Source organism: Lepisma saccharinum, chromosome 18, assembly GCF_977018435.1.
Source record: "Lepisma saccharinum chromosome 18, izLepSacc3.1, whole genome shotgun sequence".
Taxonomy (NCBI): Eukaryota; Metazoa; Arthropoda; class Insecta; order Zygentoma; family Lepismatidae; genus Lepisma; species Lepisma saccharinum.
The window spans coordinates 63,639,858-63,927,290 of NC_139246.1; the positions used below are offsets into that span (position 1 = coordinate 63,639,858).

The window sequence follows — 287,433 nt, forward strand, 5'->3', positions numbered from 1 at the left end:
ATGCGAAACTGGATGCCTCGTGGAGTTGGTAAGGGGTGGTGGAGGAAACTTCGGGATCTGGATCGCAAGTGGACAGGGGTTTGAGGAAGGCCTCGAAATCCGCGATGATGATAGCGGGGTGCTCCACCATAGCACCGTGCATGTGGAAACGCTCCACGGTGCCAGGTTTGGGCAAGACTGCCACACCCGGCTCGTTGTTACTACAGTAGAGCTTGTGGCGAGCGAGCTTCTCTGCAGCGATGTTGGGACCTCTGATGTGCTGATAATCCTGCTGTTCTCGATTGTCAAAAGTGATCAGACACCTTCGACAAACTTCTATGCTACCACGATGCTTGCTTTTTTGGCTCGACACCAACCGGGAGAGCGAGCGAATGAGGGTGTAGTGGTGATGGGTCTCGTTTTTGATAAGTAGGAGATGGATTTCTCGAGCATCATTGTTGTTTACGTCGCTCACGTGAATAGGGTACACCATATTTTTGTCAGTGAGGCCGTAAACGTTGATGGCCAACCGAGGGTTGTGTGTACGGGCCTCGAACTTGCGAATATCCGGGACTTCCACCGGGTATTCGATCCCAGCCATGGCATCTTCCAGTTCCAACTCGTACTGCATGTAGTGGGTAACGCGTTTTGGATTATTTTTTGGCTCGACCGGGTGCAAAGCTGCCAGAACACACCATACGAAGCACTTGGCGTCACTGTTCTGAATGTTCAGGACGGCCTTCTTTGCCGCAATGGTAGGTGGTAAGGGGACGTAGCTGGAGGCGGAGAGAGGCACAAACTTGCAAAGTTTGATGCACAGTTCGTGAGGATCGCCACACAGTGAACCCCCCGAGCCCTTAGCTTGATGTTCCTCTTGTTTGGTCACCAGCTCCTCTGCAAACTTGTTGTAGATAACCTCGAGGTTGTCGACATCCGCCAGATGCAGCGTCTTCGCCTTGGTGTTGTGGCAGAAGCTGTAAATTTCATCAGACGGCTTCTTGTACTGGCAACGTAGCGATGCGTAGAATTTGGTGGAGTGCGTTGCAAGCGCATCGTTGAGGATGGAAATGATTTTGGCTTGCACGTTCTCCAAAAAACTACGCACGTCGCATGAGCCCTCCGAAGTGATGACAAAATCCTCTAACAAACGCTGGAAAGCAGACTGGTTCGCTTTCGCCACAGGCTTGACGCGTTTGGCGGATGGTGGCGAGTCGGCTTCCGCTTTCCTCTTGGTCGAGCTGGTCGACGGTTGTGGAACAGGTGTTCCGACGACAACTTTGCATGATGTTATATGCCTCTTTAAATTATTAATAGTAATATGTTTACCGCACCTGGGACATGGTTCGGTGGCAGCCAAATGCTTGCCTGGCACACAGGTGCGACAATGTCTTGCAAAATTTTGGCTTGATATGCTTCTTTTGCACACAGGGCAACTTTTCTCAGATTGCATCTTGTTGAAAATATTTGTGGGTATGTTTCTAATTCGCAATAGTGAAAATATTTGTGGGGTATGTTATTTTATATATATAGTGGAGGAGTGTCACAAAATAAATGCTTTACAATAAAAAAAATCTTGGAAGGCTAATTCGCTATAATAAAATATTTGTGGGGTATGTTATTATATATATATATATATAGTGGAGTGCCACAAAATAAATACTGTGCAATAATTCACAATGGTGTTGGGTTTGGTGGGAGTGTGTTATTTATGTATATGCTACTTCTTGCTTCTTAATGAATCCTGTAAATAATTGAAAAAAAAATAATTAAGCTTGTGTATAGAAAACACAAAAATATTATGTGTACATAATTCTACCAAACAATCTTTTTTTTCTAACCCTCAGCCCTCTTGGCGTATGAAGTATAAATCATAATTTCAGAAAAAAACATAGTTATCTTCCGGTCGCTATTTTAAAAATCAAACCATAAGCATTATTTATGTTTATAGTATTCGTCGAGCGATAGCAGATAGAGCAAGAATCGTTTTCCTACAACCCATAGTTGATGAATTACAAAACATCTTAGAAATTACATCTTGAAATTTTAATCCAAAATAACTCGAAAACAGCAGGCAGTAGTCATCATCCCTCCAATAAGTTGTAGAGTACTTCTAATTTTGTATCGAATGCTATTAAAATTTTCGAATTAGAGTAAAAACTAAGCCGGCAAATCAAGTTTCTCAAAAAAATAAAAAATTGTCTGTATTTCCGAAACTTGAGGGGGTAGAATCGATTTTATTTGCTAGTCGAATAGTTCTTGTCGAATCCTATCCAACAAACCTAAAATCATCATCCTAGCTTAATTAGGAGCCGAGAAAATCAATGTCTTGGAAAACGTCTTAAGATTTTTGTCTTAAGAAAATTTTCTTGACAGACCGGAAGTAACATCTTGAGATACCGGAAGTCGACTTTCTTAAAGATTGAGATATTTGTCTTAAGACGTTTTCCAAGACATTAATTTTCTCGGCTCCTATGGGGCTAGGCCCCATGTAACTTTGATCTATGTATATACCAACACTTGCCCGACCCTGCCGCCGAGTGGTTAGCATATTGTGTTGCGACGCCAAGAGTCCCGGGTTTGAATTCTGGTCGGGCTTGGTTGTTTGTGAATGTCCATTTCATCACTCATCCCCAATCTTCGCAAATTAGCCAAGAGGTACAAAACGTAAAATAAAATAAACTAAATCAATCATTAAGTTCCGTGTTGCAATCATAAAATTAAATTTTAATTAACTTTTTTTATCCATCTCTCTCTCAAATCTATATAGCCTGTTCATATTTGGCATGTCAGCCATTTTGTTTACGTGGTAAAAAAAATCTCAAGCCATTTTTTTTTTGCAAATGCTCGTTGTAGCCATAAGTATAATTGGATATAATTACCAGATTTTATTTAATTTTAGGTTTAAAATCAATAAGCGTGCATAAAAAAAAAACTAAATATTTTAAATAAATAAGATTCGAATAACTATGTACTTCCACTAGCCTTTGCGATGGCGCAGCGGTAGGCTTGTATTCAAGAGTTCGATACCCGCACAAGTGGTTCTTGAAACTGTAGGTCCAGTCCCGATTAGCCTTACTGTGCATAAAATAGACTTAAAACATCAAATCAATCAGTACTTCCACTAGCCTCTGCGTTAGCACAGCGATAGCCTTGTAATCAAGGGTTCGATACCCGCATAAGTGGTTCTTGAAACTGTAGGTCCAGTCCCGATTAGTCTTACTGTGCATAAAGTGGACTTAAAACATCAAATCAATCAGTACTTCCACTAACCTCTGCGATGACGTAGCGATAACGTCGTTGTCTTGTAATCAAGGGTTCGATACCCGGTGGGGACATAAGTGGTTCTTGAAACTGTAGGTCCAGTCCAGATTAGCCTTACTGTACATAAAATAGACTTAAAAAAACACCAACTCAATCAATCAATCAGTACTTCCACTAGATATCAAAAACACGCAACTCTCCTCTATTTTTCCTGTCTTCCTCTAACAATTTACCACATTTATTTTTTTGAAATATGCCCCGCACACATATTTCCCACCTACCAACAACGGTACACGGAAGAAAAAAGATATTCCAGCTACCAAGATGCATGCTTCAAATATATAAAAGCAGAGAGAGACATGAAACACCTTCTATATTTTCTTCCACAAAAGCCATACTTATAAATCAAAGCCAACTCATGCGAGCTAAGAAACAAAATTACTTACTTTTAGAAATTCTGCGGAAATGCTCTTCACTGACGTTGAAAATGAAACAGAACTTTATACACCAGCGCTTTAAGTTTTATACGGTTTTCTAATGACGTCAAAAATGATATGTTAGCCAACGCAACGTGGACCAATAGAAATCCAAGAACCAAATTCTGTAGAACATTCCCCCCTACATTTCAGCCACATCATTTTGCGTGTTGTGTTCGAAAATTCACAAGTTAATGCATCGCATCGCATCATTGTTACCTATGCTGTTAACTGGCGTCCACTAAAAAAAAAACAGGAAGTATAACTTCCGTCGTCCCAAAACCTACGGCAGATGGCAATCTGTGACGCACGCGATGACTATCAGGGCTATGAAATAAATAACCGGAAAATTCATTGTATTTTTTCTCTGCCACCAAGCATACGTATTTGTTGAATTTGTGTTATTGTGTCAACGTTGATAGCATATGCAGAGAGAGGGAACGAAATTGTCGTTTTTCTAGATATCCACAGGCAAAAGCGTAATATTTTTTTCAAATACAATATGACAGTCGCTTTTCGATACCGAAAAACTAAATACAATAAGTATATATATATATTTACAATATTAATATTTATTTAACAATATCTACCTACGAATTTGCCTCGAACGAAAACATGTCATAGAAAAACATTTTTCCAGCCGTAAATTCAAAAATTTTGGCCCCCGCGCGCGCGTGTGTATGTGTGTGTGTGTGTGTGTGTGTGTGTGTGTGTGTGGCACATCGTTCCCCCGAGAGAGAGAGGTTTACAAAGGTCACGATATACAAACATTGCCAGAGTTAAAAAATTGCGATATGGCGCATTCGCTCGTCACTGTTGTCAGCTATAGGTTTTTCTCTCTCTCTAGCCCTTGCCAACTAAAAAAAGGGTGTAGGTAGGAGTTGGCAACACTGCGAGAAAATGGAGCTCATGCCTTACAAGAAAAAACCATTAAGGCGATTTTTATTTGATGACGTTGAACCCGTGCAGTGTTGCCATCCATCCATCTCTCTCTCTTTTACGGCAGTGCCGGCTCTCCTTGTTTAGTGTGTGTAGGTTGGCAAAAATTGCTTTATGCACTGTAAAGCAAACCTCAAGCAAAGTTGCCAGCTCCTTGCTTTAGGTTAGGTTAGACCAAGAAAAAAAAGCTGTAGGTAGGCTGTCGGTTGTTTAACTCTTCCCTCTCTCTCTCCCCTCTCTCTTTTTTTTTTGTAAAAGGCTATGGCAAAAATACCAGTAGGTTGGCAACCTTGCTTTATGCACTGTAAGGCAAGCCTCAAGCAAGGTTGCCAGCTCCTTGCTTTAGGTTAGGTTAGACCAAAAACCTTGGTGATTTTTTCGAGTAAGAAGTTGGCAACACTGTGTCCGAAAATGGGGGGGGGGGTTATGCCTTACAAGAGCAAACCATTAAGGCAAGCCCCACCGAGCTTTACTTTCGGGTGTAGTGTTGGCAACACTGCGAGAAAAAAGTTGCCAGCTCCTTGCTTTAGGTTAGGTTAGACCAAAAACCTTGGTGATTTTTTCGAGTAAGAAGTTGGCAACACTGCGCCATCAAGTGAAGATCATGCCTTACGACAGAAATCCATAAGGAGCTCCTCACTTGATGACGTTCAACTCCCCAACCTGCACTACTAACGCTCCTTGTTTTACAGGCTCCCAGAAATCTACAACAAACTTCCCCTGAATGTAGATATTTTCCTTCCAGAACGAAATTTTTGTATATTACTGACGAAGAACATGTAAATCTATCCCATCTTGTTATTGTTTTTATCTTTTGTTATTTTTTGTTTCTACTTTATGATGTTTCAGTGTAAAATGGCCAAATAAGACTGTATCTGAAACTCTGAGTAAATAAATAAATAAATAAATAAATTGAAGTGGGGATCTGACCCCTGTGTTCCCCTCCGATTTCCATGAAACTTGCAGGGCCCAAATGAAGAAATACGTGTTTTCTTGTTTCGGCAAAAAATTGTTCTAGGGGGCAACCTCCTCTCAAATGTCAAGATGAGGACAAATTGAAGTGGGGATCTGACCCCTGTGTTCCCCTCCGATTTCCATGAAACTTGCAGGGCCCAAATGAAGAAATACGTGTTTTCTTGTTTCGGCAAAAAATTGTTCTAGGGGGCAACCTCCTCTCAAATGTCAAGATGAGGACAAATTGAAGTGGGGATCTGACCCCTGTGTTCCCCTCCGATTTCCATGAAACTTGCAGGGCCCAAATGAAGAAATACGTGTTTTCTTGTTTCGGCAAAAAAATTGTTCTATGGGGCAACCTCCTCTCAAATGTCAAGATGAGGACAAATTGAAGTGGGGATCTGACCCCTGTGTTCCCCTCCGATTTCCATGAAACTTGCAGGGCCCAAATGAAGAAATACGTATTTTCTTGTTTCGGCAAAAAAATTGTTCTGGGGGGCAACCTCCTCTCAAATGTGTATAGAAGGGCCCAAATGAAGAATTACCTTTTTTTTTGTTTCAGCTAAAAACTGTTTTAGGGGGCAAAATCCCCTCAAATGTCAAGATGAGGACAAATTGAAGTAAGGATCTGACTCCTGTGTCCCCCTCCGATTTTCATGAAACTTGGCAGGTGTATAGAGGGGCCCAAAGGAATAAATACGTGTTTTTTTTTGTTTCGGCTAAAAAACTGTTTTAGGGGGCAAAACCCCCTCAAATGTCACGATGAGGACAAATTGACGTGAGGATCATCTGACCCCTGTGTCCCCCTCCGATTCTCATGAAATTTGATAGGTGTATAGAGAGGCCGTATGCCCCTTGTTTCTTCCTATGCCATATTTACGTGGTTTCGGGGTCAGATCCCCACTTCAATTTCTCCTCATCTTGACATTTGAGGGGGGGGAATGAAAACACATAAATGTGAGAAATTCCATTCCAGGATGAAACCTTTAACACATATAACAAGATAGAAATGTTATACAAAAATTATACAATTGTTCTACAGTTACAGTTCTACAAATTAAAATAAAAAAGTTCTGGATCTGGATTTCGGATCCGCTAGGATCCGGATCTGGCCATCCCTACTATACACCTGCCACGTTTCATGGAAATCGGAGGGGAACACAGGGGTCAGATCCCCACTTCAATTTGTCCTCATCTTGACATTTGAGAGGAGGTTGCCCCCTAGAACAACTTTTTGCCGAAACAAAAAAACACGTATTTCTTCATTTGGGCCCGTTTATACACACACCTGCCAAGTTTCATGGAAATCGGAGGGGGACACATAAGTCAAATGCCCACTTAAATTTGTCCTCATATTGACATTTGAGGGGGAGGGTTGCCCCCTAAAACAGTTTATAGCCGAAACAAAAAAAAACACGCATTTCTTCATTTGGGCCCGTTTATACACACACCTGCCAAGTATCATGGAAATCGGAGGGGGACACAGGGGTCCGATCCCTACTTCAATTTGTCCTCATCTTGACATTTGAGGGGGTTTTGCCCCCTGAAACCGTTTTTTAGCTGAAACAAAAAAAACACGTATTTCTTCCATTGGGCCCCACTATACACCTGCCAAGTTTTATGGAAATCGGAGGGACACAGGGGTCAGATCCTTACTTCAATTTGTCCTCATCTTGACATTTGAGGGGGTTTTGCCCCCTAAAACAGTTTATAGCCGAAACAAAAAAAAAAAAACACGCATTTCTTCATTTGGGCCCGTTTATACACACACCTGCCAAGTATCATGGAAATCGGAGGGGGACACAGGGGTCCGATCCCTACTTCAATTTGTCCTCATCTTGACATTTGAGGGGGTTTTGCCCCCTAAAACCGTTTTTTAGCTGAAACAAAAAAAACACGTATTTCTTCCATTGGGCCCCACTATACACCTGCCAAGTTTTATGGAAATCGGAGGGACACAGGGGTCAGATCCTTACTTCAATTTGTCCTCATCTTGACATTTGAGGGGGTTTTGCCCCCTAAAACAGTTTTTTAGCTGAAACAAAAAAACACGTATTTCTTAATTTGGGCCCGTTTATGCACACACCTGCCAAGTATCATGGAAATCGGAGGGGGACACAGGGGTCAGATCCTCACTTCAATTTGTCTTCATCTTGACATTTGAGGGGGTTTTGCCCCCTAAAACCGTTTTTTAGCTGAAACAAAAAAAACACGTATTTCTTCCTTTGGGCACCACTATACTGCCAAGTTTCATGGAAATCGGAGGGGGACACTTAGATAACCTCCCTTGTTAGTCTTACACTTTGTAATTATTTAACACTGCATATATTATAATGTTTTATTTTAATTTGTAGAACTGTAACTGTAGAACAATTGTATAATTTTTGTATAACATTTCTATCTTGTTATATGTGTTAAAGGTTTCATCCTGGAATGGAATGTCTCACATTTATGTGTGTTTTCATTTCCAATACATTCGAATGAATACATATTCGTTTCAATGGCATTTACAAAATCACCTCTGACATGTGTGCACGAGTGTGTTAGCCGATGCGTAGCAAAGTATTGTAGGAACAACACTTGAAGAAAAAAATTCTTGTAGAACTAAGGAAAAATGTCTTTGTAATCGAAGATCATAATACCCTTTAAGGTGGGGTAATATTATAATGGGATTGAGATACGAAACTCTCGGATCCGTATCCGGATTTTCGAATCCGGATCCAGATCCGAATCTTTCGGACCCGGATCCGGATCCAAAATTTTCGGATCCGGAACTCTCGGATCCGGATCAGAAACTTTCGGATCCGGATCCAGATCCGAAACTTTCAGACCCGGATCCGGATCCGCGGATCCGGAACTCTCGGATTCGGATCCAGATCCGAAACTTTCAGACCCGGATCCGGATCCAGATCCGGAACTTTCGGATCCGGATCCAGATCCGAAACTTTCAGATCCGGATCCGGAATTTTCGGATCCGGATCCGTTTGGCCATCCCTAATTGACAACACCGTGAGGAGAAGAGTGGTGGAGTTGCAACGGGATGGACTCAGTGAACGGGAAATAGGGCGCCAACTGAACTTACCCAAGTCAACCGTCCACTGCATCATCAAACACCACCAAAATACGGGTACTACAGAGCCAGGTAAGGCCCCCGGTCGAAAACGCCTGCTAGCGTGCGTGACCTACGGATATTTAGGCGCTATATCCAGACCAACAATCATGTTTCTGTGGCCGAATTACGACTGTGGACTCGAGAACGCTTTCACATTGAAGTGTCAACCAGAACCATTCGCCGTTACCTACAGCGATGCGGTTACCGAGTGTACAAGGCGAAACGTAAACCCTTCCTTTCCATGTCGAACAAAGGCAATCGACTACGGTGGGCACGAATGTACCGGGGATGGACATTTCGGCAGTGGAACAGGGTTTTGTGGACAGACGAATCCATTTTCAATGTTCTGTACGGGAAAATACGGAAAACAGTCATTTGTCGGAAGGAGGAACAGAATGAAGCAAAATGTTATGCACGTCGGGTACAGAAACCTGCGTCAGTGATGGTATGGGGATGCATGAGGGCATCTGGGGTTGGCCCACTACACGTCCGTGAGGACATTGTGAATGCACGCGCCTATACACGCATACTGGAGCGGCATCTTCCCACAGTGCGAAGGCACCTGTTCCACAGGCGGCGTCTCATCTTTCAACACAACAATGTCAAGCCTCATACAGCGCGGCTGACGAGAGAATGGTTGACTCGGCATCACGTGCGAACTCTGCCATGGCCAGCATCGAGTCCCGACCTCTCGCCCATTGAGAATGTGTGCAAGAGAGGGGACCCACGACAGTGTCTGCTCTTATCGCCTGTCTGCAGGAGGAATCGCACCGCATCGATGTGGAATACCTTGAACGACTCGTCCGCAGCATGCCCCGACGCATTGCCACAGTTATTCGCCGACGGGGCGGCGTCACACCATGGTAAACAGGATCCCCTCTAACAGTGGTCGAACTTCAATGTCACGTGTAGATGGACGAAAATGTTTTATTTTGTGTGGACACCATACATTGCTGCGTTGCAGCTGAAATTTATGTTTTCCTTTGTTCCATGTAGCCTGCTGAATAAAATATGTTCAGCATATGCATGTGTTCTCCTTCTTTCACAACGCACTCCTATATTTGTGACTGGTCGAACTTCATTGTCACTAAGGTTGTATATTATCGTCCTGAGCTTTACTTTGTGGGGATTACTATATGGTTTGAGTGCGCGAAAATATAATTGGGGGGACGCTTGACATGATTTGGGGGGGGATTGTGCCATTGACCTTGAGGGGGATGGGCACCCCTGGTTAATACTATAAAAGTTAAACAACATGAAACTCAGTGTTCGAAGGGACAGGTTTAGAATGAAAAGATACGACTCCAACAACTTCCATCATACACATGCTGAAGCACTGTAAGAGGGATCAAACAACATAAGTCACCAATGTAACAATGTTGTGTATTATTAACTATGACCTTACTTTTTACCAGAAAATTCAGTATGTACTAGCCAATTCAGTATATGCAAGGATTTATTAGCAAATCTTTGCATATAATGAATTAGGTATAATAGTACTACTACTAGTGTAGTGGTAGTGTAAAAGCTGAAAACTTCAGTTTTCATTTCAATCTTTACAACACGTTTTCTAATTTGTTATGTTGGCATATGTTCAAATAAAAATAATAAATTCATAATTAATAATATACAACATCGTTATATTGGTTGCTAATGTTTGTTCTCTGTTAGAGCGCTTGAGCATGTGTATGATGGAAGTTGCTGAGGACGTGAGTACGTCTTTATATATATATCGACGTGTAGACGCCGCACTAGGGTGGATCGAAAAACCGTTTTTTTCGAAATCGGTCTTCGGCTAGTGCTTAAAGTTTGTGGTTGGTGGTCCTTATAACCCATAAAAAATTCCACCTTGATCGGATAATATCTTCAGGCTGCGCTTTTTAGTCAAAATTTTAAATTTTTATGAAAAAATGTCAAAAATTTGCAATTTTTCCTGATGGTTTCTCGATGATTCTGGAGTGATTTAATGGCAAAAAAATTACATATATTGCTTGTATGTTGCTTAATATTAACATTTTAGTGTGTTTGAATCAGGGAAAATGGTTTCTTAGTTCGCCAAAATTCGTCAAAAAACGCCAAATATACAGAAATATTACGGATGTTGGGTAGGCAATAACCCGCTATAATTACTCGACCCCACCGACTTAAATTTACCAAAAACGATAAGGTTATAGAAAAGGAAGTAAACTGCAGCTCTTACTTTATCGACTAATCGACTATCCAACACTTACCATGAAAAGGTAGATGCAATCGAGTGCCGCTCGCCCACTTACCAAAGGTAGACTGGCCTCTTTACGTTTTAAAGTCCGCTTTGGTATCAAACTTTGGTTATATTTTCCTGTCCTCCAATCGAGCTCTAATATAGCCATCTCGGGAGTCATAACCATACAGCATACATACAGCTTATGTCTTAAGAGCAGGTGATGGATTTGACGTTGATACATACAACAATTGATGCAGCAGTTATATCTTTGACGCACCGTTCCACTACCTGGCTATGGCACGGCAGGTCAAAAAAAAAGTCTGCAGTTTTCCTAGGGAATTGTCTCATCCTGCTGCGATCTCTTCTAAGTCTTCATTGGTAAGTAAGTGTGCTACTGGAGGCGATGTTATTTCTTATTTTCCCCAGTGCACTAAATCTGTGTAATCTTTGGCATTATAGTTAATCACTTGGGGTGCAAATTTTCTAATGGTGTTGTTTGGTTGGCTTTTTCTTGCTTCCAGGATCTTCTTCGCCGCGTTTTGACGCACATTTGGGCGACTGCCTGCCAACATACCAACAAGTATGTTTTCTGGATGCCCCTAGAAAGCATGATTTTGAAGACGTTCATAGAGAAAAGTCTTTAAATCGTTTGGTAAGTACTCAATTTTCTGCAATGTTAGCCACAGGTATTTTGACGCGTCCTTGATAGTTCCATAGCATTTGATGTAAAACCACGTGGAAGCGTAAACTTTAACGACTTATTCTGTCAATATCTTAAGAGCAGGTGATGGATTTGACGTTGCTACATACAGTCGAAGGATGCGCCCTGCAAGAGTCAGCCATCAAGCATGGTGAATGGGTCCAGGAAGACAAATCGCAAGATCATTTGGACACACTCCACTGTTTGCAGCCTGGCACATTTTGTAGAGGTAAGCCTGGTCTGTGCTGAGAACATCAACGTCAATATCAGGAAGAACTGCTTCAATTTTTTCGAACTGGACGATGGGCCGGTCTTGGCAGGTAGACAAGCTCTTTCCTACGTCGCCATGAAATCCCTTCAGGCCGGATGTCTTGCCGTCAATTTTCTCAAAAATGTGTCTTAGGGGCAGTTCATTAGAATGCAATTGACACACAATCCATTGGAGAGGACGCTGAATATATTCTTCTAAACGCCAGATGATGCCGGTATGCTTCCCCGTGTTCTTCCTCTCTCCGTCGGATACTATGCACGACAATTCCGTCAAATCTATGCCTTCTTCGCAGAGAAAGTTCCAAATAGCGGCAGTTGCTCCTTCTGCGTCGGCTGTTTTGGGCGTAACATGGGTAAGGTAGAATGAACCAGGTTCCTCGATGAGAGAAATGTGCTCTTCTTGACAAGTCCGTTGGTACATATTTCCAGTCTATTCACATGTCTCTTTCAACAAAGTAGAATCTTTCCTTCCATTGAAGTACAACGACAAAATTTTCTTGTTCTGGGGACATTGTTGTTCTTGTAGTGTTCGACGCGTTCGTGAGCGCTGTGGCTTGACATTGTTTCTGTCTATAACAATGTTAAATTTCTCCTTTTGAGGTAGTGTTTTATCTATATCACTCAGAAGAGTTGACGCCAAATGTGCAGCTACTCTGTCTGACAAACTACGCCTCTCACATGCACGCGAAAACGAACTCAGATTGACCCTGGTCTGACTACTTGTTCCTGAGTTAAACTTTTTATTTTGCGGAATTAATTCTCCATCTTCATCATCGCCAGGTAAGTCTTCCTTGTCTTCGACATTTTCAGCTTCGTCCACTTGCCGCGCTTCTGAAAATGAAAAAAAAAATCACAAGGGCGATGGGAGCACTAGGGTGACGGAAGAAGAGTCCTACAGGTGCAGGATATAATCAACGCACGTTCTGGCGTCATTAATGTATTTGCATCTACCTTTTCATGGTAAGTGTTGAATAGTCGATTAGTTGATGAACTAACAGCTGCAGTTTACTTCCTTTTCTATAACCTTATCGTTTTTGGTAAATTTAAGTCGGTGGGGTCGAGTAATTATAGCGGGTTATTGCCTACCCAACATCCGTAATATTTCTGTATATTTGGCGTTTTTTGACGAATTTTGGCGAACTAAGAAACCATTTTCCCTGATTCAAACACACTAAATCGTTAATATTAAGCAACATACAAGCAATATATGTAATTTTTTGCCATTAAATCACTCCAGAATCATCGAGAAACCATCAGGAAAAATTGCAAATTTTTTGACATTTTTCCATAAAAATTTAAAATTTTGACTAAAAAGCGCAGCCTGAAGATATTATCCGATCAAGTTGGAATTTTTTATGGGTTATAAGGACCACCAACCACAAACTTTAAGCACTAGCCGAAGACCGATTTCGAAAAAAACGGTTTTTCGATCCACCCTACTCTAAACTCCTGCTCTTACTGGAAGGGGGTTCTACTGTCTCGGGTGAAGGAGTGGAGTCGGAGGTTTCTTCACGAAGGACGATCCACGACTTGAACCACACAGTCAATGTCGTCTGGGACCTGTTACACAGATTTCGGTGGGAAACACTCCAGCACGCACCTTATATCCCGGACATGTCCCTGTGCGATGATGATCTGGTGATCTGAAACCGGAACTGCGTGGTCTCCGGTTCAACTTGGACGCTGAGGTGAAGGATGCAGCGAGTGATTAGTTGTTGTAGCAACCGCCTATCTTCTACAGAGGTGCCTGCCAATGACTTACTGCCAGGACGGTGGGACATATACCTCAAGGTTTTCCGGGATTACTTTTAAGGCGAGCACATAGTTTCATAGTTATACTGGGTGGCCTGTTTTCCACTAATTGACCCTTATACATTATAAATAGGGACGTGAAGTTTTCGTTTTATTTTACCTTTAAATTTCGATGTTATTTTTCGCAGTTTAGAGCAAAATTCGGTGTAATTAATTTTAAATCGGTGTTATTTTTACATGAATTTTTACTGTTCCTTTTTTATGCTTAAGATGTTCATATTGTTTTAGTTCTGAAAAATGGAGACAAATGTTAGTAGTGACAAAAAATATGGCTTTCCTTTGTGAGAAATGACCAAATTTCTTCCATTTGGAAAACTATTACATCTCATCAGGAACTAAATACGAAATGTTTATTGAATGATAACACCAAAATCTTTTAACACAATCATACACATCATAATTTCCATAACAATGCCAATAAATCCCTCTGCGACTTCAAAATACCTACGATTTTGTGTACACACATGTACAACAGGTGCTTCTGACAAGTTTCTCGTTTCAACGAAATTCCCCACCCTCCGAGCGAATTCTATTTCAGGACGAGGTTAAACATTGTCAGCCATGTTTGCGCCAAACTGCAATAAATGAAACGTGACAATCTCTCTCGAACTATCACCAGCTAGACCACAAATGACAGAATACCGCTTCAGGTAGTTTCTTTTTTAACAAAAGAAGTGCTATCTCCAGTTTATTTAACACATTTCGCGGCGTTTTTTGCGTTAAAGTGTAAAATTCGGTGTTATTCTGAACAATGATTTTATTGACGTTTTTCGCGATTCTGGAACACCGTAAACTTGCCTCCTTTATCTACCTATAGAGAGGGGAAAGCCTGGTAAATTTCTGTAAAAGAAACTCCCTAATTGTTGGAAACACACTGTTCCAACAACATAAGAGAAGGAGGTACACCTGGATATGTCCAAGAGATTGTAAAAGATACCAGATAGATTACATACTGGTACAAGAAAGATTTCGAAATTGTTTGAAAAATGCGAAGACATTACCAGGAGCTGACATTAATTCAGACCACATCTTGCTAATAGGAGAAATCAATCTTACATTGAAGAAGATAACCCAAAACCAGGTGAGCAAGAAACCCCACTTAGAGAAGCTAAGGGAAGAAGACGAAAGACAAAAATTTGCAGAACATTTCCAAGGAAACTATAATAAGTTTAAAGCTAGTTGTAACAATAAGGATGAGATGTGGGATGGAATAAAAAGCTGCTTACAGAAGGCAGTGGATGAAACAATAGGCTACAGGGAAAGGAAAAGTGCAAAGAAACCATGGATTACTGAAAGTATGCTGGAAAAAATGGAGGAACGGAGAAAATGGAAGAATGTAAATACAGAAGAGGGAAGACATAATTACAAGATACTGAATAACCAGCTAAGAAGAGAAACTGACAGGGCAAAAGAACAATGGATGAAACAAAAATGTGAAGAAATTGAAGAACTGGAAAAAAGAGGAAGGTATGACTTGATGTATCGTGAAGTAAACTGCTTGGGCTTCCAAAAGAAGAAATGGAAAACAATGTGGATGATAGAAGACGAGGAAGGATGTGAAATCACAGACAAAAAAGGAATATCGAATGTGTGGGGAAAGTACGTTGAAGAGCTCTACCAGAAAGAGAATCGCCCAGACAGTCTGAATGTAGAAAATGAAGACGACGTGCCTGACGATGAGAAAGGATACTATATCCTGAATGAAGAATTTGAGCAAGCACTCAAAGAAATGAGGAATGGGAAAGCAACTGGCACTAATGAAATTCCTGTTGAACTTATCAAATGCCTGGGAGATGGAAAAAGAGAAATACTGCACTTATGCAATGAAATCTATGAGAAAGGGGATTGGCCACAAGATTTCACGGAGACTGTTTTGGTACCTCTGCAGAAGAAAAGCAATGCCAGAAAATGTTCTGAGTACAGGACAATCAGTTTGATATCTCACTCGGCAAAAATTCTTCTAAGAATTCTGAACAGACGCCTATACTCGAAGGTCAGTGGCGAGTTAGAGGAAGAACAGTTTGGTTTCAGGAAAGGAAGAGGTACAAAGGATGCAATTGGTTTACTGAGGACCATTGCGGAAAGATATTTAGAGAAAGGAAAGGAGGTGTTTGTAGTATTTGTAGACCTGGAGAAAGCCTTTGATAGAGTGAATTGGGTTAAACTTTTAGAAATTCTGAAGAAAATTGGTGTAGATTGGAAAGAGAGAAGACTTCTAAGCAATTTATACATGAATCAACGAGTTAAAGTGAGAACAGGAGACGAAATGACAGAAGGCTGTGAAATTGGAAGAGGAGTACGACAAGGATGCTGCCTATCGCCTACTTTGTTTAATATTTATTTAGAAGATATAGTGAAAACTTGTTTCCAGGGCACAGGAGGTGTCAAATTAGGAGGAAGAAGAATAAACTGCATAAGATTTGCTGATGACATGGCATTATTCGCTGAGGATGAAATAACCATAAATAGTATGTTAGAAGAGTTAAACAGCAGCTGTGAGCAGTATGGGATGAATATTAATGTAAAGAAGACAAAGGCAATGGTTATAGGACGGAAACCAAGGAATATTAATGTGAGAGCAAACAGTGAAAGAATCCAGCAAGTGGATAGCTTCAAGTACCTCGGATGCACTATAAGCAGTGACATGAGCTGCAACCAAGAAGTGAAAATGAGAATCGCAATAGCAAAAGAAGCTTTCAATAGAAGAAAAAATGTTTTTTGTGGACCCATGGACATAGGTCTAAGGAAGAGATTAGTGAAATGTTTCGTGTGGAGTGTAGCACTATATGGTGCAGAAACCTGGACGTTGAGAAGAAATGAAGAGAAACGACTCGAAGCTTTTGAAATGTGGACATGGCGAAAAATGGAGCGTGTAAAATGGACGGACAAAGTAAGAAACGAAGCTGTACTGAAAAGAGTTGGTGAAAAAAGATCTATACTGGAGACCATCAAGAAGAGGAAAAGAAACTGGTTAGGGCACTGTCTAAGAAGAAACTGCCTGCTAAGAGATGCCTTGGAGGGAATGGTTGAAGGAAGAAAAGTCCGTGGAAGAAAGAGATATCAGCTTATGGATGATATTAAATTAACTGGGTCGTATGCTATTACGAAGCGTAAGGCAGAGAACAGGGAAAGCTGGAGATTGCAGTGAAAAACCTGCCAATTAGGCAAAAAACAATGAATGAATGAATGAATACATTTTAAACACTTCGTTTTGCTTTCCTCATCTTTTTGGTGTTATCATTAAGATTAAAACTTCATGTCCCTATTATAAATAAAGACTTAAGTACACATGTTCCTTAAACTGAGAATTTAAGAGGCTTAAAGATCAAGCCTAATGTACATTTACTACTGTAATGTTATCTGTTAATACTATAAAAGTTAAACAACATGAAACGCAATGCTCCAATGACCAGATTTAGAAAGAAAAAATACGACTCCAGCAATTTCCGTCTTACACATGCTGAAGCTCTGTAAGAGAGAGCAAACTACATTAGTCATCAATATAACATTATTGCTTGATTGATTGATTGATTGATTCGTTGTTTTAAGTCCACTTTATGCACAGTAAGGCTAATCGGGACTGGACCTACAGTTTAAAGTGGAATCCGAACCACTTGTGCCTCCACCGGGTATCGAACCCGGGACCCCTTGATTACAAGGAGAAGACGCTACCACTGCGCCATCGGGGAGGCCCTATAACATTATTGCATATTAATTACTATCACCTTATTTCTTTTACTTGAACATACGTAAACTGCAAGGACTAGGAAACTTGATGTAAAGATTGAAAAGAAAACTGAAGCTTTTATCTTTTATACCAGCAAATCTTTGCATATACTGAATTAGATACTTCTATACCTAAATCAGTACATGCAAAGATTTGCTAGTGTAAAAGCTGTAAGCTTGTTTTAATTTCAATCTTTACATCACGTTTCCTAGTCCTTGCATTTTAAGTACGTCTGCAACAGTTCAAAATAACCTGTGCCCGTTTTATTTTCGATCTGAAATATAGGAATGATTTATCTGTTTTCTATACAAAACTAAATTGGCTCAAATTAATTGATCGGCGAAAGGTACACAACCTCACCCTTCTGTATAGGGCAATCAGTTCAAAGGAACCGGCTTATCTCTCGAGCAGATTCTCAATGCTCTCTGAATCACACAGCCTTGACACCAGATCGCGCGGGAGAACTCAACTACTCATTTCCTTACATAACTCAAAATTGTATTCACAATCTTTTGCCTCTCAATCCTCAATTTAATGAACATATGCATTTAAGTGCTTACTTATAGTGTATAAGGGTCAGCCAGAGGAAAACAGGTCACCATGTATAATTATGGAACTATGTGCTCGCCTTAAAAGTAATCCCTGTAGACGTATATGTCCCACCGTCCTGGCAGTAGGCCATTGGCAGCCCTGTAGAAGGTGGGCGGTTGCTGCAACAACTAATCACTCACTGCAGCCTTCACCTCAGCGTCCAAGTTGAACCGACGACCTCACACTGCGCGTTTCGCCTCCGCGATGGTGCTGTGGTAGCGTCGTTGCCTTGTAATCAAGGGGTTCCGGGTTCGATACTCGGTGGAGGCACATGGTGGTTCGGATTCCACTTTAAACTGTAGGTCCAGTCCCGATTAGCCTTACTGTGCATAAAGTGAACTTAGAACACCAACTCAACAACAACACCGCGCGTTTCAGCTCACCAAAGATGACATGATCGCACTGGGACATGTCCGGGTTATAAGGTGGGTTCTGGAGTGTTTCTCACCGAAACCTATGTAACAGGTCCCGATTGACATTTTCCCTGTGGTGCACGTCGTGGATCGTACTTCAGTGACGTTCTTCCTTCGTTTAGAAACCTCCGACAACACTTCTTCACCTTCGACAGAGATGAACAATGATTCCCATACACTGCGGTCATTCGACGGTAAATGTCTTGCGTACTAACACTTTCCGCTACAAGGAAACGCACGATTGCTTGCTGCTCTTCCTTACTGGTCTCCACGATATGCCGGACGGCTAGTCCCTGCACGTCTGTACTTGACACGGCATAAACTCGCACTGCTTCACACAAGCCTGCGACGCGACTGCCATCTACCGGGAGACAACGGAACCCCTTTCTAGTGGCAGCGGGAATTTCGTGGAGCCGCTGCGTCTACACGTCGAGAGTGGCATATTTTCCACTGACTGAGCCTTATAGGGTGCGAGCTTGTAGGAAAAATGGGGTAATAGAAATTTAAAACTAGATCAAAGTCATACATATTTATTAGAAAATAGGCTTTCTAATAAGTATGTGTAACTATTGATCTAATTTTCTCTATTACCACAGAGAGAAAACTAGACCAAAGTAATATATACGTATTACAAAATGGGATTTCTAATACGTATGTGTAACTATTGACTTGATATTTTATCTATTATTTTCCTACTAGCTCTTCACCTAATTCGGACCAACAACCGCCGCTTTAATCTTTCCTCTCAATCTTTTCTTCTTAGTTGTGGTAGGAAACATTCCGCTTCTGCGCCGTAGGAGATTGGTTGCAAGTACACTGTCGCGTCCAGGCAGTTCGTTCTCCTTCGCATTTTCTTAACAGCTCCTCCTATTCCCCCAGTGACTGATGGTGCCACTATCAGAACAGTCAATTGTCAGTACGGTACATTCTCTGGCAATTTTTCTCGGTTATTACACGTTAAATAACAAGGCAGATGATAAGATATTCATTTCCTTACCAGGATTCGAACATCGGATCTTTGGCTTTGCAGATCGTTACACTAACCACTCCGCCACTTTAGTTATTTACACACGGAACAGCCAGTACAGGTAATGCAATCAGTGTTTTCAAACTTTGATCTGTAAGAAAATATTCTTGGAAGGTGTACCAGTTTTTTCCGGAGGGTGTTGATTGAATTATGTTATTTACGTAGCTTTTCTGCCACTTTTAGGTAATCACGACAGCGGCAAAAAATAGTAATACGATGGAAAGGATCGAGGGACTATCACAAACACAAATGGTTCAGTTCAGGGTGTAAACAGGAAAATATTAAAAATAATATTTTTTGAAGATATTGAATACGTTGTTATTACTAGTAATGAGGTGCAAGGGGTAATGGACATGTAGCAAAATTATGGAAGGATCAGCATGGATTAGTTGAGAATGATATAGTTAGTATATAATTTTCTAATACATTTTAACAAGTGTGAAAGAACAGTCCCCCCCATGTAGGCGTCAATGGCTTCGTATTATTCCTGGTTAGGGATGGTCCCTGGTAACAAGAGGCAAGGGAGAATGATGAGAGTTAATTAGGTCCGAATCTCGTGTTACAGTACCCGAGGGAATTTCGGAATTATCACTGTTTCCGAGGTAACATTCATGTGAAGCGGAATGTTTTGTCATTAGGGTGCTCTTCGGCTGCCAGGAGGTGGCTGGAGTCTGCGTAGTTCTCTTATTTCTTCCCTTAGTTCTCTGCTCTATTAGACCTCCCTTCCTTTATTCTGTTAGCACTTCCGTCCATTATTCTATTAGTACTTTCCGTTCTTTATTCTATTAGTATTGTATACTTCCATATCTTTGTTTGGTGTGTGCCTCTCTCTCGCCCCTTGCGGCGCTCGCTACGGCGGGTCGTCTTCTGGACGCACCACCACTGCACCATCCGATACAGCGTCTAGGAACCCGGGGGATCCATCTCCAAGTGGCGGGAGGGATCTGGCGGGAAGCAGGGTGGAAGAAGGAGTTACCACACGTCCCCTCTGACCTGGAAGTCTCCCATTGGCTAGGAACTTCTCCTCGGTGTTGGTTTTCCCCGCCTTGAGGGACCTGGGAGTTTCTAAAAGGGGTCCAGGGGGCCCTCAAGGGATTTAGGGTGGAGGGTGGGATGGGTGAGCGAATGACTCACGAAAACATCTAAGGCTGAGGAACCTATCAGAGAGTGGAACTTCAGTTCCCTGCGTCATGGCAGAAGGGAAAACAATTTATTAACAGAAGCTAAAGGGCAGGAATCTGCGTCAAATTATGCAACCATGAAGGCTCCCAGATGAAGGAACGCAACAAGTGAAAGTAAGTTTTATTACTTTTTGTAGTAGACTATAAAATATATATACATAACTGAAAGAAGTAGTTCGAATGTATAAACAGAAGTAATATTGTAGATATTAATGTTGGTTGAGTGTTCGACACAGACTCGTTTGAGTTATTTTATAGAGTAACAATAGTATTTAGTTTAACAACAAATTTTGTAGTTTGTGCAGTTGAAAAATATTACCAATTAATATACGAGTCGAATTTTAACTATATCTGCAGACGTTTTACACTCATGAGCTATACCATCAATAGGAATTAAAAAAGATAAACGAAAATTCAAATTTGCAATATTGTACTCATCAAATCCAAACCTACCTGTCACATTCCAGTTTCCGTATATGGAGACTAGTCAAGTAGTGTATGGTTCTGTGTAAATGGCACAGATTTTGATGCCATTGGCTAGGAATACCAATGGTTATTATTACAAATGCAACATACCTTAAGACATCGTACACTACAAACATATGCACATGATTTAAGTGTATTTATTTCTGACATTTCCAGTAAAATTGGCCCTGGCAGCTTTTAAGCCGATTTTGTCCATGAAATTAAAATATTCGAAATAGATTCAACCTTCCATATTGAAAGTTTTTATATTTTTGTACAGTGGGATGCATTAATATTATCAAGAAAATTGTCCATCACCATGTTTTTTTCTTTGTTTTATGTAAGGAGAGCTTTAAGAAGAAAAAACAAGTCAAACACGCTGCTGACAACCTCTGTACCAGCATATGTAAGAATCCCAATTCCTAAAACCATATATATTAAAACAGGAAAAACATTGGGACGTAGATATGACGATTTATTTTTCATGTCCGGGGCTTGACTGAAACGTTTTGATCTTAACACGGTAGCTAGGCAAATGAAATTATATTTTTGAGAGTACCATTCTTCATTACTATCATGTCCTATGTTCGTGTTTCTAACGTTTCTCGTTTTTTTTATTGCAGTGTTTTGAAGAAGGGCACTGATTTGTTGAAAGTGGATAAATTGGAGTATCAAATACCTTCATCCCAAAAGAATGTCACCAACAGAAATCCACCAAAATATGCTCAACACATACGCGACGTAGCCCCTTGATATGCGACAGTCAAACGCTGGGTACAACAGTTCAAGAGTGGCATGGAGACAGTTGAAGAAGAACGGAGGTCCAGAAGACCAGCAACTTCCACCATCATAGAAAACATTAACCTTGTTCCGGACATGATCATGAATATCGCCGATTGTCAACACGTCAAGTAGCAGACAGATTGGGCATCTCGTAGGAGCGAGACGATTACATTTTGAAGTAAGAGCCTGGCTTCTCAGAAGTTTCTGCTCGATGGGTTCCACGTCATCTGACTCCTGAGCAGAAGAGCCCTCGGCGCAAAATGTCAAAGGACAATTTGGAACTGTTTGAAGCAGATGTGGACAAATTTCTTGCTCGATTCATTAGTATGGATGAGTGCTTGCTCCACCACTAACAGCCAGAAAGGAAAGAACAATGCAATTGAATCATCCATCATCTCGCAAACCGAAGAAGGCCAAGGTCACGCTGTCAGCCAGAAAGCTGATGTCTTTTTTCCCACACACACATATAGGCTATAATCAATTCATCCGCCCCATAACAAGCAAACACCAAAAATCATATAAATTGTCTCTCAAATGTGCGCGCTCTTTGCCTCCAAACAGTTGCTCATGCGTAGATTTAAAGAATTGCTCATGCATTTAAGAGAAAACCGTTTAGCAACAGTATTTCTCTCCCTGGTAATTTACAATGCATTATAGACAACAGAGCGAGCAAGAAAATTTTCAGATCCAAATTTTTGCAAAATGAAAACAATATTGATTTAATATTGCACAAGAAAATAAATGGAGCGCCATGCCATTCTGTGTTACAATATTTTTCATTTAGACCTTCGGCGTCCAGAAGTTGACAAGACTGCAAGAAAAGCAGATACTGCGGGTGAAGCGAACGAGAAAATTTTGCGAAATGTATATAAAATTTCAAATCGAGGGTCAATTCCAGCTCTGTGCAGGTGCTCTTGGCCGTTTGAAGAAATAATACGAGATAGACGTAAAAATTAATTCCATCTTGAGTACCCTTTTGTCCTGCTATTCTGCTAGTCTTGCTTTCCTTTACTTCCATGTTTGCCCTCCTAAAATTGATTTCCGTCCAAGGTTGGGGATTTCCGTGCATCTTGGGGAAAGATGATTAAATGCGGAAGTGATCAAAGTGAAGAAAAACAAATTGCCTGATATACTGGTGTTGAAAAACAAAATGTCAAAAATGACCTACATTAGTGTCGAATCCATAGTTTTCGGAGTCGTTAAGCTAATTGGTGACATTCACGTGACAGTTATATGTAAATAAAATTTATTACATTCGCACCCCTAGCGGTGGGGGTGGGGAAGGGGGTGACATTTAAAAGTAATCGAAAACGACCGATATTAGTGTGGAATCCATAGTTTTCGGGGTCGCTAAGATCAATAGTGACACTCCCAATCCCGTTCAACTCCAAGTTCATCACTTATCGGCATGGGTAATGAGAGGGTGGTTAAAAATGAAATGTAAAAAATGATCTAGGTTAGTGGCGAATCCATAGTTTTTGGAGTCGCTAAGTGAATGAATGGTGACATTCACGTTGACATTTACATGTAAATAAAATTAGTTACATTTCACACTATAGTTAGAATTCATTATTTTCCTGTCTAATAGAAGATTGGGATAAATAAATACACGGGCCACGCCGGGAGGTATGTATGATCCTAACTACTATGTGCCTCCACCGGGTATCGAACACGGAACCCCTTGATTACAAGGCGAAGACGCTACCACTGCGCCATAGAGGAGGCCGTAAATGTTCTATAAGTGGTAAACAATTTGTTGTAGGAAGAATTAATTCGAGCAATATATCCATTGATTCTTTCAAGCAGAAATGAACCAGATTAATGATTTGTTGAACTACACTTCTATAACAAGAAGTCAACTAATTACACTTCGACAAACAATCTCTAATTAAAATATTTAATAAGTACAGGGAGTACTGAATTAACTCCAATTCTATCTGTTTATAAAAGGTCTACCAATTTGAACGTTAGAACTTTGAAGAAGTGTTGTGGCAACACTGACTGGAATGAGGAGATGGAATTGTGATATCTGTGTGCAGTAGTCTGTGACTAGTTATCATGTAGAGATACACAATGCAACAACGCATAGAAATTATTCGAATTTATTATCAAATTTCGTGTTCAGTTCTACAGACATTTCGTGCATTGAGAGAAATTTATGGTCAACATAATCGACCGTCAGAACAAACAAAACTGTAGGATTTGGGCAGATGGAAATCCACAAGTGATTCTGGCGTGATCGGGCCTTATTTTTTTGAGGACCAACATGGAAACCACGTGACTATCAATGAGGATTGATACAGCAATATGGTGGTGCAGTTTTTGTGCACTAAACTGGCAAATCTTGACATCAACAATGTGTTTTTCCAACAGGACGGTGCAACTTGCCACACAGTTCCCCGGACGAGTTCTGTCCAGAAAGGGTGATGTGAACTGGCCACCAAGATCATGTGACCTAACCTCCTCGATTATTTTCTATGGGGGTATGTCAAATCTAAGGTCTAAGAGTCTAAGCCACGCACAGTTCGTGACCTGAAACGGAACATCGAAGGAACCGTTGAGTCTATACCGCTCAATATGTGTGCAGACGTGCTGGAAAATTGGAATCCACTATACCCACCGAAGCAGAGGAGGACATTTGAACGACATATTGTTCAAAACATAATGCCATTGTTTACTCTTTAAAATAAAATAAAAAATATATATGTCATTATCACTTGTGGTTTTCATTATATCTAATTTTAAAGATCTGACGTTCAAATTGGTAGACCCTATACTTACGCGCTTGTCACCGTTATTAACAAGAATGGCACTTTAAACCTAAGATTATTAATTACACTGAGACTGGTATATTCTGAAATTGGAGACTGCCCCTCTATACAACAAAGATACTATTTGTGGCACTTAACACTTTTATTGTATAAGATTATTTTTTTCTGAAATATTTTGATTATTATGAATTTCAAGAGTGTAAATGTAATTACATAAAAGTAAATTAATTTTCTTCTACTTTTAATAATAAAATTAAAATTTTTAAAAGGGCAATACATGTATGTTTCAAAAAATATATTTTGACAATAGGATATAATTCTTTTTACAGCGAGATAGAAAATATGTTTCTGGAATGCGTACAGCTTTTGTATAGTAGATTTAGAGTCCATGTACTACAATACAAGAATTAAAAAGAAAATGATATGGGTGGAAAATTCACCCATCCTAGTAATAGTAGACAGGAAAAAATTCCTAGTGTTTAGGGTTAATAAAGTCATTACATAACGCTGTACCCACTTCTGATATTTTTACTTTGGATGTAAATAATGATGGACATTTGGCGCAGTCGTATCTTTATGAACGTCTGGTCTACAAAGGGAGTCATAAGAAACAACATAATTGGTTCTTGTGTCCCAAGAGCATCCGAGAAATTGCTGCTCTCGCTTCGTAAAGTTGAGACATGGTCGATGTTTCAATCTGTCTTTTGTTGTGTTCAATTGGACAAAATGCGTCTCGCGTAGTACTCTTGACACTATTATGTTTGCCGGTGTCGGTGATAAATGGTGCGAAACGGAAGAACGTTAAAATCATTTTGGCAATGTTATTGATGTTATCATCGATTGCTGTCACCAGGTGATGAATGAGATCCTTTCATTTCAAAGAAATGCCCTGTCCGCCTAAAAGGAGAAGTTTCGTTGTAGCTGACAAAACTAAAGAAGATCGAACATAAAACGATTCGACATATGGTGAACAGACAGTTAGAGAAATAGTAAGATTTCTAGGAAGGAAACGTACTTCGGCACAATAATTTGTATTTGCTATAAATGTAAAATGTATTCGTACACCTAAAACGTTTGATTTAACCCTCCGCTCTTCATCAATCCATATTCATTACGAGATGAAATACTGTGTTGGAGGGCAGCAGGGGGCACTTGCCTCCTTTGAAATATGTAATATAATTCGAATGGTGAAATTGTAGCGATATTTTATTACAAAGACTACATTTTCTGCGATTTACAGTCTGTCATTTTCAGCAATTAACTTCCATGTGCAACAAAATAACGATGAGAGAACGTTTACGAAAAAGCCATTAGAATCTAGTTGACTGCCATAACTAGTGGTGAACGGGACGGGATTTGTAAGGATGAATGAATAACTTTGACATTCGGGACTGAAGAAATTCTCCATTTCCCAACCAGGTAGGGAAATTTTTGGGACAGTAAATTTTCGAAATTTCCAGGTGTGGTTAAAATCTAGAATAAAAACTGATAATATCAAGAAATTTCTAACACCTATAGTGCATTAATGTCAAGAATTAACCTAGTTGAAATAAGATTGTTTGGAATTTAATGGCTGTTTGGGAAATCATTTCCCGAAGTCGGGATCTGGCCTTGATAATTCACATACCGTCATTTTGAATTATTACTATATTTTATAGAATCCTTCTGCATGTTAAAATCATGAATCAGAGGTACCACGAAGGACAGTAGATTAAGTGGTATCTGTGAAAACGTACAAAAAGACAGAACTGTTCATCAACAAAGTGATAGATGTTTTTGGACAGGAAGCAAGGCGATTCCCACACGCTCAAATAATTATGCTCTCGTCTTTGGTTCGGCAGGTTCAACAACCTGGCCGGGTTCGATTCCCGATGGAGGCACATATTTGTTCGGATCTCACTTTAAACTGTAGGTCCAATCCCGATTAGCCTTACTGTGCATAAAGTGGACTTAAAACACCAGTTCAATTGATCAATCAATCGAAAGGTTCAAGGTTCGATCGCTGGTGGTCAGGCCGGTAGCCAGAATTTGATTTCGGAAGGGGTTTATCCCTTATCGGCAGCCGCCATCTAAAGACGAAAAGGTTGGGAGGATGAGTAAATGCTCTGAAGATGAATTTCTTGGTATATTTCAACTTACCATATACAAGATGTTTAATCCTGCTAATGAAGTACATTTAATTACTACTACACATTATTAAAATCAGATATTTGTAGGATTTTGGGAAAGGACTGTAGCTCACGAGCCCCTTCCCTGGGCATGTGCCTGCTTATACAGGGTGGGCCATATTGATGGGACACATTTCAAATGCATATGTGGAGCATGTAGGAACCAACATTTATTTCCAAATATATTGAAAACACTGCCAAAGGACGGGAGTTTTGCACTGTGTTCAGTGTTTGAAGATTACATCCCCGAGATGGACACCACCTTGACGAGAACATTCTTTGGCTCCAACAGTCATGTTCAGCATAGTTTCGGCTGGGATGGCCGCTATCTCCCTTCGGATGTTGTCCTTCAGTTCATTAATGGTAGTGGGCCTTGTGGTGTACACCTTGTCCTTTAGGTAACCCCACAGGAAGTAGTCCGGTGGAGTTAGGTCCGGGGATCTGGATGCCTAATAGATATCACCGAATCTGGAGATGAACCATCCTGGGAAGTGTCGTCGAAGGGCTGCCATTGACACTACTGCTGTATGACTAGTGGCACCATCCTGCTGCAGCCACATGTCCCTTAGGCCAAACCGTCTCATTTCGGGTATGAAGAATGTTTTCTTAGGCACTTAATCTGCTGTCTTTCACGGCACTTCACATCCATGTTTTCACGCTACAATTTCAAAATTTGAATTATGCGAAGCCTTTCCAGAAATCTCAGGGATGGCAAGTGCCCCCCTCCTAAAGGACAAGATGTACACCACAAGGCCCACTACTATCAATGAACTGAAGGACACCATCCGAAGGGAGATAGCCGCCATCCCAGCCGAAACCCTGCGCAAAACTGTGCTGAACATGACTGTTAGAGCCAAAGCATCCTCTCGTCAAGGTGGTGTCCATCTCAGGGATGTAATCTTCAAACACTGAACACAGTGCAAAACTCCCGTCCTTTGGCAGTGTTTTCAATATATTTGGTAATAAATGTTGCTTCCTACATGCTCCACATATGCATTTGAAATGTGTCCCATCAATATGGCCCACCCTGTATTAGTTCCAAAATTTCTGTGCTGTTCCAACATCGTGAGGACAATTTGGGAAGTAGTTGAAAGCGACATGGAAGCAAATTCTGCTCTCGAAACTGTGGGACTCGATGTGATGACTACGTGCAACCGAATGAAAGAACTCTTCGCAGGCCTTGTCCCTCATTATTAATTTCACTAACTAATTGTTAGTTTTTCTCGGCCTCCTCGATGACACAGTGGTAGCGTCGCCTCATTGTAATCAAGGGGTCCCGGGTTCGATACCTGGTGGAGGCACATAGTGATAGGATCCCCGATTAGCCTTACTGTGCATACAGTGAACATAGAACACGAACTCGATAATTGGAAGGTTTTAGAAGAACTAAACATGGCTTTTATGCATCGTACAACTTTGCTTATTTTCACCCTACTTTTACAGTTTTTCTTCCTAAGAATCCCACTGAGTATAACACGCTACGAAACCAAGAGGTCCAAGTTTCGGACATTGGACAGGTATGGTTGTATCATGTCTGTCCCATCAGTCCTTCGGCTCATCATTCATCCTCATCGTTGCATTTAACCCAAGAGGTAGAAAACCAGCGTAATATAGAAATATATAAATGATTGAGTTGGTTTATTTTACTTCGCTTTTCTGACACTTTTGGGCTAATCGTGAAGATGAAAATGAGTGATGTGAAATTGATGAGAGGACCATCATAAAGGACACACACACGCTCAGTCCGGGATTCGAACCCAGGACCCCTGGCACCGTAAATCACCTTGTTAACCACTGCACAACAAATAGAAACAGAAAATGCTTGATAAGTTATTTGCTTCTCCAAAACTCATGATTATATTATAAGTATTATTCGCTGTATGACTAGGGATTAATTATATGTGTACGTCTAGCCAACCTTGCCACCTAAGCAGCAGCAGCTTCCGCATTTGCAGGTGGAGGATAAACGAAGAAAAATCACAGAAAGTCAGAAATATATACAAATTTTGTAACATAATACTTATAGAGCATTCAGACGGCTGTAAAAACAATTGCTACATGCCTAGTTTCCTTCCTTAATTGAAAGGTGGTTTGTTCTTTAATATACATGAGATCAACCATCCTGGGAGTCAAACCCAGGATCTTGTGTGGTAGTTAGACTCTCTTTTAGAATGCCAATATGTTGGATATTTGGTCGATCAGTCGATCCTGATCCATTGTTTCCAGAGGAAGACAATCTGGCAGCTTCTCATTCGACATTTTACTCGCGATGTAGGAAAACGAGATCACAAAAACTTAGTGATGCTATCTTCTTGCGTTTACAGAAGTTTACTACCCCTCGGACCACAAACTCTACTTCAAACTATGTGACAGATATCAACTGTCCACCAAATCAACAGATGAACCGACCGCTTCCATGTTTCTCAGAATTTTCAGAAAGTGGCCTTTCCCCTTCTTTGCAGGGCAGGTCATTATAGATAGACCACAAGGGAAAAAACCTTAGGATGAAAAGTCCCCGCGCAGCTTTCCCTTCTTCCCTCCACCTCGGGCCATAAGGAAGCATGGTCCACTCTCCCCCCTCCCCTTCTCGCGGGAGTACGGTGCACAGTAGTCGCGTGTCTGGGCAAGTTGTTTTGCTCGTGGTTCCACTATAGCAGGAGGGTTGAGTGCATGTGAGAAGAACCGCAATGTCATTCATTACCGCGCCGAAAAATGGACAAGCAATAGAATTATGTTATTGGAATTTGAAACGAATGGGGATATCTTTTCTGAACCATAAAATAATTAACGCAGAAAGTTCTAGCCACCCGAAGTTAAATCTTCCTGTTTGTGTCGTCCTTCGGCGCCCATGGAGCCAGTGCAGGGCCAGATGAAGAGAAAGTGCGGGTTCTGGTGTGCAGCAGGGAGGAAAAGTGCATTTTCAATAGGTCTCAGACTTCCCTGACCGGGCGGACCACAAAACCATTAAGTGCATCCCTCCCAATATATACGTTTGTGTTCAACAAGCAAGAAACAGGGAAATAAGAAAGAAATGCCTTGCTTGGGTTCGTGCTACTGAAAATTGAAGAAGTGTTTTAAATTGCAAGCAAAATTTACTGAAGAATTTTTTTGCAATATTTGTCATCAAAGTAAAATTTCCAGCAAATACAGAACAGTTTCCCGGGGCCACGTGGACGTTTGCCGGGCTAGTGCCCCCGAGTGCCCCTCCCTAACAACGTCCCTGCTCAGCTACATTATCAGATTCGTAGTCAAGAGTCATGGACACTGTGCAACTTAAGCTTTCTTCTTTGGAAAAGGGGGGCAGATGTCCACTTAGTAGTGTAATAGTGATTTCATTTCGGAAGTAACTTCTTTTTGGGATGCAAATTTGTATATGCTACAAGTCCGTAACTAAACTGTTGGCTTGCGGTTCTAAGTACCTTGGAACATTGGTTCTAACCTAGATCATTACATCTTATGATGACATTTACATTTAATTTAGAAACACTTAGTATATTTATATTAAGGAACCCCTAACTCGTACACAAAGGAGCTATGCAACAAGTAACACCGCACCGAGAGCTTGACCAAATTTCCATTGTAAAGTTCGTCTGACCTGCTAGTTTCTTGTGAACGCTTTAATGTATGTAAAATATCAGCACTATGACATGAAAAATTTAGTGGAAAATATTATGCTGTTGTTTCGGCTTGCTGAGGTTGTCAGTTGCAAAATGGTGCCCTTTTGGGCATACTTTAAGAAAGGGAAATCTTTGATATCTGGACCATTAATGTACACGAATGACTTTTCAATTGCGTTTGTTCTACAGTTAAAGAAATGATATGCTTCAGGCTTTCAATCCCATTTTCACTGAGAGGGATAAAAGCATCCCCAGCAGGGACAAAATATTTTTTTAGGGATTTTTTTGTGGGAAGAAGGAAATCCCCGGCAATATTTATATATATATAATATATATATATATATATATATATATATATATATATATATATATATATATATATATATATATATATATGGATATATATATGGAGAGATAAAGAGATGCTTTTTTTGACAAATGCAACAGACCATTAATAAGAGTGTGTACAAAATAAGTAAAAAAATAGATACGTGTACATTTTTTACGTGTTGAGAAATTAAGATTAACGAATAATTACCATACTTACATTATTGAGTAATTGATTACCATTTACAATGTTAAACTTAAGATTTAACTGATTTCATTCTTCATTGTCTTGAATGTAAAAGAATCGGTTAGTTCGTTAAAATTGATTTTTGACTCCGTCCGTCATTTTCAATGGAAAAAAAAGAGAGAGAGAGAGAGAGAGAGACCACTACGGTATTCCTGACTCATCTTCTTCTTCCATTAGCGTCACAACCCTTTGTGGGTTTTAGCTTTCTCAGACAAATCATTCCAATCTTTCCTCTTCTTTGCCATTTCTTTCCAATTTCTAACTTTGAGAATCTTTAAATCTTCGCATACATCTTCAATCCATCTCATCCTACGTCTTCCAATTGGTCGCCTTCCCATAGGTTTCCATTCTAGTATACGTTTTATAGTTCTCATGTTATCCATTCTTTGTATGTGGCCTAACCACTTAATTGTTTGACTTTTGATATATCGTATAATGTCTGCACCATTGATTATTTTTTCTAGTTTCACATTATTTCTTATTCTCCATATATCATATTCTATCTCTACCGGGCCAAAGATCTTCCTTAAAATTTGTCTCTCAAATATACTTAATTTGTTTCTATCCGTCTGTGTTAGGGTCCAGGTTTCAGCAGCATATGTAACCACTGGTCTTATCATAGTAAGATATATCTTCATTTTTGTATTTCGTTTCAGAAGTTTCGATTTTAGCAGGGATACATTTGCATAATAGGCCTTATTACCTTTCTTTATTCTTTCATCTATTTCAGATTCTATTTTATTGTTTTCATTAAGTGTAGATCCAAGGTATGTAAAGTTATTAACACATTCAAAAGAGTAATTATTTATTAATATTGATCTGTTATTATTCATGTTTGTTCTATTAATATTCATGTATTTATTTTTCTTTTCATTGATTTGGAGTCCTACTCTTGCAGCTTCCTCTACTAGACTTATAAACGTTTCTGAAAGAGCTTTCGTAGTTCTTGCTACAATAGCTACATCATTAGCATATGCTGTGACTTGTTTTAGTCTAGTACTGATGTCTCCTCTCACATCTAATTTTTTAATCACAGAGTCCAAAACTAAATTAAATAATGTTGCTGAAAGAGGATCTCCTTGGCGGACTCCTGTCATGACATCGAAAAAGTCCGATCTTGCATTTTCAATTTTAACTGAGGCTCTAGAGTTTTGAATTGTCATTCGGATTAATCTTACTAATTTATTTGGTATTCCAATTTCTTGTAACCTTTGTAATATTGTTGGTCTATATATTGAGTCGAAGGCTTGTTTGAAATCGATAAACAAAACATGCAAATCTATATCATATTCATAGCATTTCTCGAATATCAAGCGCATCATCAGGATGTTATCTGTAGTACTTCTGTTATTCCTAAATCCACTTTGATACTCTCCTATAATATCTTCAGCATAATCAGTTAGTCTGATGTTAATTATTGCTGCAAGTATTTTATATAGGTTATTTAGTAGTGATATGCCTCTATAATTTTCACAGACTGTTTTATCTCCTTTTTTAAGTATAGGGCACACTAGTGCTATGTTCCAATCATTTGGCATTTGTTCTCGATTCCATATATTAATTATAAGTTTATGTATTCTACGATACATTTCTTTTCCAGCTGCTTGTATAAGTTCACTATTCATATTGTCATTTCCTGGTGCTTTCATCTTTTTAAAGTTTTTAATTACTGTCTCCACTTCTTCGTATGTTGGTGCATCAACTAATATGTTTTCATTATCCTGCTGATTCATCGTATTCCAGTAGGGCACTTCTAAATCCTGGTTGTGTTGAACTCCCTGGAAATATTCTTTCCATCTATTCATTATTTCTGCTTGTTCAGTTAGGTTTTGACCATTTTTAGATTTTAAGTTTCTAGTTCTTGGTTTATACTGTTGTGTTATAACTTTCTGGGTTCGATAGAATTTTCTATATTCTTTTTTGGTGTTTAGTTCTTGTAACATTTCTATTTGTGTTTTTACTGCTTGGCGTTTCTTTTCTCTACACATTTTCTTAGCATGCTTTTTCAGATTTTCATATTTTTCTGTATTTGATCTTGTAGTTCTATTAAGACAACTATTTCTAGCTTCGTTTTTTGCTTTAACCGCCTTTTTACATTCTTCATCATACCAATCTTCATTTTTTCATATGCTTTGGTTCCTAAAACCTGATTAGCAGTACTATCTATGATGTTTCTTAAGTTATCCCACTCGACTTCTACATCATCTTCTTCTCCTGCTTCATCGAGTTTCGTTTGTATTTCTTGTCTGTATGTATTTTGTATAGAAGATTTCTTCAATTTTTCTATGTTCCATTTCTTAGTTTTCTTGTATATTCCATCATTAACCATGCTAATCCTTTGTCTTATTTTAGTTCTAACAAGATAGTGATCCGTATCACAACTAGGTCCTCTATATGTTTTGACATCAATTATTAATGTAGCTCTCCTCTTATTGATCAGTACATGATCAATTTGATTACATCGTTGTTCACCGGGTATTTTCCAAGTCCCTTTGTGGATTTTTTTATGCTTAAATCTGGTACTACTGATATCAAGGTATTGTAATTGTGCTAGTTGTATCAGCCTTTCTCCATTGTCACTTGTTTCTTTGTGTTGGGAAAATCTGCCTGATACTCCACTGCTGCTGGATTCATTACCTATTCTTGCATTAAAATCCGCCAGTAGAATTAATGCATCATGTTTTGGTACTCTGTCACATACATCTGACAGTTCACTATAGAAATGTTCAATATCTTCTTTGTTTGTGTCTTCAGTTGGTGCATATATACATATAAAGGTCATATTGTTGAATTTTCCTTTTATTCTTAATTTACATATTCGGTCATTTATTGGTTCAAATCCGAGTATACATTTCCTCGCATTTCCAGTAACTAAAAAACCTGTGCCATTTCTTCCTTTAATTGTTGGATGCCCACTATACATAAGAGAGAATTCTTTCTTTTTAATCCATCCATCCCCATTCCATCTTATCTCTTGTAATGCTGTTATTTGCATGTTATATTTTATTAATTCATCTGCAATTTCATTCATTTTGCCTGGTTGGAGCATGGTACAGACATTCCAGGTTGCCACATTAATATCCACATTCCTTAGCCTTTTACATTGCGTGGGTCGTCTCTTATAGATCCGTCCGGCTTTGCTTGTCTGAGAGTTCGTAGCGGGAGGTTGTTTTACGGGGTAAGGGTGCTGGCCTTACGCCCAACCCCCAACCTGGAGGACCAGGGATTTGTATTAGAGGTTCCTACCCCTAGGAAGACTGGCTTCACCACGCCTAAGGGCTCTTCCTACCCCTTGGTTTTCTGCCAGGGTTTTCCTTCCCTTAGCCTTTAGAGATCCCTCCCTTACCTGCAAGGCAGCAGCAGCAGGGGCAGTGCTTATTTAATGGCGGCACTTACTCGCCATGTCTCGCCTGACTCATACTACTGCGTAAATAGGTTTTCATTAATATCAGTTCATAAATGAATCTCTCTACCTTTGCAGAGAGGACGAGGACAGTAAGGTACAGTCACCGGCAAAATAAAAATAAGACAAGTAGATCCTGAAATACCCTGTAAGGCGTAATGTGTGTTGCCTAACTCTACGGCGATAAACGGATTTTAATAGCAAATTTCCAAGAGCAACCACCGCCGTAGAGTTAGTTAACACACAGAGCCCGAGTATTTCAGGATCTAGGTGTCCCATTATTATTGCCGGTGATTGTACATGAAACAAACCGTGCACTCTTCAGGATAACTGTAAGTCAATGATTATGTTGTATCAGAAGATCAGCAAGCTTATCCACATTATTAATGTCATTTATCTTTTTTTTGGAAGAACTTTTAATTGATAATATTTGTGACTGATATCAAGGTGATATATTGCCTATAAACGTTTCTGAAAAATGTATATCTTCTTTTGCGAAGCGCGGTGGCTCAGTCGGTAACGCGTCTGACTACCATGCTAAAGGTCCCGGTCCACCCAGCGTCGAACGACATGGGAAACCCTGGAGGGTGAAGGCGGTCAGGGGCGTGATGCTGATCACATCACCCCCACTCACGACCGGTTCAAGAAAGTGTGGGGCGTTACCCCCACACACCCGATACGCTTTCATGGCGTGGTGCTAAGCACAGGGAAGCACTTTGGCTGAAAGACAGGTTGAAAGAACTTAGGGATGTTGTACGACTTAAGAGAGAGAGAGAAATGCGATATTTAAACACACGAGAGAAACAGGACATGACATAGAGTGGCATGAGGCTAAGCAGATAGGAAGGGAGAAGAGAATACTAGTGAGAAAATGGAAGGAAGCCAAGGAAATAGAGAAGAAAGGTGAAGAAGACACAATGAACTGGAATGGGGGACTGAAGATAAACAAAGAATGGAAGAAAGTGTTAGAAAGAGTGGAAAGGGCAAGAGAGAAAGAGGAGAGAAGAAGGATGAAGAATGAAGGAAAAAGAGCGTGAGATAAAGAGTCCAACCACATTCTAGATGGAATAATATATGTTTAGCATCTTAGGTAAAAGTACAGTTGACAAGGGAAAGCCACCTGCTAGAATGTTCCAGAACAACTTTCCAATAGTCTGGAGGGGAGTAATGTTTGTGTATATATATCGTCCTTTTTTGTACCTTGTTACATTTGTACTTGGTGCAGAATATGAAGAAGACCTTGCTAGAAGGTTGAAACGTTACGTGTAGTTTATGTTTTATAATAAAATAAATTTCTGCCTTGGTCAGCATATTGAGTTTTTCATACATTTTCTTTGACTATAGCACAAGTACCAAAGAAATAGGTAGCTATATTTTATTAATATCTTGACAAAAGGTACACTTCTGTTCATAGAATGTTGCACACTCGTTTGAGTTAAAGTCCAGCTTCATCGCCGGAAGTACAGCCGAAGTAAGTGTTCGGAAAGGAGCAGTGTTGCTTACTATCAATCAATTTAACCATATTCAGGGAATTTTGTGTCTCTCGGACTCAAAGAAAAGGGCTACCGGAAAGATTGTAGCGTAAATATTAATTAACTGGAATTTCCGTATACCATCAAAGTAATGTAAATGTGAAATATTCCTGAAATTTATTTGAAAAAGAAACGCGTTTTTGACGTTCGTGACGAAGTAGTTATCACAATTCGTTAGAATGCGAGGGCCCCGGGTTTGATTTTGGCCTGAGGATGGGTGTTCTTTTTGAGTCTCTCTTCATCGTCGCGAGTAGCCGAAAATGGAAAAGAAGTAACACTAAATTACGAAAAGGAAAAAACGCAATAAGAATAAGCGAGACAGAAATAGTGCTGTTGCCATTCCTGAAAATGATGCAAAAATAAATCTTTCGGAAGTAGTGTTATCCTAGTCCAGGAGAAGCCCTGAGGAATAAATAAACTCCTTCCCCATACACTTTGGCAAACAGAATCGCAAAGTTGGCACTGAATATGCGATGGGAAAAATAATAGAAATCCTAAAGGAAGAAGAGTTTATGTCAAAGCCAGGGGGGGCACATGAGAGGAGGTACTTCCCCACATCAGTCATCCAGGCTATTAAAAATAAGTCAATGGTTGTCCTCTCATTTAACTTTAACAGTAAATGGATTTTTTGTAAAATAAAAATTGTCGGGATTTACTTTTTTTACACGTGTACGTTGGTTTCGTAATGGAGCACGAAAATAGAATTGTGACTCTCGTAAATCTTAAAATTCTTACCGAATGAATAAATGCCTCCGTAGATTCAAGAATAATGACTCTTCATTTTGAAATAAATAGTTTAAAATAATATAATTTATGTGCCTTTGGTTAATGACATTCGTCGTCACATAGCAGAATCCGCTATGTTTTGTGGAACGTAGAGAACGGTAATCATTTATGGTTGGAAACACTAACCTTCCACAAAAGCACGATGTCCCAACGTCTTCATTAATTTTCATGCACAAGCTTCACTTGTATTTTGTCAGCAATGTGTACAGCATATGAACCCTACCTGATGAAGCGTATTGCTTTCAAATTAATGTAATTAGCGAGAAGCGACATCAAAATTTTCGGGCTGGACAGGAAGAGATGCAATCTTATGGATAAATTACTCGAATAGGTAGGTTTCTTCACCGTGGCTTGTGGTCATGTCGGTTAAAGGCCAGCTTTGTAAGCTGAAATCCTAGTGTCTCTAAAATATTTTTCTTACCAAATGGGTGCTATTACATAATGTATTTTATTCTCGTCACACCAATTCCCTGCATATGGTTAAATTGATTGATAGTAAGCAACACTGCTCCTTTCCGAACACTTACTTCGGATGTACTTCCTGCGACGAAGCCTGACTTTAACTGAAACGAGTGTGTCACTTTCTGTGAACAGAAGTGTACTAGGAATTAATCGACAAAGTTAGGTAAGAATAGTATTTTTTAAAAAATGTATTTTGTTACTGCTTTCAAATTTTATGTTTTTTATGGTATTTAATCAGCTCTTAAGCTCTATACATGATTAATAATGAAATAAATTAGTAATATAACAACTGGTTTACACTATCTGCCATCCTTTTGATAACGAATAAAAGGATAACCTTCCATTATTTCTTAATACTTTATGCTTATTTTGAAGAATCAAGGTAATTTATTTTACAGTATAACTAAATTTTTAAGACTTGTTAATAATTTATGGGTCTAAGTTAGGTTATTTAGAATGTATGAAGGAGTATAAAGTTGATATTTCTTCTATCAGAGGAATTAACAACCACATTTTACAAACAAAAGGTAATGTTTACACTTTAATTACTTCAATCATAGACTAATATTTTACAGTAATTGAATTAATCAGCCCTAGTCAATACTTTACTGCATTAGAAAGTTTGTTATTAATCTAATAAGTATGCTTTGTTTAATTTACTGCTTATAATGCAAAGTTTTGCACAATTTTTTATATATTCACTACCTTCAAACCAAACAATTATACTTATTTAGTGCATTTAATTTATATTTCTTGTAATTAACTTATGTTTCTTATAATTAACAAACTAAACTAATTACTTTGACATGTTATAAATCTTATTTTTACTATTTCCTATTCTATCAGGTTGCATATTGCTGTTTTTATCAATTTATGTAAGAGCACACTCTGGCAAATGCATACTGTACTACCAGAATACTAAGGCTTGAAAAGAAAGCACTCTAAATGCAAAGTACAGACTGTAGTATAGGGCATCATGCATAGATCAATAAGTCAATAGCGAGTTATGTTTTTTTTTCTTTCCTGCATTGTTGATAAACGGTTTATATTCCGCCTACGTGTTCTTCAATACACTGGAGCAAAAATTTCAGCTGCTTTTAAGGTATTTAATGCAAGTTGTAACATGAAGGGTAGTTTTTTTCTTAATACGTTCTATGTATTTGTTCCACGTAAAATGTCCAGTAAACGTACCATTTCAAGCTTTTCAAAAACTGTTATGAGAGCCCAATGTTCAAGAAGAAATTTTACAGTTCGTTGTTGGGGATAGTGCGGTAGAAGGGATTTTAAAGATGACACAGTTGCTGTGCTCTTTGCGTTTTCTCTTGTGGCAGACGGAAGGTGTAATGTACTATGTATTTTGTACCTACATTGATTACATTGAAAAGGTTCAAAAATTGTGTTTTTAAGGACAGGATGATTTTATTTTGTATTTCACTACATAGTTCAACAAGACTGCAACTTGTATCTGAATGTTTACACTGTATGACCACTTTCGTGGAGTAGAAGACTTAATACATATCATAATGGACGTCTAGGGGGAGGTCAAGGGGGGGCCAGCATCCCTGTAAAATGAATGTCAATCTAAAGGTATATATTTCACCCATATATTTTAATTTCAATGTTAATCAGTGGTGGCGATTAGAGATGCAGTTGTCCCCCGCCTTTTGCTATTTTTGCCCCCGCACTATGCTAAACCTTATCTACAAAGAGGAAGTAAACTGTCCTTGCCATCCCCAGTTGTGGCACCTTGCTCCCCCAGTTTTGAAAAGTTGCATGCGTGTTTCATGTTTTCCTTATTTTCAGAATCGCACCCCCTAAACTTCTTTCCGCACCCTCTCGGCACCCCTAGATGAATAATCCTGGCTGCCTGCAGGTGCCCTTGGCCGTCAATGGTTGCCACCCTTGGCTCCCCCCCAGGTCCGTAGCCAGAATTGACCTCCAGGGGGGATTCACGGGTTATCAGGGGGGCTTTGTAAATAAAGTCCATTTTTCAAAAGTTCAATAGTGTTAAATGAAGGTAAATATGGTATGTGTGGGTGTCATTAAGTTACATAAAGTTTAGAAATATCACACAAATACTACTTTTTTTCTATATATTTTAAAATATCGATATTTATATCACCCAAGAAAAGATGAACAATGTTCAATCATAGAGCCTAGCGTACATTCCACTCCCTTGCCGAAAAAATAAAACTCCCCTTCGTTCCCAAAACTTGAGAGCTGTTGACCTTTGGCGCAGAGTGAATTTGCATAATGACGTCAAAGTCACAGATGTCTGTATAAATGAGAGGTCGGAACAGGGGAGTGTTCTGTCAGGGCCTGTCTCGTCTCGTGGAAATGCTGTGAAATGCTGTCTCGTCTCGAAAATATTCGTTTGTCAAAGGGACACATGATCAATCACGTCTCGTCTCGAATTTTTAAAAGCCTGTCCCGTCTCGTCCCGTGGGCAACACTAGGGGCAACGAAGGTACAGATAAAAAGCTCCCTGTGAAGGAACTTTCTAAAGTCTAGAGAAGAGAAATCTCCTAAATACTTTCCGCTGTAGACGATGAACGAATGTAATAGATCGTGTTCTTGCTCCCTGAATTTATCCTTCACCAAAGTTGTGAGCAAAATAATATATGCTGTCTACATTTTCACTCTTCACTGCAAACAAATTACACAAAATAGTTTTACCTAATGTCAAGGGGGCTGACGGTAGTTCCAGGGGGCTCAGACTCCCTGCCCCCTGCCTGGCTACGGGCCTGGTCCCCCTAGAATTGACTTCCGTTGAAGTTTCGGGGGGAAATGCCCCTCTGTGGTCGCGCCACTGCCTGACACAAGACAAACAAATGAAATAAACAGTCACTCAGCACAAACTATGCTCATTTCGAGTAACAGTGAAATAAAACATCAACGGTTATGAAAGAGTAAACGCAAGGGCGGCAACCTCTGATCTGGTAGAAATACTCGGATGCTGTTGCAATTGGCTCATGGGCGGTGCGAGCTACGTCTGTGCCCTCTCTGTCTGTGCTGTTTGGAGTCATTGTTTCTGTTCAGTAGGTGCCAGCTAGGTCGCTCAGTCGTGCGTTGTTGCTTGAAGAAGGGACAGAAAGGAAAAGGTTTATTCACCTATGCTATGTCTGCAGGCCCATAGGATACAAAATACAAAATACAAAAATATGCAAAAATGAAGTTTGAGAAAATGGGGTCCTAATATGAGATACTACATTCACTTGCAAGTAAGTCATCACTGAAGTAAGCACTGGTGGTATGAAGGTTCCAATGGCATTCATACAAGTAACAACTGTGATCAAACATCCTCTCTCCATCGATGTTAGAGCATTTACTTGTTTCTTTCCTTTGCACTTATCACCTGGCTGTGCTTGTGCCGAACCAGAGTCAGTCCACTTTCATCTACATTGAAAACTCTTTGTGGTGCAGCTTTGATCTTCTCCATTTCAGGTTCCAAGATATCAAGGAATTTTCGCACATTTCCCTCATTGATACCCCGTACACGAGCACTGGAGGTAGCTTGTGGAGTTCTGAAAGATAATGACGGGTGCCTCTTCATAAACTTGCAAAGCTATTTCTTCCCCGCGGATTTCTTCTGTAGACTGAATGGATGCTGAAGTTGGTTTTTAAAAGCCAACTGAAAGGCCATCTCCTTCATATCACGTCTTCTTAATCCAAAGTATCTTTTATCCATTTCTATGCAATATGACTCCAATGCATCTTCAATTTCTGGTGGAAGAACTGGTTTTCTACCTAAGGTGAGTAACACTAGTTGTTCAGGTGGTCTCGGGTCCTTTACATATCGTTCGAGTGTTCCCTTTGGTACAGCATATTGCATGGACGCCTTCAGGTAACCCACTTCCTTGTTCCTAACAGCATGCACTGCCATTATCATATTATCCCTGGACCATGCTTTTCTTCGACGCGGTGCCACTGCAACAATAGAAATAAATTTAATAACATAAAAATACTTTTGCCTAAATCAGAACATTCACTTAATCTCGATGTGTTGAGACATTATAAACAGAGCATCGTAGGTTAACCTAAGCTACCGTAATATGAGGCATATCTCGTTTTGTAAACCACTCACTGTCTCATATTTGGAGCATTGGTACACGAATAAACAACCGCCATGTTTTCATTTAAATTTGCCATCGCGAATCTTCAAAAACTGACAGCACACTGCCTGGTTCATTACCTTTAACGGTACGTCAATGATTTTATGTCTCCCAATTAACTTACCTGCGAAACCCGCAATGTTTTCCACCTCTGCAAAATATTCTGCCTTGACAAAATGCTTCCAACACGTCCCACATCTACACTGTTCAACGACCACAGCACATTTTCTCAGAGACTAACAGAGTTGTAAAGTGCTATGTATCTTATGCGTCATTGATTGCCTGTCGCGCCACATATACAAGATCGGCCGCTATCTCATATTAGGGACCATCCTCATATTAGGCCCCTTTACTTTACCCAGGATTTTTTTGAGGGAGAGGCCAGATTGACATGTTTTTACTGCGTTAGATTTAAATTATTTCTCGCTTTCTACTAATAATGATGATTAAGATTTCATATTTATATTAGCCTTGCATTAGTCGTACCAAGGATTTTTGGAAAGGGGTTGGGGGTAGATCCGAAAATGTGGAACAAAGGGAAGATCAGATATGCTGTGAGGATGATACAATTAAGTTATTTTGCGTTGCTTTTCTGTCAAGTTTTCTTAATCGCGACGACGAGGATGAACGGATATGATGAAATTGGTGAAGGAACACACTCAGGGTCAGGCCGGGATTCGAAACTGGAACTCATGGCATCATAGGGCGGTGTCCTAACTACTCCACCACGGAGACCGGCATTATTTTCTTATACCAGGACCTCTGAACAACGGCGATAATTCTATATTTAAAAATATAGGCTATATTCATAATATGAATTAGTAGTTATAAACGGGGGTCGAGCGGTCACCCTCCCAAAATCTAACAATTTCATAGTGAGCTCTCTTAGTGTAATTTAACTGAAAATCATGATTTTAGCTGATTTTCCAAGTGTAAAAAACTGAAAATTTGTTTTACGCAAGAGCTTAAATTTCAATTTTATTGTATAAAAATTCTAAGATTTAGATAATTTCCCCATGACATCCAATTTTTACGTATCACACACACCCACCCAAGCACACCCACGCACACCCATACCCACACCTATTTACTTCCGGTCCACTTCCGGTCCACTTCCTGTCTACTTCCGGTCCACTTCCGGTCCACTTCTGGTCTACTTGACAGACACCTGTGAGTTTTTCCAGTGTGATTTTTCGTCTCATATGTGATTCTTCGTACGAGTGTCATAATTTCTTACGAGTTAAAGTACGTAACACCCACTCATACCTACGCACACCCAGGCACACACGTACACACCTACGCACACCCACACCTACACCTACACCCACGTACACCTATACCCACCCACGCCCACCCACGCCCACCCACGCCCACCCACGCCCACTCACGCCCACCCACGCAATGCAACAAGTTATTACGCAATGTATACGCAACAAGTTATTACGCAGACTTGTATCTAGCGTGTTGTTGGTTATGACATAATGGGTGGGTGTCTTCTGATTGACTTACTGTTTCGGATATTTTCATCCGCGCTTAGGTTACTTAAAAGGGTTTTCGCATTACAGATCAGTCAGTATCGTGAGAGTGTTTTGAAGAGTACGGATGTGTTGTTGCAGTGTTAAAAGTTAAGTATTTAACTTATTTTATTATTTTTAAGTTTAAAAAAAGTGTATCAAGTGATTTTTTTTCATAGTAATTTCGATCAGCTTGAGTTTTGGTGTATTTTTTTATACTTACTACAAATATATATTTTATATATAATAAAAAAATAGTTAATATAAAATAAAACGTCATGAATATTTTTGGGTTTAAAAAGCAACAACATAATCAGCCTGTAGAGAGAATTCCAGTAAACATGGATGTATTTAGAGAAATTTATCATCAATTGAAAGGGTTACTTCTTGTTCACTTGAATAGTATTTGGTCTCATGTTGACGAGGATACTGGAAAGCACTTATTTGTATTTAATAATAACTTATCATCATATAAGTTACCTGTTAGTGGGAAAATTCAAATAAACATTTCTCCACCGAATGAGGCAGTTTTACACATAGGTCGAAATTTGTATAGAATTAAACATAGTACATTGCTTCTTGATACGTTTTATGATGTGGAAGCTGGTGAATTTTTGTATGCTGAGATAATTGGAGAGTATGATAAATTGATTCCTCTGTTTATCGAAATAAGAATAATCTATCCTCTTATTAATATATAAAATACCTAAAAAAAAACAACAAAAAACATGGATATATTTGGTTATTTGGTAAAAGAAGGCGACAGGAGATTCCAGATAATTCCAGCGAGATTGCTAGTTTAGATGCACGTCTAAAGAAACTGAAATCAGATTTACTCATATTACAGAATTCGCTAAATCTAAATATTCAAGCAGAGATTACAAATCTTCAAACTCAACTGATTGATCCTATAGTAAAAATTGATGGAGAACTCAAATCTTTGCTTGAGAAATATACAAATTTAGCTTCAATAGATAATCTTCAGTACTTAGAAGAGAACATTGCCAACTTGAAAAAAGAACTTGATAAATTTAGACAAATCCAGAGAATGAATACCGAACAGCTGAAACAGAAATTAAATGACCAGGCAAATAGTATTCGTACCGAACTGCAAACCATCATCCAGAATATCAAAACTCAAGATGAATATGAGCAGGTAAATGCTAGTATTGCTAAATTGTAAGAACAGTTTCAATCTATCGAAGTTCCTACATTGCAAAGTATCAAATATGAATTACAGACAGATGAACTGCATACAGCTATAACAGAAGTTCAATCGAAACTACAGACATTGGAAGATTTTATCAATAATTTACCTTCATCTTCTGAATTAAATGCTATTGCTCGGAGCGTTGCCGGCATCAAATTACAGTTGGAGACTTACGAAGATTTTGGGAAGATACAAGGTACCATAGCTCACATAGAAGATACTATGGCAACTATGAGAAAGGAGCTAACAAGTGTACAGGAAACTCTGGAATCGAAACTGCCTGGCATTACTGATATTCTAGCAAAAGTTCAACAGCAAGTTACTAAGCTTGAAAGCTTGAATACTGAATCAGAATTATCGCATTTCCATCATCTTATTGACGACATTCAAAGTAAATTATAGACACTGCATCATTCTACACCTACGCAGGATGACATAACGCAACTGCAAGAAATTTTGAAAAATGCAGCTAATGCAACAGAACTCGATGCTATACAATTACCTCTTTCCACACTTCAGAACACTGTAGCTGCTTTGCCTACTTCTCAGGAAATCAGAGCTATGAGGAGAGCAGTACGTCGAATTTTAAAATCTGAGGATATCAAAAACATTCAAGCAGAAATTGCGCAAATAAGAGAAACTGTTGCTAGTCTCCCCAACAATCAAATAATTAACGAACTACATGCATTATTTACAGAAATCAGTAGTCAAGTACACGATCTTGCTACCCAGAGTTCTAAATTGAAACTTGTAGAAAATTTACAGGGGATTATTTCTAATATTACGTTACAAATTACTACTCTTGAAGCAAGTCAAGAATCTGCTTTATCAGGTTTTGCTACTCAACTGTAAAAATCAAACCTAGCTACGATGAGTTGGTTCGTACTATCAACGAACACTTGGAACCGGTATTAAGCAGACTAGATGACTTAGATACTCGTCAATTTTATTCTATGGAAATTGTTAGGTTACAAAGTGTTCCAAATGCTCGAGGGCACTGAACGTACGTCAATGCTGACAATGTTTACAAATTATATCCATAGACTCAGGTACATGATTTTTTTGTTGATGGCAGTTTACGATTTCTGAAGTTTAGTTTTCTAAAACATGGAAAACATATTGAAGTTCCTCAGTTTACTATAGTGCGAAAAGATGGTATACACAAGGCAGTTCAAATACCTATTGCATACTGGGATGAGTCTACCAATAAATATAAAGTACATGATGACGAACAATTATCAGTTTTTGATATTGAAATTGGTGACAAGCTAGTATTTGACATAAAGCGGTTATACCCTGAGGACAATCCATTTTATGCGATATTCTCACTTCGAAATCGATGTCAAGACAAGATATAGTTCATGAATTACACAAACCAGCCCATCGCAATTACAAGCGATTAAGTGTAGTAACAAAAGGTATAAATGAATTCTTCCAGGCAGATCTCATCGAGATGGCTACTCCAAGAGGCACTTTAAAAAAATTGGATAAGATAAATCATGGTTACAAATATATGCTTACAGTTATTGATACCTTTAGAAAATATGCATGGGCTGTTACCCTAAAATCCAAGACTGGTACTTGTGTTACGGAGGCTTTTAAGTCGATATTTAGTGAGGGAAGGATACCAAAATATTTACAGACAGATAGAGGGAAAGAATTTTACAATTCTACATTTGCTGAGTTAATGCAACAGCATAATATTAAACATTATTCTACATACAGTGATCTGAAAGCTAGTATAGTGGAACGATTCAACAGAACATTAAAATATCGCATGTGGAGACAATTTACTCTACAAGGCAATTATAAGTGGGTGCAAATTTTACCCGAGCTAGTTCATGATTACAACAATACAGTACACAGTACTATTCACATGAAACCTACTGAGGTAACCAAATCTGATGAGCAACGATTGATTTCTACTGTTTATTGTAAAAAGTATAAATATACTACCACCAAGCCAAAGTTTAAAATAGGGGATCAGGTAAGGGTCAGTAAATATAAACAGTTATTCGAAAAAGGTTTTACTAAAAATTGGAGTACGGAGTTATTTTCAGTGGTTCAAGTTTTACCAGCGAATAGAAATACATATATCAAAAGATAATCATAACAAAATATTGAAAGGGAGATTCTATGAAGAGGAACTCAGGAAAACAAAATATCGAGATACATATCTAATCGAGAAAATATTGAAGAAGAAAAATAATAAATTGTATATGAAATGGTTAGGTCTACCAGGCAAAAGTTGGATAGAAGGAAACCAGGTGATTCTTTGACACCAACATGGAATGTGGTACAGCGTTTACCAGATGTAGTGGAAACTAATTAAAAAATGGAGAGCTTTTACCCGAAAACATAAGATCTCATTTTGTTACCTGATAACAAAAGATGCCTCATTGCAGGCCCATCAGGTTGTGGAAAAACAACTTTGCTGGTTGATAATTTCTTGCTTGCCCCCAATTGGCTAGATTGAAAAAATAGACACTTGTATGTATTCTCTAAAAGTTTAGAACAACCGAAATACCAACAACTCATGAAGCTGTACGAGGGACTGGGCGTAGCTACATTTGCATCAACAATAAAACCTCTCGACCAATGTTTGAAAAATTCTGTTGTGGTATTTGATGATGTTATTCTGGAAAATCAGAATGAAATTATAATTTTTTTACACAGGGTCGTCACAAAGAAATAGACTGCTTTTATTTAGCTCAAACTTATTCCAAAATTCCCAAACAATTACTACGAGATAATACAAACTTAATCTGTTTGTTTCGTCAAGATCATACTAATTTGAAACATGTATACGATGATTATGTGGGAGAAGACTTAAATTACAACCTATTTTCAAAATTCTGTTCATCTTGTTGGAGCAGCGAAGATTTTGGATTTGTCACTATCGACATGACTCGTAAACCTAACAATGTTAAATTCAGAAATAAAATCAACGACTTTTTAAACGTTGAGACGGTATAAAATCACCATTAATCAAAAAAATAAATATGGAGGGAAATGAAGGTGTGGTATGGAAAATTGGCAAGTCTAAAGTAACATTCGAAGGGAAAAACATAAAAATTAATTTGAGTGAGAGAAACAGCTGGTCCAGATATCCTGGTACAATAGGGCTATGGGAGCTCATTACCAAAAAACAACCAAAACTTTTTACACAAGATGATTATCGAAGTTACTCTGAAATTTTGACACTCTCTGATGCTTTGTACCAAAATAACGATGCCAGTCAAAAAGCGTGTGAAATCGAGCAGCGGGGATAAATACAAAAATCTGATTAAACCTATCTGGAATCAACTAAAAACCGGTAGTGGTATAAAACAATACAATACTCTACCTAAAGAATTGGTATGGGTAAACGATGTGAGAAAACTTATAGATAGGTTGCTGGCTATAGCAGGGGAGGAAAATGCTGGGAACAATAATTTCCATAATGAGAAAATGGGTATTGTAAATATGATTAGTGGCAAATTAGCTAATTTTATTGTAAACGATCCTAAATGTATAGGATACTTAATTAAAATTATCAATACTTTACCTCCTAAATTCAGGAATATATCAGAGGGTCGAGGTTTAGTGAATGATATTATTAATAAACTTCCGTTCGAGTTACACGTACCTGGTTACCAATATTGTGGTCCTGGAACAAAACTTGAGAAACGAATAGAAAGAGGACAGGGGTATTAATCCTCTGGATGCAGCTTGCAAAGAACATGATATTGCATCAACACACACAAAGATCTGAATGATCGTCATGTGGCTGATCAAAAACTGGAAGAGGCAGCTTTTGGAAGATCAACAAGCAGAGATGCATCGTTGGGTGAAAAAATAACAGCGTTGGATACAACCATTGCTATGAATACAAAACAAAAATTAGGGTGGGGTTTGTAATATAAATACCCTGAAAAATAATAATAATAACTACAACAACATGAAACCAAAAGGAGTTGTATACTAAATACCATATCATGATCTTAAAAATTTAAAACTTAATTCGATTTTAACTAAAAAACAGCAAGAAAAGAAGAGGCAATGTATAGCCAAAGGAAACGGAATGAAATTATTATTCAGTACGCCACAATTAAAACGATTGCAAAATGCAAGAAAGAAAACACACAGTGGTGGATTCATATTCAGCATTCCAGCTATCCTGGATGCATTGGAGGCAGTTGGGAGCTTGGCTGGGGGTAGTGCTGGCTATTGCCAAAACTGTGAATAGGCAAAAGTGTGAAGTCTAGAGCACTCAGAAAATTAAAAAAAAAGAAGAAGCTCTTACCAACCAAGACATTGAATCTTTAATTAAAATATTTAAAATTAAACACTTCAGGGGGGTTTTCATGTCTGATTCTCTCCCTAAAGGTAGTCCTCACTCTCGAGAATGTGGCGTAGTGAATTTGGACAATGTTGGTACTCACTGGATATGATATTATAAACAAAATGACAATGCTTTTATTTTCGATTCTTTCGGAGGGGTACCCCCTACAGAATTAATTCGTTACTTGAAACATGTTAAAATTTATTACAACGACGATCGTATTCAAGATTTCGATCAAATTATATGTGGCCATGTTTGCATTACGATGCTCAGAATTTTAAATAAAATACCAAACATCAAATTAAAAGATTTTCAAAAAGCTGTATTATTTATTAAATATGGGAATTTTTCATCTCTCCAGCGAGACTTCGGTTTTGAAACTACATCTTCACAATGATATTATCTATCCAAAATCCATAGCTCTGAGAGCATTCTACAGTATGTATCTGATTCCGGATGTAACTACCTACAACAATACTATATTAGTAGGTAATGAAAAAATAATTATTCCTCCTGGACAGTATAACTTATCTACTTTACAATTTGAACTTCCAACCACTGTCTTGCTTTCTCAAAATTCTGTAACACACAGAGTAGAGATTGTAACTACCAATGAAACAGTGGACTTATCTACCATGGGAGAACTTATAGGATTCGAGAACAATAGCAAATTAGAACCAGGTGTTAGGCACATAGGTAAATTTATACAAAAATTCTTAGCTATTGAGACATTGAATATTCACTGTAACATTGCCAAAGGTATGATTATCAAAGCAGAAGAAAATTCGATTGGCAGTCACAAGGAGACAGGTATCATTGCTACATTTAAACCGAATTCGGAATTTATTGAACTTATATTCTATTCCCCAATCCCACCAGTCTATTTCCCTGTTTCTATTGATAAAGTTAATTACATAGAGATAACAATTACGAATGAGAAAAATGAAATCATCGATTTTGCCGGTGCTAATAGCACTGCGATAATAGAAATTAATATTTAAAATATATAAATAAATACCAAGATGGAAAATATTGAGAGTTATGAATTACAGTCCTTCCCTCCAAAAAGGAGGACATTTGAAAATTTGAATCAGCCCAATAAAGAGATACAGTATGACATCACGGTGGGGGATGGGTTTATTCATTCACATAGATCTGATCTGATCTGTATATAAAATTTGATATTGTAAAACAAAGCAATAGTCCGGGGCTAATGTAAAACTTGTAGATAATTTTGTTCCATTCTTATTTTTTCAAATTGAAGTCAGGAAGCATGGTACAGTGATTGACAGGATTGATTGTCCTGGAATTACATCCACTACAGTGGGGACATTGAAACTGTCCAAATCAGAGAGTGCATATTATAAAGTTGGTGGGTTCGAAGCTGGAACAAAAATTCAAGCAAAAAGTCACACAGTACTGTTCCCCATGAGATTGCTATTTGGATTTTTCTCTGATTATAAAGAAATTATGTGGAAAGGTGGTTTGAGTGTCATATTTCGCAGAGCACCCAATGATCATAATGCTATCATGAGATACAAAACTTTAAATGCAGATGGAACAGCTAATGAGGCTAGTTTACCCGAAGCTGCGAAATGTGTGATCCAGTCTATGGAGTTACGAATGCCTATAGTTGAATATGAATCGAATTATGCTCTCAAATACAAAGCCAACATTTTGAAAAATCCTCAAATCCGATTCAATTTTATACATACCAATGCATACAGAAGCCTGTGGAGGGTAAATTGTTTGAATTTGATCTTACTAATCAGTTCCAATCTTTGCAATATGACATGCCAGAGTCTGTAGCTGTGCTGTTTCAAACAGGAAGAGACGACAATCAGGAAAAAGATAGCAGCCAGTTTGATAATTGTAAAGTTAAAAATGTGTATCTGAAGAATGGCAGAAATGAACTATTTCCTCGTGAAAATTACAATTTAAACATTACAGAACAAGATAATTTAAAATTATATGAAGCTTATAGTGCATTTAAAAGAGTAACTGAAGGTAACATAGATATGTATTATAATCCAGATGAGTCCATAATTCACAGACCAATGTTTTTAATAAATGCATCAAAATGAAAATTGGCAGTTATAAATGATCGAACTAATATTAAATTAGTATGTGAATTTCATGAAACTCTACCTGAAAATACAATATGCAGTGAAATTTTAATTGTGGAGAAATCATATATTTATGATGTAAAAAATGAAAGAGTGATAGAAAATTTTTAAATAGAATAGAATAGAATATAGAATTTTATTAGTTTATTATTTACTTCAGAGTCTTAGGCTCGATAAAAATATATGAATAATTATATATAACATTAAAAAATTAAATATAAATATTTTTATCAACTTTTTAATTTACATTTATTACAATGTTTTTTCTTAACATTTTCATAGTGTCCATATTCTCTAGTATGGATGTTACAATCTAATATTTCTAATTTATTGTCATGACCATCGAGGGCTATTTTATTTTTTATTGTAGTATAAACAGTATGATTTTTGTTGGTAAGATAATATGCAGACATTATTTTTTTCATTTTTATTTTCAAATAAACAATTTTTAAAATCATCCATTGTCAGTCTTACTATATTTTATACCCTTAGCTTTTTTAATTTCTTCTTCTTTTTCATCTATTTTGATACAATATATTTTTGCTCTAAGTCCAGCAAATTCTGATATTATAGATCCTGCTGCTTCATCTTTCATTTTCCCAGGCATCATCTTGTTATCAACACTGTATAATAAATTATATAATGGACAATTTTTTGGATAGTTACTAAAATCAAAATGTTATTTCATATCTAGTAAATCTTTGTACAAATCCTCTGTTTCTATTTCATATATAAAGCTATCAGTATCCATGTATGCTACTCTTATATTTTTGTATCTAGCTTGCATCACATCATAATGAAATTTATACATTTCTAATTTCGATAATTCAAGAATTGTAACACCCACAGCTATTGGCACATAACATACTACATCAGTGTTACTTCTTTCAATAAGAGTCATATTTTCAGTAATTTCTCTAAAATTTTTGTATGTAGGATCAGCAATAAGTTTCAAAAGTTTTTTCCAATTGGTCACCAAACTACACCTCAATCGATTTTTTTGTTCTCTAAAAATTTTCCATATATGTCATTAATTATTAATTTATAAAGAACTTTCAAAACTTTAGAATTTGTTTGTATTCGATTGTTTGTATTTTTCACCATATATTGAGCTAACCATTTTGTTTGATCTAATTTTAAACCCCTATGGATTTTTGTAAATATTATACCTTGCTTTTCGTTATATTGTAACATTCGATAATGAAGTACATAATTATTTTTGTTTTCGAATGTTAACATTAATTTTGTTTCTTCTGTACCTGGAACCTTTTGAGATAGTGGTGCCATAGCTAATCCGTGGTGTTTCTCATGACACCATGGTGGGTATAGCATATCAACTTCCAATAGACAACCTTTTGGATGATCTTCAGCCCATTTAAAGAAATCCCTGTCTTCAAGTTCTTCCTCGGTCATCCATTCGTAATTACCAATGGGGAGTGATTGAGTCATAACATACCCATATAAATTGTTCATATCAATATGGTGAATATATTTAGATTTTTTATTAGCATCATAATCAGATAAATATTTATTGTTTACTTTTATATATCTCAAAGGACACTGTACTATACCACCACGTATAGCAGATTCAACAAATGTAAACTGCTCACTATCTTCGAGAAGACCAATTTCAACTCCAGTATTTAAAATCATAGCTTGCCAAGATAAACCAGGTGTTGTACACATAAAAACAGAATCCAAATTATATTTTTCAAAACAATTTTTTCGAAAAGTATCGAACACATCAGCCAAGAAGAGAACATCTAATTTCAAATAATAATCATGATAATCTCACATTGTTTCGCAACCTAGCATGTCGCAAATTGTGTGTGCAAGTTGATAATCCTCCTCGCTACATTCTTTATCTTGAAGATGGTTATAAAATGCTTCTCTCGGTGGTAACTGTCTCTCTTCAAATTTTTCAAAATCATCCATGTATCGATAGGGGTACACTCCTTTTCTCATTAGCAAATTTATATCATATTGCTCAAATTCTTTTTTTGTATAAATAAATTTGTCTTCGGTTAATTGTTTGGCCAGAGTAGCTAAACTACTGGAAAGAAACAGATATGAATCCAAAAATTTAAGAACAACAATTCTTTTATTTTCTAATCTGATAGTTTTCTCTACAATAATATATTTTTCTTTAGTCTGTGATATAATATTAATATTCTCTGCATCATAATCTAATTCTTTAATAAATAAATGCGTATCAAAATTTTTTTAATTGTGAATAATTACTGGAATAAAAATTTGTTTTTGTATTTTCAAGTTACATGAATTACAAATCGTATGGATATATTCTCCATTAAAATGGTTGTGATGTAGAATTTTTTTATTATCTAAATCAAAATTACTTTTACAGTACATACATTGTATGGCATTATTATATTCCCGTTGTTGTTCTGGTGTAAGATCCTCCATTGGTTTTTCTGTATGTAAGAATGGAGCAAGAAATTTTACCCACTCTCGAAGTGTTTCAATAATTTTTTTGGCTGCATCTTCACCTCGATATATAAACGGTTCTCTTAAGTTATCTGGTATCTGGATCCCATAAGTATTTATTAATTTTAGTCCAAAACTAGAAGCTTCGTGCTTAGCTATATGTCTTGTATGTGATGTACTTGAATCTTGGTTAAAGTTGTTTGCTATTAGCTTTTGTATTGTTTCCAAATCAGCAGTGATTATAAATGGATGTTTTAGCAGTGCCCTAAACATAGAAAATTTTATACTTTTCTTTGGGAATTTGTAAGTTACATGAGGATGAGTATTACAATTTCTAATATGTTGCTCTAATTGTTGTTCGCTTGATATTTTGCCTCTTCCATAAAATGTTTTCAGACATCTATCACATATAGTAATTTTACCACGATGTGGTGTTACTTGACTTTTTGTCAATTTTTGGAGATCCTGTATGAGACAGTAGTGTTTTTTGTTATTTTTTTAACATATAATAAATTTATAGTGTGTATATCATGTGGTAATGAATGATTCTTTTTGAGTACATAAATATCATCATTTTTTTCATTATAACCATAAACATGAACAGCTAACGATCGATTATTGTGTTCTTTGTATTGTTTTTCAAATTGCTCGATAGCTAACATGTCTACTGGATATTTTGTTCCTTTCATAACTTTTTTAAATTCTATTTCAAATTTTTTATATTGCGAAACACGATATTTATGATCTTTAGCTGCATGAAAATGTGCTGTGATGCACCAAAGAAAACATTTATTGTCATCATTTTGAATATTCAATACACCTTTTTTGTTTCTGATCTGTTCTGGTAATCTAAAATAACTAGATCCACTTCCCCCTCCAAGAGGGTGATATTTCGCTATTTTCAATTCAAGCTTATGGTATGTATCACAAAGTGACCATCCTGAATTTATTTTTTTTCAAAATTTTCATGTTTTAACTTAAGTTCTTCACAAAAGCTATCATAAATATCATCTAATTGATGTTTGTTACTATAGTGTAGAATTTTTGTAAGAGTATAATGATAAAAATGTCTTCTTGATTATTAGAAGAATTTCTATAGTTTGATGATAAAATAAAATTTATTTTGAGAGAACATAATGTAAGTTGATTATTTATTTTATTTATAATTTGGGGTTTAAGTTTAGTTAGAAAATGGGGAATATCTAATGCTTCATTATTTATATCAGTTGTATCATATATAATATGATCTAAAAAATGTTGATTAGTCATTTTTTATAATTAAGTTTTGGAATTAGTTTTAAATATATAAAAATTATTATTTCTGATTTCTTAAATTAATTTTAAAAAAATGTAAAATTTGAGATTGGTTTTATATATACAAAAAAACATATTTTAAGATGACATATTTTTAATTAAAATAATTACAAAATATATGTTATTTAAAAAACAAAAAATATAAAAATACACTATACACTGTAATAAATATTTGTTTTTTATATGTTAGTATACAAAACTAGGTAACTTTACTATACCGGAGACACCTATCAATGGTTTATTTCGCAATTTTTTACATTGCTAACGTACTATTCTGCATTGCGGAACATTTCTTTGGGTGAAATAATGAATTTCTAACGAAAATAATGTCTATTTCTTACATTAACGAGAACTTACTGTTGTTCATTATTTCCCCACAAACCATCCACGGGTATCCCCAAAATTGACGTTAGCCCAAAAGTTCACGATAGCCCCACGAATCAACACGGGGACGAGGTATGCCCACTAGGTTAGGTTAGGCCTGTTAGGTTAGGTTCCATTAGCACTCCTTTCGTTCAATTTAGTATATACGGACAATATCGGCTTGTAGCAGCAGCAATAGCGCGTCGGAAATAGATTTTCGTAGAAAACCACATGCATTCGCATTAAAATGGATCAAAACTACATTCCCGAACATCAACAACGCTACAGAAAATGATTTGCGTAAGTACTTTCTCCTGTAAATTTGAAGAAATCCGTCTCCGGTATAGTAAAGTGTTACCCAAAACTATATATTTTTTGGAATTAAATTGCACTAAGAGAGCTCACTATGAAATTGTTAGATTTTGGGGGGTGATCGCTCGTGCCTTCTCTATGACTACTAATTTTCTCTGGGGAAAATACAAAAACGCACAATCAAGTCAAAATTCAATCTGTGTGAAAAACAACTTGAACAACCTTCAAAATAAAATAATTGTAGCTATTACGATAAAATTTTCAGCTATGTTATTTATACAGAATTTCCGGAGACAACAAGTAACATCTGATCACATCAAAACTCAATCTGATCGAAATTACTATGAAAAAAAATCACTTGATACACTTTTTTTAAACTTAAAAATAATAAATAGTATGTAGCTTTAAAATAAATTAAATGCTTAAGTTTTAACACTGCAACAACACATCCGTACTCTTCAAACACTCTCACGATACTGACTGATCTGTAATTCGAAAACCCTTTTAAGTAACCTAAGCGCGGATGAAAACATCCGAAACAGTAAGTCAATCAGAAGACACCTATTACGTCATAATAACCAACAACACGCTAGATACGGGTCTGCGTAATAACTTGTTGCGTAAACATTGCGTAATAACTTGTTGCATTGCGTGGGTGGGCATGGGTGGGCGTGGGTGGGTATAGGTGTACGTGGGTGTAGGTGTAGGTGTGCGTGGGTGTAGGTGTGGGTACGAAGTATGAGATGAAAAATCACAGATTTGCAATAGTATAAAATCAACAAAAACATCATCAAAATAAGTTTTCCATTGTAGTTAAATTAATGAAAATAATAGGCCTCGTACCAAGTACTACTTTGAACCCCCAAAATATATGTACTTGTATACTTAAAAAAAACTGGAAAAACTCACAGGTGTCTGTCAAGTAGACCAGAAGTTGACCGGAAGTGGACCGGAAGTAAATAGGTATAGGTGTGGGTATGGGTGTGCGTGGGTGGGTGTGACTGATACGTAAAAATTGGATGTCATAGGGGAAATTATCTAAATCTTAGAATTTTTATACAATAAAATTGAAATTTAAGCTCTTGCGTAAAACAAATTTTCAGTTTTTTACACTTGGAAAATCAGCTAAAATCATGATTTTCAGTTAAATTACACTAAGAGAGCTCACTATGAAATTGTTAGATTTTGGGAGGGTGGCCGCTCGACCCCCGTTTATAACTACTTGAATTACACGTGTTAGCATGATTATTAAAATAAAGAACATGTCAAAATGTGAGTTAAGAAAAGAAAGATGCATTTTCGCATCACAACTGCAGTTCGTTAGTAAGTCGGGACAAGAATGGGGAAACCAGTTAAATAAATCAGGACGTTCGGTAGCCTTACATCAATGGTTATAAAACTAAAATTACCAAATATTGCAGGCTGCAGACTTCAATTTCAATTTCAATTTTCCTTTATTAAAGGGCGAGGGGTTCAGCCTCCGGCTGTTCAACCACCTAACCCCAATGGATACATGCACATACTAAATAGATTCTACATACTAAATGTTTGAACAATAATAAACGAAAAAAACGAAGAAAGAAAAACAAAGAACAAGTACAAAATTGAGAATATAGGCTCGTCTACACACTGAAAAAAAGAAAGAATAGAAAAAAAGAAAAATATTGAAAACAACAAAGGATACCCAAATTAATTGAAATAATTGTGCTTGGTGTGATATAGTTAAGATTAATACAAATTAATATTATGTAAAAACATATAAATCTTCTTAATACGTATATATGAGAAAGGACAATAATCGTCAAAAGTTGGCAACATGTAAAGGGGGAAAGTAAACAAGCAAAATGAAAATGAAATGAAAATGAAAATATTTGTTTTTAGAAAGTTTGTTCAGAAATGAGAGCTATTTTTCGTGAGTGCTGGGACACAGATATTGTTCATTTAACAATAGATTTCTGAGTTTGAAGTTGTTGCGATTAGTGAGGGACGTCATGGAAGGAGGAAGTTCATTCCATACTTTTGCAGCTGAATTTTGAAATGATGATTCGAAAAGCACTAATGCGTGCTTTGGAAGCTCAAGTTTCGATTTTCACCTTGTTTTGTAATCGTGTATTTTCCTTCTGAATTTTAATTTCTGAAATAGGTTTTTAGGTGTTTTGGTCTGTAAAAGATTATAAATAGGACAACACAGATGTTATTTTCGGCGTCTGGCCATGTTCAACATTTTGTTTGCGTTTGTGGTTGGGAGGATATGATCATATTTTCTTATATGGTACACGAAACGAAAACATCAATTTTGGACCTTCTGAATTTTGGTTTTGTTTCCAACGGATAGATTTGGGCCGTAAATTACGTAGCAGTAGTCTAGTAGGAAAGATCAGAGATGTACCTATTAGTCTCATTTTAATCTCGGTTTTTTGGCATTCTTTAAAGCTGTACAGTGATTAAATTTTTTTAATTCGTTCTTGAACATGAATATCTCAGTTAAGGTGTTCATCGAAAATGACGCCTAGATTTTTCACATTTGTTGAATAAGGGATAATAAATGTGTCTATTTTGATGCATATATATATATATATATATATATATCGTTAGGATTTATCAGAGAGGGACTATTTAGGGAACCAATAACAGAGAAAGTTTATTTTTGTGGGTTTATTTTTAGACCGTTACTTTTACACCAAGTAGTTATGCTGGATAAATCATCATTGAGCAAAGCTAAAGCTGCATACGGCGATTTCGGTGGAAAAGGAATTTGTAGTTGAGACTTCTGGGGCCTCGCCCTCTCCATAAAAAGCCCATTCATTTATGCAAGAACAAAATAGAAATTCTTGCAAATTAAATCAAAAATTGTCAATGTTGTTCTTGTAGGTTTTAATGGGTTCACATTAAAATACTTCATAGTTCAAGGGGGTTCATGACCCCTCCCCTAGTTACGGGCCTGTATATCTGTGACCGATTATGAGCAGTAGGGAGAAAGAGCACCGAATGTGTGTTTCCGCCGCACAGGGATTTTGCCGGCCAGTCCGGCACTGATTCATTCCCATTGCCGCTATTAACTCACAATAGAGAACGTTAAATTACCAAAAAACATTTTTAAGAATTCTATTAATCAGCCTCTCCATTTTTGGGGAGGACTAATAGAAATGGTAGATAAAGTTTTTACAATAGATTTTATATATTTTTTTATTCATTACTGAAGCGGCGTTACACCATTAAGACACTTGGCGTAACCAAGTCCAGGAGTGTGTTGATCTCGTGTTGGGTGAAAGAATGAAGTCTCTCATAGCTCATGAACACAAACATGTATTATAATAACGTATATTATACACAAATACACAGGTTATACGACGACGAAGTATCACCACTTGTGGTCGCGTCGCGCTCGCTCACGCACACACGAAGTCACTTGAGTTCAGTCAGTCCTATTGCGTCATGCATATGACACGTAATTCACGTGGGAGTTCCATCATTTCCAACACCGTCATTTGCGACACTAAGGCAAAAACTGTTTTTTTCCCGTCATAAGCGACACTGCTTGGATTTTCTCCTACGATTTCTAATTTGTTTACCAGAATTAGCGACAATTGCGTACGTGCAGCAGCAATAGCGTCTATGAAGAAAGTATTTCCCGAGGCTCAGATCAGTGTTTGTAATTATCACTTTAACCAATGTTTGTGGCGAAAGGTGCAGGAGTTGGGACTGACAAACGATTACAAAACAGATCCAGACGTGTGGCTGTGTATAAGAATGTATATAAGCTCTGGCTTACCTCCCTGTGGCTGACGTCGATGATGGATGGCTGTGTGTGATGGAAGATGCGCCAAACCACGACATATTGAGAAAATTTTTGGATTATTTCGTTGAACAGTGAATGAACAACTCTGATTTCGACATTTCCATGTTGAACTGCTCCCAACAGCGGCAAAGGACTAACAATGCAGTCCAGGGATGGAACCATACAGTTAATGTGTTGACGGAAAAGTCAAGTCCTAACGTGTGCCAATTAGTGAAGACTTTAAGATTAGAAGCTGTGTACAACGACTGCTTATGTGAGAAGAGGGCCTTGAATCTTAAAGGGAAACGTAGACGACGCCAGTACATTACATTAGATGAGAGAATACAAAGAGCGTTTGCCGACTATGAAATGCATAGAGATCTTAAGCCCTTTTTGAGGAGAATGGCGTACCTTCAGAAATTAGAATGAAAATAGTAAGATGTTGGTTCAACCACAATAGAAACGACGCATTCTACATTTCTACATTGACAAGGCATTGCCGTCTGCTCCTACACTGACAAGGGATCTAAACAATCCGTCATTGACAAAGGATAAATACATGCAGCTTTTAAACACCCAGCTTCCATGATGCCAGTGTGAAGGAAAACTAATAAAGGTTTTAAAAAAACACACCAGCTTCCATGATGCTGCCAGTCCTAAGCCTGGATAAAGTGTGACGGGAAGCTATTTACACTTTGTGTCACAGATGACGGTGTCGCAACTCTCATGGAATATATTTTCCATACAGTGTCGCAAATGACGGCAGAAATGCTAGTGTAGCATACGACGGTGTTGCACAAGTCGTGGATTCCTTCACGTGGCAGACCTCACTGCCGTCTAGTGAGCAACTGCAACATAATTTTTAAATTATAATTATATTACAGTACTGAACATCATATTATAGTACTGAACAATTACATATGAAGGTTCAATTACTTCCTGTTTCCCCTCAAAACTATGACGCACCGTACGTTTGGTTTCCCTCTGGCCCCACGTACAGGATGCCGGTAGCCTCTGGCCGAGGGATAGACAAGATTTGCACTCTTCTGCTTCTATAGCAGAAGCCTATCAGTGACCTGTGTTCTGGCTAATGGTTACAAATTTCTATGCCATTACACCTATCATGGCTGTCATATTATTGGGTGAATGGACTGAATCCACGAGAGCGACTGGTATTTTCTCAAAGTACCAAAATAGCCATTTTTGACTTCCGGAAATCAATAACGTTTATTGATAAGAGTCACGATAACATCTTGGAATAAAGGAAGTCATATTTTGCACCGGCACGAGCCTAAGCCGTGGCACTAGCTTTAACCGACACAACGTGGGCATATTTTTCAGTAACTTAAAAGCTGTTCTGGAGAAGTACAAATTTTAGGGCAAAGATATTTGGAACACCGATGAAAAATGTATTCATACTGTTCAACGCCCTGGGAAAATTGATGCAGCAATCCAGGGAAGACCTTTACTACATACGACATACCAAGAGTCGTTACTTGTTAGTAGTTCACTACCCAAATGCTCTAACACCAAAAAAATATTATCGTTCTTTCAAGCAACGAGATATTTCAATCCAGATATTTTTACTGAAGAATAGTATTTACCATAAGTAACTCATCGACCAATGACCGAAGAACATGAGCAAGATCGTTTATCTGACGAAAGAAGAGTCTGAAACCAACGTCCATGGATTAGAATACGCTCCTTCCACCAGCAGTGCCACTCAAGAAATGCATCGTGTGTTAGTAAGCCAAGAAGAGTTACGCCTCTACCCTAAGGCTGGAGATGGAATGTGCCTCGAAACATTTCCATCTTCTAAGCCTGGTTAAAAATGAATACAATGCATTTCCTGCAGTAGATGGGCTCATTTAAAATGTTCATTGTAAATCAGATATGTGCATAACAGAAAGTGATAGTGACTAATTTGAAGTAGGTTCTTAACGATGTGACAGTTTGATTACATAAGACAAAATACAAGCATACGATATTTCTCTTATGTTTATATGTTTTTCCTGAATACTAAAATTTAATTCAAAATTATTTTCTTGTATTTAATCTTATATAATCAAACTATGTCACATCATTATCAACCTACTTCAAATTACTATCAATTTGCCCCAATGCCAGTATCAACTTGCCCCACGACGGCGCAAGTTGAGACGTTGCGTCGTGCGTTACTAATTAGGTTCTCATGAGCTTACAAATTATATGTATGAAATTTTTATGTGCTTTTTATAAAGGTAAAGAGCTAAGCTATCGAGTAGTAACATGTTTTATTTCTTTTGCTAGCAACATAGAAAAGAAAAAAAATCGAACTCTCAAATTGTATCAACTTACCCCGGTCTCCCCTACATGTCGGAGAGAAAAAAAACACAAAGGAAATCCACATACAGAACACCGCTTACTTGCAGAACCTAGCATTGCAGATGTTTAAGATGCTTTTAGGAGCATACGGACTTGATTTAATTACAACAATATTAAGGAAATATGTTGGAAATTCACTAATACAAGTACTTCAAAATCATAGATTAATTTGTCTAATATGGAATGAAGAGGGAATTCATCAACAATAGAAATAATTTATAATACTTTATCACATCATCCCTACTCACGACCGGATCAAGAAAGTGTGGGGAGTTACCCCCACACCCCCTATACGCCTTGATGGCGTGGGGCTAAGTACAGGGGAACACTTTACTTTTTTTTATTTGTATTTAGAGAGTGATGAAACTATTTGTAATAAATGTCATTGAATTTCCTTACACTCAGCATCTCAACATCTCAATATTCTCTAATATTCTTTTAGAATTTGGTTTGAATTATTTTACTTTGCTTTTCTGCCACTTTTGGCTAATCGCAAAAATGAGGATGAGTGGCGATATGATGAAATTGATGAAGGGACACTCACAAAGAAAACTCATGCTCAGACCGGGATCAGAACCCGGAACCCGGAACCCGGAACCCCCAACTGTGATAGCCAGTCCGCCACTGAGGTCGGATCATTCTTTTGGAAGGCTAATCCCACATGCTAGTGAAAAACGTAACAGATGAACCACTGGCTAAACATTTTATATTAGACAGACAGTTGAAATAATGTGGGAATATATCCATATTGCCCATCAATTGTGTACTGACTTTAGAAAAACACGTGATTCTCTTAAAGAGAAATAAATTATTAATGTATTAGTTGAGAAAGTAAAATCCACGTACGTAACTAAAACAAGTAGATACTTTATTTCTTTTGCTTTTTAGAATATGCGATTAGCATGGTAGAAGAAATTAAAGAAGAACGAAGGAAAGAAGAAGACTTCAGGTAACTAATCTGCTGTTGCATTTTAATAATATGGATCAAAGCGATTCAAGGTGACGGAGGAAACATCGATTTCTTCTAGGCTTGGGGATTATTTCACGGAGATTAAGAAACGTGTCTCGTAGCAATGTTAAGGCATCACTTAACCATTTATTTGATAATGAAGACATTCTTTTGCAGTGTCCCGTTGTAGAGGATAGGAGAGTGGAACGGCAAATCTCCAATAGTTTTGACCACACCAACTATCTTAAAATTGGAAGTTTTGATATTCAATTTTCATAGCAACCAAATACTCTGGACATCAGTAAGGTTATTAAGTATGACCGACTTACAACATACCGTAACATAACTTTAGAAAATACACTTTGCGCTATTTACTGTGGAAGAGGTATTGCGTCATCACTGGACTGAGGAGAACAAGAGCACAGATGGGCTAGGCTGCAATTTTGAAACAAAAGATATACCAATCGATGAATCGTGTTTTAAACTGAGACAGAAGTGGCGAGGGGATCAAGATAAATAGAACATGCTTCTCTGTACTTTTCTGTAGTCATATTCAAATGGAAGGGGATATTTATTGAAGAAAATATTGCGCCTGTCAGACTAGGCGTTAGCTTTCTTGTTCAACATTTGTCACTCCGAACGGTCAGTGAAATTAGTTTCAATCCACGGGGTTAATTTGGCGTGTCGATTGCCCCTCCTTATCTGTTTCTCAAGGAGGCCAGCCAAACAGTAAGCATTAGAAATTCTGTTGCCTGACACGCAAGGATTATTGATCTTAAGTTTCAGTGATTCGCGTGCAGGTAGGAAAAATCAATGTGGCTTCACCACACATACCTGAGAGAGCTACTACACCACTCGTTGGACAAGATGGCTTCCGTTCAAATGTGCCAGGGGCTTGCTTGCGAAAGTGGTGTCGATAAATCTACTCGAACCTTCTAACGGCTTGTCAATAATTGCCTGATAACAGGTAAGTGTAAACTAGATGTAAAATTAATTTGGTTTTGTGCCAATCAACAAAGGTTTAAATGTTTGTACAGTGGAAAAGATTTCCTTGCTAGCACGTTGTCGCACTATACAAGAAGGAACGGTTCATGTATCTTCAGTTCCACAAGTCGAAATTGTTAAAATAAGCACGTTATAAAAAACAATTTTATGAAATTTTAAGCTACAACGGGAAAACAATGTTTGCTTTCTTATATTTAGTTAATTAACACGTAAAGCTTATACCATGTACAATCAAATTCCTGCACATTATTCAAAAACACACAGATTGCACTTAAGGTGTCGAGTTAATTTTAAAAGATACGCACTGCATAATCCAACATTATTTATTTAACATCAAATTGCCACTTGACAATTTATAACAAACTCCATGTATAAAAGACAAGACACAATCTATTCCAACAAAAATATTTACAATTCCAAAGGTCTTACAAACTGTACAGTCCATTTACACACGCAGCGTAACATACGACAATTCAGGGCACTTCACCTTGTTACCTTTGAAAATATCTCCAGTAGTAAGTGTGACTACTTACAAAATCCAAAGTCTTCACTTAGAAGTATGGAAAACTAGTTCATACACGCTTAATACAAAACAAACATATGTTATACAATTTTTATGTATATATATTTTTAAGAACAATTTCTTTATTACAGTTTGAGATTCAATTGTTTAACCTCATATACTGCGCAAAAGGTGGGTAATTAATACATTAATGGACAAATTGTTTACACTTACTATCGTAACACACTCGAAATTGTTCCTCTCTCCATCAATTTCATCCATAATTAATTTCGAGAGATCAAAGTACCCTCATGTGACGTTCGGCTTGCCTATGTCTATCTGGTCGTGTCATCTACCAGAGCTAAAGAGATTAAATTTAGTCGACTAATAGACCTGCAAAATATAATTCAACGCAGTAGCATAAATTAACTCGAGACAACAATCGAACTCAAGTTACGTGTTGATATCCTCGACACCACCTAACGTGAAAATTTAGCCTTTTCTAAACTTGAAGACCCTGGAAATACTAATTTAACACGACGTAACTAAATTATTTCGATTTGCCGTCCTGCTGTCTATGACTGTAAAATAGTCGAAAAGTGAACGATCGATTATTTTTTAATGTTACCATATCTTCAAAACTATTGAACTTTTGGAAGAACTGTGATTTTTAAACTTGTGATATACAAATTCTTAAATTTAAAAATCCACTTTATGATTAGATATACTAATCGGGCAAGGCTCCGATGTTTAAACTGGGATCTGAACCACTGTGCTATGTACCTCCTCCTCAGATCTAACTAGAGACCTATCGTTACAAGGCGATTGGGGAGGTCTTACACATTTTCGACTTATCTGTCCATTTGTTTATTCTAATCTAATCTAATCAATAGTTATCAATTACTCAGAAAGTATTAAAGAACCAAATATAAAATGCAATGTACTGATAGATCCAAGTAGTATTATCTTAGTGCGCCACGAATAATCTTGGTCGGTATATCGATATGGGACACAATGATCTATATCTTGTTAACTTTCGATTCAGAAATATCCACAAACGAGAAGAATTTAAAATACCAAGTTAATGCGTTATAAATGTATTTGATACGCTTGTTCATTTGTGTATATGTTCGATTCAAACATATCAATACAGCTAAAATGATTATTCTGAAGCTATTGCAGATACAAAGGCAACATTTAGTAAATCGACATAGCTAATATGCAAGTTCGTTATGTAACATAAACTAAAATATTCATCCGTTCGTTGAAGAAGCAATGAAATATCGATTCGGCGTTTTCCGAGTTATATCCATGGATCGTCACTGTTGCACGATAAGCACAGTTCCAATTTGTTTATTGTTGTGTTTTTTTTGGACTCCACTCTTTGGATTCGCTCCGGCTTTTTTTTTTAATTGGTTCATGGAGCCGTTCTCAAAGCATCATCAACCCATATCACGAATTTGATCCGTCTGAAAATCAGAAAATTATTGTCACTCTTTCTTTTCTTTCAATTGGGAATGTAAAAGAAATGTTGGGCCCCTTTATATTTTTGCATTCAAAATCTCAGAAAAAAAAATGTTTTTGTTCTGTTATGTCACTGTGCTAAAGCAATAAGGGTTTGGAAAAAATAGTTTCCATCACTTTTAGTGGATAGACAGTAGTAAATTACCGCTTTTAGAGACTTAATGAAAACAGCCTGAAATTCATACAATCCCTGTCCTGATAAAGGAAGCTTGCGTCGTGTTTATTGTTGGATTTTTACCATTATTCGACTTTGTCAGAAATATTACAAATTATAGGAATTTTGAGTGTTTCAATGATTCTCTAGCAAATGCCATTTTCTACTGACTGATAATAAAATATTAAGTAGTTTGCTACATCTGCTTGCTTTAACAAGACGCCTTGGCGTCTGGCCCCACTGCCAGTATAATCCTCTGTAGGGCTGTGCGTTGTCCTTATTTGTGCTGAATGCCCCTTTACAGCCTCAGCTCTTAAATAGCTAAGGAGATTTTAGTCCTCAGAGATATGCAGTGATTTTAGTTATGGTAAGGTAGGGGCTTGTTACAAGTTACATTCAAACTTACAGGTCCTTAAGTATCTGGTGCGAAAGTAGTTCACACACTTTAATAAGAAAAAATGGCGAGTTTCCCTATAACTTAGTGCCTAATGCTCTTTCATTTTAATTAAAGGATCACGTGCTAAATTTCTGTTGTTATAATGCTTCGATTCTGATTAAACTATAACATGTAAGTTCAGTCCCCTAGTACCCAGTAGTCAATTTGAGGATAAAGGGGGTCAAAAGCGCACAATGAAAGAGGAAAATGTTGGGTATTGCCTTAGGCAGAGGTTCGTCCGTCACTTGGGGGATAACTGGGGCTAACATTATGCAAGCTTTTATCCATTACGAAAGTAATCACGGACGTTCTCCTTGGGAAACACATCTTATCCAAAAGAAATGGAATTGTGTTGACGTCGAGTGTCACTTTCATGAGACCAATAAATACAAATGCGAATTTATTAAATAACACATTTCTTCTTTAGAATAAAGGAGGTGTAATTTTAATATGTTGTATTATTAATGGGTAATCCTTTGCTCATGGTGATGTTGCAAGACATTTACGTAGTTAATGAAATAGTACAAATTTTAATTTCTTTAATATCTCTAGCCGAAGACGCTGACCGACACTGTGAAACGTTCAACATTTTGTGCACGTTATGGAATGTTGTTATGTGTAGATATCTAAATCTCCGTCAATTGAAAATTAACACCTACCCAGGGTGTATTTGTGATTTTATCAGAACCGGATGAACTTACTGGGTTTACTATTTTACTAATCTATAGATATTTGTCAAGAGCTCCCCAGAATACTATATAGTAATATGTTTAAATTAATTTGAACCTCTGATTCAAATCTTTTTAAACATATATACTCTGTATGCTTATAATTGAACGTTAAAAGTTTAATATCTAATATTTATTTAAAATAGAACAGAAATCAACACCATTCTAAGTTTCGTTGATTCAGATTGCAACCCACTACCGCCTACTAACAAATCAAAAACAAATTAATAATGAACAGCAAATGATCGGTTTTGCCGACATTTAATCTAATTTAATTGCATCTAAAAAAATGCTTAACGATATAATTTGTTTTTTCATTACATATATGGGACTCTAAAATTAACTGAACTGAACTACAAGTCTATAAGTATTATTACTGTTTTATTTCGATCAAAAGAAAATATCTATTGAAGAAATGAATAAAGGAGACGAAAAAGTTTGGCTATTACAACCTTGAGAACCTCGTAAGTGGTTAATCGCGAGAGGTGCGCTATGCTTGGTGTCTGTGTAGGTTTAAGGATAAATTCAATGTCCGAAGGCCCGAAATAAGCAAAATATAAATTAAGAACATATTTATACCAATCATCCATTATTAAATGATGTCATGAAGTATATAGGCAGCTGGAATTTAGGTGAGATATTATTAAATTATTCTGAAAACTAGACTTGTAAATGAGGATCCTCTACCAATATCTGGTCTCTGATATCTGTGCATTGTAAAAAAGTGCAAAGAGACATAGAACTGTTCATCAACAAAGTTTTTGAAAAGGAAGCAAGGCAATTCTGGTTTCTATTTAAATATGCGTAGTAGACTCTAGTCTGATACAACGCCAAAGTATTTTCAAATCAATTTGAATTTTATGATTTGTAAATAATAATAATAATATATAATAATAATAATAATAAAGTTTATATGACTGAAGGACAAGATATGAAAGCTTGCTCTGCTCACTCCGTGAGAAAAATCCTGCGGGCCCCCTTGGTCCATGGGTAAATTTTTTCACACTTTTTTGTATGAGGCGAATGCTTCGTATTAGTTAAAATTAGAGGGATCGGATTCATACAACAATGGAGGAGAGAAGTCTACCATGCATTCGGGTCCGTTTCTTTGTTTAGGAAAGGCCAGGTTTATGGGTTACACAGGATGAAATTATCACATGCGTGATTGGGACAAAAAGCATGTAATTTAAATTTTTACTACATGCGAAAGAAATAAAGGATTGACGTGTCCTTTTCCCTTCCAAATATTTATTGTTGTTATTTTGTAATCTTTCAAACTTGGCATGTGATTGTTGTGTTTCTTCAATATATTGGTATTTTCCTGATTATGTCAGAGAATAGTGACTTGTCCACTACAGTATAAATGTACATTCTGAAAAAAAAAAGATAGTATGTGAATCTCCATTGAGTTTTGCAAGGTAGTGAACAAAAGCAATTCCTAATGAATATTAACATATACATTATTTGACTTCGAGAAACGTGCGGCCTATACGGGTAGTTATGTGTAAGAAAATCTATCTCTAGCTGCTACATTTCGCTGGCGATCAGAGGCGCGCCAAGGGGTGCGAAGGGGTGCTTGCGAACCTCTTTATTATCTTTCCGCTCCCCCTTCAGTATCCCCTTTTCAAAACTAATTTGCAACCGAATACACTATTATCTCTTGCAGTGTCATACTTCTCTATGACTTATTAAAACTATGTCATTATGTTGAGCGTAGAATGTTAGGTATTGAAATGAGATCGCTATCATTGCGTGCAACAGGTAAACCATTGATCCTAACCTCAAAGAGAAGCTGAAATTGCATTCCTATAGGTGTGTTTCACCTACGTCACAAACTGTTGCATTGTGGGATCGAGCAACCATGATTGAGGCCGGTTCTTATTGTAAACATATGCAATTCAAGCGGGCGGGCGGGAGATTTCAACCTTGTTTACGATGGTACTGTGCAGTATTCGGTTGTTTAACAGAAACTCACGTTTATCCTCGAATTTTCCAAGAAAAAACAGAAGGTTCGCTTCACGGCACGGGACTCGATAATTGTTGATCAGAAGATACCACCGCGTCGTCTGGTTGGCGAAAGTAAATCGTGCCAACATTAATGAACATAGCGAACATTACAGAGTATCAGTGAACATTTCCGCTTAGGTAAGTTCATATGCCACCTTTGTGACTTTTAGTTCAAATGGATCGAACTGGTGTGCTTAATCATACTTGCAATAGTGTTTCCTTGCTGATTCTTCCCACAAGTTTGACGATAAAAATGATAATCTTCAAAGTTTAATTCATCTTGATAATTGAACGTTTGTACTTGGTTATGTATTATATTTCGTCCGTTAACACGAACTGTTATTAATTGTTATTCGATCCATGAGAAAAGGTGCCGCTGGTAGGCTTTGCGTACTGTCAGAAAAGAAAAACACTGCTATCAAAGTATTCCAAATCGATTGATTGGTTTGGTTTATTTAACTTAGCTTTTATGCCAGTTTTGGATAATCGTAAAGACGAGGCTGAGTGATCATATGTTGAAACTGTTAAAGCGAAACTCACAAAGAACACCCAAGCTCAGGCTGGGATTCGAACCCGGGACACCTGGCATCGTAGCGCGCTGTGTTAACTACTCTGCCACGGTGGCCGGTATATCCGAAATTGTTAAAGCAAGGAGTGAAATTACTGTTTTCGAGCACCTCAACATTTTGCATTGCAGCGCTTCAACAAACCTTAAAAGGAAACAGAGAAGATAATGGCGGAGCCTTGGAATTTACAGTTAATCTTTACTGGTTGTAAATGTTTCAAGCAGAATCCTAACCAGTAATAAATACGAAAACAAATTGATTCCAGGTAACTGGGTCAAGTAAATAAACACACGTGAACTACAGTTGGGCAAAGGTTTAGACCCCTTTTCATTTCGTTATTGTGCAGTTCATATGGATTTACACCGCAAAACTTCGCTTTTTCTCCAAATATTTTTCTGTCGATTGCGAGAAGAGTTCGAACATATGAAAAATTACAGCTATTTCCAGACGACACGACGTTGTCATTAATTTTATGCAATGCTACCGACATTTTACACAGTACTAACAAACGTTCAGTTGGCGCAGGTGTAACGAACGCTACGTGGTGGGTATTTCCTTACAGACGACAAGCAAATTTTTCCGCAAATATGGCGGCAATGCGAATCCTGACGTCACATGAAACCCACCTATACTGGGGTTGTCTTTCTGCCGTCAGCATTATTGTTAAGAATTGTTTCATATTTTGTAAGACACAATATAGGTCATTGTTCTGCCTTCGCTACGACGCCATGGGTTTCGGGTTCGAATCCTGGCCTGGGCATTTAAGCAAATATACACGAATCTACTATGTGTAATATACTAATAATATGTTGGTATATATTTTTCAATTTTAACATATATTTTGAACATTTTTAGCATATAAAAATTAATATTTTCCTCATCTTAAGCACCTAAAAATCCGTACAAGTAAGAATCAAAAGATAGTTGATTAAAAGTGAGAGGAGAGTGGTAAGAATGGAACAAGCAATTCTAATATACTTAGAACTGGAAGAAAATGGAAGTTGTCGGGTTATAATACATTGATTCAAGAAAGTTATGTCGAATCATGAAAATTGATAATTTTGCAAGACGTAAATGCTGTAAAAATAACAAATTTTACATCAAGAAAGTAATAGCAAGCTGAACGATGTTACAAGAGAACGGATTTATATGTAAATATGTATTTATTTATGAAGCTTAAATCAGTAATATGTTGTATTATCTACGTGGATCATGCCATGTAGACCCGAAAAATGTTGTTCCTATTTTCCATATTTGTACATATATTAGGTTTTAGCTCATATTGTACATATTTTAGTTATTTTTACATATTATTTCCATATTCCAGAACATTTCTCAATTCGCGCAATAACTACATGTCCCCGTGTGACCGAAAGTGTTTGTTGAATTTCTTGCAAATAACTGACAAACTTGAAATACACTCCCATTACTTCTTGCGATATTGAACGCAGTTTTAGTCAATATAAATCTATCTTAAGAGACAACAGAAGGAAATTCACGTTCGAACCTTACAACAAAATTTTGTTATTCATTGTTTTGGAAACAGAAAATGAAAACACATTTTATGTTCTTTTACAATTAAAGTCAATGTAAGCGTACAGTATTTTATGTAGTCCGTGGAGTGTCTTACATTATTGAAAAGGTATTTTTTTTACAATTTTAAGTTCATATTTAATTTTATATTTTGGTGAAAATTCCTAAATATGTATTTACATATTCAGCACATTTTTACCCCATATAAATCCGTTGCCTGTTTATAACTTGCATAATGATGAAACTAATGTTTAAAAATTTTCAAAAATAAGTGAATCTTTCCAGGTTTCGATTATTCGTCAATCATTCCAAGTTGTATTCCAATTGCTTGCTTCTATGTACATGACTACAGTATTGTGTTTCCAACCTAGGAAATTTTTCAAAGTCTCTGTTTAAGCTCAAGGGTTAGACAATATTTACAAAGAAGCACATGGCATGGACTTACAATTCAAAGGGGATACGATTCAATGAAATGTGCTCTCCAGGAATCGAACTGTTACAATTTGCGTGCTGTTTCATTCTTCATCCTGGCGGCGAGTTTTACTGCGGAAGAACATGCAACTCCACACCCACGATCTCCGACACAGTTTCCCCGGTTTGATTGCTTGAAGTTATTGAAGAATTGATTTGGTTACTTTACGTCGCATTCCTTCAACCTTTAGCTAATTGTGAGGATGAGGACTACTGATGACATGATGAAATTGATGAGAGGACACTCACAAAGATCACCCATGACCAGGCCAGGGTTGGAAGGCGTCTACGGAGGTCGGCTTCTTCGAGAAGGACCCCCATCAACCCCCCCCCCCCCTTGTGCACGCCACTGACTACCTGGACAAAAAGTAAACTTAAGTTGGACAAAGTTTTTCTCTGTAATATAACTCTTTTGATTCTTGATTTTTCAATAGCTACGGTGGCAAACTATACAGAAGTCTGCGCGCATAGAGACCTTAGAATAATTCAATTCTCTCTTGTTAATGTTTGTTTTGATAATAATAATAATAATAATAATAATATCATTAAATGAACATACTAACTGTTTAACTAAAAATACAAAAGATAAATTAATAAGTAATAATAAAAATACAATTTCATGTAGTGACTTGATAGCTTCAATATGTGCCGCGACTCTGCCATAGTTCCATTAAGAATAAATCTTTTAGTTTACCTCTGAAACTTACGGGCTTCTTTATGCATGCCATGTTCGCAGGTAATGCATTCCATGCTTTGGGAGCCGAAAAGAAGAAAGATGATTTGTAGACCGTGGTTGAATGATGGGGTAAATCGAAATCGTTCCGCTTGCGGGTAGCATATCCATGGATATCCCTACGAGAATGAATTTTTTTCGAACAGATACTGCTGTTTGTTTATCTTCTACTAATATACCGCGGATGAAACAGAGATAATGCAGTTTCCTTCTGTTTGTTCTGTTCTGTTTATGTTTCATTTATTTTCTTCTCTCTTTCTATTCTATTTTCGACAGTTTCCCTGTTGCTACTACCGCGTACTGATATTCTCTTTCTCTAGGTTCATGGAGTTTGGAGAAAGGAACTCGAGTTGCTTCTAATCCTGGCAAAGATTTGCTAGAGAACTCAGTGCCTGATTAAAAGTCCATGGCTGAAGCATTTGTTGCGTTTTCATAATTTCATCAGACATACTATTGTAAAAAACTTTATGATGCATGTAATTAAAATAGTATTTAATGTAATCAAGGAAACTTTGAGACAATTTTGACTTAAAGCAACCGAAGGAGCATCCGAAGCGCAGAAGATAGTGTCTGACACACCGGGGGAAAATTTTTCATTTTTTGTCCTTGTTTGGGTTCCTGTAATACGCATTACAGTAAAAAAGGTAAAGTGCTCCCCAGTGCATAGCACCACGCCATGAAGGCGTATCGGGGGTGAGGGGGTAACGCCCCACACTTTCTTGATCCGGTCGTGAGTGGAGGTGATGTGATCAGCATCACGCCCCTGACCGCCTTTACTCCCCAGGGTTTCCCCCAGGTACCCATGTTATTCGACGCTGGGTGGGCGCCGGGGCCGCTTCCATCGTTAGAAAAGTTCCCGGATTTGAACCGGCCGGGGATCGAACCCGGGACCTTTAGCATGGTAGTCAGACGCGTTACCGACTTTTTCTTTTCTTTTTTTACCCCTACGCGGTGGTATCCCCCGTCATTCATGTTCAACTTTTACACTTTTCAATTTTTACAGTATTCTCAGTTTTTCACGTTTTGGACAAACACAAATACCCATGCCTTACCCGGGACTCGAACCCGGAACCCCTGGCGTTGCAGCGCGCTGTGCTAACCACTCCGCCACGGAGGTCGACAGGCTGAGCCACCGCGGCCAGGCATTACAGTATTAAGAATAAAACAGAAGATGACCTTTATGGTGGTATCATATCCTAGAAAGTTTTCCATAGCATGTATCGGAATATTTGATTCCTGTGTCACCATCCACGTGCGTGTATTCATTTTATACACAATTATTTAGAGCAAGATATATACATGCTTCTGCTAACGGTAAAAGTGAAACCCTCATGGGAATGGGAAATAGAATGAGCGTTCGTGGGCATGCCAATAAATTCTTACTTAAGAAAAGTATTAAATTGAATCGAGTAGGCGGAAGTATTCCTCAACACTTGTGACAGAAGTAAGGACTATCTGTAGAGTTCACATTTCCCATTAACCGCGTAGTGGTTGAACAGCGTAAGTGTTTCGTGACCACCAGAAGAAACTGAACAGCATGCAAGAATTGTAAGCACGTTACCGTGGCGAATCGATTTCTGGATTTTGTTTGTGTAGAACGTACTTGACGTACCATATATAGAACATAGGTCACGAATATGTGGCAAGGACAGGGAGTAGAAAGAAGAATCAGTGTTGTTTCGACGTTCGTTATGTTCAGAGATCGGGTGTAACCGACGACACTTTTTTTTTTTTTAATTTTTGAATTTAAAATTTTGGGTGCGTCAGCAGTAAGGCTATTTTGCATATTATACGGGTCCAGCCCTTATCGTTACACATAACAACTCTAACGTTGCATAACTAAAATCATAAAATATTCTGACTTGCACTCAGCACAAATAAGGACAAACCACAGGACAAGACAAACAAAATTATACTGCCCATGGGGCCAATCGCCAGAGCCTCGTTAGTCTGCAGTCCAGGGTGCACTACGTGGAAGTGAGGTTGACTATTGGGTGCACTACGTGGAAGGAGCACCCCCTAGACCCCACGACACTTTTAAAGCAATACAACATGTTTATACGAAATTAAGGCGAACGTGGCTGTGGAAATGCTATGTCTTTCATGTAACTTCTTCTTTAGTTTCCATCCAGAAAAATAATTTCTGTTGATCAACCATATCCATGGATGTGTAAACTGTTCTCTTCTTGCAGTTCTTCAGTGTCTTTGTGGAGGCAAGGGTGAGTGAAAGCAAGACTATTAGAAAGAGAAGGCTGGGGCAATACCTGATCACGTGGTCCTTGACGAAAGCGTGACGTCACCGGGCGGACAGATCGCTCCGCGCCCTGGTTTCGCAGGGGAATCAAAGCAGAAATTATGAACAAAAAGGATCCTTCGTTATTAGGCCAGTCAACAAGGTATGCTTTTGGGGCCCAATAAGGAAAAATATTAGGGAAAGCTGGAACAAATTTTATTATCTTCATAAAAGGGGTTCTTAACAACATACTAATTTTGCACCCCTCTAGCACCTCGGATTTGGCCGCCATCTTGGAAAAATAGCGCCAAAATCAGTTTTTTTGCAAATATCTCGCTTAGAAAGCATTTTACAGCAAAAGAGACTACGACAAAAAATAATCTACATAAAATTCTCTAAAACCCATATTCTGTGCATATTTCTTCTAGGAAGCTCCATTATGGCGCTAGGGAAATGAGTATTTTCCCGCTCCATTGTGAAAGAGCGAAACTCAATAAAATGCTTTTGCATGGCAGCTTGAAGCCTTATTTCTTATTAAAATGCCTATTATAAATGTTTAAGGACTCTTCTTGAAAATGTATTCTCAAGTGGTAATATATGTATATTAATCAAAACATAATTTTGTAATATTTAACACAAAACAAATGAACATAATGTCTGTATTTCTGCTACTGTTAGAAACCAAAACATCGCTTGTCTTCTACCAGCAAGAATTCTTGTAAGTGAATGTGAAGTAGATCATCAGAATTGACGTGAGCTTGGATATCGAAGCGAAAGCGACAGGCCACAATCTACAAGGATTTCAAAGCTGAGTGATGACAAAGCCCCCTTTAGTCTATAGGAAAACATTCACCTTGTATGCGCGCACAACTGACGTGGTGCTACAAAGCACGGTATTGAGATCAAGGCCCAGTTGGAGTGACACATGCAGCTTGCCGTGTCGCGTCAGTTCGAAAAGTTGCATTTACTTCTTATGATTGGTTTCCAAGAGACATGTGCTGCTTCCACCTGAAAGCTCCCTTATTCTTCTATACTATGTCCCGGGAATCTCTGAAGCGAGCGAACGAAGACAAGGGTCTGGACAAGTAGTAACTGGAGAAGACAGTAACTCGACCAATGAATACGTGAGAGCGAACATAATTGCATGGTGGAGGGAAAACGACTGCAGCTACTAACCGCTTACAGGAGCGTGTACTGCTTCGCCCGCCCACAAGCTTTCTCCCCTTCTCTAATGTAACACGCGGCCTTGTTCCACAGATTCCCGGGACAGAGTATAGTAGAGGAAGGGAGCTTTCAGACGGAAGCGGCACGTGTCTCTTCGAAACCAATCTGAAGAAGTAAATGCAACAGTGTCAGATTTTGAAAACGTTATTGAACACTTTAGCCCAATTTTTCTACAGCTACAAAACCCCTTGCACAATCTTTAAGGCGTTTACAGGGTATAATGCGAAGAATCTGTCTCTCAGCGAGTGGTACAAAGAGGATCATTAAGACAAGGCTTCTTGGTTGTCCACATTCCTACCCCATCAGCTATAACTGGTATGGGGCAAGTTTGTACTTAAAGTTTTCTCTGAATTGGTATTGTGATTTTTTAGTAAAATAATTTATTAAATAAAAACTCTGGATCAACACATCTGATTTTCACTTCAGAAGTGACCGCTCCAGTGATTAACTCTCTTATTTTGTTCAAACTTGACATTTGCCAAATTTTTACCAACGATACTCAACATTGAAGACATTCCAACATTAATCCCTGTTACTTCCGTAATCATTGACTTTATGCCATCAAAATCAGGAAATGGTGGGTGAGATAAGAATCACTGACAATAGATTTGTTGAGTTTGAGTTCTAAGTCCACTTTACGCACAGTAAGGCTAATCGGGACTGAACCTACAGTTTAATGTGAGATCCGAACCAATATGTGGCCGCGGTGGCTCAGCCGGTAACGCGTCTGACTACCATGCTCAAGGTCACGGGTTCGATCCCCGGCCGGTTCAAATCCGGGAACTTTTCTAACGGTGGAAGCGGCCCCGGCGCCCACCCAGCGTCGAATAACATGGGTACCTGGGGGAAACCCTGGGGGGTAAAGGCGGTCAGGGGCGTGACGCTGATCACATCACCCCCACTCACGACCGGATCAAGAAAGTGTGGGGCGTTACCCCCACCCCCCCTATACGCCTTCATGGCGTGGTGCTATGCACAGGGGAACACTTTACCTTTTTACCTTTTTACCGCGTATCGAACCTAGGATCCCTTGATTACAAGGAGACGACGTTATCACTGCGCCATCGGGGAGTCCTCACTGACAAAAGAACTGAAAGTCTTGCTTATCTCTTGATATACGAGACTTTCGTGAATCGACATGCTGTTCATCTATTTTATCTGAAAACTAACGAGCATGCCAAAAAATCCACCTAACATTGACTCATTGACTCTGGTCACTCCTCTGCCATACCCCACAACTCTTAATGGAGCACCGGGTTCGATACCCGCTGGAGGCACATAGTGGTTCGGATCCCACTTTAACCTGTAAGTCCAGTCCCGATTACCTTACTGTGCATAAAGTGGACTCAAAACATCAACTCAACAAAAACAACAACTCTTAATGGAGCGCATCACGGCTCAGTTTTTATATCTGACCAGAACTTTTCTGATCATTTTACGGGTTTGAATTTTTGTTTTAAGTTCACTTTACGCACAGTAAGGTTAATCGGGACTGGATCTACAGTTTAAAGTGGGATCCGAACCACTGTACAATGTGTCTCTAACGTGTATCGAACCCGGGACCCATTGATTACAATGGCGTTTTATTGTGAAACAACCTTTTTGGACAAAGTCAACATGCTCCTTTGGAGTTATCTTCTCTTTCAGACCAAACATATTATCTCCTGCACACAGTTGACATAAATAACTGCATGCAATGATAAAAGGAATTGATCTCATAAATGACATTCTGTAAGAAAGATAATACAGTATGTAATAAGTACAGTTTTATAGAAGATAAATACTACAAAACATCATGGAATAGACGTTTTCGTGAGTTCCGTACTTGCAGAAGTGGGTGGGAAAAAAAAACAACATAAAATTTCTCGCTCAGCTAGCACCCAGACAACGCATCCTAGAAGAAAAATGCCCAGAATATTTTTTGTAGAGAATTTTATGTAGATTATTTTCTGTCATAACTTTGTTTACTATAAAATGCTTTTGAAGCGAGATATTTGCAAAAAACTGATCTTGGGCGCTATTTTTTCAAGATGGCGGGGTGGTAGAGGGGTGCAAAATTAGTGTGTTGTTAAGATCCCTTTTATAAATATAATAAAATTTGTTCCAGCTTTCCCTAATTTTTTACCTTATTGGACTCACCTTATTGACTGGCCTATATGTCCAGAAGCTAGTTAGGACTGAATATACAGATTCAATTAAGATCCGAGGTAATGCATGTCTTCAGAATTGGATTACACAGCTATTAACACATACATTCCATCGGTAGTTTTTAGGTCGTCACATTTCTCTGTGAAACGTAAAGTTTCATGTAAAATTGAAGTTAATATGCCTGGTCATGCGTTTTGTTAAACGAATAACGAAAGAAAGCAAAAGTTCTGAATATGCAGAATATGTAAAAACGAAAAAAACTTATCTATTGCTCGTATTTAGGAGTGAGGGAGGAGCTGTTTTCACTTTAACTTCTTCAATTTGGTAACTTTGCTTCGACTATTGATATTTAAATCTTCACTAATTTTCCTTATTAGGATTCCAGTTCGGAGTCTTATGAATCTTTGAACTACACTAGGAGGAATATGATGAAGTTCACAAACACTTTAAAGAACTTTCGACTTGGAACGAAAACTTTTAAAGACATACTAAAGAAAGTGGGGGTCACTTTCTTTACATCTGCAAAAAATGAATCAGTAGGTTGTGAAAACCCACAGGAGGGTTTGTGGAAGCTGGTTGCGTCCACCTAACTTTGATTTTTGGAGGGGGGGGGGGATTGTGATGAAAATTTGATTGAATAAACAATAGAGCAACGAGGGCGGAAGTTGACTACGTTGTCATTTAAGCATCACTAACTAACTAACTAACTCTCTAGCCTTCTTAAACCCGAAGGTTAATGGCTGCAGCAACACAGGCCTTCCATGTTTCCCTATCTTGAGCAAGATCTATATACTCTTTTCCATCCCTACTGATTTCCCTTAGGTCCATCTCAACGTTGTCCCTCCATCTTCGTCTTGGCCTTCTTACAGGTCTCTTACCATAAGGTTTCCCAACAAGAATCCTGTAAACTCCTCTTTCCTCTCCCATTCGTGCCACATGGCCTGCCCACCTAAGTCTTCTTGATTTAATTATTCTAATAATATCTGGACACGAATACAAATTATGTAGTTCTAAATTATGTAACCTTCTCCACTCACCTGTCTCCTCATCCCTTTTAGGTCCAAAGATTTTCCTAAGGATCTTATTTTCAAATACTCTCAATTTATGTTCCTCTTTCAATGTAAGGGACCAAGTTTCACATCCATATAATACTACAGGCAAAATTACTGTTTTGTATATTTTAACTTTTAGTTTCTTAGATATTAAACGAGAATACAAAAGTTTATGAAGAGAGAAGTAACATGCATTTCCTGAATTAAGCCTACTTTTTATTTCCTCTTTAATATAATTTTCATTTGTTAATATTACTCCTAAGTATTTGAATTTGGAAACTGTTTCAAACGAGTTGTTATCAATAATTAGATTTTGATTATTACCTAACACTTGGTTTCGGCCTGTAAGCATATATTTAGTTTTCTCTTTGTTGACTTCCAAACCTATCTCTTTAGCAGTTTTGAAAAATATTTTAGCATTATTCTTAATTGTATTCACATCATCCCCCAGTAAGTCTACCTGCATATGCTAACAACTGAGTCCACCATTTAATTTTAGCCCTTCTTTAGTTTCTTTTACCTTCCTAACAGCATATTCTAAGGCAAAATTAAAGAGCAATGGAGATAATGCATCTCCTTGTTTTAACCAATCATGAATTGTAAATTTGTCAGACATGTTAATACCCACACGAATTTTACTTTCTGTTTCACTGGTGCATACTTTTATCATACTAACAAGCTTCTTAGGTATTCCAAACTCTACTAATATATTATATAGTTTATCTCTTTTGACTGAATCATATGCTTTTTTAAAATCAATGAATAGCTGATGGACATTTTGATTATATTCCCACTTTTTTTCAAGTGTCTGTCTGATGTGAAAAATTTGATCTGTAGTTGATCTGTTACGTTTAAATCCACATTGATAATCACCTATAATTTCATTAGCATATGGGGTTAGTCTTGTTAAAATAATGTTAGATAATATTTTATATGTTGTTGAGAGTAGAGAAATTCCACGGTAATTATTGCAGTTCATTTTATCACCTTTTTTAAACACAGCATTTAAGTGATGCAAACATTTAAGCATCACTGCTATATAAATAGCAAGTTGTGGATTCCCAACAGTTACTATGTATTATTAGTGTTGTTCACGAGACTAGACACGAGAAGAGATGGAATTTCCACGAGACGGGATAGACCAAAGTGTCGTCTCTGGGCAACATTTTCTACTATTTGAGGTGCACAATGTCCAGATATTAAGTATTAAACTTTAAATTGCCACGTGAATTCTAGTTGGGGATTACACTTGGTAGGGGAAGTTTCCAAGTCTAGTAAGGTTTGATTGATTGAACTGTTATTTTAAGTCCACTTTGTGCACATAAAGGCTAATCGGAACTGGACCTACATTTTAGTGTGGGATCCGAACCACTATACGTGTCTCCAACGGGTATCGAACCCGGGACCCAACTTTAGTAAGGGATTTGAGCACTATGTTGGGAGATATCCAAATCTTGAATATCACTATTGCGCTTAGACTGTTGTTTGAATTTTGGTGTAGAGATTGAGAATTAAATTATTTGGAGGAAGTCGATATTCAACTCTTCAATACCAACAGTGAACCTAAAATTTTTATGGAAATGTTGGTGGGGGACTGGATAATAAATTGGGGGGGGGGGATATGCAGCTCTGATCTTACATGATCTATTGATTTCTGTAATGTAGCAAGGTCGAACATTGGCGGGGGGAAAATAGCGATTTGGTATAAAATTGGTAGTATACTGATTCGCTATTTTCCTAGACGTGGCAGTGGTACTCTTTTATCTTACCACAGACCCTATTAAGATGTTCTGTTGTTGCGGACCACCGTCCCAAACAAAACTGAACTCGATATATACTCGTCAGAATCTTTATTATAAATTACAATATTCATTTTTTTAAATAATTGTAACCCAATTGAAGTGTATGGAGCCTGATGTGTAATGAGACTACTGGTATCGCAATTCACTAACCAGTCTCCTTATGTGCGTTCGGTTCAGTTATATATTATCATTCGCTGTTTCCTTTTTTTCATCCCAGAGCACATGTCTCAACACCTCACTCTGAAGGCATTATAAACGGCAACAACCCAACAATAAGAGATACAAGAAAAATGGAGAGAAAAGAACAAAACAGATTAGCCTTTCCAAACAGTTATCACTTTTAAAAAGATATGGCAAGCTAAAGTAGATGGAAAGAGACCAAAAGGAAGACCAAGGCAGACCTGGGACGGCTGGATGGAAAAAGTTTTGAGGAGAAGAGGATTGGATACCAACAGGGCAAAAATGTTAGCCAGAGACCGAGAAGGATGGAGAGCTCTTTGCAAAACCTCTACACCTGACGGTAGAAGAGGATCGACTAAGTAAAAATGGGGTAAAGGCTCATCTGGGTTTTCTCCGCCGATGACGTTACACCCACGCCAGTCGCGAGAAGAGGCGTGTATGACCGCAGCCTTTCCCTCTAAAGTTTATCAGGATCCGAGCACTTCGAGTTTTGTCGGTCGCGGGGCTTCTTGAGTCAGTTATCAACATGGTGCCAATCAGAGTTCCTTCCTGCCAGGTTGTTCCTGCCTGTAAGTATTGCCACCTATGAATCGGAACTTTGTCCGCGTCATCAGGCTCTTCAGCCAGAGTGACAACATGCATGTTGCACCGGAAAATTATCATCTTAAATGCAATGAAACCTGTAAAACATCCGCAGATGGTGATCCCTCTGATAAACATCCAATATTCTCAAAATTCTTCAAATGGACTGTATAAAGCATTGTAATACTCTAAAAACTAAACCTGCTCTGCAACACAAGAAAAATGCCTCAATAAGCAATCAATGTGCCTTTGTTAAGTTGTTAAGTTCATCATGGCACAATATTTTCAATAATGCTGATAGAATGAATGAATAAAGTTTGTTAAATGACAACGCCACTCTCCATGTATCAATGAAATTTTTACGGCTCTTTCGAAATTTTGTTTTAAACAAAAAAAAAAGGAAAAGTTCCTTTCTTGACAGAGTTTATAAACCAGGTGTTGTAATCGTTGTTAAGACCTGAATGTTTGTTCTTTGTGCTAGTTCCTCGTCTCTTCCAGCTGTTCATCATCTAATGAGACAGATAATCGGCGTAAAATAAACAAAATACACTGAAATACAAAAACAATGTGGTACCAACTTCTATAGTGGCATTTAAAAGTGAAATGAAGGTGTCTGTGGTCAAACCGGCTAAGGCTTACATATTTCATTACAGTGGACCGTTCACATGTTTCAAATAATGTCGGGAAGGAAGGAAGTCATCCAATGGCAATGAAGCTCGTTGTGAATTCTAATACCATAGAGACAATAGTAGAATTTAATTCGAGAAGAATGTGCAAGGGCATTGAGAAGTTTCCAGCCGAGAGGTGATATTGACCTACTGGCCGGCCATATTGATTCCTGGCTGAACCACGAAATGTGGACGCGCAATTTCGTTGTCGTTTTCTTTCACTCTGACAGGAAAGTATGGATTTCCATTCCTTCTTATTCTTTCACAAACACACCTCTTACGTAAATACTCGTCCAATAAAGCAACGTATTAACACACACGAACACGTATGCTTCACATGCGCAGAACACGATACTAAACAATAGCATCCGTCCTGGATCAATTCTAGAAGATTGAGGTCGAGAATAAAAAAATATATCTGCTTCATTAAAATGCTGTAGCTTCGGAACTTACGTAATCTGGATCAATTTGAAAACACGTTGGATCCACAACTACGACAGTGTGGTTGAAATCGTGTTTGCTTCAAAGATTCTTATAAGTATAATATTCATATTTCTGATGGACAGACTGGCTTGAACGAATGATCTATATACGAGGGGGAGTCAAATGAAAACCTTAAAAGTCCGACAAGAATTACAGGACAGACTGTAAACAGCTCAAATTTATGTGAGGTATCGACTGGTATTTACAAAACGACCTCAAGGCAGCAACACTGATCAAGTAAACTTCATAACACCATTTCTGTCATTAAAGATAGCGCCTCCTGCATGCACATGCACCAGCATAGAGCAGTGGTTTCTTGCCATCTGGAAGCCGAAATAAAACTAAACTTATAGACATTCTACGGCAAATGAAAATTCAATGTCCCTATGCATGTTTATCACATCAGCAAGTTTAAAAATAGAGGAGGAAGTTCGACAATGACCTCAGTCCGCACGCAGATGGGTCGAAAGACCTTCGTGGTGGCTCATAAGTGACTGCACGTAGATAGATTCCAAATATTCTTCTTCTTGAGTTATACACGCACTAACACAGACTTGAAAATACGTATATGTAGATCGGCAATGGATCTATGCTAAGATGCAGCAAACTTGTGTAACTTTACATGCAGAAACCTTCTAGATAAAAAAATTGGTTTTCATTTGATTGTCACTCGTATTTTAATCTCAACGGTAGCTTTGCTGTCATGTATGAAGCTATAAAACTCTATTGTACTGTATTTTTATTGTCTTACGTCACTTTTCTGCCTATTATAGCTAATCGCGTCAATGAGGATGAATCATGATAAGTTGCAATTGATGAAGAGACACTCACAACGGAACGCCCATGACCATTCCAGGACTCGAACTTGAGACCGCCCGTGGCGAGATCGTGAGTCCAGCACCCAGCCACTCGGACACTATGCGGCGCCAAAAAACTAATGAGGCTTTTGAACAAGACAATATTGATACCATCCTAGGCAGAAATGCTAGTTGTTTTTATTTCCCTAAAATAATGAAACAACTATTTTTATCACTGTCGTGTCCACTAATTTCCAAATTGAGTATACATGCATCTATAGGGAGGAGGACAAGTAGAGGGGGCAGTTGCTCCTCCTAATATTCTCACTTAGAAATTTAGTGTAGATAAATCTTACTTCCGTTAATACTCTCTTAAAAAATTAAAGTATTTTGAAGCCGACGAAAGTTACAACAAACTTGGGAGGAAGGGGTTATTTCCTATGTAGCCTAATTGTACAGTGGGACCCATGAGTATTACCCTGCAAATTGTCCATCACCATGTTCGTGGACTTTACTTGACCCAATAAGAGCTTCAAGAATTAAAAGAAAACTCAAAACAATCTGTTGACAACTTCTGCACCAGCATACATAAAAATCCATCACTTAAAAACAGACAGGATGCAAGAGAAAAATTAATTTAAATAGTCATGGACAATTTGCACGGTAATACTCATGGATCCCACTGTACTACCTCACTCCGTTCTCCAGCAAATTACTTGTTATTAAGACTCGCGAATTTTACTTCTTAGCGCAGCTGTGTTACACCTATGTGGTCGCAGAATAAATTGGAAATGAATAAATTACGTGTACTTGTTTTGAATCTGCTGTACGAAATCATGTTTATTTGTAAATTAGTCTGAACCACACAGAGGATATTAAACGGGGAGGGGTACAGAGAACTTTTGTGCCACGGAAATCCTTCTAATAGATTGATTTTCGGTGGGCCCGAACACATGCTACATAAGCCCCTGTTTAGTGCCCATCAATACAATAACACAGTAAGTTGGAATGACGTTTTTCTTTCTCTGACTGACTTTCATCAAGGCTTTTGCCTCCATAATCAGAGGGCCCGCGCCAGGCCCGTAGCCAGAAATTCTTAGTAGGGGGGGCGAAGTCAATCCTAGAGGGGGCAAATTTGTAATATATTGTGTTGCATTGGCAGATATAGCAAGGTACAGAGGGGCACTTGCCCCCCTCCTCCAAAAGTGATAAGTAACAGGAAAGGAGTGATATCTTGAAACTCCAACGAACAAAAAAAGGTCGAGCAACATCAAATAACAATATTTCAATAATGACCTATCCGACTACCAAAGAATATAAAAATAAAATTTAACATAAATAGGCTAATCGGGACTGTATCTACTTTATATTTACAGGTCAATAATATTAATAGACGAATAAAATGTACCAATAGCTTTGGGTTTCTCTGCAGAACTGATCAAGGAAGTCCTTTATAAATCGTGCTTCATAATGTTTCCCTCTAGTTTCCAGTATGCAAGATTTTTACGCACAAGGAATCTAACGAGAATCCAACAGCACCATTGTGTTGTGTTATGCAAGAAGAATCGAATTAATTAAATAATAATGGTTACATATTATCTACACTTTGATGAATTGTGTAAAAATTTGTAATACATATTTTGTAGGCCTACTTGCTAAAACATTAAAACATGGGTCCCTTAGTCCACCACGGATTATATATTCTTCAAATGAAAGACTCTTGTGACAATGTTTGCCTACTGGTTACGTTAACCATTTTGCAAAATACATGTGTTTGATTGGATTGATTTGGTGTTTTAAGTCCACTTTGTGCACTAAGGCTAATTGGGACTAGACCTACAGTTTAAAGTGAGATCCGAACAACTATGTACCTCCACCGGGTATCGAACCTGGGACCCCTTGATTACAAGGCAACGACGCTACCACTGCGCCATCGGGAAGGCCCTACATGTGTTTGACACCCGACAAACAAATAGGAATCCCTTGATTGATCAATGACTTCTTGGATTCTTGATATTTCACATCAAGTTTTATAGAGGGAAATGTTGTATCCTCTTTACATTATGAAAAATGCCTTCCTTAATGACTATGATATGTAACCGAACGATATAAGGGGCCTCCTTCGCCTTACCCCATTTCCGCGGCACACGGTCTCTGGGACGCTTATCGCCATCACCTTTTGAGCAGAAGCGTACAAACCCCAAAATATCAGTTTTTTTTTTATGCTGATACTGATTTCTGCCAGTCACAGAATGGCTTAAGATATATAAATAAATTAGGAGAATCCACTCCATAGCAGAAAAGTTGACATAATTATTTGTCAAAAAATTAGGTTGTGCCTGAGGTACTTGAACAGATAACATCTGCTACAGACACAATGTAATATTATAAATATAAAGAAATAAATATAGTATAATTTGAGAGATTTTCAATCATATTTATTTCATTGGAGCTTTTTTCTACTTGTCATTTTCTTGAACCTATATTCATAGGGTGCCGCCTGATAACGCCGACAACTTTCACAGTGTGTACAGGACATCAAGACAAGCAACTTTTCTCAGTCACTATTTGCTTGTCTAATTCTTCTTTGGATGTTACAAGAAATCGAAATATGGCATCTTCTGTCCTTAATGCATGCAATCCCATTGATAGCTTCGCAGTTGCAAATGTCATTTATTTTTACTGCCGTTTAAAATTCTGAGAGCAATATATAACATGCTATGGAAACGATATCATGTAAACAGTCAGGGTTAAAACTTAATTTTTTCTTTATAAAATGGATATCATAACACACAACTATGTTGCTTATCATATTTGATGCGTTTGCATAGAGAAATGATTCATAAGATTTGAAATTGGTATTTACACTCCATAAGGTGCTTAGTGTAACCCGTATCAAACTACAAATTTTATCGCTTTCTAACCGAAATAATAAATGTGAAATACTATCACATTTTTATCGTGTTTGATAATAATTTGAGCCAGTAAGCTGTCTTACATCTTTCACTAGCCGACCTCCATGGTGGTGGGATGGTTACGTAACATGCTACGAAGCCAGGGGTTCCAGGTTCGAGCCTGTGCATGAGTGTTCTTTGTGAGCAGAGGCAAAACCACAAATTTTTATCTGGAGGGGAGAGGGTCAGGTACCAGGGCAAATGTGCCAATAATAATAATAGTGGTGGTAGTGGTAGAAATAATAGTAGCATTAAAAGACGTTATTATCGTCGTAAATCGAGCAAAAGGGGGTAGAAGTCGGTGCTAAAGCATTTGTGTTTGAACAAATGATTTGAAATAATTTTTCCAACACATTCAGTTTCATGTTAGCTAATAATGGAAAACATGCACACAAACTATGTTTTTGAAAGACAGAATATGCATGACGAATGTTATTCTTTTTGTACATATGACGCGTATAACTTTCATGTACAACATATATTTTACACGTATGCAACATGGAGCGACGTAAAATAAGAAAATACATGTGCAACATGTCAACACCAAATGGTGTAAGTATTAAAAGTTTTTTTAATATATATATATATATATATATATATATTATTTATATACATTACATGATAAATTCATCCGGCAAATTGTCTCTCAAGTGTGCGTGCCCAACTTTGCGAGCGAAGCGAGCAAGAAAATTTTACGAAATGACGCGTCTGACTACCATGCTAGAGGTCCCGGGTTCTTTCCCCGGCCGGTTCAAATCCGGGAACTTTTCTAACGGTGGAAGCGGCCCCGGCGCCTACCCAGCGTCGAATAACATGGGTACCTGGGGGAAACCCTGGGGGGTAAAGGCGGTCAGGGGCGTGATGCTGATCACATCACCCCCACTCACGACCGGATCAAGAAAGTGTGGGGCGTTACCCCCACACCCCCTATACGCCTTCATGGTGTGGTGCTATGCACAGGGGAACACTTTACCTTTTTTTCTTTACCTTACTTTTATTTGTATAAAATTTGAAATCGAGGGGGCAATTGCCCCTCTGTGCCTCCTGTAAGTGCCCTTAACCGTCTGGAAGAAAAATGCAAGAAACACTTGAAAATTAATTTCATTTTGAGTATCCACTTGTCCTGCTATCCTTAGATTCTGCTAGTCATGTTTCTTTACTTCAACGTTTGCCCCCCCCCCCCTAGAATGGGCATCCAGCCAAGATTGGGGGGAGGCAATGCCCCTGCCCCCCTGTGGTTGCAGCACTGTTTGTGAGTTTGTCTCTTCATCAATTTCACCTCATCACTCATTGTCACGATTAGCTAGATGTGGTAGAAAAGCAACGCTAAGTAAAAAAAAAAATATCCACTCCCCCTCTCTATCACATGAATCGCTATTACCAAAACGTAGACTGGGGAAACAAAAAATTATGCAGTTCAAACTTCATAGCAACACATCCAAGAAAAACATCCAAACACATTAGGCACCTTTAACACAAGACTTCTCAAAATATCACAACTGTTCTAGATACTTAAAATTGCGAGATCATTTCCCGAAATCTGAATCTGGAAGGTAATTGTTCCCCCCAATACTGATACGTTATATGGAATCCCACACACCTTCATAAATCATAAAATCAATAAATGTCTTTGTTATGTTGCTAGAGTAATACGGGATATAATATTGTAAAGAGTAGTGAGAATTCCAGGTAGGAATGTGGTGTGTATTTTCACAGGGGGGGGCAGAGCAGGGTCTCAGGGGGGGCAGTTGCCCCCCCTGCCCCCCTCTAGCTACGGGCCTGGCCCGCGCACGGCTATGTATGTATTACTGTAAAGGCTGTGGCTTCTTCTTCTTTTATGAAGATAAGTGTCAAAGACAAAGAAGAACGTTAAATACGCCCCCCATCATCCATGCCCTGGTACGCTATCTATAACTTTAGATAAAGTGATTGAATCACTTCAAAAACTTTTTTATAGTGTGTGAAGGAAGTTGATTATTGTCATTTTTCAAGCTGCTCATTTACAATATCACATTATAATCAAAAATTTCATATCGCACCTTTTACACTTTACTCCCAGGTGCCTATTCATTAGAGGCTGAGTGAACCCAGGGCCACTTTATGCAGTGACAATGCAGGAAAAGTCCGACCTTTCGTCTGTTGCCCCTGGAATCAAACTCGTGTCTTCCGCAAGGTAGTTAGACGTTCTAAAGCACCGTTGACTCGAAGATACAAATATGCTTCCAATACCTAGGCATATTGTGAGGAAAACAGCAGTGAAGCTAAATAGGGGTCAAGCTGGGCCTCCCCCATAGACGAATAATTGGCTCCCAGTTTTTAGAAGAAGAAAAAGATAAATTATCAGTATATAATTGTATCATTATAACGAGGATAGGATTTGAAGGAGGGTAAGGGGGAATTTCTCATTCTGGGTTCTATGTGCTGGGCGACGGGGTTGAGACCATGTGACGTTAGAAGGGAGAAGCTCTTTCCGGTAAATTCTGGTATGAATAAATGTTTGTTAAAAACACACACACACACACACACACACACACACACACACAATTTTAATTTTTTTCACTGCAACTACCAACTTTCTGAACAACGAACTTGCAATACTTTTTTCTTTACAAAGAATGACACACTCAAGGATTTGTAACTTCTTGTACTCATTACATTCTTGAAGATTGTTTTATAATAGACCATGTTAAAAATTTAAACATAAACATTGGTGACGTCTTCGCCCGGGTCCCCCTGAACGTCCGGTTTACACCAGTCCCCGTTGTTTCCAGTACAGATTCACCGGCATACGATGTAAGAAATGAGCATTTGTTTTCATCAGTTGTGCGACGATAGTCCAGAAAGCTATTTGTTAAAGTTTTTCCATGAAGGAGTGGACTTGTTGAATTCTTTGGATGATCAATTGCAGTGCACATTATTGAAAAGGAAAAAAACAAAAACAATTTGTCTTTGTGGCCGCCAGTTGTATGTACATGCAGACATGCAACGTGGGCAGTACACGCACGAAGAACTCAAAATGTACAAAAGTTTAGATATATTCAATTAATTTGTAAATGGAAAAGATAGGAAAATAGAATGCTATAAAACTGGTGATATTGTTATAATACAATGTACGCTAAAGTGAATCTTTGCCAACAAATCTGCAAAAGTTAAGACATATTCAAATGCTGGTAAATATGTGTACTATGAACTTCGCCTGGGGAATTTAGGGAAAACCTATGAAGAGACATGCCACTTTCAATTGCACTAATTTACACAAACAGTAATGGAGCTTTCAGACTGAAACGACAAGCGATATTTGTATTTCACACCGAAGCGACAAGCGACATTCAATCTAAAGCAAACCGTTCACCACACATGCGCAAGCAACAGACTGAGGCGACACGATAAAACTTGTCATGTCGCTTTGGTTCGGAAGGTTTTGTTTATTTCTGAAGATTGGTTTCCAAAAGACCTGTCGCTTCAATCTGAACACTTCCTTTCGAACCGCATCGTGTCGCTCAGACTCCCAATGGTAAATGCGCGGTAAATGCTTGCTTGCTTATAAAGGAGTCTGTGTCGCTTGTCACTTCGGCGTGAAACCCCGCTGTCGCGTGTCGCGGTCTGAAACCTCCCTATCAGACGTGCTTTCATCACATATACAGATAAACGATCCTTATGCTTGTAAGAAAATACAAGTCGTACAAATGACTGTTGAGACCAATCCTTTCTTCGTTCCGCTTGTATCCAGAGATTTCTTCTCTCCATGTCCTTCAGAAACCTAGAAGTGATACTTGACACTATAAATTTGTTCCCGATAGAACTGTGTAAGCATATACTAACCAGCTTGCACCCTTTACCTTGTAAAAAATCTCCTCTTCGCCGTTTCATATTAACGTCCATAGCACAGTCAGCGTAACCGGATGTTTGAGGGGGAGACGAGTGCGCATGCTCCGCAGTAGCTCCACCTTTAACACCGTCCATAGTAAGCAAATTAATACTTCTTGTCAAGAATTAAAATTTGAAATTATGCGAAGCTTAATTTTACATTTTTAAAGGCAATGTCAAATAGATACCTCTTCCTCATTTGCTGAAAGATTTCATTATAAAACTTTACCTTTATACACTTACATTCAAAACTAAAACAAATAAATCGTGAAAATTTAGGTATGTTTTATATGGTATCCCATTTTTAACAAATTGCATTAAATTATGTAAGTTGTGCCTAATTAATACAAATTTAACATACATTATTTTCAAATTTTATTAACAGAGTCTTAGAATTTGTGTGATTTATAATTGTATGATGTATTTTATGCTTACAATTTCTGAATCAATCTTGGAAAAAATATATAGATAGTGCAAATTATATAGAACACATCCAGAAGTTGAAGGAGCATAGAATAATTGTGTCTCTATACAGAATAGTTACTCTATAAGACAAGTTTGTAATATATTGTAGGAGAATTTTACTTTCTGTGTTTGGCAACTTTTTTTTCAGAAAACATAGCAATAGTTATTTCTACAAATAATGATTAGTTATATTTTCCATTTTATTTACAGGTAATCTAATTAGTTGTTAAATTGAGAATGGAAGCAACACATAGAGGCAAAATAACAATGCCATTTTATGCCCTTCCACCTACTAAGAAAACAAGTGCAGAAATCATCAGTGAGGCTCGTGCTGCCATTGGTGTTGGAGATGGGCGACTTGGCATTCGTCCAGTGGATACAAAACGTCCTTTCACACCGAGGGAAAGGCAAAGAACGCTGTTTGGAACGTCCACTAAACCTTGTAGACCTCCAAGTTCATTTAGGTAAGACACCTTGAATTAGACTATGTGTTAAATAAGAATACTTCTGTTTATAAAGCTGTTACAAAGAAGACAAGAAATAATTACATCAATGTCCCTTTGTAATACTTTATAATTACTATCATTAATTTCTAAATATATTTTTATGTCATCATCCCTTAAAGATGTTCACCAGGCAATGAATGAAGATTGTTGAAACAATATTAAAGTTATTGACTGAGGAGTTATTGACTGTGTCTTGTGTAGTAGTTGTGCTGTCTAATGTGTTTGTGTTCGTCTTGTGTAGTAATTGTGCTGTCTAATGTGTTTGTGTTTGTGTTTGTCTTGTGTAGTAGTTCCTCCATTCATATTGGGGGTTAGGCGTAGAGCTGACAACTCTGCACTGTAAAAAGCCATGTCAAGAATCAGCAATATAAGGCCATGGATGTTCCCAAGGTAAAATATTCCGGAGGTAAAATAGTCCCCCGTTCGGATCTCCGGGTGGGGACTACTTTGGGAGGTCCCTGGACTAAGGATAATATCTACATTAGGAATAAGGATATTAAATTAGGCACCTGGAATGTTCTGAGCCTTTACCGGCCTGGGGCATTTCAGTGTACAGTTAATGAGATAGTGAAGTATAAATTAGATGTAGTAGCTGTCCAGGAAGTTAGGTGGCCAGGAGAAGGGAATTGTAAAACTAAAAATTATACTTTTTTCTATGGTGGTACTGAAAATCATAATTTTGGAACAGGCTTTTGCATAAATAATAGAATTATCTCAGCTCTTAAAACAGTAGAATTTATTAATGATAGGATATCATATGCAGTTTTACAGGGTAGGTGGTGTAAAATTATTTTAATAAACATACATGCACCAACGGAAGATAAAGATGATAATACTAAAGATGATTTTTATACAGAGTTAGAACAGGTCTTTGATAAATTTTCTCAGTATGATATGAAAATTCTGTTAGGTGACTGTAATGCACAGATTGGCAAAGAAGAGACATTTAAACCCACAATTGGTAAAGAAAGTCTTCATGAATTAAGTAATGATAATGGTATAAGATTGATTACTTTTGCAACCTCATAGAATTTAATTGTGAAAAGTACCACTTTTAAACATAAAGATATCCATAAATATACCTGGTCTTCTCCAGATGGTAAAACTCATAATCAGATAGATCATATTCTCATTGATAAGAGAAGGCATACTAGTATAATTGACGTTCGTACACATAGAGGTGCTGACTGTGCCAGTGACCATTATTTAGTAATTGCTAAATTAAGAGAAAGACTCTCAGTGATAAATCATAAGCAACAAAATCTAAAAGTTCTAAAATTTGATACAGGAAAGTTTACTGATGAAAGAATTAAGAAAGATTACCAAATTAAACTGTCAAATAGATTTGATGTTTTGCAGGATTTAAATGATGATGAAAATATAAATGAAACAGACGTAAATAAGAATTGGGAGCACATACGTAATGCAATAGAATCAGCAGCTAAAGAAAGTATAGGATACCATAAACCGAGAAAAAGTAAGCCATGGTTTGATAATGAATGTCATAATCTAATAGAAATAAGAAATCAGGCTAGACTTAGGTGGTTAAATAACTCTGATGATACAAATCTAAACAATTATAATAGAATAAAGCGAGAAGTTAACCGCACGTTTAGAAGTAAAAAAAGAGATTACTTGAAAAGCAAAATTAACGAAATTGAAACAAACAGCAAAAATAAAAATATCAGAGATTTATATAAAGGTGTAAATGAGTTTAGAAAGGGGTGGCAACCTAAAGTAAACTTGATAAAAGATAAAGATGGTGATTTTCTAGCTGACCCAAGCGATATTCTAAATAGATGGAAGAACTACTTTAATGACCTTTTAAATGTCCATGTAGGAGATAAATCAGAAGTGAATGAAGTCCACACAGCAGAACCTTTAGTTCCAGAACCTAATTTGACTGAAGTTAAAGATGCTATTAAAAGGCTAAAGAATAACAAAGCACCTGGCATTGATTTAATACCAGCTGAGTTAATTAAATATGGTGGAAATTCATTAATATGTCAAATTCATAAATTAATTTGTTTAATATGGAATAAAGAAGAAATCCCTCAACAGTGGAAAGAATCCATAATTGTTCCTGTGTTTAAAAAAGGTGATAAAATGAACTGCAATAATTACCGTGGAATTTCTCTACTCTCAACAACATATAAAATATTATCTAACATTCTTTTAACAAGACTAACCCCATATGCTAATGAAATTATAGGTGATTATCAATGTGGATTTAAACGCAACAGATCAACTACAGATCAAATTTTTCACATCAGACAGACACTTGAAAAAAAGTGGGAATATAATCAAAATGTCCATCAGCTATTCATTGATTTCAAAAAAGCATATGATTCGGTCAAAAGAGATAAATTATATAATATATTAGTAGAGTTTGGAATACCTAAGAAGCTTGTTAGTATGATAAAAATATGCACCAGTGAAACAGAAAGTAAAATTCGTGTGGGTATTAATATGTCTGACAAATTTACAATTCATGATGGGTTAAAACAAGGAGATGCATTATCTCCATTGCTCTTTAATTTTGCCTTAGAATATGCTGTTAGGAAGGTAAACGAAACTAAAGAAGGACTAAAATTAAATGGTGTGACTCAGTTGTTAGCATATGCAGATGATGTAGACTTACTGGGGGATGATGTGAATACAATTAAGAATAATGCTAAAATATTTTTCAAAACTGCTAAAGAGATAGGTTTGGAAGTTAACAAAGAGAAAACTAAATATATGCTTACAGGGCGAAACCAAGTGTTAGGTAATAATCAAAATCTAATTATTGATAACAACTCTTTTGAAACAGTTTCCAAATTCAAATACTTAGGAGTAATATTAACAAATGAAAATTATATTAAAGAGGAAATAAAAAGTAGGCTTAATTCAGGAAATGCATGTTACTTCTCTCTTCATAAACTTTTGTCTTCTCGTTTAATATCTAAGAAACTAAAAGTTAAAATATACAAAACCGTAATTTTGCCTGTAGTATTATATGGGTGTGAAACTTGGTCCCTTACATTGAAAGAGGAACATAAATTGAGAGTATTTGAAAATAAGATCCTTAGGAAAATATTTGGACCTAAAAGGGATGAGGAGACAGGTGAGTGGAGAAGGTTACATAATTTAGAACTACATAATTTGTATTCATGTCCAGACATTATTAGAATAATTAAATCAAGAAGACTTAGGTGGGCAGGCCATGTGGCACGAATGGGAGAGGAAAGAGGAGTTTACAGGATTCTTGTTGGGAAACCTGATGGTAAGAGACCAGTAGGAAGGCCAAGACGAAGATGGAGGGACAACGTGGAGATGGACCTAAGGGAAATCGGTAGGGATGGAAAAGAGTATATAGATCTTGCTCAAGATAGGGACAGATGGTAGGTCTGTGTTGCTGCAGCCATGAACCTTCGGGTTTAAGAAGGCTAGAGAGTTAGTTAGTTAGTTAGTTAGTTATTTTTATGTCATCTGCAAACAGCAACGATTTTGAATGGTTTTAAAGCATTGCTTTACTGTTAATGTAAATAGCAAATAACAATGGCCTGGGCAGGGCTCAAAATGGAAATTTTCACGAAACGGAATGCTTTACTTGACTTAACATGCTGTTGTTTTCCTTTCTTTTTTCTTTAGGCTCTGGTTACTATTGCGACGAGAGTAATGACTAGCGTAATGACATGCTGTATTACAATTAATAATAGTTAATATTAAAATTTAGTTCACTCTGAATTGAAAAAGTAGTGAAATATGAAAAAAAAAAAATCCAGATATTCACGAACTGGAATGTCGTTCCAGTACCCTCCAGTCCATTTTTAGCCCTGGTCCCGAGTGCCCATTTACAGAATAAATTATCTCTGAAGAGAAATCTGGGAGATCTGATAAAAAATTCGGAAATAAGTTGCACCTTGCATTCTTAGAAACCTTCAATCTTTTTGAAAATAAAATTAGAGAGACTTTAGTGACACATTATATACTTTAATATTGATTCATAAGAATGTTTTCTCGCCAACTTATCACTTGCTACTTTATTTAAAAATAAAAAGTTTATGAAACTCACTTTTATTATCGACTCACGTGCTGTGTCCTTTGAATAGGACACAGCCAACCCTTCAATGTAAAGTTTAGGGCAACCAAATCATCATCATCATCCTTCGCCATTTCCTGCCTCCTCTCTTTCCACGGTGTTCCAATCTTGTCCTCTTCATCTAACACTTTCAACTATCTGCTCTTTCGACCAACATATTGATCTCCCCTTTGCATGGCCGTAGGCAGGAAAAAATTTCTGCGGGTGTTCATTCATAATTGTTCGCATGGGCGTCGCCAGAAATTTGAATAATAGAAATAACAACATTAATTATACAATAATAATTAAAATTTCATAATAATAAAACAATTTTATTCCATAATAATAATAATTATTATTATTGTTATATCCTTGACGGGGCTTACTCAATCCAGCAGATGAGTGAATATCCAGCACAAGTTTCTCTATATTTTTTTTACGTTTCATACAGTGTGTACTGAAATGCACAATTATTATACTTTTTTTTAAAAAAAAAACTTCAAGAAAAAGCTTTAAAAGTTAGATGGAAATTTTAGTCATAAAGTTTTTGTTGTTTGACCTTAAAACTTAATTTTTGGAATTTTGAAAAGTGTGGAACCAGTAAACAGCCTGGTGCATGGATTGTAACCTCAATCGTGAAAGTAATGCGCTAAGAAACTGGAGATCCTAGGTTTGAACTCCTATCAAGGGGGATTTTCTACTTTATCGGACAGGGAATTTGAAAGTCGGATAGGGAATTTTGGGACAATCATAAGGGAATTTTCAGTCCACAGGGTGTATCAGAAGTCCCTTAAAATCCGCAGTGATGTATTTTCATGGAATTTGATATGGGCGATACACAATAGGCCTAGGGGGCACCTTTTGGAGTATGTCACGGGGACGGCCGCCATCTTGGTTCCACCATGTTTTTTTCAACTTTTTTATTTAAAATGATAGGTGGGTCATATGATACATGACCATAGGTTAGAATTTTGTCAGAATGTCAAATCTGAAATCAGATTTCATGTAACTTGATTTGGTGAAGAGTTATTGACAACTGAAAGTGATGTTCACCTGTTTGTTGGAGGTGCTGAACCATGCTGTTAACAACTGAGGAACGCATCCAGATCGTCAAACTGTGGGGTGGGAGAAGTGCCCGTGCAATGGCTGCCGATTTCAACCTGTGTCATCTAGAACGTCACCCTGTGTCACATGTTGCAGTGGCACAGTTATCAGTGGCGATGCTACATAAAGGGCAACTAGGGCACTGCCCCACAACAATTTTAACATAAAACATAACATCTGAAGAGACAATCGGTATATACGCGTAAATATTTTTTTTTGTTTTTTCCCTCAACCCCTACGTTGCTGCAACCAGACTTATAGGGTATGCACCCTGTGCGAGGTTAATATATTTCTCCGTCCTGTTGGAGAGAGTCCAATCTCGGCTCTGCCCGGAGACGTGACGTTACTGACTGATCCAAACATTTACAGCATAGGCAAGGGACGGTCCCCTCACAATGGAAAAGCGCAAAATTCGTAGCCGTCTCTGGGCAGTGAACGAGGTGCCCTGTCCATTCATGTTTGCCTCGTTCACCGTTCAGTGTTTCCAACGCTTGGCAGGCAGTTCATTCGTTCTTCCAGCCTGCAGCAATAAGATAGAAAAAAATCCTCGTATGCTTTTCTTCGCGCTTGTTCCGGTGATCTGAAACGTTGACAACACTTTTTATTGCACAAACTAGTCCCTCGTATTTTCAAAAAGATCCTCCTTTCTTCCCATTGTAATGCGGATTTGGATTTGAGTTAGTGTGCGAGTTTGCGTTGCGTTCCGTCTGTGCGTATTGGTCGCTTATGAAGTAATTAGTTTTTCGCGATTTTATAGTTACTGTGCGTGTTTATTTATTTGTGTAATTGTGTCTGTGTTCCAGCAACTTGACATGCAGAATATCTTCGTAAGTATAAACGAACGTTTTGGGAGTACATGGCCAATGTAAAGTGTTGTAACTGAACTTAACGCTGCATCATCTTCCTACTTAGTCATTGATATTAGTGGATACTTGGTGAATATGACATTGAATCATGTAGAAACTTTAATATCTACGCCTTTCAATTCATTGACAATGGAAGAGAAGCTGCAGTGTAACATTTTCCTAATCATTCCAGTATCTACCCAAAGTTTAGTTACTGCAAGTGTATAGGGTTCCGACGTCAGTATTCGAGTTTTTTTATTCATGTAATTTGTTCCATATGTTGCTGATTTTTCGTATTTCTACGTAGTGAGTATTTAATGCTCTTTGGAGAGATATCTTGATCAGAATGTTAATTTTATTCCAAATTGTTCGAACAATTTACTTACTCCATATCAAGGAACTTCCCTCAAAAACCTTTAAGAGGAATATAGAGGTTAACTGTCCCCCCTCCCCACCCAAAAGAAAAATGTGCCCTGCCTGACTGAAAAGGCACGCGCCGCCCCTGACAGTTATTAACCAAATTCGAGGAGACGGGCACAGTCTTGGACAGACTGCGTAGTGGACGACCGCTGACAGTCACGGATCAAGCAACAGCTACGATAGTGCTGGTCTCCTTCTCGACGTCACCTCAGCGAAGCACACGTCGTATAGCAATGCAATGTGCTATGAGGCACAGTTCAGTGTACAGGGTGCTACAGAGGCACAAGTGACATCCGTATAAGGTGCAAATGCAGCAACACCTCTCCGAGGACGATCAATGGAGATAATGGAGATAATGCATCTCCTTGTTTTAACCCATCATGAATTGTAAATTTGTCAGACATATTAATACCCACACGAATTTTACTTTCTGTTTTACTGGTGCATACTTTTATCATACTAACAAGCTTCTTAGGTATTCCAAAGTCTACTAATATATTATATAATTTATCTCTTTTGACCGAATCATATGCTTTTTTGAAATCAACGAATAGCTGATGGACATTTTGATTATATTCCCACTTTTTTTCGAGTGTCTGTCTGTGAAAAATTTGATCTGTAGTTGATCTGTTGCGTTTAAATCGACATTGATAATCACCTATAATTTCATTAGCATATGGGGTTAGTCTTGTTAAAAGAATGTTAGATAATATTTTATATGTTGTTGAGAGTAGAGAAATTCCACGGTAATTATTGCAGTTCATTTTATCACCTTTTTTAAACACAGGAACAATTATGGATTCTTTCCACTGTTGAGGGATTTCTTCTTTATTCCATATTAAACAAATTAATTTATGAATTTGACATATTAATGAATTTCCACCATATTTAATTAACTCAGCTGGTATTAAATCAATGCCAGGTGCTTTGTTATTCTTTAGCCTTTTAATAGCATCTTTAACTTCAGTCAAGTTAGGTTCTGGAACTAAAGGTTCTGCTGTTTTCGAAGTATTCTCCTTTATGGTCAATACACTTTTGCATTCGTTCGAACCATTTGTCAAAGCAGTTTTTCCAATCTTCTTGAGACACCTCCATAATATGGTTTTTGAACGCATCAACGGCGTCTTCCGCCGACGAAAATAGTTGTCCACGCAATTTATTCTTGACATTCGGGAACAAGAAGAAGTTATTGGGTGCCAAATCAAGACTGTACGGCGGATGACCCATCAATTCGATTTTTTGACTGTTCATAAAGACGGTTGTTAGACGAGATGTGTGACAGCTGGCATTGTCTTGATGAAGAATGATCCGACGGCGTTTGTTTGTTTTCCGTATTTGACCGAAGACCTCTGGTAAACAAATTGTTGTGTACCATTCAGAGTTGACCGTTCTACGTTCCTCTAAAGGCACAGTTGCCACATGACCAGTTTTCCCGAAAAAACAGGCGACCATTTGTTTCGATGTGCTTCGAGCGCGAACAACTTTTGTTGGATTGGGTTCATCTTCAAACACCCATACAGTCGACTGCTGTTTACGTTCCGGCTCATATGCATATATCCATGATTCGTCACCTGTTACAATCTTATATACGTCTTTTGAAGCACCACGATTGTATTTATTGAGCATTTGTTTGCACCAATTGACGCGAGCGTCTTTTTGAGTTTTTGTCAAATTGTGTGGGATCCAACGAGAACATATCTTTCTCACAGCTAAATGATCATGTAATATTTTATATATGCTGGTGGAACTAATGCCTATGGTTGCCTCAATCTCACAGTATGTCACATGACGCTCTTGCAGTATTAGGTTTTGCACAGCATCAATGTTTTCTTGAACAACAACTGATTTTGTACGACCTTCGCGAATCTCGTCGGTGAGCGAATGGCGGCCACGATTAAATTCGTTATACCAGCGTTTCACAGTGGCAAAGGATGGGGCTTCATCGCCAAATGTTGAAGTAAGTTGATCGATGCATTCTTGTCTTGATAATCCACGTCGAAAATCATAAAAAATCATCGCACGAAAATGTTCACGAGCTAATTCTATTTTATTCTTGTCGCACAATCTCCAAGGCAACATAAACAACACAAATCAAGCTAGTGACAAAACATTTGAAGTACGTTATGGTCAATAATGCCAGACGATTCCGTGCAAACGTCAAATCGCGCCTAACTTTAATCAGTGTTGCCAAGGCTCAAAATATAAATAGTGGCCCTCATACTGCAGGGTGTTTCACTCGCTCTCAGCCCCGATTTTTGCATATAAAAATCAAACTATTGGACACAATGTAATGAAATTTTTTACGGACATACCTTGGTGTATGGGAAGCATGGTGACGTCATTGGAGATGGCAACACACTCTCTATAGTCCTTGCGTGGGCTTGCACGTACATCTGGACGATTTTGCCATTAAATGCCAATCTTATGGATGTGTCACTTCATCGACTTCTTGGCCCTGCTGTTTTGATTCACCTGATAGTGGTTCATGTTTGTTTGGGTTTGGTTGAAAGCTCATGCTCACAATTAGTGGTTCGTGATTACAGTATAGTAACAAAGCAGCATGGAACAGCATGTGTTTATCAGTCGCACATACTGGAAAACAGAGTCCATGAGGGCATGCCAGCGACAATATATTGCACAGTTTGGGCTCCGGAAACCACCTGCAAACTCTTCCATTCAATATTTATAGTGAAGAAACTGGAAACAATAGGAACATTGTTGGATGTGCATGAAGGAGGACGTCCAAAATTGCCAGAAACCAAACCTGAATAAACACGAACCACTATCAGGTATGTCACAACAGCAGGACCAAGAACTCAGACTGAAAGCACATGTATATACAATTGGCATTTAACAGCAGAATCGGCCAGATGCACGTGCATGCCCATGCAAGGACTAGAAAAACTGTGGTGCTATCTCCAATGATGTCACCATGCTTCTCATACACCAAGGTATTGTAGAAATTTTTATCAGTGAAAAGCAGGGACTGAGATCGAGTGAAACACCCTGTACTACCCCCTTACCCCTGTTCTATTTAACTAGACCTGTTTATTTCAAGAGGGAGAAACTCAACATGTTGTTCATGTTCCATGGCTAATGAGACCAAAATCATTTTCTTGCTAAGATTCCCTTTCCTCCTTACATCATTCTCAAACCCTTTACTTTTAACAGTGCAATCTATTGGTGAAACTACAAACCCTTGGTAAAAGCTATGAATATGGTTTGAGCATTTTGATGAACAAGAAGTGATGCTGCATAAATAAACTCATGCTTATCAGAATCTGAACCCAGAACCCAGAACAGGACTATTTGAATTGTGATAATGTTTACATTTAGATACTTCAGAGAGGTATTTCTGATCACTGAAAACAAATTCAAAATGTCACTGTGGTACCACATTCAAGGAAAATTTTCAAACACTGCCCTTTGCCCAATTTAAACTAAACATCCAGAGGAAAATAAGAGAGGGACATATTAAGCTAAAAAAGTAAACTAAAAATTGATAAAATAGATGATTGAACTCTTTGAACAAGAAGTATGTTGAATAAATTCTTTCAGGCTATCGACCATGTCAATTCTGGAACAGTGTCTTCTACCCTGAAGGTGAGAGTGATGTTAGCTCTCGAAAGCTCGGACACTGTTTCATAATAGACCTGGTCGATAGTCTGAGAGAATTTATTCATCATTCGTTACCAGGAAAACTTCAAGAATTACTTCATGAAGTATGTTGTTGCTATAGACTACAGAAAATAATGTTGTCATTATTAATTAATTTTGTTGTGATATCATAATAGTGTATTGAGATATTTTATACAAATAAAGGCACACAAACATCAGATTATTATAAACTCTGTGAATAATACAATGTTTTGTGTTGCATTCTTTGCTTCTTTGTATCAGAAAAAGGTTATTAAACTGAAAATTAATATCTGCTTTCCAGCCTTCGGTATCTCCAATTTGAGGAGATTGACACCCAGCCACCGCCGGGCATGAGGCTAGTTCCACTCTCTGCCTCAGTGGATCATCCAAACTGGAAAACTCTTGTAGGCGCTGCTTCCATTCAAGATGGCAAAGTATCGAGCATTCAAACGGGATTATTTCCTTCTTCGGCTCATGGCAGGATAAAACTTCCATCCATTGGATCAGCAGGAAAGCTCCACAGGCTTCAATTTAGAACTGCCTCTCTTTGCAATCGTAAGTTCATTGTACAGTTTTTGTTGGATTTACAGCAAATGTTAATGGTTACAATTAAGGGGAAAGTGTTGCACATGGACACAAATTAGCATAAGGCAGTTTTACTAATATTAGCTGATAGAAGAGGTATACTTAACTGGACAGGCTGGGCAATGTAACATGACGACCCCAAATTCAAAATTCACAAATTGAATGTCTGAATATACAATACAATGCAATACAAATTGTATGTTCCTACATTCGTACCCAGTTTAATATAATGTTTCAATGGCAGGAAATTTTTCATAAATTGAAATAAGTTTCTCTCAGGGTATGGCCATTAAATATTTATCTCTTCACATGTACTTTGCATTATATATAGATATGTAATCCATAAAAGGAAAGAGGAAACATGGATGGAAAACCACTCTCACATAAGTATGTAGTGGATAAAGGGATCAGAAACTTGATCAGTGATGTGAGGAAAATCGTCCACTCATTGCAACCAATAGTTTGTCAAAGCCGTTCTCTTCAAACTGAATTTCAAAGTTTCTTCACAGAACAGTTCAATATCTTCTTCCTTCTTTGTTGAAAAGAAGTCTGGTAGTTTGGATTCCTCCACTGCAGATAAAGGGTCTTGTATCTAGAAATCATGTCTAAAGTCTTAGTAAAGTATTTTCCAAAGTCTGTAATCAAACATAGGCAATGATCCTTTATGTAGCTGATTACAGGCTCATGAAGTTGGGGTTTATTTTCATGTATGAAACTTTCCAAGAATGGAAAGAATGACAGTTGCCCATTCACAATTTCTTTAGTTAAAAATTCAAGTTTCTTCTTTAAAGCTTTTATTTTCTCAAGAACCATGAAGGGTGTTGTGTGTTTACCCTGCAGACCTTTATTCAGCTCATTTAAGTGCTGAAATATATCAGTCAATAGAGCTAGCCAACACAGACACTGTTCATCTGAAAATCTATCTCTGAACTTGCACTTGCTGTGTGTCACACAGGAAAATTTCAACTTCTTGTCTAAATTCGTACACACAAGCAAGACAATTTCCTTTGCTAAGCCACCTTATCTTGGTGTAGAAGAGAATATGTTTATGCTTGCTACCTATTTCTTCACATGAGATTGTAAATAATCTTAAATTGCCTGCTCTTGATTTTATGAAATTAACTCTCTTCGCTGATTCTGTTAATACACTTTTCACACCATTTGTACATTTTCTGCTAACTAGAGCCTCCCTGTGAATACTTACTTACTTACTCCTTGGCTGCTACAGCCTCTAAAGGGCCTTGGCTTCTCTCACAATGATAGCCCATTCTCTTCTGTCTTCTGCTCGACGTCTCCACCGTCTTACTCCCATCCTCCTAAGGTCCTCCTCAATGTCCTCCAACCGTCTTTTGCTTGGCCTTCCTCTTAATCTTCTCCCTCCTGGTGTCCCTTTATAGACCTTTTTAACCGCTCTGTCTTCAGGCATTCTTTCCACATGTCCTAGCCACCTCAGTCTCATGCTTCTTATATCGGAAACTATATCTGTTTTTTTGTAGAGTGTTCTAATTTAATCGTTTCTCCTTATTCGTCATTGTCCATTCTCATTTACTGGTCCGTATATTTTCCTCAGTATCCTTCTTTCCCATCTTCGCAAAAGTTCTTCATCTGCTTGTACCAAAGTCCATGTCTCTGCTCTATATGTCAACACTGGCTTTACGACTAGCTGATATACTTTGATTTTCAAATTTCTACTCAGGCTGTGAGATTTGAAAACTCTTAACAGCGAGAAATAGCTTCGATTACCAGCTGTAATTCTTGCTTTTATTTCCTCCTTAATATTATTATCCATGGTAACTAATGTTCCAAGATATTTAAAACTTTTGCATTTTTCATAGGTGCCTCCATTAAGTTGTATATGTTGGCCTTCCCTGAATTCCATATTTCGCGCTGAGAACATATATTTAGTCTTGGGTTGGTTTATTTAGAGACCCATCTCACTAGCTGTGTTCTCCAATCTTTTCAGTCCTTCCTTCACTTCTTGCAATCTTCGTACCATTATATCAATGTCATCAGCATTTTTTTGTGCGAAGAAGGTGGACGGTTTTTTCCTTCTTTTCTTTTCTTTTTTTATTGCTAGAAAGAGAAAGCGAGAGATAATGAGAGGAGAGGAGACAAGTGAGTGGAGAAGGTTACAACTTTTTTCTCTTTATCCCCCTGCTTTAAAAGATAAGAATGTCAGGGACAAAATCAGCCTTATTTTCCTGTTGAGTGTTAAAGCTACAAGTCTGAAACAATGAAGTCTGCCCTGCACATCTGCAGCAAAAATGTTGTCATGTGGGTATTGTCGACATTTCTCTTTCGAGCTGTTTGCATGCCACCTTCAAGTCATTCATGGACACCTGGGGGTATGTATACCACAGTTTGAGAACCACTGAGTTTGTGGATAATATTTAATGCTCCAAATTTGCAGTGGATAGATAGTGAATAAGAAATATAACCAACCCCTTACTACTTTCCTTTCAGTTCCAGAAGAAATCGAAGAAGAGAGTAGCACGTCAGATGGCATTCCTTTAAGGAAAGCTTTCAGTGGACCAAAGGAACGCACTGCTGGAATGGATGAAATGCTGTCACCTGAGCAGAATGGCAAGCGGCCTATGCCATCAGGGATGTTAGGAACGTCAACCTGTTCTTCAATCCAAGAAGATCCAAGTGTGGATGGTAGCTGTGGAGGAGTAGTGAAAAAGGTGAAATTGAAGAAAAAGAAAAAATGCAGTGAAAGTAGTGAAATGCCTGAAGATTCAAATGCAAGTGATCTACATTTAAGTGACTTGGAAAGTTCAATGAGGAGTGAAAAATCATTGAAAATTTTAAAAACTGAATCTATAAAACCGACCAAGAAAGACACTCAGGACATGAAAACATCATCCACAAATAATAGCATAGTACCTGTTTTAAGTTCAACTGAAAATGAATCGTTTGATGAATCACATTCTGCAAATATTAAAAAGGATTCCTGGGTAGGACAACAGACCAAAGGGACTGTATCTAAACGGGACAAAAATGGGAGTTCAAGAAAGCGAACATCCTCCAATAAAAGTAAATCAGCTTATTCTGAAAGATCTGAAAACACAAAACCTAGTGAAACAATTAGTAAAAAAACAACACCTACTGAAACAAATGTACCTAACACATCTAGTCAAACTAGAGGACCTTCAAGTGAAGAAAATTCTAGTCTAAATTATGCACACTTGCATCCAACAGTGAACTCAGTGATAAAATGTGTGAATAGTGACTGTGAAGATTCTAACAATTCAGATATAGCTATAAGTGTTTGTTCTACTGAATCTGAAGAAAGAAAGGACAATTTTGATTCCATTCAGTCCATCCTGGGAGTCTTAAATATATTAGCTAATGATGGTAAGCACATTACTTAATATTACCTTTCATAAAATATGTTATTTAAAATCATAATTGTCGATGTACTTATATCTTTGTATCAAATATTTTTCAGTGCTGCTTTTTATTTTCAAATGGTAGACTGCATGTTTTAATGGACATGCAGAGTATTATTAAAACAAAGAAAGCTTTTTTTTTTAATGTAGGAGAAAATCTTTATATTACTTGGTTCAGATCGAACAGGACTGTAGATCTGCCTCTAATTCATCTTTGAAATCTTAACCTTTGGTTTTCAATTATTTATGATATTTGTTATTTTACCTCCCATATGTCCTATGTCTTAACAATTTGTGATAGACACATATCTTATTCTGTTTCTTTGTCCCATTAGTCTTTGTAGTTTTTCATATGCTTGACTCTCTATAACCCATTAGCTCCACATATTCTTCTCCATATTTTGGCCTCCCCGATGGCGCAGTGGTAAAGTCGTTTTCACGTTCAGAAGACACAACGGCGCTTATGGAGAAACCGCACAGTGTTGCCAATACAGCGCTAGCTCATGTCGCCGGGAAATGATGACCTTCCTTCACAATGAAGGTGTTACATATTTTGTATATATAATGATAATTATATGTAATTATTAATATTATACTGTGAACGTTACAGTTACCCTTTTTACTATGATCCATTGTGATCACTACAGGCGCGAGTGTAATACACGAATATCACATTTCAGAAATCACTTAAAAAAGTAAAAATCACTGAGCGCTCACACAACTGAAAACACTTTTTCGAGAGAGGGAAAAAGTCTAAACAGACCAAAGCAGATCTCTCACTCAAGTAAGGGGAACCTGGCACATGGGTTAGATTCAAGTTGCAACCCAAACAAACAAATGAGTTATGGCCCACGTGAACTGATAAGACGTGAATGACTCAAGCAAGGCATGTCATATTTCTATCTTGAAACCCCATATTTTGTCACTTGTTGGAAAGCCTTTCAAAGGTTAATATGGTGTCTATGAATTTATGTAAACGTTGGAAACTAAAAGGTGATCTTCATTTCAGTATTAATGTCGACAGTAATGTAAACAAAAACAACGTGTATTTGCGACAGCACTAATGTTGCTCACAACAGCAGCATTGGAAATAATTGTCAATTATTAAATTTAAGTAATTTCAATTCTATTATAACAAACTGCATGAAGTTAATATTTTTACTGAATGGAAATAAAATAACAACTCGAAAACTTGGTGGTGTTTAGCCGAAATGCTGCAGTGAGTCAGCTCAAGATGGCCAGACAACGTCTCCTTACTTCGCGCACGGTTCGGGTTAAAAAGAAACTCCAAATGCATGGAAGTAATATTTCTGGAAACCTTTGGGTGGTTATAAAAAATAATTTCATTATTTTCTCCACAACTTTGTCGCTGGAAGTTTTTACTTAGAATTACAGAATAAAAAATGGCCAGCGACGACATTTTCTACTGCACGAATATAAAAAATCTCCACATACTTTATTTGAATATTTTTTAATGCAAATATCCTTTAAAGTATTGATAAATTCTGAGCACCACCATCACCTATGACAATTAAAAAACAGTGTCAATTTTTTTAATAATGAATGCTTCAATTTTATGGCATGTTTCAACGTTAGGAATGAAAACAATGTAAAAATTTTGTTTTCACAGAAAATTTGCGTTTTTAATTTATCTAAAATTACGTAAGCAAGTTACCAGTTGTTTGTGTTCACCATCGTATTCTCTACAAAATTTCCTGCAAAACTGCAGGTACCGATTTTACTTAATCTAAATTTGTAAATCCAGAAATTTCACAACAGCGCGCTCGTATTTTCCCATAAGAAAAGCATTGTCCATAAGAGCCGATTGTGTCTTCTGAATGTGAAAACGACTTTAGCATCGTTGCCTTGTAATCAACAGGTTCTGGGTTTGATACCTAGTGGAGACACAAAGTGGTTCCGATCCCACTTTATATTGTCTCATCAGAGGGGGCGGTAACACTTGGATGACCGGGCACAGGTCTCTGAACCACTGTTTGACTTGTTTGGAATTGCTTCCATAATCGAGAAATTACCGAATGATCAACACCAAAGAAAATAGCAACATCTTTGATTGACTGTCATGGTTCAATGCATCTGACAGCACACCAGAGCTCACTATCTGTCATTTGTCTTCTTTCAGTCATAGAAACATGAATATTATAAAAAATAATCCTACAAAAGTTATAAACACTTCATATCAGCTTTTAAATGCACCTCAAACCCTTCAGAATGCTGGCATCTTCAACGAAAGTGTAATGATTCTTGCACGAAATCCTCGCTTTTATGCTATTTTGAGAGCACAGATTAAGCACCTAGGTACAGATGATTCACTCTCTACTTACAAAAAGGAAGCTACACATAAAAACTGACATCTACATCCACAGCGATTTTCTGCAACTTAAATTCAAATACGCTTTTGAAAATTTGCATTATGTGCTTAACTTTTGGAAGGCAGTGTGTATATATACTCTATTCTTGGCCTATTTGATCTAAATTCCAATTCCTCTACTTCTTCTTTTTGTCGAATACACTTGAGTTGAAAATATTTTATGTGTTATATTTATCAAAGGTATTCCTCTGTAATTTTAAATATTTTTGATATCCATTTCTTGAAAATATAGTATATTATTCCTATATTCCACTCCTCTGGGATTGTTCCTACATTATAAAATTTTAAGATCAATTTCTATATTGTTTTCCATATAAATCCTATTCTAATCTCTTTGTAAGTTCTATGTTTATTGTGTCTGTATCTGATGCTTTTCCATTTTCCATATTTTTCAATACTCTTATTATGATATAATATGTTGGTGGGCATTCATCTTCCATATCTCCTATTGCTATTATTTGTTATATTTTTTGTTCATATTTTTCTTTCTATTGTTAATAACTATCCAAAATATTGTTTTCACCTTTTTAAGGATATATTTTTTCTGTTATAATTATCCTTACTTGTTTCATAACTTTTTGTTTTTTTTATTGATTTATGTCTTGTAAAATGTGTGGTTTTTATTTACAGACTGTATTGCGTTCTTCAATCTCTTTCTTGTACAAGTATGCAGTTCTTTGTTTATCTTTCTGCAAAACTGATGTATCATTCCCCTTTTTATTATATTCTTGTAGGTTTGCTCTCATTCTTCTTTATTCTTGTTTCATTCTTTATCTCCATTTTTTCTACACTTATTATCATTTGCTTTCTCCTCTCTCTTATTCCTAATAGAGTATTGGCAACATCTTGTATTAAACTGTCTATTTTTTACTCACCCAGTTTCCATTACTATCCATTTCCTTTACATACGTTTTAAAGTTTTCATTCTTCAAACTTGGCTAAATTTTTATTTGTCTATTTTTAGCTTCTTATTACTTTCCATGTTAGTTATTTTATATTATTGTTTATTGTCTGCGTCACATTTTGGTGATCTTACATCTTCTCCTTATTACTAATATAAAGTATGTTATATTGGTTGTTTCCTCCAGAAAACTTTGCAAATTTCCTCATGGTTGCAATATGTGCTCATGATTTTTGCCATATTTTACTACCAATGCTTTTATTTTTCTACATTATCACTAAAGATTCGATGTAAGGGATGTTTTCCTATAACTTGTACATATCTCTTTCTTCTTTTCTGATTTTTATACTAAACTTTCCTAATAACAATTGCTGTATCATGTTTGGGGATTTTATCATATACATTTTGTATCTCTTTAGAGGATTTTTGTTTGTTTCATCATCCTAAGCTTCTGCAGGTGCACATATGAATTTACTTTTTTTTAATCTAGCATAAATCCCAATCCACATTTTCCTCTTTTTGCTAAATAGTTTATATTTATACTTTCATTGCCAACCCATCTTATTTGCTGCAATACTACTATGTTCACATTATATTTAAGTATTTCCTAAGCTATTTGTTGCATTATTCCTGCTTGTAGCATTGTACTTACATTCCATGTTCCAATCTTAACCCTTTCCTTGTTCTCTTTGCATTGCTTTGGCCATTTGCCCGTAGTAAGTACAACTATATTCCTTCGAACAGAACATGGGTGCCAGCCAGGTGCCCAACCCTCTTCCTGAGTGGGTTTTCTGCCAAGGTTTGGTCCCTTAGGAGCTATTTCTCACTACATCACATAACTATCAGTGGAATAATGCAAGATTTGCTAATGAAGGTGCCAACTTTATTCATCTACTTCAAACCATGATATTGCCTGCCTGTGACTGTTTTTGGCTAACTAATATATCTGCTGGTTGTTCTCCTATCTGCAACTTGGGCCACTCCTGGTGGCATACAGTGTAGTCTCTGTGAAAGTTTCCCAGCTCAGGCTTTATTTATCCATAGAACCAAAATTACATGGGTATGGACATTGTGAAAAAAAACGTGACTACATATGTATATGTAATCCTGTAATGTATAATATACATTTATATTAATATACAAGGGCTGTTCAACAAAGACTGATACTGATTTTTTCTCCAACTATTTATTACTCTGTTACAATGTTGACATGACCTTTTTCAATGCAGTCCCCACTCTCCCCACCTCTGTAACACTGCTTTTGAGTTCTCAAGTCGATGGCCACGTAGCTTCTTTTTCAATGTGGGGTAAACTTAGTCAAGTATTACTTTACAACATTTGCCACATGAGGCCTTGCATTGTCATGATAAAGCCTCCATCAGTCCCAATGGAGTTCTGGTCATTTCACTGCAATATGCTTCCTCAGAGTGTTCAAAATTGACTTATAATACTCTCCTGTAACTTTAATATGTTACAGAACTTCATGTTGGTACATCATCCCCTTACAGTCAAAGAAGGCAATCACAATTACCTTTCCAGCAGATGTAACAATCTTTGCTTTCTTTGGAGCTAATGGTGATATCCATACAGTGCTTGCTTGTTTGCCCTCTGAGTCATAGTAGTGTAGCCACAACTTGTCACTGGTGATAATTGGTTCGAGGAAAGCATCACTACCATCAGAAAACAGAAGCAGCACCTCACAAAATGTGTCCATTTGGACAGTCTTCTGCTCTTAAGTCAATAACCATTGGAAACATTGGGCACAAACCAGGTCATACGTAGGTGATCGTGGAGAATTGTGAAAGTACTACCTGTTGCAATTCCGAGGACTTAGTGAAGCTGAATGTCAAGACGAACCTTGATATAAAAAAAATAATCAGTATCTCTGTAAGATTCCTTGTTTAATCTTATATGTATGTCTGCAGGTTGTGTAGCTTTCTTTGTACAGTCACAGACACTTCTGGGTTGTAACAATTCTATTGAAAGTCAACGGCAGTGGTGGCGTTTGGGGGGGGGGGAGACGTGGTGGGCAGTTGTCTCTCCCCCACTTTTTGTCACTTTTGTCCCCACACTATGCTAAACCTTATGTACCAAGGGAAAGAAAACTGTCCTTGCCCCCCCCCCCTTAGTTTTGGCACCTGGCCCCCTCGAATTTTATAAATCCAATCTCTGCCACTGGTCAACAGTATTGTGGGAGTTCTGTATATTTATTTTGTGTTTATATATATATAATTGCTAGTGTAATGATTACCTGTATTTTTTTTCATTAATGTTATTAATACACTTTTACTTTTCAGAAGAAAATGATGCTGATGTAATTGTGACACTGGAGAAATTGTATTCAACTTTAGAATCTGAAGGTTTCTGTGGTGGAAGTGTTAACCCGAGGTATAAGGCACAGGTGCTGAAAAGTTTATATCGTTTTGTTGAAAGGTCAAATGAAAGACTGTTACTTCAAATTGCTCGCATCATTCTTGCAGTAAGTATGATGGCAGAATTAATGTCAGTGTTTATTTAAATATTTTTAAATATTGGGTTGATGCATAAGTTTGTAGTGATTTTCTTTCACTGTGGCAAAAGTTTTTATTTTTTATTTGATACTCATTTGAGATGAACAGAAGACAGAAACTAATCAATAATATATGAGGGCATTTTGAAATGTCAATACTAAAGTCGTCAATAACATGCAAGATACTTACATGAAATATATATCTCCTTAAAGCTTGTAATGTCCTCTACCAGGGTGTCAATACTTTTACACGTAGTCAGAATCATTGTCCACACACAAATGCCAACGTTTGACAGGTTGTTATATCCCGTCAGTGAAGAAATCAGGCATCTTCTTCCGGCTCCAGTGATGCACATATGCTTGCACCTCAGCGTCACTGATGTAACAGTGTCCATTCAGGTGATCTTTCAGTCTCGGAAAAAGGAAAAAGTCACAATGTGCGAGATCTAGGCTGTACTGCGGGTGGGGTAAAATCTTGTGGAATTTGAGATGCTGCAATGCATCCTGTATTTGGTGACTCGTGTGTCGGCAAGGATTGTCACATTGAAGAATTGCATCCTTGGCAGGTCTAACTTGCAGTAATTGTGTGCGGAGTTTCTACAAAGTATTCACATAACAATCGGAGTATACAGTCGTTTCATGTTCCAAAAAATCTGTGTGGACTTTGCCGTCGATTGGTGATTGGCATGAATCAGTTCATATGCGTGCTTAATGCTGTGCATCCATGGCTGTTATGGGTCGTCCACTGCAGACCTGATCATGCAGGCTCATCGTGGCAGAATTGTCTCCTTTCAGATTCCTTTACCACCTCCTGACAGTACTCACATTCACACAGGCGTTGCCATAGATAGCACTCATTTGTCGATGAATGTCAACGGATGTTCAAACCCTCTGATGTGAGGAATTCAATAACAGCATGCTGTTTCAACTGACGTCTGTTAAAATCACCATTTTAGTCACTATTGTGCGCATGCGTGATGTTGCTGGTGAACACCGATAGATGTCGCAACAGTCAGTGAATCAGTGATTCTCACACCAATTTCACGTGTCTCTGAGCAGTGTTGCCAGAGTTATTGCATAGGAGACAAAACTTTTCAAAATGCTCACTTACATATTTTCCTTCATCGCCTATAACTGTCTGCCAATGCTGGAGCAGTTTCTCTATTTCACGACTGAAAAAAATAGGTGATTTGGAGTGAAAGGAGCTGTCGAGCCAAGTTTGAAAAAGATTTTCGTTATCAAAGGAATTCCTTGAAAAATTGTTAGATAAAGAGTAGAAAAGGTGGAAATCTGAGAGTGCAAGATAAGGGAAGTAAGAATGTCGAATCAGCTCCCAATCAAGCTCCTGGATAGCAGCTATTGTCATGTTAGTGTGGGAGTGCATTATCATGCTGCAGCAACACTTGATGCAGTTTCCCTGGTCGTTTTTCTTGAATTGTGGCTGCAGGGCATCTAAGTTGTTGGCAATAAATATCAGCAGGGATGGTAATGTTCCTGGGCAGTAATTTGTAGTACACGATGCCTTCTTTGCCAATTTCCGGGTTGACTGACATGCATAATCATGGATTAAAGCATTTAAATAGTCTTCATCAAAGCCAGATGGTCTTCCTGAACATAGAGAATCACCCAAGTCAAAGTTGCCCTCTTTGAGGTAACAAAATTCTATTCTTGCCGTGCTTTTCCGATGGCATGGCACAAATGTTTCGAGTCACCTCTGCTGCCTTTGCTCCTCTGTTAAACACATGACACTCCATATTCTTTTGTCCATAAATAGAACTAACTTCCTTCAAATCTGTAAAAATCTCAACATATTCATAAGCACACAGTGCCCTCCAAGTGATGAATGTTAAACGATAAACAAACTCCTAACAATGCAGTATTGCCATACCAAAAACAAACAATAAGTTACAAACTTATGCATTAACCCAATACATTGTAAAATATTATTTTCTTATGTATTGTATGTATTGGACTATTCAAAATGAAATGAAATGTTTTATTGTAACATTGATTTAAAATACTTACAACTTATCAAACTCTTCCATCGATACATACATGCTGCTTTCTACTTACCATTTTCCCCACTTTCGAATACATCTTTAAACATTCTGTCTTAGAGGGCATGTTCTCAAGGAATGGATTCGATCACCTGATTTGTTTTTTCCAGCCCTCTGATAATACAAATATGTTTGCAAGTTGGGAACAAAGTGTTTCAATTTCTCTGCAGTTTTTATCAAAATTTTGCATAAATAAAGTATACTTCATACTCTGTATGAAGATTATCTATATTATGTTTTTCCTGCATTTACTGGTGACAGTTCTGCTTGCATGCGTGTGCTCCTGAAAATAACCATCCTTAGATCTTCCATTATGCCCATAAACTTGATTATTTTTGTTACAGATCTAGCATTTAAGACACATTAAAATATGCATATAAAGGCATTCACAGTTACTATTTGGTTTTCCTAATATTCCTCTTCTGAATAGTTAATGTTCTGATAGTGTTAATGTGAGGTGGCCCTCTCCAAGCAGTTACACTGTATTCTCTATATGCCCATAGTATATGTGTTTGTCTACTTCCAGTGTATTGTGATGATTCTTTCAAGGAAAATTTATGAAACATACTAATTTGGTCAGCAGTTTGGGAATAAGAGTCCTCTTATCATAGCACTGACCTCTGTAGTAGAGGGGTTAGCACAGCATGATATGACACCAGGTGTCCCTGATTTGAATCCCAGCCTTGGCATGTGTGTTCTTTGTCAGTGTCCCTTCATCAAATTCATCAATCATCCTCACCTTCGCGATTAGCCAAAAGTGGCAGAAAAGCAAAGTAAAATAAACCGAATCAATCAATCAGTCTTATCATAGCTTTTATTTAAGGGGAGAGGTAGTAAACATTTTGTGATATTTAGATAATGAAATTAACAAGGGTTGTATATTCAGAAGAAATTGACAGTACATTGAAAGGTTTTGATAATATTATTTCATGACTACATTGTGTTGTGTTCGACAACATTGACTTTCATATAAATACCTCACATTTCGAATAAATTATTATGCCGAACATAATTAATGAACTTGTACATGTGAAATATTTAGACTATAAATATCAAATTATTATGATCATGAAGACATAATTATTGCTCAAAATACTTCTGGAAGCACTCTTGAAACAAGTCTGATCAGTTCTCAGTTCTCCAGAGCTTTTGAGATCTAACATCACTCTTATCTTCAGAGAATTTTTGCACAGGTAAGAGTAAAGCTGGTTTGTATTACTTTGGAAAGATTTCACTACAGGTGGCATGTTACTTGGGTGGCCTGTCCACATTAAGAATTTTCTTTTTCATGAGTGACTATTGCCTCATTGAAAGCACACTCCTAGTTGTTTCATGGAATATTTTTGTTAACAATAAAATAAATGTACAAAATAGCTCCTTGGAATGTCTTGATAGGCACGTGGTTTCTTTCATAAGTTCAATATTATTAAAAAAGGAGCACTATTATTATTCTGTCTCTCAGGCTATCAAAAGTTTCATGTACATGATTGAAGTTGCAAAAAAGGTAATTTTCATTTTAATACAAATAACATAAAATAATGACTTATTTTGCTCTTTCCAGTTGCGTGTAACAGGAAGCAATCTATCAGGAGTTTGTAAACTAGTGTTTAAAGTGTCACGATGTGATAAAAATGATAAACTATTTTTGGAAGACGATATATTAGGTAGGTACATGCATTAATATTGCTGATTGTACATAAAAACATGAAGCCAAGAAAGATATATGAATATAAGAGAGAGTTTAAAGCTCCTCATTCTCCTCTGTTGTAACAAAATATATTATTGTTATGACAAATTTGTAAATTATTTATGATATTTGCCCATGTTGTGTTTTGTAAGATTTCTCCAAATTTAAAAATACATATTATAATTTTCTCTATCATAAAATGCTACACATTTAAAATAACTAAAATATGAGTAGAAGCTATGAAATTTCTATTTACTTTTTAATTTGTACATCAGGTTGAAATTGTATGAAATTTTATATCTATCTTTGCCTTTTTACTTATGTTTTGAAACAAGGTTTTAAATAATATTTATAGTGGATCAGCACAAAATGAAATTATCCATGTGGTTTCAAGCAGATATTTCCTCAGTTTGATATACCCATACACAAACATTTTGATATGCATTGCTACTCAATGTTCTGCAAATAGAAGTGAGATATTTAACATTGTTTTACAGAGCTGTTTTTGGAGGCCCTTGGTTCTGCCAGTCCATTAGAAGATGCAGAGGCTTGTGTCTATGGCTATGGAGCTTTAAAATTCCTGACAATGAATAACACTGTTCTCCACAGGGTGCTTAAATTAGGAATTCTGGAACTTATGGTACTGCATATGAAACTTATAAACATTTTGGTGAGTAGAATAAATAAGGAAATATCCATTGTGGATGACTTGTTAGACTTGTTAGCATAAATCATAATTATAATTATGAATAAAGAAATTTTATATGAATTTTTAAAAGTACCAAAATTTGTATTAACGAACAAATCAGAGTCGGATGAATTGGGCTAACTTTATAAAAACCTCCAAATTGGCAATACTGGAAAGGGTATTCAATATCAGTTTGAAATAACTAGTATATAAATGACATGCCAAATATTGAAGTAGTAACCTAAGGGTCAATCCATATCAACTGGTGTATATACATATATGTGTGTGTGTGTATATTGTGGAATGACTCAAGGGAGACTGTGTAAAAAGCTAAAATCTCTCTCCAGACATCGGTCGGCCAAGTGACAAAACATCACACATTAACATTCCAGCAATAGGAGAAGCACATGACGACAGGAGACACTGCATTCTTCTGCGCTACCGGGTTCAAACCCACCATCAGCTGGCAAATATGGAAGAGCTGAGCATGCAGCTAGGAAGTATTTGCTAGCAGCTTAAAAGAAGTTATCAACGAGAATGGGTCTCATTCATTCATTATTCACTACCGAGTAGTCATTGCTCGTCGCCAATTGCCGATTCTCAGTTCTTGGTCTCGGTTCTCTGAGTCTCAGAAGGACCACCGCAAGATACCAACTACCAGGTGAAAGACCTTCTGTACGCTACTCAGGTCTTGAGCCCGTCTCGATAATTCAAGACGTCGCTTCGCCAAAGGCAACAGCTAAGTTCCAATGTGAGTTAGCCATCTTCAGCCCCATGGCTAGTAAGATACAGCTGTTTGGCGCAAGGACTTTTTGATTTGCCCTAGTATATTGGTTAATCATAAATTGTCAAATAAATGTAATCAAAAATACAAAACAGCTGGAAAATATTTTAAAAAAGGATTGGCAATAGGCTATAAAAAATATTTTTATTCATTGTTATAATATTATGTAAATATTTATTATAATAATTAAAGTACCATTGCCCACACATAACGGTCCTACAGGTAGGAGGACCTGCTTTTTTCTTTCTTCCACTCTGTCTCTCGTGAGTGGAATGTGGAAGATCTCTGTGCAGCATCCAACAGTAACCTGCTAACATATTTGTGTTCCACCTGGCCTGGTATCTTCGTTCCATCTCCTTGATATTATGATGAAATATCTACCCCAGCTCATCGCTTATGGCACTCAGATTCTCAGAAGTATTCCAAATGTGAATTCAGGTAGTGCAATTTCAAACTCATGGAACAAACCAAATTTCTGAATTTTATAACCAGCACTCCTCTGTGACGGATTGGTTAGTACACCGCTCCATGATGTCAGAGGTACCAGGTTTGAATTCCAGCTGGCCAGCTTGTCTTTTCATCATTTTCATTACACAAAGTTTAATATGAAGTGCAGGAAACAGGGCTTTACTAGGATCAACCAGACTTTCTTGTATTACATTTTTACTCCTAGGTTGTAATGAAGCCCTAAGTTGTCACACTTTTTGGATCCAGTGATGGGCCCTATCCCAGCTATCTCATCAACATAGGTAGTACCTCTCCAATGGTCTCCCAGGAGGTTTGATGCCCAGTGGAGGCACATAGTGGTTCAGATCCCGACTTGAAATCTAAAGGAATCAGCTTTTAATTTCCAAACACTCTTTTCATTGCAGGGTAGTGTTATAAAAATCTGGGGATTTTATATGTACCCTTTTCACCATCTCTAATGAAAATGGCTGAAATTTAGGTCCAAAACTGGTATTTGCTTTTGAACAAAAATCAGGGTTTAGTATTTTTTAAGCAGGGAATTATAATGTATATTATATATTATAATATATTTAATTTTATTTTATATTTTATTTTCTGTTTTTTTTTTCTTATTGGATATATGTACTGTTTGTAGGAAATATGTGTGAACTATAGACTGCATTCTGACAAGGGTTAGGTGGAAGAAGAGCATTCACTGAATATTTATATTATTATTATAATCATCATAATGTAATATCAGATTTGTATATTGATTGGAATTAATTAATTAATTTAATAAGAACAGAAATATGCTGAATATTTTATTTGTTCATCTTTCCAGAGATTAGAAGGTGGCCGTGTTCCAGAACAAACCAGCCATGCATTATTTCAGCTGACAGGCACACTGCGAAATGTTGCAGGGGAGGATGACATGTTCTCATCTTTTGTTGCCACTGGAGCTGTCCTTGAACTTTGCAGAGCAATGGAGCTGTTTGCATCTGATTTGGATGTGATCAGCAATGTATCTCGGACTTTAAGGTTAGCCCAAACATTTTATATTTAGTAGTATTACTTATTATCTTAATAGCGTTGCAGTTAAGCCATTCAGCATTTTTCTAAACAATATTAATGTGGCATCCTATTTTATTTATTACAAAAGAAAGTGTTTATGTATGTGTAATGATAACTTCTGAATATAGTTTTCATCCATTCAAAATCCCAAAATAACGAAAACTTGACATAAAGTGTAAATTGGGGCCTTCTTAGGATTTTCAATGTGTTTTGTGCTTAAAAATATAAAAAAAACATGCAAAAATCCTACCTTTCTTTTTTTGTTTAAGCTTTCAAAATAAAATGCACTACATATTTACACATGTGTAATGTGCATGATTTCCAAAATTTTAATCTGCGAAAAAAAAAAAAAAAAAAAAACAACCTATGATATGATATGAAACCATGGTAAATTGATCCTTCCAATGATATATCACCTTCATTTTTTGTATCACCGAGCAAAGTGGTTGGATTCTGATGGAGGATAGAGTGTGCACCTACCTCACACAGAAGTTGTAACATTGATATTTGTTGAACAAGAAACATTTAGCATTACTGAGAAGTGGAGCAGTTTTAACGAATATTAAGCGGTCAACTACTATAAAAGGAAGGAGAAAATTACACTGAAAAATAGAGGTAGTATGTAGTAAGAAACTATGTCAATTTATCTTTTTGACTTACAACAAATTCAGAAGGCACCTGATATTTTTGGTAAGTAGGGTAGGCTAAAAATGTATTTCCTTCATTATTATGAGACACATTTAAAAAAAAAAATACACTTTTGATATAAATTATCAATGCTAAATGTTGTAAGGTAGACACAGTTTTCAAACCTCATAGCACAATTATCCAGTAGAGGATGGGAGAATATTGTACTTATTTAGAATTTGAGAAATGATATTTATTTATACTGAATGCATTAAAGAATGGAAAAAAGAAGCTTGCCACAAAAAATAAGAGAAAACAATATGAATAATCATAGAATATGGGAAAAGAAACAGATGGGAAAGGACAGAAAAGAAAATAAGTCATTGCTTAGAAATAAGGATGCTATGGCAATAGCAAACTTGACAATGTTATCATGTTTCTCAAAGTTCATAATTTATTCTCAAAATGTAGCAAGAGAGGTAGAAGAGAGATACTAAATAACTAAAGTACAAAGAAAGAAAGAAATATTTCGACTATGTATACATATCTATAATAATTAATTACCAAAGAAATTCAAATAACACATTGTAATCAAAGAGTTGTGCATAAAGAGGACTTTAAACAAAATATCAATTCAAATTCAAATGACAATTTCCACCAATGACTATGCCAAATTGTTGGTGAGAAGCCATTGGAAAATAATGAACAGGGGAGAGAGGGATAGAAGGGTAACAATGACCATAGGGACAATACAGGGATCGGGAACAGGGTTAAAAAATAACACGTAATAGTAATGCAACTGAACAGATATTTACAAGCAAATAAAATAATAATAATAATAATAAAATAACAACATGTTTGTTTAGCAGATGAGATTCAGGAAGTATGTCAGTTTGCTAGGATACAATAATTATGCAAAGGTAATCACAAGTCCTACTAATAATATTATTGTATATTCATAAACAGGAGCTGCTGTGGTCTAGTCAGTAGGTCATCTGATTGCCAGGGGGAAGACCCCTGTGGGATCTAAGGTTGGAATTTTTCCGGCCTTGTCCCCACATAAGGTGGCCCTGAGGTTCACTTAGCCTCAAACCAATGGGTACCTGGGGTCGACCCTAGGGGGTAAAGGCAGCTGGAGCATTATGCTGATCACATCACCTACAAAATGGCTGAGATCAAGAATATGTGGGACCTACCCCCACATCCCCAAAATGTGCCTTCATGGCATGGTGCTACATGCACGGGGAACTGTACCTACCTCAACTATATTCATAAATGATTGTGTGTTCATATATATTTATTTTTAATAATACTCTGAATGTTAGTGACAATGGTTCTACATTGGCATGCAATGCTAATTGTTAATGTTAATCAAATGTCAACAGCTGCATATCGAAAGCCAACACACACTGGGAGATACCTACACTATATACCAACTCACCCCAAGAGTACAAAGAATGCCATAATCCACTACCTAAACTCAAGGACAAAAAAATCTGCTTAAATTCGGTAACACCCACACAGGAACACTTCATAGGTATGATAAAACTCAATAGGTCTCCACCAACCACAATGACCAATTAGCCACCAACCATCCTGGCCTGTGGCCGAGTTGCAATGCCCTGAACCAATGGATTGGGATGGAGTTGTATCTGAGCCCAGAAGTTGTAACACAAGGCATATATAACAGGTCGAACAAAATTCAGTTCAAAGTCTTCATGTACAGTGCGTCCATTTCGATCTTCAGCCGAGAGATCGGGAGAAGAGTGGCGGGCGGCGCTGATGGAGATGCCGACATTTGCGGCCTGTAATGCCCGCTTATTTTTATGGACATATGCAGATATTTATATAAATATTGCAAAACGAGCACTAACCTGTGTTATAAGAGTTATTCAAACTGATATCCACCAAGTGCCAAGTGTGTAGACTTTCGAGGAGAATACGTTGAATAGCCTGAAACTTTCGTGACTGTAGCTAAAGTCCTTCTGGGTCGGGCCGAGAACTTATCAGCCCCCCTCGTAACGTGAACCTTGCGGCTGGCATTCCAATCCTCTCACTGGCACTACACACATACACACTGCAATAACACAAACAAGTAACGGCAAGTAACCAATAATAACACCCTTGCGCACAGTACGAAATTAACACGCTCTTGGTTTACATCTGCTCGCCACTATATTCACAGCTCTGTCGCGAAGGAACAAAAAACTCGAGCTCGGAGATTTCGGATTGCACGGAAGCTCACAAACACCATTGACTTTTAACAGTTTCGTCTACAGTGTAATCTTGATACAGTGTTGCACATTCAAAACCTCCAAACAATCCCCATCGACACAAAACTCTTTTAAGGATATAAACTTAAGCAGGACGTTACTTGTCAAAACTATGATTAAAATGTTTTATTATCTGTGGCTCTTAACATTGTTTCTAAAGCATATTATTTTGTGTATATAAGGGCAGAACTTGGATGAATTACAGATGATAAATTATAACACAGGTTAGTGCTCGTTTTGCAATATTTATATAAACGTCTGCATATGTCCATAAAAATAAGCGGGCATTACAGACCGCAAATGTCGGCATCTCCACCAGCGCCGCCCGCCACGCTTCTCCCGATCTCTCGGCTGAAGATCGAAATGGACGCACTGTATTTGTGTGAGCTGAGTATCCCAGCTATGTGCAGTGATAAGTCTGGTGACATTAATCTGTATAGTCTGCAATTTCTGTATAACTGAAGGTTGGTGATGACCCCATGCTGGTGCCACATATAAGAGTATGCAACCTACAATCATCTTATACACATGCAAGCGAGTCTTCAGTCCCATGCTAGGATTTTGGAAAGCTGGGTATAGATGTCAAACCCATACTTGTGCTTTTTGAGTTGCTATGTGTTGATGAAAATTTAGTCTTCGGGTCAAAAACTACTCCTAGATATGTTCTAGAAGACCTATCCAGGATAGAAGATCCCTGTAGTCATAAAATATTCTGTGGTTGTCTGTGTTGACATGTGAACAAAACCGCTGTGGTGCTAGCAATCTTGCCAAAAATAATATTCTGTTTAATGCTGTGGCTGCTACCTGTAAGTTTTCTGTATGAAGGATTTTCAAAATCAGCACAATGTGGTGAAAAGAGACAACAATTTTTGCCATGTTCTTTGTTCCTATTTTTTGTTTATTTGTCCATTTTGTTATCAGATAGGCTGATCGGAACTAGACCTAAAGTTTCAAGTGGTATGTAAACCACTGTGCAATGACCCTTCACTGGAATCAAATCTGGTAACCCTTGATTAGAATGTTCCTGTAACACCTAAAGCTATTTAATGATACCATTAAAAAACCTTGTTTGATTTACAGGTTTGAAATATAAAAATTAATAAAACAATGAAGTACCTTAATTATAATGTTAGTGCTGGGAGAAAATAACTTTGCTTTTTCTTCAGCGTTGACTTAACAAAAACCACAGAAACCCACAATATCAATCAATGTAAAGTTATGTGGCATGGCTAACTAAAAGATTTAACTAATTATCTGTACAAATATGTTATGTGCATGGAATAGTGTTTAAAGTACTGGAACAGTCCACAGAGTTTAATTACCTTCAAAATTCTCTGCAATCCTAGAAGTTGTTGATTGTGAAATAGACAAGTTACAAGAGCTGTACCACAGTATAATTTCCCACTACATAGGGAAAGAGAAGATTGGAGGAGTTGCCTACAATGAGGCCAAGTTGATTCAAAAATCTAAATATATACGATATACATGCGAATATTTATAATGGTATTCAAAATAAAGGTTAACTACTAAATATTTAAAAATACATTATTATTAAATACAATCAAAGGAATTAATTTGTTACTTTTATATATATATATATATATATATATATATATATATATATATATATATCTGATATTCATAAAGTAGCAAATTGATTCCTTTACTAGTTGCTTGAAGGTGTTAAAAATTACAAAATAGTTGAAATAGTTTTATCTTGTTTTACTTTTTGTTCAGTTTTTTATTTCTATTAAAATAAATCAATTAGATTTGATAGTTAAATTTCTTGATTTACTATTATTGTGCCTTGCATGTATATTGTTATTAGTGTAGATCTGTTAATGCTCTCATGAAAGAAAGATAGAGAAAGCGAGAAATCATTCAACACTCTCAACCACACTACACTGTGTGTGTTTTCAATATTATCCTTAGTAAAGTATATTTGAGTTTTCAAAAAGGGCATATATTTTGTTGTTACAACAACCCTGCCCCAACAAAATTTTTGTTACTTACGTGAAATTTAGAAAATTTTGCACTTCCGCATTGCACACAATTTATTGGTTAAATCCTATTAATTTCGAAGATCCACTGTCTTCATTCACAAAAAGGTATGGCATTTGAAGCAGAGATGGTACCGCATCACTGCATTGTTTGTTCCCGGGTGGCGGTAGTTGCGATTTCTCCCATTCAGCGGCGCTGGCATGTGCACCCTGGTTTGCATCTTCTGCTTCCTGATGTCAGGTGGCATTGCCAGTTGGTGATTGGGGGGGGGGGGGGGCTGGGCTGTGATACTCGACAAGGTGCCGTTCATGTTCCCCAGTTGGCGGGAGGGGGTCGAGTATGTGCACCGCATCTTTTCTTTTTCAGCTCGGGGATCTTTCTGAGGACAGGGTGCCAAGTCGGGTGTGCCTGTCCATTGTCCAGGTTCAGTGCTGGTTTCTGTTGAATGATAGCATGTGTTTCTTTGATGGTGTTCTCTATGACAGAGCCAGTTGGGTGAAGTATGGATATGGAGGAGATGGTGTGGTTAGTGGAGTGGAGGTGTTGAGACAGGCCTGATTTTGGTGTGTCATTTTTGGCATCTTTTACGTGTTCGTTAATCCGTTCTTGGACAGTGCGGATTGATCTGCCAATGTAGGTGTTGTGGCATTGGCATGTGGTCTTGTAGACACCAGGGGATGCAAGTTTGGGTAGGTAGTATCTCTTGAAGTTGGGTAGTGCTCTTCCTATTTGGGATATTTGTTTGTGTGCTACTTGGATGTTAAAAGGTTTGAGGGCCTTGGCAAATATGCCAGATGTGGTGGGGTGGTATGGAAAAGTGATCCATTTGGGTTTAGGATTTTGGTTCGGGTTATCTCTGTTTCTTGAGTGTCTGAGCTGGGCTTCTGTTTTTGTACACAACATGGATAGTTGGCACTCGGTGTAACTGTTGTTTAGTCCTATTTCAGTTACGCATGCTATTTCATCATGGAGGTCATCTTCTGTGCATCTGTGTGTGAAGGCTCTTCTGTAAAAGTTCATCCATACTCCAGCTTTTTGTTTTGGTGGGTGGTTGGATTTTGCATGGATGTACTGGGAGCCCGAACCTGGTTTCCTGTACACGGATGTGATGAATTTGTCTTGGTGTCATCGGATGCTGAGGTCGAGAAAGTTGAGGTGGCCATTTTGTTCCCTTTCAATGGTGAAGTTTATGTTAGGGTGTATGTTGTTGAGGGCAGTTAGGAGATGGGTAAGGTCCTCTTCCTGTTTGTAAATGACTATGAAGTCATCGGCATATCTTCTGTATCTTATATGAGCAAACTCTGGTTGGGTGAGTATTGACTTCTCAGGCCACATGCAGTACAATGTTGGATAGGGGTGCAGAAAGGGGGTTGCCCATAGCTAGGCCTCCTGTCTTTTGGAAGAAACTGTCCTCGAACTGGAAATAGTTGTGAGTGAGGCAGGCTTGTAGAAGGTTGCAAATTTCATCTGTTACAAATAGGGGCGTGCTATTGCTGAGGAGCCATGTTCTGGTGGAGTTAAGTGCAAGGCTGATTGGAATGGAGGAGTACATGTCCACTATCTATGCTGGCTAGTTTGCAGTTGTCGGCTTTGACGAAAGAGGTGACAAATTCTTTTGCTTCAAGGCTGTTTTTTAGGCAGTAGGTCAGTTTGTCATTGTGGCCGGTCAGTTTCTGGAGGAGCCATTTGGTCAGGTGAACACTGGGTTGATTGAAGCCAGCCACTATGATTCTCAGAGGGGTTCCTGGTTTATGAGTTTTTGGTATGCCGTATGCACAGGGAAGGCTAGGATGGTTGTTTCTTAGTTTCTTCTTTTCACTTTCTTGAAGGAGGGCACAGTTCCCTATGGCTCGGCGGATGGCTGCTGTATTGTATCTGCTTGTGGGGTCATGTTTCAATTCTTTGTAGCCGTCAGAGTTTAGTTTTGCATGCATTTTGTCACTGTATTGGCCTTTTCCAATGACAATGCCCAACACCTACATTGGCTGAACAATCCGTACTGTCCAAGAACGGATTAACGAACACGTAAAAGATGGCAAAAATGACACACCAAAATCAGGCCTCTCTCAACACCTCCAGTTCACTAACCACACCATCTCCTCCATATCCATACTTCACCCAACCAGCTCTGTCATAGAAAACACTATCAAAGAAACACATGCTATCATCCAAAAGAAACCAGCACTGAACCTGGACAATGGACAGGCACACCCGACTTGGCAACCTGTCCTCAGAAAGATCCCCGAGCTGAAAAAGAAAAGATGCGGTGCACATACTCGACCCCCCTCCAGCCACGTGGGGAACAGGAACAGCACCTTGTCGAGCAGCACTGCCCAGCTCCCCCCCCCCACCACCAACTGGCAATGCCACCTGACAACAGGAAGCAGACGATGCAAACCAGGGTGCACACGCCAGTGCCGCATCAAACGCCGTACCCTTTTGTGAATGAAGACAGTGGATCTTCAAAATTAATAGGATTTAACCATTAAATTGTGCAATGCGGAAGTGCGAAATTTTCTAAATTTTATGTAAGTAATTTTAAACCACGTTTCCGGCAACCATCAAGAAAATTTTTGTTGGTGGGGATTTTTGAGGCCAAGACTGTTGGTGGAGAGGAAATATCCCCTGTCCACCCAGGATTTTGAATCAAGGACAGTATGTATGTATGTATGTATATATTTGTGAATTGCAAAAATTAGAATTTTTTCACTATCTGTGAGAAGGAGAAAGGAAACACTCACCAGATAGTGAAAAAAATCGAATTTTTGCAGAGACTATCGCTGCATCATCAGTGTTAGGAGAAAGACAGAACCAAAAGTTAGAGACCTGCAGAGTTGCCAGGTCTGGATTGAAGAAGATGTAGTGCATAAAACGAAAAAAAAAAACACTGTTCTGTCACCAGGCTCGTCGAAAACTGTGAGTGGTAGGGCAAGGTGGGGTGGGTGAAGATTGAGTGTGGCTGGTGGGATAGGTTGGGGAGGGGGTAAGATGAGGTGGGGAAGTTACTGGGTGGCCTCGTTCATTCCAGGTGTAGTGGTTGCACTCATGGCTGATATATAGGCCGTGGTGTTGGCTTGTTGGGGTAAGAGATGGATGATCGCTACCCGGAAGCAGTCGTTAAAAGGGATGTTGTGGTGGTTATGGACAGCAATAGTGAAGTCCAGGTTGTGGGTGGAGGAGTGGTGGTTATTGATGCGGAGGTTGAGGGCAGTTGATGTTTCCCCCAGGTAAAAATCACCACAGATGTTGCAGGTGAGGATGTAGATCAGGTTTGAGGTGTGGCAGGTCCCTTTGGATGGAGGGTAAATTTACCAGTGCTCGTGTGCACCTGGAGGGTGTGAGAGGTAATTATATATATATTTATATATATATGGATAAAAGCAAGGAGGGGAGGGCCAAAAGGGCTAAATAAAAAGCAAAGAAGGAGAAAGGAAACACTCACCAGACTGTCTGTGTTTCCTTTCTCCTTCTTTTCTTTTATATAGTATATGTACACTCACCAGACAGTGAAAAAAATCGAATTTTTGCAGACTCTATTGCTGCATCATCAGTGTTAGGAGAAAGCCCATTTGGCCCTCATTTCTTTTATACATTTTTTTCATATATATATATATATATATATATATATATATATATATATATCTTTAGTGCATGCATTTTACTTGTAATATAAATTTTGGCTATCTTTTGAAAAAATATGTTTTTTTTATATTGCAGCATAATATCAACTCACGATGATTGTTGCCTTGCCATAATAGAATATGAAAATACTCTGAAATTTTTTGTTGTGCTTTTCCAAAAATATCCTGGAAGACAAGACATAATGGTACGACTGGGTTATGCCTTAGGGAACTTGATGGCCAAGAGTGATATAGCAAGAATGAAGGTGGGTATTGTACAGGGTGGTGCATATTGTATCTACCAACATCATTTGGCAACCCTGCTGGAATGCAGGTGCGCATGCACAGAAATTTTCCATTTTTAGGCAGCTGGAAGTCTGGCAATTAGTCTGCCATGGAACGTTGACCGGTTCAAACTCGAATCGTGTCAGCGGAGGTGTTCATCCAAATGGATTCCATTCAGGAGACTGAGAAGCATCAGGACACCAGAGAATACAGCTCCTTCGATCTGGAGACTTCTGTTTCTGCACTCTGCCATTGACTTCCTATTGCCTGGCCCATCGTATCATGTTGTGACACTCTGGCACCGGTTGATTACAACCCTCATTGCCCTGTCGTTGCAGTGTCTGCTGTGTCTACTGAATGGAACCTGTTCAGATGAATGCCTCCTTCGCCACGATTCATGTCTGAACCGGCCAACGTTCCATGGCAGACTAATTGCCAGATTTGCAGCTGCCTAAGAATGGGAAACTTCTTCGTATGTGCATCAGCATTCCGACAGTGTTGCCAAATGTTATTGGTAGATACAATATGCGCCACCCTATATTTGCATTTTAAAGTATTAATCGTAATAAAGGATTTTCAATTGTTGCTTTCAGATGCAATATTCTATTGTATCTGACTTTAAAAATAATGTTGAATATCATGATCTGTTGAAAAGAGTTCATCTTTTTTATTATGCATCACTGTGAACAATTGTGCAAAATCAACTTACATATATAACTTCAGTATTCTGATAGAATTTTCATTAGAGTTGTATTAATATGTTTTAATGGGGTTGTAGTAATAAAATAAATTGAATTCTAGATTATAATTTTAAAATACTTAATATTCCTATGTGAATAATAATCAATGCATTCAATTGATATTAAAACCAAAATTACATGAAAGATGAAAGAAGTGTTCTATTTACTTCATGATAGTTCTGTAAATCAATATTTAAAAAAAAATAATAGAAATACTAGCCAAGGATTTTATATTAGATTTTCTTTTCAACATTTCTTTCAGTGGCATCTTATTAGCTTTCAAAATGAAACAGTTTTATTTCTGACTTTGATTTTATAGAAATTTCAAGTAGCAAGTTTATTTTAGCCTTAAGATGTAAACTTCAAATTGAAGAGACTATTTCAACTTGGTTGAATAAAAGACATTTTTTTATATTAATCCAGAAGATGCTTTTCCTAAAAAAAATAGAGAGAAAAAGCATTTTTATATTTGTTAATATAATTCTTGAAATATATGAGTAAAACCTTCTTCTTTCGACTTCATGCAACATTTTATGTTTTTATTTTAATATTCTATTCTTCATTATACTTTCATTGGTGCTTTCAATCTTTTCATGTGAATTGCATTTCACATAATGCTCATTCTACACAGTCTGTACACATACAACTCATCTTTTTCTGATTACAAATTACCACTGCAGCTTTTCATGCTAGTTTGTAATAGTGATAGAGATATACTATTTATAAACCATATTCTTTATGTAAAGTGAGGAAAAATTTGATAATTTATGGCAACTTATTATATTAGTTCCATGATGATTTTTTTTCTTCATTTCTAGTTCTATAATGTGGAAAGATCAATGGATTCAATGATAAATCTACTGACCATATACTTAGATAAAGATATTCACCTGATGGGATTAAGTCAAAATGAGAGTTCAAAGCATGAGACTGGATCTAATGGTTCTGTAGAGGATGTGATAGTCAAGGTAATATATCTGATTGTAATACAAAATTTCTTCAATGACATGTCGAATAATTATTGAAAAATGTAGCCCAATCAAATTCCTTAGCATGTCATACTAGGAAAGAAGGAGCTGATAAAAATTTTGGGGAAAGTTATATGTAATTCATAGGAATAAACATATCTTGGAAAGTATGAATCGTTTTCTACTGAATCTTTCCAGATACATATCACTTTTGTGAAAAGCATTTGAAACTATTTTACCGACATCTGTGCACGTGCTCTGCACATGAATATATCACTAGGGGTGTGAGTTTGATCACCAGGGCTAGGTTATAAATTGAAAAAAAAACAACACATATTTAACCTACATAATTTGCAATAAATACGGAGAAACTAGTACTTACTTTATCTTGAAACTGTTTCATCTTCTTCGTTCTATTAATTTCAGTGGCCACTGCCACCATCCTCGTTGGAACTTGCTGTACTGTTGCTTGGCATGTGTCTTTTGTTTGTAGTTCTCTGGCTGCTTCTAGGTACGCTGTTGTTAACTGTGCGTCTGGGTCCGTGTCATCTGCTATTTCCGGGCGATAACTGTTGTAGTAGGGGAATCCAAGTGTGGTGCGCTTGTCCGCTATTGATGTTTAGCTTGGGCGGGAAGTGCATTATGGCATGTGTTTCCTTGATTTTGGTGTTTACGAGGGTGTGGACAGTGTGTTTGACTTGAACCTTTTGAATTTTATGGCCATTGTATTTGTGTACCGTTTGTGTTTGTTCAGTTTATCAGCTATTTTGGAATTGGGTTTGTGCGATACTTTGATGCCATATGGGAGAAGGGGTTTGGATATGCGGTTGGAAGTGGTGGGATAGTAGGGGAAGGCAAACCATTTATATTGGCTGCTGGAGGTTGATTGTGGCTGGGTTGCTTGCGGATGGGTTGATTGTGTTTGGTGTCTGACCTGTATTTCTACTTTAGCCCTGGAACATGGCTACACAGAAGCACAACTTTCCACTTGGTGCAGTAAAATGGAAATACAGGTCAGACACCCTAACCAACCACAATCAACCCATCCGCAAGCAACCCAGTGACAATCAACCTCCAGCAGCCAATATAAGTGGTTTGCCTTCCCCTACTATCCCACCACTTCCAACTGTATATCCAAAGCCCTTCTCCCATATGGCATCGAAGTATCGCACAAACCCAATTTCAAAATAGCTGATAATCTGAACAAACACAAATGGTACTTCCTCTCCCCCCTTGATAACCCAGGTCTACGATGCAGACAGCGAATGCAAGGCACATTACATCGGCAGGTCCATCACATCTGTCAATGAAAGAATCCAACAGCACCTAACAGATGCGAAAAAAGCCCAACCCACTACTGGTTTTGCTAAACATATCAAATACAATGGCCATAAAATTCAAAAGGTTCAAGTCAAACACACTGCCCACACGCTCGTAGACACCAAAATCAAGGAAACACATGCCATAATGCACTTCCCGCCCAAGCTAAACATCAATAGCGGACAAGCGCACAACACTTGGATTCCCCTACTACAACAGTTATCGCCTGGAAATAGCAGATGACACGGACCCAGACGCACAGTTAACAACAGTGCACCTACAAGCAGCCGGAGAACTACAAACAAAAGACACATGCCAAGCAACAGTACAGCAAGTTCCAACGAGGATGGTGGCAGTGGCCACTGAAATTGATAGAACGAAGTAGATGAAACAGTTTCAAGATAAAGTGAGTACTAGTTTCTCCGTATTTATATAATACCACTTCTCTCTTTTCCCAATTATGAATAATTTGCAAGTTAACATGAAAAAAATGCTAGAATTTTTGGAAGTACATTATTCTACAAGCCAGTCTGAATATAATATTAAATTACATACTAAACCTAAGAAAAGCACTGGTAAAGAAAGGATAGGTATTTTTATTCTTGCAAATTCTCTTACGCTTAAAAGGCAGATTTAAAAAATTCTACCTAATTAGCTCATTTAGTCCTATCAGACCATTGTTATTTGGTTTTTTGTGGAGAGAACAGTGGTATAGTGGCTGCCCCCACAACACCTGAATTGTGAAGATGGGGACAAAGTGGAGCAACCCTGCAATGTTCTTTTTGTGCTGCCGGAATTGTACATAATCCCTGAATTCAACCCACGCAAAAAAGAAAAAGAAAAAAAAACTTTCGAGTTAAGAAACAGATAACAATTCAAACTGGAAGTTCTTTGAGGCGAGCAGCTCTTTTCTGTTACTGTCCATGTACTTAGAGGATGCATCAACAACAATGAGTAAGCTCTATAGAACTAGTCAACAGGTACCACAAATAGCTTCACAATTGAGTGTTTATTATTACTTTTCTTTAATATGTGGGAAGGTGATGAAGTGGGTTCCCAGAATGATGCCTGCATAACAACTCAGTCAGATGGGCCCAGGCAACTTGACATGTAGGCCCCATGCGAAATGCCGAATTAATTTACTTGCTTACAGATGGCCATCTTTATGGTGAAAAGTTCACTTTATACCTTTATACACCGTTTGCCGAAAACTTTTAGAGTGTAATAAGTCATGTATTCTATATCCCTCTTCTGTTTCAAATACACACCATATATGAATTGCATGTCGTCACTTATTTGGAGGATTTTGTGAAGTTAATTTTTCTTTCGCTTTGAAATTTTGTGGACATTTCCATTGAATCAGGTTTTTTTCTCCAGCATGTTATGTGACATGAATGTTTTATTTTGATATATTTTTTCATTTGTGTCTTGTTTGATGAAAAGTATAGGAAATTTAAATTCAGTTGTATATGGAAAAGGAATAAAAATATTGAGATCCGTTAGCATTAAAAGTAAACTAACTCATTGTCTTTGTGGCAACAACCTTTGAGGATCAATTCCTTCCAATCGACTGTTCATTGAGTGAAGTGGGTCCATTCGACGTTCTATTCGTTTGTGGTAAATAATGTTTTATTTATATTCAATTTATAAAGTACAATTTAAAACTTCTCTTGCATGGTTGCATGATACGATACATAATCATCTTTGGAAAAATCAGGTGAGTAGACTCGTGCATTCTTCATAATTCTCTTACCAGATTTCAGTGTCATCCCCATGCCAGTCTTCTGTCAATCAATTCTGTTTTCCCTGTTTTATTTACAAATTGAATTTGGTTGATTCCACAGGGTAGAAACACATGGAAATGTTTCACTTGTTTTGACCATAAAACAATTTAGTGGGAGAAGATAAGACTTTCCCTCGACTCCTTTCCCTGGGGCCTTTTGGAAGATGGAACCATTGACGATGCAGCTGACCTATTGCAGCTGTCATTCAAGCAACTGTGACGGACCTCGTGCCTACAGGGAAAATAGCTTCTCATAGATTTCCGTGTTGGTTCGACTCGGAAGTGCGGGATGTATTGGCCAACAAGACATGAGCATGGCAACTTTGGAAGGACTTCCCGAGTGAACACACACACAACACCTTTGCTGTTCTGCGACGGCACTCAAAGTATCTTCTTCGGAAAAAATACAAGGAACATATAGACAATATCAGTGCAACTATCCTGGAAAACCCAAAAACCTTTTTTAATCTAATAAAATCAAGAAAAAATAACAGTAGGATTCCAGCTGAAATTACACATGAAAGTGAAAATGCCACAGACGACCGAAGGACAGAACTCTTCAACGCTTATTTTCATGGTAACTTCCGCCCACTGTTCTCCCTTGCATCATTGCCAAACATAAGGCCAGTCTGGTCCTCCTCTCTAACGATGGTTGCCACTACACCTGAAGAGGTGAAAAATCTATTGTCGTCTCTTTCAGCTCGCCGCACCCTAGGTCCAGACGAAATCAACACCGTGTTCCTCAGGAAAACAGTGTAATCCTTGTGTTATCCCCTCTCCATTCTCTTGAACAGGTATCTTTCCTCATGCTTGGAAACAAGCTAACATCACACCGATTCACAAAAGTGGTAACAAAAATCTTGTTTCTTCTTACAGACCAATCTCCTTACTCTCTCCTCTGTCCATCATCTGTGAAAAAGTAATCAAAGTCAGACTGTATACATTTGTTTCTCCTTCCTTAAGCTCAAACCAACATGGTTTTCTTCCTGGTTGCTCCTGTCTTACAAACCTGTCGGTTTTTCTCTCGCATGCTATGAAATGTATTTCAAATAATTCACAATTAGATGTAATATACTTTGATCTAGCCAAAGCCTTTGATACTGTTAGTCACCGCCTTCTGATTCACAAATTATGCAATAGATTCAACATTCATGGCAAATTTCTAACCCTTCTCACAGGTCACCTTAGCGATCACCAACAACGTGTCATTCTTCAAGGCACTGTATCTAACTTTATTCCTGTGTTCTCTGGAGTTTCACAGGGCAGTGTTCTAGAACCTCTTTTATTCATACTATTCGTCGACGACATTGCCGACCATCTCACAGCTCCCTCTAGTAACTACCTTCTTTTCGCAGATGACTGTAAAATTTTCAGAGAAATCTCCACTTCCGACGATACTCATCTTCTTCAGAATGACATAACATTTACTTCCTGGTGTCTGACATGGGACCTTACTTTAAATCCTGAAAAATGTACTACTCTCACCATCTCTCTCAAGAAGAACCTGTTAAAATCATCTTACTCCATCTTTGGCAATAACATCAAAGCAGTATCCTCTCACAAAGACCTAGGCATTGTTTTCGACCAAAAGCTCACATTTGAGGAACAAATTTTAAGCACCACTAAAAAGGCCATGCGTCTCTTAGGTTTACTGTACCGTTTCACTGAAATTAGTGACATCTCAGCCCTCACCTTGTACTTCAAATCATTCATTTCCCCAATAATAGAATACTGCTTCTCGTCTGGTCCATTGCATGTTCCACTTATCTCTCTAGAATCGATTCAGTCTTTCACTTCTTCCTAGCTATAGTTCGATGCAGGGTTCCCTCATCATGCAATTTTTCATCTCTGCATCTCTTGTCTTTTCTAAACTTACAAACTGCTTATCAGCGACGTTTGCAGAATGATTTCAGTTATTTATACAAAATTGTGAATGGCAAAATCCGCTGCAACACACTTCTTGAGGAATTCCACTTTAGAGTACCTATGCGCTCAACTCGCAATACAAGATTATTTTATACTGAAAAACCTAGACTTGAAATTCAAAAAGATCTATCTTTTACAGACTTGTCACACAAGACAATGATCTGTCATCAAGAATCGATATATTTTCTTCCGAGTTTGCTTATCGGTCATCTATTAGAAGAAATATTTGTAAATAATATCAAATACTGCCGCCATCTTTTACTTATTTTTTGTTAATTTGTTATTCACTTTTGTGTTATTTTGTTACTTTTATAATTTTTCGATATTTTTTGATTATTATTATTATTATTATCTTTGCATTTTCATTGTTGACAATTTCAGTGTAAAATGACCAACAGTGCTGTATCTGGAATTTTCTCAATAAATAAATAAGGCGAATGGTGTAACAAATTATACATTCATGGAGCCACCTTGGTGGCCAAGGGCAACGAGTGGTCCTTGCACTCTAGATTGCAGGTTCGAGTCTTGGCCTGGGCATCGGTGTCTATCAATTTCAGCTAGTCAGCATTCATTCTCATAGTCACAAATAGCCGAATGTTGCAGAAAAGTAACATGAAATAAGAAATATGCAAATACAACAATGCATGCTTTATTAAGGATACAAACTTAACTGAGAACTTTGTATTTGCAGTGCATTGCATCAACCACTCAACCAAAGAGCATGGCAAAAACACATTTATAAAACACAGGTCAACTTTGAATTACTGGGAATTAATGTCTCTGCTTTTCTAATGTAAATTTGATCTATTTAAATGCCTTAATTTTATCATAATTTTAGTATGGAAAATTCCTTTCCATGCTCTTCAAAATTATGCCCAACATCGACACCCATCCACTAGCCATGGTGACATTCAGTGGCGGCAATTAGGGGGCCAAGGGGGCAGTTGCCCTCTCCCCACTTTTCACCATTTTTGTCCCCGCACTATGTTAAATCTTATCTACAAAGGGAAATATAGTGTCTTTGCACCACTAGTTTTGGCACCTTGATCCCCTCCTGGTTTTGGAAACCAATCGCTGCCACTGGTGACATTGAATGTGTAGAATATTGGTGTTTTTTACTTTTTAATTTTTTTGACACATAGAGGGCCAAATAGGGTACATTTTGTCCCCCAGCCATAATTTTCTGTAATATTTCTTAACGTGCTTCTTACTTGTCGGTAATTTTTATAGCTGACTTTAAATAATTGAGAAATAGAGCAATAAAAGTCTAATCTGAAACGAAATAGCAATTTCTGTTTTAAAAAACATTTCTTCATGTAACATTTTTTTAAACTTTCTTGAAACTCGTAATCTAAATTCACATGTTATGAGAGCTGCAGCAACACTTTCAATAATAAGACAACAGATGGAATCGAGTGAGCTAATGGGAAGAAAACACGAGGGATGTATTCTATTTGTCTGAGAACCAAGGACAGAAAGGCTAATTCCACCTGCTCTGCATGATACAAATTGATTTGCATAGAACATTCTGCAAAAGCAGTTATGTTCAAGTATGAAGAGTTGCAAAGATAATGATAATTGAAATGTTTACAACTGTAATAAGCATATTCAAGAATGTTTCAAATTTATTATCTTCACATTGTATTTTTCACATGATTTCTGAGAAAATAATTACTGACTGTAAGGAAGTTACGCCTTTCAAAGTACAGTTGTATTTATTGCTGTATAAAAATTAGCTCATTATGTATTTGAGTTTTGTGAAACCTCCGTCATGCATTAAAAGTCTATGTGATTTTATAAATATTTTATACTCAGACTGAAGACAAAACACAAAAATATAGAAAAATAAGTTGGGGTCCAAATTGTATCCCACTTGGCCCTCCGTGGGTGTAAAATAGCTTGCCCCTCCCAGGGTTAAATGAGTGTGTGTGTTTAATTATGTGCAACTTCATAACAGCTGCCTTGCATTTTGTGCACAAGTATCTGGCAGTGCTGCTCCCTCTGCTCTGCCCTCTTTAAAAATTTAGACAAGTTGTCTAAGCCTGGTGTAGGTGAATATCATCACTTCTAATGAGTATATATACAGTAATGGTATAAGTGTTACACATTATAAAAACAACACACGATTAATTGTAAGTAAATATTTTTATTTAAAAAACAAATTTTCAAAGCTTACTTTTTAAATATTGCATTTCTTTTAGTAGCCTTCAATGCATTACAACACCAACATTTTACTAGATGTCAGAAATATTAATTTATTAGCAACTGCTTTTTCTCTTTATATGCAATATTTATACTAGCTGCAGCTCTATTCAAGAAAATAATGAGTTATTGAGTTACTGGAGACTAATCACCAAATTCCATGTCTTCCATTTTTTAAAAACAAACAATTATACTTTCTTATGCATGTATATGAATATTGTATTTAGTATACCATATACTAAATTGTATATATATTGTTTCCATAAAATTAAAATCAAAATTTTGTTTGGTTTCTTCAATAATTATATTTGATTTTCTTGCAGATGATTCGCATCATTGCCAACATGAGCATAAATCCAGATGTTGGATCATGTATAGCTCGTAATGGACATGTTCTGGATGTCTTGTTAACTGTTCTGTGTCGCAAATCAGTTCTGGAGAGTGAAGAATTAGTCCTCAGCACACTAAGCACATTGAACAACCTGTCCTTTTATCCCCTTACACTTGGAGATTCTGTTGAGAGGCAATTAGACATTGCAGAAGGTAAACATATATTTTTCTTAATATTGCAATCTATACAAAGCTCAAAAATTAAAACTAGGGAAGATATGAAAAGGATGTACATATTCTGATCTGGAATAATTAGAAATGAAAGTATACAAGGAAATGAAAAAATGTTTCAAAAGATCATTCTGAAAACTTTTATATTTAAATAATGTGGCATTGTCTCAATTTGTAAGTAAGTGGTCTTAGCTGTGGAAGATGACTGAAAATTGCCAAGAAAGATAAGAATAAGAACTGAAAAAATTGTCTAAACTGAACTCTGTGGTGCAGCAATTACACTTTAATCACAGAAATCTGTAGTTATTGAATGAGAAAGAGGAGACGCATTATATTTATTTATATGCATAATTATAACTTATTACTAGAGCCCGGAAGTTCAGGCATTTATTTTCGTTAAAATAGGCAGGCAAAAAGGTATTTATAATGTGGTAAATAGGCACTAAAAATGAAAAAAAGGCAAAATAAACCGAAAAAAGGCACATTTAGAAGTCGCTTACTTTTATCTATAATTTCTGGCAAAATGTTAAAATCTAAATTGGGAAGAGCATTTCAATTTTCTCTGTCTTGATTGCACATAACTACAAGGTGCTTTTTAAGTTCTCAACATTCATTGATAGTCGTCTGTCAGAGAGAATGTTTTTTTCATAATAGAAAATTATCTTTCTACTTCGACAGAAGTTATTGGAGCATACATATAACAAGCTAATGTAGCTGGACTCATTTTGGTAACAGCATTTTCACCTTTTAGAATATCACAAATTGTTTTCAATTGTTTCAAGTCCTCATTTGCACTCACTACCCGTTACACTTTTCCGCAACAGCTCACCCCTTTTCTCCTGGCACTTCCATCATCTGCTGCATAGATTCCTTGAAGATTTTCATGGATGCTATAATTGTAATTGTCTCTGGCAATGCACCATAAGTAAACTTGAATAGCACAGGAGTTTTTTCACTTCACGAATTGAAGCCGCTTCATTTTCTGGAAGAACATCGATCACCTCACTGATATTTTTAAGGTTGTTAGCATAATATATAGCTGCTGATATCCAGGTTCCCTATCTCGTCAAGACTGGTTGCTGAGGTAAACTAAGCTCAATCACAACTTCCTGAAATTTTCGGGTTCGAGAGGGAGATTTCAGAAATATTTTCTTTGTGTTCGAAATCAACCTGTCCACTTCAGCAGTCAATCATGCACAAGAAATGTTAACCGAAAGGCAATATCCTGACTCAGCATGAAATACTTTTTTCTCACACTTTTCTCCTTCAGCAATGTTGAAACATGCCTGAGTTCAATATTACTTAAATAAGGCGAAAATTATTCACATAATAAACGGAAGAAAAATAAATGTCAACAACGTCTTTTAGGAGAAAAATAATTTATATACACATTTTTTTTAAAAAAAAAATGTCAAATTTCATTGAAAAAGGCAAAAAAAGGCATAATAATTAAAAATAGGCAGTGGCATCCCAAATAGGCAAAATGAAAAGGCTTCCAAAACATTCGAAACAACATAAGAAACGTATATGCGGAAAAATTTTATCAATATATGCAGTAGATAAAAAGAGGCATTTTGCTAAACTTCCGGGCTCTACTTATTACATATCTGCCTATCAGAATTTGCAATGGTTGATTTTTAGTTCATTGAGAACCTCCATAAATACCATAACTTTGAATATCCTCATATCTTGCGCGTGTGCGAATTACTCACTTAGTAGAATATTAAGTTAAAAAATATTTGAAAATATCAAAATAGAGTTTACTTATGGTTTGTGAGTATGTACAGTATGCCAAACTACGTTTCGGGAGTCAACTGCTTGCCCGCGTGTAGCGGCATGTTTTTTTTTTTAATGTTTCAAGTTTTAAGTTTTTATCTTTGACTTTTTAAGCTTTTGGTAGCTTTACAAAGAAAGGAATGTAGGTATGTGAGTTTTATCAGGAATGGGAAAGTTATTAGGAAACCTTTTTTACCATAGTAACACGAATCACCTTACTCCTTGTTTTTACTTCTATTTGACGCGGCTATGAAGCAATTTTGCTAGCCAAGGAGATAGCTTGAGGAAGGGAGCAGTTGACTCCTGAAACGTAGTTTGGCATACTGTACATACTCACAAACCGTAAGTAAACTATATTTTGGTATTTTTAAATAATTTTTAAATACTTAATATTTTGAATATCCATAAAAAGTTAATTCTTTGGTGACCAGAGGGCACAATAATAATTTTAATATTCTATGACAGTGTGATGATGATGATGTGCCAAAATTTGGATGATTTGACTATAATTTCTATGATGCTGAAATATATTCTGAGACCCTTATTGATTGAATGTTCCGAATTCTTAATGTAACTTTGGCATTCTATGCAGAACTGTGCAATTGCCCTGCCTATTTGACCAATGTATGCTTTCCATCGTAAGCAATATGGTAAACTCTCGATGTTTTCAGTTGTAAATTATCCTTGGGGTTGAGTAGGAGATTCCTGATATTCAGTGGTGGTTTATGAATGGTTTTATATTGTGTGTGGTAAGGATGCAGCTTATAACTCCACAAAGGTTTCCGGTTTATGGTAGGATTTCCATCTTCTGATCCTCTGTTTTGTCAGATTCTTCCGATCTATCTATGATACCTGGTGTGTCCAGATTGCCTGATGCATCAGGTTTTCAGGTTTGTCTCTGTGCTGGTCTTCTTGGATAGTACACAGCTTTGTATTTTATTAATTCTGTGTTCAGAGTACCCATTCCATCTGAAGTCAGTGCATTGATTTTGTATTTCCTCTGGCAGATGCTCAGCATCACTGATTGAGATGGCCTGATGGAACAAGGTGGAGAGTACTGTAGTTCATTAAGATGGGTAGTAAAAACCATTGGCATTATGATTTAGATCATTGTGAGTTGGTTTCTGGTACACGGTGTATAACAGAGTTCCATCTGGCTTGCTTTTGATGAGAATATGCAGAATGGAAGGTTGTTATTCTTCTCTGTCTCCATGGTGAAGCTTTGTTTCTCAATATCTATACATGTAATATCTCAGAGTAAAGGAGTAAGTGATGCATTTTCCCTCAACAATCATTTAAGAAATGTTCTAGGAGAAAGGAGAAACTTGTACAAAATCCCCTGAGCAACATGTTCATTCAGAATGTAAAATCCCAAATTTAAATGAAGTAACTCCAACTTTTCTAATGCAAATGTATTTCGCAGAAAGAGAGTGAATATGGGCATTTGTACGTACTTTTGGAATAAATATACACTAATTCCGAAATTCCACTTGTTAATTCTTTGGAAAATGTAATAAACATTGAACAAAGAGAGTTACAAATCCTGCAGGACATGCAACTAATATTTTTTGGCAAGAATTCCAATAAAAATGATAGTTGCAGTACATTGGTTTTGCATCAAACATTTCCCAACCATGTGCAAAGTATGATATTTTACATATCTTCTTTACACTTCAATCCCGAATTTACAATGTACTTTTTAATTTTTAACAAGCACAATAGTTTCACTATGGAAATATTTTCTGTACAGTAAAGTGTACTGTGTAATGAGTTTCTTTATTTGTGAATAGGATATATTATGCATGTCATATCTCCCAAGATTAATTTCATACATCCAAGCCTATTTCAAGTTTCAGTGAAATTAGTCTCATGGAAAATTTTTATTTTCAATATTTATTTTAATTTTCCTTTAGTGCACATGATCTCAGTTTCAACTTCATGTGATCTGCAAGCCACAATTATTGAGCAGAATTTATAGGATGTTATTTTGTATAGGTTTTGAAAGACTTGAATAACTTCCTTATGGGACAAAAGTTACTTGAAGTTTGACATCCATTTTAATACATGGCGTTTGTATCTTAATACATGCATTAATAGGCTCCATAAAATGTAATCAACTGTCAAGAGTGGTTCAGTATAAGTAATGGACTAAAACAGGGAAGTGCTCTTTCCCCACTGCTCTTCATAATTGCAATGGATGCAATTAACGAAGTGGTGAGGAAGAAGATAGGAGAGGAAGAGATGAAGGTCCTGTTGTTCGCTGATGAGTTGAGTTGAGTTGGTGTTTTTTATGTCCACTTTATGCACAGTAAGGCTAATTGGGACTGGACCTACAGTTTAAAGTGGGATCCGAACCACTTGTGCCTCCACCGGGTATTGAACCCGGGACCCCTTGATTACAAGGCGACGACGCTACCACTGCGTCATTGGGGAGGCCCTGTTGTTCGCTGATGACTTAGTAATATGGGGAAAGAGGGAAAATAAAGTTCAGAGACAGCTTGATAGTTGGAATGAAGAAATCGGAAGAGCAGGAATGAAATTCAGTGCAGAAAGAGCGAGATGCTAATAACAACAAGAAACAGAGCCAGAAACGAACCAAGAATAAAGATGGACACGGAAGAGTTGAGGGTAGTGGAGAGTTTCAAATATCTAGGAAACATAATTGAGAGAAGTGGAAGAATAGATGAGGGGGTAAACAGAAGAGGACAAATGGGGGGCGGACTATATCAAAGCATTCAAATATTAATATGGAACAGGGAAGTACCTATGAAATGCAAGAAAGTAATATATAATACATACTATGTGCCAATAATTACGTACAGAGCAGAGACTTGGACAATGACAGAGAGAAACAAATGAAAGATGCAGGCAGTGGATATGAAATTTTTAAGGAGTATGTTGGGGAAGACTAGAAGGGATAGAATAAGGAATGAGGAGATCCGATAGACAGTGGGTGTGGTGAAGCTTCAGAACAGGATAGATCAGGCACAGAGGAGATGGTTCAGACAGTATGGATGCAGAAAGACTATCAAGCTTACAATGCTCAAGGAGTGGGAATAAGGTCAAGGGGGAGACCAAGATATTGGTGGAAAGAGCAGATAGCGGAGAGTGTTAGGAGAAGAGAACAAGATTGGAACACCGTGGAAAGAGAGGAGTAGTGGAAGACCAGGAAAAATGGATGGCTTCACTTCTATGCCGACCCAGCCAGAGGCAGGAAACGTCAAAGGATGATGATGATGATGTCAAGAGTGGCAGCGATTCGAGGGTGCAGTCCCCCACCCCTCCAGCTGTTTGTCACTTTTGCCCCTGTGGTATAACCTCTTAATACTAAGCCTTGTCTACCAAGAAAAGTATAATGGTCTTGCCCTCCACCCTCCCCCCACTGGTGGCACCAACTCACCACTATTGAATGTCAAAGAAACCCTTTTAAACAATATAGCATTGATGTTATCATTAATGCTAGTAAGAAAACAACAATTATGGGAAGTAGGACTGCGTAATGTGTTCAGTAAAACCAGCGAATTTTCACAATGCACTGATGGATAATTTGTTTCTCCACAGAGAAACTTGAAATAAACCGTGACTGTATATTAATTTGAAGGGACGATATAGCATCATATTAGAAGAAGGGGGCACAGTAATGGATTTGGCTGTAACACATCATTGCTCTTGGAGGGAATGGGCACCCCTCTACATATTTTCCATTTTTAATTTTCTATAACAATTTTTTGGAAAATTAAAAAAGGTGAACTATTTTTTATAAATTTAATATCAATCTTTTTGCTTCTTTCCTTTTCCACTAAAAGCCTTATTATGTAAGAAAAACTATTCATAATGGACTTTATAATGTTTATGATCTTTAATGTTATTTATGTACACATATGAGGTTTTTGAAAGGAACCATTTGATATGTGATTTTTAGGAAAAAAACTTGTTTTGTCTTTTAGCACTATGCCCTCTTGTCTTGGGAGATCATATTGAGGGTTTAGTAGAAGCAACACGAGTTTTTGGTAACCTCACAAGATCGAAGGAAATCAGAGATTATGTTGTTGAAAGTGGTGGTAAGTTAAGCATTTCAGCGAAAAATTTTCTATTACCACTTGTTCTTTTTTTTAAAATCCTTGAATCAATATTAAAATGAAACAAAATAGCTTAGAAAAGTCACAACTATTCTAGTGTGTGAAGTTATTTCTTAGTTTAAAAAGTTTAATTTGATTATTAGTAATAATAAATTAAAAGCATTCAGAATATAGGAAACTCAGAAGTAATTTTGGTTCGAAATTTAAGTCAGGTTTAATTTGTATTACAAATGATTTCCAAGCTACCAGAATCGAATCATGCAAACTTTGAATTCTATTTGAAGTCCACTTGTATGCACAAATAGGGTGAATCTACAATTTAATGTGGGATCCTCACCTATATGTAATCCAGGGAAGTGGAATGATACTGGGTAAGTGATATTATTCACTAGGGAAACTGCTAATGCCAGGAATATTGTTACTTTTAGCGATATTTTAGTATACACATATATATTTGGTTTGACAAGTTTATACCCAAGACTAAAACTGAAGCTTGCAGGCACCTGATGAATATCTGTTATACAATTTGAATATCTTATCTTTGATTGAATATAACTATTAAATCTTCTTTCAGTACTTCAAAAATTACTCCAACTGCTAGATTTGGAAAATCGGGAATTGTTGTACACTACCATAGGAATCTTAATCAACATGATGGCTGATCCTGATAAAAGGGGTAGTCTTAAAGAAGGCAAAGGAGTTGCAAGGCAAGTACATCTGTGACTGTAAATTTTAATTTGGTAGTTTACAAGATTTTACTGCCTCCAAATAATATGTGCATCATCATTTATCACTTAACCCGCAGAAATGTTCCTCCCTCACAGTCTCTTTAAAAAAGAACAAAATACATTTTCACTATGTTCTTGAAAACAATTATATTACCACAGTTGCGACCCAAAAATATCTAGATGAAAAACTGAACTTTAAGCAACACATCACAGCTACAACTAAAAGTGCAATCCACCTCTTAGGCCACCTCTTGTGACGTAATTTTCTTGCGGCAGTTATAAAATGCCTTTTAAAGGCAATTTTACGCCGCGAAAAACACCACAGTTTTCACCTCATTTCTCTCGGCACGCAATTCTCCACTAGAGGCCCCACACACAGTCTCTCTACTGCTACGCTTGGCAAGAAGGAAGATACAGTTTGTCTATGGATACAGTTCTCCCACAGACACACACGAGTTTGCATTGAGCCCACCTACAGTTCGCGCATAGACATGCATGGCATGTTATAATCTCTCGCTGTATGGTTGCCTGGAAGGAATGAACAAGTCGTACGTGTGGTCGACACCCTTTTTTTTGGGAATCCAAATTGGTGACACTGGTACGTCACAATTTATTGTTATTGTTTGTAACAAACAGTAGTTTTTGATATGCATCAATTATATAATAAATTGTTACGTTAAATGAACACGAAACTTGTTTTTGCTTACGTCATACGACAAATAACAATAGACTAGGAAACATACTAATTGATTGATTATTGAACGGATCTATATATATATGTGCCCATCTTTCATGAATGAAATGTTTGAAACTGAATATTCAGTGAGTTAAATAACGTTCTACACTTGAGATTGCGCATTGCTTGATGAATCTGCGCTTGGCAATTGTACTTGAGCAATCTATTAGTTTAGCTAGGTCAAATCACAACCACGTTATTGGACAGATATTTGTGATTGTAATTGGTTCTCTTACGAGACAGAAACGATTAGTAACAACTAGTCGTAGGCTTATAACCATCGAGACTTGTGACATACTAGGACAGGAGCATACTTAAAGATTCATGGCCTTATGCACAGCTCCACTTTGGATGTTTATGCTTACCCACCTGGTACGTTACACTCTACAGATTCACTGAAATTGATTCTCCAACTTCTCTTAGCCTATTTTTCAAGTCATGCATTTCTCCGATTCTCGAATATTGCTCTCCAGTCTGGGCATCCAATACAAATCTCTCTAGCATGGATTCCGTCCTCAGCTTCTTTACTGCCATTGTTCGTTATATAATTTCTTCTCTGCAGCATCTTCAGAAACCTGACATCCTGATTACTTTGAACATTCAGTTACTGCAGACCCGACGCGATATGGCCGATTTGAATTTTTTCTATAAAATCATCAATGGAAAACTAAGATCTTAATTTCTACTTACAGAATTCAATTTCAGAGTTCCCTCTCGATCAACCCGAAACACTCAATTGTTCCTCAACTCTACCGCTAGGCTTTCCCTTATACAGCGCTCTCTGTTCCACAAGCTGCCCCAGTTCTCTCATAAACTGCTCACGAACATCAACATTTTTGCCCCTGAAAGTATTTTCCGATCTTCTCTAAGAACAAATATGTAAATCTTTTGTTTGTTTTCTTGTTTATGTCTTCTCATGTTTATATGTATCCTTTCTTGTTTTTATCTAAAACCATCTTGACTTGTTCTTGTTGATTTATTAGTTTATTCAGTGTAAAATGGCCTTGCAAGTGCTGTATCTGAAACTTGGAATAAATAAATAAATAAATAAATAAGGGTGCATTTCGAAAGTCTTAACGAAACGAACGCATTCAACGAAAATAACTGGGCTCGTGAATCTGCTGAAACCAGTTATTTTACAGACTTATGGGACACTCTAGGCGAAAGTGCCGTCACAGCATATTGTTTAGAGAATGTTTCCACATGGCGTCCAGCGGAAGGAATGTCCTTATGGCAAAGATAAACTCTACTGTGGACAATCTTACTCATTTTCATCACATTCTAAGAATGGTTAAGGCATGCTTATCTTGTGCATGTTGCTTCATATCGCTATCTGTTAAAATTATAATATATTTTCCATCAGCAGGCGCGATGTCTGAAAGCAGCAGACGATTCTCACCGAACAAACCAGCCTCCTGGCCCGTGCGTTTGGTGAATCTCATTCTTGCACAAAACGCACGGAATGCGACTTTTGGGACAGCATAATGAAACTCACGAAACGCACAGAAGCACTTATGGGACAGCCAGTTACCATAACTCGTTTAACACGTTAAACTCGTGCGACTTTCAGAACGAGCCCTAAATGTGCAAAGTGGGTCTACTGAGGATAGAAGCTGAGACTCCTTGATTACAAGGGAACAGCATTACTTTTACACCATGGGGAGGCCAAAATGAGCAAGATGTCATTAAGAAATGTTGTTGGCTTTCATGTTCTCTACATTGTGTGAATGTTTATTACATTGTATGGTGACATCCTGTATACATCCCTTACAATTCATGCACACTCACATGCATGCAGGCACACACACACACACACACACACACACACACACACACACACACACACACACACACACATATATATATATATATATATATATATATATATATATATATAGAGAGAGAGAGAGAGAGAGAGGGAGATGCATTTCCATGCTTATAGGTAAACTTTGCCCTTCCCAGAAAGAGATCTAGATCCGCCTATGTTTGGGTCCACCATAACTGAACCAATATCCAGTGAAGTCATCCCAATTATTACTTTACTCACTTAGTGCGATGAGGGGAGCACCCTCCTTTGGATATCTGAAATCTGAGGGTTGGACTAATTTTCCAGCACAATTAGAAAAACATATACACTGATGGTTACAATACCACACTTACTGTTACTCCATGGTGGCTCAGTCGGTAACACGTCTGACTACCATGCTAAAGGTCCCGGGTTCGATCCCCGGCCGGTTCAAATCCGGGAACTTTTCTAACATTGGAAGCGGCCCCGGTGCCCACCCAGTGTCGAATAACCTGGGTACCTGGGGAAACCCTGGGGGGTAAAGGCAGTCAGGGGCGTGATGCTGATCACATCACCCCCACTCATGATTGGATCAAGAAAGTGTGGGGCGTTACCCCCACACCCCCTATACGCCTTCATGGCATGGTGCTAAGCACAGGGGAACACTTTACCTTTACCTTTTTTACCTTTTTTACTGCTACTCTATGACCATTTTGATTTATGAGCTATATATGAGAACCACAGTATTTCAACGATTGCAAATTCTTCAACTGAGCTCTGTGGTAAGAGTTTAGTGTAACATGCTACAAAATTATAGGTTCTACGTCTTAATCCTGGATAAGTTATTGTGTTTCCCAATTATTATGTATTTCATTAGTTCGTCATTCATCCTCATGGTTGTCATTAACTCAATTAATGAATGAATTAATGAATAAACAATGTAAAGAAATAGAAATTCGGAAGTAGAAATAGAAACTTACTTATTTACTCTGTATTTGACTGAGAAGAATTTTCATAATTCCATTAAGTGCAGACATAAAACATTATCTAGATTTTTTGTTGGTTATTTCCATCTTGGAAATAATCTTAAGGATAAACAATTGTAATACACAGTAAATATATTTATGCATGGATTGTTGCAAACAGTAGCATTTCCAGGATTAGGGGATATGATAAGGTTTACAACCCACAACGTACCTCTTTGGTTTATTCTCCCATAAAAAAAAAGAGTAACAGAGAAATGAAAAGCTGTAAAATATTATATTGACCACATGACCATATCCCCCCTTCCCCCATACTTCCACATAACATTCATAACAAGGGATGGAAATGGGTAACACTACAAAATACTATATATTTCTTAACATGCAAATATGTATATATCAGCTATTTGTCAAGCAATTTTCCACTATGTAAGTGACTGAATGAGACCTCATTATCTTTTTTTTTTCAGGCTAACAAATGTCTTGTGTAAAATGGATGATGGGGACTGGCAACTGGCCTGCTTAGTATGTCAAGTATTATGGAACTACATAATAGAAACTGAGAACCTCCTGGGTGCCCTTGGGAAGGAAGAAACTGAAAAACTCTTGAGCATTTTGGCAGATTACCTTGGTATGTAGTTTTTACTTGTTTCATGAACAATTTTACAATGTGTTTACATTTTTAAGGCTACATGACAAACAAACATTACCAAGTAACCAGATCCATTGAACCAGCCACAGTTTTTACATTTTGGAGGTTGGTTTTATGTTGGTTGGAGTTGGTCTAAATCTTGGGCCAACAATTGTTGCCAACTCTTGTCCAACCATGGAAAGGGAGTAAAAATCAGTTTTAAAAACTACTTTCTTCTGTTGAGACAACTTTCAAAATATATGCTGTAAATGCTAGTGTCCAAAATTAATGATGTGTGATAGTGTTTGTTTCTGAACATTTCAGTCACAGGACAAGCTGAAAATATAATATTTTGTTAATGAAATAGAAGCTATTCTTAACTGGCAGTCTCTCACCAGTTCTTTGTCAGTCGCAATGGGTGAAATATGTTTTGGGAATTGCTTATGGTTTGTCTGTTTATCAGTAGCAAAACAAGAACATTCTTACAGGTAGGTATTTGTGTGAAGTTGGTTCATAATCTATGAAATGCTTTCAAAATTTCAATATTATGTGTTGATTTCTTTCAATCTTTACTTTTCTAATACTTAGCACATATCTCTAGCACCAGACAAAAAGGACTTTGGAGGAAAAAGGACATTGATATTATATTCTAGAGCACTTACTTATTATGCAGAGCCTCAAAAGTCTGTCACTATGACAACATCGTTATTAGTGCAGATAAAGAAAAATGAAAAGAGCAGGAAGGTGTTGGAAATATGTAATTTTCAATCAAATGTGCTTGAATTTTCAATGTATAATCCACGATTGAGGCTGTACATACGTCCATGAGAATGAAAATAATTTTGCCACATACTTCATCCTTAAAGGGAGCATTTACATAATCACAATACTGTAATGTACAAGGTAAATTAAGAATTGATGACAATAATTAGAGACAAAGTAAAATGCATGAATATGTGATACATGAAGATCTTCAACTCCACCCCTCATCCCTAGAACTGGCAAGACCCTAACAAATGAAAATCTAGCTGTGCCCTTGGACCTTGGCATCCACCAGTGCTTGTCTGCTTCATTACAGAAAATGACAGAGGATGACATGTAATGGTATTGTGATAACTTCAATGTCTCCTTTAAGGATGAAGCTTTTCCAATCTTGTTGAGGTCTACAGCAGTGCACAACCTCAATATTGTATTCTACATTGAAATTTCATGGACATTAGATTAAATACAACGTTTTTCCAAAAACCTTTCCTTCTCTCCATTTTTTTATCTGCACTAAAACAAAAATGTTTCGCCATTCAGGCATGAAAATGTCAATCCAAGACAAACCCATAATCGCATGATTCAATTTTGTCTTTACAACAATCATATCTAAGTTATGTTTCATTCCTTGATATACAACTTCAACAGGAATATCAAGCTTCTTCACTCAGCTCCGTACACCCCCCAATCAAATGGTCTAGCTGAAAGGAATGTTGGGGTGGTGAACAGAACCTGTATCCACTAGGAATGGAATCTTAGAATTGTTGACTTGTAAGTCGATAAATAACGATCCCTGATTGTTGTTCATCTCACGAAGATTAAGAGGTATCCCAACAAGGTTAGAGAAGACACCTTTGTCCGAAATCAAAGTCGACCGCACAGAAACAACCCAATGCTTGTTAGAGAGGAGGACTATCTTCCAGTACCTGCTACTGAAGATCTAGTGGAACATCCAAATGCGACCTGCGACAATCAACCGCTTAGGAGATCACAGAGACCAAGACGACCGCCTGTCACACAAAGACGTAACCCTCTCAATATCTTCGTTCATCGTGTTCCAGAAGAACAATGAACGAGCTATTTCCTTCATTTTGCATGTTCCCTGGTGGATTTTGTGCAACAGAGATAGGACACTTTGGTGTCGTATGCCGATTGAACTTGAATGCCAGACCTGGTTATTAAATGTTGTTCGTCATCAGTCTGTGCATTGTTCCTGTCATGTATGTCTCAATATCATAGGCGTTCTCCGTGACGAGACTTCTATCTATTATACCAATATGTGAGTCATTGTACTTGTTCTATTATTGTGTTCCAGAATTATACACTTTTGTTTGTGTTACAAATGCTGTCTCATTCTTTACTCCATTTTCTGGATTACGGAAGAACTGAAAGAACCCAAAACTCAACAATGGTGACGAGGATATTGGAAACTTCATTTGATACTTAATTCTTGTAATTCTGCATATTTCTTGTGATTGTACTTCAAGCTGTCTGTTGGAGGTAAGAATCTCTGTACACAATGCAAAAGTTGTCACAATTTTCTGAATTCTGCAGGGAGCAGGAAAGTATTAAACAATACTTCGATAGATTCGAGCATTTCTGCAAAGCTTCAGACATTCCCGATGAAAAGGCTAAACATGTTCTATTAGCAGCAATAGGGCACAGAACGTATGCTGATTTATACAATATCATACAACCTAAATTAATATCAGAGCTCAGTCTTGCTCAAATTCAACAAACATTGATCCGCCATTATGAGCCCAAGAAGAATCTCGTACTTGAAAGGCATAAGTTTTTTCTTATTAAACAGAAAGATAATCAAAGCATTCCTGATTTCATTGTGCAAATCAAAGAGCAAGCCTCAAAATGTGATTTTGGTGATCTCATTGATTCAATGTGTAGCGACGTATTTATTCTTGGTATGAGAAGTGTGCACGTTAAAAATAGACTGTTATCAGATCCTGATTTGACCTTGAAAAAGGCAATAGATACGGCATGTATCTCAACGAGCTAGAATTAAATGAGGGAATTGTTAACCAAAGTCACTCAAAGAATGCTGTGGATCATTCTGAAACTCCGACTGAATTCACTTCGCGAATCCAAAACAGGTACAAGGGCAATCTTGGAATGAACATCGGACAAAATAGAGCTGATACAAGGAATATTGGTAACAAATCAAACAATGATTCTGGTAAACCGTGTGGTAATTGTAATTCTTTTCATCCTAACGGGAAATGCCCAGCTTTCGGGGCTACTTGCAGATATTGTAAAAAGAAAAATCATTTCTTGACAGCCTGCAAGAAGAGAGAATATAACAATTCTAGCAAAAACAAATTGGTTTCTAACACAAACATTGTGCTTAACACACGTATTAATGAAAGATCTATCAATGTTCCAGCTAATTCAAAACCTACGATTGTACCAAACAATCACAGCAATTTCAAACATATAATCCGAGAATCATCCATTGATTATTCAGATTTTAATGTCCCATGCATTCCCATAGATCACAAATTTGCAGATATTCAAGAAGAAAAATCTAAGAGCGAATTTGTTGATTACAGCGCCAGAAATTTTCACTACTTTCGTTACTAAAGAAAGTGAATCTGTTTGGCATACACAGGGATTGTTGTTTATTGACTTACAAGTCAACAATACTAAGATTACATTCCTAGTGGATACAGGTTCTGTCTATACTTTAATTGACAGTAGACAATTTGAGTCTTCATTGCGAGGTTGCACTGTACACAATTTTCCTATCATCTTGAAAGCAGCAAATGGTAATAATATTGGTGTTTTAGGAAAAGTTAACGTTGAAGTTGTATTTCAAGGAATGAAACATAACTTAGATATGATTGTTGTAAAGACAAAATTGAATCGTGCGATTATGGGTTTGTCTTGGATTGATATTTTCATGCCTGAATGGCGAAACATTTTTGTTTCACATGTTCCTCAGATGGTTGCAACTGCAGTTGAATCATCAGCAATAAAAGAACTGGTTGCGAATCTAAGGAAAGATTTTCCTATACCTTTTGATGGTGACATGTCCAAGTCGATCAAGCGCTTCGAGATAGACTTGCAATTGAAAGACGATGCTAATGTTACACCAGTGTTCAAGAGATATTACGACGTCCCGTACTCGCTTAAGGAACCAGTCAAGGATGAATTACAGAAGTTGGTTAGTGACGGAGTCATTGAACCTATCAAATCATCATCGTGGGCTTCTCCTCTTGTTGTTGTTCGTAAGAAAAACGGTGAATTAAGGCTATGTTTGTCCTACAAGAACACTATAAATCCGCAACTTAGGAAGATGGGACATCCGTTACCTAAAATAGAGGACCTCTTCAACAAGATGGTTGGTTGTAGTTGGTTCGTTTCATTTGACCTTCGAAGGGCTTACCTTCAGTTACGCCTATCTCTACAGGCTCAGAAGGTCCTTGTCTTCAACACGGAATTTGGGTTATTCAGACAGTTGAAGCTTCCCTTTGGAGTAAACTCTGCCAGTGCCATTTTCCAAGCCACGATGGAGCAGATATTGATGGGTGTAGACAAGGTTTCCATTTTCCAAGACGACATTTTAGTAGGAGGAGTTACTCTTGAGGAGTGCTATGATAAAGCACGAAAGGTGCTAAATCTTTTCTCCGATTATGGCGTCCGCATAAATGAACAAAAGTCTGTGTTCTTTGTGCAAAATGTGAAGTATCTGGGCCATTCTCTTTCACAGGAGGGAATTTGTCCTCTGAAAGAAAACATTGACAAAATAATTCAGTGTAAGCCACCCACTAATGTTGGCAAATTGAAGTCGCTTCTCGGTATGGTCACGTATTACGCTTCATACTTGCCAAACCTAGCTGACTGTGTTGCCAGTTTATATGATTTGTTAAAGAATGGGGTGCGCTGGTCATGGACAGATGTTCATCAGAAGGAATTCCAGGATGTCAAGAATCTGCTGTCTAAGGACTTAGTACGCACTGTATATGATCCTAACAAAGACTTATACCTCATGTCGGATGCATCTCCTACTGCTACGGGAGCAGCCATAATGCACAAGATAAACGGAATCCTAAAGCCTATCATGTGTATGGCTGGTACTTTATCCGCTGCGGAAAGGAACTACACTCAATTGGAAAGGGAATCACTTGCATTAGTCCGTGGAGTCAAATACTTTCACAAACATCTCATTGGACGACATTTTGTTGCGTTCACCGACTCGAAACCTTTATCTCACCTGCTGGATCCTAGAAGTAACCTGCCTGCTTTAGCCATCAGCAGAATCAACAGATGGAAGTTAGTATTGGAAGAATATGACTTCAAAACTGTTTACACGCCTCATGTTGAGTTGGCTGATGCATTGTCTAGAATTTGTGTTGCAGATGATCCAGTTCATGATTATAATGATGATTTCGCATGTCAGTTGACAGCTGAGCCGGTTGTCCTTAATCTTATTGAATCTTCGGTGTTGACACGCATTTCGCTGGAATCACAACGTGATCCAGAGCTTTCTAAAGTCTTCGAATATGTTCAAGGGAGATGGCCACAATTCATCGGGAGAACAAAAGGTCATCCTCTCAGAAAAATATTCGACAGGCGATATGATGTCCACATACAGAAGGGATGTATTTTCGTGGGCGAAAAACTGGTCGTACCTGAATCTTGTATCCAAAGTGTCCTATCTCTGTTGCACAAATTCCACCAGGGAACATGCAAAATGAAGGAAATAGCTCGTTCATCGTTCTTCTGGAACACGATGAACGAAGATATTGAGAGGGTTACGTCTTTGTGTGACACATGTTTGCGATACAATAACAGGCCCAACGTACCGGGTACCGCATTCAAAACGTGGCCTATTGCATCACATCCTTTTGAGCATGTTCATCTTGATTTCTTCCATTTCTCAGACATGAATTTCCTGTTGCTGGTTGACGCTTATTCTCATTGGATATCTGTATGGAGAGTGAAGAATATGCAATTTGACACCATGATTGGTTATTTAGATGAATTTTCTTCATGCTTTGGATATCCGAAAACCTATGTTACAGACAATGGCCAACCATTTGCATCTTCAGAGTTCGACTCTTATTGCTCAAAGAGGAATATCAAGCTTCTTCACTGAGCTCCGTACACCCCCCAATCAAATGGTCTAGCTGAAAGGAATGTTGGGGTGGTGAAGAACTTACTCGAAAAGAACTTTTCAAATCATTCATGTATCACGTTGAGAGAGATGGACAAGTTTGTTCTTGAGCTTTTAGGCAGATTAAGGAATACTCCAGTGCACGGGTATAGTCCAGCAGAACGTTTGATTAAGTTTCGGCCAAGAACAGACACTTCCGCTTTTGACACGTCAAATAGTTCCAAGAATCAACCTATTAGTCCCGTTCCGTTCGTGCCGGGGGAAAAGGTACTTGTGGAACGTCCCAAGAAACAATTCAGCCATGGGTCCAAGTACAAAATCGGCGAAATTGTTAAATTGATGGGCCGGAAGATGGCGAAGGTGATTGTAGATAATGACATGATTGTTGTTCATCTCACGAAGATTGAGAGGTATCCCGACAAGGTTAGAGAAGACACCTTTGTCTGAAATCAAAGTCGACCGCACAGAAACAACCCAATGCTTGTTAGAGAGGAGGACTATCTCCCAGTACCTGCTACTGAAGATCAAGGGGAGCCTCCAAATGCGACCTGCGACAATCAACCGCTTAGGAGATCACAGAGACCAAGACGACCGCCTGACCGCTATGGGCAAACTCCATGAAACGGGAGTCTCTTCAGCTGAAGTGGGGGAGAGTGTTGTATGCCGATTGAACTTGAACGCCAGACCTGGCTATTAAATGTTGTTCGTCATCAGTCTGTGCATTGTTCCTGTCATGTATGTCTCAATATCATAGCAGTAGTGTCAATATGTACCTCTGACCACAACTCTGATTTCTTGACCAAACGACTACAAAAAGTTGAAAAACTCACTTTCTCTCCCTGTTCCGTGCCTCATTTATTACGCTGACGACGTTTCACGGGCGCAAAAAGGCAGTGATGAGTGAAAGATGAGCTCTCATCTTCTCATCCCTCTCATTCTTCTTATTCTTCTTATTCTCCTCTCATCCTCTTTTTATCCTCTTCTCATTATCTCATCTTCCTCTGATCCTCTCATCCTCTGATCCTCTCATCCTCTCTATTTTTAGAATATTGTCGTCAATATTAGAGATGAAGTTGGAGTGCTGGAATTAACGGGACCAAATGTTTATATATATCGTGATCTTCGTAAACCTCTCCTCTCATCTTCTTATTTTCTTATTCTCTCATTCTCTTATTTTTGAAGAATGAGTGCACCTTATCGTAATTTTCCAAGTCCGGGACCCAAATGTTTATATATATCGTGACCTTCGTAAACCTCTCTCTCTCGGGGGAGGGAACGATGTACCCACACACACACACACACACACACACACACACACACACACACACACACACACACACACACGCACACACACACACACACGCACGCGCACGCGGGCGTATGCCTCTTATTATTTCCGTATTGTAACACAAACAAACAAACAAAATAATAATTGTTGTTTTTTAGGATACCTGGCCCCTATAACCTCGCCAGGGTGCGTGGTAACGGCGAAATCATCACGAGTTTAGATTTGTACTGCGAATGTTGTCAAAAATTCAATCAACGTTGTTTATTCTCGATGCTAGAATCTTACATAGATTATTCTCAAAAAGGAAAATCGATAATCCTATGCAAAGCCCCCCCCCCAAAGCATTCAGGCAATTTCTAATGTTCGCGTGGATAGCGACGCTCGGTAGAATTTTTCCTGTCCCTGTGGAGAAATTGTGTTTCGTCGCCCAATGTAACATTTTCATCACGGACCAAACTATCCACAGCAACCCCTCCCCGAACCCATTCACCTTGCATCCTCTTTCGCCCGAAGAGATTCTATTTTTTTCAGCTTTCCCACGGTTCTGAATGAAGAATCCATCACATCCCCGATAACAATAGAATCAGAGGGGGATGTGGCGGAAGCAAACACAGCAGCATCTTCCGCTTTTTGAGTTTTATACTGGGAATCGTTTGTTTCACACACCACACCCTGACGGGGCGTGGAATAGAGGCCGAGGGGAAATGATCGACAATACATACATGGGTGGAACTATCAACGTCCCGTTTATTGTTATTTGTCCCCCACAGGATATTGTGCGCATCACAAAAATCTTTTGTTGAAAAAAAATATAGCATGAGTAAAATCAGTCAACAAGAGTTTTATTTGCTAGGACATTGACTATAGCGCTCATTGTGTTTTCACCAAAGAGAGTCGCGTGGAGTAGGAAGGAGAGAAGGAGAAAAAGGAGAGGAGTTCCTATATAACCTACCAGTTTCTTTTTTGTACATTATTATCATAGTGAACGTCAATCGTGGCAGTTCAGTATTTTTTAATTTGTTTGTCTGGCAGTATACATATATATCATCGTGGAAGTTTTAGTGAGCTACAAGTTTTATTTTGAAGTCTCTCTATTTTTCTTGAAAGGTGAACGTCAATCGTGGCAGTTCAGTATTCTTAATTGTTTGTCTGGCAGTATACATATATATCATTGTGGAAGTTTTAGTGAGCTACAAGTTTTTATTTTGAAGTCTCTCTCTATCTCTCTTGAAAGGTAAGTTTTTATTTTTTCGTAATATATTAATATTTTTTGTTTTGCGTCTGACACACACATATTCAGAGGAGTCATAAAAAATTGACACACACTTACATATCGTATATTTTTAACCTCCTACAACAGTGCACACACACATACATACATACATACATACATACATACATACATACTGTTTGCGTCTAATATATATATGTGGAAGGAAAAAAATGTTTAACATTTTTCAACTTTTTTCCTTCTGTTTCAGTGTGCTTTCCCCTACCACCACCGCCATCACCACAACCCCCCAAAAAATTTCTCTGTATATATATATATATATAAATAACAGAGGGAAAAAATGGAATCGCAACCAGGTCCCTCCGGTCTTTGCGGGAAAGTGGCATGTCGCAACTGTGGAATATTAATTTCTAAACCTAACATTGCTAGGCATTTGAAAAAATGTCGTCTACCGGATCATGATGTCCTAGTCCCGCCGGCAAAGAAATCTCGCATTGATGCGCATGAAGACGGTGCTTTGAATAAAAGTGCACGCATCATGACCTATAAATCTGGAAGCGATGAAAAGTGTGACTCGAGCATCTTCCTCAACAATGTGAAATCTCTGGTAGTCGATAAATTACGTGATTGCCTCGTCAATGTTGCAATTAAAATTCATCTCGTCTTGACCCTGCTGTATGAGAAAGTTGTCTCGTCCGAGTCAAGCACTTTCAGCTTTTACGTAGGGTGTGAAGGCTTACACGATGACAATAACGAGGATCTTGACGAGATAGTGACACGGCTATTTGAGCACTTGACACAAAAACAAGAAGAGTTTGAAGGTAGAGGAAGTGGGTGGAGTCTTTGCGGTCGCAGCCACATGTTAGAACTTCGAGTCTGCAATTTCAAACCATTACGCAGCGCTCAAAAAAAAAACAAAAAAACAAAAAAAGCAAAATGCAGTGTTGAACATACAAAGTAATGATCAGAAGAGTTTCTTATGGTCTGTCATCGCTGCATTACACCCAGCAAATAATGATAACCCCCAACGTCTGTCCAATTACCGAGAATACGAGGGAAGATACGAGAATATGATGAGAGGAATTTCCTATCCTGTGCCCCTGAATAAGATCAATCAATTTTTAAAAAACTATAGAGAGGAAAAAGGAGAAGATATCGATATTTCTGTGTTTGGGGTTGACGATTCCGACAATATTCGTGTGTTAAGACCTGCTAGAAGCCAGAATAATGTAATTCGACTCTTGCTTGTAGATGGGCGTTACAGTTTAATTCGGAATTTCTCAGGATTAGTAGGAAGACAGATCACCAAGCATCACGATAAGATCGAAATTTGCGATCGATGCTTGAGAATTTTTCGCGGGGGTAAGAAGATGAAAGAACAGCACAAGTGTTTTGGCTCCGTGAATGCAGAACCCGAAGATGTCATGCCGGAACCCGGAACCAAGATGAAATTTCAGAAACACCAGGCTCTTCTCCACCACCCCGTCGTCCTTTATGCCGACTTTGAAAGCTTCCAAGTTCCCATGACGTCTTGCAACCCTGATCCCTCTACCTCAAGCACGATCCAAATTTTTCACCACGAGCCTTGCAGTTTCTCCATCTACGGAGAAAAATTGAATGATGTCATCTTGTATTGCGGACCTGATGCGGCAAAACATTTTGTTAAGAAGATAGCGGAATGCGCGAGAGAACTTGCACCCAGCCTGAAAGGCTCTTACGTTTCTCCACCTGCTCTCACGACGGAACAAAAACGGGGGCATGACGCGGCGACAAGATGCGCGGAGTGTAACCGGGTTTTCACCGCCGAAAATTACAAGGTTGTCCACCATAACCATCAGAATGGATTATTCCTAAACACCATCTGTAATTCGTGCAATCTCAAGATTAAGGAGTCGCATTTCGTTGCCGTGTTTCTGCACTACACGGAAAAATACGACACGCATCTCTTCGTCAAAGAGCTCTACAACATAACTTCTCGAATCAGCATCATCCCGAGAACGAGCGAGAAGTATATTGCGGTGAGAGTGTGGATCCCTCTCCAAGAAGGAGGAAGTGTGGAAGTGCGAATCCTGGACTCTTACAATTTCCTGTCCTCCAGCCTCGCAAGCCTTGCATCTCAACTTGGCGACGAAGATCTTGTGGCCACCAAGCAAAAATGTTTTTCGGGGAGAGATGAGAATTTGAATCTGTTGCGTCGCAAGGGCGTCTACCCCTACGAGTACGTCAACGATTTCGAGAAATTTGACGAGACGGAACTTCCACCCCGGGAGGTATTTTATTCTCATCTCACGGAGGACGTCTGTTCCGAAGAGGACTACGAACACGCTCGTAGTGTATGGACGGCATTTAATTGCCAAACTTTTCGCGATTATCACGATCTCTATCTGAAATTGGACGTGACTCTCCTCATGGACATTTTCGAATCGTTTCGTAAGAGATGCATCACGATATACAAGTTGGATCCTGCGTATTTCTTCACCACGCCGGGATTGACTTGGGAATCGATGATGAAATACACCAACGTGGAACTGGGCCTCATCGCAGAGAAGGAACAGTATGCTTTCATGGAGAGTGCGATACGCGGTGGCATCGTCCAATGTCCCCGACGCCATGCTCAGGCAAACAATCCTCATACGCCTGGATACGATGCATCGAAGCCCAACACCTATATTGTCTACTGGGATGTCAACAACCTGTACGGCCACTCCATGTCCCAGTGTCTTCCCATCAGCGACTATGCGTGGATGACCGAAGAGGAACTCTCCTGCGAGGATTTTCTCAACTGGAGCGAAGATAACAAATGGGGCTGTTTCTTGGAAGTGGATCTCGATTATCCCGAAACACTTCACAAGAAACATCATGGATTGGGCCCTGGCCCCCTCCAAAAAGAAGCCACCTGGAGGATCGGAGCCAAAACTCATACTAAGCATGGAGAACAAGCGGAATTACGTTCTGCACTACCGACTCCTCCAATTTTACATAAGTCACGGCTTGCAGTTGAAGAAAGTTCATAGAGGATTGAAGTTCCGACAGAGCAAGTGGCTGGAACCCTACATAACCGAGAACACGCGCCGCAGAGCGCAATCGACATCGCCTGCAGACAAGGATCTGTACAAACTGTTCAATAACGCCATCTACGGCAAGACGATGGAGAACGTGCGTAATTACATCGACGCAACGTTGGTCACGGACGAAAAGAAATTTGAAAAGATCGTCGCGTCCCCCTACTTCAAAAACTTCACCATTTTCGACGAGAATCTAGTATTCGTCGAGAGGAACAAGAAGCAAGTGATGCTCAACAAGCCGATTGCCATAGGTGCCACTGTCCTTGAACTATCAAAATTGCACATGTACCAATCGTACTACGATCAGTTTCAACCTTTTTATGGAGATAACATCCAAATATGTTACATTGACACGGATAGCTTCATTTTTCTAATCCAAACACCAAGCCTCGAACATGATCTGACTAAGATGAAGCATCTGTTTGATTTTAGCAACTTACCATCAGGCCATCACTTACATTCGGCAGAAAACAAAATGACGATTGGAAAATACAAAGATGAAGTTGGCGGGGAGTACATCAGCGAATTTGCGGGGCTTCGTGCCAAAATGTACTGTGTAAAGATTGCAGAAGAAAAAGAGATCAAGAAAGCGAAGGGGGTGGGAAAAATAAGTACCAGCAAATTTAGCATGCAAGACTACAAGGAATGTCTTTTTCATGGTAAAAGGCAACTCAGCACCGATTATCGCATTGCAAGTAAATTGCATGATTTGTACACGACGCGCGTAAGCAAGGTCGCATTGGATGCAACGGACAACAAGTTACGTGTTCTCGATTGTCAAATCCACACGAGAGAGTGGGGCCACTACAATGGAAGCGATAAATGTGACGTGTGTTAACCGTAACCCCATAGCATGAAGTCCGTTGTGTTTTTTTGCTATTCTTCAAAAAGCAGACGGGGGAAAAGAGGGGCCCTCGGGCGATGAAAAGTTGCAAGCTGTTATTATGTTGTTAACCCCGCTTCAAACCGAGGCTCATTAAATTCAACTCTTACTTTTCATCGCCCGAGGGCTCCTCTTTTCCTCCGTATGTTTCGAAGAATGGCAAAGGCACAACGTGTTAAATAACTAACAAGGACAATGAATCTCTTTGGTTTCCGCAAACAAAGCAACATGGACACTGCATCACCAAATTTCAATAACCTCTTACCTTCCGTGTTATCTAAACTCAATGGTCTACTAATTGTACATCTTAATAGTATATGGACGAAAATAAATGACGATGTGGGCAAGATGTTTTATGTTTTTAATAACAATTTACATTTCTATGAAATTCCGATCGACGGGAAACTTCAAATCACCGTGAATCCGGAGAACACAGGCGAAATCAAAATTTCTACCGGCAAGAACATTTTTCGAATGAAGCACGACAAGGTACTTTCTAACATGTCGTACGATGTGTCTGCAGGAGATTATCTTTACGTGGAACTCCTAGGAGATTACGACAAACTTATTCCTCTCTTCGTAGAATTACGAATCGTCTATCCTATTATAAATAACCGTTAACCAAAAATGCCTAACGACATTTTCGGCAACACCAAGCGTGTAGACCATGCAGAAGAGATTCTCATGCTGGACGTTCGAGTTAAGAAGTTGAGGACCGATTTGATCGCTTTGCAGGAGACCTTAAACAAAAGTTTAGAGTCTGAGATCGCTACGCTCCAAACGCAATGTCTCGATCCCATTCTGAAAATCGATTCCGAACTGAAAACACTGATAAAAAATTATGTTGACGTACCTTCTTACGACAACATTCAAAATATACAGTTGAGCATGGATTCGCTTCAAAATGATTTGGCCAAATTACAGCAATTTCAATCGAAAAATGAAGATTTGGAAAAATTGAAACTCGAAATCGAAGAGCGAACTTCCGCAATAGAAAAGAATTTCTCTGAACTTCAAACCGTCGTGAATGATATTGATATAGAACGCTTGCAGGTCGTTGTTTCTAAATTACAAGAAGAATTCACCGGCACGTTGGAAGAAATCAAATCCAAGTTGCAGACTTTGGAAGATACAATGACGAACCTACCATCGTCGGACGAACTGCAGGTCATCGGTAAAAGCGTCGCGAACATAAAAATTCAATTGGAGGCTTATCAAGATTTCGAACACATTCAAACCACCATCGCTACGCTTCAGGCGTCTCTGGAGTTGATCAACGAAGAAATTAAAAATATTCACGCTGAAGCAAGTGTGTTGACGAGTATTCAGGACACGTTAAGCACGGTTCAGCAGAAGATCCAATATTTGGAAAATTTGAACGTCGAATCCAATCTTACTCATTTTCATCACGTACTGGACAACATACAGGGTGACTTGGAATTGTTACGAACGAGCGTGCCTTCGAGCGAAGATTTGGAAAAATTGAAAACGGCGGTGACGGCACTATCCGATTCGAGTGACATCAAAAGTTCGTTGAGCGATCTCGAGAGTAGGGTGGCCAATCTCCCCACCTCCAAAGAATTACATGCTTTGAAAAGGAACATATCACGTATGCTGAAACGATTGGAAACGGAAACGGCGAACGTGGAACAGATTCGAGACGAACTTGCTTCGCTGGTGTCGACGCTGCTCACTTCGCAGAGCGTCGCCGACCTTCACATGCAGTTTACAGAGATGCGAATCATCGTGAACGATCTTACCGAGAAGAGCTCGAAATTGAATCAAATCGAGAACCTTCAGAACATTGTCGTCAACATCAGAGATCAAGTTGGAGTGCTGGAATCAACGCAGGAATCGACGCTGGCCTCTTTCGGTGCCAAGTTGCAAGAACTCAACGAAAGCTACAAGCAGTTGAACGTGGAAGTGAAAATCAAACCGTCATTTTCTACCGTAACGGATACCATAGTCGAACATTTGTTGCCCGTACAAAACACACTGGGTCAGCTTCACAGCAACCTCGTTAGCGTCGACACTAAATTCGCTAAACTGCATTCTCTGCATGCCATCGAAATCAACAGCGTACCCAATCAACAGAGAATCTCCACCTTCGTCGAAGGTAACAAACTGTACATGCTACATCCTTATCATCCGTACTACAAGTTTCTCCTCGATGGCACGATTCAGATAAACGAATTTTCGTACTGGTCTCACGGCAGAAAAGCTAGCGTTCCCACCATGACTTTGATATCGAATCGTGGTGTCCAGAAAGCAGGAAACATTCCTCTGGCGCGTTGGAACGAAACGCGCAACATATATGAAATACACGAAGACGAAGATCTTACTGTTTTCGACGTGAGTGCCGGCGATAAGCTGATCATTCAAAACACGAGCGAAGTGCCACCCTCTTTGAATCCCATCACGCTGGTGCTTCTTTTGAAACGTAATCTCTAAAAATAATAAAAAATGTCTAGGCAAGCCATCGTCCAAGAATTGCATAAACCTGCACGCCGCAACTACGAACGTTTGGCTGTGGTAACCAAGGGAATCGACGACCTCTGGGAAAGCGACCTCGTCGAAATGAGTAGCGGCAAGTTAAAAAACGTGCATAAATTGAACAAGGGCAACAAGTACCTCCTCACCGTCATAGACACATTTTCGAAATTCGCATGGGCTCTACCTTTGAAGGCGAAAACAGGAACGTGCGTCACGGAAGCATTCAAGACAATTTTTCGCGAAAGCGGCGGCAGACGACCTCGGTTTCTGCACACGGACAAAGGGAAGGAATTTTACAATGCCGTATTCCAAAAGTTTATTCGGAAACACAACGTTCAACATTACTCGACCTTCAGTGACGTCAAGGCCAGCATCGTGGAAAGATTCAATCGCACTCTGAAATCGCGCATGTGGTCACGCTTCACGCTTCAGGGAAGCTACAAGTGGGTCACTATTCTTCCGGAACTTGTTAACGACTATAATCACACACGGCACGCAACGATAGGCATGAAGCCAGCTGACGTTACCAGGTCTGACGAGCAACGTTTAATTTCTAGCGTTTACTGTCCAAAGTACACGCCCACGACAAAAAAAGCTAAATACAAAATTGGAGAACAGGTGAGGGTTAGTAAATTGAAGCGAACGTTTGACAGGGGTTTCACACGAAACTGGAGTACTGAACTTTTTACCGTGGTTCGAGTTCTACCCGGGAACCGTCACACGTATATAATAAAAGACAGTGGCGGTGAAATTTTATTGGGGCGCTTCTACGAGGAGGAACTCTCTAAAACTAAATACCCCGACACGTACCTTATCGAAAAAGTTTTGCGCAAGAGAGGCAACAAACTTTTGGTGAAATGGCTGGGACTTCCGGAAACAAGTTGGATCGATTCAAACGAAGTGATTCTATGAGTACGTGGAATGTTGTGAAACGTTTACCTAATTCGGAAAGTCAAACGAGAAAAAAAAGAACGGCGAATTGCTTCCCGACAGCATCCGCTGTCTGATCGTAGGTCCTTCGGGGTGTGGGAAAACGACACTGCTCGTGGACAATTTTCTCCTCGCACCGAATTGGCTAGATTGGAAGAACAGGCACCTGTACGTGTTCTCGAAAAGTTTGGAGCAATCCAAATACCAGCAACTGATGAAACTGTACGATGGTCTGGATATTGCAACGTTCGCCTCGGAAATAAAACCACTCGACGATTGTCGTGAAAATTCAGTTGTTGTGTTCGACGATGTCATCCTGGAAAATCAAAATGAAATTCGCAACTTTTTCACGCAAGGTCGTCACAAAGGAATGGATTGTTTTTACCTAGCTCAAACGTTTTCCAAAATTCCAAAACAGTTAGTACGCGACAACGCTAATTTCATATGTTTGTTTCGTCAAGATCACACCAACCTCAAGCACGCGTACGATGACTACGTAGGCGGAGACATGAACTACAATCAATTTTTGGAATGCTGCTGCTCTACTTGCTGGAACGGTGACGATTTCGGATTCGTGACGATCGACATGACGAGGAAACCCAACGACGGAAAATACAGAAACAAAATCAACGACTTTCTAAACGTTGCAACGTTGTGAGAAACGACGTATATAAATAACGTCATGACGAAACGAAAAATTGAAGACGAAAATCTCAAGCTTCGCGATTACCTCGCAAAACGCTTCAAAGGTTGGAAATCCGAGAATCGCGGATTCTACGAAGAGAAGAAACGTCAGGATCAACCTGTGATCGATGCCATCAGCGGTCTAGGTAAAGAAATTAAAAGTGTCACGGAACAAAATAAAAATTTGATTAATGAACTCGTACCACTCGCAGCTAAAAGTTATGCCGTACCCACGCCCATTTCAAGCATTCCTTCGACGCCGTTCGAACTGAAGGATGCACCGGCACGACGTCGAGCCATAGGCAGCACGTCGTCGTCTTCGGATAAAATCGAGTTGGGACCTTTGGCACGAGACTACCTGAGTACAGGGAAATTCGACAAGGATGAAGTGTTCGGATTGTATCCCAGCATGGAAACCAACGAAGGCGGCGGTGTGGTGTGGAAGATTGGGAAATCGAAGGTGACCTTCGAAGGCAACGACATTAAAGTCAATTTAGGCGACAAGGATAGTTGGACCAGGTATCCGGGTACGGTGGGACTGTGGGAACTTGTTGCCAAAAAGCAGCCGAAAGATTACACCGACGAAGATTACCAGAGTTACAAGGAAATTCTGATCATGACGGATGCCTTGTACCAGAACAACGACGCCTCGCAGAATAGGGTGAAATCGAGCAGCGGCGAGAAGTACAGGAATCTCATCAAACCGATTTGGAACCAGGTCAAAACAGGCAGCGGGGTCAAACGCTACAACACGTTACCCAAAGAATTCGTTTGGGTGGACGACGTGAGGAAGCTCGTGGACCGATTGTTGGTGATAGCCGGCGAAGAGAATGCAGGCAATCGTAATTTCTACAACGAGAAGGTTGGCATCGTGGACATGATCAGCACGAAACTTTCCAACTTCATCGTGAACGACGACAAGGGCATAGGTTACCTAATCAAAATCATCAACACGCTGCCTCCGAAATTTTGGAACGTGGCCGAAGGAAAGGGACTCGTAAACGACATCATCAACAAGTTACCTTTCGAGATGCATCTACCTGGCTATCAGTACTGCGGACCGGGTACCAAACTCGAGAAAAGATTGGAGAGAGGAGACAAGGGTGTGAATCCGTTGGACGCCGCATGCAAAGATCACGACATCGCCTACAACACCACGCAGACGGATCTGGATGCACGTCACGAAGCAGACAGAAAGTTAGAGCACGCAGCTTTCGAAAGGTTCGTGAGCAGAGACGCATCGCTGGGTGAACGGGTCGCCGCACTGGGTACCACCATCGCCATGAACACGAAACAAAAATTGGGGTGGGGTATATAAATAACATCCAGTAAAAAAAACAACATGGCTTGCATAACTGATTTGTCACCCGAGCTACTATCTAAAATATTCAAAAAGGTAGTAAACAGAAATGTAGGGAAACTTGTAATCATGGCAAGAACAACGCCGGAATTTCACATCCCTTGTGAAATGGTTCTCAAGGACCATCTTCGGGAGATCAGTGGCCTGAGGTGCGGTGATCTCAACATTCTGCTTTCGGCTGCAGGGGAAGAATTAAACGATAGGTTGGACGAACTGCACGAGGCAATGCAGGGGAGAAGACGGTATACTGATGATTGGTACAAATCTATGCAGGAGAGGGAAGATATCATTACGCACATCATCGCGTTCTCCGAAGCACGAACTTTCTTCCTCTGTTAAAAAAATAATAATATATATACGTGTCAAAAAAACTTGATATATAAATAACACACATCGTGAAAAAAATAATCTTCGGTATATATAAATAACACACATCGTGAAAAAAAAACAATTAAATTTATCTAACACACACACTGAAAATTTTCTCTTCTTCGATATGACAACTGAAAAAATGAGTGATCTCCAAGCATTAAAACAAATGCTAAATTTGTCAGTCGAGTATGTAAAAATTCGGGAATTGGAAGTCGACAAATCTTACACGATAACTTCCGGTTCAATTGTTTCTACCCAGTATGGTCCCAAGGTACGCCTGTTGCTCAACGCACAATACAGTCTATTTTTACCAGATCGATACGCTAACATGTTATCCGACGAGAAGCTATCTATTTTAATCGAGAACAAAACTCGAATCGTGTACAAGGGGACAAAGGAACTTCTTGGCAAGAAAACGAAGCACGTAATAGAATTTGTGTAGCGACTGCGAGGCCTTGAAAATATATAAATAACATACCGTAAAAAAACTACACAAGAAAAAATCTCAGAATATATATAAATAACATACCGTGAAAATAACACATAGAGCATCAACATGAAGCCCAAGGGTGTCGTGTACCAGATACCATACTCCAATCTTAAAAATCTAGGTGCCCTCGATGGGTTACTCACCAAGAAACAACGCGAGAAGAAACGTTCTTGCTTGTCGAAAGGACACGGAATGAAATTACTGCTCAGCACACCTCAATTGAAAAGATTGCAGCGTTCGCGGAAACAGCAAAAGATCGGAGGTTTCATATTCAGCATCCCGGCCATCCTAGCAGCATTGGGGGCCGTTGGAAGTTTGGCTGGCGGAAGTGCCGCCATCGCGAAAACCGTCATCGACTCGAAGAAGAACAAAGCGGAATTGGAAGAACAGAAACGTCACAACCTGGCCATGGAGAAGAAAGGAGGAAAGGGCGTGATGAAGAAGTTTAAAAAAAAGAAACAGAAGCACTCACCAACCGAGACATTGAATCTCTGATCGAACCGTTACAAATCAAACACTTCAGAGGAGTTTTTATGTCCGACTCGTTACCTTCAAGCGTGAAAAGAAGAGAATGTGGAGTAGTCAACTTGGACGGTCAAGAAAATCCAGGCACACATTGGATATGTTACCACAAAAATGATGATAAAGCATTCGTTTTCGATTCTTTCGGAGGTGTTCCACCTACAAATTTAATTCATTATCTGAAAACGAGCAAAACCTCTATATACTACAACGACGAACGCATTCAAGATTTCGGAGACGTGAACTGCGGTCATCTCTGCCTCTCCGTGCTCGCGTTTCTCTCTAAAATAAATAACCCTACGGTCGAAGATTTCCAGAAAGTACTGTGGAACCTGAAACAGCATCACTAGGATGGGCGTGTTCCATCTCACGAGCGAATCTTCAATCTTGAAACTCACGCTGCACGACGACATTGTCTATCCTAAATCCGTGGCTCTGCGTGCATTCTACAGCATGTACCTCATACCTAACGTCACCCACCACAACAACAAAATTAGCGTCGGAAGCGAACACATCGTCGTCACGCCAGGACAATACAATCTTTCCACTTTGCAAGCTCAGTTACCCAAAGGCACGTACCTTTCTCAAAATTCGGTCACGCACAGAGTGGAAATCCTGTCGGCGACGGAGACCGTGGACCTGGGCACCATAGGAGAACTTTTAGGTTTCGAGAACAACACAAAACTCGAAGCTGGCATCAAGCACACGGCAACAAACATTCCTAAATTTTTGGCCATAGAGACTCTGAACGTACACTGCAACGTGGCGGAAGGTATGATCACGAAATCCTCGGACGGATTAGGAAGTCACAAGCAGACGGGAATCATAGCCACTTTCAAACCAAGTTCCGAATTCATGGAACCGATCATCTACACGCCCTCTTCGCCGATCTATTTTCCAGTATGTCGCAACCGCATAGACGACATAGAGTTGGTGGTGACGAACGAGAAAGGAGACGTGGTGGATTTCGCAGGTGCAACAACTACTGCCATCGTGGAGATCAACGTATAATAAATAACATACATAGTGAGAATGGAGCAAATCGAAAGTTACGAATTGCAATCTTTCCCTCCCAACCGTCGCACGTTCGCCAATCTGAACGAGGCGAACAGGGAGATCGAATACGATGTGGACGTAGGCGATGGGTTCATTCATCCTCACAGAGCGGACCTCTACCTTCAATTCGACGTGGTGAAGAAAGAAAGCGGAGACGCGTTTCCTGCAGCAGCAAACTTGATACTCGTGGACAACTTCGTGCCTCACCTGTTCTCGCAGGTGGAGGTGAGGAAACACAACACCGTCATCGACAGAATAGATTATCCAGGCATCACGTCGACGGCAGTGGGAACGTTGAAATTATCCAAAACGGACGCAGCGTACTACCAGGCCGGGGGATTCGAAGCCGGGACCAAAATATCGACGAAAAGTCACACGGTGCTCTTTCCCATGCGTCTGCTGCCTGGTTTCTTCTCGGACTACAAGGAGATCATGTGGAAGGGAGGACTGAGAGTCACGTTTCGAAGAGCGGCCAACGACAACGACGCACTGATGCGATACGCTACTTTAGGTCCGGACGGCACCACGCCGATAGCCAACACTTTACCCGAAGCAGCAAAATGCATCATCCGAAGCATGGAATTGAGAATGCCGGTGGTGGAATACGAAACAAACTACGCCCTCAAGTACAAAGCGGAGATCTTGAAAAGTCCCCAGGTGCCGATTCACTTTCACGGTTACCAGTGCGTGCAAAAGATGGCGTCCGGAAGTCACATGGAATTCGACGTGACGACGCAGTTCAACAACATACAGTTCGACATGCCAGATTTCGTCGTAGTGCTCTTTCAGACCGGGAGGGACAAAAATCAGGAAAAAGATTCCAGCAAATTCGACGACTGCAAGATCAAGAACGTTTATCTCAAGAACGGCAGGAACGAAGTGTTCCCGCGCGAGAATTACAACCTCGACATGACCAAAAACAATTACCTCAAACTTTACGAAGCGTTTTCGGCTTACAAACGCGTGACCGAGGGAAGTGTGGACATGTACTACACGCCCAGCGAGTTCAAAGCACGGAGACCCATGACCGTCATCAACACATCTAAGAGAAAAAAGGTTGTGGTCAACGATCGAACCAACATCAAGGTCGTCTGCGAGTTCCACGATGCCTTGCCCGAGGATACCCTATGCAGTGTCATCCTGATAGCAGAGAAGTCCTTCGCCTACGACGTGAAGAATGAGAGGGTCACAGAGCAGTTTTAACAAGTTTTTAACATCTATTTTCTTGCACAATAAGAAATTTTTAGTACTAGCACAATCAGTTATAATGGCACAATACGAATTTCACTAGTTCAGATCAGTTACAATGTTAATTTCATTAGTTATCAGTTACAATATCTTTTTCATCACTATAGCACGAGACAATCAGAAAATTTGCACAAAAAAATTTGTTGTTGTTTTTACACAAGAAAATTAACAATAAAATTTCTTTTTTTATCGTTTCAGATGCTGTCGAAACATCAAAAACACATACACACACACTAGAAAAAAAGCATGCAACTTTATTTGTAACACACACACATACATTCTCCATCTTCATCAAGAAAATATTAATAATAAACATAATTATTTTTATCTAATCTCACAATAAAACTCTATATCCAAAAATATCACAACATCAAAATAACACTAGAGTCGTTAGTACATGTTGCATGCATTACGGAGGTCCTCTGTAGAGTTTCATGGAAGTTTGAGAGAAAAAAAAAACAAACACGTGAAACTCTATAGAGGTGCGGTAATCTATAACCGCAGCCGTTAGAAAACCTTTTACTTTTTTGGTTGGGCACCACGCACCCTGGCGAGGTTATAGGGGCCAGGTATCCTAAAAAACAACAATTATTATTTTGTTTGTTTGTTTGTGTTACAATACGGAAATAATAAGAGGCATACGCCCGCGTGCGCGTGCGTGTGTGTGTGTGTGTGCGTGTGTGTGTGTGTGTGTGTGTGTGTGTGTGTGTGTGTGTGTGTGTGTGTGTGTGTGTGTGTGTGGGTACATCGTTCCCTCCCCCGAGAGAGAGAGGTTTACGAAGGTCACGATATATATAAACATTTGGGTCCCGGACTTGGAAAATTACGATAAGGTGCACTCATTCTTCAAAAATAAGAGAATGAGAGAATAAGAAAATAAGAAGATGAGAGGAGAGGTTTACGAAGATCACGATATATATAAACATTTGGTCCCGTTAATTCCAGCACTCCAACTTCATCTCTAATATTGACGACAATATTCTAAAAATAGAGAGGATGAGAGGATGAGAGGATGAGAGGATGAGAGGATCAGAGGAAGATGAGAGAATGAGAAGAGGATAAAAAGAGGATGAGAGGAGAATAAGAAGAATAAGAAGAATGAGAGGGATGAGAAGATGAGAGCTCATCTTTCACTCATCACTGCCTTTTTGCGCCCGTGAAACGTCGTCAGCGTAATAAATGAGGCACGGAACAGGGAGAGAAAGTGAGTTTTTCAACTTTTTGTAGTCGTTTGGTCAAGAAATCAGAGTTGTGGTCAGAGGTACATATTGACACTACTCATAGCCGTTCTCCGTGACGAGACTTCTATCTATTATACCAATATGTGAGTTGTTGTACTTGTTCTATTATTGTGTTCCGGAATTATACACTTTTGTTTGTGTTACAAATACTGTCTCATTCTTTACTCCATTTTCTGGATTACGGAAGAACTGAAAGAACCCAAAACTCAACATGCTTCATTACAGAAAATGACAGAGGATGACATGTAATGGTATTGTGATAACTTCAATGTCTCCTTTAAGGATGAAGCTTTTCCAATCTTGTTGAGGTCTACAGCCGTGCACAACCTCAATATTGTATTCTACATTGAAAATTCATGGACATTAGATTAAATACAACGTTTTTTCCAAAAACCTTTCCTTCTCTCCATTTTTTTATCTGCACTAATAATAGAGTTGTTCTATGGTGTTGCATTTTGAATCACTCTGTACTCCTAAATATCACACACATAATATGTATTTGCATTGCAGAGCATGTAAGTATTGCTTTTTCTTTTTTGTTGGGGCAAGGGTTGATTTTGGGGGAAGTTTGGCAGCCCAGGGAAACAACCACCCCCTTCAAATCTTCTGCCATAGTTAATGTTGTACACCCTTAAATCAAACTATTTTTGATTTTTGTTAAATACTGAATGTAATAAGCACTTTTTGTGTAAATGTTGTGCTTTATTTGTGTTGTTCAGAAGAATTGTGCTCTGTTGTATTAATCTTACAAAGAAATTCTGCAAACTCTAATGTTAAAACTTATAATCACATAAGATTATCATTTCAGATGAAGAACGTTTGTTTGGTATCACTGAAGGCACAGAAGTAGATGATGCGATTGTGATGTCATTAGCTTACCAAATGTGGGAAGAATTTGCTGGTGTTGCTACTAGTCTACTGGAAAAGATAGAGGCCTTTCTGGACAGAATAGAGTCACTCAAAACACAAGAATTAGATCTGGAGCCTTTGGAAGAGTTCCAGTCAGTTTGAACTCTTTTTGTAGCAATGATGACTGTACACTACACGGAAAAGGTAAAGTCTTATGATGAACTGTGACTGTAAATGTTTCACACTTTCAGTAGATAAAAGTCAAGGGAATTGAGTAGTTGTATTTACGGTGGGGACAGGACCGGAAAGTATGAACCCCCCCTCAAGCAGATTTGCTATACTTAAAACAAGCTCAACATGCCCATATGAGTTTTTTGCTCAAGTGTGGAGCTCTTCCTAATCCAAGATTTTTGTAAAAATGCCCTCGGGAATATTTCGGAAAGTATGACCCCCTCAGATTGATGAGGCTACACTTATAAAAGGCACTTCTGTGAGATTGTTGTCCATAAATTTGTTAAAAATATGCCCCTCTTGTGGCCACACTTAAAACTAGGCCATCCACACACATACACACACACATACACACCCACACACACATACACACCCACACATACATACACACACAGACACACACATATTTATTTCTGGTTTAAGTTCAATTGGATACCAGGCTCAATTTGTTTATCTAATATTAAAACAATGTAATTCTTCTAGAATTGCTCCGTGACTCTCTCATTTCTTACGTCATAAACATATGATTTTTCTCCTATGAGAATAACACTACATATGGTGTCATCGGGTAATGCCTCGTGGAATTCACAGATAATTTTAATGTTTGTCCTGTCATTAACCACAACTTGTTTCCTTTTTGAAGCGTTGATGACAAACATGGGTCTCCGTGCTTTGAATTCATCTGGTGTGTAATACATGTCAGTACTGCCAGTAGTGACCCTCTTGAAAGCCGAAAAAGCTTCATATAATTTGAGGAAATCATCCTTGGACATGTCTAAATTGTAATTTTCTCTAGGAAATACCTCATTTCTGCCATTTTTAAGATATATGTTCTTGATGTTGCAGTTATCAAATTTACTTGAATTTTTTTCCTGATTGTTGTGTCTTCCAGTCTGAAACAGTACCACCACAAAATCAGGCATGTCGTATTGTATGCTGGAGAATGAATTTGTAGCATCAAACTCATAATAAGTACCAGCGGCAGGCTTCTGTACGCATTGATATGTGTAAAATTGCAGAGGAATCTGTGGATTTTTTAGGATATCAGCTTTGTATTTAAGAGCATAACTGGCTTCATATTCAACAACTGGGATTCTTAGCTCCATAGTCTGAATAATGCACTTGCCTGCATCTGGTAAGGTATTAGGCAGAGCTTCTCCTGTAGAGTTTAATGTGCTGTACCTCATCAATGCATTGTTATCATTTGCAGCTCTTCTAAATGTGATTCTTAACCCGCCCTTCCACATAATATCTTTGTAATCCGAGAAGAATCCTGGCAACAGGCGCATGGGGAACAGTACTGTGTGATTTTTGGATAATATTTTATCACCAGCTTCAAATCCACCTATTTTGTAGTATGAAGCCTCGGTTTTGGATAATTTTAGAGTGGCCAAAGCTGTGGAGGTAATGCTGGGATAATCTATTCTGTTTATAACAACACCATGCTTTCTGATCTCAATTTCAGAGAACAGATGCGGCACAAAATTGTCCACCAATCTTATATTTGAATTTGCCGGATAATCTGTTCCATCGAGCTTTACAACATCCAATTTGATGTATAGATCTGCTCTGTGGGGGTGTATAAAGCCATCCCCTACATCAAGATCAACCTCTATCTCTGTGTTGGGTTGATTTAAATTTGCAAATGTCCTCCTGTTTGGGGGGAATGATTGTAGCTCATAACTCTCAATATTTTCCATTGTATGTATTTTTATTTAAATGTTAATCTCTATGATAGCAGTTGTTGTGGCTCCAGCAAAATCAACTAATTCTTCTTTTTCATTAGTGACCATCAATTCAATATAATCTATTCTGTTATGGCACACAGGAAAATATAATGTTGGGGATGGATTGTAGATGATTGGCTCCATAAATTCGGAATTAGGTTTGAATGTTGCAATGATGCCGGTTTGTTTGTGAGTGCCTATGCCATTTGATTTGGTGATCATACCCTCAGCCACATTACAGTGAATATTCAGAGTCTCTATGGCTAAGAATTTAGGTATATTCATAGCAGTGTGTTTGATGGCTGCTTCAAGTTTTGTGTTGTTCTCAAAGCCTAACAGCTCTCCTATAGTACCCAGATCCACTGTTTCTGTAGCAGATACAATCTCTACTCTGTGAGTGACAGAATTTTGACTTAACACTACACCTCTGGGTAATTGAGCATTTAGAGTGGACAGATTATATTGCCCTGGAGTGATGACAATTTTTTGATCCCCAACTGCAATTTTGTTGTTGTGGTGTGTAATATTAGGGATTAGGTACATGCCGTAAAATGCTCTGAGAGCTATTGTTTTGGGATACACTATGTCATCATGCAATTTGAGTTTCAATATTGAATTTTGGCTGGTGAGATGGAATACCCCCATGATGTTTCAGATACCACAAGGCTTTTTGAAAATTTTCAATTGATGGTTTATTTATTTGAGACATATATCTAAGAACAGATAAACACAAATGTCCACAATTAACATCTTTGAAGTTTTGAACACGGGCATTATTGTAATAAAGATTAGCTGAATTTAGATATTTTACTAAATTTTCAGGTGGAACACCTCCAAATGAATCAAACACAAATGCCTCATTGTTTAAATATTTAAGATAACAGATCCAGTGAGTGCCCTGATTTTTGTACTTATCCAAATTAACAATGCCACACTCTTTGTTGAGTGGTTGCTCTGGCAAAGAATCAGACATGTACACACCCCTAAAATTTTTGATGCCCAGTGGCTTGATTAAAGCTTCAATATCTTGGTTTGTAAGCGGCTCTTGTTTTTTTTAAACTTATTCATGGCTCTCTTAACACCTTTGCCTTTTTTCTCCATGGCCAGGTTATGGCGCCTCTGCTCATCTAATTCTGCCCTATTTTTCTTGGCATCTATTACTGTTTTTGCTATGGCAGCTGATCCCCCAGCCAAGCTCCCAACAGCCCCGAGAGCAGCTAAGATGGCCGGGATAGTAAATATGAATCCCCCCACATGTGATTTTTTTCTTGATTGCTGTAATTTTTTTAATTGGGGGGTACTAAGCAACAATTTCATACCATGGCCCTTGGCAATACAAGAGCTTTTTTTCTTGCGCTGCTTTTTGGTTAAAAGGCTATCAATAGGCCCAAGAGATTTGAGACCTGCATAAGGTATTTGATACATAACACCCTTGGCCTTCATTGTAGGTTTATTATATACATGTTCACAGCCCCCACCCCAGTTTTTGTTTGGTGCTCATAGCTATGGTGGTTCCCAATGCTGCTATTTTTTCACTCAAAGAAGCATCTTTGCTTACAAATCTGCCAAATGCAGCCTCTTCTAATTTCTTGTCTGCAACATGTCTCTTGTCAAGATCAGAATGTGTGTTGTATGCTATGTCATGGTCTCTACAAGCAGCATCTAGGGGATTTACACCAGGATCACCTCTGTTTAATCTATGATCCAATTTTGTGCCTGGACCACAATACTGATAGCCTGGAATATGTAGTTCAAATGGCAGCTTGTTTATAATGTCATTAACCAGGCCCCGACCCTCAGAAATATTCCAAAATTTGGGGGGTAGAGTATTAATAATTTTTATGAGATATCCAATCCCCTTAGTGTCATTCACTATAAAATTAGACAATTTTGTGCTTATCATGTCCATAATTCCAACCATTTCATTGTAAAAATTGTGGTTCCCAGCATTTTCCTCCCCAGCTATCACCAATAACCTATCTACAAGTTTCCTGACATCATCAACCCACACAAATTCTTTAGGCAGGGTGTTGTATTGTTTGATTCCACTGCCAGTCTTGATCTGTGACCATATGGGCTTGATTAAATTATTGTATTTTGCCCCACTGCTAGACTTAACCCTTTTTTGTGTGGGATCATTGTTCTGGTATAGAGCATCTGATTTTATTAATATTTCTTTGTAATATTCATAATCTTGATCTGTATAGCTGCCAGGCCTTTTCCTAGTCATCAGTTCCCACAACCCAGGTGTTCCGGGGTACTTAACAAAAGCACCTTTTTCTCCGAGACGAGATTCTGAATATACAATCAGATCATCTCCCATAAATGTTACTCTGAAATTGCCAATTCTATGTATGATGCTGCCATCAAGCTCTGTGTCAGCATATAAGCCAAACACTTCATCTTTGTTGTCTTTAGGTGTGGTTAAATATTTTTGAGCAAGAAGACCCAATTCAATAGGATCCTGAGTAGCTTCAATTCTTCTAGGAGCAATAGGACTAGGTGTATGAATACTGGAAAGTGGGGTGAATGGATAATCTAATATGTTCCTTGCAGCTACAGGTACAAGCTCTGTGATCAAATCTTGATTTTGCTCTGTAACAGTTTTGATATTCTTACCTAAATTATTAATAGCATCAATTACAGGCTGTTCTGTTTGTTTGTGTTTTTCATAAATTCCTCGGTTCTCTGATTTCCATCCCTTAAATCTTTTTACAAGATAATCTCTTAACTTAAGATCATCAATGATTGGCCTTTTCATGGTTATTTATATACGTTTCAACGTCTAGAAAATCGTTGATTTTATTTCTGTATTTGCCACTATTGGGTTTTCTTGTCATATCAATTGTGACAAACCCATAACTGTCCTGGTTCCAGCACCTGCTGCAAAACTTGGAAAAGTTATTGTAGCTCAAGTCCCCACCTACATATTCATCATGTATGTGTTTGAGGTTGGTATGATCTTGATGAAACACACATATAAAATTGCTGTTGTCTCGGATCAGTTGCTTCGGAATTTTTGAAAAAGTCTGTGCAAGGTAGAAGCAATCAATGTTTTTGTGCCGCCCCTGTGTAAAGAAATTTCTAACCTTGTTTTGATTATCCAGTATAACATCATCAAACACAACAACAGAATTATCGAGACATTCATGAAGTGGCTTAACATCTGGTTCAAAAGTGGCTATATCCAATCCATCATATAGCTTCATCAGCTGCTGATATTTTAATTGTTCCAAGCTCTTAGAAAAGACATACAAGTGCCTGTTTTTCCAGTCTAGCCAGTTGGGTGCCAATAAAAAATTATCAACTATTAGTGTAGTTTTACCACAAGCAGATGGCCCAACAATAAGACACCTAATATTATCAGGCAGCAAGTTGCCATTTCTCTTATTCTGTTGTTCAGGTTCTGGCAGCCTTTTTATAACATCCCAGGTGCTCATATTATCACTTTGTTTGCATCGATCCAGCTGTTTTCCGGATGACCCAGCCATTTGACAAGTAACTTGTTGCCTTTTCTGCGGATGATTTTTTCTATGAGATATGTGTCAGGCTGTTTAGTTTTGCTGAGCTCTTGTTCATAGAACCTGCCTTTGAGAATTTCTCCTCGATGATCTTTTATTATATATGTGTTAAGGGTCCCGGGTTTAACTTGAACCACTGTAAATAATTCGGTACTCCAGTTTCTTGTAAAGCCTCTCTTGAATAAGTGCTTATATTTGCTGATTCTTACTTGATCACCTACCCTGAATTTGGCCCTTCTTGTTGTTGGCTGGTATCTAGGATAATAAACAGTCCTGATCAATTTTTGCTCATCAGATGAAGTTACTTCAGAGGGTTTCATGTTGATTGTGGAATGGACCGAGTTGTTATATTTATGTAGAAGTTCTGGAAGAATATTAACCCATTTATAATTACCTTGGAGGGTAAATTGTTTATACATAAGATTTTTTAGGGTTCTGTTGAATCTCTCTACAATTGAGGCTTTGAGATCACTGTAACTCGAATAATGTTTTATTGCCTGGCTTTTAATAAATTGTTGAAACACTGAATTATAAAATTCTTTGCCATTATCTGTTTGCAAATAGCGCGGTGATCTTCCACTCTGATTGATGATTGTCCTGATGGCTTCTGTAACACATGTTCCAGTCTTGGATTTGAGTGGCAGAGCCCAGGCAAATTTTGAAAATGTGTCTATTACAGTGAGTAGATACTTGTAGCCCTTGTTGATTTTGTCTAAGTTTTTCAACTTTCCACTTGCCATTTCAATCAAGTCGCTCTGCCATAAATCATCTATGCCTTTTGTGACTACTGGGAGTCTCTTATAATTATGTCGGGCTTGTCTGTGTAATTCATCAACAATAATTTGTCTAGACATAATATGAAAACAAGAATATTGCAACTATGGGGTGTTCAGCAGCTGAGACTGCAGGATTTTCTAAATACAGTTTGTCCCCTATTTGTATTTTAAATTCCAGAGATCCATCATCTTCAGTATAGGCTGTTTCTAATGTGTTGGGGTCTGTAAAATCCTCTAACTCTACACTGGTGATTTTCACTTTGTTGTCAGCATTTGTTATTGATAAGGTGGGGTAGTGGTGTGCCTGTGGTTGTAGCCAATATTTGATCTTGATTGGTCTCAGTGTGCCCCCAACAAAAAACTGGTAATAAAATTGTGCAGGGGACAGCATATATATTTTGCCACCTGGTGTAAATGGAGAATCATATTCTTTGTTGGGGATGCTGTACAATTCAAGAATTACTGTATGTTTTGGATTCTCGATTATGCCTGTTATTTCTTTTTCTGCTGTAAGCAATCTGCTTGTTACAGATTCAAGGTGCTCATTGATGGTCCTAACAACATCATCATGGCCTGGCTTAATTTTTATGTCCACAATAAGTTTCTTGTATTGTTGCACAATCTCTTGAAGCTGGGTGGCAAAAACAGACAGAGCATTTGCTTGATTGGATTCCATGGTTCCTAGCTGTTGGTTGATATTAGCTACAATTTGCTGCAAATTTTCAACAACTGCCAATTTTGAATTTTGAGCAGTAAGATCATGGACCTGTCTTCTGATATCCTCAAACAGGGCATGCAGTTCATTAATATGTTGATTGGTTGGTAGAGTGGCAACTGTCTGAGTGAGATGTTTGATCTCTGCTTGGATATTCTTGATATCTTCTGATTTCAATATCCTATTCACTGCCCTCTTAATATTTTTAAGTTCCTGTGATGTAGGAAGATTTGATACTGTATTTTGCAAAAATTCAAGTGCCAATTTCACATTGTTTAATTCAGATGCATCAGCCACATTTTGCATAGCATTTTGGAGCAGGGCTATATCTGCCTGAGTGGGTGTTGATTGTTGTAAAATTTCAAGTTTTGTTTGGATATCATCTATCAAGTGATGAAAATGAGATAGCTCAGATTCAGTGTTGAGGTTTTCAAGCTTTGTGATTTGGTGCTGGACACTGACAAGAGTATCTACAATCCCAGGCAGGCGAGTTTCTTGTACATTTGCCAAATCACTTTGCACTGCTGCTATTGTACCCTCAAGATGGGTTATGGTACTTTGAATTTTTCCAAAATCTTCATATGTTTCAAGTTGCAGCTTAATATTTGCTACACTCCGAGTTATTGCATTCAAAGCATCAGAAGATGGCAAGTTGTTCATAAAATTTTCAAGTGTCTCAATTTTTTCTTTAACCTCGGCTATGGCATTGTTCAGAGGGTCCAGATTAGGTATTTGGAGTGATTGAATCTGTTCTTTTAGAGTGGAAATCACTAGATCAAAATCTTCCTGTGATTTTATGCTTTTGACAATTGTTTGGAGCTGTGTCTGGACATTATTTATCTGCTCTTCCAATTGTTGTTTCAATTGCTCAGAGTTGGTAGCCTGGGACTTAAATTTGGCTTGAAGAGCTGCTACAGCTTCTTCTAAACTTTGAAAATTATCTAATGTGGCCAAATCAGTATATTTCTGAAGCAGCAATTTGAGTTCAGAATCAATTTTAAGAAGAGGGTCCATGCATTGTGATTGCAAATTTGTAATTTCTAATTGAAGACTGGCATTGAGTGTGGTTTGTAAAGCTTGTAAATCACTTCTTAATTTCTTGACTCTGACATCAAGCATCAGAATCTCATCACTGTGATCTTCATGCCTTGTATGGCCAAATATATCATTAGGCATTTTTGTTTTAATGGTTATTTATTATAGAGTATCTGATTCTTAATTCTATAAAAAAGGGTATAAGCTTGTCATATGATCCCGGGACCTCAATATATAAGCAGTCACCAGCAGAAACAGTATATACAGTGCCAGAAACCATGTTTGAGTGCTTAATTCTGTAAATATTTCTCCCTACTGAAATCTTGACATCACCCTCAGGGGTTGTAATAAATTGCAATTGCCCACCTACAGGTAATTGGTAATGATTTAAATTATTGTTAAATATGTACAATGTTTTGCCCGTTTCATCATCATTATCTGTAAATATGCTGTTCAGATGAATAATTAACAAGCCACTCAGTTTAGACAGCATATCAGGAGAGGGTTGTGGTATCGGCAGCTCCATAATAGCCTGTTTTTTGAACCCAAATAAGTTCATAGGCATGTTTATTTATTTCAAATCATGCTCTGTATTTGGGCATTGATTCCCATTTTTCAAATCACAATGCCCCCAAGGTAAAGTATGTATGCCACATGATAAAATGCATCTCTTGTCATCATGTGGGTCCAGGGCCACTTTTCTTACAATATTTGTAGTCAGCAAGTGATTCTCACTCTGAATTCTATTTTCTGATGTTCTGATTGAATTCTGGGATTTGATGCAATTTTCATAATCTTCAAATTGGAGATCTTTTTCAACAGTCACTCTGCCAATGCCCTTGGCCTTTTTGGCAGCAACACCACTACATGTTTTAAAACTGTACATCTTGGCACTTAACCCAGCAAATTCCACAATAACATCACCAAGTGTCTCATCTTTTAACTTGCCAGGCACCTTTTTGTTGTGGTGATGTTGAATCTTTGTATGTTCACTGGTATCAAAGTATTGAAACAATTCAGGCTGTGACATATCTTGATAAACATCTTCTGTTTGAATATCAAGAATAAAACTATCCGTGTCCATGTACAATAATTTTACACGATCACCATAAAAAGGTTTCAGCACATCATAATATAATATTAACATATGTAATTTGGACAATTCCAATATCACAGCCCCTACATAAATAGGTTTATCAAACTTAATCTTTGTTTTCATCATGTTGAAAAGTGCCATGTACTCATCATAAATTCTTCTGTAATTGAAGTTGGGCTTTGCAACCAATTTTTTGCTCCGGCTGGGGTCAGTAATTATTTTAACATCGGTATGTTTCCTGACATTTTCAATTGTTTTGCCATACACTGAATTCACCATCAATTTAAACAAGCCCTTATCAAATTGGCTCTTTGCAGATGTTCGAAGCTCCGTGTTTGTATCAATGTATGGTTTCAACCATTCTGAGTGCCTGAACCTCAAAACTTTTCTAACTTTGGGTACTTGAACACCATGATTCATCAGGAACTGGAGGTTTTTGTAATATGCGACATATCCCTGTTTCGGATCCAGAGTCATCATGAGCTTCTTCTGTTTAGAGCCAGGTGAGCACTTAACCTCAGGAATTGGGGACAAATCAGAAAATTTGTTGTGTAAATCATCAGGAATTGTCAGATCAACCTCTATGAATAGGCCATATTCACTGTCATCAAAGTCCTTAAGATCTTCAATATTGAAATTTTCAACCCATTCAAGCTCTGCATATGGCAGTTTTTGCATCATGGCGTGACCATAGAGGTTGTTTGCATCTACATACGTTATATAATTTGATGGCCGTGCTGGATCATAATCAGGCATATACTTGTTATTTGCTCTGGCATATCTCTGGGAACATTGCACCATCCCTCCTCTTATACCTTTCTCCATAAACAGATACTTATCTTGATCGTGGATCAGATCCAAATGCATGTTAGTGTTTAAAAACATTGCAGACCATGCTAGACCTGGGGCACTGTAAAAATATATTGGATCCAGTTTATAATTTTGCATAGAAGATTTTCTGAATGCCTGCAATATATCAGCTAAGAGGGTCACATCAAGTTTCAAATATGCCATGTGATAATCACCAAATGTCTTGCATTTTAAATTGTTCCACATCAACTGAGCATGGTGATAATCTTCATCAGTGATTCCAGATCCTCTGATTTTGCTGTAAAATGCTTGTTGTGGTGGCAGAGAACACTCATCAAATTTAGAAAAATCTGTAACATAGTCATATGGATATACACCCTTCCGCCTAATTAATTTCAGGTCCTGATTTGGAAACAATGCACGTGTGATTTTGAATTGTTCATCAGATAATTGAGAGGCCAGTGTGGCCAGGCCAGCAGATAAAAATCTGTAAGAATCAAGAAATCTTATGTGAATAGGAGCACCATCAACTTTAATTATCTTGCTAATAGATATATATTTTTCATCATTTTCAGCTAAAATATTTAAATTCTGCTTGTCAAACCCCTCGTACCTGATCAGATGATGGAAATCATAATTGGATGCACCATGGCAAAATATGGGGACAAATCTTGGTCTCTTGATCTGAATATTGCAGCTATTACACAGGGCCATTAAGAATTTACCATCTGTATGAGAATGGTGTTTCACCTTGATATTTGTATCTGAAAATTCAGAATCACATACCGGGCATTTTTCTGCATTGTTGAAATCTTCAATCTGTTCCTCTGTTAAAGGCAACATGGGTTTTGATTTTAATAAGATGTTATATGCTATGTCACGGCACTCATTTTCTATTCTATGTGCAAATATTTTGATGGCATCTGGTCCCATGTATGAGTATGGCTCACTAGCTACACCATCCTGTACAACTGTATAACAAAAGCTGGAAGGTTCATGTAGCTGGTATGGTGTAGTTGAAGATTCTTCGGGATCTGGATTGCAGAATGCAAGAGGTTTGAGGTTCGATTCGAAATCACAGACAATATATGCTGGGTGTTCCAACAAGGCTTCATACTTTTTGAATTTTGCTTTTTCACTTGGATTGGGCATCACCATATGAACAGGTTTATGGTTCCCACAGTATTTCAGATGCTCAATTAACTTGTTTTTAGCAATTTCTCCACTCTCTTCCCGAACCCCCTTCACCATTTTTTGACCATCAAATACAGTTAAACATCTTCTGCACAACTTAAATATTTTTTTATATTTGTCTAGTTGTGTTCTCACCAAAGCTTCAAGATTATGTATCAGAGTGTAATGATATGTGCCATCCCCTTCAATTAAGAGCAGATCAATCGGAATAGCAGATTCATCATCAAATGTACTGATTCTGAGAGGTGCTATCGGGCAATTGCCAGTGGAACAAATAAATACATTAATAGATAATTGTTTGCCATTGATGTGCCTGGCCCTTTTTTCAAATTTATCAATATTCTGAACAGACATTGGATATTCTAAACCCTCCATTGCATCGTCAAAAAGATGTTCATGCTGTTTGTAATAAGTTATTCTCTCAGGATGCCTTGAAACTAGAAACAAAGCAGCTAATATACACCACAAAAAGCATTTCTGGTCATTATTTTTTATATTGACCACGGCTCTTTTGTTTTTGATATTGGCAGGTAATGGCACATATGTAGATCCTTGTAATGGAGTAAATTCAGAAATATTAACATATAACTTGTGTGATGAACCGCATAGGCTCCATCCTGACTCTTTTGCTGCAAATTCAGAGTGTTTAATGTTCAATTGATCTATCAGCCTGCTTATTATTTTGTCTGAATTTGTATTTGAATATACAGGTACAGTTTCTGTTAAGTGGGGATGTGTAAATTTTGTGCCGTTTGGCTTCTTATATTGTACAAACAATTTGAGGGAGAGCTTATAAGAGCCATTTTGTGCATTAAGAATTGCCTGCAGATTAGAATTTATACTATTCAAGAAATTCTCAATGCCACATCTTGGCTCTGATACAAACCGGTGATCCCTTAATTGGCCGTTAAAACTGCTACGGATAGGTTCATAGCGTGGCTGTTTTGCTGCTCTGGCATTAAGAGGTGCTTCGTGCCTTCTTTTCAGACCAGATGTAGATGGTTGTGTTGCTGACTGTACAGAGCAAGTATCTTTATGTGTATATGTGAAGTATTGCATGCTGTATTTTCTATTGCATTTGGGGCAAATTTTTGTAGGAGTTCTGTATTTGTCCGGGTTACAAATCTTTTGATGCTTGGCCCAATTGGGGCTGGATATATTTTTATTGCACTGATTACAATATTTTTGATTCGGCATTTTTGCTGTTGTTTATTATATACAATTTTCTGGGTTTCAATTCAAAATTCTATGCTGGATAAAAATATCAGTTGGGGTTCAGCACTGTGCTTTGTATGTATGTATGTATATATGTGTGTATACACTTAATATTTTTGGCTTTGGTATTTATATACAATTTCCTGGGATTCAAATCAAAACTTTATGCTGGATCAGTTGAGTTCAACACTGTGCTTTGTGTGTGTGTGTATGTGTATATGTGTATTAATATTTTTTGGCTTTGGTATTTATATACAATTTCTTGGGATTCAAATCAAAACTTTATGCTGGATCAGTTGAGTTCAGTGCAGACAAAAAAACTGCATAGCTCTATATCAATTAGTTCTTGAGTTTTGTATTTAGGAACCACTTTGGCCCCCCTGCCAAAAATTGGCTTTTATTGCATCAGTGTATATTGTCTCTATGACCTTACTTGGGTTATTCCGCCAAATTATATGCTTCAAGTCTCCTATACTTTGGCGGAGCCTGTTCAGGTTCTGCCCCCCACTTAATGCACAACATGATGCAATAGAAGTGGACCAGAAAGTAAATATGTATGGATGTGGGTAGGTGTGTATGGGGGTGGGTTGGAGGTGTATTCAGAAACATGAGCTATTCTCTAACATTTTTGCCGAAGTACTTTCTTCTGAGCGCACATCCCGTTTTTCTGCTGAGCATACATGCAATCCAGACTGCAGCGCCTCCCCAGCGAGGCGAGCGGAATTGTCTGGAACTAATCAATTTTGTAAAGGATCGCTGCTCCAAATATTGATCGACACGCCGGTGCTGGGCTCGAAATGAACTGCTCGCAGTGCTGTTGCTTCAAGTGCCGCTCCGCGGGAATCTGAGAAACTCCCCCGAATATTGATCCGTGTAGAGGAGCTGCGCCATGGCCAATTCCTCTACACAGAAAATGCAAAATATCCCAGTTTCTATTCAATCCATTTATCTGAATTGAAGAAACCAACAATTCACATATCCCCATACCGCCGTATCTTGCCCTATTGGTACCTCTTTTGCTGGTGTGCAATTTTCTTGAAGAGGCAATTTTATTGAACAAACCTAATAGAACAAGATACGGCGGTATGAGAAATATGTAAATTAAAGATATTTTAGTAATATACGACGTCTTAAGAAAGGCATTTTTAGCTCCAAAGTACTTTGTTTATTGCTTCCTACCATTCCCTATTACTGGCAAAAAAAGTTAAAAATATTGACATAATGAAAAAAATTGACTTGTTCCCAAGTATTCACCGAGTTCAGGCATTTGCACATAGATGGCTCTGTTGTCACGGAGCAATTCTAGAAGAATTACATTGTTTTAATATTAGATAAACAAATTGAGCCTGGTATCCAATTGAACTTAAACCAGAAATAAATATGTGTGTGTCTGTGTGTGTATGTATGTGTGGGTGTGTATGTGTGTGTGGGTGTGTATGTGTGTGTGTATGTGTGTGGATGGCCTAGTTTTAAGTGTGGCCACAAGAGGGGCATATTTTTAACAAATTTATGGACAACAATCTCACAGAAGTGCCTTTTATAAGTGTAGCCTCATCAATCTGAGGGGGTCATACTTTCCGAAATATTCCCGAGGGCATTTTTACAAAAATCTTGGATTAGGAAGAGCTCCACACTTGAGCAAAAAACTCATATGGGCATGTTGAGCTTGTTTTAAGTATAGCAAATCTGCTTGAGGGGGGGTTCATACTTTCCGGTCCTGTCCCCACCGTAAATACAACTACTGAATTGAAAAGCATATCAGTGGGAATTATAACTTTTAGAGATTTCAATACTGACTCCACAGTTTTCACCAGCAGGCTCTGCCGGTTTCAGAGTCGGAATCTCCAATGAAGTGGATCTTTTGAATGATTGAATAAGTTTAAATGAATTCATGCACCGGAATTCATTGGGCCTTCAGAAGACTTTTACTGGAAGTGAATGAAATGAAATAGAAATTCCCTCAGATATTGAGACAACTGACAGGTGTATGTTAGAGAGAGTACCAGATGAACTCAATTTCAGACTAAAGAATTGTTGGGTTACATGTATGTAAGACTTTCGGTGTTGGTCTTGTTTGAAATGGCACTGGGTACAACACATTAAGAGTGCATGAATCATTTACAGATATCCTGTATTTCAAGTTTAAACTGAAACCTAGTTTCAATGGAGACACCAGAAAAAAATTAACGGGGTGGTAGAGGGGTACAGGCATACTTTCTGGGAGAAGGAAGTCACATTAACTATACTGCTAAAAATCATACAAAAAAACATATTGGGTCATTAAATGCATTAATTTGATGAGTTTTTTTGACTATTGGTTGGACTGTAGGGGAGTGGATGGGTAGAGCATCCACTCCCTGCTTCCCCTCTAGTTTTCATAAGTTGATATGATCATAAAAATGGCTTACATTGAAAGGTTTTTACAATTGTCTGAATTCACATATTCTATCTTTATATTAAAAAGATGCTTGTATATCGTAACGAACTGCGAGGTTCGTGGGATCTTACCAAGAATCTTAACCATTATGCTTGGGTGCTGTATCTTTGTCATTCATTCATCCTCACTTGTGAGCACTATGTTATATTTCACTACCGGTATTTCTGCGCGTACAACTAAAAACACCTATTATTATTCCTTAGCTAGAACATTAAATCAACGAGCAGGTTATACTCTAACCGAACGGTAGCGTCACTCTGACTACTTATGCCAGCGTATAGTAGCGGACATATAATTGCTACTCTATTCCTAGAAATATAATTAGCATTTCGTGTTTTCACATATTAACTTTACTTTAGTAAAAAATAATTATTCCTTAAATAAGGTAAAATAAAAATGCTCTACGACTGACTCATGTATTCTCACGACTATCTTCTTATCAATTTGCACTACAATTATTAGTACCAAGGCTCCCATCTTCGGGGCGAGGAGATTTCAGTCATTTTTAATTACGATGGAGTCGACCACTGAACCTTGTGCATTTCAAAACTATACGTGATAAAATTAAATATCCTCCTTGCGATAATCTTTAACAGTTTAAACTTAAAACACATAAACTTAACTGGCATTACTTTTCGGATCATTAACAAGTTACGGTCTGTTTAAAAAATATATATAAAATTGAAATTTTAAAGGACTTTAATTAATTAAAAACACAATTGACTTCAGCAATACTCTCTGCTACGATATACAGTAGTATGGTACCATATTTTAAAAAATCCATTTAGGGCCATGGGTGGAATTACAGTAACTTTTGTTCAAGGAGGTACCAACACTAACAATTTGCAACCAATGCAAAGGGGGGATGCAGCATGAAAAGGAGAGAATTTTCACTAACCACCCTCTTGCAAATACTACTTTGCCTGAAATAGCATTTCGCACACATTTTTTGAGTTATAACTACATGAACAGTTGTGAAAATTGTTTTCGACCAAGGATCAAGCGTCGGCAACACTACAAACCCTGAGTTAGGAAACCACTTCACTATAAATTCCACAAAATAGATCTTCTCTGTAAAAGTTGTGTTTATTCCAGGCTAGGGTTACCAGATACCACAAAGTAAAAAGGACATAATGTCCCAAAATATAGGACTTAAAGTCAAAATGTAAGACACAAAAGATTCACAATAAATAATACATCTATCTATAGAACATATTAGAAAGTACTTTAAAATTGACATTTTTTTGTTAGAAAAATAATTAAATTTTTTTAATGAATTCTTAAATGCAAAATTTCCAAACTTGTTATCATGCAAAATAATGCACCTCTTACTACATGTTTTAACTGGTACCTCTCACAGGAGCCAAAATATATTTATGAGAGATTGGACAGTCAAACTCTTAGAAATTATTGGGACAATTACCAAAATTTTTACAGACTTTATGAAAAAAATATTATTTTCCTCCTGAGTCGTTTGTGCTGATAATAATGAAAGTAGTCTCTCATCATTTGCATTATGACCTGTAATGGCACATATTCAACATTTGCAGTAATTTGAAATGGTTCCAGTAGTTTCATCTTGGGTAGTTTTGGTTCGATAGTTCTCCATACTCCCTGCTTTACAACCAAAGTATTGAATAAGAATGGGAAACATCCTATTTCATCAGTATAAACCCTAAGGCAAGAAATTCCACTCAGGTATTGAACAGTGGCATCATCAGAACGTGGCCCAAAAACTTTGTTCATTAATTCCTTCCATTTTTTCGTTTGTCCTCTAGCAGCACAAACTTTTCTTTTCTTTTTGGGGAATGACTGAATCAATATAAATTTCACTATTGGGTCAATCCATATGAAATCATACCAGCTGGTTGCTTGACCATTTTTAAAAAAGTTTATTTTTTGAGTGGTGTGAGCCTCATATATTGACAGTTCAGAACCACTCTTATTTTATTTTTACTATCACCGATTTGAAGATGGCGGGCATTTTTTTATCATGGCGGACGTCATTTTCTCCATTCGTAAGCATCAGCGGCAACTTTTTTTTCTCAGCTCTGGTAAGTCCTACGACAATGAGACAAAATCTGTGATGTTAAGCACATTATAGGCTACAATTATATTTCTGTGTAATTTTCTAAATATTATTCCTTCATAATAAATTTTAAGGTTAAAATTGTGTATTTTAATCGCTCAAAATGACATTTTCGGACATTTCTTTGAGGGGGAAGGCAGTTTGCTTGACACTTGAATTTTTTTGCGCAAGTACCTGTGTACCAATAGAGTACGTCAAAATTATTTGAAGCTTGAGACTTTAATATTTGTTTTTCTACAGGGTCATAAACATGTACTTTTTGTTAAAAAGTCCAAGTTCAGGGTTAAATATCTCTGGTGGGCAGTTGTTTAAAAATCTGAAATTTGTACACAATACAGTACTTCAGAATAAGTAACTTCAGTAAAAATTTTGAGTTTGAGATTTAATTGGTTTAATAGATACAAAACTCGTGAAAAATTCAACATTTTGCATTAAATATGGCATGCCTAATTTCATTTCTTATTAACATTTTGTGTTGAAATTCTGCAAACTGTAATTTGGAATGTCAATGAACAACATTACAATCCTGAAATGGATCTACAATAAAGTATATATACGAGAGCGTGCTGAAAAGTAACACTTGCTATATTTTTATTTTCTTTGTTACCTTGTAAACGCATTTTGGATTTTGAGCAACCATACATTGCACTTACAAGACTTTCCCGGTTCTCCATTGAAGGTTTCAACCTTCTATCGCAAGGGGGTGCTGAACTATTGCGAGGAAAATGTCAGCATGTAACCATGCAATGTCGGTGGAGCACCTGAAGTAGTGTGCAGTGATCGAGTTTTTAAACGCAGAAAATGTGCTAGAAATTGACATTCATCTGAGACTGAGGGCATTTTATGGGGATGACTGTGTAGATATCAGTACTGTGCGATCTTGGGCTGTTCATGCTCATAAAGATAACCCCAGATGAAGAAATCTCAGCTATGTGAGAGAATGGAATGAAAGGTCGCGAAATGCAACTGATGGAGGTTATCGGAATTGTGTTCAGCTGGGGTTATCTTTACGAGCATGAAAAGCCCACGATTGCACAGTACTGATGTCTACACATTCATCCCCATAAAGTGCCCTCAGTCTCAGATGAATGTCAATTTCTAGCACATTTTCTGCGTTTAAAAACTCGATCACTGCACGCTACTTCAGGCGCTTCACCAACATTGTATGGTTACATGCTGACATTTTCCTCGCAATAGTTCAGCACCCCCTTGCGATAGAAGGTTGAAACCTTCAATGGAGAACCGGGAAAGTCTTGTAAGTGCAATGTATGGTTGCTCAAAATCCAAAATGCGTTTACAAGGTAACAAAGAAAATAAAAATATAGCAAGTGTTACTTTTCAGCACGCCCTCGTATATATACTTTATTGTAGATCCATTTCAGGATTGTAATGTCGTTCATTGACATTCCAAATTACAGTTTGCAGAATTTCAACACAAAATGTTAATAAGAAATGAAATTAGGCATGCCATATTTAATGCAAAATGTTGAATTTTTCACGAGTTTTGTATCTATTAAACCAATTAAATCTCAAACTCAAAATTTTTACTGAAGTTACTTATTCTGAAGTACTGTATTGTGTACAAATTTCAGATTTTTAAACAACTGCCCACCAGAGATATTTAACCCTGAACTTGGACTTTTTAAACAAAAAGTACATGTTTATGACCCTGTAGAAAAACAAATATTAAAGTCTCAAGCTTCAAATAATTTTGACGTACTCTATTGGTACACAGGTACTTGCGCAAAAAAATTCAAGTGTCAAGCAAACTGCCTTCCCCCTCAAAGAAATGTCCGAAAATGTCATTTTGAGCGATTAAAATACACAATTTTAACCTTAAAATTTATTATGAAGGAATAATATTTAGAAAATTACACAGAAATATAATTGTAGCCTATAATGTGCTTAACATCACAGATTTTGTCTCATTGTCGTAGGACTTACCAGAGCTGAGAAAAAAAAGTTGCCGCTGATGCTTACGAATGGAGAAAATGACGCGCGCCATGATAAAAAAAATGCCCGCCATCTTCAAATCGGTGATAGTAAAAATAAAATAAGAGTGGTTCTGAACTGTCAATATATGAGGCTCACACCACTCAAAAAATAAACTTTTTTAAAAATGGTCAAGCAACCAGCTGGTATGATTTCATATGGATTGACCCTATTGAGTTTGTGAGCGGAGTCCATGGACTTGTAACTTGCATGATTTCTCTTTGTTCAACTGAAACATGCATTTACCTAATTAATATTATGTGACGCTCAAAATGTAGGATATTTATGATATTTTTCAAATTCCTCCCAGAAAAAACAGGGAACATAGGGATGAAATGTAGGATATGTCCGGGGAAAAACAGGATGTTTGGTAACCCTATTCCAGGCAGTTATACAGTGGGATCCACTAGTATTGCTCGGCAAATTGTCCATGACTATTTTCATTAATTTTTCTCTTGCATCCCATGGGTTTTTAAGTGATGGATTTTATGTATGCTAGTGCAGAAATTGTCAGTGGTTGTTTTGAGTTTTCTTTTAATTCTTGAAGCTCTTATTGGGTCAATTAAAGTGCATAGACATGGTGATGGACAATTTGCTTGGGAATACTCATGGATCCCACTGTACAGTAAGATAACAGGTGCATTCGCCTCAGTCAACATACATCAAGAGGCCTCTGGCAGATATGTATTATAACACTGTTATTGCATTGGCATAACACAATGCATTGAAGTCTTAGGAACAAAGATACTTGATTTCCCCAAACCTCTTGAATTTATCTAAACAATTCAGTAGCTCAGGAATTAAACTTGAGAACTCACACTCTATTCAAAATTGAGTTAACATTGCATTCAGGTGCTGCAAAGTCTAAAGTTGCTGAAGAATAGTGAATTAAGTTCTTCCAGTAGCCACTGATAGCCAGAAACAGATGGGAACATCTGGGTAATCCATATGCCACAATGTAATGGATGAACTTTCACCTGCATTTTTCTCGGTTTCATACTTTTGTGCATTATCAAGTTTTACTACTGAGCAGCTCAATTATAGTTGTAAGTCCCATACCTACTTGAAGATTTTTTTATTAAAAAAACAGTAGTTATAAGTGCAGACTAGTATCTTCTTCCTCTAAATGATGCAACTGATTGAAACTGAAATAGATGTAGAAATAGCATGAAGAAGTCTACATAACTAGTGACAGACTGGTGTAAAATATTTACTGACACTGATGAAGTACTGATATTAAAATTTACTAATACCAATAACACTTATTCTATCGATCTGGTATAAAATTACAAATGTTCTGTGAAGGACTGAAATAGTTCACTCACCTCAGTTAATCTATGTATCCAGGTGACTGCAATAGGTCCTGACTTTGAAAAGGAAACTTTTTGCAATTTAGACATTACTTTACAAAATTTGACGCATGGATATACTTTTACACAGGAGTATACATTCTAGGCTAGGTAGGCTATCTGTGAAGCCTGGAGCCGAGAGACTAAAGGACAGAACAGAAAAATCAATTAGCAAAAGTGCATAAAATTGTTTATTTCAATTAGAAGATGGTAGTGCTTCAGGAGTTGGCAATCTGATCTCGTAGGAATTTGCAACCTGGTAGCTCTTGGCATGGCAATCTGCTTCTTTGAATATGCCAAAAATGAGAGAGCCTCGGCTTCATTTTGCCTTCATAGATAGCCTAGATGTCCTCGACCAGATGTTGAGCAGAGCTTGCCAGATGCAAGGCAGGTCGATTGGATTCTATTTTCTACTTCATCATAGTGTTATAGGAAAAACACTAAATGTTAACAGTGGTGAGAGTTACTTTTGATTATGTTTCTTTTTTTAAGTTGCATAGTTGAAAAGATTGATTGAATTGTTGTTTTGAATCTACCTAGGTATAATGCACAGATAGGCTAATCAAGACAGGACCTACAGTTTTTAAGGTAAGATCCGAACCACTGTGTAATGTGCTTCCACCAGGCATCGAACCTGGGACCCCCGTAGTTGAAAAGAAATTACATCTATGGTGTCAGAAGTGTACAAGTATTTAGTGACAGTTATAGCTTTGAGGAAAAGGAAAATCGGTAAGAAACAAATTTGAATATTTAAAGGAATAAAAACAAATGGTGGAAAGCAAAGTAAGTAAGTTGCATAATAATTGGAGATTCCATTGATATATGTATAGTTAATTTGGAACTTCCGAAGCTGCAGTAGCAATAAAATATGTACCTAGGTAGAATACATTTAACAGACTTTTATTATGGGTAAAATGCATTGATTCTTAAAGCCACCCTATAAACTACATTGACTTATCTTAGAAGTAAGATTTTTAAGGTATTTCATGCTCCTGCTCATTCATGTTACATCGACAGTAGTAGAATAACATTGCATGGTGGGTATCAAAGTTTTATATTGTTTTACTGTGTATGTTCATGATTTAAATAAATCTGAAAGCTTTATTGTGTTGTGTTTCCACAGTTAAAGTTATTTTTAGTGTTTTAGTGTTCAATGCAAGCAAATTTTTGCAATCAGGTGTAGATAAAAAATATTCTATTTATTGATATAAGAGACATAAGTGGTGAATTAATGTAAATATAACATTGTATAAATATTCTTTTGTGTATAACATACCATTGTGAAAACAGTAAGCCAGCAAGTTCTTTGTGAGGCCTTTGTTATCTCCGTCCATGATAAGGATGCCCACACTGCCATCAGTTGTAATTAAACTTAACCAAGTACGTTGTGAAGACATGGGAGATTGGGTCTTTTCAAGTTTTATCAAACAACCATTTTAATTTTTCTAACCTCCATATCAGAAAGAGATAGCATCACGTTAATCATCCTATGCATACACAAGAAGTATCTGATAATGTGTTTTCCAAAAGAAAGGAAAGAAAACAATCGATGGAACTTGTTCATACAATCATCTCTAAGGCGTGCAAAGTTGGCTTTCTTCCATGTACATTTGCATTATGCCCCAGAATAAATTTCCACATTTCAATTAAAAAGTAAATGCAACTATTTTAGAATGCCTTGTGCATGTTTACTTCCACTATTTTTATGTGCAAAAAATTTATATGGGGCAGCCCCGTACCTAGGATTTTTTTGAGGGGAGGCCAAGCCCGAAACCGTGGATATATATATAAACAATGATCAATAAATATATATATATATATATATATATATATATATATATATATATATATATATATAATTGTCATGAAATATATGTCAATTATTAAATAATTAAGTAATATAATTAAACATGTATAAATAAATAAATTTGATACATTTATAAACTAGAAAATTATTTTTTTTAACAACTGGTTCAAATTGTCAAGAAATTGGACAATAGGTGAAATGCTTTTAATAAGTGTTCGGTTTTATTTAATTATTTCTTTCTATAAACAATGATCAATAAAATGTCATACTTTTATTGTGGTATGTTTCTAATGGTGTAAATTTATTAATGGTCTCTTGAAAGGAAATATTTCCTTATCAGAGCTGTAGCTAGAGATTTCAGTGCCCAGGATGAGAATAGATTTTTGCACCCCTGTATCGAATTTGCACACCTTCTCCCTGCCTAGATGAGGCTCTCATACTCTCATACAATGAAGAAATTTTATGTACCTAATCTTTTCCATTGAATCCGATGAAAATAAAACTTATCTTTCAAGAAATGTGGCTAATAAAAGGATTGCAAAGGATAGTTTATCAGTTCAGTTTATCTTGGTAGATAAAGTTTAGCATAGTGCGGGAGCAAGTGTGGCAAAAGGTGGGGGGCCAACTGCATCCCTCGCCCCCCTAATAGCTGCCACAGTCTATGACTATAGAAGTTTGTTTTAACCGCATGCTGTTACCAACTCTAAATAAAGACAGAGAGAGAGAGCAAGAGATGTATGCAACATTCACACACACACAGACATTACTCGTTGTTCTTCCTTTTTGTATGTGTTTCTGATATTATTCTTAGTAAAGTATGTATGAAGTCAAAACTAATTGCTTATTTCTTTGTTATAACAAACTCTTCCCCTTGGAAAATTTTGATGGGGGGGGGGGTGAATTTTAATAGAACAGGATCGTTGGTGGGAAGGTGTGAGATTCCCCCTCCACCATGGGAATTCGTACCCTGGATGTGGCCACCAATGCTAAGGTAGTATTGCAGCTGGATGTACAATTCTAGTGTTACAATATTATGTACCAAAGTAACGGGGAAAAATCAACTCAGTGATAGCCCCCTTCCCCTCTCTCCCTGACCTGACAATCAAAAATACAGTTGCTTACAGAGAAAGGCTGTCATCTAGCGTACAGTTCGTTGCTTATTGCTTACATTCCATGCTCAAAAGTATTAGAATAATACAGTAGTCACAATTAACAATGTTTTCAATTTTCTTATACCACCATTATTGAACAGCTTTAATTTGATTTGATTTGTAATAAAGATAATCTATGATTACAAAGTAATATATTTATGAGAAGTTAAATGACTTGTAGTAGGAATGATTCTTATAATGAAGAACATGTCTGAATGTGAATTAACCAAAGAAAGGACATTTTCTCAAGTCTGCAGTTCGAAAAAAGTCAGGACAGGGATTAGAAATAGTGAACTGTTCTGACCAAATTGGGATGTTTGGTAACTTTGTATAAATGGTTATAAAACTAAAATTGCTAAATATACTACAGTGCAGACTTCTGGAGTCTGCCTCTCTCCAGAAAAAAAACCATTCATATATGCAAGAAGAAAATTTATATTCTTGCAAAATGAGAAAAACCGTCCTTTTTTGTAGTTTTTTATAGGTTCGTATTAAAATATTTCATGGCTCATGGGCGGGGCGCATGGCCCCCTTGCCCCCCCTTGGGTACAGGCCTGATATGGGGTGTAAAATAAATCAGTATATAATTTAAATATGTGTTAATGTGCCTAATATTTTTTATAGAAAGAGACATACATTATGGTATCTTTTAGTTTGTACGGATTCATTTTTCATATATTACATTTCATATTATATTACTGTTCACAGACCTGCACCTACCCTCTAGTCGCACTATGCTTTACCATTGGCTTACCAACAAAACTTCTCTTGTCCGTTGGGGTGGGGTAAGGTGCTCCCAACAGGTATGTCTGTTGTACTCAAAAATCAGTTTTTGTGTGTTGCCAATCATTGTTGTACAAAACAAGCATTGTAGCATTTTATGGCAAACATGGCAGGACTGTACTTAGGGGAAGGATATCTCATGGACACTGAAATGTGGGAGGGGACACCACAAAGCATCCAGGCCCTTCCAGAGAATATCAGCTAATTAGACACCTCTTAGACACGTACTTAGGCAAATTCCAGTCTCGATATCGAATTCCCTTGTATTATAGCAATAAGCTGAACATTTCCCTTATATTTGACTATTTTGTCAGTTTATAATAATATTTCTTATTATTTCAGTATGTAATAAAGTGACTTTTTCATTTCTGTTACTTTGCAGGTGTGTTTGCAGTGAGAAGATGTAAAAAAATACAGTAAAAAGTCCGTCCATTAAGAAAGAAAAGAAGAGTATTTTGTATACATGTCTTGTACATTTTATTCAAAAACAGTTTCAATTACATATATTATATAGTTGTTAAATGTTCCCTTTTTATGTGGTACATATTTCATCCATGTTTACATTGTTGAATTCCAATTTCAACTAGGCCATTCCAATAAAACACTGTACTTCTTGTTAACCTGTGTTGAATAGAAATTAATGAAATAAAATTTATTAAAATTGGCATTTATATTTTATGATTTCCTATCAAGTAATGAAGTATGAGTCGCGTTCAATAAAGATTTCCCCTATCCCACTTCCAGTGATATACTGCGTTTGTTACAACCTGTCCCTATTCCCACGCTAGCTGATCTGTCTTTTTTCCGTGTTGGGGAAAGTCAAAGCCAGGCAGCCAATTAAAATACGCAACGTCGCAACAGCGTCTATGTAAGCGCCTCTCTTCTGGCTTCCATTCGCTCCTCGCTGCCCAGCATACGATTTGTCCCTCGTTTCTCATTGGCACTGAAACTGTCGAGCGATCCCTAGCGTGGGAAACGGGACAGGTTCTAACAAACATGGTATAGTGTGGGAACGAAAGTGCACATGGATAAATATGCGGACACCGTCAATAAAGTTGAGGACGCAATCATATAAGATTGCCACATAATCATTTAGGAACTAATTGGGAGTCGAGATTAGTGTGGGGTCTGTGGTTAACATCATCAAGGATCATCTGCAAATGCAGAAGGATTCAGCTTGTTGGGTTTCCCAGTTGCTTACACCTTTCCAGAAGAACTACAGGGTCAGGTGCTCCTGTGAACTTTTACCCATGTGCCAAGAAAACCAAGAGGACTCTTTCACAGACTAATTACGCAGGACAAGATGTGGGTTTATCACCATAATCCAGACACTAAAGCATAATGCTAGCAATGGAAGCACTCCGACTCACCACCACCCAAAAAGGCACAGCAATGTGATGTTCACAGTGTTTTGGAACCAGAAGGGAGTGGCTGATTGATTGATTTGCATTATTTTACGTCGCGTTTTGTACCTCTGGCATCGTAGCATGATCTGCTCACCACTCCACCCTGGGGGCTGACCAGAAGGGAGTGGTGTTGACACATTTCCTGACAAGAGGATCAACAGTAACTGAGACCTATTGGTGAAGTTACACAATGGCATCAAAAATGAAAGGTATGCTTTCAAAGGGGTTCTTCTCTTGCTAGACAATGCCCCTGTCTGCAATGTGAATATCTCCTAAAGAAAAGAATGCTTCTGTGGCCATGAAATTCTACCTATTCCCTTATTCTCCTGACCCTGATCTGACATCCACCTCTTTTCCTCCATAAAGTTATTTTCAAGGTAGGCATTTAAAAAAAAACTCATTCATGAACTGCTGTCCTGGTTTTAGTCCTAACCTGCTGGGTTCTATAATAAGGGTCTGTACAGCTACATAATACAATGGAAGAAGTATGTGGTTCTGAGTGTCGGCTACGCAGAGATGGACTAATAAGTGTTGTGTGACCCTCAGTGGGTCAGGTGGTAGCTTTATTGAATGCTTCTAGTAATATTCAAATACAGAAGAACAAAACATATACATTCTCTTCACAAATAGCAGAACAATTCATGATGAAAAATTAAATATTTGTCTGTATTATTTTTTACTTCTGATTAGCATTCGATTTTTGTGATCACGATAACTGCTATAAATTTAAAATTTTACCCTTAATGGTTTTATAGCTGCAATATATCAGGTGCATTTTATCTGGTTTGGCATTTGAGCAAAATCTGTACATGTGTTTTAATATGGTGGATGAAAAACTGATTTCTTCTCACTCTCCAATTCTGTTGACGTTTTCAGAATTCTATCCCTAGATTCCATTTTACAAGCTTAAAAAGAAAAACTCACATTCTATGACATCACTTGAGATAAACTTTGATAATACATATCTTTTGCAACAGGAGTTTTAATTAGGTTTGTCTCCTGGCTCATGGGCAGAAGTTCACGAGACTGTTGGCATAGGTGGTTTCAGAATTTTGTGCTTTTTGTAAAACATCCACAAGACAATATGGTGCTTCTTATGTTCGGTGAGCACTCCACCCACACCAAAAACATGTGTCATTACTTTGCCAGAGATAATGGTGTTGTATTGCTATGCCTGCCTACACTCTCATACTTCCCTTCACTTACAGCCTCTTGATGTGTACCTGCTGAAACCCATCAGCACCAAATATGAACATGAAACAGGAACATGGCTAGGGCATTTGTAAATGCAGCAACTATGCACACAGTCAAAGGCTTTGAAGCAATTGGACAACTGGAATTTAGCCTGTTAACATGTGTTTTCTCAGATGTTGATTTTTTTCCCTTCAAGCCCTTACATTCTGGTTAGTCCTAATACACCAGAACAAAGAAAAAGTGTAGCTCCTTCAACACCAACTTGTCAAGAGACTGCAATAGCAGAAAAAAAGCAAACGCGACATGACTTTGGAAGCAACAGCTGCTCCATCAACTTCAACTTCATTTCCTTCTGCACCTCTGGAAAATGTTCTTGCTATTCCTAAAGTAGCGGCACAGGAAAAGCTGAAGACAACAAGGAAAAGAAGGCGAGCTATGATCCCTACCTCCTCTCCATATAAGAATGACCTGGACACTTCAATTGCCAGTTTGCAGAAAAAGAGAAAGAACTATTAAGGCAAGGAGGAGGCCTATTCCTACGAACAAGTGTACGCCCAGATGGCACACAAGCTTGTTGCAAGCTTACAATAGCTTCCTTATAGCTTGTCAAAGCAAGCTTGATATGGCAAGCTTGAAGTATGTGATACTTAGCATGGTTGGATGCATTTATTAAAAATATAACAATAAACACATACATTTAATATAACAATAGTGGTACTCATTAAACATAAACAACAGTGACAGAATGAAATAAAATTGGAATGCAGTGGAATCAACATGCAACATCATGATCCTGATGTTTCCTGCAGCCGCTGATAGATGGTACTGCAAAGAGTGTGAAGAAGAGACATTAGTTGAGATAACATAAAATAAAAATATATTGATATGTTTGATTGTAAGCGGTGAAAAATTGTGTTTTAACACCCTGCAAAAGTTGTGTGAACAATGAAGTTACAAGGAAGAGAAGAAAATCTAGTGCAGTGAATAAAAGTGAATCTCCCATGACCAAACTTTTTGATTCCAGACTATATAATCAGGAGCTAAGTGTGGCAAAAAATAGAAAAAACACACTCGGAGATTGCTTAGTTCATGTGAACTTTCCAGCTTGATCATTACCACTGCTTGCTTAGAGATCGGTTAGTTCATTGAACAATCCATGATAACCTATTTTTGGGTGAACAGGAAAAGGTTCTTTTAACACATTCGGGTCTGGCCTCATAATACAGCATTTTTACCTCTGGTCTGCGGTTTTTGGTTGTTTTTCAAAAATTCATTAAAAAAATATTTTTAATTTGTTTTTATTTACCACACATTTCTTAAATCTACAAAGCTTCCTCTTTTCAATGAACAGAAATTTGTTAATTTTTTATTTTTTTTATTTTCAGACATTTTAGAATATTTTTCTCAGCAATGTTTTGTGAAAAAAAAGTACAACATTGTAACAAATGTTAATGTAGAGATATATGAAGTTCGTAATCTGGAAATTTCAATAATTAACTAAGTAAACTATCAATACATCTTTTGAATCTTGCATAAGAATACTTCTTATGTGCACATAAAAAATAATTACAAAAATAATTACAAATTACAGGTAATTAGCTTTTGTATGAAAAAGTGGCTGCAGGACAGGACCAGACAATGTATCAGTTGGTTCTGCGTCTGTAAAAATTAAACAAATAAATAAATAAACTAAATAAATAAAATAAATTTTCATTTGACATTCACTATACAAAATAATAAATGGAAAAACTAAAAATACATCAGTGCATGTAGGAGAATCAAGCAAGAGGCAAGATGAATAGACCCCCCCCAAAAAAAACAACCTCTTCTCACTTCATTCATAAAATACTAGAGTTTGCAACACTGTTTATATTATCAACAATTAATTATTACGAATATAACCTACCTTCCAAATCTTCAAATTCATCTGCATCATCAAAATCGTCGCTAACTTCAAACTCTGAGGCGGAATCCTCATGCAGAATTTCTGCTATGCAGTCTGGATCTAACGACGCCATTCTAAACAATGCAAGGTACATCAACCCGACAACAAACAGTCGCAGATGTGAGATAAAAATAGCACATGAGTCACCTAGAGATCAGAATTTCAACAGAGGGGCTTGAATGAACACCCACATGAGACGAAGTACGATCATAGACCGTAGTTCAATCGGCAAAGCGATTGCATACCACAGGATGGGCGCCCGTCGTTCGTCCACATTGACTTTAAGTGCACTGTGGGCTATGCTTGTCATGAGACCCCAATGTTTAAACAAACTGATATAACAAACATTGGTGGTTATGTGACCCCCAATCGTTTTCTTGTTTTGCTGATATGCATATCGATTGATTGATTGATTTACTTTATTTTACTTTGCTTTTTGTGCCACTTTTGGCTAATTTGCGAAGATGGGGGTGAGTGATGATATGATGAAATTGATGAATGGACACTCACAAACATCCATGCCCAGGCCCGAATTCGAACTCATGACCCATGGCATCGTAGCATGATGTGGTAACCACTCTGGCACAGGGGCCGACACTGTTATGCATATGTACGATGTGCATTATAGCCATGCTTGTGCTATCAATAAAGAGCAAAATCAGTTTAGCTTGAAGAGGCAAGCATTCTGCAAGCTGGTCCAATATTCGCAATTTAGTTTGCCTTGAGCTTACTGTAAGCTTACAGCTAGTTATGGCAAACTTGATGCATGCTTGCCTTGGCAGTGGCGAGTTTGCTGCAAGCTACTTAGCTTGCCATGGCAAGCTTGCTTCATGCTTGCAGTAAGCTGTCTCTGCTATCTGGGCAGAAACAACAACTAAATTCAGACCATTGGCAAGTAAAACAAGAGAATTGTCAAGTGAGGATGAAACAAGTGATACAGAATGCCTCTACAGCAAGGACTTATTCTCGAAGTCCATCGAAGGATGGGTATCCTGCACAATCTGTCATAACTGGGCCTACAACTCATGTGCTAGATCTTAAAGTGAGGATGAAACAATCTCAGTTTGTGAAATTTGCACACAATAAAAACTGATTTTGGACATTAGAAGGTTACATAATTATCACACAATATCATAGAAAAATATTCAACCATTATAATACATTTCAAGAAAAAGGGGGTCCATTGTACTCCGGTGACTGGGCAGAATGGGCCAATTTATTGAAAGTTTTTGTTGTGTGTAATATTTCCTTCTGTGTAAGTTCTATTTATATATTGTCAATGTTCAAAGGGTATGTACCTTAATTTGTATCCTGTTTGGTCTAATATATACATTTTACAGCATTTTCAATACTAAGTGTTCCATTCTGCCCCCTGTTCCCCTAATATGAAAATAACTGCAATCAGAAATCCTTTCCATGGTTGAAGATAAAGAGGTTTAATGTGATCAACATAACTAGAAATGGACAGGGACATGTAAGATGTGGGCAGTATAAAAGCTAACCGTACTCAACCCCGCTTCGAGTCTCTCCTACAAGAGTTTTCTTGGAGTAGAAAGTAAAGTAGGCAGGGGCAGAGGAAACTCATACTACTTCATTCAATTATACAGACATTCAATATTCAACCCCACACTGATCCTGGAGATAACTTTGTATTCCAAGCACTGCAATTCCTTTATTCCTTACCTCTGTAGAGATTATTATTTAGATTGTTTGCCACCTGAATGTTGCATGTTAAGTAGGCCAGAGCAGGAGACTGATTGATTGATTAGCACCCGTTCAACGTTTACAAAAGTTTGGAATTGTCACATTGTTTTGGACAGCGACATTTTACACTAGGCAACCCAACTTCCACAAGGCGTTGGTGGGTTGCATATAGAGTTAGGCTCAATTTTAGGGTTGCCAGATGCATAGTATGGAATAAGCGAAACAAATAAAAACAAAAAATTATGTATATAAAATTATAAAGAAATTCAGTATTATATCGCAAATAACAAATAACAAAATATTTTATGAAAGAAAGAAGTTCCTCTACTTGAAGGAAATCGATTTTCTACTATTTTATCGTTGATAAGTCTACACAAAAAGAAGAAAGAAGAGAAGAGGAGAGGATGAGAAATGAGAAGATAAAACCAGCAGAGGGAAGAAAAGAGAGGATAGAAGTGGAGGGAAGATGAGATTATAGGAAAAGAAAGAAGATGAGAGAGAGAGAGAGAGAGAGAGAGAGAGAGAGAGATTATGAGGAAAAAGGAAAAAGAGGGAGGGAACGAGATCAGATGAGAGGAGAGGAGAGGAGGAGATGAGAAGAGGCGTAAAATAGAGGATAAAAGGGTAAAAGAGAGAAAAGGAAATTTTGCAGTGGAGTCTGGAATCACAGACAGAAGAGGAGATAAGAGGAGACGAGGAGAGCGAGGTGGAGACAAGAGGCGAGAAGAGGAGGCGATATGAGATAGAAGAAGAGGAGAAGGAGAGAAGAGACGAGGGAGAGGGTAAGAAGATAGAAGAGAGGAGACTAGGGAAGAGGAGAGGTATTTGCATAAAATATCGCCTGAGCGTCAAGAATTGATGCATTGATGAAATTATCAACACGAAACATTCAAAAACATTTTAAATCTGAGATGTAATATATTCTCGGGCTGAAATGTATTTTGGTTGAATTCAGAGTAAGATAAGGTAAGATAAGATTTTCGATTTTACCTGCGATTACAACACTAAAAACATGAATTTAATTTTCATATTTATTAGAATTTTCCAATTTTTTTCCTCTTCTCAGTTCGTTGAAATGAAGATTGTATTATTTAATATTTCATAGTTACTACCAAACGGAACCATCCTATTTCACACAGCGTGGACAACGAACATTATGGGATATATCTAAAACTTACAAAAAGTTTCTGCCACAGGAGAGGTTTGAACCTACGACCGCTAGATTGACAATCCTTAACAGTAACCAATACCTTACAAACTTCCGTTCCGTTCGTTTTATCAATGCTCAAAAGAGATAGAAATGTGAAATTTATAAGTATGAAACTTACCTCCTACATGTATTGTGTAAAGAATACCTGATTGTAACAAAGAAAAACGAATGTAGTAAGAATAGACGGAAACATTAAATGAAAATTTGCACACGGTGAAAACTGTTCATTCGATATTTGCGCAGATAGCCTTGCATTTAATTTGAGTAGATATGTGGGCGAAATTAGTATGTATTGAATTACCACAAATATAAATTGATAATTCATTAAATATTTTCAATATATTTCAATCCGTATACAATTATCATCAGAATATCATAATCTCAATATCATATAACCTTTATTTTCCATATGAAAATGCATTTTTGAACGTGAATCAACTAATTTATTCGTTGATTTTTGAGGAAATTTGAGATCCAGGACACTGTGGCCATTTTACATTGCTATTATATATAATATTACAATGCTCTTGTTTAATAAAAGGACAATGAGTTTTGTAAAAAAATCATCTCCTAGTGAAGATCTAACCTCGGACCGCATGCAGTTCAGTGAAGAACTCTAACCACTACACTAAGGTAGGTCCTTGCTTTTTCTGAACGTAAATAAACTACCTGGACCATATAAAAGTTATTTATTTGGGCAAAGTGAGTTTCGTTCGGAACGCAAAGCCCATCTGTCTGTCGGCTTTGGGTAATAGTGGAGCGTTGTAAAAAGAGGGTACGTATTGATGCAAGTAAGGAGTTCTGAATGAAGTGCGAAGCGTAAGTTTCTGGTCTTTCATATTCACCTTGCCAAGCTCAGTGGCGAAGCGGATAGCACATTGCACTACGATGCGACAAGTCCCTGGTTTGAATCGTAGCTATGGCATGAATGTTCTTTGTGAGTTTGAGAGTGTGTCTTCATAAAAGTCATCATATCATCACGCTAATCTTTGCGATTAGCCAAAAGAAGGAGGAAAGGGAGGTAAAAGAAACCAAATCAATTAATCAATTGTAATCACCAAAACAAAATATATGAATGGTTGGATTTTCCCATCTAACAGCTAAATAATTTAGGTTTGAGTTGATAATAAACTAATAGTTACCTGTTAACAGCATTAAGCAAAAAGATCAAGGAAAAATAATTAATCAACTCTTCAATCAATTAATTGAGTGCCTTTGTGGACAATACAGAGAAACCAGCAACTCTCCGTATATTCAGAGTGAACTCCTTATAAAATCGTGAATCGTGGAACTCCAAGCTGATATTTGGTGCAATTATACAACGCCAATAGGGCTTTCACGTCACTTGGGGTTATAGCTCAGGGTGGTTAATGGATACTTCAATAATACATTTTCTAATGTTTATTTTCTCTCTAATTTACACAAGGTTCCATAAGTTCGGATATGTAAGACCAGTAATGTGCATGTAGCATAATGTCCAACTTCTAAGACACTATGTTCTAAAATACTAAGTTATAAGATCTAAGTTCTAAGTTCTAATCCTATGAGTAACTGAATGGAGATAATCTAAGGTGCCATACTATAGAAAAATATAGTAAAGTCCTTTTTACCTAAGATTGGCAGAAGCGACACCATCAGCGTCAGGCAGCAATTTCCCTAGTACAGGATGCTGTTTTCCTAAAAGGGTTTTTTTTTTTACCATTTCAGTCAGCGTGTCTCGATACTTGCCCTAACCTTCAAGAGACCTTTTCTATTCCAGTGGCCATTTTCGCATAAGTCCATTTCCTACTGTCTTGCCCTTCAGAGGACAAGCTATCAGGGCGATCACTATCTCATGCACGTGGAGGGGTTGGGTGGACATCATGTGCATGTGGAGACCTTGGTTGAGGACACTAACGATTGCTATCTGACCTCGTCTCCTCTAATGACAGATTGTCTCACTCTTGCATTTACTAGGCCACATCCTGTTATTCAACTGTGTTGTTTACCAGAATAAGGGAAAGATGGTATCTTTCCTTTGACTTTTCCTAGAGGAAGTATCGGACTCGCTGTCTCTGTGGCTTGTTTGGCAGAAAGCCTGCACAATATGGATTTTACTTAATGAAACTAATTGTTTGAGACTGATGTTACTATTGCCAATACAATAAAGAATTTTGCCCGTTACATAACTCCCCACCTTATCTTAGATGGTCTCCATCTAATGCCAGTTATGTCCTAAAATTCAACTGCCCTCGTATATGGCAAAAAATTTAAAAAATAAAATAATAAAAATAATTTAAGAATTGAAAATAAAATTGAAATAATAATGAAACTAAATAACAAAACAAACTGATAATGTAATAATAAAATACCGGAAATAATAACAAAATTAATATTCATACTAGTGAATCATATAGAGGGCATATCGTTTAAATTTATGCACTACATAATCCTAACTATTTTCCTCAAGTCCTAACTGTTTAACTATAATTAAAATGTATATTCTCATTGATCCTAACCAAATATTAAAATACTCATCAATTACATTTAATCTATGAGAATCTTAAGATCCTAGTTACTTAACCTAAATGGTTATGATTTATACATTCAGTGTCTGTGTAGTGTTACAGTACACTTCTTACATATTGAACATTGTATGTAAGTGTTTCTTCTTTTGTTGCAATTATTGATTTTGTCTACATGATAGTCGTAAGTTTGACATCTAAGTGTGTGTACTCCTTCTTCATTGCACATAGGAGATAATAAATGTTCACACAAATCATTACGTTGATTACAATTTTACTCATCTCTCATTTCTTGAAGAAGTCCATTTTCCTTATATGTCAGTAAATTTAATTCTTGATGTCGCTGCATGGAAAGTTCCAACTGGAGACTACATTCAGTGGAATTGAAATATGTTGGTGTCACACAACAGATTGTCACTGGGGATTGAAGTATGCCTGGGTCCATCTGAGGTTGTCTGGATACAACTGGGAATATTTTGGGAAGAATCTCACTTCACCGGGGGTAGTACTGACGTCAATGTTACTGGGTAGAGTAAGTTCTTTGTGGCCGGGTCATTGGTTGTCCGACTCTGGAATATGGCAGCTTAAACCACTCAAACAATGGAATGGAAATGGAATCTGTAACTGAGAAGAATCTATAAGCAAGTTTATTTTCCTTAGTCTTCCAAAATACATTCGTAGATAGGTGGGCTTTTCGGGGCCTCATATGAGGGTGGCCTCATAGCGATTGCTCTCATGGCAACTGGAACATTAACATTTCTATGTTTTCTGACATTTATGCGATATATAATCCAGAAAATAAGACTGAACAAGAAACAAGTTATTAGAGCCAAATATATATAGGCAATTTGGAAGCTGATTTGTTACTTTCTGGAAGTTCTATGGCAGTCGAGATTCTACAGATAGGGGTATCTTGTATATCTAGGGTACATTCATAGCTCGTTTGATTAGTCTGGGAGTAATCTACCCAATTAATAGGTAATATCCTCGAAATTTGGGCTTTTGTAAGATTTTGAAGTATACATGGAAATTGAGCTTGATAACATGAATTAAAGATGCAAAGATTGCACTGACATCCTAATTGGATTACCAGTGTTCCAAAGGGAGATTCTCGTTGAAAACTTAAAAGAATACTTTCACATTTTACATTAATCGCAACATTAGAAGGGATTAATAAAAGATAAGTGGAAACATTAAACAGAATTGGAGAAATAATCCACGGATTTTCAATGCATTTCAAGGGACAGTATTTTACTTCATTAGGCACGTCGTTTTGAATATTTGAAAGTATGCATCGATTTTCGGGAGTGTACAGATCTCTAAAGGGAGTTATAAAACAGTGGTTGTCTTGAGAAAAATCACAAAGAGGTTTGTATAATGTTTTACCTTTGGTGTCATATATAACGTTAGAAATGGATAGAGGTGTAACACAAGTCTTTTCGTGGTATTGAAAAGGTAATGGTCTAAAGTTATGCAATATTAACGAGAGACATCATAAGGAGTAAATGTCCGGTCAGTCATGCTGTCATGGTTAAATGTGCTGGAATGCTTCCAGAATTGTGTGTACCTGGAGCAGGTTTAGGTATTGGCCTATTCCTAGTTGGAATATGAAGTCTAGGAGCTTCATTGTTCATGAAAAAGATAGGATTAGGATGGGAGTGATTGATTCGATTAAACATTGGAGTTGCATTGCAGCAACATTTCTTGTACTGTTTCCCTACCCAATACAGGATTATCCCAAACAAAATAAGAATTAGTGAGACTATTATATAGATAAGAATATCATCTAATGTATCTAGTCCAAAACTTAAGGCTTCAAAATTGTTAATTTGATTAACAATGAGTGGTTAACAGTCAAAATTTATGTATAGTCCATGCAATCAAAATAGTGAGACCTATGCTCCATATTATTATAAGTGAAGTTTTAACATGATTGCTTCCAGGATAAGGAAGTTTTGGCAAGTCTTCTAAGTTGTCTAAATTACTTATGTCATTAGTCATGGGTTCAGTTTGAGTTGTAATCTTTAAAAAGGGAATCTTTTCTGGCCACGCTGTATCTAAACAATCGTTAAAGTGTTAAAATTCAGCAGCTTTTGTCCCGGCAAATAATACATCGATCTTCATGGTTGGAATTTTTCCCCATGAGGCAGGTAATATGTGATAGAATTTAATATCATCGCTTGTTTTACTTGAACAAGGAAAAGTTCAGGGGATGAATGTTTCTTGAGTTATAGTGAGAGAGCAGTGGCAAGGCAATGTTATTTCTAGTGCTCCTTGTTTGTTAGCATATGTATGGAGATTGAACGTCTCATTATGACACTCGCCTGTTATCACTAAAGGCGGATTCGTTATGACATAATGGTCTGGAGCTATTTCAGTAATGATAACATTATTTCCGTCATAGCACTGAAACATGCAGTGTCCTGCTAGTTCTTTTATAGTGGCACCTTGTTGTATCTTTTGTGCACAAAAGTTTCTTAATGTTGCATCGTGACCATAACGTGGAATATAACACATTGGTGAATTGTGTGGATCACATGTGGATGAAAAGGTCGAATAGATTGAGAACTTGTTGCTGAAAACAGAGGTGGGTGTATTATATTGCAAGTATTATTTTCCCATCGAAAAGGGACCGCTAGAAATTCTTGTAATATTACATTTTCACCAATTCTCGTAATAGGGATTTTCAGATTAATTGCCACCTGCGTTGTTGTGAATAAACAGTGGGCCAAGGTCATGGTGTAATACTTCATTAATTGAGAAATTGGAACTGCTAACTGGTAACCCTTTTTCCCTAAGGTAAATTGTAAACGTTTTAAATCTCTTCTCAAAACTTGAGGTGTGATTAAAATTAAGGGAATTTTATTAGCAAAACATGAGGTTCTTATTTCTCTTAATTCTGAATTTCTGGAGTTGCTTAAAATTATTTGGTGTAAAATAACTGACTGTAAGGCAAGACGATAAAATCTATATGTGGTAGCATTTTCATCCCTAATTCATTCTGAAGATACATCCATAATTGTAGTTCGTAGGAGATTTATTGGTTTTTCCATGGTTACAAGTGTATCGTTTGTCTGACTAATGGATTCATGAATCTGAGTTCTTAGGACATGTAATTGCTGGTGTTCTCCTTTTAGGCTTGAAGTGATTTTATGAAGTTCTGCATTAAGTGTTCGTTTGTTTACTAACCACAACACCAACTTGCAAAGTTTCCAATGAAATTTAGACCTAAGCCTCTCTTAACTCTTTCAAAGTCATCTGCAGGAGTGTTGAATACTATTAAACATTGATAATCACTTACCAATTTATCCAATGTATTGAATACCTGCATATCATGATATGCGTCTACCTGATTGATTGTTGGGTTGATTATCATAGGTGGTGTGAGATCTTCGGTGTATGTCAGAGGGAAACTACCCTCGTATAGTGTCACCTGCGGGAGCTGTTTCCAGTATGCTCCAGGCATCAATTTTATGGTCGGGCTAGACTACATCCAGTCCAAAATGAAAAGTAACAGAAGGAGTGACATCATGGACATTTCTGGAACTAAAAAACGTATGAATGACACAATTCTCACTAAAAATCACTCCCCTTAGCAGGTATTTCTTTGTCTCAAAGCAAAGAAAAAAACAAATCTCTGAGAAAAATTGATTAACATAAAACTACATAACACAGGAATGCAAATAAACAGTAACACATGTAAAATGGAATAATAAACTTAACCTAAAGAATTTACATTTGAATGGAGGTATATGAAAAGTTTATTCCTCATATAGGCCTAAGGGCCTCAAGATATAAGGGCCAATAATGGACTATACCATCCTTCAAATCGAAGTGTGTGTGTAGGGTCCAAAGGTCACCTGCATTCTTAACGATTTGGTGAATACCTTCTCCGAAAGACTGTGTAAAGTCTCGAAGCCAGTCCTCTCGCCAGGAGAGAGTGGGAAGTCTCAAAAACATGATGAGGTCAGAAATGACAAAAAAGTAGGAGGGGGTTCCTCGAGGCAAGACTACATCTATCACGTTAAATCCGGCGTGAATGTAGGGGTTGCGGGGTGTAACAAACATCATAGGAAAATCAAAGACCAAGAAATTGTAGAGGAGGGCCTCTACTTCACCATCGTAGGTGGATGGAACAAATAAAAGTTGGATATCCACCGCATCTGTCATTCGTATTGGTTGCGGTGATGGAAAAAGATCTGGCAGGTCAAAATCAAAGTCCGAAGGAGATGACGTGAATGGGATACTCTCATCCAAAGGCACATCAATATCAAGTAAATCATTCCCTACTGGAGAATGAAGAAAGGGAATTGTAGAGAGACTGGAAATACTTACTTCATCTGCTTCATCCATCTCTATACATCCATTGTAGAGTTAACTTGGTTAATAAGCAAAAAAGTCCAAGGTCTCATCAGCGATACGAAAATCGCAATCAAACTTCCAGTTCAATGAGTATTTCTCATAACATGTAGCTACAAAATCACGTAATTTTAAAAACGATGAAAACAAAAAGTCCTCTTTTTCTGGCAAGGTAGCATCGGAGGTATTGTATTTAATGAACAACAAAAGTTCACTTTGAAGTGCATCCTCACATACATAACAGGCAATATTGCCTACTTCTGACAAGGTAAAAACATCATATCCCAACCTGGTTATCCAAGTATCTACGTTAATGGCCATTAACTGAACAAGGGAGGATATAGTTTCAAATTCTAACACTTAAATGGATCACAGAATCTAACGCTACAGAGGCGTTACTTACCAAATTAATCGCGAGATACAAAATAAACACTATGACGGAAATAAAAATATGCTTGGAAATTGAGAAGAACTTATGGAATGTATAGGCCTATACAAAAGTGGTAGTAGGTATTATCAGAAATGGAGATGTCACTTAAGAAGTAGCCCTCTGCAAGAATTCATCCAGTTCTTTCAGGAACTGTATTTCTTCGTCATTCATTTTAGAGTCTGCATGAATAGGAAATTGTCTGTAAATGCCTGCTTCAATGTGCATGCGCACAAAGTTTCGTACAATTTCTGTGCAATCATCAAAAAATTTCGTCACTGTTTGTGTTTTGTGCATAAGCAATAAATATTGGTTGATTTTCTTAATTTTATGGGATTCTAGCACTTTAGAAACTGGCACAGTTAATTGGGTTGCTAATTCCTCAACAATTGACTGGAATTGGGGTCCATCGGAAGTAATTAGCAATGCAACATCGTCTACAATAATTTTACCTTGCAACATAAGGAAAGTCAAAATAAGCCAAAATACATCTAACACACAATTAGAGTATAAGAAGTAAATGATTATAATCTCTAAGCTAGTATCATACAGCAAGATTGGAGGTTCCTTATAATAAATAATAAAAATGGCTAAAGAAAGCGATATTTCGTCATCTGTCGTAAAAAGTAGGTCAGTCGTGTTTAATAAAAATTGAAATGTAGGGTGCAAGGCTATGTACGTGTATCATGTAGCAAGGTGCCAAAATGAATATTATCCCATGAGGAGAATATTCAACTGAAAAAAAAAGAAGGTGAGTTTAGCGAGGTAATATAAAGTCCTGCTGCTAATAGCCGATCAGGCAATGGAAAGAAAAATCACATTCATACCTTCGGTTTTCTAATGCCATGTGTTATAGTATATTCAAAAATGTAATTCCTGAAATAAAAAAAACAACAATGTATTCATTTGCAGAAACGAGGAGGAAAAAGAAAACAATTGCATGTATTCTCGCTTGGGTGTTTTATAGCGTTGAAATTGACGAAGCCTTCACTGCTCCTGCCGGAAGTAGATAAGATTAGCTTAGTCGCTGCAGTCTTCCGAGCATTATCAAAGGGAGGAGGAAAATTAGCCTGGCTCTGCTATGAGTTCAAGATTGAACGGAGGGTTTCGGGTTGAGTAGTATAGAATGATATGTCGGTGGCCATTTATTTTGAATTTATTCATTTTCCATCGATTTCAGCTAATTTTCCAAGGGAAAAATATATAAAAAAACAAATTTTAGCATTTTTTATGGCATAAAAAATAATTATGTTTTTTTTTATCAAAGTTGACTCATAGGGGAAAATATCCAAAAAATCCAAATTTTTACCATTTTTATAGTATAAAAAATAATTATGTGTTTTTTATCAAATTTAACTATTCATTTTTATAGGGTAAAATTTACTTTTTGAGCCAAAATCAGTATATTTACAGTTACCCAGATTTTAAGAGAAATAGAAGTGCTGATACTGGTTTTAAGTTATCAGCACAGCATTGCTGTGTAATGCATTTAATTATTTCTCAAAATGTGAGTGTATTTCGGATTAATTTTTACGTCTGAAATGTGTAGATACTGTTTTAAGTTATTAGCAGTGCAGTACAGTGCTGTACAGTGCAGTGTAAATAATTATTCCGTAAATGTGTGTATTCTGATTAATTTTACGTCTGAAATGTACATGTGTGTATTTTTTAGAAGAAAAAAGGCTATATATAAATATATTTTATGTATCTTGAATATAAAACATTCAAAATTGTGTGTAGTAATGAAAGTTAATTTTTATAAATATATGTACAACCTTGGTGACAATGAAGTTCGACCAGAAAGGAATACGTGATTAAATGCACAGAGGCATAGGCGGTGGAATGGGTGACCCGCAGAAGTGACGCATGTGTGTAAGAGGAGGCGTGTGAGCAGGCAAGAATCGTGATCCCAGCATGTTGCACCCAAGGTCACGTAAAGAACGAAAACGGGGAACAATACGCGTGACATTGAACTTCGACCAGGCACCAGACCCATACGGAAAATTCCAGATAGTGGCGCATTCGATGGAAGCATGACGTCACGGACACGATAAGGGAGTCCGCCGTATATAAGCGCATGCTGTGCACCGAGGAACCGCAGTGCATCATCACCATGGCCAGGGGCAAACCTACTGACAACACCGTGAGGAGAACACCGTGGTGGAGTTGCAACGGGATGGACTCAGTGAACGGGAAATAAGGCGCCAACTGAACTTACCCAAGTCAACCGTCCACTGCATCATCAAACACCACCAAAATACGGGTACTACAGAGCCAGGTAAGGCCCCCGGTCGAAAACGCCTGCTGAGCGTGCGTGACCTATGGATATTTAGGCGCTATATCCAGACCAACAATCATGTTTCTGTGGCCGAATTACGACTGTGGACTCGAGAACGCTTTCACATTGAAGTGTCAACCAGAACCATTCGCCGTTACCTACAGCGATGCGGTTACCGAGTGTACAAGGCGAAACGTAAACACTTCCCTTCCACGTTGAACGAAGACAATCGACTGCGGTGAGCACGAATGTACCGGGGATGGACATTTCGGCAGTGGAACAGGGTTTTGTGGACGGACGAATCCATTTTCAATGTTGTGTATGGGAAAATACGGAAAACAATCATTTGTCGGAAGGAGGAACAGAATGAAACAAAATGTTATGCACGTCGGGTACAGAAAGCTGCGTCAGTGATGGTATGGGGATGCATGACGGCATCTGGGGTTGGGCCACTACACGTCTGTGAGGGCATTGTGAATGCACACGCCTATACACACATACTGGAACGGCATCCTCACACAGTGCGAAGGCACCTGTTTCCCAGGCGGCGTCTCATCTTTCAACACGACAATGCCAGGCCTCGAACAGCGCGGCTGACAAGAGAATGGTTGACTCGCCATCACGTGCGAATTCTGCCATGGCCACCATCGAGTCCCGACCTCTCGCCCATTGAGAATGTGTGGCGTGTTCTTAAGCGACGTGTGCAACAGAGGGGACCCACGACAGTGGCTGCTCTTAAAGTCCGCGCGTTCATTATATCCCCAGCGGTTAACAAAGGGAGCGGTGCTCTTTGTTAAAAGAAACACCCAAGCGGGCGGTTTTCTTTTGAAGAAACTGGAGTAGGAAAGCGATGTTGCCAAATTGAAGGAAAGGGTAAAGAAAAAGAAAGAGAAACAAACAAATTAAACAATATGTAAAGAGAAAAGACTCACGCACCCGCCTGCTCCGCCTTGCAACTACAAGAAATGTAAAGAAAATGTGGCAACAACGTCTGAGTGCACGCGCTTATCGGAAGCGGTCTGGCTATTGTTGGCTATTGTTTCCAGTGTTAAGTTTTATCAAAGGGTTGCCGATGGGGATATAATGAACTCGCGGACTTTATCGCCTGCCTGCAGGAGGAATGGCACCGCATCGATGTGGAATACCTTGAACGACTCGTCCGCAGCATGCCGCGATGCATTGCCACAGTTATTCGCCGATGGGGCGGCGTCACACCATGGTAAACAGGATCCCCTCTAACAGTGGTCGAACTTCAATGTCACGTGTAGATGGACGAAAATGTTTTATTTTGTGTGGACACCATACATTGCTGCGTTGCAGCGGAAATTTACGTTTTCCTTTGTTCCATGTAGCCTGCTGAATAAAATATGTTCAGCATATGCATGTGTTCTCCTTCTTTCACAACGCACTCCTATATTTGTGACTGGTCGAACTTCATTGTCACTAAGGTTGTATGTATTGAATAATAAGCAAATTGCAAAAAGAAAATTAGTGTTAGTGCATCAAAATTTTTTTTCTTTAAAAATATCAAATGTAAGTGTCAGTAATATATCAAATCTACCTTGAAGAGGGTTTTAAACATTGACAGATTAAGAAAAATATTGAAGACTCTTGAAATTATTACAAGTTAAAGTTAGTAATATAATATTTTCAATCAGACAAACAAACTTAAAAAGAGAAAATTTTGCATGTCAAAAATTTTAACTTTCAGCTTAATGCTGACAAAAAGCTCTCAAGGAGACTCAATTGCCTCTAAAAGAGACTTAGAGACTTTAACTTGCTCTGAAGGAACAAGTGCTTAAAGCTCTGAACTGAGGCCCCATATATATATTTTAACATGTATTTTCTAGTTATAGCAAACGTATCTGCTCACTAGTGCCTACTACAATGAAAAACCCAAGTATTCTCATGCGATCACTTTTATACTTTACGAATGCAAAAAAAAACGGGTTTTTCCCCGTTTAAAAAAGCTTACCTATTGGCTAGAGATGACATCATGAAGAGAGGTTGAAAACATACGTCTTTGTATTGCAGTATGTTGTGCAAGCTTTTGACGTCAATACATTATTTTACTGAGAAGGTCGGTGTACTGGTGGTTGATGGAAACTGAGCTGTTTGTGTAATATTGTGGTAATATTAATAGTTGTTAATTCAGTGAGTTCTGTTTATAAAGAGATAATTTTGTGACTGGAATTGAGATAAACCCATATACTTATTTAATTTGAAGTTTAAAACTACGGTAAAAGGAAATATACTCATTAATATGATTTGCGTAAGGCAGTTCTTGTTAACGTCATGGCGGATGCCATAGGTTATATGGAACTTAATAATCAAGTAGAAATTATAACGAACTTGGTAGAAGACAATGAAATTGTTATAGAAAATAACATTATAGAAGAAACATCTAGAAAACAAGCTAAAAGGGTCAGATCTCCTGAAGATGATCAAGTTCCAGCAAAAGCAGTAAGGATGGACAGGTTAGATAATAGAGATAAAGTAAACAAGTTTGGAGAAGGTTGAAGAGAAAATAATGTAGACAAGTGTAAAACGTATTATGATACACATAATGGGTCATATTTAGTAATAATGACTAGTACAAAAGGTGCAGAAAAGAAATTTAACTCTATGAAAATAGGAAATGAATTCCGAAAGAAAGATATAAGGGTCAGATATATCCAACCAAGTGGTTTATATAGAGCAAAGATTTATTTTTATACCAAGAATGAAGCTAACAATTTCATGAAAAATATGCATTTTCATAAAGAAAATAATATTGATGTGTTCATCCCAGAATCCTTATTGATGAAGGAAGGATTGATATATGGTGTGCCCACTGAATTTGTACCCAGATAGCACATAAGTTAACTGCAAGTTAAATTGAATGTCGATTTAACTTGCAGTTAACTTACATGCTATCTGGGAAGAGGAGGAAATTAAAGAAAGTTTTGAAGACCCGACAGTAATATCAGTGGAAAGAATGAAAAAGAGAATTCGAAACGATGATGGTTCATGCTTTCTTAGATATTAAAGGGGCATATGATAATGTAAATATAAATAAATTATTAAACATTCTACAAAATCTGAAAATACCTTATATGCATCTAAAAATAATTGTTTATAATTTTACTTTCACAATAAAGTTGAGGGTCCAAGATGGATAACAAGGGGACTTCCACAGGGAAGCCCTTTAAGTCCTTTACTTTTTAATATATATTTAATGGATGTTCAAAGAATATGTCCTGAGGCATTTGAATTTATACAATATGCAGATGATTTATGTATATATGAGAGTGTAGATAAAGGAGTCACCAACATGGAAGCGAAAATAATAGAGATAAAGAAATTTCTCGAGAATAGGTCTATGAATATATCGTCAGAAAAATCAAAGTTGATTATATTTAGTAAAAAAGGAGCTCCGAAAAATGTGAATCAATGCACAAAAAGTTACACATTCCCATAGAAAATTCAGTAAAATATTTAGGAGTTATATTTGATACTAAATTAACATGGAAACCTCATGTAAAAATGTTAGTGAAAAAGGCAGAAGTAATTTACAATGTATTTCGTTCTATGTCTACAACAAAATAGGGAAGTCATCCTAGTACCATGATGAATTTTTACAAAAACTATTACAAACCAACAATAGAATACGGGATTATAGTCTTTAATACAGTTTTGGAACGTGTATTTCGACCTTTGGAAGTAATGCAGAGGAAAGTTCTTCGAAAGTGTCTAGGACTAATGAAGAGTACTCCCAATGTTGCTGTATACATGGAAGCATGCGAATGGAACTTAAGTTATAGGAAAAGAGAAATATCTATTAAATATCTGTTAAAAAAATGTCAGAAGTTAATCATCCGTTTAACGACATTCTATTCGACTTGGTTGAATTATATGATACAGGCAAAATTAATAACTGCAAAGATATAGGATGGGTGCAATTATATAATGAGTACTAAGAGGATCATCAAAAATTATTGAAAGTAATGAGTAAACCCATATATACTCTAGATTTTCCCGTTTGTGAATATAGAGATATTTATTTTCCTGAACAATATACAAAATATGATTACATGGAAAGATGGAAAAATTATTACTTCATATATACAGATGGTTCAAAAAGTAGTTAAAATGTAGGATGTGCTGTTTATGATGTACAGAAGATTGAATCAATTATGATACATTTACCGGAAGATTTTTCCAATTTTACAGCTGAAGCTTATGCAATTTACCAAGCACTAATTTATACATATAAATTGCAAGAAAAATATATTAATATTAACGGATTCCAAAAGTGTATTATATTAAATTCAGTCCAATTATGATTTATTATTTAAATGCTCCCCATGCATTATAAACTGTGTAAAAACTTACAAAATTTAAGGAGCAGGGGAAAGATAATTCATTTAACCTGTGTTAAAGCACATTGTCAAAATTTAGGAAATGATATGGCAGATTTGTATGCAAAACAAGCTAGGGTAATTCAACCTGTACTGGAGCTGAAAACCTTTTACACAGACCTTCTACCAAGGGTGAAGAAAAAGTTGAAGGAAAACTGGAAGGAATGGTGCAAAGGTGAATTTCAAAATGCAGGCAGCTTTTATCAGAGGATAGCTGATTTCAATAGAATGAGGCCTTGGTTTACAAAAGTTCAAGGTTCACGGAATGTGATAGTATTACTAAATCGTATTAGGTCAGGACATACAACTACTAAAAGTCATTTACAAAAGATCCGGATTGTACAAAACCCAAACTGTACATGTGGCAACAAGGAAAATATACACCTTATCATATTTGAGTGTAATAAATACACACAAGAAAGAGAGACATTCTATAAAACTCTTATAAACTGTGGAATTCCTTTTCCTCAGTGTATGGAAACTTTGATTTGTAAAGCTAACCTTACAGTTGGATATATATTGTTATCTTTTTTAGAAAATGTGGCTTAACTATTTAGTAGAAAAAAATTGTTGATAGTATCTTTTAATAATAATGTTCTAAAAAAATGTAAGTTTATGTACAGTACATATATAGATATGGGAAAAACTGCTTAGCGGTAATCCCAAGTAAAATGTAAATAAATAAATACTGAGAAGGTCAACTAACTTTGTGGCATGCGCCAGTAACTCACATATTTCGAATCAATACTCGTCACAGGAAATAGAGCATTGTCCGTGTGACATGCAAAGAGATCAAAAGATAACCTCGAGCAATGGGTAATGTGTAGACATGAAAAGGATTATTATCGCTTCTTCTCATGTTATGAATGAGAAACCAGTATATGAATGTATTCCCCCTCCCCTCCCCTCTTCCCCTTTTGATTCTTACTTTCTGAATTTTTTGCTAAGTATTAAAATTATTAAAAAGCCTTTACTCGAGAACCAAGCAACGTAGAAAGGTGCGGTTTTTGCATTCGTTTTGTTTTGACGTTCTCTATAATTTGAGACCAAACTCGATAATAAAATAACCCAAAAGAAATAATGCCTATGAATGTGTTCAGTTTCAAGAAACACATTCCAATACAAAGAATCCCTGTAAACATGCATAATTTTAGGGATTTTCATCGTAAACTAAGAGGTCTGGTTATCATTAATCTAAATAGTATCTGGTATCAAGTGGATGAGGATACGGGTAAACAATTACATGTATTCAACAATAACCAACCATCATATAAAATTCCTGTTACAGGGAAAGTTCAAATTTCGACCTCTCCACCCAATTCAGCAGTTGTACACATAGGTCGAAATTTGTACAGGATTAAACACAAAGCAATAGACCCCAACACAATATACGAGGTAGAAGCAGGCGACTTCCTCTATGCTGAAATAATTGGGGAGTATGATAAGTTAATTCCTCTCTTCATCGAAATAAGAATAATTTATCCTCTCATGAATATATAAAAATACCAAAACACAAAAATAAAAACAAATTAAAAATAAAAACAAATAAATAAACAAAAATACATAAATAAAAACAATGGATATATTTGGAAACAAAAGGCATCAAGAGATACCAGATAATTCCAGCGACATCGCCAGATTAGACGAGCGTCTTAAGAAACTTAAATCAGATTTATTAATTTTACAAAATTTACTACAATTAAATATACAAGCTGAGATTACAAATCTCCAAAGTGAATTAATTAATCCCATAGTGAAAATTGATGGGGAACTTAAATCCCTACTCCAAAAATATACTAACTTAGCCTCAATAGAAAATGTTCAAAACTTGGAAGAGACCATAGCCAAGTTGAAAAATGAACTTAATAAATTCCGACAACTCCAAACAACCACTTCGGAACAATTGAAACAAGAATTAAACAAGCAAGAAGATACTATTCGTACCGAACTGCTTTCTATTATTCAAAATATGAAAACCCAAGAGCAGTATGAACAGCTTAATGCTAGTATTCTCGAATTACGAGTGCAATTTCTATCTTTCGAAATTCGTACACTAGAAAATATTAAAACTGAACTTCAAACAGATCAGTTAAACAGGGCCATAACAGAAGTTCAAGCCAAATTGCAAACGTTGGAAGATTTATTAATAATTTACCTTCATCTTCCGAATTAAATGCCATCGCAACCAGTGTTTCCAGTATCAAATTACAGTTGGAGCCTTATGAAGATTTCGGGAAGATACAGGGTACCATAGTTCATATTGAAGACACTTTGACAACCATGAGAAATGAATTGACAAATGTACAGGAAACTCTGGAATTTAAGTTGCCAAGCATAACCGAATCTTTAAACATTATTCAAGAACAAATTACCAAGCTGGAAAATCTCAATACCGAATCAGAACTATCCCATTTTCATCATCTCATAGATTACATACAGAACAATTTACAAATATTACAGCAATCTACGCCTACACAAGATGACATACAACAACTTAAAGATGCTTTGAGCAATGTTGCAGGTGCTACGGAGTTGGATACTGTCAAAGAAGCTTTGACCACACTTCAAAATACTGTAGATAATTTACCCACTTCCCAGGAGTTAAGATCTGTAAAAAGAGCAGTAAATCGAATACTCAAGTCAGAGGACATCAAGAACATTCAAGTGGAAATTGCTGTAATTCAAAACACCATCGCTACTTTGCCTACTAACCAGATAGTCAACGAACTTCATGCATTGTTTGAAGAAATCAGAAGTCAGGTATACGATCTTGCAAGCCAAAGTACCAAATTTGAACTTGTAGAAAATTTACAAGAGATTATTTCTAACATTAACCTACAAAATCAGTACCCTCGAAACAAGTCAAGAATCTGCTTTATCAAGTTTTAACTCGCAACTTTATGATCTCAAAGAACAATTTAAACAATTGTATGTCGATGTGAAAATCAAACTCAACTACGAATAAGTGGTACGCACTATAAACGAATATAAAGAATCAGTATTAAGCAGATTAGACGATCTTGAATTAGGTCAATTTTTCACTGTTGAGATAGTTAGACTTGAGAGTGTAGCAAATGTACGAGGGCACTGAACTTATGTTAATGCAGGTAATGTTTACAAATTGTATCCCTACACTCAGTATCATGAATTTTTTCTTAATGGTAATATTATTTTTTTAAAATTTGGCTATGTAAAGGAGGGAAACATATAGAAGTACCAAATTTCACCATTCAAAGAAAAGATGTTGTTTACAGAGCACTTCAGATACCTATTGTATATTGGGATGAATCTGTAAAGAAATATAAAATACATGAGGATGAACAATTATCTGGTTTTCGTGTGGAAGCTGGTGACCAATTATTATTTGAAGTGAAACAATTATACCCTGAAAATAATCCATTTGTCATATTTTCTTATAGCACCCGATGTCAAGACAACATATAGTTAATGAATTACACAGACCAGTTCGTCGTAACTACAAACGATTGAGTGTGGTAACGAAAGGGGTAGACGATTTGTTTCGAGCTGATCTGATAGAAATGAGCACAGGAAGTTTAAAAAATTACATAAGATAAATTATGGTTACAAATATATGCTTACAGTAATTGATACATTCAGTAAATATGGGTGGGCTATTCCTCTAAAATCCAAGACAGGTACTTGTGTTACCGAGGCTTTAAAGTCCATATTTAGTGAGGGTAGGATACCAAAATATTTACAGACAGAGGAAAAGAATTTTACAATTCCACATTTACCAAGTTAATGCAACAATATAATATTAAATATTTTTCTACATATAGTGATCTTAAAGCCAGTATAGTGGAACGATTCAACAGAACATTAAAAAATCGCATGTGGAGGCAATTTACTCTACAGGGTAACTATAAATGGGTACCAATTTTACCTGAGCTAGTTCATAATTATAATAATTCAGTACACAGAACTATTCAAATGAAACCTGCTGAGGTAACCAAGTCTGATGAGTCTAGGTTGATTTCTACTGTTTATTGTCAAAAATATAAATACACTACCAAGAAACCAAAATACAAAATAGGAGAACAGGTAAGAGTGAGTAAATTTAAACATTTATTTGAGAAGGGATTCACCAAAAATTGGAATACAGAGTTATTCACTGTAGTTCAAGTTTTACCAGGGAATAGAAATACATATATAATAAAAGATAATTATAATAAAATATTGAAGAGGAGATTCTATGAAGAGGAACTCAGTAGAACAAAATATCGAGATAGAAAATATTACGTAAGAAAAATAATAAATTGCATGTTAAATGGCTAGGACTGCCAGAAAGAAGTTGGATAGAGGCAAACCAGGCGATTATTTGACATCAACATGGAATGTGGTACAGGGTTTACCAGATTTAGTAGAAACTAGTAAAAAAATGGAGAGTTGTTACCTGATTATATAAGATACCTCATTGTAGGTCCCTCCGGTTGTGGAAAAACCTCTCTGCTGGTAGATAATTTCCTGCTCGCCCCTAATTGGCTAGATCGGGAAAATAGACACCTGTATGTATTATCTAAAAGTTTAGAACAACCGAAATATCAGCAACTCATGAAGCTGTACGAGGGACTTAACATAGCTACATTTGCATCAAAAGTAAAACCTCTCAATGATTGTTTGAAAAATTCTGTTGCAGTTTTTGATGACGTCATTTTAGAAAATCAAAACGAAATCCGAAATTTCTTTACACAGGGTCGTCACAAAGAAATAGACTGCTTTTATTAGCTCAAACTTATTCCAAAATTCCCAAACAGTTACTACGAGATAATAAAAACCTAATTTGTTTGTTTCGTCAAGATCACACTAATCTTAAACATGTATGTGACGATTACGTGTGGGGGGGGGGGTGACTTAACTTACAATCAATTTTCAAAATTCTGTTCATCTTGTTGGAACAATGAAGATTTTGGATTTGTTACAATCGACATGACTACAAAACCTAACAATGGAAAATTTAGAAATAAAATCAACGACTTTTTGAACGTTGAAACGATATAAAAAAACCTCTAATCAAAAAATAAATATGTCAAAACATAAAATAAATATGTGAAAACATAAAATTGAAGATAATTTGAAAGTACGTGATTCCCTGTCCAAACGATTCAAAGGTACGAAATCTTAGAATCGTGGCTTTTATGAACAACACAAACGTCAAGACCAATCAATTACCGATGCAATCAGCGGTCTCGGTAAAGAGAATAAGGGTGTCACAGAACAAAATAAAAATCTCATAAATGAATTGGTACCTCTTACTGCTAAAAATTATGCAGATTTTCCACCTTCACCATTATCCAGTATTCACACACCTCTGACCCTCCAACAACCACCTAAATCAGCCATAGAAGAACCAGAAAAAATTGAGTTGGTCCCTTGGCAAGAGATTATCTGAGTACAGGCAAATTTGAAAAAGATGAAGTGTTTGGATTGTATCCGACCATGGAGCCAAATGAGGGTGTGGTTTGGAAAATTGTGAAATCTAGAGTAACATTCGAAGGGGACAACATAAAAATCAATTTGGGTGGGAAAAACAGCTGGTCCAGATATCCTGGCACTCCTGGATTATGGGAGTCATCACCAAGAAACAACCAAAGAATTTTACAGATGAAGATTATCAGAGTTACTCAGATATTTTGATACTGTCTGATGCCTTATATCAAAATAACGATGTCACTCAAAATTGTGTTAAATCGAGCAGTGGGGACAAATACAAGAATCTTATTAAACCTATCTGGAACAATACTTTACCTAAAGAATTTGTGTGGGTGGATGATGTGAGAAAACTCATAGATAGATTGCTGGTTATATCAGGGGAGGAAAATGCTGGAAACAACATCTTTTACAACAAGATAATAGGTATTGTAGACATGATTAGCAATAAACTAGCTCATTTTATTGTAAATGATCCCAAAGGTATAGGATACTTAATTAAAATTATTAATACTCTACCCCCTAAATTCTGAAATATATCGGACGGTCAAGGTTTGGTAAATGATATTATTAATAAGCTCTCATTTGAGATACACGTACCTGGTTACCAATACTGTGATCCTGGGACAAAACTTGAGAAACGATTAAAAAGAGGGGACAGGGGGATCAATCCTCTCTATGCAGCTTGTAAAGAACATGACATTGCATACAACACACATGCATATCTGGATGCTCGTCATGTGGCTGATCAAAAATTGGAAGAGACTGCATTTGGAAGATTAACCAGCAGAGATGCATCATTAGGTGAACGAATAACAGCATTGGGTACAACCAATGCTATGAATACAAAACAAAAATTAGGATGGGGTCTATAATACATATATATATATATATATATATATATATATATATATATATATATATATATATATAAATACCCTGAAAAATTAATAATAATAATAAAAAACAACATGAAACCTAAAGAAATTGTGTACCAAATTCCATGTCATGAACTTAAAAATTTAAAAATTAATCCAATTTTAACTAAAAAAAACAAAAGGAAAAGAAGAGGCAATGCATAGCCAGAGGAAATGGAATGAAAATATTACTTAGTACACCACAATTAAAACGTTAGCAAAATACAAGAAAAAATCACATAGTGGAGGATTTATATTCAGCATTCCAGCTATCCTGGCGGCTTTAGGGGCAGTGGGAAGTTTAGCTGGTGGTAGTGCAGCTATTGCAAAAACTGTAATTGATTCAAAAAAGAATAAGGCAGGACTAGAAGAGCAAAAGCGTCAGAATCTTGCAATGGAAAGAAAATTTGGCAGTGGTGTGAAGTCCAGAGCACTCAGAAAATTAAAAAAAAGAAGAAACACTCACAAACCAAGACATTGAATCTGTAGTTAAAATATTTTAAATTCGACATTTCAGGGGGGTTTTTATGTTTGATTCTCTCCCTAAAGATAGTCCACCTTTCTCACGAGAATGTGGTGTTGTGAATTTGGTCATGTCGAAAAATATCGGTACCCACTGGATATGCTATTATAAACAAAATAACAATGCTTTTATTTTCGATTCTTTCGGAGGGGCACCGCCTACAGAATTAATTCATTATTTAAAACATGTTAAGATTTATTACAACGACGAACGTATTCAAGATTTCGATCAAATTATATGTGGTCATGCTTGCATTACAATGCTTAGAATATTAAATAAAATACATAACATCAAATTACAAGATTTTCAAAAAGCAGTGTGGAATATTAAATATGGGAATTTTTCATCTCTCCAGCGAGACTTCGGTCTTGAAACTACATCTCCACGATGATATTATCTATCCAAAATCCATAGCTCTAAGAGCATTCTACAGCATGTATCTGATTCCAAATGTAACTACCTACAACAATTCTATATTTGTATGTAATGAAAAAAATATTATTCCTCTTGGACAATATAATTTATCTACTTTACAATCTGAACTTCCTAACACTGTATTGCTATCTCAAAACTCTGTAACACACAGAGTGGAGATCGTATCTACCAAAGAAACAGTAGACCTATCTACCATGGGCGAACTTTTAGGTCTCCCCAACAATAGCAAATTAGAAGCAGGTATTAGGCACATAGGTACATTTATACCAAAATTCTTAGCTATAGCAATATTGCTAAAGGAATGGTTATTAAAGCTGAAGAAAATCCAGTTGGTAGCCACAAAGAGACAGGTATCATTGCTACATTTAAGCCAAATTCAGAATTTATGGAACCTATCATATATTCCCCAATCCCACAAGTCTATTTCCCTGTTTCTCTTGATAAAGTTCATTACATAGAGATAACAATTACAAATGAGAAAAATGAGATCATCAATTTTGCCGGTGCTAATACCACGGCGATAATAGAAATTAATATTTAAAATAAATAAATGAATACCAATGGAAAATATCGAGAGTTACGAGTTGCAGTCATTTCCTCCAAACAGGAGGACATTTGCTAACCTCAATGAACCGCATAAAGAAATTCAATATGATATTACAGTAGGGGATGGTTTCATGCATCCACATAGATCGGATCTGTATATAAAATTTGATATTGTAAAAAAAAATAATAGTGAAGAATTTCCAGCTACTGCTAATGTAAAACGTATGGATAATTTTTTTCCATTCTTATTCTCACAAATTGAAATCAGAAAGCATGGTACAGTCATAGACAGAATTGATTATCCTGGGATTACATCCACTACAGTGGGAACATTGAACCTATCCAAATCAGAGAGTGTATATTATAAAGTTGGGGGGTTCGAAGCTGGAACAAAAATTCAAGCAAAAAGTCACACAGTACTGTTCCCCATGAGATTGTTTTTTTGGTTTTTTCTCTGATTATAAAGAAATTATGTGGAAATGTGGTTTAAGTATCATATTTCGCAGATCACCCAATGATCATAATTCGATAATGAGATACAAAACTTTGAATCCAGATTTAACAGCCAATGATGCTAGTTTACCCGAAGCTGCAAAATGTGTGATTCAGTCTATGGAGTTATGCCTGTAGTTGAATATGAATCGAATTATGCTCTCAAATACAAAGCCAACATTTTGAAAAATCCTCAAATTCAGATTCAGTTTTATACATATCAATGCATACAAAGGCCAGTGGGGGGTAATTTTTTTGAATACGATATTACTAATCAGTTTCAATCTCTACAATACGATATGCCAGAGTTTGTAGCTGTATTGTTTCAGACAGGGAGAAATGACAATCAGGAAAAAGATAGCAGCCAGTTTGATAATTGTAAAATTAAAAATATATATCTGAAGAATGGTCTAAATGAGGTATTCCCAAGTGAAAATTACAATTTAAACATTGCAGATCAAGATTATTTGAAGTTATATGAAGCCTATAGTACATTTAAACTAGTAACTGAAGGAAATATCAATATGTATTATAATCCAGACGAGTTTATAATTCAGAGACCAATGTCTTTAATAAATGCATCAAATAGAAAATTGGTAGTTATTAATGATCGAACAAATATTAAGTTAATATGTGAGTTTCATGAAACTTTACCTGAAAATACCATATGCAATGCAATTTTAATTGTAGAAAAGTCATACATATATGATGTAAAAAATGAGAGAGTGATAGAACAATTTTAATTTTTATACTATTTAATACTAATATATATTTTTAATAGATAATATAACAATTTTAATACTATTTACTATTTATTACTATTTAATATAATATAATAAAAATGGAACAATTTTAATACTATTTAAAAAATAATGTTAATTCATGTACATTTATTACATTGTTTGCTTGTATTATAATGTCCATATTCTCTAGTATGGACATTGCAATTTAATATTTGCAATTTATTATCATCCCCATTGAGAGCTATTTTGTTTCTATATATTGCATGCACACCATCCAACTTGCTAGTGAGATTATATGCATACATCTTTTTTGTTTTCTTTTCAAATAAAGATTTTTTAAAATTTTCCATTGTAAGTTTTCTTGTACATGCTCGACTTACACCCTTAACTTTTTTAACTTCTTCTTCGCCATCAATATTTAGCCAATACATTTTCGGTCTTAGACCGGCAAATTCTTTTATTATAGACCCTGCTGCCTCATCTTTCATTTTCCCAGGGATCATTTGGTTTTCGAGATTGTGTAATCGATATTTCTCTGGATAATTACTAAAATCAAAATATTCTTTCATAGAAAGCAAATCACTGTATAAATCAGGTGTTTTTATTTCATATATAAAACTATCAGTATCCATGTATGCTATTTCAATTTTATCTTTGTGTCTAGGTTTCATAATATCGTAAAAAGATTTATACATTTCTAATTTAGCCAATTCAAGAACTGTAGCACCAAAGCTATCGGTCTATTAAACTTTACATTAGAGTTTCTTCTTTCAATAAGAGTTAGATTGCTATCAAGGATTCTGTAAAACTCTCGAATCTAGGATCGTGCGAGCGTGCTGAGCGTGCGTGACCTATGGATATTTAGGCGCTATATCCAGACCAACAATCATGTTTCTGTGGCCGAATTACGACTGTGGACTCGAGAACGCTTTCACATTGAAGTGTCAACCAGAACCATTCGCCGTTACCTACAGCGATGCGGTTACCGAGTGTACAAGGCGAAACGTAAACACTTCCTTTCCACGTTGAACGAAGACAATCGACTGCGGTGAGCACGAATGTACCGGGGATGGACATTTCGGCAGTGGAACAGGGTTTTGTGGACGGACGAATCCATTTTCAATGTTGTGTATGGGAAAATACGGAAAACAATCATTTGTCGGAAGGAGGAACAGAATGAAACAAAATGTTATGCACGTCGGGTACAGAAAGCTGCGTCAGTGATGGTATGGGGATGCATGACGGCATCTGGGGTTGGGCCACTACACGTCTGTGAGGGCATTGTGAATGCACACGCCTATACACACATACTGGAACGGCATCCTCACACAGTGCGAAGGCACCTGTTTCCCAGGCGGCGTCTCATCTTTCAACACGACAATGCCAGGCCTCGAGTTAGATTGCTATCAAGGATTCTGTAAAACTCTCGAATCTAGGATCAGCTACAAGTTTTAGAATTTTTTTTGGATCAGATGCCAAATTACATATTACTCGCTTCCTATTGTCTTGTAAAAAATTTCCATATATTGAATTATTCATTAATTTATAAAGATTTTGTTCAACTTTTGAATTTGTTTGTATTCGATTATCTGTATTTTTTTCAATATAAGATTTTAACAATTTTTTCTGTTTAAATTTTAACCCTTGATGGACTTTGGTAAGTTTTAAACCTTGCTTCAAGTAATATTGCAACAATTGATAGTGAACATGATATTTTTTTTTATTTTGAAAAGATAACACTAATTTTGTTTCCTCTGTACCTGGGATCTTCTGAGAAACTGGTGCCATAGCTAATCCGTGGTGATGGTCATGGAGATGAGATGGATATTCCAAATCAACTTTCAAGAAACAACCCTCTGGATGATCTTCAGACGAATTTAGGAAATCCCTGTCTTCAAGTTCTTTCTCGCTCATCCATTCATAATTACCGATTGGCAGTGATTGAGTCATCACATAACCATATAAATTGTTCATATCGATGTAAAATATGTTTTTAGATGCTTGACAAGGATTGTAGCTAGATAAACATATATTGTTTACTTTAGCATATCTTAAAGAGCATTGGGTTATACCTCCACGTTTAGCAAATTCAAGAAACATGAGCTGGTCAATATCATTAATAAGACCAATTTCAACTTCTGTATATTTAAGCATAGCCTGCCAGGATAAACCGGGTGTTGTGTACATAAATACAGGATCCAAATTATATTTCTTAAAACAACGATCTTGAAAATTTTCAAACCCATTAGCCAACTGGAGAGTATCTAAAATCAAATATTTATCATGATAATCCCCCATTGTTTTGCAATTTAGTATTTTCCAGATTCTCTATGCATATTGATAATCTTCCTCACTACATTCTCCATCCTGAAGTTTGTTATAAAATTTATCTCTCGATGGTAACTGTGTCTCATTGAATTTTTCAAAATTATCTATGTAATCATATGGGAAGACAATTTTTCTCCTTAGCAATTCTATCTTATCCTCACCAAAATATTCTTTTGTATGAACAAATTCATCGTTGGTTAATTGACTCACCAGAGTAGCTAAACTGCTAGAAAGAAACTGATATGAATCCAGGAATCTAAGAATAACTTTTTCCATTTTCTAATTTGATAGTTTTCTCTATTGCAATATATTTATCTTTGGTATAATATTAATATTCTCTGTATCTCCCAATTCTTTGATAAATGAATGTGCATCAAAATTTTGTAAATTGTGAATGAATACTGGAATGAAGTTAGGTTTTTGTATTTGCAAATTACATGAATTACAAATTCTATGAATATATTCTCCATTAAAATGGTTGTGGTGTTAATTTTTTTCACTATCAGAAATAAAATATCTATTACAGTATTTACAACTTAAACTATTATCATGTTCCTGTTGTTGTTGTGGTGTAAGATCATTCATTGCTTTTTCATCATGTAAAATTGGAGCAGGAATTTCAACCCACTCTCGAAGTGTTTGAATAAATTTTTGGGCTGCATCTTTGCCTCGATAAATATATGGAGGTAGATTGTTTTTTTTTTTCAATGTGTTTATCAGTTTTAGTACAAAACCACATGCTTTATGTTTAGCTGTATGTGTTGTACTTGATGCATTCGAATCTGGGATACATGTTGGTATTGGTTTTTGTATTGTTTCGAAATCTGCATAAATTACAAATGGATGTCGTACCAATGATTTATAATTACTAAATTTTATACTTTTGCATAAAACATCATAAGTCACAGGAGGGTAGAGAGAGTAATTTTTAATATGTTCCTCTAATTTCTCTTCACATGTTTTCCCACATCTTCCATCAAATTTTGACAAGCATCGATCACATATTGCTATTCTAGCTGTGTGTGATGTTTTTTGTTTTCTCACCAATAGTGGGAGATTCTGTATGGGACAATAATGTTTTTTGTTTCCTTTTGTAACATATAATAATCTAATAATGTATGCACCATCTGCTGGTGAATGGTGACGCAGTACATAAATTTCACCTTTTTTATTAATACCATAAACATGCACAGCTATTGGTGGATTGTAGTGTTCTTCATATTGTTTTCCAAATTGATTGATAGCTAAGATATCTACTGGAAAGTTTATGCCTGACATAGGTTTTTTAAACTTGCTATATATTCAGAATAATTGTAATTAGAGACACGATATTTATTGTCAGATACTAAATGAAAATAGACTATTAGACACCATAAAAAACATTTATTGTCATTATTTTGAATATTTATTACAGCATTCTTGTTTTTGATCTGGTTGGGTAATTCAATATAACTAGATCCAGCCCCAAGAGGGACATATTTTGCTATTTTCAATTCAAGTTTATGATTTGTATCACAAAGTGACCAACCCGAACCTCTCCCTTGGAACTCTTGTTATTTTAACTTAAGTTCTTCACAAATTCTATCGTAAATATCATACAAACAAAGAATGTCATTATAGTGTAAAATTAACACACGGGTACGATGAATATATTGTTCTTTTTCACTATGAGAATTTATATACATTGAGAATAGATTAAAATATATTTTGAGAGAACATATTTTAAGTTTATTTTGAATTGCATCTATAATTTTTTGTTTAGCTAGAAAATTTGGAATATCTGAGGCTTCATCATTTATGTCTGATGTGGTATATTTTCTATATACAAGATTTTTTGTTTTTGGTTTAATTTAATTTTTTTGTTATTAATTTTTTTATGATTTGTGTATATACATAATTATATATTTTTTAAATGTTAGGTTTATATATTTAAAAAAATTAAAATAAAATTTCTTAGGTTTTATATATTTAATTTTTTTAAAAAATGTTAGGTTATATATATTTTTTTTCAAAAAATGTTAGAACAATTTATACTTAATAAAAATTAATTATAAATTTATATGTTATTAGTATTCTACACACAAAGGTGCGTACATATATATTTTTATATAACTTTTCTTCTAAAAATATTATATACATTTCGGACGTAAATTAATCAGAACATATATTTAAAAAATAATTTATATATACAGCACTGCTAATATCTCAAATTAGTATCTACATGTGCATTTTTTTTCTTTAAAAATACACATATACATTTCAGACGTAAATTATCAGAATATACATTTGAGAAATAATTATATATACTGAACTTCAAAACTCAAATCACTATCAACACATCTATTTCTCTTAGAAATATGATAATTGTAAATATATGCTTAAAAATATACTGATTTATGCTCGTGGGGTGAAGTTTGGCCTATAGAATTGAGTAATTGAACTTTGATAAAAAAAAACATAATAATTTTTTATGCTATAAAAATAGTAAAATTTGAATTTTTTGGATATTTTCCCCTCGGAAAATTAGCTGAAATCGGGGCAAAATAAATAAATATAAAATAAATGTTTTCAAACATATATTTCTCTCTACTGTTCCACATAACTATTAAGGTTTAACAAAAACGCGAATTTAATCATGTTATTCTAGAAATCGTGTTTCGCACACTGACAATAGTTCATTTTTCTTTACTGTTTCGTACTTAATCCAATACTTATTGTTTTTAGTACTTCACCATTACATCTGTTATTCTAAAATACAAAACACAAATTTCACATACTGTACCAAAATAGTTTCTCACGGTGGAGTTAGACATGGCTGAAGCCAGAGCTAAATTTATGCCTAATGACTAATGACTGCCACAGTGTACGCACATTCCTTTTGGGTACTGTTGTTGTATTCGTGAATGCATACCTCTGCCACTCCTATTATTTGCACCATCGTAACCCTGGCCTATGATTTTTTTTCATGTCAAGGACAAGTTTGTGACACTTAAGAAGAACTGAAGTGAAAGTTTCAGCTGATATATCACTACCCAGCAGGACCGTAGCCAGAATTTTAATTCTGGAGGGGCTCATCCCTTATCAGAAGCCGCCATCTAAAGTCGAAAAAGTGTAGGGTAAAAGTCCTGAAGATGAATTTCTCAGTACGTTACAACTTGTTACACAATATGTCTAATCCTGCTAAGGAAGTAAAATTAATTATCATTATACACTATTTAATTTAAATATTTGTAGGATTTCTGGGGGCTTCATTCACCCGAGGCCCCCTGGCTACGTTTCTACTGTGTGAAACTTTAGTGCATGTTATTGTCAGAATCGACAAACCGTGCACACAGAGATTTTTTCCATATCTGCTACGTCAGTGTCTCATCGGAAAATATGCTGATTATTTTCAAAAAGATGAAATAAATTTGGGGGGGCTCCGGACCCCTAGACCCACCCCCTGGATACGCCCTTCATCAATGGGTACCTGGGGGTGTAAAGGCGGCCGGAGCATAGTGCTGATCACATCGCCTCCAAAATGGCCGAGGTCGAGAATGGGTGGGGCCATAACCCACATTCAGTATTGCTTGATGTGAAGAAAGAACAGAGGGGAGCAATATTGTATTTTTGCTATCCTCCGCGTCATTACCTAAAAAATTAAAAACTATATCTATTTCGATTTATCTTGGTTGTGAAGAATATTTTGAAAGATCTTTTTTGCACTAGATATGTTAACGTGCACTCAAGTTTCTGTTAACAGCAAGAAGCACGTGACATCGCAGTCAGGTCTCTGACATCGCAGTATACCCGTTGGTATTCGCTGCTTCTTTTTGCAGTTTTGTTTTGACGCCTGGCAGGTTCTGTACCTACAAGTGCGCCTTCATATAACAATACACCGGCAAAGGAGGGAAGAGAGCAGCTTAACTTTAAATCTTCCGGTGCACTTTCCGAACACGAGCTTTCTTTAAGAAGACCCCTTGCTGACAAATGGTCATCAGCCATGAGAAAAGGTGTACCTTGTAAGTTCTTGAAAATTCAAGTCGGCAGAAGGCGTGTTTTGGCATTTACTATGGAAATTGTAGTAATGAATTTGAATTTTCTTCCGCACATATACGTGTAAATCGTTTGCAGAAAGTACACCAACTGCAAGGTCGCGTCGGAAGATCACTGCACTGCACTTAGTCGCCTGATATAGAATCAAAAACTGGTAAGTTTTACTTTTCTCCTTAACGTTTTCTTTATTAATTTATATTTTGTGTGTGAAAGGACAGAAAAAGACGAGACTAGAGATAGACAAGTATCGTCTCGATATACCATGAATTCTCTGGTCTTTCGGGTTTTAACGCTGCAAACTTTGGAGTGCATGAACCACCTCATCTCCTGGAAAGGAGGAACTTTTATTTATTGGCCAATTAGATTATTAAAAGTTTACTGTTTGTTTTAAACGTCATGTTCAGGGCTGATGGCTTAGTTTTAGACCTCAGAGAGAGGTTTACTGATTTCTCAGTCAACATATCTAGTGACTACATGAATTTAAGTTTGAAACCTCCATATTTGTTGCATTTATAGTTGTCACTACATACTGTATCAAATATTAGCGTATGTTTTTTCATTAAAAGCTTATAGCTTGAGTGATGAGATAAAATTTCTCAGATTTCCGTTTCGTATTCTACTAGAATGAAGTGTAGTCAAAATTATTAGAATTTGAGCCTCTGACAAGAAAGAGAAAATCGGGTTTTCGTCTACTACCTTGAAACATGTGAGATGTTTGGATCCAGTTGCAATAATTGACCAATACTCTAAGGTATCTATACGATATCAAAATTTAAACTCTAAAACCCAAAAAATGCGGCGTTCATTGTAGTAGAAAAATGAAATTGGGCCTCAAGTAACCTCCTAAATTGCGCATTATACTTCAAACGTTTCACTGCAACTATGGGGCTCAATATATGTCCTAACCTTACTGAGTTTAGAGCACCTAGCACAAATGAAATCTGTTTCTCGTTCGCCATCTAATTGATTGATTTGGTTTATTTTACTTCCTTTTCTTTCACTTTTGGCTAATCTCCAAAATAAGGATGAGTCATGTTATGATGAAATTGATGAATGGACACTGAGAAAGATCACCTATGCCCAGACCGGGATTCGAACCCGAGACCCCTGTCGTCGTAGCATGCTGCGCTAACCATTCTACCACTGAGGTCTGTACCCGTGATGGGATTTCACACAAATACAACAGCTTTCTAGTCCTCCAAGGCATCTCATTGCAGAAGCAACTTTATCTGAACGACTAAATTTATGGCAGTTGAGGTCGTCAGACAGTTTGTGACGAAAGAACTAAGACGTCTCAGCGGTGAAGCCAAGTCCTTCCTTTTCTCTCTTTCCACGTAATACGTCCATGAGAAGGTATGAACATCAATCGCAATACGTGAAAATAACAATAAACAATACCTAACAAAATATTGATTGATTAATTTGCTTTATTTCACTTCGCTTCTTGTGCCACTTTGGCTAATTTGCGAAGATGAGAATGAGTGATGATATGATGAAATTGATGACTGGACACACACAAACATCCTTTCCCAGGCCAGGATTCGAACCCGGGACCCCTGGCGTTGTAGAGCGATGTGCTAACCATTCCGCCACTTGGGCCGACCCTAACAAAAGAGAACTATCGTCCTCTCAGGGTGTAAGGTTATGAGTTTTCTAGAGGCACCCAAACGTCAACTTCTCCTCCATGTAGTTAGTACAACCTGGACAGGCTTTTTTCAGGTTAACGAGGTTTTCGTGTGTGGACTGAGAACCAGTGTAAAACCCAACTTAGGAGCTTGTGTTTTGTTGTCCATGTGTTTGTTCATTTGATTTGATTTGGTGTTTAAGTCCAATTGAATCGCTCACTGCAGAAAGGCAACTAGTCCAATATTTACACATTTCCTTTTGTGTGACGATAATGGTTTGTAATAGCTCAATGGATCGTTTACCGCAGAAATGACACCTGTCCGCTCGATAACAATGGGCATGGCAATGCCTTCAATTTTCCGTTTACTGCAGAAAGGGAACTTGTCCCGACTAGTTCCCTGTCTGCAGTAAATGAGATTTCGTTGTGGCGATAAGGTGGCCAGTTTACGAACTACGCTCTGTTCTTTGACAGTACAGCTCAAACCCTCGGTGTGGAAGTTTATTCCAGTGTTTTCTCTTCGTTGATTGTGAATCATATTGTGATGTCAGGAAATGAGCACTTCTGCTGACGAAGGAGAAGTAGTTAAGAAAAGGAAAGGAGTCTTGAACTTAGAAATGTAATTAAAAAAGCAAAAGTTTCAGGGAAAGAGCACGTCAATTGGAAAGCGCAAATCATACCGGTTAAAACACCAGGGTCAAATGATTACAGTTCTTGGTGGCCTGAATTTGACAAAAAACCTGTCTGAGCGATAACTCTTATGGTACAAATGTCCCTAAACACCTGAAAGAGACTTTCAGTATTTCAAAATACCGTGAGATGACCTTCTCATCTCAAACTCCGCATAGTGTTAAGTGTAACATGAATATTGGTGGCTTCATAGTGGACACTTTTCGGCTGAGGAAGTCTGCTGAACAATTTGAACTGCCTTCCAGACAAGCCTATAACTCTGTACTGCCCATAAACAACAACAAAATGGATGACATCACAAAAACGTTGGTCTACATACCTGAAGACAATAGGCTGTTTTGGAGTTCAATAACATCATGGCCTATCAAAACGGAAACACATGCTGAAGACAAAGATGACTGAGTAATTTGTAGTTCCACAACATCAAATATTATTGAGGAATGTTTAAGAAATAATTTTTCTTACAATAAAGTAAGTTTATAAATTTCATTGTGTTTTTCTTTAATCAATTCAATCCAAAATTCGTTCGACCACTCAATTTACTGCAGAAAAGGAACATGTCCAAAACACAAAACAAACTCCCCATCTATCCCCTTACGTCATACACAAATTTTGCATTCGTATTTTCACCACGTATACTTCTATTAAGAAAGGAAAAATACATGTCATGATGGAAATATCATAAAAATAGTTTTATGCAGTTTTTTGTGCCTCTCCTGAGAAAATTGTGAAATGTGGACATGTTGCCTTTCTGTAGTGAGCGATTTAATTTATGCACAGATAGGCTAATCGGAACTGGACTTACAGGTTAAAGTGCGATCCGAACCGCAATGGGCCTCCACCAGGTATCGAACTCGGGACACCTTGATGACAAGGAGACGACGTTACACTACGTCAACGGAAAGGACTGGAGCACGTTTTCAGTTATGTTACTAATCATTAAAGTAATGCCTCAATACCATCATGCCTCACTCCATGTGAGGATCGAGTAGCAGGCAGGGGTGGAAATTTGCGGTAATTATCGTAAAACATAATATTTCAGTTTTCTTGTATTAAGCACCGTTTAATGGAATTATAAGTAATAAATATAAAATTATCCGTAATAGAGGCCTATGGGCCTCCTCTTATCTCTTACAAGGTTTCGTCACTGTGGATATTCATATATTCAATAACTATATATTTATCACATGTAATAAATATACGTATAAATATAACAAATACAATATAATAAGGAGTGACGTGCAATGAGGAGTACAATATTTAAATTGTTAAAGCCACAGTTCATATGCAACACTTTTTTTTCACGCGCTTCTTGTCCCTCGGTGCGATCCGCGCGGGCAAAGCTGGCTTAGCTCGCTCTTCCTCCGCCTCACCAATTCCAGGTAGAAACGACCGCCCGAAGGGAAAGGGAAGATTTCTGCCTCTATCCCCTTTGCCCCGTCGCCCCCTGCTGCAATGGATGAAAGCACGTGCTTTCAGGTCCTCCAGTCTATCTCCTATAGGACAGATAGGGGATTGATTTCCCTTCGATTTCTTTGTAAATCCTCTAAAGAACTTATGGGACAATTATCTGCAGTACTTATGTTCTCTGTATATACACCACAACTTTTTACACGTTGTACAATACGTATGTATAATCTGGGATGTAATTTTATTATTTATGAAATGGAAACGTATTATGTGCAGACAATAATGTTATGCTTTCTTTCTTTTTTTCCAAATATGGAATATATAATGATTAAATAACAAATATTTGCTCAGGCTCTCTCTCGCTCTCGTTTCAGTAGTGTTTTAATGAAATATACTAATCTCTTGGCCTCCGGTAAAAAAAAATGGGTAAACTTAACAGCCGTAAATACGAACGTATTTAATATTGTTGTTGTTGGTTTGGTTAATTTTACTTCGCTTCTCTGCTACATTTGGTTATCGCGAAAATGAGGATGAGTGATGATGTGATGAAATTGAAGGGACCTCACAAAGAACAATCCAGGCTGGGATTAGAACCCGTGATGAGCGAGCATTCTTGATCCTATGGGTTGTACTCTGCATTGAATAATGAAATAATTTGGAATGAAAAATGTATCCGAGAACTCAGAAAGCCAGATGAATATTATTGAAGAAACTACAAAAAAGTGTGTTTTGTTACCGGTTTATCTGCTCTAATATGTTGAATTTTTGCCTCTTCCCATCACTTTTTCTGGCTGTATAGATTTAATTGCAATACGTATCTAATGAGCTTAAGGAAGTCATGAGGGACAATCGTAAACAGAGAAGTCTAGACTCCCGATTTTACAGTGCCCTGCAAATGCACTGGGAGGTATTTTTTAAAAAAAGCGTTACTCTTCCATCACTTTACCTATACCTTCTGTCATGACGATGAACGTTTTTTAAATTAAACAGGTGAAGAGTGGAGTGGATACAAAGGAACACTCATGTACAGGCCAGGGCTCGATACCAGATCCTTCAGTAACGAGATTGTGGGATGGAGAAATTAGAAAATCGAGCAATGTAAATATTTGGAAAAAACGTTGATCATATACAAAGATGATGTTTCAAAAATCCAATTGAAAATTACCACTGAGGAAAAATGCAGTTTGTTTTACCGATACCCATGTATTTCCACTCATCTTTGTTGTCGGCCGACCTCCGTGAGTGAGTGCAATTGGTCCGGTATCTGTACCCGATGGAGGCACATATTGGTTCGGATCCCACTTTAAACTGTAAGTTCAGTCCCGATTAGCCTTTCTCTGCATAAAGTGGACTTAAAACACCAAATCGACAAACAAATCAACCAACCGTGGGGGAGTGGTTATCACAGGGCGCTACGACACCTGGAGTTCCGGGTTCGAACCCATACCTGGGAATAGACGTTATTTGTTTTTGTCCCTTCATTAATTTTATCGTGTCATCTTCGCAATTAACGAAATGTGACAAAAAGCGACGCTAAGTAACAAAAATCAAATCATTGATTGATTGCTTGATTAGGTATATTTTACTCCGTTTTTCTGCCACTTTTAGCTATTCGCGATGATTATACGATAAAATTGATGAAGGGACATACACACACAAAGAACACCTATGGCCGGGATCTCTGGCTTAATACTCAAATCAAGTAATTTTTCATTTTCGAAAGGGGGTGGGAATTACGTGTACTTTTTTTAGTACTCATTCATCATTTTGCAATCTTTCCCTATATTTGACGTTCTTTTTTTCTTAGGAATACGGGACCCTAAAGGGGGGAGGGGTATGACCTACGATACACCAACCCCCTTGGGCACGCCATTGATTGCTACCCCAAGTGTCGACGTCACCGCACGTCACTGATAATAAGCTATTTAATAATAATTACAATATACAGGGTGTCATTTTAATGGCTCCCACGGACCACAAATTCGTATAGAGGACATCAAAACAAACAGCTTTTCTCAGTAACATTTTTCTCATTGGTGCGTCAATTCGACGCTACAGCCGATCAAAAAAGACAGTTTTGCCGCCTGGATGCTGGCAACCCAACACAACATTTGATCGTATCTGTGACGTCATTTCCTGCTGCGAAACAGCGCCAGGCAGGGTTGCAAGGAACACACAAATTTTGTGAGAAATGACAAACTACCAACCACATTATTAGCTGTAAAACGAAACGAGAAACGCGTCCAGTAGACCGAACATCATAGCCTACCAACCGGAAGATCAGCAGTCATCTCAGGGGAGGGTGAAGTGAACCAACGGTATGAGAAATGGTAAAAACGTATTCAAAATGAAGTGTCAATATCGGATTTTGTTTCAGCCTAGACGTCAAATATCAACAACAATAAATTTTATTAGACTTACAGCTTAGATGTGGCTCTTTACGCCCAGCTACATGTGAAATAGTTGCAAATCTCGTTGCAAGGTTGATATCTACAGGTTTGTGTCCAGATGCCTTGTGGTACTTTTGTGCTGATAACGGAAATATCCGAGGTTCACGTTGTTACATTACGGCTAAAACCATCACATTCTTAAACTGGAGTTTCTAAGATGATCTTGCTAAAACACGTACAACCACAGTAACAATCTAATGAGGAATAAGTAGCGAATATACTGCCTTGTTCACAGTTGTAAATTATTACATGTGTAGGCCTATCCAATGCATAGCGTATAAACAAGAGTTTGTCTATCTTTCGGGGATCGTTGATAGACTATGTGAAAGCCTTTGGCCACTCGCTTGCTAAGCTAGAGGAACGTTGTAAGAGAAAGGGGGTAGCTCTGAGAAGCTACGTCTACACTCAAACTGCAAGGGTACTAGCCCCATGAAATAAGAACCACTCACGATTAAATATAAACACCTTAATTGACTGGTGTGGCAGGGGTGTGAGAGAATGATAGACAAGGATTTTAGGAACGTTCGTTACCTGAGGAACTTGAAGTGACGATCGAGTCGCTGGTTCGTTGATGAAACTCTGATGAACTCTCCTGAAATAAAACTCCTTTCCAATAGCGTACTACTCCTCGCTGTAACTCCTTTGGTAACGTTCGGTAATCCGACTTTAAGTAGGAGGCAACAACTGTTCACGCCATAACTTTCTTAGTTCAGCCGTTTGTATAATTCCGAGGCATCGACTGTGCACGCGATAGATTTCAGATACCGACTGTGTGAAGAAATATTCTCCCGAGCTATTTAACTTCGAACTTTGGCCGTTGAGAGACCGTGCTTTCAACGTAAAGCTGTGTTTGCAGTATCTTTCCTGCGATTCCGGAAGAATTCGTATCAGCGGATTTTTACATCCGCTGAAGATCACAGATGTTATTTGCTTGAAAGAAGCTCTTTCCAGCTTCTTTCATACTTGGGCCCTTTTTATGAAATGATTAGAATATCGGACTATGGCGCCCGGGGTTCGATTCGAGTCATGCCTTCGGCATGATACGATAGATAAACACAGTCGTTGGAGAGCTTGTATTACTACTACTCATATCCTTGTTTTTTCAACAATTTTTGTAACTTGCCTCATAATGCCCTGAATATACATCATATTAGCCTATGTGTTGCTTACCTTTGGAATTTTGAGTTCTATCATTTCTATTTTCTCATGTGTTCAGTGTGTCACAGAGAACTAGTATCAGAATGACGAAGTGGATAAGTACATATATTTTAGCAGTTCAAAGTCACACTTGGTACAAGGCCTATTGTTTTTATTAATTTAACCACAGTGGAAAACCTATTTTGATGATGTTTTTGTCGATTTTATACTATTGCAAATCTGTGTTTTTTCACCTCACACTTGGTACGAGGCCTATTGTTTTTATTAATTTAACCACAGTGGAAAACCTATTTTGATGATGTTTTTGTCGATTTTATACTATTGCAAATCTGTGTTTTTTCACCTCACACTTGGTACGAGTGTCATAATTTCTTATGAGTTAAATTACGTAACACCCACCCACACCCACCCACACCTACACCCACGCCTACACGTTATGCAACAGGTTATTACGCAATGTTTACGCAATATTATGATGACTCATATCTAGCGTGTTGTTGGTTATGACGTAATGCGATGATGTGTTGTCTTCTGATTGACTTACTGTTTCGGATGTTTTCATCCGCACTTAGGTTACTTATAGGGTTATCGCATTACAGATCAGTCAATATCGTGAGAGTGTTTGAAGAGTACTGAGGTGTTGTAGCAGTGCTCCTCATAATTTTTTTTGTCAAAAGTTAAGTATTTAATTTATTTTAAAGGTACATACTATTTATTATTTCAAGTTTAAAGGCGTTTCAAGTGGGTTTTTTCATAGTAATTTTGATGAGATTTAGTTTTGATGTGATTGGATGTTATTTGTTGTCTCCGGAAAAATTCTATATAAATAACGTAGCTAAAAATTTTATCGTAATTATTAATTATTTTTTTATACTTAGTACAAATATTTATTTTATTTTGAAGGTGATTTAAGTGGTTTTTTCACGTAGATTGAATTTTGACTTAATTGTGCGGTTTTTTTTTGTATTTTCCCGAGAAAATTTATATATAAATACCTGAGCTGAAAAATTCTATTATAAATACAACTATTGTTTTTTTAAGTTACATTCTATCAATTATTGTAATTATCTCATTGAATTTTGAGTCGATTGTGCGTTTTATTGTTATTTACTTAATTTTTTCGATTTGCGTTTTCTCTAGAAAAGCATATTTAAAAAAATGCTATCTACCAAGTTCATCAAATGTGCTATTTGTGGGAAATTAATCTCCAAAATTAATATTAGCAAACATAGGGCAAGATGTAGCGAAACAGGTTCAACAATAAATCGTTTGTTACCTACTAAGCCTTGTCCTCAATGCGAAAAAATAATTAGCATTGCACATTTAAGTAAACACCTGAAAATTTGCAAGGTATCAACCGGACATGGAACATTGAAAAGAAAAATTGATCATTCTGAAGCTGAAGCTTCTACTTCCAAACAAATTAAGTTGCCTAATCAAAAGCCGATTATTTCTGCATTCAATGACCAACTCCAGGATTTCTGTTTTACTTCGAACCCACGCTGTGATATTTCTAGTTTCTTGAGTGAAATAAAAAAATCTACCATAAATATTCTGAAAAATAAATTGGAAAACAACTCTATAAAGGTATATGTTGTTCTATTTTCTGAATATGAGGAAGCCAATAGAACAACAACTACTTTTTATCACAGAATGAAAAACCAAGTTTTTTATTTGGCAGACATTGATAATTTGAACACCTTTTATTCTAAAATTTCCAAAGAACTGGTTAAGAAACACGACGAGTTCGAGGGTGAGGGTTCGGGATGGTCTACGCGGAAGTCCTCACATGTTAATTATTCATGTAAGCAAATTCATGCCTTTTTCTGCTTCCAGCTACGTTCCACTTCCAGTAGAAATTCAGCATAAGAGAGCCGTGCTGAACATTCATAATACTGACAATAAGTGTTTTATGTGGTGTGTTTTGGCAGCGCTTTACCCGATTCATTGTTCAAATAATCCGGAACGGGTTAGTCATTATAAAAAAATATGTAGACAAGATTGAATATGCTATGTTAGGTATCCAGTATCCTGTTGCTATATCCGACATAGCAAAATTTGAAAGACAAGCGAATGAATCCTTGGCAATCAATGTGTATGCCTATACAGCAAATAATTTGGTATATCCTCTTAGAATAAGTACTGTTGATAATGATAATTAGAGCCCGGTAGTTTGGCAAAATGCCTCTTTTTATCTAACTAACTAACTAACTAACTAACTAACTCTCTAGCCCTCTTAAACCCGAAGATTCATGGCTGCAGCAACACAGGCCTTCCATCTTTCCCTATCTTGAGCAAGATCTATATATTCTTTTCCATCCCTACCGATTTCCTTTAGGTCCATCTCAACGTTGTCCCTCCATCTTCGTCTTGGCCTTCCTACAGGTCTCTTACCATCAGGTTTCCCAACAAGAATCCTGTAAACTCCTCTTTCCTCCCCCATTCGTGCCACATGGCCTGCCCACCTGAGCCTTCTTGATTTAATTATTCTAATAATATCTGGACATGAATACAAATTATGTAGTTCTAAATTATGTAACCTTCTCCACTCACCTGTCTCCTCATCCCTTTTAGGTCCAAAGATTTTCCTAAGGATCTTATTTTCAAATACTCTCAATTTATGTTCCTCTTTCAATGTAAGGGACCAAGTTTCACATCCATACAATACTACAGGCAAAATTACGGTTTTGTATATTTTAACTTTTAGTTTTTTAGATATTAAACGAGAAGACAAAAGTTTATGAAGAGAGAAGTAACATGCATTTCCTGAATTAAGCCTACTTTTTATTTCCTCTTTAATATAATTTTCATTTGTTAATATTACTCCTAAGTATTTGAATTTGGAAACTGGTTCAAACGAGTTGTTATCAATAATTAGATTTTGATTATTACCTAACGCTTGGTTTCGGTCTGTAAGCATATATTTAGTTTTCTCTTTGTTAACTTCCAAACCTATCTCTTTAGCAGTTTTGAAAAATATTTTAGCATTATTCTTAATTGTATTCACATCATCCCCCAGTAAGTCTACATCATCTGCATATGCTAACATCTGAGTCACACCATTTAATTTTAGTCCTTCTTTAGTTTCTTTTACCTTCCTAACAGCATATTCTAAGGCAAAATTAAAGAGCAATGGAGATAATGCATCTCCTTGTTTTAACCCATCATGAATTGTAAATTTGTCAGACATATTAATACCCACACGAATTTTACTTTCTGTTTCACTGGTGCAAATTATTATATTAACAAGCTTCTTAGGTATTCCAAACTCGACTAATATATTATATAATTTATCTCTTTTGACCGAATCATATGCTTTTTTGAAATCAATGAATAGCTGATGGACATTTTGATTATATTCCCACTTTTTTTCAAGTGTCTGTCTGATGTGAAAAATCTGATCTGTAGTTGATCTGTTACGTTTAAATCCACATTGATAATCACCTATAATTTCATTAGCATATGGGGTTAGTCTTGTTAATAGAATGTTAGACAATATTTTGTATGTTTTTGAGAGTAGAGATATTCCACGGTAATTATTGCAGTTCATTTTATCACCTTTTTTAAACACAGGAACAATTATGGATTCTTTCCACTGTTGAGGGATTTCTTCTTTATTCCATATTAAACAAATTAATTTATGAATTTGACATATTAATGAATTTCCACCATATTTAATTAACTCAGCTGGTATTAAATCAATGCCAGGTGCTTTGTTATTCTTTAGCCTTTTAATAGCATCTTTAACTTCAGTCAAGTTAGGTTCCGGAACTAAAGGTTCTGCTGTGTGTACTTCATTTACTTCTGATTTATCTCCTACATGGACATTTAAAAGGTCATTAAAGTAGTTCTTCCATCTATTTAGAATATCGCTTGGGTCAGCTAGAAAATCACCGTCTTTATCTTTTATCAAGTTTACTTTAGGTTGCCACCCCTTTCTAAACTCATTTACACCTTTATATAAATCTCTGATATTTTTATTTTTGCTGTTTGTTTCAATTTCGTTAATTTTGCTTTTCAAGTAATCTCTTTTTTTACTTCTAAACGTGCCGTTAACTTCTCGCTTTATTCTATTATAATTGCTTAGATTTGTATCATCAGAGTTATTTAACCACCTAAGTCTAGCCTGATTTCTTATTTCTATTAGATTATGACATTCATTATCAAACCATGGCTTACTTTTTCTCGGTTTATGGTATCCTATACTTTCTTTAGCTGCTGATTCTATTGCATTACGTATGTGCTCAAAATTCTTATTTACGTCTGTTTCATTTATGTTTTCATCATCATTTAAATCCTGCAAAACATCAAATCTATTTGACAGTTTAATTTGGTAATCTTTCTTAGTTCTTTCATCAGTAAACTTTCCTGTATCAAATTTTATAACTTTTAGATTTTGTTGCTTATGATTTATCACTGAGAGTCTTTCTCTTAATTTATCAATTACTAAATAATGGTCACTGGCACAGTCAGCACCTCTATGTGTACGAACGTCAATTATACTAGTATGCCTTCTCTTATCAATGAGAATATGATCTATCTGATTATGAGTTTTACCATCTGGAGAAGACCAGGTATATTTATGGATATCTTTATGTTTAAAAGTGGTACTTTTCACAATTAAATTCTTTGAGGTTGCAAAAGTAATCAATCTTATACCATAATCATTACTTAATTCATGAAGACTTTCTTTACCAATCGTGGGTTTAAATGTCTCTTCTTTGCCAATCTGTGCATTACAGTCACCTAACAGAATTTTCATATCATACTGAGAAAATTTATCAAAGACCTGTTCTAACTCTGTATAAAAATCATCTTTAGTATTATCATATTTATCTTCCATTGGTGCATGTATGTTTATTAAAATAAACATACATGCACCAATTCGACGCTGGGTGGGCGCCGGGGCCGCTTCCACCGTTAGAAAAGTTCCCGGATTTGAACCGGCCGGGGATCGAACCCGGGACCTTGAGCATGGTAGTCGGCCGCGGTGGCTCAGTCTGTAATGCGTCTGACTACCATGCTCAAGGTCCCGGGTTCGATCCCCGGCCGGTTCAAATCCGGGAACTTTTCTAACGGTGGAAGCGGCCCCGGCGCCCACCCAGCGTCGAATAACATGGGTACCTGGGGGAAACCCTGGGGGGTAAAGGCGGTCAGGGGCGTGATGCAGATCACATCATCCCCACTCACGACCGGATCAAGAAAGTGTGGGGCGTTACCCTCACACCCCCTATACGCCTTCATGGCGTGGTGCTATGCACTGGGGAACACTTTACCTTTTTTTTACCTTTATGTTTATTAAAATAATTTTACACCACCTACCCTGTAAAACTGCATATGATATCCTATCATTAATAAATTATACTGTTTTAAGAGCCGAGATAATTCTATTATTTATGAAAAAGCCTGTTCCAAAATTATGATTTTCAGTACCACCATAGGAAAAAGTATATTTTTTAGTTTTACAATTCCCTTCTCCTGGCCACCTAACTTCCTGGACAGCTACTACATCTAATTTATACTTAAGTATCTCATTAACTGTACACTGAAATGCCCCAGGCCGGTAAAGGCTCAGAACATTCCAGGTGCCTAATTTAATATCCTTATTCCTAATGAAGATCTTATCCTTAGTCCAGGGACCTCCCAAAGTAGTCCCCACCCGGAGATCCGAACGGGGGACTATTTTACCTCCGGAATATTTTACCTTGGGAACATCCATGGCCTTATATTGCTGTTTCTTGACATTTTTTTACAGTGCAGGGTTGTCAGCTCTACGCCTAACCCCCAATATGAATGGAGGAACTACTACACAAGACAAACACAAACACATTAGACAGCATAATTACTACACAAGATGAACACAAACACTTTAGACAGCACAACTACTACACAAGACACACACAAACAGATCACAACTATAACACAATATAAACACAAACACATCACAACTATAACATAATATAAACAAAAACACATCACAACTACTACACAATATAAACACAAACAAACTACATACCACAACTACTACATAAGACACACAAACAAATTAGCCAGCATAACTACTACGCAAGACAAACCAAAGATACTAGACAGCACAACTACAACACGAGACACATACATACACACCACCGATACTACACAAGACAAACAGAAACACATTAGGCAGCATAACTACTACACAAGAAAAAACACAAACGCACAACTACTACTACACAAGATTATGAAAAAAAAAATCCTCGCAGAAACATAGTAACTAACTAACATCCTTCGCAAAGACAAGAATCCCTAAGCCTAATGAATTACAACAGTTGCCCAAGTTTAATGGAAATATATCTGACAAGTGTCCACGAAAATTCCTGAAGGAACTAACAACTAACGTGAAGCTAATGAGGATACCAGGAAATATGATACTGGACTTAATCGAAGGATGTTTTGAGAAGTCTGCGGCAGGCTGGTATCAGTTAAATCAGCACAAGTTTGGAACATTCGAAGAATTTAGTAAAATATTTTTGGAATATTATTGTAGTGAGGAAATTAAGGAAAGGCAATTGGAGACATTGAAAGGAAAATATATAGATTGGTCCAAGGTTGAGAGTTTGGAAGCACACACATGGGAAACGTTAAGGAGCTTCAGAAATTGGAATGAAAAATGGAATGAGGAAGAGTTGGTTATACAAGTGATACTAACACTACCAATATGGACGCAAAGAGCGGTGGCTGTAGTAAAGATAAGGAAGGTGGAAGACTTGATAGACTACCTCAGAACAGATGACATGCTGAAAAAGACTCAAAGGTCATGGGATAAAGAAAGGAAGGTAGATATTATCCTAAGAGGCATCATCCTGAAGAGGAACAACGTCCAGAGCAGAAATTCCGGAAACAAGAATTCGGGATTAGGAACATACAAGTCAGAAATGCATATAGAGGCAGAGAAAGAGGTTTCTTAGAAGATAACAGAAACGGCAGAAGGCGAAATAATGTTCAGGAAGAGCAAAGAAATTATGATAGAAGGAATACAGGACCGTGGAGAGGAAACCGCGGATATAGAGGAAGAAATGATTATTGGCAAAATGTGAATCGAAGAAACTCGGAAAGAAGGATGGAGATAGATGAAAGGCAACATAGAGGAAATAATTACAACGAGAGGGGAAATAATGAGATAAATGAAGAGCGAAGAGAAGCAGTGGAATTAGTCAGAAGCCAGGTGCAGAATGAAGTAGGAAATGCTGGGTGGCAGCAGATAAATGAGGATTCGAGGAATGTGGAATCGGTCGAGAGGTTAACCTTGTAGAGCTCTCGCAGCAACTCCCAGGTGTGAGAGCAAAGGAAAATGATGAATATATGAAGGGAGAACATAAGATAAAGGAAGAAGGAATTCTGAAGTTATTTTTAATTGGAGAGCCGAGTTTTGAAAACTTAAAATCTGGAAGATCATTGTATGTGGAAGCAGAAATAATAGAAATTAAGGTTAAATGCTTGATCGATTGTGGGAGTGTTGTCGAAGTAATGAGCTATAAATGTTGGCAAAGAATTAAAGAGAAATACCCACAAGCAAAATTAGACGCTTTTGAAAAGGACAAAGTCAGATTAGTTATGGCTGCGGGAAATGAAGAATACAAGATTCAGGGCACGGTATGCATCATGATGAGCATCAGAGGAGCTAATTTTGAAGTAAAATTTCTGGTGATAAAGGGTTTGAGGTGTGATATAATCCTAGGAGTACCTTTCCTAGAAAACTACAATGGGCACATACATATAAAAGAAAAACGGCTAAATCTAGAATCAATGGAGAACATGAAAGTAGATATCCCTATGGAAGATGAAATAAAAGGTTGTGAGAGCGAAATAGGCGTTAGGAAGCAAAGCCTTGTATATCAGAAACATGATGCAGTGTATAAGAGGAAAGACTAGGATGATATAATTGAAAATGAAAATATAAAATGTGAATATGAAAAAGAGGTCGAAAGAGAGGACCATAAATACAATGCATCGAAAGAAGAAATACAAGCTAAAGTGGATGAGTGTCATTGGATCTCAGAAAATGAAAAAGAAGATTTAAGATATATTTTGTTGAGACATAGGGGAATATTTAGCCAACGCCCTGGAGTGACGGATGCATACACCTATAGGATTGAGGTAGACACAGCGAGTCCAATAGTGTCAAAGCAATATCCTATATCCTTTGCAAAGAGAGAAGCTGTAGAAAAGGAATTGAAGAAATGGTTAAGTTGGGGGATAATAGAGAACTCCAATAGCGTACACGTAAGCCCAATGCACGTGGTAGACAAACCGAACGGAGGTGTGAGGCCCGTACTGGATTTAAGAGAGCTAAATAAACACGTGCTACTTTCCAGAAATCAAGTAGAAAGAATAAATGAATTACTACACACTTTTTCAGGCAGCATATACTTCACATCATTTGATATGACTTTGGGATACTTTCAGGTAGAAATAGAAGAAGAGTCTAGAAAATATACAGCGTTTCGATATGGATCAAGGTTATTTCAATTTAGAAGGCTTCCATATGGTTTAAATTCGTCAGTATCAGCTTTTATGACGGCTCTAAATAGAATATTTAGTATAGAAACAAGAGAATAGCTTGCTATATATGTGGATGATATGTGTATACATACAAAAGATTGGGAGACACACATAGAAAAAATAGATTGGGTATTAAGTAAATTGGCAGAAGCAGGATTAACTGTCAAATTGGAAAAATGCTCTTTTGCAAGGAAGGAAATACGTTTCCTAGGTCATGTGGTATCTGGAGGTGAAATAAAGATGTGCCCAGACAAAAATGACGCTATAAGCAAGTTCCCAAGACCAAACACAAGGAAACAACTTCAAAGATTCCTGGAAGTATGTAATTGGCGATCAAAATTTATACACAATTTCGCAAGCAAAGCCAAGCCATTATACGAACTTCTAAGAAAACATATAAAATGGAAATGGGAGGAAAACGAAGAGGAGGCTTTCCAAAGACTTAAGCAAGACCTTATACAAGCACCAGCCATAAGTCAACCTGATTTCGGGAAAATATTCTTTTAGGCACAGATGCATCAAACATTGGATTGGGAGCATACCTATTTCAGAAAAACGAATCCCATGAAGATAATGTAATACAATATGCTAGCAGAAGCTTGAAGAACTTTGAAAGAGCGTATACTATAAGTGAGCTAGAGTGTTTGGCGATAATATTTGGAATAGAAAGGTTTTCTGCATATCTGAAAGGCAGAAGATTCAAGGTGGTATGTGATCACAAGAGTCTAGTTTGGTTAAATTCTGCAAGACAGTGGAATGCAAGGCTTTCGAGATGGGCAATATTACTGCAACAGTACAGTTTTGATGTTATAGATATAAAAGGAAAGGAAAACCATGTTGCAGATACTCTAAGTAGAGCACCTTTAAAGAGAAATCAGGAACCAGAGGAAGTGATTAGGCTAGAAATCAACGCTATCGCTGAGGAAGAAGTAAATGGTATTAAAGAAGAGGAATGGTGAGTTGGAACAGAGGAAGACGAGGAACTAAGGGAGATTATCAAGGTGTTGGAAGGAGAGGAAGGAAACAAGAAAACAAGGATGTCTAAGATAAAGAACAGATAGAAAGTTATAAATGGCATCGTTTTCCAAGTTAGTTATGAGAATCCGAACCAAGTAAGGATTAGTGTACCACGAACTTTGATAAGAAGAGTACTCGAGATCGTGCATGAAGGATCTGGCCACTTCGGAGTTGACAAAACGCTGAGATTAGCTAGAAGATTTTACGTATGGAAGACTATGAAGAGTGACGTTGTTAACCATGTTAGAAATTGTACAATTTGCATACAAACTAAACCTTCAAAGATAAAATTTAAGAAAGAAGAATTACATATTATCGCTAAATGGCCATTAGACATGGTTTCGATAGATCTAATAGGACCATGACCTAGGTCTAAGGGATTTTTGTACATATTGACGTGTGTGGACATATGTAGCAAGTTTATCATGTGCTATCCTTTAAAGAAAGCCACCACCAAAGAGATAGTCAAGAAGTTGGATGAAGGATTTATCAAACATTATGGTAGTCCAAGGAAAAGGTTGACAGACAACGGGACTCGATTTACTTCAAAGTATTTCAAGGAGTATACATATTTCAAAGGGATAAAATTGATTAACGTAACAAGATATCATCCAAGTTCAAATCCAATTGAGCGTTACAATGGAGAGATTGTGAGGTTACTCAGAATGTACTGTCATGATCATCATACAAGGTGGTGTGCAGTAATTTACAGGATAGTTATGTTATTAAATAACTCTATATCAGCTGAGGCGAATATGAGCCCGATAGAGATTTTCTTGGGATATGAAGCAGAGCCGATGATTTTCGATGATTTAGAATGGCCAAAGAAGGTTATGGAAAGAGGAACAAGGAAAGAATTTTTCAATGACCTGTATAACAAAAGAAAGAAGAGGACGTCAAAAGAGGAAGCGAAAGGAAAGAAGATAGAAGTAAAGAGGGGTGATATAGTTTATTGTAAAACACACCCAATAAGTAAGGCCATTGACCGCACAATTAAAAAAACTGTTTTTCAAGTACGAAGGTCCGTATATGGTATTAGAAACGTTTAGGAACACTATAGTTATACAAGATATGGTGACAAAGGAAGTAAGAAGAGAAAATTTAGATAATGTAAAAATATATAATTGTACGGAAGACGTTAAACAAATGTTGAAAAGTACATATGAGAAGTGAATAGTAAGAATGGATGTTGAAGAAAATTTTTCCTTGCATACGAATCTTTTCAGAAGGAAAAATTTTACCCAGAGGAGGCGAATTTTGTGTCACGTACACAAACTGCGTTGCTTTTCTTTGAAATAAAGGACCATAGATGGCAGCATGCAAGAGGAACAACGGTTATAAAAGATGCTGCATAAATAAGTTTGGAAAGTGGGTAAGAGATGGCACCACCCAGGCGAACTTATACGATTGTAAATAGAGACAACGGAAAGAGCAGATGTGATGAAATAACGATTGTATATATTAATACTAATTATAAGGAAATAAATAAATAAGTTTAAAATAATAACAGGATATAAATAAGGAGGAAAGGGGAATTATCATTCAGTAATGACATAAGCGATTAATATACAAAAGTAAAGAAGTCGAATTGCAATTTCGATTTTGTGTCTATTACAGTTCCCACGAACTGAGAGTTTCGTGCGGTTTTTGGGTTGTTTTCCCCAGGTGTAGCGCCATTTCTCGGCAGCACCCAAGCACATTTGGAGGCGCATACATTGTAGCTCCAAGTTAAGGTTAGCGCCGGCTAGGCGGCGATCTTTAACTAACCCCTTTCTCTTTGTTTGGTTGGAAGTTTGATATTTACGTCAATTGATATACAGGGAAGCTCATCTAAAGAATCCACGGAATAATCAAGACAGCCAGGATATAAAATGTTCCTTAGAAAAAATCAATGAACGAAAGCCTCTTTTTATCTACTGCATATATTGATAACATTTTTCCGGATATACGTTTTTTTATGTTGTTTCGAATCTTTTAGAAGCCTTTCCATTTTGCCTATTTTGCCTATTTGGGACCCCACTGGCTATTTTTAATTATAATGCCTTTTTTGCCTTTTTCAATGAAATTTGACAATTTCTTTAAAAAATGTGTAGGATATTTTTTTTCTCCCAAAAAACGTTGTTGGCATTTATTTTTCTTCCGTTTATTATGTGAATAATTTTCGCCTTATTTAAGTAATATTGAACTCACGCATGTTTCAACATTGCTGAAGGAGAAATGTGTGAGAAAAAAGTTTTTCATGCTGAGTTAGGATATTGCTTTTCGGTTAACATTTCCTTGTGCATGATTGACTGCTGAAAACCTGTTGCAGAACACCTGCACAATTACGTCATCACGTCCAGCATCCGTGTCAGGAGGTTATTGACAAGAAACAGCACTAATGCCCAAGGGCATTTGCATGGATTCCAAAATCAAGTTCTCTATCTTTAGTTTAGTTCTGCACTTTGGAGGGAAAGGATTGTGTAGTTGTCATCATGCCGAAATTTAATGTGTCATTAAGTGGTAAGTTACATGGTTACGTGCGTGAATTTGGTGAAAGCACATTTTCAACAGACTGTACTATTCTTCTCTGCAAGATATGTGAAAAAATAATCAACCATGAGAAAAAACACTTTATATCTCAGCATGTGTCAACAGCAAAACATAAATCTGCAGCTGTTAAAATGATCGGACAAAAGAAGATATCCCTAATTTCAACAGTGGGCACTTCATCCAACAGGCAATCTCAGTTTTCTCTTGAACTGTGCAAAGCTTTCATTGAAGCAGGAATACCTTTCTGGAAAGTGGAAAAGAAGTCACTGAGGAAATTCCTGGAGAAATACACTAAAGAAACGGTGCCGTCGAAATCTATGCTGCGGAAAAGATATTTAAGCGTTTGCTACGAAGAAGCTCTGCAAAGAATTCGTGCTGAAGTTGATGGAAAGAAGATCTGGATTTCAATAGATGAAGGTACTGACGGTATGGGACGCTACATAGCCAACGTCATCACAGGAACTATGGAACCAACATGCGAAGAATCCTCGTCATTTCTTCTCACATAAGAACAACTAGAGACATGGTTCGTCAATAGCTCAGATATTCTCAAATTCCCTACTTCTGCTCTGGCCAGATGGTGTACAGTCATGGAAAAAAGTTCTTCCCCATAAGGCTTTAATAGGAGCAAGTAATGCAGGAGGGTAGGCAACACATATTGCACCCTTCGATGATCGGTTGATTTTGCCTGTCTTAACACCGAGAAATGTGTTCCACGCGAAGGTCAACATGACAGGAAAGCAAAGAGGGTCACGTGACTATTGGTTACGTGGAGTCTTGTGCTTCTCCACGTCCCCAGTTCTTGATCCACATTGCAGAAAAAGTAGAGCTGCATGCAATATATGAAAATAGGTTGTTTTCAACTACACGCTTAATTATAATTTTCGCAATTGTAAATCTATCAGACGTGTCTCCCAATTAAGTCGGGACAGTCTTTTACTTTGAATTCCTGTTTGTCATAGGCGTAACTTGACGGGAGCAGAAAGAGCATTTGTAACCCCCCCCAAAAAAATCAGGTTTCTTAAAGCTGCTAAAACAGGAATTAAATACTATGATTTGACGCGTCCAAAAAAAGTATTATATTGAAAGATTTTTCCCAAATACGTAGATAGCAATTTAATACTTTGAAAGTGTCTCAGATTTGTTTATTGTCACAACTTAGTTTGGCACAGGTCTACTACAAAAGTGGAATTTCGTAACAGAAATATGAACCCACTCCTTTTATTTCGTAGCCGATTTCATCTTGAAACTGAAATTAAGAATATTAGTTAACAATGTCATTGGTAAACAATAAAAAAATGTGTTAGACCCAATTCTTTAATACCTTATCATAATCTTTATCGCAAGTTTAAATTTTGTTGTAAGTCCACTTTATGCAAAAAAAAAAAAAAAAAAAGGTAAAGTTCTCACCTGTGCTTGGCGCTACGCCATGAAGGCGTATAGGGGGTGTGGGGGTAATGCCCCACACTTTCTTCATTCGTTCGTGAGTGGGGGTGATGTGATCAGCATCACGCCCCTGACAGGCTTTACCCCCAGGTACCCATGTCATTCGACGCTGGGTGGGCGCTGGGGCCGCTTCCAACGTTAGAAAAGTTCCCGGGCTTGAACCGGCCGGGAATCGAACCCGGGGCCTATAGCATGGTAGTCAGACGCGTTACCGACTGAGTCACCGGCACAGATAGACTAATCTGAAGTGCATACAGTTTAAAGTGGGATCCGAACCACTATGTGCGATCACCTGGTATCGTACCGCAGACCCCTTGATTACAAGGCATTCCACTACGCCATCAGTGAGGCGCACACAATCTTTGTATTTCGACCTTTTTAAACCTATATGTATCATATAAGAGGTTGTTCAACGTTGCTATGCCTCTATGGATTATATTTAGCCAGTATTCGAGCACATAGCATCAGATTTCATAGAATATAAGCTTCTCTTCCATGTTTATGGTTTCCTGTCTGCAGTAGAAAAACTGGCAGGTTCCCATAGCTTTTCTTTCAATAGTCTTCCAATGGTTGCATATCATATCACTCAAATTTGATTCATTCGTTTCGAACACAATCCCCGATGGCGCAGTGGGATCGTGGGCGCCTTGTAATTAAGGGATCCCGGGTTCGATACTCGGTGGAGGAACATAGTGGTTCGGATCCCCCTTTAAACTGTAGGTCCATTCACGATTAGCCTAACAGGACATAAAGTGGACTTAAGACACCAAATCAAGCAACCAACACAATCCCGTTATTGTCCAGATTATCGAATCCAGAACCTTCGTCGCGAATAACATAAGCAGGAAGACAACGTGAAATAACCGAACAGAAACAGAACCTAAAACCTACATCGGATAGATTGGATTAAGTCGACGATACAGCACGGGTTCTGAAATAAAAAAGAATACGAAAGTTGAATGACCTCTATACGCACCCACTTTTCCTCCACTCAATGGGGAAGATATCCTTCTAGCTGAGAAGCCTTTACATAGGAGTGCCCTGAGGGAACTTCAAGGCCACGATGATAAAGTGTTCTACATGCAATGACGGGACCAAAACATACGTCAGATAGCTGTGTTCCTCCTTATTTCGTACGCCATTGATAACTGGAACACGTGACCTCGTCTTTGGTAGAGCAGAAGCCTGCTTGCTTGCCACCACCCTTTAGTTCAGTGACCTTCGCCCGTAGTCAGCAAGAGTGAATGACTCACCATATACTTGTTGTCTGTGAGGCTACACAAGAATAGATATTTCGTCAGTGGCTGTAAGTATTGTTTCATCTGCAGTTATATCAGTTAATATTTCAATAGTTTCCTTCCTAATGGTTACGTTAGTGATAAACATGTAAATTAGTTCTCGAGAGTGAACGTTTTATCTATTTGAAGGGGGGATTTTTATGCAGCCTGCATGTATTATTTTTTCCTGAAACAAGAAGAAATTCGAAGACGCAAAAAGAGTTGTATAAGAGTAGTTAACAAAAGGAAAAAAGAAGAAGAAAACGAAAATGTAAATGCTGAAATAAATTATGGTAGAGATCGAGTGAATAACATTTTGTCATGGGGCCTTCTCGATGGCGTAGTGATAACGTCGTCGCCTTGTAATCAGTGGATCCCGGGTTTGATACACGGTGGATGCACATAGTGGTTAGTATCCCACTTTAAACTGAAGGTCGAGTCCAGATTAGCATATCTGTGCACCAAACCAAAACTAAGAAAGAAATTGTCACAGTGTAAGAAAATTTCATGTTCAACCAGATACGAAACAAAAGGGAATAATATATTGCAGGTTGGAGTTCACATCTGTAGCATCTAACCAGCACAATTATGAATCGCAACATATCGTATCAGATCCATTTTTATTATACATGTATGATAATATAAGAGAAGTAGAGGAAAGAGAAAACCAAGCGAAACACGGACGCCTTCTCCAGAATTTCAAATCTCGTTACATAAGGTTCTGGGTTGGAGTCCCGAACAGGCATGACTTTCTTGTTCTTGCCCTTTTATCTGCTTCATTTCATCATAATTCATCATTATGGTTTACCTGCAGGGGAAGAATAATGACAATAATTGCCAATACAAAGCCAATGACAAACAGAACAACTCGATTACGGAGTTGTCAAGAAGAAATGAGACTTGACAGTGTCTCAGTCTCTCGGTTTGTCGAATTGAAAATTGCTCTCCCGTTCTCGGTCTCGACTATAGTTAAATATAGAAATCGAAAACGTATGTGAATGAATATACATGTATTTTATATATTCCGGTTTTGTAGGAGATTTCGTGAGAGATGAAATAAGTACTCTTCCATCGTATTTATTTTTATAATTTTTATTCCCTGTTCGATGATCGCGACGATAAGGACGAGTGACCATTCCATGAAATTGATGACGAAATAGTCAAACACCCCCGACAAGGACGGTACTCAAACCCGGGAACTTTGGCGACGATATCGAATGTCAATCACTTAATGAGCTTGACCACCGAGCCTGCTTAATGTTGTTTCTGTCAGGTAATTCGTAATAATATCCAACATTCACTATCATTTGCTTCATAATTTATCTTATTGTTGTGATTAACCTGAATTCAAAGAATTAGTTGAAAGGCAAAAATGCAAGATTGAATGTCTCTGATGTTACTTCGTGCCGAATAATATGACGTGGTATTATGATATGAATTTTTTAATCATATAATATGCCTATTCATTCCATTGATTGATCCCAATTGCACACACAAAATATGGTATAATGTCCACTCCATGGAGGAGTGGTTAGCACAGCGCGCTACGATGCCATGGGTCCCTGGTTAGAATCTCGACTTGGGCGTGGGTGTCCTTGGTGAGTGTCCCGTTATCAATTTCATCATAGCATCACTCATCTTCATCGTCGCTATTTGCCAAAAGTGAATTGTAATTGATGCTACAACCAGGACGAGAAAGTATGAACCCCCCTGAGGCAGATTTGCCTACACTTAAAACTTGCTCAACATGCCCATATGAGCTTTTTGCTCAAGTGTGGAACCCCGTCTAATCCAAGATTTTTGTAAAAATGCCCTCGGGAATTTCCTGAGAAAGTATGACCCCCCTCAGATTGATTTGCCTACACTTATAAAAGGCACTTCCGTGAGATTGTTGTCCATAATTCTGTCAAAAATATGTTTTTTTGATATTGTATGATATCTTAAGTATAGTAACTGCTATAGTGCCCTAGCATGTATAGATTTCAAAATATTAACAATTTTGTTAATATTGCACTTTTCAGAAAATTAGGCATTTACAGCTTAAATATTGCATATATCAGGAAAATTATAGAGACAACAAATGTAGAGAATCATGCCTAGAATATGCCTACAAAATTTCAAGTCTCCAGTACTGATAGTTTTTGTAAAATCTCAAATTCAAAAAATTATCGATTTTACAGTAGATGGAAAATAGCGGAGCTGGATCGCCCGGGCGAGTTGTAGCCTTTTATGCTGTATATTTTAAGGTACCTTCACGATAAAGAGATTTTGCATTACATATCAGCTAGTATTGTGAGAGTGGCTGAAAAGTGTGGGTATGTTGTTGCAGTGCTCCTCATATTTTTTTAAAAAAAACACAAAAATATAGCAGATTTGCATAAATTGAATTATAGGTTTGTTTGATTTAATATACAGAATTTTTTAATATTCATATCAAACATATTTACATACACACACACACACACACACACACACATACACACACACACACATACACACAAAGCACACTGCTGAACCCAACTAATATTTTTTATTAAGCATATAATTTTGATTTGAATCCCAAGAAATTTTATATAAATACCAAAGCCAAAAATATTAACACTCATACATACATACATACATACACTAAATATAGAAAGCACACTGCTGAACCCAACTGATATTTTTTATTAAGCATAGAATTTTGATTTGGATCCCAGGAAATCTTATATAATAAACAACAACAAAAATGCCTAATCAAAAATATTGTAATCAATGCAATAAGAATATATCCAGCCCCAATTGGGTTAAGCATCAAAAGAATTGTAATCCAGATAAAAGCAGAATTCTCACAAAAATATGCCCTAAATGCCATAGAAAATATAGCATGGAATATTTTCATTAAACATAAAGGTACTTGCTCTGCACAGTCATCAACATTGACCCCACAACCATCTACATCTGGTCTGAAAAGAAAGCATGAAACACCTGTTAATGCTGGACCGGCAAAGCAGCCACGCTATGAACCCATCCATAGCAGTTTTAACGGCCAATTAAGGGATCACCGTTTTGTATCAGAGCCAAGATGTGGTATTAAGACTTTTTTGAACAGTGTAAATCCTGATGTGCAGGCAATTCTAAATGCACAAAATGGCTCTTATAAGCTGTCCCTCAAATTGTTTTCACAATATAAGAAGCCAAATGGCACAAAATTTACACAGCCCCACATAACAGAAACTGTACCGGTATATTCAAATGCAAATTCAGACAAAATAATCAGCAGTTTGATAGATCAATTGAATATTAAACACTCTGAATTTGCAGCAAAAGAGTCTGGATGGAGCCTATGCGGATCTTCACACAAGTTATATGTTAATATTTCTGAATTCAACCCATTACAAGGTTCCACTTATGTGCCATTACCTGCCAATATCAAAAACAAAACAGCCGTGGTTAATATAAAAAATAATGACGAGAAATGCTTTTTGTGGTGTATTTTAGCTGCTTTGTATCCAGTTTCAAGGCATCCTGAGAGAATAACTTATTATAAACAATATGAACACAATTTTGATGAAGCAATGGAGGGTTTAGAATATCCAATGCTTGTTCAGAATATTGATAAATTTGAAAAAAAGGCCAGGCACATCAATGGCAAACAATTATCTATTAATGTATTTACTTGTTCTACTGGCTTGATAGATCCTCTCAGAATCAGTATACTTGATGATGAATCTGCTATTCCGATTGACCTGCTCTTAATTGAAAAGGATGGCACAAATCATTACACTCTGATACATAATCTTGAAGCTTTAGTCAGAACACAAATAGACAAAACTCATAGAATATTCAAGTTGTGCAGAAGATGTTTGACTGTATTTGATGGTCAAAAAATGGTGAAAGGGGTTCGGGAAAAAAAATGCAGAAATTGCTAAAAACAAGTTAATTGAGCATCTGAAATACTGTGGCAACCATAAACCTGTTCATATGGTGATGCCAAAGCCAAGTGAAAATGCAAAATTCAAAAGGATTGAAGCCTTGTTGGAACACCCAGCATATATAGTCTGTGATTTTGAATCAAATCTCAAACCTCTTGCATTCTGTAGCCCAGATCCTGATGAATCTTCAATTACACCATACCAGCTACATGAACCTTCCAGTTTTTATTATGTGGTTGTACAGGGTGGTGTGGTTAGTAAAGAATATTTATACATGGGAGCAGATGCCATCAAAGAATTTGCACATAGAATAGAAAATGAGTGCCATGACATAGCATCTAATATTTTATTAAAATCAAAACCCATGTTGCCTTTAACAGAGAAACAGATTGAAGATTTCAACAATGCAGAAAAATGCCCGGTATGTGATTCTGAATTTTCAGATGCAAATATCAAGGTGAAACACCATTCTCATACAGATGGTAAATTCTTAATGGCCCTGTGTAATAGCTGTAATATTAAGATCCAGAGACCAAAATTTGTCCCTATATTTTGCCATGGTGCATCCAATTATGATTTTCATCAATTGATCAGGTACGAGGGGTTTGACAAGCAGAATTTAAATATTTTAGCTGAAAATAATGAGAAATATATTGCCATTAACAAAATAATTAAAGTTAATGGTGTTTCTATTCACTTAAGATTTCTTGATTCATACAGAATTCTGTCTGCTAGCCTGGCTACACTGGCCACTCAATTATCTGATGATCAATTCAAAATCACATGTGCTTTGTTTCCAAATCAGGACCTGAAATTAATTAGGCGGAAGGGTGTATATCCATATGATTATGTTACAGATTTTTCTAAATTTGATGAGTGTTCTCTGCCACCACAACAAGAGTTTTACAGCAAAATCAGAGCATCTGGAATCACTGATGATGATTATCACCATGCCCAGTTGATGTGGAACAATTTAAAATGCCAGACATTTGGTGATTATCACAAGGCTTATTTAAAACTTGATGTGACCCTCTTAGCTGATATATTGCAGGCATTCAGAAAATCTTCCATGGAAAATTATAAGCTGGATCCAATGTATTTTTACAGTGCTCCGGGCCTAGCATGGTCTGCAATGTTTTTGAACACTAAACTGCAGTTGGATCTGATCCAGGATCAAGATATGTATCTGTTTATGGAACAATGTATAAGAGGAGGCATGGTGCAATGTTCTCAGAGATATGCCAGAGCAAATAACAAATATATTCCCGATTATGATCCAGCACAGCCATCAAATTATATACTGTATGTAGATGCAAACAGCCTCTATGGTTATGCTATGATGGATAAATTGCCATATGCAGGGCTTGAATGGGTTGAAGATTTTAACATTGAGGATCTTAAGAATTTTGATGACAGTGACTATGGCCTGTTCTTAGAGGTTGATCTGACAATTCCTGATGATTTACACAACACATTTTCTGATCTGCCCCCAATTCCCGAGGTTAAGTGTTCACCTGGCTCTAAACAGAAGAAATTGATGATGACTCTAGAGCCGAAAGAGGATTATGTCATATATTACAAAAACCTCCAGTTCCTGATGAAACATGGTGTTCAAGTGACCAAAATTGGAAAAGTTTTGAGGTTCAGGCACTCAAGATGGTTGAAACCATATATTGATACAAACACAGAGCTTCGAACATCTGCAATGAGCCAATTTGATAAGACCTTGTTTAAATTGATGGTCAATTCAGTGTATGGCAAAACAATTGAAAATGTCAGAAAACATATTGATGTTAAAATAATTACTGACCCCAGCCGGAGCAAAAAATTGATTGCAAAGCCTAATTTCAATTACAGAAGAATTTATGATGAAAATATGGCACTTTTCAACATGAAAAAAACAAAGATTAAGTTTGATAAGCCTATTTATGTAGGGGCTGTGATATTGGAATTGGCCAAATTACACATGTTAAAATTGTATTATGATGTGTTGAAACCTTTTTATGGTAATTGTGTAAAATTGATGTACATGGATACAGATAGTTTTGTTCTTGATATTCAAACAGAAGATGTTTATCAAGATATAGCACAGCCTGAATTGTTTAAATATTTTGATACCACTGAACATTCAAAAATTAAACCCCACAACAAAAAGGTGCCTGGCAAGTTAAAAGATGAGACACTTGGTGATGTTATTGTGGCATTTGCTGGGTTAAGGGCCAAGATGTACAGTTTTGAAACATGTAGTGGCGCTGTTGCCAAAAAGGCCAAGGGCATTGGCAGAGTAACTGTAGACAAAGAGCTTGAAATTTGAAGATTACAAAAATTGCCTCAAATCATGTAGCACAATCAGAACATCAGAATCCAGAATTCAGAGTGTGGATCACTTGTTGACTACAAATATTGTAAGAAAAGTGGCTCTGGACCCACATGATGATAAGAGATGCATTTTATCATGTGGCATACATACTCTACCATGGGGTCATTGTGATTTGAAAAGTGGTAATCAATGCCCAATTACAGAGCATGATTTGAAATAAATAAACATGCCTATGAACTTATTTGGGTTCAAAAAACAGGCTATTATGGACCTGCCAACACCACAACCCTCTTCTGATATAATATCTAAACTAAGTGCTTTGTTAATTATTCATCTGAACAGCATACTTACAGATGTTGATGATGAAACAGGTAAAATATTGTACATATTTAACAATAATTTAAATTATTACCAATTACCTGTAGGTGGTCAATTGCAATTTATTACAACCCCTGAGTGTAATGTCAAGATTTCAGTAGGGAGAAATATTTATAGAATTAAGCACTCAAACATGGTTTCTGGCACTGTATATACTGTTTCTGCTGGTGACTGCTTATATATTGAGGTCCCGGGATCATATGACAAGCTTATACCTTTTTTTATAGAATTAAGAATTAGATATTCAATAATAAATAACCACTAAATCAAAATGCATAATGATATATTTGGCCATACAAGACATGAAGATCACAGTGATGAGATTCTGATGCTTGATGTCAGAGTCAAGAAATTAAGAAGTGATTTACAAGCTTTACAAACCACACTCAATGCCAGTCTTCAACTAGAAATTACAAATTTACAATCACAATGCATGGACCCTCTTCTTAAAATTGACTCAGAACTCAAAGTGCTGCTTCAGAAATATACTGATTTGGGAACATTAGATAATTTTCATAGTTTAGAAGAGGCTGTAACAGCTCTTCAAGCCAAATTTAAGACCCAAGCCACCAACTCTGAGCAATTGAAACAGCAATTGGAAGAGCAGATAAATAATGTCCAGGCACAGCTCCAAACAATTGTCAAAAGCATAAAATCACAAGAAGATTTTGATCTAGTGATTTCCACTCTAAAAGAACAGATTCAATCACTCCAAATACATAATCTGGACCCTCTGAACAATGCCATAGCCGAGGTTAAAGAAAAAATTGAGACACTTGAAAATTTTATGAACAACTTGCCATCTTCTGATGCTTTGAGTGCAATAACTCGGAGTGTTGCCAACATTAAGCTGCAACTTGAAACATATGAAGATTTTGGAAAAATTCAAAGTACCATAACCCATCTTGAGGGTACAATAGCAGCAGTGCAAAATGATTTGACAAATGTACAAGAATCCCGCCTGCCTGGTATTGTAGACACACTTGTCAGTGTCCAGCAACAAATCACAAAGCTTGAAAACCTCAACACTGAATCTGAACTATCTCATTTTCATCACTTGATCGATGATATCCAAACAAAACTTGAAATTTTACAACAATCAACACCCACTCAGGCAGATATAGCCCTGCTCCAAGATGCTATGCAAAATGTGGCTGATGCTTCTGAATTAAATAATGTGAAATTGGCACTTGAATCTTTGCAAAATACTGTAACAAATCTGCCTACATCACAGGAACTTAAAAATATTAAGAGGGCAGTGAATCGCATATTGAAATCAGAAGATATCAAGAATATCCAGACAGAGATCAAACAACTCACTCAAACAGTGGCCACTCTACCAACCAATCAACATATTAATGAACTGCATGCCCTGTTTGAGGATATCAGAAGACAAGTCCATAATCTTACTGCTCAAAATTCAAAATTGGCAGTTATTGAAAATTTGCAACAAATTGTAGCTAATATCAAGCAACAGCTAGGGACCATGGAATCCAATCAAGCAAATGCCCTGTCTGGTTTTGCCACCCAGCTACAAGAAATTGTGCAACAATACAAGAAACTTGTTGTGGACATAAAAATCAAGCCAGGTCATGATGATGTTGTTAGGACCATCAATGAGCACCTTGAATCTGTAACAAGCAGATTGCTTACAGCAGAAAAGGAAATAACTGGCATAATCGAGAATCCAAAACATACAGTAATTCTTGAATTGTACAGCATCCCCAACAAAGAATATGATTCACCATTTACACCAGGTGGCAAAATATATATGCTGTCCCCTGCACAATTTTATTACCAGTTTTTTGTTGGGGGCAGACTGAGACCAATCAAGATCAAATATTGGCTTCAACCACAGGCACACCACTACCCTACCTTATCAATAACAAATGCTGACAACAAACAAAAAATCACCAGTGTAGAGTTAGAGGATTTTACAGATCCCAATACATTAGAAACAGCCTATGTTGAAGATGATGGCTCTCTGGAATTTAAAATACAAATAGGGGACAAATTATATTTAGAAAATCCTGCAGTATCAGCTGCTGAACACCCTATAGTTGCAATATTCTTGTTTTCATATTATGTCTAGACAAATTATTGTTGATGAATTACACAGACAAGCCAGACATAATTATAAGAGACTGCCAGTAGTCACAAAAGACATAGATGATTTATGGCAAGGGGACTTGATTGAGATGGCAAGTGGACAGTTGAAAAACTTAGACAAAATCAACAAGAGCTACAAGTATCTACTCACTGTAATAGACACATTTTCAAAATTTGCCTGGGCTGTGCCACTCAAATCCAAGACTGGAAAATGTGTTACAGAAGCCTTCAGGACAATCATCAATCAGAGTGGAAGATCACCGCGCTATTTGCAAACAGATAATGGCAAAGAATTTTATAATTCTGTGTTCCAACAATTTATTAAAAGCCAGTCAATACAACATTATTCGAGTTACAGTGATCTCAAAGCCTCAATTGTAGAGAGATTCAACAAAACCCTAAAAAATCTTATGTATAAACAATTTACACTTCAAGGTAATTTTAAATGGCTTAATATTCTTCCAGAACTTCTACATAAATATAACAACTCGGTTCATTCCACAATCAACATGAAACCCTCTGAAGTAACTTCATCTGATGAGCAAAAATTGATCAGGATTGTTTATTATCCTAGATACCAGCCAACAACAAGAAAGGCCAAATACAAGGTGGGTGATCAAGTAAGAATCAGCAAATATAAGCACTTATTCAAAAGAGGCTTTACAAGAAACTGGAGCACTGAATTATTTACAGTGGTTCAAATTAAACCTGGGACCCTTAACACATATATAATAAAAGACCACCGAGGAGAAATTCTCAAAGGCCGGTTCTATGAAGAAGAACTCAGCAAAACTAAGCAGCGTGACACATATCTCATAGAAAAAATCATCCGCAGAAAAGGCAACAAGTTATTTTTCAAATGGCTAGGACTTCCAGAACACAGCTGGATCGATGCAGACAAAGTGATAATATGAGCACCTGGGATGTTATAAAAAGGCTGCCAGAACCTGAACAGCAGATTAAGAGAAATGGCAAGTTGCTGCCTGAAAATATTAGATGTCTTATTGTTGGGCCATCAGCTTGTGGTAAAACTACACTAATGATTGATAATTTTTTATTGGCACCCAACTGGTTAGACTGGAAAAACAGGCACTTGTATGTTTTCTCTAAGAGCTTGGAACAATTAAAATATCAGCAGCTGATGAAGCTATATGATGGATTGGATATTGCCACTTTTGAATCAGATGTTAAGCCACTTCATGAATGTCTCGATAATTCTGTTGTTGTGTTTGATGACATTATACTGGATAATCAAAACAAGGTTAGACATTTTTTTACACAGGAGCGGCACAAAAACATAGATTGTTTCTACCTGGCACAGACTTTTTCTAAAATACCGAAGCAGCTGATCCGAGACAACAGCAATTTTATATGTGTGTTTCATCAAGATCATACCAACCTCAAACACATACATGATGAATATGTAGGTGGGGACTTGAGCTACAATGATTTTTCCAAGTTTTGCAGTAGGTGCTGGAATCAAAACAGTTATGGGTTTGTCACAATTGATATGACAAGAAAACCCAATAGTGGCAAATACAGAAATAAAATCAACAATTTTCTAGACATTGAAACATATATAAATAACCATGAAAAGGCCAATCATTGATGATCTTAAATTAAGAGATTATCTTGTAAAAAGATTTAAGGGATGGAAATCACAGAACCGAGGAATTTATGAACAACACAAACAAACAGAACAGCCTATTATTGATGCTATTAGTGAATTAGGTAAAAATATCAAAACTGTTACAGAGCAAAATCAAAATCTGATCACAGAGCTTGTACCTGTAGCTGCAAGGAACATATTAGATTATCCAATCACCCCACTTTCCAGTATTCATACACCTAGTCCTGTTGCTCCTCGAAGAATTGAAGCTACTCAGGATCCTATTGAATTAAGTCTTCTTGCTCAAAAATATTTAAGCACACCTAAAGACAACAAAGATGAGGTCTTTGGCTTATATGCTGACACAGAGCGTGATGGTAGCATCATACATAGAATTGGCAATTTCAGAGTAACATTTATGGGAGATGATATAATTGTATATTCAGAATCTCATATTGGACAAAGAGGTGGTTTTGTTAAATATCCCGGCACACCTGGATTGTGGGAACTGATGACTAGGAAAAGGCCTGGCAGCTATACAGATCAAGACTATGAGCACTACAAAGAAATATTAATAAAATCAGATGCTCTATACCAGAACAATGATCCCACACAAAAAAGAGTCAAGTCTAGCAGTGGAGCAGAATACAACAATTTAATCAAGCCCATATGGTCACAAATTAAGACAGGCAGTGGAATCAAACAATACAACACCCTGCCTAAAGAATTTGTGTGGGTTGATGATGTCAGGAAACTTGTAGATAGGTTATTGGTGATAGCTGGGGAGGAAAATGCTGGCAACCACAATTTTTACAATGAAAAGGTTGGAATTATGGACATGATAAGCACAAAATTGTCTAATTTTATAGTGAATGACACTAAGGGGATTGGATATCTTATAAAAATTATTAATACTCTACCACCTAAATTTTGGAATATTTCTGAGGGTCGGGGGTTGGTTAATGACATTATAAACAAGCTGCCATTTGAACTACATATTCCAGGCTATCAGTATTGTGGTCCAGGCACAAAATTGGAGCATAGATTAAACAGAGGTGATCCTGGTGTTAATCCCCTAGATGCTGCTTGTAGAGACCATGACATAGCATCATACAACACACATTCTGATCTTTACAAGAGACATGTTGCAGACAAAAAATTAGAAGAGGCTGCATTTGGTAGATTTGTAAGCAAGGATGCTTCTTTGAGTGAGAGAATAGCAGCATTGGGGACCACCATAGCTATGAACACCAAACAAAAACTGGGGTGGGGGCTGTGAATATGTATATAATAAACCTACAATGAAGGCCAAGGGTGTTATGTATCAAATACCTTATGCAGGTCTTAAATCTCTTAAAACTATTGATAGTCTTTTAACCAAAAAGCAGCGCAAGAAAAAAAATTCTTGTATTGCCAAGGGCCATGGTATGAAATTATTACTTAGTACCCCCCAATTAAAAAAATTACAACAATCTAGAAAAATATCACATGTGGGGGGTTTCATATTTACTATCCCGGCCATCTTAGCAGCACTTGGGGCTGTTGGGAGCTTGGCTGGGGGATCAGCTGCCATAGCAAAAACAGTAATAGATGCCAAGAAAAATAAGGCAGAATTAGATGAATTGAAGCGCCATAACCTGGCCATGGAGAAACAAGGCAAAGGTGTTAAGAGAGCCATGAATAAGTTTAAAAAAAACAAGATCCGCTTACAAACCAAGATATTGAAGCTTTAATCAAGCCACTGGGCATCAAAAATTTTAGAGGAGTGTACATGTCTGATTCTTTACCAGAACAACCACTCAACAAAGAGTGTGGCATTGTTAATTTGGATAAGTACAAAAATCAGGGCACTCACTGGATTTGTTATCTTAAATATTTAAAAGATGAGGCATTTGTGTTTGAATCATTTGGAGGTGTTCCACCTGAAAATTTAGTAAAATATCTAAAATCAGCTAATCTTTATTACAATAATGCCCGTGTACAAAATTTCAAAGATGTTAATTGTGGACATTTGTGTTTATCTGTTCTCAGATATATGTCTCAAATAAATAAACCATCAATTGAAAATTTTCAAAAAGCCTTGTGGTATCTGAAACATCATGGGGGTATTCCATCTCACCAGCCAAAATTCAATATTGAAACTCAAATTACATGATGATATAGTGTATCCCAAAACAATAGCTCTCAGAGCATTTTATGGCATGTACTTGATCCCTAATATTACACACCACAACAACAAAATTGCAGTAGGGGATCAAAAAATTGTCATCACTCCAGGGCAATATAATCTGTCCACTCTAAATGCTCAATTACCCAGAGGTATAGTATTAACTCAAAATTCTGTCACTCACAGAGTAGAGATTGTATCTGCTACAGAAACAGTGGATCTGGGTACTATAGGAGAGCTGTTAGGCTTTGAGAACAACACAAAACTTGAACCGGCCATCAAACACACTGCTATTAATATACCTAAATTCTTAGCCATAGAGACTCTGAATATTCACTGTAATGTGGCTGAGGGTATGATCACCAAATCAAATGGCATAGGCACTCACAAACAAACTGGGATCATTGCAACATTTAAACCTAATTCTGAATTTATGGAGCCAATCATCTACACTCCATCCCCAACATTATATTTTCCTGTGTGCCATAATAGAATAGATAACATTGAATTGATGGTCACTAATGAAAAAGAAGAATTAGTTGATTTTGCTGGAGCCACAACAACTGCAATCATAGAGATTAATATTTAAATAAAAATACATACAAAAAAAATGGAAAATATTGAGAGTTATGAGCTACAATCATTCCCTCCAAACAGGAGGACATTTGCAAATTTAAATCAACCCAACACAGAAATTGAGGTTGATCTTGATGTAGGGGATGGCTTTATACACCCCCACAGAGCAGATCTATACATCAAATTTGATGTTGTAAAGCTCGATGGAACAGATTATCCGGCAAATTCAAATATAAGATTGGTAGACAATTTTGAAATTGTGATCAGAAAACATGGTGTTGTTATAAACAGAGTGGATTATCCCGGCATTACCTCCACAGCTTTGGCCACACTAAAATTATCCAAAACCGAGTCATCATACTACAAAATAGGTGGATTTGAGGCTGGTGATAAAATTATATCTAAGAGCCACACAGTGCTGTTCCCTATGCGCCTGTTGCCAGGATTCTTCTCAGATTACAAAGATATTATGTGGAAGAGTGGTTTAAGAATCACATTTAGAAGAGCTGCCAATGATAATAATGCTTTGATGAGGTACAGCACATTAAACTCTACAGGGGAAGCTCTGCCCAATACCCTACCTGATGAAGGCAAATGCATTATTCAGACTATGGAGCTAAGAATCCCAGTTGTTGAATATGAAGCCAGTTATGCTCTTAAATACAAAGCAGATATAATAAAAAATCCACAGATTCCTTTACAATTTTATACATATCAATGTGTACAGAAGCCTGCCGCTGGTACTTATTATGAGTTTGATGCTACAAACTCATTCTCCAGTATACAATATGACATGCCGGATTTTGTGGTGGTACTGTTTCAGACTGGAAGACACAATAATCAGGAAAAAAATTCAAGTAGATTTGATAACTGCAACATCAAGAACATATATCTTAAAAATGGCAGAAATGAGGTATTCCCTAGAGAAAATTATAATTTAGACATTTCCAAGGATGATTTCCTTAAATTATATGAAGCATTTACAGCATACAAAAGGGTCACTACTGGCAATACTGACATGTATTACACACCAGATGAATTCAAAGCACAGAGACCCATGTTTGTCATCAACACTTCAAAAAGGAAACAAGTTGTGGTTAATGACAGGACAAACATTAAAATTATCTGTGAAATCCATGATACACTCCCTGATGACACCATATGTAGTGTTATTCTCATAGGTGAAAAATCATATGTTTATGATGTAAGAAATGAGAGAGTCACAGAGCAATTCTAGAAGACCTCTGCATATTACATTGTCTTAGTATTAGATATATGAGTTGAGCCTGGTGCCCAATTGAACTTAAACCGGAAGTGGACCGGAAGTAAATATGTGTGGGTGTAGGTGGGTGTGGGTGGCTCTTATGAGCATCTTGGCTTAGTTTTAAGTGTATCCAAAACAATATCAAGAGGGCCATATTTTTAACAAGCTTATGGACAACAATCTCACTGAAGTGCCTTTTATAAGTGTAGCCAAATCTGCCTGAGGGGGGCTCATACTTTCACAGGAAATTCCCGAGGGCATTTTTACAAAAATCTTGGATTAGACAGAGTACTACACTTGAGCAATAAGCTCATATGCACATCTTGAGCTAGGTTTAAGTGTAGCCAAATCTGCCTGAGGGGGGCTCATACTTTATCGAGTTTATATTAGTATCAATTACACTACTAGGGAGCTTTTTCTCATCTTCACATAACTCTAGACCATCTGTTCCTTTACAACAACAAAAGTAGTATGTTGTAAATATAATATATTCAAGCATGACGGTTACATTACCACCAAGCAAATAGCAAGCTTGAGAATTGGTAATGAATTCACTCATAAGTCATGAAATTGCTGCTGCAGGATCATGGACCTTTCGTTCTGCTCTGCTTTCAGGGTTGACAAATCTCTTACAATTCAGAAGTACTGCAAACCTAGCTGATGACACGGTTGCTCGAAATATGTCTCGACCTGTTCGAAGGTCTTTGTTGTTTCATTTAAAATTACACTGTAAATGAGGAGGCTGAGGGAGCTTTTCAGTTCTGTAAGGGTACAAGATTTGAGCTCAACTCTGTCAGGATTGACATATTTCTTTCTCACGTTTTCAATTTTTTTTGTTTGTCCATTTTAGAACGTTCTCCAGCATAGTATCCGTGATAATGTAGCCCCGTGTATCAACTGGATCTACTTTGTTTCTTCTTTGTAGTTCAGGATGAAACACAAGAATTTTCATTTTATTATATTCCAGGAATCTGGTATTCCTTGTAGGCTCCACTGAAGATCTCTTGAATCTATTTTTTACCATAAAAATATTTGTCACTTACGGTATCACGCCCACTCCTTTGTTTGTCTTCATTGCTGTCAACTGACACACATAAATCGGTATCATGATTGCTTTGAATATATTCTTCGTCCTCTGTATCGGAAAAATTCAATATCTGACACGTCACTTGAAATCTCGGCAAGCATATTTGCAAGTTTCTATTCGAAGTTCGGATCACGTAAGAAGAGGTCGCATCCCCTGACATATTTTACGTTTTTGACTCACAGTACAGACACAAACACAGTTGTGATGTTCGCAAAACCCGACACAGTGAGAGGGATTTTCATATTGTAAAGCGAGTTCTTCTGCTTGCTATTAGACTGTTAGAAATAAAAATGCCGAAAAGTTCAGGACACCCGGGAAGTCTTGAACTGAAACTAAGTGATAGTGGTGTAAAGTAAACAAAATCTCCTTTCCCCTCTTGCTGAAAGTTGCTCGGTGGTTTTGAGTGTTGTCACCAAGCTTGTAGTAGCCATTCTAGCATCTTGGAAAGATAGTTGAGTCGATATTTTCACTGAAAAAATTGTGTTTTCCAATGTTGGGGGGGTGGGGGTTGGAAGCAAGCTTCCAGTTTGTGAGAATAAGCTATTTCGTCCACCCCAGCAAACAGTTGAAAAAAAAAACTTCCTTGAACAGTAAGAAACTTTGCTACCAAGCTTTGAACACACGTATGAAGAATATACATGCGTTGATTTATTCATTTCTTATTCTCTCTTTCTGAAGGCATACAGGCATCTTTTTCAACAACCAAAGTATTTGTGCCTTTCATTTTTACTTCAATCGAATTTCAGGAGGGGCACAGAGAGAGTAGCATGACAAAAATTTACTGAAGTTTTAAGATGCACCCTGCCATATTCCTGCGGAATTTTGTATGTCCCTTCTAAGTTATTAAAATGGGGGTTGGGTCTCATACTTGTGTTTTTGCATTCTAACGTGGACAGGTTAGAAACGAGTGTAGTAAATAAAATAGTGAAATAAGAATCCCTTGGGAATAATCCTTAATATATACGCTGATTTTATTTATTTATTTATTTATAAGCAATCCCATAACAGAGCAATGCTCCAATTACAATGAAATATCACAAACCCAATACTCACATTATGCAACACAAAGAAAAAATAAAAAGATAAAAAATACAATACAATATACCCACCGACAAACATAATACAACAAAAGAAAAATTATAAAACTAGAATAATGCTATAGTACCAATATACATGAAGCTAAGGCTTCAGACTTCAAACAGTATAACGAAACTCCATACTAAAATGTGCACCAAACAAAAGAGATAAACACCCAACTAGCATTTTGATATTTTTCAGATAATCGAACATATAAACATAAGAGATAATAGATAAAAGATAATATACAAATCCATAATGTTAAGTGCAATTCAATACATACAATACACAACATAAAAATAAGAAAACTAAATACCATTTATCGTTACATCTTAACTTTGTCTTGAATATTAGCCCTTTATTACTGATATGTACTTTGCGTAAGGGAATGGAAAATCTACATCAATTTTATCCTTAACAATACTATTATGTAGTCTACACATACTGATGACCACAGAATTCTGATGGACCAAATTTTTGGAAAAAGTGTACATAAATGGTTGATGCAATCTTAATGATTGACGTTTAGTAAAGAAGTTTAATCTTTGCAAAACTTCTTCTGTTTCGGTTAGACCATTAACTTATATAATAAAATATGCTTTGCAATATCAGATCTAGTTTTCAAAGAGGAAAATTCAAACTCAGTTAGTAGCATATTATAAGGTATTCTTGACACATAAGACGATTTTTATATTTTTTAAAGAACAGATATCTTAAAAATTTATTCTGGATTCATTTGAGTTTATCAATATATAATTGGAAGTAAGGACTCCAGATTACATTAGCATATTCCAATTTACTCCTTACTAGAGCATTATACACAACTGTTAAGGCTTTACTACACTGCATTTCCTTTGTGTTTCTAAATATAAATTCCAGAGTTTTGAAACCATTAACTACTATTTTATCAACATGGTTCTTGTAAGTGAGTTTAGAATAAAGAATTATTCCTAAATCTTTAATTATATTGACTCTCTGAAAACCCACATTACCAATAGTATAAGTCATGGAAAAGCATTTATCAACATTAAAATAGAGCTTATTTCTTATACACCATTGATGGCATTCACTCAAATCGGACTGTAATTCTGTAAGATCCTTAAATTTTACAATATTCTTGTAGAGTTTTAAATCATCTGCGTATAATTAACAACAGAAGGTAAGTCATTAATATATAATAAGAACAATAAGGGACTAAGATTGGATCCCTGAGGAACACCCGAATGACTAATATACGTACTTGAGGAACAAGCATTATAAAGAACATACTGCTTGCTCTCTAGTCGATATGTAAAACTGAAATAGAGCAACTAAATCATCCGAGAAACCGAACTGTACCAATTTTTGTAAAAGGATGCGGTGATTTAGCTTATCGAACGCTTTTGCAAAGTCAGTGCAAATTACGTCTACTGCTTGATTTTGATTAACTGCCTCAGCGATGTATTGAGTAAAGGTAACGAGATTAGTTACAGTAGATCTTCTTGGTATAAATCCATGTTGACAAGAAGATAAATAGGGTTTAACATGCAAAAATATTTTATTGTAGAGTATTTGTTCGAATATTTTAGCAGGTAAAGATATTAATGAAATCGGTTTATAATTTGTGATGTCACTAGAGTTACAAGATTTTAATATGGGACAAACTTTACTTATCTTCAATAGAGTAGGAAACTTACCAGATTTTAAAATCAGATTATAAATTTTACAAAAAGGATAACATAACCACTCACCACAACCTTTAAATACATACGAGGCTATTCCATCTGGCCCACAAGATTTACTTGATTTTAATTTCCGAATGGACTGTTTACATTCATCCTCATTGATCTCCATTACAACTAGACAGTGACTCACATCCATGGTTAAATTACCAATATCCAACAGCTCTATATCCTCTTTTTCATAGACACTTAGTAAAATATTCAGCAAACGAGTCTGCAATAGACTGATAAGAATCAAGAACCGTACCTTTATATGTCATTGTATTCACTCGAGTATTCCCTTTCTTCTTATTGTTAATAAAGTCCCAAAAGCACTTCGGATTAGTTTTAATTTCTTTGGAGTTACTAATGTATGCTCTATATGCAGCATTAATCACCTTCTTTGATTCTTTACGAAGCTCCTTAAATCTTAATAGATTTTTAGCTGAATGTTTTGTTCGCTTTCTATAATTTTCCTTTTGACTTTAACACATTTATAATTTTTTGAGTGAACCAGCATGGATAAGACCGTTTCTTATGTTTCTTTTTAGGTACTCGTCTCGCGATGACTTCATTTAATATTTTGTAAAAATACGATACAGCTTTACCTGGATCATCAAATTTACCTAATGCATCCCAGTTCACTTTCTTAATGTCTTTATACATATTATACGAGGGTCACTATTTATATTTTGAGCCTAACAATGAAAAAACAGGAATTTGGCATTGAAAACTGCTTTATTGTTTTTCGAAGTATTCTCCTTTATGGTCAATACACTTTTGCATTCGTTCGAACCATTTGTCAAAGCAGTTTTTCCAATCTTCTTGAGACACCTCCAAAATATGGTTTTTGAACGCATCAATGGTGTCTTCCGCCGACGAAAATCGTTGTCCAGGCAATTTATTCTTGACATTCGGGAACAAGAAGAAGTCATTGGGTGCCAAATCAGGACTGTACGGTGGATGACCCATCAATTCGATTTTTTGACTGTTCATAAAGTCGGTTGTTAGACGAGATGTGTGACAGCTGGCATTGTCTTGATGAAGAATGATCCGACGGCGTTTGTTTGTTTTCCGTATTTGACCGAAAACCTCTGGCAAACAAATTGTTGTGTACCATTCAGAGTTGACCGTTCTACGTTCCTCTAAAGGCACAGTTGCCACATGACCAGTTTTCCCGAAAAAACAGGCGACCATTTGTTTTGATGTGCTTCGAGTGCGAACAACTTTTGTTGGATTGGGTTCATCTTGAAACACCCATACAGTCTACTGCTGTTTATGTTCTGGCTCATATGCATATATCCATGATTCGTCACCTGTTACAATCTTATATACATCTTTTGAAGCACCACGATTGTATTTATTGAGCATTTGTTTGCACCAATTGACGCGAGCGTCTTTTTGAGTTTTTGTCAAATTGTGTGGGATCCAACGAGAACATACCTTTCTCACAGCTAAATGATCATGTAATATTTATATATGCTGGTGGAACTAATGCCTATGGTTGCCTCAATCTCACAGTATGGCACATGACGATCTTGCAGTATTAGGTTTTGCACAGCATCAATGTTTCCTTGAACAACAACCGAAATTGGACGACCTTCGCGAATCTCGTCAGTGAGCGAATGGTGGCCACGATTAAATTCGTTATACCAGCGTTTCACAGTGGCAAAGGATGGGGCTTCATCGCCAAATGTGGAAGTAAGTTGATCGATGCACTCTTGTCTTGATAATCCACATCGAAAATCGTAAAAAATCATCGCACGAAAATGTTCACGAGTTAATTCCATTTTATTGTTGTCGCGCAATCTCCAAGGCAACATAAACAACACAAATGAAGCTATTGATAAAACATTTGAAGTACGTTATGGTCAATAATGCCAGATGATTCCGTGCAAACGTCAAATCGCGCCTAACTTCAATCAGTGTTGCCAAGGCTCAAAATATAAATAGTGACCCTCGTAAAAGTCCGCCTTCTGAAAATTAAGAATGTTGGTAGCTCTGTTTTTAATATTACTTTTTGCATTACCAGTGTTGAGATGTACTTCTAATGGTGGATGATGTCTACCAATCTTCACAAGAGGATCCGTACACATTCGAACTTCCGGCAAATTATCTACTTTCGTTTATACTAGATCATGCATTCTATTATTGATATTTTTAATATTACATGCTAACAAGACCACTCAGAGACACAAAATTATGCAATTCCATTTCAATTTGATTCTCCTGTGTCAAATCATGAGTCGACTCAATAATAGACTGAATATTAAAGTTTCCAATTATTATAATTTTACAGCTACATATATTAAACATATCTTCTACAAATGCATAAAATGTTTGATAAGCTATAACATTTGACTTTGGCGGGAAGTATACATAAATGAAAATTAAAGAGTAAATTTCAAACCCAATCTTAATGCATACAATCTCAACATTTTCAATATTAACATCTATGTTTCTTATATAATAATTACTTTTTACAGCTATTAAAGCACCTCCACCCCTTTTATCCATTCTATCCTGACGAAAAATTACATACCTATTATCGCTAAACTCAGAGTCCGTTACATTAGCCGTAAGCCAAGTTTCAGTTATGTCAATTATGTCATAATTGTTCGCTAACACACTCAGATACATATCAGTTAGTTTAGTATTTAACATGTAATTAATTTTCAGTTCTTTAATTGAAAATTTTAAAATAGTTCCTCATTAGTGATTTAAGTGACAATTTAATTTGTTATTTATTATCTGATAAAGGGATTTGTCACAGTGGTAGTTTTAAAGCTAATAAGCATCTGTAAATAATACAGGCTAATTATAATATCTTGCCACTCACCGTGACCATGAGGTTTAAGTTGTCAGCTTTCGGCTCGGGCTATGGGAGGTACGCTTGTTCGAGTCTCCAGGGGTGGGGGGACATAAAAACTTTTCTCCTGAGATTTCGACCTATATATGGGACCGGTGGCTACCCACAATCGTAAGGAAATTGAATAGCGTTAACTCTGCTATGGATAAAACCTACTACAAGGAATGTGGGTTTGTCGTGCTGACCACACATCACCTCGTTACTGGTTGGATGACTGCCCACATTTGCTGAAGCAGTCTGTAAGTAGGCCGTGGTTCTCACATCCTGTTGCACCGTGGATTATTATTATTATTATTATTAAATAACATGCAATAAGAGTTTTTACGTAGTTTTTGTTTCAGATTATTCTATTGAAATATTTAAATGAGTGCATGATTAGTGTTTTAAGTTATACTTTAAGTTTTTATTGACGGCTTCATAATGGGATTTTTAAAATTGATTAATTGATTGAATTAGGTTATTTTACGTCACATTTCTTCCCCTTTTGGCTAATCTTTACAATGAATGAATGAATGGTGGTACAATCACGGAGACTTCTGAGTTGTAACTATACCATCAAAAGTCAATGGAATCGTTAGACGATTTTTTTTCAAAATAGAAGCTAATCCATAACAAGCTGAAATTTGGCATATAACTTCTTTATACCATTAATAATAAATAACATATCTAAAGTCCCCGGCGATCACCATGTCGCCAAGTCCGCCATGTTGAAAAATGGAGGAAAAATATAAGTTTCCACGAAATAAAGGAACTAAATGACATTAGCTTGGTGTTTGATATAATATTTCTTATAACACTAGTAACATTAATGGACATACCTGAATCAGAGTTCGCCGCTTTCATTTGTCATGAAAACAAGAATGGATCTCGTGCAGGAAACACCTTGGCAAGGGACACATAACCTGGGCATCTTAAGCCTGCTTGCATGGAACTGCATTCTCCACCACAGTTTTTGGAACAGATTTCCGATCACAGATGTGGTGTGTTACCTCAGATGTACATTACGGTTGTGAAAATCTGATTTAGTTTATGAACAGAACGAAACTCGTGGAAACAATAGCCCACCTGATGTGACAGCAAATATTATAGAATGTTGTCATACCCCACATACCAAACCCATTTGTCAAATTCCATTCTGTTATAAGTCAATTCCATTCTAATAAGAAACATGGAAATTATCCGCCATTCTTCCAATATGGCGACGTTACCTACCTTGTCAATGATCTGCAGAACAGTTAATACGTATGTTGTAATTGATGTTACTAGTGTTATAAGAAAGATGTATATAGAACACCAAGTTAATGTCAATTATTTCCTTTATTTCGTGGAAACTTGAATTTGTCCGCCATTTTTTTAATATGACGAACTTAGCATACGGGTGATAGCCGAGGACTTTTGATATGTTGTTATTAGTGTTACTACTAAGAAGTTATGTACTAAATTTCATCTTGTTATGAATTATAGTTCCTTTATTTCATGAAAACTTTCATTTTCCGCCATTTTTCAATATGGCGGACTTAGCGTACGGGTGATCGCCGAGGACTTTTGATATGTTATTACTAATCTTATAAAGAAGTTATATACCAAATTTCAGATTGATATGAGTTAGTTCCTTTATTTTTCCTATTTTGACTGCACTAGGAAGTGTCTGTGACTGCACAATGAGATCGATTAAAGGACAATCACAAACACAATGGGCGTCGCCAGAAATTTTCCTAGGGGGTTGAACCAAAGATGTCATGGGGACCCCCTCCCCTCAAAAATATTCTGATATAGACCAGTGGCATATGCAGAAGTTTGTCAAAGAGGGGTTCATTTTTATAATTATTGCATTATCGGTATTTTAAAATACGTTATTATTATTTTTATTATTATTACTACTACTAGTAGTAGTAGTTGCTGTTTTAGTTTAGTTTATTTTAGCATCCAATAAGTTTATTATATGAATAATATAGTACTTGTTACAACCTACATAATAGTTACTTCGAACATTAGTAGCAGCAGCAGCAGCAAACGCAGTAGTATAAGAAGTTTCAAAACATGTGAAAGTTACAAATTAACAGAGTTTCAGTGCTGCAATCTATGGAAGTTTCGTACCAAATTCAATATCTCAAGACCATTTTTAAACAATGATGCAAAATGAGGTGAAATAAAGTGCTTAGTTTTTAAATTGCCATAAATTGGAGTTCTCATATGATTTTCTTGCAAGGTCTGGATGTCTGGAGCTGGAAAATGTGTGATAGCATGTCATAACTCTTTGCTTTTTATCTAATATTATTTAATTAGTAACAATAACCGAAAAATAATGGTTTTTCATATTTTTTATAAATGGCATATAAATTCATGGCAATATTTGAATAAATAAATGTAATTTCAACAGACTTATTAAATTCAATATTACTTTATAATAATTATAATTATTAAGTGTAATAATATTAATAATCCGTACAATAATAATAAAACTTTATTATGTTGCTTATATACTGACATAGATGAAAGTCATAAGTTTTATTTACAATTTTCAATAATAATAGTGGCTAAATATTAAATACGCATGTATGTTATAATTTAACATAAACAAAATTTTCTTATTTACATTCATCATCATCATCTTCTGAATAAGTGTAATCACTCATTGAGTTTCACATGTGGGTAGTCTGTACTTTTCAGTGCACCTGATGTTATTTAGCCAGAAGACGCAGTTTGTAGTTTCTAATGGATTGGTTGGTTGATTAATTTGGTGTTTCAAGTCCACTTTATGCACAGTAAGGCTAATTGGGACTGGACCTATAGTTTAAAGTGGAGTCCGAACCACTAGGTGCCTCCACCGTGCTCGAGTTCTTCCCACGTGTTTGTTCTTTCGGTGTACTTTACAGACGGCTCATTGTACGTATCAGACATCGATTCTTGGACTCCTATTTCCTTCCACAAAGCAAGGCACAAGGCAGATAGACCTCACCAAAGTTTGACTCCTCTTCATTTACTCTCTGAATATGAGCCATACCATCAATCGTCGTGGCTAAATTTCCAGATATTTCCTCAGGGGGGGATAACATTTTTCTGCAAGTATGTCTCTAATGACCATGATAATGGTTCTAAGAGAGAGCCCATTTGAAGATTCCGATTCTGTGCTGTCACAATAATTCGACCACATAGTGCCTTGTCTGATAATTGACCTGCCATTACTATCCACTGCCTTCTTGGCTCAAAAGAGGAACAGAAAGAACGAAAACCCTGTACAGCCGATGTTTGTGCTGCTGAAAGAATATTCAGAGAGAAGATATAGTAGAGTATGGATTAGTGCAGGTAACAGAAAGATCCTATAGTCGCTTGAACCAATGCTCACATGATGTGCGCCACTATAAAGCAATGTATGTATCAATACAACGGCTCAGAAATGGACAGGGTCACAGCAGTAACTCACCCCTAGTATGGTGTGTGATATCGAAGGGCTAACACCGCTGCACATCTGTGTGGCATGGGCTCGATGAAAGCTTGGAGGATTCCTCGAAACTCTTCACTTTGGCAATTTCATCTCTGGAAGAGTTCAGGGAGGTGGCATCCTGCCTAGAATGCATCTGCCACGTGCATCCCAGACATTCTCTATGGGATTTAAGTCCAGTAATCATGCTGGCCACTCCATACTCTCTATTCCCTCGTCCTCGGGCAGGTTGTGCACTGACAGAACGCTGTGAGGACGAGCATTATCACCAATGAATAGGAAACGATCACCTATTGCATCTGCGCACGGCATGGCAAGAGGTCTGAGGTTCCCGTCCTCATATAGAAGGGCTGTCAAACTACAATTTTCGATGACGTGGATGTCTGTACATCCCACAATTTTGATTCCAGTCCACACCATCAGTCCACCATCTCCATTTTTAGAATGTTCCTTTCACAAAAGCAGGGTTATATCGTGTTTCACATTCCCTCCAGATAAAGTACGTCTATTGTAAGGGTGGAGGCTGAACCGCAACTCATCGGATTACAGCACTCAATACCATTCATTGTAGCCCCAATTGCGATGTTCCTCAGCCAAGTTTCTACGGACTGAAAGCTGTACGGTCTATATGCATAGAGCCCATCTTTAATAAGGCGATTGCAGACAGTTTGAGATGACACCTGCACCTTATTGCTGTGAGAATGGCATGTTGTAGTTTCGTTGCATTCTGTAGTCTGTTCTAATCGGTTATTTACAAGAGGTACCCGTTGTCTCTTCCTGTTGTTGCTCGCATATGAACTTGACCTTACATTCATCGTGCATTTCCAGTTGTTTGTAACCGAATCTACAGCCGAGAAATGGCACTTTGAGACACTCCAAAGGCTACTGACAGCTCTCTCTGTCTGTCCAGCTTCCATCCTTCCTATGGCTCTCCATGCCATTGATTCAGGGAAATCGCACTTTAGAGGCATTGTACAACTTGCCGACGTTCCTCATTGAACTCTTACACTGTTCTTGGACTGCTACTGTTATTCTCACAGTTGGCCATTTCAGTTGTCAATTCAGATATATCGGCATTAATGATGGGCAAATAGCCAATTTAATCCAGTAATGGTGTTAAATCCCATCCAACTTGTCAATTAAATTATTAAAATATTCACATATTTTAATTAGTGTAAATAATCTTAATTATTATCATCATCATTATTTATTTAGATCAGAATTACTGTAATTGTCATTTCTAATAGTAAAAGTCAAAATATTAAAAATTATCACAACTTTCTATTTACATCAAGTTATCTGGGAAATGGAGTATTAACACACAGAAGGCAAAGAGTAATGACATGCTATCACCTATTTTTCATCTGTAGGCATCCAAACCTTACCAAAAAATCGTATTAGAACCCGTCCGTGCCAACAACTTGCTTGGCTTAAGGCATAAGTGGCTACAGCAGAGTCCACTACGTGTCACCTTTTGATGCTCGGGAACATGCTTCTCACGTCTAGGCTAAACATTGTGATTTTATCCCCAGACTCCTTCAGACCTTTTATAAGGTCTACCACCTGCTCACTGTTTTTCACGGCTCTGCTTTCTTGTTCTCTCACTAACACTTCAATTACCTTTTTTAACTTCTTCTCCAATGGTTCCAAAATATTGTCCCTGCAATTCATCACTGGTCTCAACTTTATCTCTTTATGTATTTTGGGAAAGCCTTTTAAACTGGACAGTCTTCCTGCCTCCTTCGTGAGCTTTTTAAACCCCCTCCTTCCACAATCTTTTATGATGTTTTCTCTAATATTGTGTTCCTCTTCCATTCCACAAATCTCCTCATACGTGTCCCCTTTCAGGTCTTCAAACTTCTTCTCGTACCATTCTTTTTCCATGAAGATGGAAGAGGTTAGCACAGAAACTTGAAAAAGAAATGATATGGATCGAAATAAGAAAGAGGAAGAATGAAATCAGGACAATAAAGGAGGAACTGGAAAAAATGGAATAAACCATAGAAGATGGACTCACCATTTTTACTAGAGAATTCACATTCCATGAAATGAGAAGCTGGCAACACAACTTTAGAGAGAAGGTGAAACTGAAGATGAAGAGGAAAGGGGAAAGACTGGGATGGAGAGACGAAAGAAGAGAAGAGGAAGATGTTCAGAGACGTTCAAATATCAGAAGAAGAGGAAGCTCTTTTGAAATTAGGCCGAGGTTTCAAAGTGATGGAGAGAAATGTGGACTATGAAGAGATTGTATATGATATTGAGGAAGCGGTGCTACAGATTGAAGAAGAGGCAGAAAGGGATAAGATTAGAAGAAGAACAGCAGCCATTTTGAAGAAAAAAATGGATAAACAGAGAAGATTAGATAATTTGAGCCAGAAGGAAAGGGAGGGTATGAAAAGAATCAGACAAGGAATGATGTGGTGGTGGAACAGGCAGATAAGGGAGGGGCCACAGTCGTGATGGAAAAAGAATGGTACGAGAAGAAGTTTGAAGACCTGAAAGGGGACACGTATGAGGAGATTTGTGGAATGGAAGAGGAACACAATATTAGAGAAAATATCATAAAAGATTGTGGAAGGAGGGGGTTTAAAAAGCTCACGAAGGAGGCAGGAAGACTGCCCAGTTTAAAAGGCTTTCCCAAAATACATAAAGAAGAGATAAAGTTGAGACCAGTGATGAATTGCAGGGACAATATTTTGGAACCATTGGAGAAGAAGTTAAAAAAGGTAATTGAAGTGTTAGTGAGAGAACAAGAAAGCAGAGCCGTGAAAAACAGTGAGCAGGTGGTGGACCTTATAAAAGGTCTGAAGGAGTCTGGGGATAAAATCACAATGTTTATGGGGATAAAATCACAATGTTTAGCCTAAAGTGAGAATCATAGAACTTAAGACCTTCTGTAAACAAAAGCACGTGTACCCTAACAGTGTTGCAAACTTATGAAAAAAAAATAATCCACATAGTCTACAAGGTGTAAAAACATTCCATTTGTCATCAGATGCGGAATAAGCAGTGTATCACTGATGACCTGTTGAAAGTTATTGAATGTGTGTAAAAAAAATAATGCAAAATGTACATCTTGTCAGGTGGCCGACTTTCAGACTCATCACTGAAGTTTCCTGGCTCAAATCCCGGCATGGGTGTTATTTGTGAGTGTCTATTCATCAATTTCAACTGACGATCACTCATTCTCATCGTCGGGATTAGCCAAAAGTGGAAGAAAAGCAACGCTAAATTAAAAAAAAAAATCAAATACAAAATTTACATCTTATCCCCCAGGAGTAAGATGGTTCCGTACCAAAGAATTAATTTTCTCTCATATTTTACTAAAAAAACCTTGCTAGAAGAATGTGACACATTGAGATAAATTACGTTTTGAAACCGGGGTTTCTTCATTAAATTTATTTGATGTTTGAAAGTGTTATGATTTATTATTATATATAATGAAAGTAAGCTAATCTATATGATTTGATTGACTAAATTAATAATTATTAATTAGATAAAAGAATGGAAATAACTCATTTGGTTTGATTGATTTGCTTATTTTACTTCCCCTCTTGTGTCACTTATGGCTAATTTGCGAAGATGGGGATGAATGATGATGATGATATGATAAAATTGATGAATGGATATTCACAAACATCCATGCCCAGGCCACAATTCGAACCCGAGACCCCTGGCGTCGTAGCGCGATATGCTAACCACTCCGTCACGGGGGCGGCTAACTCATTTGAAATTCAAATATCACCTATCCCTCATCGTCTTGTAACTATTGACAAATGTGCGTGTCACAACGTGGTCGATCTACACCTCAATGTCACACATTCCAGAATCCTCCAGAGTGTACTTCAACATCTCTAAAGTTACTTCGTCCAAAAACACACTCTATGTCCTTGTCATCCCGTTCAAAAATGCTGGATTATGCAGAAAAGACACCAAGGGAAACTAAAACGGAAACTTAGAGAAGCATGAAAGTGGGGAAAGAAGACAGTAGAATACAGAAATATTTTGAGGCAGTGACATTTTATTGTACGCTACATATAAAATAAAATGCATATCTGGGGGTGAATTTTTAAATATTGTCACATTTTTGTTCTCTCTTGTTGAGAGGTGTTGATTTTAAATCAACCTCCCTCACCCTATGGCATGTCCTCCGGAGTGTGAGGATGTCACCATCCGGATGGTGAACACCTCTGGATTATAGATCGACTCCTGCATCCCATCCCCGGAGGATCGTCACTGACAATTGAAATCACACTATCATATGCCGACATTCGACATACCACTTCCGTTTCTGTACTTGACTTAGTGAGAAGTATTGAGGTTGGCAACAGCCTAATAACAGATTTCTTCCGCATCATGTAGTCCGTTCTATGAAAGTACGCTAATGGAAGAAAACATGTAAATTACATTGGATTATACATTTTAAAATATATTTTCATTAAAGGTTTCTGTTTATAATAATAATACGTGATTATTGTATAAATTACTATCGATCACGTGAACAGCAAGAAAATATCGCCAGTTTCGAACATGGCGACTTCCATGCATGCAGGAAGGTCTCCCGTGTTTTCAGAGTAGTCTTTCGGAAATATAGCCATTTGAAAAGTGGCAAGAAGCAGGTTGTTCTTAACGTTTATGTGACGTTGTGTCAGTGCTATCCTGAGCAAGCAGTGCAGTTGGTGTCCAAGTGTAATTGTGTGTCTGCATCTTTGTGTTTTCGGTGTGGTGAAAGAAAGGAAAACGACCGGTCAAGTTGTGAGTCCCGCGAAAAAAAATACGTTGTTGCTCGTATAAACAAGTACACCAATTTTGAGATAAGCGCAATACAACGCGAGGTGCTTTCATATTCTTTCAATCAAAGAGCCGTCCTGTCATCTGTGGGGAAGATGTTGATAGTGATGATTGATGACGATCTCCCCAATTTTAGCAGTCGACGTTAAATTGCCTCTTGTGCCACGTTGAGTTCCTTTTTGGGAAGCAAATTGGACAGACCGTACTCTAACAGGATGATGTCTGGTGCTGAAAATGCCTCAAGTTCAAAAATGAACTGCTGAATCAAGGTAAGAAAATACATTACTTGCATGAGACGTGCGTAAATAATGTGCTTATTATCGTCTTCTTGTTTTCTATATAGTGCACGAGAAACCGAGAGAAAGATAAGCAATCTCTTTTTATTCCCCGGCTTATCTTTGTTTAGCTTCTGCTAAAACTGGCGGCATATTTGTTGCACAAAGGAGAAAACAATACTCTACATGTCAACAATGTTGGGCAATAATTTGGTGGGAGAGGAAGCAATAAAACCAAAAGGCTTGAATTTACTGAAATTAATCTCTCACACTCTTGTATAACTTTGGCCCTTCCATACTGAGAGAGAAGGGGGGAAGGGGGATCTGTTAACCCAGTGTCAGATAAATGGAACTTTTGGCGTAGAAAAATATATTCATTCTTGAAAAAGAACGCTTTTTTAATCACTTGTAGAAAATTTATTATACTTCAATGTGTAGATTATCAGTTAAAATAAGAATATGTTTTTCCATGTTACGTAAAATTAAAGGTTGCGAGTGAGCAGCATATGATGGCCGCACCATACACGAACAGCTGACGTGGCGTGATACGTTACTTGAAGTGAGACGGTTGTTTACAGAAGGTCGGAAGGTTCGTGATTCTTACTTTAGACGTGAGAAGCATGTTCCCGAGCATCAAAAGGGGACACGTGGATATAGTGAGGAAGAAAGTGGGGAAAAGCATTATAGGAGAATGGGATTGTGAGAGAGTGGTACAAGCACTGGAAACCATTTGGGACAATGGCTACAGCAGAGTGGGGAGTAAAATCATCAAGATTAGTGAAGGTCTGAATATAGGCTCTTGCTTGAGCCCTGTGCTGGCGGAATTAGTTATGAATGAATGGGAGAAGGAAGTGATAGTGAAAGGAGGAGATAATTTAAGTCTGTTTTGTAGATATGTGGATGATTGTTTTGGGATATGGAAGGGAACGAAAAGGCAGCTGAGTAAGTTTGTTAAAGATGTAGAAGATAAGAGAGCAGGGATATTCCTTGAGCTCGAAACGGAACAGGAAGGAACGTTAAATTTATTGGATATTGAGATGAAAAAGAAGAGAGGAATGGGTATTGTGGCTACATGGTATCAAAAGAAGTGTTCGGCAGTAGTGTTCTGCCACAAAAGAAGTGATGTGGGTGATGGAACTAAACGTAATTTTATAAGGAACATGGAAGACCGAATATAGAAGATATGCACAGAGAAAGGGGAAGAAGAAACAAAGATTAATAGCCTATGGGAACAACTGGAAGAGAATGGCTATGAAAAGAAAGACAGACACAACATCAACAGAAGAAGGAAAGAGAGAGGACTGGAAGAGAAGGAAGAAAAATAAAAAGTGAGATGGTTTGGTATAAGAAGTATGGGCGATGCCACAGAGAAGATATGCAAAGTGCTGAGGAAAGTGGGTATAAGAACTTACAGGAAGGGAGGATGCACTATTTTAAGTATAGCCAGCAAGAAGAAGGAAGAAAAGAGAGAGGAAGAAGAGGAAGGGGTTATCTACGAGGTGAAGTGCAGAGGATGTGAAAGTGTATATATAGGGGAAACGATGAAGAGACTTAAAGACAGGTTAAAGCAACACATGGATGATGTGAGATTGAAGAGAGACAGGAATGCCATTTTCAAACACACTAGAGAAACAGGACATGAAGTTGAATGGGATTCGGCCAGGCAAATAGGAAAAGAGAAGAGAGAACTAGTGAGAAAATGGAAGGAGGCCAAAGAAATAGAAAAGAAAGGAGAAGACATCATGAATAGGAATGGAGGACTCAAGATAAACAAGGAATGGAAGAGTGTGTTAGAGAAAGTTGAAAGAATGAAGAAAAGGAATGAGGAAAAAAGAAGTATGAACCTGGAAGAAAGAAGAGAAAAGAAGAAGACGGGAGGAGGAGGTATTCATCCATATCCAAAAAGGCAGGAGGGGTGGGTGAGTGGTAAGCAGGTGGTTCTAGACTCTTGCTAATCTTGACCTGTCAATCACCTGTCAGTGTAGTAGACCCATTAGTCAACAACTGTCAGGAGGTGATATGTTTAATTCCTTTGGAGAAATCTTCCTAGATGAGGACTGTCAACTTGATTTGTTGTTGTGTGGCTAGTGACCCTGCTATGTGTATGTAATCTTTCTGTGTTTAGTATATTTCATCATTTTAGTTTAGTTCTTCGTCTGAGGAAGACCCTGATACAGGGTTGAAACATTACCTGTTAAGTGTTTTTTATCTTAATAAACTGCCTTGGTCAGCAACTTAGTGTTTTTACAAATTGAATATGTATTGAATAGCAAAAAAGGAATTAGATCCAACTGACGAAAAGTAAAGTTCTTGATTAATATTTTATGCATATTAGTGTGCATAAATCTTTGGAACTCTCCTTTAAAGCCGCATGAGCCAAATTCCTTGCCTTCCAATAAGTTCAGCGGAAATAAATAATCATCGATTATATAACAAATGCTACACAAAATATATTTTGATTATTTAATTTTAGTACTTGGTAAGTGTTTTGGGGAGGATCCCGACCCCTTGGATCCCCCAAATACGTCCTTTGTAATTGTTATTATATTATTATTATTTAAATTTGATAATACTTTCCCTGGCATTTCTGTGCGAACATTTTGTACCGATTCACATTGAGATTTCAAATTTATAGAATGGATCGAGGCCTCGCATTCGAACCATTAATTTTTGTGGGGGGGGGGGAGTGTCAATAATAATAATCGTATATTTTAAGTGTTGAACACAGTATAAAACCTAATACAGCACTAAATCAAGTAAAAAAGTACAAAGTTACATGGATAAAATACATAAGCTGTAGAATAACATAGTGAGAGAAGCATATTAACACTTCAAGTTACAGTTTCAAACGAGATCTATTATATCTCTGATACTAATAATTGTTCATCATTGTGCAATTAACTGTGTATTATTCTAATAATAATAATATTTATTTAAGTGATGATCACGATTAAACAACCAGGTACATCACTATGTCCAAATTGGTTATACAAAATTAAAAAATTGAATACATAATTATAAAATAAAACAGTGGATCCTACAATCTTATACATCATCATAAATTCAAATTGTAGGTTTCATCAAGATCAGCTACTAAACCTCTGGCCTTAATTAGACATGTAAAAATTGAGATATACCTGTGGGAATATCTTGGAATTTTATAAGATATATTCAAAAAACATTCAACTTGGAAAGTTAAGATCTTCTGTACAGAATGTATCCTTTTGTGGTTTCTTCTTTCTTCTAAGGTAAACTTATTCAACTGTGTTAACCATTCAGAGTAATGTTGGTCATAGTAATTTTTTTTATACTTTGTGCATAATAACCTGATAAAAAGTTTTTGAACTGATTCAAGTTTTTGAAGGTGACCGGTAGCTGTCAGAAGCCATAATTGGTTAGCATATTCAAGAATAGTGTCACTATCGTTTTATACACGAATATTAAGGTATCTTCTTTTTTACAAACTTTCCATGAGAAAACATATGAAGGGCCAGGGGGAAAAACGATGAATGTTCATTCGAGACGATTTGCCAGGAAATGAAAAACAAGATTTTTCTATTCATAAATACGTCAATATATGCCAAAATAATAATGCGTTTTTCAGGCACTTCTCACCAGTTCCCAACCAAGGCCATTCTCATTCTTATAGTACAGCTTCTGAGCTATCAGATGGCGCTGCAATCTCAAAATGGGCGAAAAATCGACATTCATCGTTTTTCCCCCTGGGTCTTCATATATTACCAAGCATCTTCTTTGCTCTTTTGGAAATTTCTGAAATGTGCTCATCAAATATGAGAGAGGAGTCTATTAATATTCCTAAGTCTTTATATCTGCTGCACCCTTGGATTTTATTTTGATAAATATAATAGTTGGAGACTATATAATGAACTTCCTTAGTACGTGCATCTTAAAACTTTACACTTTTCCAAGTTAATTTACATTTCATTAATCTTGCACCAATATGCCAATCTATCGATATCAATATAATAATAATAATAACATTATTATTATTATTATTATTATTATTATTAGTAGTAGTAGTAGTAGCAGCAGCGGTAGTAATAGTAGTAGATAGAAGTCGGTGATAAAGCATTTGTGTTGGAACAAACGATTTCAAATATTTTTCAACACGTTCAATTTCACATTAGCTAGTAATGGAAAAGAAGCACACAAACTGTATTTTTGAAAGGCAGAAAATGCATGACAAATGCATTCCGAGTACAATTATTTCTGAACACATGTATAACTTTCATGTACATACAAAATATTATGTTTTACACACATGTAACATGGAGGGACGTAAAAGATAAGAAAATACATGTAGATATACAACCTGTTAACCCGAATTGTGTACTTATTCAAAATTTTGGGCCTCCCTAATGGCGCAGTGGTAGCGTCGTTGCCTTCTAATCAAGGGGTCCCGGTTTCGATACCTGGCGGAGGAACATAGTGGTTCGGATTCCACTTTAAACTGTAGGTCCACTCCCAAATAGCCTTACTGTGCATAAAGTGGACTTAAAACACCAAATCAATCACGCTCACTTACTTATTCAAAGTTTCTTTAATACATACCTATATATACAACATATATTATTTAAATACTTTAGACAATCAATTCATTCACCTCATAATAAACCAACAGCAAAAATTATGTAAATTGTCTCTCAAATGTGCACGTTCCTTTTCCTCCAAACAATTGTTCCTACATTTAGAACAAAATCAATTAATTGTAGAAGGCTATTACTGTGGTAATTTACAATGCATTACACAAAATAATCACATTGCGAGCGAAGAGAGCAAGAGCATATTTAGATACAATATTTTGCAAACTGAAAACAATATTGATTTAATAGGATGCAATTATTTCACAGGCAGCCATGGCATTCTCTCTTTTACAACTTTTATCATCTAGATCGTTCGGCTCCCTAGGCCGACTCCCACTGCCCCTTAGCTACAGTTCTGAACTTGATGAGAGCAAAAAAGCAGGCACTGCAAGAAAATTATTTGTATAAAATTTGAAATCGAGGGAGGCAATTTCCG

The 287,433-nt window shown here is 37.2% G+C and overlaps 1 protein-coding gene across 1 annotated transcript; it reads left to right on the top strand.

Annotated features, from left to right (window-relative positions):
* The first annotated feature begins 62,863 nt into the window (after positions 1-62,863).
* On the top strand, positions 62,864-194,428 carry LOC146002128 (armadillo repeat-containing protein 2). Its single transcript, XM_083139847.1, has 16 exons — positions 62,864-62,984; positions 90,342-90,595; positions 101,010-101,263; positions 103,757-104,650; positions 110,273-110,454; positions 114,103-114,205; positions 114,726-114,898; positions 116,989-117,185; positions 125,837-126,005; positions 127,583-127,732; positions 135,287-135,506; positions 141,248-141,361; positions 141,954-142,086; positions 146,083-146,243; positions 169,808-170,052; positions 194,159-194,428. Exons 2-15 carry the CDS (start codon positions 90,369-90,371, stop codon positions 170,008-170,010), a joined length of 3,180 nt encoding a protein of 1,059 aa, XP_082995973.1. The 5' UTR covers positions 62,864-62,984; positions 90,342-90,368; the 3' UTR covers positions 170,011-170,052; positions 194,159-194,428.
* The last annotated feature ends 93,005 nt before the right edge of the window (positions 194,429-287,433 follow it).

What these genes read in the sequence shown, in the direction of transcription:
- LOC146002128 (XM_083139847.1), top strand. Translation starts at nt 90,369, where the DNA reads ATGGAAGCAACACATAGAGGCAAAATAACAATGCCATTTTATGCCCTT. An exon ending in AGACCTCCAAGTTCATTTAG is followed by an intron (nt 90,596 to 101,009) that starts GTAAGACACCTT and finishes TCTGCTTTCCAG; the next exon opens with CCTTCGGTATCTCCAATTTG. An exon ending in AACTGCCTCTCTTTGCAATC is followed by an intron (nt 101,264 to 103,756) that starts GTAAGTTCATTG and finishes CTTTCCTTTCAG; the next exon opens with TTCCAGAAGAAATCGAAGAA.